We start from the raw sequence: 272,053 nt of genomic DNA, 5'->3' as shown, positions 1-272,053 counted from the left end.
TGTAGATGTTGTATCGAAGCGTGTATACCTACGTGCCTTGGCATTAATGGTGTTAGTATTAATTTTCCATAACTTATACTGTGGTGGGTACGATAAATCATTTGTTAAATTTTATGTTAACCTTTTTTCTATTTTTTCTCGAACGTCGGTCAGTACATGAAAATTAATATATATTTTGTAAATGAACCTCAAACATAGCCTACAAGGGTTTATGACTTCGTTAATTGATTATTCACCTCATTAATTTATTAACTGATGAGGGAACTTCAGGAATTTATTAACGATTTTTTGTTCCTGCGATTTTGTCTAGCTGAAATTTATAGTCTGTGTGTTATTTTGACGTATAAGCTATATAATATTATTGTAAAGTTTTATTAAAATCCATTTAGTAGTTTTTTCCTGAAAGAGTAACAAACATGGTAGATGGAATCCATCCATCCACACTCACAAACTCCCGCGTTTATAATATTAATGAGATATAACTGCTGTGCAGATGCTTATGATCAAGAGCTGAAACAGATAATTACTTTATTTAAAACACACTTTGTTATCATTGAGTTTTACTGGACAAAATTTTCTCGGTTTGTGACGAACTGAGAATACTAATCCTGACCCTCGGTGAGGAACAATATCGTGAAAGGCGATAAGCCTCCGCATAAATTAACGGTAGGGCACAGGTAAAGTCACGGTTGGTCGACAATGGCTGTCTAGTTTATCCCGCAACTTTGAATTTAATGTCAGGTAAATCGTTACAACGACTAGTCCCTAGTGAACAAGAAACATACTTAGGCCCAGGGTCAACAAGCTACGGAAACCCGTTAAAAATTACGTGTCTAATCTAATATTGAGCTGATAAAGTTTTATGTTCGATTGTTGTGGGAAATTTATTTAACACCAACCAAAATTAAAAATACATATATACTCATATTTTAAGCTCATTCATTTATTAACTGGCTATTATTAATACACAATGTAGGTACATATAGATATAACATAGATAAGTATAAAAAATAATGACGTTCACTAAAAGAAATTATTGTTTAAGAATCTACCCGATCTACATATATTGTAAAAGATTTATTGATACATATGTACATGTACATAGTGACCTAAGCGGTAGATAAGCTTTATGGCGGTTGTAATAGCACGTCAGCAGATTTAAAGTTCAATGAACTCAATAGTCTGGATATAACTATACGATTTCGACAAAATAATGTTGTTGTTTAATATTGCAAACACTCTGCTACGTCGTAGCAAGGGTCTACGAATATAACTAATAGGGATTACATAACAATTCTAGCTTATGGCTATTGTTCCAATAACACAAAAGGATTGTTTCAATTATAAGTGACATTATTTAGTCTTTATAATTATTAAGTTAAACTTATAAAGACCGAAGGATCACTCTGGCTACACAAGGCGGCAAGATAGATAAATATTTATAAATGGTTAATATATATATATGTCTATTTTACATTTTATATCTTTCTAATGTAACTAAATTAGATAATAACTTAATATTTAAACTTTGATTTACACAAACAGGTAATAAAATTATTTCGCGTTCATGCCTTCATTCCATTTTAATTAATTAAACCCATGTACGATACGAATCTTATCTTAGTACCCACTCAACTTAGTAACATGCCCGAAGAAATATGTTTTTATATATGTATGTTTTTGATAGTTTTAATCTCAGAGATGACATTATAGACAAGACAAAAAATAAGTTGATCTTGTTAAAGATAAGCAATATTATTTAATAGTGAAATCTTATCTTATACCTTGTTATATTCGTAGTACCTTGCTACGCCGTAGCAGAAAAAACGATAGGATATTGAAGTAATATAGAATTAAATACTGTTTGTGTCTATGTATAGGTACCTGTCTGTTTGCGGCACGGAACTCGTTATCTCTTGTTCCCGCGGGTGTATCGTTTACCTTTTATATCATAAATGGAACCTATATTCAAAATTGTATGGTTAAGTTAGGATATTCAAGAGTCATCTTACGTCCAATTTTTATAACTTTAGTTAAAGAGATGAATATGAAATGAAGTTAAGTGTTAAAATTAATTTTCAAAACAGAGTTCATAATGCGCCAAGTTAGCCTTGGATGATGGATACCAGAATATTGGTATAATAAGTAGTATTGTTATAATGATATATATTATACCAATATTCTGGTATCCATAAAAGTCTTATTGATAAATAATTTTTTTTGTTTAATATTCTTTATTTGGCTAACTTGGCGCATTATGAACTCTGTTTGGAAAATCAAAAATGTAGTACATTTTAAAAACGACTTATATTTTTTTAAATTTTATAATTGTATTTTATGACTTGGTTATATCCACTTATTGCATTTATAAGTACATGAATGGTATAATAATATATCATTATAAAAACTTCTTTACTCGAATTTATTAACGCCGGGTTGTTTACTGTATGCAATAAAGTTACTTGGGTTTCCTCCATTAAAGTCTAATAAAAGCCGTAGAAGTAATAAAAAATTTCAAGCATCTTATACAAATTTTACGATTTAATTTTAGTCTTTTTTAGGGTCTTGTATTAAAATGCTGTAAATAAAATGACTGTAATTAAATGCTGCATTCTTCAATTTCTGTGAATGTAGACTCGGTAATAAATAATTCGTATTATTTATTACTAGACTGTCAAACCTATCTTCCTTTCTAAATGAATGATCTATCAGGAGTCATTAGGATTTCGTTGTGAATACTAGCAATTATATGAGATAAAATCATAGAAAACAGAAACAATTACGACGAATGAATATTATGTGTAGGAAATCTGTTCATTTTTATCAATAATAATGGAAAACAATTGTTTAATCGCCAAATATTATGTACTGTGATAGATAATTGTAATAGTCATTTTGAGAATTAATCAAATCATTTTCAAAAAGTGAATAAATTTCTCATTTTATTATTTGGCCGACATACCATTTTAGGACTGTAGCAAAGGTTTAATCAAATTTTAAAAATAAATCCCTCAGCTGCCGAGTCAGAATATTTTGGAGAGATTTAATCCATAACCATTAAAGGTTTGTTAAATTATTCCTTCTAGATGCAGATAAGATAATATAGGTATACTACTACACATATCATAAACAACGTAACACCACGTTTCCAAATCCGGAAATCTATTTTTATTGGTGAACGAAAGTTTCTCCAAAGCCACAAAGTATTGGAATTTCATATAGCGAATGTACTGTGAAATACCTTTCAATTCACATAAGAACGCCTTTTTAGAACCGATATCCGCAACAGGATAAAATATTTGGTGGTTATATTCAAATAACTTATAAAAATACGTTAGTTACGTATTTATGTATAGTCGAGGTGAATTCCCTGTGAATGCGTTTCCACGAGCTAAGTGAATTGAATCCATCGCTATCCTTCCATCGTTGACTGTGCCATGCTAGCGTATACCACTAGCGGAGGTGTGATTACAATTTATCATGATCTAAAGCATATACACACATGTCATGTCTTGAATTCCTATCTTAATAATAATTTTTACGTTACTAAAATATTTATATTTAAGTAAATTTCATTTAGCATGTAAATGCCATCTGGTGGTTTTCATGGTAACTGGTATAATCATTTTATTCCTAAGTATCTACTTTAAAGACTTTTTTTATATCTATTTTAATAACGGAGAGTACTGTTAATTGTATCATAAATATATAGGTATAGATATAGGCACTGACATATCCATAGTCTAGAAAGCTTTTAACTGAATAGCATCGCTAGTCTAGAATTTAAATTACAGTTTCAATATCCATTGGACTTTGAAACACTTAAATTAGCTTGTATTACTTATGACTTTCTGTGTCAGAACTTAAACATTATGTAAAATTTAAAGAGATCTAATATTTAGATCTAAATAAACCAAATCTTTCATTATAACGAATAACAGATACAATAAATGGCAAAAACTACCATGAATATAGCAAAGAGTGGGTCGGGCATTGCTCTTGATTTGACAAAAACGAGTGAAGTGCCCTCGAGATTTGCCCTACGAGATTGCGTTCAGTTTATTGCTCGTCCCTTACTATGAATCTTCATTATTAAATAGTTAAACTGTCTATTTACACATATATAGTACACCTTATTGATATTATAGTATGAACAAGTTTTTTTATGTAATTGAAATAATAAGTGCACTGGTTATAGTGCTATCGCCCATGAGTAGCACCACGGACACACCTGATACCACTCATGCGTTGCCATTCCATAAGACTGCATTCAGCAGTACGTCATCCTGTAATTACACAATACAATCTAAAAAGAAAGCAAACTGCTTGGTGGCTGAATTGGGTGAGACTGATATATCCACGCAGACTTATTTCTACTTGGCTACATTTTTTTGTTTGTTAGGTACCACTTGAGACTTTAACAGTTATTAATATAGTAAAATTAAATTTGTCGAATACGATTTAAGGTGGAAAGGGACTTAGGTTACAGGTACTTACAGAGTAAACAGTTATAGTATAACGAGGAGTCATGTCTTCAGTTATACGCGTAACGCCCAAGGTAATCCACTTTGGGTGTTGTGTGACGTGATTTCCACATGTAGTACTGCATGTAATAAGATATGTATAATAAAGGCGCTGGTTGCCACTATCCTTTAGATGAACTATTAGCTAGTTTGCCATTCCAATTACATCAAAAACAAGAACTTATATCTTTTATCTTTTACTTAATATAACTCCATCATTATTCAATATTGTGTGTGCATAAGTAAAATAAATATGTAATTCAGTTCTCGTAGTGCCGTTCAAAATTATATTGGATCGTGTTATATGTACACGCCTATAGACTTGTTTCATAAAGGTATATCTAATTGTTCAGTGCTAGTAATAATTTGATTTGAATGTTTGGCAGCTTGTCTACCATTCTTTTTATAAACTTTATATTTTTTATATCTATTTTTATACGATTTTGACTATTACATATTGTAGCTGTGAGCCCTTTTGGGAAGAATACATTTTTGCTATATTTGGATTTTATTAAAATAGTAGTTGTGTTCTAAACAGAATGTTTGAGGCATTCGATCTTAGAAATTCTGAATATGTGGTAGCGCTCTGTCTGTAACGGCGAGTGTTCTGTGTCTGAGACATTGTAAAAACTTTGGCACTTCAATACAAAGATGGATTTTACTGTCACATTTCATTAATATAAAACAAATATTGTATAAGTTAAATAAACGAACAATGTACAAGGTTTATTAAGGCCTGTACATTGTTCATTTATTTAAAGTTCTAATGAACTTTTATCTTATTTTTATTGTATCTATAATATACATATATTGCAATAATTTAAATAAATATAAATATGTTATATTATAATTCTTTAATAATTATAAGTAAATGTTGTTATGTTTTCTTTTATTTTGATACATTTATTGTAAAATAATTTTACTAATATTATAGACGCTATTGTTTGTGATCGTTGAATTCGAATGAGAATAGGTGAATAGAAGTAGAACCATTAATTTAAAATTACACTGTCTAATAATACAAAATATCTCATTCGGTTAATAAATTTATTATTCATCTGATATTTTTGTCAGAATTTCTTAAGCAACCCAATTATTATTTATTAGATTAGGTAATTTTTTTGATATATTAAATGTTTCATTTCTAATGAAGACCTATGAAACCGTCTTTATTTCTTAGCACAATATAGAAATAAAGATGAAAAATCAGTGGTGTCACAATACAATAAACACAAAGAACTTGAAGTATTCCGAGTCTTGTAAACTTAACAAAAGGTATTCGGAGGGAAGTCTTTTGCTGAAGTGAAAAACGACTGCGTCACCGTTTAAATGCTGCGTCACCTTCCCCCTAACTGCGGGATACATACCTACCTGCTAAAAAATATAAATATTCGAATCTAAATTCTTGATGTACCTATGTCGAATTGGTTACAGAAATAGAAATAAACACTATTCAAATGAACTTAATACAAGCACTTTTGAATATGTTTTCATACTGCTTCCTCTGCTTTGATTCAGTATAAGGATGTTGCTCTTTAAAGCAAATATTGTTCTATTATCTATGTATTTTTAAGATTTCATGTACGGAACTAATAGTGAATAGTAGAGAATGATATTTGGTACTGATATTCGTAATATTACTGTTTTTTTATAGTTTTATATTTATACTGTTACATAATGTTATCGGTAGATTTGTACCATTCACTATTTAACATACCTTAGAGTGCCTCATACTAATTATATCAAATATTAGTTTTTGCTTTGTAGAATTTCAATTAATTTTAATTAATAAGTTTATTAAAATATTGTCTCATATTATAATTACGTATTTATGTACATAGTCGTGAGATATTGAAAACTTATTAAGAAAACTCATTTACTACTGAATTATTTTAACCTTTAAAGACAACAGACAGTAACACTATTTACTTACCATATGTTAGTTATTTGTTATTCCACTATATATAGTAATATATCTGAATCTACCATTGTCAGTATTCAAATTAATATTTGCGGTCATTCGGAACAAATGGTCTTTAGAATTGACTATCTTGTTCACAGACAAAGCGATTTCAAGCGGTCTGTTACTATTATCTCAGAAGAGAGTCCAGATAATTTTATTTCCTAATAAAATGATTTTATTCTAATAATTGTGTAGTCCATCGGAGGTTTTTAAACAGCATTATACATAAAATAACTTCCTTAGAATGTGAAATTTTTGAAGTGATAGTGAAAAACAGTATTAAAATCCATTCGTGGTTGATAAGAAAAATACCTAAGTAAAGAAAATAGATATTTTACTCTATAGATGCTACTTCTAGCTAAACTCCTTGTAAGTATAATAGTTTTAAAATGTAGTGTAAATCGTTTGAAATAAACAACCACAAAAATTTTAAATGTTATATTTCCCAACAGTAAAACCGCATCCATTTCTATTATCTACGCTTTTTATGAGATTAACGCCCAAAAAAGCATAAAGACAAATAAACACTGTTTTGGGGTTTATTACGTTGATAATATTCTATCTACCACTTTTGTTTACCATAAGGTATCAGTTGTATTTTTAAAAACTACATTACATGTGAAATAAAAAGCATTAAACTCGAATAAAATTCTATTCGGATTCCAATAAATAAGTAGTGAAAAAACTTGTACGATAGTCAGTGATGGATATGGACCCTCGAGAATGATATTTGATTCCACTCCGAGATAAGTATCTGTTGATGGAGAGCGATTAGATATAAATTTTCCCCTAACAATTGCAACTTTTTAAGTTGAACGTCTTAACTTCAGATTTACTTACTATAGTTTTTAAAGCGGTACTGGCTTACTTCCCAGTTCGGGTAAAATATCTAAGTATTCTCTAGAAATACGAACAAAGTTTAGGAGCACTCGCTACTAGGTACATATCCTATATTCTTAATTCACATATAATTAACAGCAATTTGTTAAAAAAGAAGCGAATGCAAATAAAAGAAAATAATGTGGTATCGATACGGGAGTATCTTATATTTTATGTAAATATAGTTCTAGACTAGATGCCGTCTAATATATACATATATTACATGTATTTAGGCCATACGTTATTTTGAAGATAATGATAAATGAAGTGTCATTATATTGTTAATCATGGCACATACTACACGGCGATATAGATCCTGACACATGTAGTATTGTGACAGCGTATACAGTACATTACGAGGACAAAAACACAGAATGAACGACAATGATGATGAATCATAAAAATTATGAATTCACTAGCTGCTGTGTCAGTATTTTTCAACAGTCATCTAATCTTTTTATTATTAAAGGCTTATTATTATTTCTTCTCGTAATGTAGATTACATTCATCTTCAAGTAAATTTTTATTAAAATTCGTTCTGTATTTCCTGCTCCGTTCCCTGTCTTATGTAAAACGGATTTAGCTGATTAGTTCTGAAAAACTAATATATATATAAGCAGTTAGACACGCACTATCGCATTTGTATCTAACATTAGTATGGATATCTAGATGTATTGTCAAAAACTGTTACCTACAAATTGTATTTAAAACTGACGTTGCAGCAAAATAATACTATCAACATTACTCATATTTGTGTTTTGACCAAATTAGTTGTAGACCCTAGGAATAGTCCTAGTGTAGACCCTAGAACTATTCCTAGTATCTACAAATAAGTGATAATTTGATCGAAAATAAACGAAATCGGTAAGTTGAATAGAACAATTGTGTTCTATTAAACTTACTGTTTTAATTTATTTTTTCGATAGGAATACATAAAAATAAATAGTTGGTATAAAATATCCACCTCTTTGGGTGACATATTATCTAACGTTGAAAATATGTCACCCAAAGAGGTAGGCCATTAGTCTACCCCGCTTTTGGAACTTCAATTTTCGTGTCATTTACGAATGTGACGGCGATTACAAGTTGCCTATTCTACTAAATTAGTGACATAGGTACGTTGTTCAATCACGGACAATAATTATATCCGTGTTACGGAAGTAAATAATACTTTTACTAATATTGTGTTTTTATATGTTTGTTATTTCAATCGAATACAACTTGGCAGATGGGGGCCCAATGGATGGACCTATCTATCAAAGGAGTACGAACACTTATTATAAAGTGAGAATCGTAGACTCCGAACACTCGCTATTGATTTAGAGTAACTAAGATGTTGATGAAATTGACCATTGGTTTAGTTATTTAATCTGCGTGGAATCCATTTTATCATATTTTCATATTTTCTTAAGAATGTAATATAGTTCATTTTTATCGACTTAGTATAAAACGCAATAATTGATCGATCCATTATTGATTTAAATTTTGTATTATAGGTACATACATATCAAGTTAAATTCGTGTTGAAAGAAGTTGGTCTTCTTCTTCTTCTTTCGTTTCACCGGCAAAAGAAATTGGTTAAAATGCCGTTTATTAAAATAATCTTAAAAAATTTTTAAGTTACTTAGTTATAATCACTTAATCTCAATCAATCCTTCTTTATTCAACAACTTCGTCATAAAATAGCCAGTTACAGACTCCGTTTGGAATTCAAACAATAACCTAGAGGAAGGGAGTCGGCGCTTAACACCCGGTATGAAAAAACTCGTGCCGAGAAGCAAATTGAATAAATTGTTGGAAAGATATTCAGTTACAATGGCCGATATAGCCCCTAATCCGTAATTCAGAATAAATAAAACCAACAATTTTCTTCGCGCATTACTTAACGCTGTATTTATATTAGGACCGTTATGATATCTTTCATTGTGTAATTTTTGTAGTATAAAATATATTATAGATTAAGTGGATAACATAGTTTTAGTATTAGATATTAAGAACATATTATTATTATTAAATAAATAATTTGTTAAAAACAGTGCTAAATTTTTACGAGTAAATTACAGTTAGTTTACCTGTAATTTGAGTTAAATTACCAGTAAAGATAGAATAAAATAAGTGCTAATTACTAATTGAAATTGTTAATAATTTGTCATGTTGGTACTTCAACGTACTTTTCACTTACTACCTACTAGTACGTACTTATTGTTTTATATATCACGTTACTGTATCACAATGATAAATATTAAAAAAAAAAAGATCCGGCAGTCATTGTCCTACCCCGCAAAGCACCAACTACCCGGTAGTTATAGTAATAGTCCAATGCTATTTTCGTAGGATCTGAGACTTCGTTGGAACTTACACATAAAATTTTATCCAAATCGATCCAACCCTTTAGAAGGATATCGGTGACAAATACACGTACAGAAGATATATATATAATCACGATTAATCTAGATGGACTTCAATAGTTAGGGTAAAAGCGATCTTTCACCAATACCATAATAAAATAATAATGATAATATTATATGCATTACGATGTAGTTTTGACACATCCGATTTCTTGGGTCTGTTCACGATATTCTATATTCAGCATACAAATTGCAAAGAAAACATATTCACAAGTAGCACAAATAAACCACTATCATCGTGTTTATTATTTTATTCAATAGAAAAAAAATCAATAAAGCCTTGATTATAACTCACGTTGTTCATTTCTATTATGATCTTACTCCAATTCTATCGTATTTAAATTGCCCTAAATGGTATTCAATAACTTTATTATTTAGTAATATGAATGTTTCATCAATCTACTATCGAAGAGATATATAATATCTTATATCTATATTCTTTAGGGATGACCGTGGAGGCTTCAGCCCTTTATAAATTACGAACCAGTTCAATGTAGATTGTTGTTGTTTCGACGTCACTTGTTCAGTAGCCAAATCTGCTCTGGCTCATTTGACATAATTACTCTCATTTATAAAATTAACGATACATTTTGTAGAGTAAATTCAGTTAAACTATTCCGGAATTTTAATAATAGTATAAAATATGTAATACACATATATTCAAATGGACCTAAGTTTATGTCTAGTTGTATTATTAATTTTAAATCATAAATAATAACTTATCCAATATTACATGGTAAGTTAACAAATTGTACTATGATAAGGTGGGATTTTACTAAGTAAACATAGTTTGTCTTATAAACATGGGCTCACCGTGGATGAGCTCATACGAAAATAATATATGTTCAGTGTGAATTCCCAGACGTATAGAGAAGTTTGTAGAATCTACGCGAACAATAGCCAGAGAAGCTTTAATTATATTATACGAGGATAGCTGTACGCTATTCGTATAGCTATCATAAAACATAGCTATACGATTTTATGTATTGTGGTTACTCACATGTACAAGAGTGTGTATGATAAATAGTTACATATGTCACAGAAAATCATACAACAAAATCTATATATTCACTGTGGTCTATATATAATAAAATTTTAGTATTATTAGATTATAGGTATAAATTATTTCCTGTGTTGGATCCAGGATACTTATAGGTATAGGAAAAGATAATCACCGTAAACTTCTCGTTATAAAATGTTTTATTTTTATTTAATTTATTTATTTACTTAATACAGAAAACATGTGTACTAATTTACTGAAGAAACGATAATATTCACAGAAGTATAAAACTGTGTTGCGAATATTGACGCCCTCCACCTAATATATATAATTCCAAAAACTAAAAAAAATACATGCAATGTCGTTACCCAACAAATATTTAAATTTACCAAAAACAAAAAAAAAAATAACTTATAAACAAAAAGAAAGAAGGCACAAAACAAAAAGAACCTATGCCTGTATTTGATATGTATATGTGTAAGCATTATGCGTATGTGTGTGTGTGTGTGTGTCTGAATCCTATTAATATTTCTTATGTAATAATAATTAATCTATTTGTTTATTATATCTCGATATCCTAAAAATACAATCAATTGTAATTATATAGAGAATACATTTATAACCTTTTTATGAGGTAGAACAAAAATAGCCCATATTTTATTTCAGTTTAACAGCATTTTGAGGTTTAGTTACAACGTAGTCACCGACATAATTTTTCGCATATGTCGAACAGTTTTGTGATCATGTACGTGTATATACAATTGCAACTGATGCAACTGTAAATCGTGTAACTTAAATTATAAGAGCAACTATTAAATTATTCGGACCGAAACGCAAACCTATCAATTTTAATCTATTACAATTGAGAATTCTTAGGAACTGTGTTACATAATAAAGTAGTCGATCAAACAAAAGAAGCCAATAACTTATTTTATATAGTAATATACATTTATATTAGTACTTACGTAAATCCTCGATAATATAGAACAACGATTATTACGACCTACTTACGAGGTGTTTATACGGGTCTCAAGTTACCCCTTGAAAGCGACAACGCAACGTAAAAATAAAGTATTTAAAAGGATCTCTACTCAGCGCTTGTCCGGAGTTGTTTGCTTCGTGATCTGGGTTTTATATATCCCTATTTTCAAGTAAAGGATTCCTATGTTATATATATGTATTAAATTCAAATTGGATTATAGTATAATAGTCACTATTATACTGAACGTATTATGTGAACGTGAATGCTATATGTAATCCCTAAAGACAAAAAAGCTCTATAATATTACTTATTTTTCGGCTAATACATGTCAATATGGATTATATCTAATATTGTACACGTAGCGTACCTATTTAATTTGTGCCGCTTAGAGTACTTAATAATGTCGGATATTTCTGTATAGTGTAGTAAATATAGAAATATCAGACCTTTTCAATTATTTTATTAAATCAGTAGGCTTATACATAAAATCATCCAACGACTAACAAATTTGTATTGACTAATGTACTATATGTATGTCCTTATTTTTATTTGAGTTTCTATTATTATTTTTAAACATTTAAAATAGTATTTGCCTACTCATTAGTTAGTGGTCTGTAGAACAATAGAAAATGATTATGTATATATATCTAAATAGTTTACAAATGCTATGTAGATTATACGTTTAATAATTGAATACTTAATTCTGTATAAAAAGGAATGCTTAGTTTGATACAGACAAAATGGTGATTTTCACATATTCTCACTTTAACTCACGTTAAACTTGGACTAATGGTAAATCATTTACACTACCTTCACGTTTACTTAAAACCCGATGCTATAAATCTATGTAGTTTCTCATGTAATTTGGATTTATGTCTGAAAGATGGTGAAACGAAAGGGGCCGCGAACGCTTACGACCCTTTTTATTTTGTACAAAAAAAATCGAGATTATGACGAACTTTTCTAAGTTATATGGCTTTAATGGCATGATGCAGAACAACTTGTTTAGGCATTTCATTAATGAATTAAAATTTAAAATAATATCATCACTAAACAATATCAAAATATTGTTTAGTGATGATATTATATTTTCTATAAAACGAAAATTTGGACTGATTTTCCAAATATAAATAAAATACGCGTAATAACAAGCGAAAATATATATAGTCTATCTAATTTTTTCTAGATATATATTAAACAAAATGCTCTGGGCCGAATATGAAAATATATGGTAGGTAATAATAACTTTTTATTTATAATACTTATTTTATTTCTAATAATGTGAATACAAAATTAACAAAAAATAAATTTCTGTCTAATACTTATTAACATTTTTGTCGAGGGATATGTGGATATATACGGTATTTAAATAACAGTGTAAAACACAAAAACTCTGAGGTCACTTGTATTCCTAATGGGCACGAGAGGAAAACAACGCTTTTAACATTTATGTATGTGCTCCACATTCTTCTGAGCACGTGTTTTATGAAAACGAATTAGGAATTGTTATTCCGATGCTCATCCCTTTTACGAGTAAAGGAGTAGGGTGTTTGTTGTCCTGTTTGTATCGATTTGCAGATTGTTGTGTGAATCATATCATAATAAAAGTAAAGCTCCCGTTCGATACGATCGTTCGACAATATTTATACGTTTTGCTCGAACAAAGTTACAAAGCATACTTATAGCATGATTTTTTTGTTACATCAAATCTCTTAATCAATATAAATTTTTGTTAAATATATAGAAAACTATTAAAATACCCCCTGAGACGTTGTTACTGTACATCGACGTGATACAATGTTTTTGGTCGAGATGATTCTACTGCAGTATTTTAGAGTTGTGAATTTTAAAAGGGAGATACTAGCGCGCTTACACCTTGTCGTTGTCGTTTATGCTCGAAAATCACTCCTTTATCGCTGCACGTTGTAATCTGCCATCGCCCCTCTTTTTAGTTCTGAGTATTACATCTACTTATACTCTCAAGGTTTTCTGCAACAGACAGACAATAAATTGGCATTGTATTTTCTGAAAGCAACTAAATCTGTCAATTAGCATCTAAATCAGTTAGATTATACAACCACGAATAGATAGAAAACCATTATTTTTCTTCCTTGTAACGATTTATAATATGTAGGTATCTTATAATAAGGGTCACTCAAGCATAATGGTAACGTTTTGGTTGCGTTACTTAATAGTCACTTCACTCTTCTTTATTCCGAGAAAATGTATACCGCATCCTCATCATATTTGTCACATACCAATGAAAGGTTTGTGTTGTAACCGTTAACAAAAAGCGGTCAAGGAATGTGGTGCTCTATCGACTCGCATATTTATAGAGGGTTGGTGCCAACCCGAGCAGTGAGATGCGGGCACAGATCAGCCAGTACTCGCTTTCGCGGTGAATCTGGATCCTTTACAAACACACCCATACATGTGCACACAACCATACAAATCGGCAACGATTACTCACAACCGCGAAGATAAGCTTCCATGATATGCTGAAATGGGTTTTGTATATTCTTTATAAGAACATTTTGTAAATTTATTTGTTTGATAGATATTTGTATTTCAGTAAGGTCTTTATAAAATGTCTTTCTGAAATTGTTCCATTAAAAATCTTGAATATAATATATGTATATTTATATATTTTAATCATTTACATATATATGTACCTACTATCAGCTGCGTCGACCATATAGATGAATACCTTAATTTCAATTTTAATATTGGTATAATATATAATTTATGTCTTTAAGTAATAATTAAATTTATTCTTATAAAGTTTAGAAATATTTTGAAAATACATACGTTTAATAAATAATTATTTAATCTACCTAAAAATCTTCAAGAGTAATAGCTTAATTTCCATATTGGTTGTTTTAATATCATTAATTAAAGCCACCACGACAAATACAAAAGAGTCGCGCGTCGGGCGGCGATTCTTTGGCAGGGCGGCGCGGCAGGCGTGCGCGGGGCGGGGCGCGGGCGCGCAGGGCGGCAGTCAGCGCCGCGCCGCGCCCGGCCCGGGACGCCCATCCTATATACGAGCCTTTACGTAACGATGGCCGAGCCCGTAAGCTGATGGCCGCGTTCGTCTGGTGGCTGGCGGCCTGCTGCCTGCTGCGCGCCGCCACCGCCGGCAACCCGGACGCGAAGCGCCTCTACGACGACCTGCTTTCCAACTACAACAAACTCGTCAGGCCGGTCGTCAACACCACAGACGTACTACGCGTCTGCATAAAACTAAAACTTAGTCAGCTCATCGATGTTGTAAGTTTCACCAGCCACGTAGCGACTACTGACATGTTCTGTGCCTCTAAACCTTACGAACGATCTATTTTATATGTACACAGTTGAAATTAATGCATCTCCGTGGCGTGCACGATGCAGTATTGTAGACTGACCTACATCCAGTAAGCAAAGTGCAGGGAACGCATACCTTAGTTGCACTTGCGCGTCGCATTTGGAATTTAAATAGACGTGAATCAAAATCAACGCCTCGGACTGCCGACCCAGTTTCCGTAGGACACTTGAAGTTTACAGAAATCTTATAAATGGGTTATACGAAAACATTTATAAGTGTCGTAAAAGCGTGGTTCCAATATCACAAAAGTTCACTAGGCGCCGCGCTGTCTCCCTATATATTTCAAATCGGATTCCATAAATCACCCGAATAAAAGGAATCGTATATTTTAATATTTATTCCAAACATCTTTTTGATATCAGAATTTATTGTTGATAATATAAAATAAATATTCGGCATGGGTACTTTAATACTTGAATAAATATAATATATAGGGAAATATACTTAAACGATTATTAACTTCAATAAACTCAGGATCGAATATGTTATAATTATTTACTAAATAACAATGTACATATAATTTACATCACATAAATCAACAAAATTGTATTGTGGATCTGATATTAATGTAATATATTTTTTTCATAATATTAAATTGACATTATGTATAACTAGAGTAAGTAGTAATATTTTAAATTCATGAAATAATAAAGTATTTTCAAATTTATTTTACCTTTTTTTATCGAAATGAATGTAATAACGCTGAATAATGTTGTGGAGCACAGCTAAAATCTTGCTATGGTCGATATCAGCAAAGACATCCGAGGCATTCTATCTTTACGGACAATTCCTCACTGAATTCATTTTTATAACATATCTCATATACTCTAATGGCGATTTCAAAATAGCATTCAAACATCATAGGTTTTATCTGAAATTAATTTAATGTATATTTGAATATATTATAGTATGTTTTGTTTCTGTTACATACAGAAATACATAATTTATGTTCTAGGTAATTATCAATTAAATTAGTGCTATTATCATTGCACGTGCAAAATTAAAATTAATTTAATTGCATTTGATTCCGTATAAGAAGAATGATAATGATAATGATAATGATTCCTTAGGAATGCCAAAAGACATGAGAACCAACCCGAGGATGGTATCTTTGTGTACAAAGACGCATCTCTATAAGGAACTGTTGCCTATCAATTTTCATCGATTATATTATTAGCCGTTATTTGCCATTTCAATAGTATGAAAACAGGAATCAAGATTTTTTTAACGAAGTACTTCGGTCAAAGTAGTGGTGATTATATTTATATAATATAACTTTATTATAGGTATACCGTTAAAAAGAAACTTCATTCAATGAAATAAATTGAATGAGATTTACTATACATTCTCGTATATCTTTATAAATTGTAGCTGACGCAGTTTACTTCGTAGCGTACGATAAAAGCTTTCTCATAAATCCTTTTCAATAATGTTCTTGGATTTAATGTTGGTAAAGGTTACTGAAGCGTGATTAAAAACAATCAGCGCTTATTTATTTATAAATGGGGTATTTAATAATTCATAACAGAAAAAGTATTTTCTCTTAGAGTATCTGCATTTAACATATTTTAATTCGAAATTGTTGCTCTGTTTTGGTTACGGAATGGGCAAAAGTACCGACAGTTCGATCTATGGATTCTATAAATTATCTACTTAATTTACGCACGTGTCTCTCTTTCTTAATCGTATGAGATTAATTATCGTTGAAGTGTTGTGTTGTAACAAATATAGTATATAAAAAAAGCAAGGAAGCCGATGCTTCTTACATACTTAAAAGTTTGATTTTATAGATGGATTAATTAGTTGATAACTAGCTAATTGTCTATTTTCAATATTGTGTAAATCAATGTTCAATAATTGAGAATAATATAATATACGTAATTGTAGTAACTATAGTAAGTATTTTTCGATAATATACTTACCAAAATTCAGTATGTAAACAAATAATATCTTGAAAAGATGCTCTTGTTCTTAAAAGTTGTTCTACATAATTACAATAGCTATGAATCTAAAATTGACTACAATTGTTTTTATTTCGGTATTTCCTCTAAAGCAATGATGAAACTTTACAAATTATATTTACATGAGGATTTTATATAAATTACCCCAATTTATATAAAATGTTAATCCTCATGTAAACATAATTTGTAAAGTTTCATCATTGCTTTAAACGATTTACCTACCAATAGTTGTAAATTTATGAATTAGATTAAATCTGGTGTTATTTTATTATATTTCATAGAACTAAAATCTATTTATTGTATATATTATTATGTAATTTTGGCACCAGAATTGATAATTGTTGTGAATTAGTTATAGTGTACGGTAGGGATAAGTAGGTAATATTATCTCATTATATATCGCCTGTAACCAATCTACTACATTATTATATCATATCCCATTAATTCTATTAATACTAAACTTATTAAATATTATAACACAATTCAGTCACCCGTAAATGGTAAATCTGATTTGATTTAAAGTTGGTATACATACTGATAAATTTGATCACAGCATTAGCAAATAAGCTCACATTATTCTAGTTATAAGATCCCTTGGAATAATTTTCAGCTACTTATTTAGAATATTTTTTGTCCGCGTATGCCGTTTGTCCGCGTATTGTGCTTGAAGATAGTGTGGCAAACCCTTTTCACATTTGTATAGATTTATTTTCGCATTAATTTTGAATGTTTTTTTACAATTTTAAGAATTGTCTCATGTTCACTGTTTCTGTTCATATCTACATTACAAGTAGTAAGTATTTACTATTTTTTAACGGTTGTTCCATTAATCTCACACATACAGTCTACTCATTCTATCGACCACAGATTACATAGACATATAATAGTTTACGAAGACTCTTAATTAGAAAATATTCATAATTAAAATAAAATTATAATATATCTCAATAGTATAATACTATTAAATTATACTATTGAGATATATTACGGTATAATCGGAATTATGGATAGACAAAGAATTTTACTTAGTATAAAGTTAATTAACAAAGGTTAACACTCTTGTTTATTCTATTTTAGTAATTTCTGATAATGTATATAAAATAAGCAAAGAAATCCAATACGAATTAAATATACCAGGGAGTGTCGCCATGGGATAAAATATTTCTAAAGAAATAACCGTATTTTACTATTATATATTTATATAAATATTTAATATATTTATATAAATATTTAATATATTTATATTAAATATATATATATATACTATATTTATATAAAATTTTAATTGAAAATCCTTTTTTAATTCAAGAAAATTCGATTCGTTAGGTAAATATTTTGCATAGCCCCTAATTTATTAATGTGTTTTAAACATCTTTTATTTGGAATTAGCTGTTGTTATAAACCATAAGCAAGCGAGCAATAAATATAGGAACTGGAGAGTTCTCAAATGCAACCTTACAACATACGTTATAAAATTCTAATTATAATAAATTATAGAATTCGGTTTCATTTTAAAACCTACATCTTTAATATAATGTATATTATGAACTTAGATTTTATGTTGCTAAATAAAGTACTCTAGAAGGTACATAAAAAAATATCAATGCCACTAGAAATTCCACTACTCTGTCACCTTTTCACGTATTACGTTCCGATTCAATACGCGGATAATGTTATATGCTCAACACTCGACATATCCAATTTTATTTCATACCAAGTTAGAGTTTGTAGAAAATCGGCTACATTATCCGCAAATTCCCCATTTTTAGTTATTTCACCAAACTGCATTGAAAGATGTGCTTCGGTTAAAGTGTTCAAAACTGGAACTACAGAATAAGAGGCATGACATCTTAGTTCCCTGGAATGGTAATGCTTGAGTGCTATCACGAGCGTCACATTAAAACGTGTTGTCGTATTGCTGTTCATTTCTATAGACCACTATTACCACTTACTTTCAAGTGGGCCGTCAGTTTGTTTACCAATCCAGTTATACTTGTGTATATATGTACAGTGTTAAACTTAATACGGATTATACGTTATGTTGAACTCAATATAACGTATAGTCCGTCCAGGAATACAGACGTAAGGATATTTATTCTTTTATTTTTATTATTCAACCACACCTTAAGTTAAAAAAATCTGAATACGTAAATAGAGAAGTCCGTAAGATTTGATGTATGTACTACATATCGAGTAAATCTCTTTCACATCAAACAACCCAAAAATCACTATTTGGGTTAAAGATATATTATTTCCCATGAACAAAATCTAAAAACAAAAACTAAAATATTTTGGTTTTTGTTTTTTTCCCAACAGAACTATCACTTTTACAATTGTTAATACATTATGGAATTTAAATTGAATATGTGAATTTAGAAGTGGATAAATTATTGTTTTTATACATCACTTTAAGACCCTTTTTTTATCTACCACATTTACACTGATATCTATGAATAATTAATGAAGACTTCTTTTATTTGTAAAAAAACTTGAAAAATATTAATAAAATATACTTTATTGTTCATAACAGGTCCATAATAGTGCAAACGTTTAATACAAGTTAATATCAAACATCCATATATATTGAGAATCAATAGGGCCAAACTATTGCTACAGAATTCATTAGTCGGCTATGAGAGAACTTTGTCATTAACTCCTTAGTTTAGTTTCTGGTTAATCTCACGATAAGGTCAAGTGGTTAAGATGTTAATAGTTGAAATAAACAAGCGAAGCGAAGTAATGTAGAGTCACATGAACTAATATATAAATTTTTTTACACATTATTGCGAAAACTTTAGATACACCTATTAGAACGTATATTTATGTGTTTATTGCCATATATTTTTTTTGGAAATATTTATCGTGTCATTAGATATCATAAGCTGTTACATACACGTGGTGACAGATTACAATGTGGAAGATAATAATAATAACTCTTTATTATAAAAATATTTACAGAAAAACAACTTAATATAAATATACGAACAAAAGGCCATTAAAGCAATCTCTGACAGACAATATTTATTTGATAACACAATATCTTATTTGTGCTTGAACCATAATTTTTTATTATCTTTATATTACTCTATAACGTCTATAAGAACAAGATATTATCGTAATTTCGTAACCATTTTCATTTCGAGTAACGTGAAGTTAGGATTGAGTCGTCGAAAATTTAAAAAATCCAACATTAGGTACATCAGTAATTTTTATTTAAATTTTGTTTCATAAACTGGGAGATTTAGACGCAAGAAAATGTATACCTACTAATAATAATTCTGTAAATTTCTCGAGCTGAAGATCAAAGTCTGCTGTTGTCGTGACAAAGGTCAATATGTCATGTCACACCCGTTCGACATGACACCGCATTAGAAGTCACTCTTTTAACCTTTTTATACCTTTCCATATTTAGGTATTAAACCTTCAATGAAATATATATATTTTCGCTATTTCTTCAACATAATTTTCGTATTTGTTGTACATATTTTCCTCTCTGAATTAATTCAATTTGCATATTATGAATATGAAACTTTTACCCTCCAAATAGTCTTACAATTATTACAACTTCCGTAGCGCAGTGACGGTACTTTGTTAGAACAAATTTAATAAAAGATCTTTTCAAGCTTAACCTTTATGGACGGAATATTTTCTGGTATTTTTTTCATACAGCTAAGTTCAAACAAATAATTAATAACTAATAATAAGCATATAAAATATTTGTGTATAATAATAATAATTGTAAATTAATTAAAAATATTTTATAAATTAAATTTTATTATCTTTCTTTTCTTAATTGCTGTATGTAATATATTTGTAATTTCTAAGTAGTGAGCAATCTACTCGTATAATGGTTTGTGGCGACCATGTACCTATATAATATGTAAAGCGTTACAACTTTCGTTAGTATTATCACATGAAATAGTTATATATGTAGAAACTCCGCTACACTATACTTACGGAACACTTTTTATAACAGATAATTATAAATTATCATATAAGCGCTCACTAATAAGAAATAGTAACACATTTATCATGAAGAATTCACCACTTTTTCTAACTGTATTTATTTGTATTCACTGTTTAAATTGTATTTGAAAAACATTAAGAAAAAATTGCGAGAAATTAATTAAATTATAGAAAAACTCTTATTATCGGTCACATTGGGATGTTTAAAAAAAATCATTCATACCTATAATAGAATTAATAATCGCAGTATGTCTATTACACTTAATAATAACTAAATACAGTAATTTTATGACTTTTTATTCTATTATATTCAATTTAATTTTTACATCATTTGTCAAATATAGATTATGATTTGCCAGTCACACCAACGCATTCGTAATGACGTTTCATTAATTTTATATATAGGTATTAATTTAAGTTTATGTACTTGAAGTTGTTAAATAAAATAAGTATTGCGATTTAATGTAATTTTTATAGGATAGAATTTAAAGCATGGCAGTGTGTCTTACAGATACACCGTTAACAATTATTATTGTCATTTTTGTTAACGGTGTATCCTTTAACAAAAATGACAATAACACTTTATATAAAAATAAACCACGAAACATCTGCAGTCAAATATTTATGATAAATAATAACAAGATTCAGGTACGTGTAATTGTAATAATAAACTACGAAGCACATACGTAAAATGATCGTATAAGTCACATCTATATCACAACCCATTGTCTAAGATATTTCGGAAACACAAACATATTTAACAACTAAGATTCTCTTCAAGAACTTCCAAATTTTCTTCTAATTTAAACCTTTGTTTATTATTCTTTCAGATAGGTATGGTATGTCAAAGTCGCTATTTACCCATTTCGACTTGGTAGAAACCGAACATTCTTAGGGACTTAAACATTTGAACAACGTTTTAAGCAAGTTAATGGAGGATCAAAGATGCGGAAAGACAAGTAAACTAAGTTGATGGATATAAAAGAAGTATTTACCATTAGAGTTTTGAGTAAGTCAAGGTCGGCTTTTAATAATTTAGGTATATACATGTTTTGTAAAGGCAAAATCAATTATGATTCTTTGCTAAACATTTTTCTACAATTCAACTATAAAACAGTTTATTTGTATCTTCAGTACAAAGCCTGTTGATCTGTGATAGTGTGATAGTTATGGTGGCCTATTGAAAATATATACAAAAATTCACCCTTTCTTTAGCCTATATATTTAATGACATTATGTGAAAATCTCGTAGTATTTCCATAACCTTAACATGCAGACAAACAGACAATTTTCGTCTCGTCACGATTTTATTAGAATAAAAGTAAATAATAAGATATTTTTTTATTAAAAAAACTATGGCATGTCTATCAACTATCACTACTGTTTTGGATTGACTTTAAGAGATCTCTTCTAGGGATATGTCCTTCTTTCTAAATTAAGTAATTACTGTATTTTCTGAGTGCAATAAAGAATATATAATAATAAATTTCCCAAAATTTCGTTGGAGAATCTTTCATTTGAGTTTCAACAAAAAGATATTCTGAAACTAATATAAACGGAACGTAATAAAACGTCTAACGCATTTTGTTTGTATTCCCGAAAAAGTAAATGAAGACAAAGTTATCCCCGCCCATACAAAGACTTAGCGTCCCGGTTGTCGTGAGAGAAATCTAATATCCTCGGGGAAAACACAGACGGTGATAGGGCGCCACGGTGGAAAATAAAATATTCACTGACACAGATTCTGTTCAGATAAAACCTAATATATTGTCCAGAGAGTCAAGTAATTCTAAAAAGATAACTTAAAAATTTCATTTTAAAATAGGCACAACTTAAAAACATATATACATATTAATTATTTTCATAAAATACAGACTTTTTAGTTTAAAAAATGTTTTTTTTTCATATTTACGTTGTTTTGGGTACATTTCTATTCTATATACAAAATTAAATAATTAGATACTTTGTTATATACTATGTAGTGCTTCGCACAAGTTTCGATTCAAGTATGATATAAAAAATATATCTAACTAAAGATTTATTTCTTTCAAACTTATCCTCCGTCTCAAATACAACTTTAGGGAACAATCAAAACTTTCGGGTCCTTATGTAAGATTTTTATGTTCCTATAAATATTATTCCTTCTTCCAAAATTCTTTTAAAATTAAAATACAGTATAATTCTACCTTAGTGAAAATCATATCAGAATAAATTTATTTTAATTATATTTTTTTTATAGGTAATTAGGGATCCGACCCAATGGGATGATTATGGTTTGTTATGATGGTGCTTTTAAAGTAAATAAACTTACGGCTATCTGTTTAGGATTGATTTAATTCGAGTTTTTTGTTATAATTCTTTTTAAGAGAAGGCTGTGTGTAACTTGTGTATCACAACTTCAAGTGATATATGTTCGTGTATTTAATAAAAACTTTTCTTACAAACAGAGTAACTACGCACATACAGTTCGTTTATTATAGTAATAAAAATGAACTGGGCCCCGTGTCATTGTTGCTGAGTAGATGTTGGATTTTACTTCTATATATACCGACTTAGTTTCTACGTTATCAGTAATATGAAATTGTCGATTGTAAAATTTAACAAACATATATTAAAATAATGTGAGTAAGTGTTAGTATTTGAAAATGGCAAATTATTTTTATGTGCACCTATGGCACTGTAAACACTCTTAGTTAAAATGAAGGGTCGGTTTAATATATGTATATCAGTTGAAAAATCAATACCACTTTCAAATTAAGAAGTAAATTATCATGAATTTGTTAACTGTTCTAGGACTTTTCAGTCCTAGAACTGGATTGTCTTGAAACATTATAGCTATATATATGTATGATTAAAAAAATAGGATACATTAACGTATTGTTCTGGTTAACTAGTTAGATATAACATATTTGAACTAAAACATACGACAGCACAGAGTGAACATCATACACGATTTTAAATACAACTTAAAGTTAATCAATAGTATTAGAACATACATATATAACCTCTAAATGTCGAGGTTTATGTCACTAGTGGTCGCCTACTGATTGTAATTTGACCATAATTAAATTAAATTATAGGTTTGAACATTATTAAGGTTCTATTGTCAAAGATGTATAATCTTTCTATGAGTGTGTGTCAAACAGGTACATCGTAGTCAATTAATTCAATGTATTGCTTAATTTTAAATATTTTATTAGCGTTCTACACTCCTCTATATAAACTGTAAGTGTACGAAGTTTCATACTTCTCCATCTGCAATTTTCATGAGAGGAATCGAACCCGTGACGATCACCGCTGTCATGTAATCATTTATACAGTAGAACAGCAATTAATTAAAATTATTTTATACAGAATCTGAAGAATCAGATAATGACAACAAACCTGTGGGTAGAGCAATCGTGGTACGACTACAAGTTGCGGTGGGAGCCGCGCGAGTATGGCGGAGTCCACATGCTTCACGTGCCCTCCGATCACATCTGGCGACCCGACATCGTATTATATAACAAGTGAGATCTGCACACAACTTCATTCTACCTTTTTTGCTACTATATACATTCAGTAAAGACTAAACTAAAATCCTATCGGGGTTAGCAATGGTGCGAAATGAAAATGTGGAATAAAGTATAATACTATATAGTAGATAATTTGTATTCACATTCAGTTTTACATAGTTGACATGCACGTTTCCCGACACACATAGTATACACGAAAATATGTACCATATTTACTTTTAGTTTTTATTTAAACATTTAATTAGTAGCCAATTAGTTTATTTCAATATAACTAACAGACACAAGACAATATACGACATAGCAACTAGTTTGGTAATTCTAAATTAAAAATCAACTTCTATAACCAAATGTTGTGTGTTTACTTTTCAACACTTAAAGTTTTAGTATTCCGAGTAAAAAGCAAATATTATGATTCAATGAGTTCACAGTCAATTTTCTGTAGATACATACACTTCTTGTGCATGTTTATGGGGCAAAGTAGTACACACGCTGAATATTATACGAGACATCAACATACGTGTCTGAAACATGACATGGTTACTATGGTCCTATTTTTAATGCAACTGGAAAATACGTAGTAGTATTCCTATGTAGAGATATTACCTATTATAACATTAATACAACAGTAGGTATCTGTTTGTTTATTTACTTTCACCATAAATAAAGTGTCTAAAATAAGTTATACCTTTTCAATAACTTATCATGGCGAACTTATTTATACTCCAAATATTTTATCTATTTGCAACACGATATTATAATTTTTAGATTTGATTTTTGGCTTAAATCACCAGAAAAGTAAATAGGTTAATCTATTCTACAATGCTTATTCGCATCGTTGCTTTCACCCGTTTATTAAATAATTATAACCACAGTTAAATTTAAATTACTTTGTTTGTTTTATATTTCAAATATTTAGTACCCACCTTGTCATTTAATTACGTGTCGCATGATTAGCTGAACGAGTGAAATATTTGAAAAATACCTAAAAATACAGACATTAACGTACAGGCTAAAAAATATGTAATATAAAGGAAATTATAGTAATAAATATTATAGTAAATTTATAACCTGAAAATTTCATGAGAACATTGTAAGTCATTTTTATGATTATTTTTTTACTAACAAAATATAATAGTAATAATAACAATTTATGGAACACCATTTATGCATACCGACATATAATATGTATATGTTATCTTAAATATTTTTTTGTTTATATCCGTTAAAATTTATGTATTTCAGTGTTTTCCTACGTGTTTTAGTTTACTACAATAGAATTAAATTATAAATTATTTAGAACTATTTCAATTTTATAAATACTTATATCTTTATAATTGAACAAGAGGGAAACATGTTTTCGGTCTTTATTTAATTTAAATTTTTCTTCTACTTCGACTTTCAAATTATATAAGATCCATTTTCCCTCATTTAATGAAGATCAGCATCGTAATCTAATCATAAAATCAATTGTCCGTAAACATTTGAAGTAGGATTTATCAATAAACTTACTACGTATTACCAGGATTTAGAAAAAAGGAATGTGAAAAAACTACATAAGTATTTATATAAGGGTTGTTTACAAGCTAAAATATATGCATATTTTTAACTGGTAATACATTTCATTAATTTAGATCATTCATATTCGACAATTTTGTATTTTTTTATTACTTAAAAGTACTAAAGTATTGCTATAGCACCTTACTAAGTAGCGAGATAAAATATTGTAAGAAACTATATTTTTGAATCTAATATTTATTTCTGATATTTAGCATAATTTAATTTTAAATATGTCATTATCTCGAAAATATACTTTTTCATTTCATAGTAAGTACGAGTACCTAATGCAATACCAGTAATTGAGATTATTTTTTTTGCGTATGTTCGAAACTAAAGCCTAATAACAACAAAATTTAAGAAATATATACTAAAATTATTTTTAATTACCATGTCGTAATATTTTACTCGTTCAACTAGTTCGCCTGTATTTATATTTACACTCGCAGTAATTCAATAACATTGGTAAACTACAAATAACATAAAATATTACATTTAACAGAACTGTCTATATTATCTACTCCCTACATCAAACTTGTTAGTTGTCTATATCAGAATACTAGAAGAAAAATACATTTTCAGAGTAATAACTTCGTAGTCGTGATAGATATTTGGAACAAAATCTGAATGCAAATAATTAAGTAGTAGATATACTACTTTGCAGCAGAAGGTGGGGACTATATATGTAGTAATGTGGTCAGTTCTGTTATTTCCATTACGTTTTTCATCGTTCCAACTGATCTCATAAATTTCATTTACACTTACAAAAAGAGGCAACGAACATTGTTGGAAAAGCTGACAGAAAGTTGTTCCTTGAAATAGAAATGATGACCGAAGTGTCACAGGGATGCCACACATAAAACGTTTTTACTACATATAACAGCGAAATAGGTAATAGTTTATGCCGTATATATTATACATACAGAAACCTTAAACGACAAGACGAATAAGTTTAGTACATTACATAAAAGCACTATCTCTAAACCCTACTTTTCTTCGCTAATGTTAGTTGTTACACATTATAATAAAATAATATCGTTTATAAATCTGTATTTATAACTTGAAGTAGTCGAGTACGTGTACTTTTTAGAATTTGTGTTATACTTTTTATTTTTTTTTTGTTATGATCTGCTTTCTTATAACTCTTTCTAAAACCTTCCAAAAGGCTGTAATCTACGTCATACGTAATTTGAGACACAGCTCTCTAAAAAACTGTGAGACTTCAATTTGTCTTCAACTCAATTAATTTGGTTTGTTTTCTAAATCGGGTAGAGTCTTCAGTTTTTGCTTGCTTTTTATATATTTCAATGCCAGAAAAAATATATAATTACATTTTATTTTTAAAACTACTTTTAATATTTGCAGATACTAGAGCAAAAATTATTAGTTTTTTATCAAGAGACTACACTAAATACCCTCCAGGTACTCCACTAACTCAAATGCTTAACGTACACTTTACAATAAATACCTCACTTCTGTCATTGTATTTTATGCAAATAGATTATGTAAAATGAAACCATTTTTACAGAAGGTCATGCTGTATTAGTTTGTACATTTCAATATCAGTACTCGCCTGTGTTAACCGAGTGCATGATAAACGAATTAACTTTTATTAAAATATTATCTACTAAAATATGAAGTTGATTTACTTTTGGGTTATTACCCTGTTTTTTCCCGTCGTAAGTTTTATTTAATTTATAATAATTGATCTTTATCATAAAATAATACTATATTGATTTGTACATCGTTTCACTGTGTTCCTATTATCTGTTTTAGGTTATTGGTGACCCTGAGATAGTGCATGGACTGAAAAAAATATTCGAAAGCTTGCAGTTTGGTATAACGAAATTGTTTAGTCATGTGAGAACTGATATAACGGACGTATTTAATAACACTATAAGTTGCGTAGACCGTTTAATAAATTCCTTGATTCAATAAAATACTAAGTACCACCACAGTAAGAATCTTACGACATTCTCATTCTCAATATTATAAAGTTATAAGTAAAAAACTAGTCTTACAAAACTTGGAAAGACATAAAAAATCTTGTAAAAGTACCACCAATCTGTTTGAGTTATATGGCACCCATTTTGTTCTGTCCACCATCTTCAAGCGACAGACTTTGATAAATGACCCGGACAGCTATCGTTACTCATTTCCGATCCCTCCTCTACAACCTGTGCTCGCCTTTCCCGGTTAATGTGCTCCTTTTTGCTTCTAACCCCAACCTTAGAGCAATACAACAGACGTCCCTTTGAATCACGGTGTTAGGGATCTCTTTATCGATTTCCTTACCCTCATCACCATCTTCATGTGATCTGTCATTTTTATAATTATCTTCTAGAATAGTATGTGTTTCCGATACGTTTGGATGTTTCTTTGTTGTATTAATAATTTATACACTTAAAACTACATATAAAAATAAATTTTAAATTTTAATACTGCATGTTTCTGTGTGTATCTGATATAACTATAATTCCTATAAATGCAAATAATTGGCCACCAGCTATCGTTGTTGTCGGCCGTCGTCGTCGCTATAATCGCCATAAATAAATGATGGGATAAGTGCATTTTCCAGATCTTAGCCGCGTCGTCGAGCCTGTCAAACGAATGAAATATAAGATAACAACATCAAAGAAAGTTTGTAATTATTTTACAAACTTTATGGTTATATTTAATGTGCTATAGACAGCCACCCAACTAAAACTTGAATTAAAAATAAAATTTCATTTACAAAATGAAACGTTTTAAATCATATTAATAAAAATAACAAGTAATATTTTCCTATTATTCTAATAAAATTTTGAACAATCCGACATTCGATTTAGCATAATAACGTTATTAGGTATACCAAGACTATCTACACATTTATCGTCACTAAAATTAGTTCGCCATATAATATATAAACTTATGAAAATATTAAAACCATTTATAATAATTTAACGATCATCCAGCAAAATCTATACATACGTGTAAATACGTACACCTTAATCGAAATAAAAAAAAACCGATAACATAGCATACCTACATCTGTATACACAGCAAAATAATGTAAAATTACAATACCTGCTAGGTAGGTAGAATTTACGTCATAAAATTGTTATTATAACTTTTGTTTCACTGAATCGTGTGGTAAAGTTACTAACCGTATACGCATATATACAAAACATGTAGTACACATCAACGACGTGACTAATTGATTACCAACACATAACATGAAGGTTTCTCAATAAATAATGTAAGCAGTCGGTGCTACGCTTAAACTCCGCCAATTAGGGACCGCGTGCCGGCATGTAAATGTACATTAACATTACAGTGCCGACGGCAACTTCGAGGTAACGTTGGCGACCAAGGCGACCATCTACCACCAGGGACTAGTCGAATGGAAACCTCCTGCCATTTACAAGTCTTCCTGCGAAATTGACGTGGAATATTTTCCGTTCGACGAGCAAACGTGCGTTCTTAAGTTCGGTAGCTGGACGTACGACGGATTCAAGGTAATTGCGTGGAGTGCCGTCACTGCTCTCGCTGATCGCTCTGTTTGTCCGCAGCGCCGACGGCAACTACGAGGTGACGCTGATGACGAAGGCCACTGTCTACTACAACGGAATGGTGGTGTGGCAGCCGCCCGCCGTCTATAAGTCCTCCTGCTCGATCGACGTCGAGTTCTTTCCTTACGACGTGCAAACCTGTGTGCTTAAGTTAGGCAGCTGGACGTATGATGGTTTCAAGGTGACGCCCCGCCCCGCTGTACGCTGCTTGGTGCCGCGGGCGCGGGCCGTAGCCGTAGGGCCCGCCGCCCCGGCCGATGTCCATGCAATAAATAGCTTGTTGGCTCGAACGTAATTCGTCGTGTAATTATTATATTACTTTCTGTCCATGTGGTATGTTCACACTTTTACATATTGAATGTATATTACAACGGTGCTAGCGTAGAGGCGTAGAGCGCGCGTCTCGTGCCGCCGCCGCGCCGCTCGCTCCCCGCCACGTACCAGCTCCATTAGCTCTGACATGTTGCAAGTTTACATTTCTATTGCGATGGTGATGTTTTAAAGTATGTGGAGTAGCGGTATGTCAACGTGCGTGACCTCGAATGCTCCAGATTATCCTCGGCCGGTTCCACTTAGCTCAATCGGCCTTCCTCGCTCGACACGGAAAGGTATAAAATTTTAACTGCCAGGTGATATGGGATGCAAATACTTCACTCGTTCCGTTCCCACCCGACACGTCCTTTTCCGCTTGAGCCTTTCCGCGCTGAATTTTGAATTCATATCCGCAAACGTTTCTATAATGCGGTTAAGTAGTTATCTAATTACTATATTACTTATATTTGTAAATTATCAACAATATGAGCCAACTACGCCTCGCGGCGCGGAGCGGTATCACTCGGAGTACTCACACCATCCCTTAGCTGGCTCCGCTCGCGCCTTACACACAACACAATCATACACAAAAGCTTGTTGCATGTTTCCCATACAGTTGATGTACACACAACTCACCGCATGACTCCGGCTTGACTCCGACCCTCTTGCATTCCCGATCACGGCGGCCGCTAGCCGCAAGACACGGTCTTGGCTCTTACACAGCTTTACACGATACCTACACGCGAACAGGTTAAGCACAGCACGTGAAATAAACAAATATGAAATTCACACTTTGGCTCAATATACACTTTCGAGCATAAACAATCATCATGATGCATATTTTATACCTTTCCCTATTAGCGACTCCTATTGGCTGTACGAATTCGGTGTCGCTGGCCACCCATTGCATGATTTTCAACTAAAAGAAAGACAAATTATCCCACTCAAATTCAGACACGGAGTCCAGCACAAAAAAATAACTAAAATACCTAGATGTTACAGTAGTATGAATGTTTCCTCGATTGAAGTATGAGAGTAGTTTACTTATATTTCAGTCGATGAAACGTTTTCTGCATGCTAATACTACACCGAAGCCAAGCTTATTCTTGAAATCAACAACATTTCCCGTTATTGTTGTAGGAGATATAAAATAGATATTGTTTTTGTGGAACAATTAAATAAGAGCAGAACAGTGGAAAGATTGTTGGAATCAGGAGTATAGCTTGCTATATGGACGCCCGCCGCGTCCGCGCGACACACACAAGCGCGGCGGAGCCGGTGCTCCAACCAACCTCTCTTTCAAATTTTTTGACGACTTGCATGTGGCAACTACGTTATCTTGGCGATACATTTTAGTGGCTGTCGGATAACGTACAGTTTCGTGCGATTAACGTCATTAAATGCGGAATACGGAGGCAGTTTCCATCCCGTACTCTCGTCGAGAATTCCACGACCTTTTGTTATTGTTCGGTGTTTTCTGTGTTTTACGCGTTGTTATTTCTTCGCATGTTCGAAATATTGTTGTGGCATATCTTCTATGAAGATTTATGTTACGATTTGTCGTAAAAGGTTTCTCACAGTTTAATTTGTCGAAACAGGTACATCCTACTTGGCACACTCTGTGATATGATTTAGAGGCATCCTCTGCAAAGGTTTATGTGACCAAAATTATATAAAATATTGGAACGCTATAGACATATAGTTGCACATTTATAAAGTCTCTACGATAGAGTTTAATATGGTCTCGAGATTAGGTATTCTGCAATAATATTAGCTATTATTACACATTGTGTGACAGGGTGCATGTATCGAATAAATAAATTTATGAGACTAAACTTAATTTAATAAATTATGACAATAATATAAATAAAAATACTTATAATAACATCTCAAGCACAATAAAATGGCACTATTGCGATACAGCAAAAATAAATACCCATGGACATTCTCGCAGTCTATTAAAAATATTTCAATACAATATTCTATATAGTTACTTCTTTTTGCTGTACGTATTTGGTACCCGTTAATGTTAAGTAAAGTAGAACTAAAATCGTCATCATAATCACTTGGATATCTTTTATTAAAATTTATCACAGTAATTGTACGAAATATATTTGAATTTAAATATTGCTCATTGATGTTTGTATGACATTCTTGATGTTTTATTTTATAGAAATACTTTTGAATATTCAATGTAGAATGCTGTTCGTAGGTAATTAATATGTTATTCATATATCATATAAATTAAATTTGAATAAAGTAAAAATAATGAATGCTTGCAATTAAACGAAGAAAATTAAAATATTATTGGTTTTATAAATATCGTATACGTTTTCTAAGTATGTATGTGCATAGGTGGACTTGAGGCACATGGATGAGCAAGCAGGCAGCAACGTCGTGTCTGTGGGAGTTGATCTCTCAGAGTTTTATATGTCCGTTGAATGGGACATACTCGAGGTGCCAGCAGTAAGGTACGTTACGCCCCGTTTCCATAACACTATGTTTTAAAAGGCTTTTTTGTGTTACCATAATAGCAAATAAGTTCACGGCTTACCTGATGGTAAGTGGCAACTGCCATCTATGTACCTAATTACCAACAAGGACAATACGTCATCATAACAAACAAAAACATCTTACAAACTAACCTGCTTGGTGACTGAAATAAAATATCAGCCAAAAGTAGAAAATAATGTCTTATCATAAAGAGTTATAATATTGTGTACAATTTAAAACAGGTAAATATATCACAAAAAACAAGTTGTAAAAATTAATTGTACAAGAAAATAGAAAATAGTGTACAGATAGACATAGGACTTCAGGTTCCTTTTGAAAATCACCTATATTTTCTTTTTGAATATATTTTCGATAAAATGTTACACTATTTTCATTATCAAAACAAACAATTGAGTGCCTTTTATGTCGTACAACAAGGGTTATAATGACGTAATACAATGTCTTGATAGTAAATAGTTCCTGTACTGCATGATAATTTCCAAAATTCCAACCTATGTAGAGACCTACCAATCTATATTACTCGTTACTGACCTTTGTGACATGAAAATCTTTAATAATATTACTCAGTAATTTAACAGCCGCACTTTTCGGAAACCGTCTCACCAACTACTAGTTAGAAAACGAAATATTTAAGTAGGTATTACACCTATGTTTCTTAACAACAAATCTCGAGAATAAGGTATGTAATGAGTAAAATGTAGCAGTATGTACAGAGAATCTCTATTTATACATGTATATAATGGAAAGTTAATGACATGCTTTATGACATTAAGATGTCAGGATGTCATTACGTTTACCCTATATCAACATACCTATATATGAGGTAATAAAGTGAACGCATGGCTGTCTTTCAACGATAATAATATGTTTCCTTACTCCTCTCCCCCATATCCGGAGGCTGTCATTACTATACATATATCTATTAGATAAGTCTTTGGAGTACACACTCAATTTGGTCAACCCTCATCTAGTTACATACACACTATAAATATAGTTCTTTCAAATATTTATTCCTGAAAAAGTAAAATGTATGTGTCAGTAAAATTGTAATATTTTCTACGTATGCGTATTAGATTTTTTTATGAGTCATAAAGGGTATCTTAGTTTTCCTTTTAGTTTTATCTAGGTAAAAAAAACAAAGTACCCTTTACCATTTCATAATCAGGAAGTAATGCGCTGTGCAAAATTACTCATATCAAACATCAATCGTAATGCTACTTGCATATATGGATATACGTAAAGTATCAAGTCTGTGGTACACTTTTTACTTCAATTGGTTTTTCTGCAAAGAATCCCAAGGCTATTCCTACTCAACCAATAATTCATAGCAGTAAGCAAAACTGTATACGTAGCATGAACTCAAAGTGAGTAGAAAAGAAGAAGGAAAAATAGAAGAATTTACCTGTATTAGCACCTCAGATTAAGCGGACACGTAATTCATAATTACAGTTACTATTAGGTATGATAATATTTTTATTTTTTTCACTGCATGAGTGCATCAATAATTGAATTATTATTTCTGTATCGTTTTATAAAGCACAATGACTTTTTGACAGATATGGTTATTTATTTGCCTTTTTTAAATAAATTATAGAATTGCATGTATTTTTACGGATACATTATCTTTGTGTAGACATATTACTATATCTATTGTGACGACATACTACTTTGAGAATATTTGCATATTTAATACCCTTTTTTGCATTAATTATGCATTTATATTAATCTGAATATATTCATAAATAACGTACTATCTCCTTTTGAAATGTAATTGAAGTATACGAACTGTACAAATAATATATTCAAATGCAAATAAAAGCTAGAGACATGAAGACAATCAAGCAGTCATCGGCCTCTAGTAGAGACGCGGTCGTCACCCGCCCACGAACACACGAGTGTTGTTATTAACCTAACATCACTTACCTCCACATCACATTTATGACGTGTATCCGCTTGCTACGAAGCTTTACTGAAAGTGCCTCATTTCGCACCTTTATCACAGAATGTAATGTGCCATTTCCTACCCTAATTTACCATACCTTGATAGGTATGGTAAATTAGGGTAGGAAATCTAAAATTAAATTCGTATTCATATCTTATTCCTAATTATTATAAAGATTACTATAATAGTACATCATTGTATTATGTAATAATAATATATGTAACAATAGCCATAAAGTTATGTGTCAAGAAATGTATATTTCAACAACTTCTTTATTATAATAATAAAGTTAAAACAAAACTGTGTAAACAAGAAATTTGGTGGATATAAGAACGTCTTTGTTCTGTCTCTCTGTAAAACTTTCAACTATATGTTGTGAATTGTGGAATAATAATAATAAACTTTATTCACGAATATATCTATACAATGTTTTGCATTTAGTACTGGGTTTTCAAATAGGTATTAGATCAGTGCTACGAAAACCAGTTACGTGCAACATACTATAAACATATATAGTAGATGGCTGTCTAGAAATGTAATTGTATATGTATGTATGTAGAGGACTGTAGATATATACATAAACAGGTTAAAAAATAGACGCATATTTTTGTATAGAAAATAAATATATATAAAAACATGTAATTTTTTCTCACATACACATTATGAGGGCGGTCCGATATTCAATGATATATATTATTATTAATATTTACAAAGTTAACTACTAAACTTCAATAAAACAATTGAATAATATTCTTATATATCTACATGCCTTAAGATCTAATCAAGTCTTTATGCGAACACAAATTGTATTTTAATTACCTATTCAACCGCGCACATTTTTTAGAATCTGTCCTGCTTTCGACATAATTGAATAAAAAAACTGAAAGAAAATGAAAGACAGTCTCAAAAGCGTATTAAATTAATTTCATTTAACGACACCTTTTTTTATAAAATGCGGCGTTTAAAATTCGTTGGTAGTACCACTTTACAAAAACCTCGAATAAAAGATTTATTTACATTGCAATTTTCTATCACTTACTTATCACTGATTAATTTGTTTACTTCATCTCTTATTTATTTTATTTCAAATTTAATCATTTTATATGGTTATTCCATATAAAACATAAATATGAAAAGAGTACAAACTTTATTTAAGCATTAACAATACTAGAAAAATATTATGCAAAATTCCCCTTTTAAAAAATGGGAAAATACAATTGAACGGAAATAATTCGCACTGCGACGTTCATACATAGAGAAACACAAGAGAATTCGATTAAAAAAATCCTTCCAATTTGTTCTTCTAATTCTGACTTTTCAGATGTAGAAATTCTTATCAACCCTGCATCAAAACATATGTATATACCAATGTCCGTATAGTTATAAGCTATTTCTCAGATGTCGTACCGCAGCGTTAAATTGGAAAAAAATATTATAGGTAGTATTATTGTGAGTTATATCGCGCTGTATGATTATCATGGCTCGGCGTAGCATGTTATATGTCAAAAGAAAAGAATAACGAATATTCTCTATAGCTACCTATTCTTGTTAGCGGTAAAATGTTATCCCATGAGAATTATATACAACCATTCGACGATTATATTTATTATATTCAATGCCGAAAAAACGACATTAATGATTTATTATTTTATAAAATAGAAACTGAACACAATTTTTTACTTCTCTCTATTAATCAAATTTGTGTGACCATCTTACTTTGCTGCCCATAAAATGAAAATATGGTTTTATAGCGCACTTCGCGAAATTACTTTTCTGTCTTCATCTTTAATGTTTGTGAAATTAAATTATTTAATCTTCAATACACCGCAATCTGATTATCGAAATACATAAAGATATATATACAGATTTTTTTTTATATATTAGATCCAGTTTAGTTCCATGACTGTTATTTGTTAATTTTTTACTAATTTCATATCAATTGGAGTCGGTTTTGTAAATAATATAAAAATTGTCATATCCCTGAATTAGTTAGATATAATTAGCAAGTTTCACATAGATTTCACAATAATAGAAGGTCCCTATTCTTAAGAGTTATTTTTCATGGTGCATTAATATAGACTTTTATTGCAGGAATGAGAAATTCTACACGTGTTGCGACGAACCTTACCTGGACATCACGTTCAACATAACAATGCGGAGAAAAACTTTATTTTATACTGTGAACATTATTATCCCGTGTATGGGGATTTCATTTCTCACAGTGCTCACATTTTATTTACCTTCAGACAGCGGGGAAAAGGTATTCATGCGTTTATTATTTTACCATTATCTTTCAACGCCCTTCTACGTGGTCATTCACAATTAGAAAGAATGCCCCAGTTTTACCGTATCTTATGGTTTTTTCTCTCGTAACATATATAATAAATCCTGTATTTCTAAAAATAAAATTAATTTTTATACTATGTAAAAACGAAACCTTTATTCTTCCTCGACTTAGATAAACGAGGATATCTACACGTGTTCAATTTGTAGATAATCGAACGTTTTTCTCAAGCGTTCGATCATTAATAATACTCACTCGTATGACTTGTCACAATTTATGACATAATTTAACTATCGATTACAAATATTTTAATGGGTGGACCACATGTCATAAAGATGGTGAAAATGATGATGCTGTAATATAGATCAGAATTATAGCATAGTTACAAAATTAAAGAAATATAAGTAAGTAGATACGTAATACTCTCAATAAGATCTGTGAAAATTTGAAACACGTAAACTAATATTTATGCACATCATGCATCTATCTATTCTATATACTTTCTTGTTAGACTCAGTAAAAAATAATATTTCAGCGGTGTCGCTCACGCTGCTCGTACTAGGCATGAGCGTGACATGTTTCTAATGAACTGTCGTATTGAAAATGAAATCAAATGAATTTACCATTTACCTTTATGGCTTTTAGACAGTATATGTATATATTTTTTTTTTATAAAAAAGCATTTTATTTATAAAATCTTAATTTACATATATAATGCATAAATACAAATAAATATTTAATATACCTACATAATTCGAATTTAAATAAAAATATATAATTAATGGAAATTACGAGTATCTATTATATTTATTTATACTTACTTCTATGTTTGTAGTTTGTTAGAATTAATACAGACCTTTTGCTTAATGCAAACTATGAAACTCATGCAAAAAGTTCTCTTTATGCACTTCGAAGTTAAGTGTATGAGTTATTTATTAGTCATTACTTAGTCACTAGTTATTGTAGATATACAGAAAACGGCAGTAGCAGAGCCCTTTCTCATCGCCAGCGGCTAATAGTGAATATTAAATAAACTCCATCCCCAATAACTCATACGTGTCATTAATTTCGTATTGCGTTTAATAAATGAATCAAATAAATTGGATAGACAGCTAAGTAACAACGTGAATAACATTGCAAGAACGACGTCGTTACGTGGCCCGTGAAAAATTACTCCAACATTATTGGCTTCACTTTTCCGCTGTTTGAATACCAAAAGATAGATACTTTGAGACTGTAATCAATCAATATAGCACTAGACTTGCCATCATCAATGGAAAATATAATTATTACTTGGTTACTAATGACGTTTAATGCACAAATTTCTTAATCGTAGTTGTTATAGAGTTCAGAACTAAAAAGAACAAACGTATCCCTTATGGTGCAACCTTGCTAACTAACACGGCTGGCACCGGCTGTGAATGTATGGTAAAATAAAGAAATAACTTATCAATCTTGTAGTAATAGTAATGTATTTAGTAACATATATGACACAACATTAGAAAAACAATGTAATAAAAAAGATATGTCAAAAATTATAAATAAAAAATATATGTTTTAAAATAAGAAACTCCTATAATAGGAGGTCTCTCGCCAACACTAACCATTGAACCTTCTGTTACCTACAGTATTGTAAATCTATTTTAGAAAATACAGCTTTGTAAATATTATAATACATAAGAAAAACTGTAAAATTAAGTCATTATAATAATTAATGAAACAGAATAATAGACATATCTTTAATTAGATTTGTTATTATTTCCAAAGATAGGAGGTTATCGTGAAATTGGAACGTGTGGAGCTTCGCTAGTCTAAATAGAAATATGCCCTCAGCGTATTTCCGCGGTAACAAAAAATGGAGGGTGGGGCGACCATAAATTCTTACAAGATTTAACCTTTTGATATATTGGCATAAGATTCAATGTCTTTGTTTATAACTTTGCACCTACTATAACTAGAAATCTACGTATAAATTCTTTCGGTGAAACAATATCTTTTATCAAGACATAAAAATAACAATGTACCTATCTTTAATGCAACCTACTTCTGATTTTTGCTGCATTATTAATTTGGTGTAACATTATTATATCTTTAGATATTACTTTTCAAATTGTATTAAATACTCTCTACATATCTAAATACTTATCTGTTAATATTAAGTTCTAAATGCCTAATTATAATATTTTTCATCATTATAATATTTAGTTGTGTTCGTTTGATTGAACTATTATTTTTGTTGGCAGGTGACGTTATCGATATCCATATTGATTAGTCTCCACGTGTTCTTCCTACTGGTAGTTGAAATCATCCCTCCGACATCGCTTGTTGTGCCCCTATTGGGGAAATACCTCATATTTGCTATGATACTTGTCTCTATCAGGTAATTATTACTAATTATGATCTGTAACATACGTACGAATCTCTAACATATATCCGAAATAATGTAAGTCCAAAATATTTACGTACCGTGCCTGCTAAATATGAAAATTTTATATATCTTTTATTTCCGTTCTAAAATAAATCTATAGCCCTCAAAACAGAGGTTTTTTTCGTCAATTATTTCCAAAATTCGAAAATTTCTAAGATGATTAAGAAAGATGTGTTATGAAACTTAGTGAAAGTAAGCTGGGGTTTCACGGGTGGATTGAGAAGTATCTACCACTCTCGCAAACCTGTAAAAAAACAGTATTTTCCACCCAATTCAGATTATTATCAAATGATATGTAAACTTATACATTAAAGATAAAAAATTGTTTGTTGGCTATAGCGTGGTGCCTATTATGCTCAAGAAACCTACTAAATTTACCTATATATTATTTTTGGCTCTGTAGTATCACTATACTACAGACGCGACACTGCGCGAGGGCAGACAATTTAATAAATATAGATTTTAATACAGCAAAAAAGCTATATTTTGAAACTGGGTTCTAACTTCAGTCCTAATTTGTTTTTCCATTTAACCAAGTTAATATAGTGTATCACAGTAGCTGTATTTTATAGTAAACCTTGGTTTTGTATATATTATAGCCAGTGCATAATAATAATCTCTTAGTGGAGCTGATGTTTTATATATTTTATAGTTAAATTTATAACTTGCCGTTGTTAATAAACGTTATTATATCTAGAATTTTATCTTTAGAAAGATATTATGATCGTTGAATTTTGCTGTTGACACGTTGTAAGCCTTTTACCAAATATATACATATTTTACTTTTATAATACACTATATTTATTTACACTGCGGATTAAACCTCTAAATCTCTGACGTAAAAAGTGTCTACTATGTTGTTACTGCTTATCAAGTCGCATCCTATGAGTGGTACCTACAGTAACTTCTATATGTAATAATAACATTGTATTCCTGATGCTATTCATGCGTGTAGGCTCATGTTTACTGCTTTCCATAAGTCGAAACTTTGCCTTATTGAGGTTCTTTCTATTTCTGTATTTATTTATTTAGAAGAATTTATTTAAATAAAATACTCTTATTAAATTTCATTAACTTATGAAATATTTAATTATTCGATGTAATATCACTTTCAGCTATTATGAGACTTCTATTTCTGTTTCTACATTTTGAACTTGTAATTGACAAGTTCAAAATGTAATATTCCTCAACTTTATTAATTAATTGTCGGGGATGTGTAGTTATAACTGCGTACATATTTGCACACAGTTGATTAAAGCCGACTTGATTCAATAAACCCCAGTTTATAATTTGTTTCTGTCAACAAAGTTGAAGATCTTAATTAGCAACCGAAACCTATGCACATGTGTATGTATATTTTATTAAATGTAAGATTGATTATCTAATGAATACATTTATTTACTATTCGTGTCAAATTAATAAGATAGGTAAACATTATTAAATAGTTACTATTATTCAAATTCAAATTCAAAATAATTCATGTAGGTCCACTACAGACTCTTATGATATGTTAAATCTACCGTCGTCTATTTGCTTTACATGTTGTTAATGTTATTTTTTTCATAACTTCAAACGTGATATAAATACGAGTTTTGTAAATGTTTAAAAACTAGTAACCACAATAAAATTATATAATTACATATAGCGTCTATTAAGTAAAATGTGTACTTTAAATGAATAATCCTTATAAAAAAACTAAATTACTTATTTAAATATGGCTCGGTCGGACCGTTTGCAATCTACTCAATTACCATATAAATTAAAATCCAGTTTTCTAAACAAGATATTTGATTACTCACTTTACGTTCAAAGAAAATTTACATTTCTACAAAAATATTCCATATATCTAAAAATAAAAATCTTTATTAAACTTTGAAATTATATAAAGTAAGTAGGTTGTTTATGTCGTTATATAACTATTAAACCTATATAAGTGTGACATGAATTCTGTATTTTGGCATTATTAATTATTATTGACCTAATTATGAACTAGTAAATACAAAATTAATGTTAATTCTTACTACCCAGAGCTTACACAGAGCGTGTGGTAAACGTAATTAAGACAAAGTCATTTATTTGGTCGCGAATTCCGTCGTGCCCGAGAACTACATATGTATTCGTATACATACGACTACCTTAAGTTCTCTTCGACTTAGTTCTATCCACATACACTCCTCCGACAAAGTTCGCTCAATAAATCTTGATTAATTGCGATGTCTCTGAATCTGCTTGTGTATATTAAACTATTATCTTCTTAGGCCAGAAGATTACCTAACATTTTCTGTTAATTATTGAAGATGCAACAGCCGGTGATACATACAACTTGGTACTTTATTTATATGTATAATAACTATTAGGTAGATAAAACTTTTTTTAACAAATGAGATATTTTATTCTTATAATAGTAATTCTAACTTCTTTCAACCACATATAATAACAAGGTACTATACCTTCTTATTATATGTGGTTGAAAGAAATAATAAATTTACTTATTGATATAAATTGTACTTAAATATACATATCCGAGCTTAAAGTAGGTATATGTAGGATTATGGATTATAGAAAACAATTAATAGCTGATAATAAATTGTTTAAAAATGATATAGCTGGTAGACATAAAATTAGAAGTTTTTTTTAAACAATATTTAAATAAATAATGCTTAAGTAAACATTGTTATTGTTACATCATATTATAAGTAATGTTACAATTAATATAGAAATTGACCTATTTGTATCTTCTCTATTTTATTGTGCATTACTATTCCCATAATCGATAATTGACGTGTGTAATTGAGGTCATATTATTACTTATAATTAGACAAAACCATCACCAATCCTTTTAGACTACGTTGCTACCATGTTCATGTAGACATGTAATTTAATAAAGATGTCATGATAAAAATATACAAGCTGATCTTATTATCTTTACATAGCATAACAAAGTCCACGGCGCTGTTTGTTCGCTTATATCTTGTAAAATATGCAACGGAATTAAATGCACTTTTCACTTGCACGTAATAGATAGAATAATTCAAAAGGTATGTTTATACATATATATAATTCATGCGTGTTATAGGATAGAATAAACCGAGAAATTCAAAGATTTGTGATGTATCCATGCAAAATAGAAATTGTAAATTGTAAATAAATCCGTAAATTGTAAAAATAATTAATTCAAACGAAACCTAATCTGACGTTCCTAAGTGGTTTATATATTGATATTGTATATAAACGGGTGGGTTTTCTATTACAAATAATTTTCCAAAGGGTTACGACAACTAATGTTGTATTTTACAGCATATGCGTAACGGTGGTGGTCTTAAATGTCCACTTCCGCTCACCACAAACGCACCGCATGGCGCCGTGGGTAAAAAGGGTTTTCATACACATACTGCCCAGACTTCTCTTCATGAAACGACCACAGTATAAGTTCGATACAACAAGGTAAGTCATTTAAGATTTTATTCTATAAAGTAAACCGATTGTATTCCAGAAAACAATTTGTGTAATATCATAATTTTGGGTGACTGATTGGTGGAAATGAATGATAAGTTTTTAAAGATATACCATGAAATAACAATGAAGCGTAATTATATACTTATATAAGTGATGAGTTTAGTATGAAAGATTTTTTGTATTATCGAAAAAGAATGGAGATCTTTGAAGAATGAATAAAGTGAAAACTTTTTTATTAAGTTCTGAAATACATTTAAACACGTAGATTCTTACAACATGGCAAAATAGTTTTTACTAACTGTAATTATAATCTAAAAATGTTTACAATGTAGCAAGATGAATAGGAACAAAATGTTGTAGTTGGGAATCATTTACACACTGATAGCTACTTGGTATCGTAATTCACTTAGCGAATAGATGTCTATTAGTGAGCCAAGTGATATAATAGACGGGTGGCCGCCTCGCTGTGGTTTCCGAACATTACGTAAATTGATATCAGTGGGGGAAACTAAATGCCTGAAGCGCAATACTATAGCCGCATAAGCTATACTGTGATAACTATAAAAAGCATATATAAATTATACAACCCTTGTTTTTAAATTTAGTAAATTAATAAAACGTTAATATGTAATTATTGTCGGCCAACCTGATGTGAAATCGTAAATGTCACCTATAAAGATGCCTCACTACGGACGTCACATTCACATGTCGTAATGCCGTGTTCTTATCCTGTAATATGTAAATCTATTTCATTATCTCATGCTCCACAATACAGCTTAAAGTAAACTGCGGCTAAAATAAATTAAACTGAGTTAACACAGACTTATTACGAAGTTTATCCTATTAAAAAAGAAAAGTGGTGATAGTAATTATATTGAATATACAGTCTCTCTATTTTCTAATTATTCCTTTAAATACGTACGTACGTAGCTACTTCAAATTAAATTACTCAACTCATAAGTTATCAGGACTTAAAGATTACATTGTAGCTTTAACGAATTTTCATTTAATGAAATATGTCCTGCTCTATGTGCCTTACAGAAGGCCTTAATTTAATATTCATGGAAATATATTTAAAATTTTCAATAATTTTATACTTAATAATTTAATCTGTAAAATAATTATTGTATTCAATCTCAAACCCGTATGTGGCTACTGTTTCACCTACAAGATACTCTTATACGACGTAAAATAGCTACATAATAACTCACTAATTATGTTAAATAAGCAGAAAGTTCATTTAAATCTAGAGTCCGAGTGATTAATGAATAAATTCCACAATGAAACAAAATGAGACTTAATTAAAACTTGTGGAAAAATGTACGTACTTTCTGTGAATTATTGTTCAATCTATTTAACAAAAGATTTTCTACACTGTTCGTCGAAGCTACGTGCGATAATATTGCTATAACGTGTTGTTTAGCGACTAAATTGAATATACAATTATCTTTTATGTAATTACTTGTACACTAAAGAATCGCACCAATTTTGCACGTGTAGAAAATATATATACCTACATATGAAAAATATGGTTGTTACAAGTAAATATTTTCCGAATTTGTGTTCCCACACTTTTTCGGGTCAATATGTACCTATCTGAAATTATTCTAAATGCTCTATATTAAATTATCGGTAAGTAAAGTAGATACCATCACTCAATTATGCGTCCCTTACAAGATACTAGTTTGTCAGTGTTTAACAGTGCTAGGCCACTACTAATCATGTCAGCGGACAAACTCGATAATGTAGAGGTTTACACTAAAAAAACTAAAAATACATAACAAGAACCAGAATAAATAAGAGTAAAACTGGATAGAAGGAAAATAAGTAATAAAAATGTATAGACAATATGGACTGCTTTTAGTTTTAGACCACTATTATTGTACAAATATAGAAAATATATAAATATAGATAAATCATTCTACTGGAATGCGAGTAAAAGCAATTTTTTTATATATTAATCAACGATCAGTTAAGGCTATAAGCTGATGTGTTGAATGCTGCTTGATTGGTAGGCGAAGAGGTCAGCACCTCTTTTGCCTTTCTACATTATATTCCTCCTCTTCAGTCTCTTGACCATGTGAGAAGGCTCCAAGATCTCCACCAGTGAATTAGACAGCACAGCTCTTGGAGCTTAAATTGATTTGTACATAATTGAATAGATATCATGGTTTTTAACTAATTTCATTATTAGCATACCTAATCCTACACTAGCAGGTGTTTAACGAAAGAGACTAATACAAAGTGGTACAAACACTAATAGTACAAAATGTTTATCGGTCGTAGGTCTCGATATACTGCGTGTGGCGTCGTGGTCCGGTGCGGAGGCGCAGCTCGGCCGCTCTACCCTTACAGACTAGCGGCTGCCGACGACGACTGCTGTGCTCCGGGCGCTTGGCCGCCGCCCGCCGCGCCTCCGCCTCGTCCTCTCACGCGCACCCCCAGCAAGGAGGATTTAACACATACTACTTATCTTAATTCAGGGCAAGTTTCGTGTAACAATATTTTTATTCGATTTAATCATTATTCCTCTCTGACAGAGTGACAACTAACATTTATTTTACGGACTATAAGTCTAATACAAACAAGGGCCCTCGGATATTTAATATTTTAGCGGGCGTGATTGTGCAACAAAGTACGCACAATACCTACACCAGTAGAAGAGATGGAAAAATCAAATTTAAAAATATACTTATAATTATAATCCGTTCCGTTCCGTGCTCCTAGTCGAGCGTAGTTCTTATATGTTTATATCCTCTTGTTGTGGGATAGAACCAGCAGCTGAGAAAGTAACATCACTATATTAATTCGTCGCTGGACAACCAAATAACATATACCTAATATAAAGGATTATTGATTACATGTGCTATATTTTGATAATTATTATTATCGCTTGGACCTGTAGTATGGGTGATAGCAACCGCTTCGGTGGTAGTTGTGTGGTGCACGGATCGAGTGAGGGCGGGGCTGGGCTCGGACTGTCCGGTGCGGGCATGGGCGGCCCGGGGCCCGCCGACGAAGACACTTTGAGCCCCGTACCGGACCCGCCACCTGGTTTCAGTCATTCCGCCTGTCCTCCAGAAGTTCACAAGACTTGTTTCTGTGTCCGATTTATAGCAGAACACACAAGGATGCTAGAGGATTCTACTAAGGTATGTATTCTGTTTTAGATAAGATAGTAACACAAAGAGCGACATATTTAAGATATCCAAAGTAATAAAAGAAATTTAGTTTAATAATAGTTATAGATTTCGTGAAATTGTTTAATGGTTGTCTCTAATATAGGTACGCTATGGGATCATTAGTGAAGAGCGAAAGGTTGAGATAAAAACATATTACTTGGTTATTCTATTTTAATTATAGATATTAATTAATTAATTAATTTTATTTAAATAACTTTAATGCACGTCATACACAGGTAAAAAGTACATATGGCGGACTTAACACCTAATGGTATTTTCTACCAGTCAACCATGAGTTGTGCAGAGATAAGTTGTTTGCGGTGCAAACAATATTATAATATTTTATAGAATATACATGAATAAATATATATATATATATATATACACATGTAAATACACAAATATACACAAAAATATATATATACATATATATATATATACAAAAATATACCATACACATAAATATATGACCAATAATCTGACAATGAATTGAAACTGAAATGAATCTGACAGTGATTACAGCCGACAGTGTAAGCATATTACAATAGATACAAAAATATATATATGATTCGCCTTGTAGTAAAAATGAAGAAACTTAATGCTAAAGAGAAAGATATATAAAAGATAATATATGATAGTATACAAAATTATATTAATCACGATTATAGGTTAAAAAATCTTAACATTTTACCCTCCTCTCTGCCTACATACACCTATAATCTAAAAATAACTTAAAATTATACTTAGAGAAGTATTACATAAAAAAGAGTGTTTTTTGGACTTTTGTGGTATTTGTAATAGAATTTGTTCATTTGTTTAACTTTTTAACGCATGAATTCAAAAATTCAATTTACAGCTTAAATTATGTTAGTGAGGCTGTGAATGCGTAAGATGGGCAACTCATCGTGAGTCTTCCCTTAGGGTTTGAAAGCCCTCAGCACTTACCATGCGAACGAGGTCGCCGATGATAAGAGGTTGTTTATAGTCCTTATGCCACTAGACCTGCAGCCCGTTTTAAGTATAAGTAAACCATAACACAGCTTGAGTTATATTGAAATACTAACTGGCATTACGTAGCGATGCCCGAGTGCATTCGGACAAAATGTGTTGATTTACGAGATTATCTTATTTGTGTACGAAATTATATTCTAAAGCACTAGTTATTCGTCACAGAGTAATACTATAATATCAACCTCTCATACTTTTGTCTTAACATATTCATTTTATAGTAGAATAAAATCACTCTCATAATAATTTACCTATGTAAACAAAACTAGGCTAGCTAGGCTAAGTACATTATGAAATCATAATTAAATGTCCATAAATTGGACAAATTTCACTAGACAGAAAAATGTTTAAAATTTGTTTGTTCCGCGCTGTTTAGCTTGAAATGAGTGTCATGCATATATATGGAACTCAATATGAAATACTTCTTTTATGAAGGTTATATAAAGGTAGGAAGTAAAGTAAAAGTAGTAAGGAAGGTATAAAGTATGGTAACATATTTAACAAAACGACTATTTGTAATCCCTGAATATCTCACTAAAATCTCGCCCAATGCAGTTCATTAAAATGTTCTTAATTTTTTTTACATCAACTACCACTATTACTATGATTACAGCGCGCGGATAAATAATAAAGAAGGTGAAAGTAGATTAGAAGGTAGATAGATAGATAATATTAATAAAATTGCATCCAAATAAGTCTCCATTATCCCAAAAGTATATACAACTCCTAAGACACTCTATTAACGATAACAACTCAGACTGGTTATTTCATAGTCTATTTTATTTATCCAGTAAACTTTTAAAAGTATATTGTGTCTTGGTATATATTATCATATGGGCGCATAAAGATTTGTCGATGAAAGCTTCAAAAGGACTGGAAGAGCCTACTTATCCCGCCTACAGGCCCGCCTCTGCTCGAGAGCTTTTCGAGTGGATCTGTATATAATCATTCTTATGGAAAAATACTTTAACAGTCAGTAGTGTGCCCACTACTGACTGGTAAAGTATTTTTAGTAGACTAACATTTATTTATCAATTTGTGCATGTTGATACCTCAACTTTTCATACCGTAAAAGCTTCACATTTAGATACGTATCTTATTACTTAAGATGGGTGCCATAACGTTGTACATCACACGATTTTAATTTTATCACTGTTAGTAACTCTATAAGTATACCAAAAAAATACTGTACTATACTTAAATTAATTTTAATTTTAGATATAACAAAATAGCCTATAGTGTTTATTCTCTATATTCACCCTAAAGTTAATTCTCACTGTTTTACGTACTCCTATGTAGAGAGATACAAGTTGGTTAAAGTCTGACGATTTCTTTACCACTTTTACTTTATCACGATATTGCTTGTATAATAATAAGATTTGAATAGATTAAATGGAATATTTATCATCGTTATTTACGGTGGAAGTCAAAGGATGAAGTAATCACATGGATATCTTTATTTATATACATAAGCATAAATTATATAGTTTTAATTCATTGCGTTTGTTGTACTTTACTAACCGAAACACTTAGAATAGAGAAATTGTTATATTAAAGGATCTGTACTTTACTAAAAATTGGATCATCAATCATTCATATTTAATGAGCACCGTCTGCACGCAAAAACTGATAGGTAATTTGGGAAAAATATGCGGCTCTATGATTGCCTAATACTTTTTATATAGATAAATATCTAGTAGATATACTGGTTTAATATTTATTTATATACAAAGTACTAGAGGTAAATAAGAGTATACTTATTAAATGGTTTAGAAGCAAATTATTTTAGTTACCGTAATAGTCAATAGGTATACGAAACAGATTGTTATTCTAAAATAACATTTATAATCGGGAATGTACAGTGGTAAAAAAATGAAATTATTAGATATATATTGGAAATTTAGAACGGTGGCAAAAAATGGCGGGCGATGTATACTTTTTTGCATTTATATTCAACTTTAAAGCCTCATAAATCAGACACAAATCGCTTATATCAAAATTTTCAAAGTAATTTCTAAGGGTAACGCAAGTGTCCTAGAGTCTTCTACTTGAGTACCTGTCATCTGTATTACAAAATTACACTAAAGAACTAGTATCAAATTTTTGTAAGTCCTACAATGATTTGCATAATTTTCATAGCCTGCAGTATATAATGTATTTATTGAATTGTGTATCTAAACTTTATTTTATTTAAAAAGCTAATATTATTCCATTACTATGTAGAAAATTCACAATAGCTCTACGACTATATATTTTCCCCTCGCTGTTGTTTTACAACACGAACAGTGAACAGGTGCATGTCTAGCGAGAGAAATGCTTTGTTTACATTGCCCTTCAGCTAGTCAACAGACTGTCGTAATTAAACGTGTTCTCTATTTATTACTTTAGTAGGTAGGTTGAAAGTTCACGATGACAGTTCAGTATTTACATATTCAGTTAAAATTTAAAGAAAGCTCCTTTTTTCTATGGCTAGAACATGACAACATGACAATATTTTTACGGTCTACATTTTTGTTGTGATTAATTAAAAAAGTATCACTTGGTGAATTATCTACTAAATTCGTTAGTTATTATGCGGGTAGACAAAAGTACTCGTACCTAGTTGATGGCTGGGTCGATTGATTCACTTTATTTATTGACATCAAAAGACAGCGAAAGGTATTTTCTGTTTGACATCTTACTGGCCCTTAGGTCAGGATTTATTTTAATAAATCCTAGGTCGGGCATGAAATGTTTTATTTACTTGGTAAAGTTGAAACAAAATTACCTTCCCGTTTTTTCTTTATTTTTACTATTTGTCGTTCAACAAGTTCAACCCAAGTTTGAATTCTCCTGATTGAATTTTTTAATGGAACTAAAATGAGGTTACAGGTAAAAGAAGATTGGAAATACGTGGCAATGGTGCTGGACCGCCTGTTCCTTTGGATATTCACGTTGGCTGTCCTGGTGGGCACCGCTGGTATTATATTGCAAGCACCGACGCTGTACGACGACCGCGTGCCTATAGACAAACACTTCAATCAGTACGCCACCTCGTCACTGGTGCGGTGTCCACCACCTGCGTAATAACATAACTAAATCTAAACATACGTAGATGTGTTTTCGTGTTATACGCAACTCACAGTCTTTTATACAAGTATTTCACACGCACACTTACAAGTGAAGAACACATTTTCTTGAGTATATTATGTTTAATGTTTTAATGATGATTATTTTAATAAACAAGTCGAGGTATGGTATTCCGTGTAGAATATTAGGTATACGGAGGCCTGACATGTGTTTTGATATATTATATGAATGATATTTGTACATTTGATTGTAAGAAATAAAATTGTGAACTAGTATTTTATTTCTTCGTGATACAATTTAAACTATATTGATATATTTTAGTCGAAAATACTCGGCTATTACTGAATTCTTGATGTTATTGTTATTACTTTCTCGGCTATTCCTTTCTAAGTTAAGCTAATCCTCCTAAGTTAAAGATTTATTTTATAATATAGGTACAGCGTATATTTACCTACGTAAAAACGCAAAAACAGTTAGGTAGTGCTGTGATTCCAAATTTTATGAGTAGTACATACCTATATAGATAGATGTTGCCCATAATGTAGAGACAAGGAGTTCATTCTGAAAAACCTTTTTCGCTTCCTCCGCATTCATTAATCTAAATATATAATGGACGTGTTAATATCTCATTGGCACAGTTCTTAACGAATTTGTAAGTTATACGTGATTACCTACCTATTTAAGAGACAGATGTAAGTAGCTAGAAATTACATCTACGTATGATATTTTGTAAACTTGCTAATAATGGTAAGAATCAATACAAATGCAACAATGGACTGTATTTATGCTATAATTGAATAAAATTAGGTATATAACAATTTATACATCTACAGATTGATGAAAATGACGTAAATAAGTACATACCTATATATATAGAACTGACATTGTATTAAAAGAACATTTAAATGTTGTAAATTGTCTTACACCTTCAAAATATGGTCGAGTAGAACTGTTCAAGCAAGAACATAGTTCTCCCCTTTGTCAAGGTATATAAATAGGAGTTTTGTACATTATATACATACTTCACAAGTCATTAAAATAAAGAGATGGAGGCATGGATACACGACAAATTACAGCATATAGTACAGTACTTTGTACTAGACCTAACGCACACCCGTCCCGCCCGGTACGTGTTCTATTCACGACACGACACGTACTTTATCGTTATATAAAATTAAGTAACTATTTCTCATATCTCTTCTTGCTCTGTATTAAATACTAGATACTAGGTTATAAAAATCATGCAACATGTATTAAGTATAGTTTTATTTCTACTATCTGTGAAAAATATACGTTACACGTTCCCAAATCTCGATATCTAATCGTGACAATAAGGCATAGCAATCGATTTAACAGAAAAATTATAACGAATGATTTAAATGTTACTATATACCCACAACTAATGTTACAGTTTTACCTACAAATAAGTTTGTTTATATTTAAAAATATTTATTAATCAAATCATTTGTCATTTTATGCAACACTCGGTAAAAACATTGTGTAAACCAATTTATACGTATTAATAAATTATGTACTATGTCTAGATAATTCTAGATATAAGAAAACGAACGAAACACCACCAAAATAATATTGTCTGTGTTCAACATTTTATTCTAATATACTATAGAGGTAGCGTATGTAGTATCAACGTTTAAGCTCCCATAATTGAGAACATAGGTACCAACGTATTTCCTCATCGCATTTCGCTTAGCGCGTATTATTTTATTCATATTACGATAAATTAAAGTTAGCGCTTGTAGACATCGAATCAAAAGTACGAGTATATAAAATTAAGAGAATATGGCACTAGTTGTAAGAATCATTTCGATTACATACCTACAGACATTAGATTACACATACCTTTAAACCTTAAAACTAATTCTTCTAGGTTAGTAATAATTTGTCGTAGAATAGAACATGTACACTAAAGATAAAATAAATATCGATTTTATTATTTATAAGGAATTATAGAATTCGATACCAAAAAAATGTCGCCATGAGCGTTTATTACAGATTTTTAAAATTGTTATCTTAAATATTATATTAAATATATATTTATTATACACATAAAATTACTTAACTTTTATACCACGATATATAACATTTCATATGAAGCGGTATAAACATAATAAACAATAATGATCTGAACAATCGTCTTATAAAAAATACTATATTAATCAATTCATATAAAAAGCCTTATCTATATCGAAGTTTTGTTGATTTGATGGTATTCATTAAAGTGATTTTGGTATGCAATAACATTTATAACGTATTAAGTTGGACCTATGCCTGTGTTTTGACGTCTTTAATACTGTGTTGTGTGAAGCAGCCACCGAATCCTTTTATAGTAACAAGTACTATAAAATCAACTTATTGCACCTCTAAATATGTACAAAGGTATACCTAATTGTCTCCTGATATTTTTCATTAAATTAATTTAATTAATTATTGTTTGAATTACTATAATTTTAAGACGAATCAAATTTATTATTATTATTACGTTTATACCTGCATCAATATATTATTTATACTTTACTACTTACTTTTTTAAGTTTAACATACTCTATGAAACAATTATCCTTATGATAAATAAGTACAATTCAACATAACTGTTTACTTTAAGTGATGATTGCTCAATTTTACGAATGTGTGTCTATATATTTTTCGGTACAGAAATTGTCAAAATAATAGAAAAAAAATATGTTTGTTACATGAGTAAAATTTCATGAATATTATGATTTCTTATCTGTTTTACAATGTTTAAACACATACCTAATTGTTTGTAAATATTACTATTAGGTAATCGATTTCTATTATTATTAATTTGTAGGCAAAGGCCTTATTAAAGCCGTGCCAAAATATTTGGACAGGAATTGAACGAAAATAGTGAATTAATAATTTAATAGATACTTGAATGAACAGTTAAATTAACAATTTTAAAATTAATTGTACAAAAACTAAAAAAATAATATAAACTTTGGTCCTAAAGGCTTTTCGTGTTTAGGTATATATACATTTAAGATTTATTAATATGCACTCGCGAAATTAATACAGATGTAATTTACGAATAAATGTCGGTACGAATGATAGCTAGGAAAAGTATTGGTGCATAGTTTAGCATCCCTATAAAATTAATATTAAGAATAAAATAAATAATTTAGAAACAATTAATAATTAAGCACATTGGACTGCTCGCGGTAGAGTAGCGCAGCTCAATTGTAGTGAAATAAGTTTGTAATTACCTATTTATATTGTTAATAAAACCGTTATACATAGACATATTCTTTTTAATCATAGTTACCCTGGTATACATAAGTATACCTATACCTACTTAAAAATAAATAAATGGTTACTTTAATAACAAAATGTCATGTTCACTCAATAAACTCTTTTATATGACATCGCGGCATTCGTCTACATACATGAATCTGTATTCTGTACACAAAATATTTTCAGATTGGTTGGCTTAACTCGACTCGACGAATAGAATAAATAATGTACACTGCCAATGCCACTACGTCGTCATGAGCCAGTATATAAAATTACCATAAAATTATTTTGTAGTCATATATTTATATATAACCAATTATTAATCAAAATTAAAAAGTTCCGGATTATCAAAAACACTAACACCGACATCTTTATTCTTTTTGAAATATTCATTTAAAACAGTATCTGTATGTTTCGTACTTTCGACAAACCGAGTAGCATCTTCTGCTGCTTCCTTCTTGGATTTACTGTCCTGTCCAAATAGTTTGAAAAAATCGTTAATATCAATTTTATCTTTGCTTGATTCCGAAGATTCCTCTAGTTCTTGTTTATTTTTATCGTGTGTTAGTTTATAATCAAAATCTTTAAAAACGTGGGGTACATTATTTTCTTCTTCATTTTTGGTAACATCTTCAATATCAACATTTTCTATATGTTCATCTTTTTTCCATTGTTGAAATTGGTTTTCTACATTATTTAAAGTTCTATTTGATTCACTTTCTAAATCGCTTACAATATTTTTGATTTTATCATCATCTGACGTATTGACATCAGGTTTGTTTAAATTTAAAATGTCTAAAGCTTCATCGAGAACATGACGAACTTCCTTAGCTTCTTGACTATTTTTGTTGTTATGTTCAATTTCACGTAAAATTTTTAAATCACGCCAAATACTTTCAATTGTAGGTTCATCCGAAGTTGAATGCTTATTATGGAATTTTATTCTTATTTCATGCGGCATATGATCGAATCCACGTTTAAACAAATTACTTATTTCCAGCAAACGATTTTTTTCATTTTGAAGTATGCCTTCCATGGTCTCTATTTTTTTATGAGCATCGTGTCTTTCTATTAAATTGAATCCAGTTTCGTTAGCTTGCACAATGGACTCTTTTATTTGTTGAGATAGTCCGTCAGATAAATATCTTTCATTAACATTACCAATCTTGATTTGCGGCGAAAAACTGGTATTTACTTCAGTCACCGTACTTTGATCTGTCGACCCTCGACATCTCTTATCATAATCAGAAGTTTCATGAAACACCGGATTTAAAGACAATACTTGTTTTACTGCCAATATAGTACATCCTATAGTTTCTGATACATCAGTAACAACGTCACTCACCAACTTGCCAAAACTATCTTCGACTGACGATACAGCTCCGCGAAATTCATCAAAAAATGAAGCAGGGTATATCTAGAACAATGAAAACTATTATATGTAACAGTCTCTCCCAATATTTTTTTTTATACGTAAAATTTATACGTAGTATTAAACTTACCGGTACAATTAAAGTACAAAACATAACTGCAATACGAATAATTATCATTATTTACTATAACACGATTACAATTTATCAGTAATAATATCTATAATTTCTGCTGAAGGAGGGAGACTTATTAATTTAGTTACTACTCGTCTTACGTTTAAATTGTTATTTTACGTCTATTTGCCCAATTATCACGACACGAGTTACGGTACCGTCAAACCACTTGTTTCAATATTTGTTGTCACACTGCCATAAAGTAATTGTATTTATTATTTTTGTACTCCACTACATTTTACAACTGTATGTAGCTTCTATCAAAATTGTGCTACAATATTCCTGCTCAATCTATTGTGTAGTCACTAGTCACATCAGACAACTAAAAATCCTTTAATTATTCCTTGATCAGACTACAGACTATCTAGTGATACTGGGACGAAGATTTTTAGCTTCAGAGTGGTTACCTAACCTAATGACAATTGCTACTTTTACTGAAATCACCACATCATAAATATGAGAAACAATTACCTTTCGACCTTCTTATATATATATATATATATATATATATATATATATATATATATATATATATATATATATATATATATATATATATAAGCATTTCATAAATAAACATGATAGAACACGAATTCACGGTTATGAAATGTTTCTATAGAGTGCGAAAATAGTAATAAAACTATGAAATAATTAATACTTAGTATATTTGTTAAATTATCTTACACTCCTTATTATCACAAAAAATTACGCTTAGGTATTTTTATAATTGCTACTAATTAGTAATATAATTAATAATTTTCATTCATAAGCACAGTTTTAACTATATTTAAATAACTATAATCAATGAATATACACGTAACAGCTCAGGACCCTCAAAATGAGATGATATTTTATGTACCAATATTTATTGTAACACCACGCTACCAGGCATAGATCTTGCTCGACTTCATTAGTCTAATGGAAATTGTAATTAAGAATGATTAGAGAGCAAATAATAAACAACAGAATTAACGCAACTCCTTACAATTACAAATTCCTATTTTATGCGTATTACACAAAAATAATCTAAAAAATCATTACACGAATTGTTTTATAAACAAATAATAATAATATTACATTAACAGTATCTAATTTGATATTCTTAGTTGTGGTGAGGCTAGTTTTTAATATTTTTTTTAAGCAGCATAGGGGTTTCTAGAGTAGTGTTAATCCATTTAAATTATATGGTGTATAAGCCGACAAAAAATAGCTCTAATCACACATATTCCTTCAACCAGCTTCGTATGTAGTATTCCCTGTCGCATCCTACAGGAGTGTGTATCAACATAAAACGTACCAGGGGGTCTTGACAATAAATAAGCACTATGTGGGATTGCCGCAATTCGTGCCGTTAACGAGCTAAACGCACGTGCTGTTTTCTTTTTTTTTTTTTCAAGATTAGGTGACAGTAAATGCTACGTAGTAAGCAGGCATAGAATAAAGATTATGGATTTATGATTAATTAATGAAATAATGGTTTCACTTATTAAATATGTAACAAGCCTTCGACAAGCTTAAAATAAGTTCGAGAAAAATCTAAAAATAAAACCTGGCGCAATTACTGATGTATATCTTACAGCAATAATGTGGCAATAATACAGATCGCCACAAATAATAAAAGATTAATCTTTTATGATTATATATTATTTTTAATTAGATGAGTCAAATATGATCAGAGTAGTTTACATAAATTTTGATATTTACCAGTAAAATTAATTCCAAACGGTCATTTCGACATGTATTATACTTATTATATATAAATAATTTCTTTCGTAAACTTACTTCTGTAAACTACGTTTTCTTTTATATACGAAAACTTTAACTGTTAAATAAAGTCTGAATATTGCTTGTTTGGATTTTCTATACGATTGTGTATGTATTTACAAGTGTTTAAATATTTCTATTGGCAATTTCGTACTACTAATACAAGCTGTGCTTAACTTGCGATTAGATGGTATATACAAGGTTTTTATTCATTATGTTTATATATAAGTACCTATAATTATAATTTGAGATAAAAATAAAACTATAATGATGTCAATACAATCATACCATTTACAACTGCAAAATTTCTGAAAGAAATGTTTACAAATTAACAGACTGACAAATAAAAGAGCCGATTCTAAAGAGCTATTCTATAAAAGTATCATTTCAATTTGGCTAAATTTAATCGCTGTCACAACCAAATATATAAAAGTACTAAAGGCTGATACAAGGGAAATTTCAATAACTAAAAGATAATATAATAAACAAATTTAAAAATAATCTTTTTAATGATATAGGTCCGTAAAGTAATACATTGTCTCAACTATCAATGTAATATATTTTGAATTAGAGATAGATTCAAGGAATAGCATTTTTGGAATCGACTACATCATACTCGTAAATTAGTGCATTGTATCTGGCAAATACATAGGTATACAATTATACATATATTATATACAAATATGTCTTGAAGGAAACACTTAAAAACTTCTAATTAATATTTGGCACTTTTTGAATACATTTACATCGATGTTAAATGCTAAACTTCATGCAGTCAATATCATAAAAATTGTGTTGTATTTTGTCACCAACATTGAATTTATAATCACAAATATGTGTATATTACACATTTACTTACATCAGAAAAACACATTAATAAATTATCAGGTTATTTTTTTCGTATTGAGCACTCTTATATGTAAAAAGGTACCATATAAATAAAGTATATATTTATCTTCTAAAACTAATGAATAAATCTTGTATAAATATTTTTTTTAATTAAATTGTCTATCTATAATAAAAAAAATACAAAGGCTTATATGGTAGCCTATTACATGATAAACAAAATATATAATTATTCAAAATTAATAATTGCAATAAACAAAGTAAATACACGTATCAAGGAATGTAACAAATGACTTTTGTATTTTTTAAGCAACAGATGTTTGTATAAAAAATGATATCTATAAAAGCAACATTATTATTTCAAAGTTTATAATTAATAATTGTAATATTAGTTTATTAGGCTCATGACTTTCATATCATAAAATGAAACTAGTCCCGGTGTCCGACTTTCAAAACATGCAATCCAAGTGTAACCAACAGTACACTTCAGATAAAATGATGATGACTATTTTTTATCGCAATATCATTCAGATTTTAAATTATATAACATTCAGTTTCCCTATTTATATTTATAATTTATTGCATACCCATAATTCCACATACACATCCCAAAACGTTTTTAAGAAACTTAATCAGATGTTGTCTTTACAAACAAATATACATGACATATTTGTTCGTAAGAAAGACAACATCAGAATTTACTTTCTTAAGATAAAAAAGGTAAGTAAAGGAATCTATTATGTTTGGTATTTCAAGTGATTCAATGATGACAGTAGTTATGTTTAGTAGAGTTAGTTACATGCAATCTTAAAAACAGCTAGGTAAGAAAACGGATAAGCGCGCTCTAGCGTATATGGTCATTTGCTTATTCTAATTTAAAACACAGTAGTATATGGCAAAAAAAGGTTGTGTCAAATCATATTTCTGACTGATTCTCCGGTGATGGCAACACTTAAATCAAATTAATTCAAGAGATGGCGATAGGTTCACTCGCCGCCATGCTCTTTTGCCCCTTTGTGTCTCACAAATTAACTACTGAAGACATTTTCAGTAAATAATATGTGTAACACAAAGTGAAGAATGAATTTCCTTGGTGTTTACGTAGAAACCCTATTGTTTATGCAACATTTTTGACACAACTTTTTTTGTGTTCAAATTCAGCCATCTAGGATCTCGCATTCAAGAATCTCACATTCCATCTATTCCCGGGCTAACGTGGACAAGTTAAAATTATCTAAATATACATCAGTAACTACAATATCTCCATGACTAAATATATAGTAATATAATATAATTTATAATATGTTCTTTCTTAACATATAAAATCTGAATAATTTCATATTTAATGTAATTATTGTGATTAATTTGATACTTGTTTAGAGAAATATTAATAATAGATTAATATTTCGATTTCGATATGTTAACATTAATTTGTAAATTCAATTTTAACAATAATATAGAATAAATAAATAATAATGTGTTTTTTTATACACGCATACACATTACAGTAAACAATCTTAGCATCTCTTTTTGTGACATAATAATTTTTAATAATACATTTCATTTTGTTTACTAAATATGTTATGTTTAAAAAGATATTATATGTATTTTCTACAACCGATATATCCATTTCGTTATTAACGTATTACATGAATAATAAATTAATATCAAACTATGCACAGAATTAGAGTATTATCAATTCTGCGATTCAATACATTTTCTAAGTATCGGATGACTTTGTTCATCGTTACCGACAGAAGTATGGCGAATAAATATTGGTTGGTTTTAAAATATTGAATATAAAATGCTATTTTTTATGTCGCCGAAGGAAATTGAATTCCTCAAATTGTTCTTAGAACTATAGAAGAATTGTCAAATATAGGCCATATTTGACAATTAATCAAACCGTATACACACATAACATGTAGTAAAGTTTACATTTCATTAAAAAAACATTTACCTTTGCATATGTCATTAAACCATATCATCCCATCAACCCTTCTTGCTATAACAAAAACACTCTGGCTAACTAATAGCAATATTCTAATATAAATGGCCCTATAATGGTAGAATGTAAACTGGCTTTTTAATTATCCCAAATTCAGAAGCTAAAACAAGCAACTTTGTAGGTGCATACGTAAGCTGCGGCGGGGGTAAGCCACGCCGCGATATATACGTGAATTTTCTACTACACTCGTATGTTCAGAGAAAATTCTCATACTTCTACTGTTATATGCCTTAACTTTCTCCGAAGGGCAACAAAGGCATCCGATATAGCTAATAAGAGATCACTATATTAAATATATTTAAAATTACGTTTAGAGAAAATCCTTAACCTTGTTTAAAGAATATAAAAATTTGTATAAAAATATTTTCGCCACAATAGTAGATAATAAAAAATTACATTTTAACATATGAAAAGAAAATTTGTTTGCGTCGTCACACTACATGCATTAGTTTCAAACTTTTTCACTCATTTTAATATTGTTTGGTCATATATAATATCAGGGCACTGTTGAACCATTATCCTTGTCCTTTTGACGTAAAGGTGTGTCCTCTGTTTGTAGGGATGGGGTAATGTCTATGACTTCTTCATCTCTTTTGGGTGGCACGGGAGCAATTATATTCAGTTTGGGCAGCGGCGGTATCGGGGGCGTCGCAACATCCTGCGGTGCCGCGCTCGCTGAGATACCATTCGTCATCCGCTGATAGTTCTGTTTCCACTTGTTCGCCGGCGGTGTATAGTTCAGATGATCATATTCTCTCTCTGGAGGAAAAAGAAATACGTCATGTTATGGTAAATATAAAGACTAACAAAATAATAAAAATCGTAGTGTATTTCATTACGCATGTTACATTGTGTACGAAAATTTTTTTCTGGTAAGTAATTTCAATGAGTCTCAAAGAAATCGTTTCATCATTTCAATTAAGTTGAGACAAAACATTATAACAAATTTTGTAGCATGTATTTTCAAGATATAAGTTATATACAAATAAAAAAATGATTACCATATCCTTCCTTGTGTTTTATTTCATCATATACATGTTCCAGTTTATCATCATCAATGGAGTGATACAAATTTGGATTGTTGGCGTCTGCGTCTTTGTTCTTCATTGACAACGAAATGAAGCCTATGAGAATATTAAAACATATTAGAAACAAAAAAATAAAGAATATTATCAATGGAGGATAAATTTCAAAATAGACCAGATGTCTAAATATGGAACGATGTTTTAAAATTATTTTCTATGAACCATTTGACAGTTGTTGACGCGAAATAACAAATTTAATAGTTGCATTTGACAACTATTAAATAGACTGTAAATGACTACAAAACTGTATAGAGCAAGAGCCCACGACGGCCAGACATATGTCTTATTAGTAAATGTGAAAGATCTTGTATGTGTGCCCTAACACAGGTAAGAACGATCCCCAAACATGGGACCTGGATCGTGGTTCCTTTTGCAGGTACAAAGGTGTAAAAAATTTCATATCAAATTAGTTTTATTTTATTTTAAGAAACTTTATTTTTTCATATATTGTTCGTAACAGTATTATAACTTGCGCTGCTCATTGCCAGACACTTAGTATGGCTCCAACCCTCCGTCGGACCCCCCTAACCTATATTATTTTATGAATAAACTTACGTTATTTCTATAAAGCTGAAGTTTATATATATTATTCAGAGAACTCTTGGGCATCTTGCCTTGCCTTGGCTCTTGGGCTAGTAGATTTTAATCGCAAATAATAACGGGATTATGTGGAATATATCTGGTCGTTAATTATGTAAAGATGTTATTAACATGCCCTAATTTTTACTTCACTGTTCAAACGCGACCAATAGGTATATAATAATAACAATTATACTTATATATTTACTTATTGATATTAAAATAATATTATCATCTTACTATCGTTTGAGCCCGAAGCCTTCATCCTTAACTTCTCAAGAGTGGCGTTGTTCATTTTACTTCCGTTACCGAGATTGTTCAATATAGTGTTGTTGATCAAATTTGTTGCATCGTCCTCTCGCTGGGGTCCTTGGTACGAATACACCGGGTTGTCGAAATGTTGTTGCTCTGATCAAATTAATAAGTTATTAGCTATGTGTTTTTTATTTATAAGTATTAAATGAGCTGTTGACTTAAGAAATTACGTATTCACTCATCATATATAAAGACACTGAAAATATGGACTAAGACTAATTAATAAGATAAGTGTCAATCTGTTCATTTTGGTTTTAAAAAGTTATACATACCAGGCTGAGAATTGGGATCGGCGGTATAATGTACGTGTGCGATCTCCCGCTTGAGACTATTTACACGTCTGCGGTAATACAACAGCACCAGTATAACAGTAACCACAAAAATCAATGCGAATATTACTATTAACACTGTCAGTCCCGCGTTCGAGTTACCTACAAAATTAAGTATACAATAATATGTGCGTAGTATATTAGAAATATTATGATACATAATATTTTAATATATTGTAACATTTATATATGCAATATATTTAGATGAAATAATAATAATCCCAAGACAATTCACACAGCGCTCTCTAGATCCAAGTTAAGCTAGCTAAAGGCTGTATTATGAGTACTAGATAACTGATACAAATACATAGATATAGATCAATATAATCTATAATTTATCTATATTTTACGAAGAAGACCTAATCATAGAAGAATGTGCTGTGAACTTTCAACAAAAATAATCCTATTGTACCTTTATTACTATTTAATTTTGTATTTTATCTGGACATTAGTCCATTTATTTAGAGAAACGTAGATAAATAAATTAAAAAAATTTACCATTAATAATTCACTAGATATTTAAATATATTTCATAAAGTTTTCGATTCGTTTATATCTCAATTTCTACGATTTTGCATTTATAATATATGCTATAAATTACCCTCAGCATGCTGGGTCACTAATGTGTCCCTAGCAGAGATGTCGCATTTATCACCAATGAAGTTGTGGTGGCAGACGCAGCCCTTGATATGGTCGCACTTCCAGTTGCCTTCCGATGAACAGTTGCAGGGTGTTATGCAGTGATCACCGTAATAACCCTCAGGGCAAGCTGAAATATACATTTATATTCGGTACTATAAATTGTCATATAGATGAACATGACAATATATTATCTGAATTTTAAAGATTCTATTGCCAGTGTACAGTAGTTTATGAATCTGTATTTGTATTATCTATTGATTTAGCTGTATTATTATTTAGTCTGTGTGTATTATATTCTGTATTATCTAGAAGTAGCTAATTATTGATAAAAAGCTGTTAGTAATAATCATACTATATTATATTAGTTCCCTTATCTACCTAATCTATATTATTACATGTAATTTATTGAATTTATTATTTCTGTAAGTAAAGTTAAAAAATTTTCGACGTATTTGCTCGTAAAGTGGATTAATTTCAGCGGTTTCCATACATAAAGCTGCTCATAAAACACGCAGGCTGTATAAACGCAAATAGGGATATTATAATGAACAACCGCACTGTTTGCTATTTTTCAAATTACGAAATTTGAAAAAAGGCGTCCAAAGTGCCAAAATATCATGATTTTTTATTCTGTTTCATCGCAAGCCTATCATAATGTATCGGTGTTTCGTTGACGTAGTATGCCGGGTATGCACTAATTCAAATTAAAAGATGAATGCTTGTGCATGCCGGCGTACGCGGTGGGTCAGTGTGCGTGTGTGTGGCAGTAGACATAATGGTAGTGAGGAGCGGTACTGACGGTCGGCGCAGTGCATGCCGGCGTACCCGCTGGGACAGTGTGCGTGTGTGTGGCAGTAGACATAGTGGTAGTGAGAGCGGTACTGACGTTTGGCGCAGTGCATGCCGGCGTACCCGCTGGGACAGTGTGCGTGTGTGGCAGTAGACATAGTGGTAGTGAGAGCGGTACTGACGTTCGGCGCAGTGCATGTCGGCGTACCCGCTGGGACAGTGTGCGTGTGTGGCAGTAGACATAGTGGTAGTGAGAGCGGTACTGACGTTTGGCGCAGTGCATGCCGGCGTACCCGCTGGGACAGTGTGCGTGTGTGGCAGTAGACATAGTGGTAGTGAGAGCGGTACTGACGTTCGGCGCAGTGCATGTCGGCGTACCCGCTGGGACAGTGTGCGTGTGTGGCAGTAGACATAGTGGTAGTGAGAGCGGTACTGACGGTCGGCGCAGTGCATGCCGGCGTACCCGCTGGGACAGTGTGCGTGTGTGGCAGTAGACATAGTGGTAGTGAGAGCGGTACTGACGTTTGGCGCAGTGCATGCCGGCGTACCCGCTGGGACAGTGTGCGTGTGTGTGGCAGTAGACATAGTGGTGAGAGCGGTGAGAGTGCATGGTACTGACAGTGTGCGTGTGTGTGGCAGTAGACATAGTGGTAGTGAGAGCGGTACTGACGGTCGGCGCAGTGCATGCCGGCGTACCCGCTGGGACAGTGTGCGTGTGTGTGGCAGTAGACATAGTGGTAGTGAGAGCGGTACTGACGGTCGGCGCAGTGCATGCCGGCGTACCCGCTGGGACAGTGTGCGTGTGTGTGGCAGTAGACATAGACATACGTGGTAGTGAGAGTGGTACTGACGGTCGGCGCGGCGCAGTGCATGCCGGCGTACCCGCTGGGACAGTGTGCGTGTGTGTGGCAGTAGACATAGTGGTAGTGAGAGCGACGTACTGACGGTCGTGTGTGTGGCGCATAGTGCATGAGAGCGGCGTACCCGCTGGGACAGTGTGCGTGTGTGTGGCAGTAGACATAGTGGTAGTGAGAGCGGTACTGACGGTCGGCGCAGTGCATGCCGGCGTACCCGCTGGGACAGATGCAGTGTCCGTCGTTGGGGTGGCAGCGCGCGGCGTGCGCACAGCGGCAGGGCTGCGAGCAGGCGGCGCCCCACCAGCCCGCGCCGCACGCCGCCTCGCAGCGCTCGCCGCGCCAGCCCGGCCCGCACTGGCACACACCTGCACGCACGATTAACTCATTAGTAATATACAATATAGCAACAAGTTATATATTTAGCTAAAATATGTAATTATATATTTTGGTATATTATTATGTATATATATATATTTCTGTATTTATCAGTTTTTATATTTTATCAATTATTCAATATTAAATGCATCCACATCCACTGCCTTATTATCTCTGGTCAGAGCGACGGTAGACAGATAGATAATGCCATCAGGCAATAAGTCCGCTAGGTTTACAATTTTGTGTGCAAAATAGAATACATGGAGACATCTATCTATCTACCTACTACTCCCCCCGCGCTGACACGGGTGATCACAGAATAATTGACACTATCCGTTTCTTCTCTGTAAGTAAATGGAGAAGAGTCGGATAGTATTCGATGCGAATGTACACCCCTTTTTATATTAAGAATGTATTTGTGTTTTTTTTTTTCAAACAATAAACATTCATTTGTTTTCACTTTCTGTCATTGAGCAATAAAAGAGCTACATAATAAGTTGTAATTAATTAATTATATGTATTAATTGGCGACGAGGAAAAGTGTTTTAGATAGATACTTTTACTATTATATATATACTTTACTTTTGAATTTATAATATAATCCATAATAAACAAAGTAATAGTTTTGACATAATCGAAATTTGTTATAAAGATAACATTTCTCCACGAAAATCGATGTAGGTAAAAGATAGATATCTTTTATCTCTAGGAAAAAACAGACGAAGTAACAAGTAGTGTTTTATAAGAGTTGTCATCGGCCTCTCAAGAACGAAACAAAATAATTAATCTATGCAAACACCTTTAGTGTTATACAATTTAATACAAAAATGGTTTTGTTATAAGAAACTCGGGCCTGCCCCTTTGGCCGAAACATTGAAACTAAATCTAATCAAATGATTGATTGCGGGAACAAAAGTTTTCTATAAGAAAAATCGCAATGTAGTATATGTATGTGTGTTTATCGTAACTACATTCTCCATATACACTTTCATGAAAGAACAGACAGCTTGTCAACCCGATAGTTACGATACCTAAATAGATAGGTCAGTGTTGTCCGATAGCGACTCCGATTATATGTAATCTATTCGATAAACTACAAATATTGTACGAGTTCTGGTTGACACATTGTTAAATAAATTAAAGAACAAACGCTAAACAAACAATGTAATTTCCTAATCTTACAGGTGAACAGTTTTAGCATTTTAACGTTTACTAGCAGAAAGCGATGACAGTCGAATTAAAAGTTGTCATTTCAATTTGTAAACTTGTATAAAAATTATATTATATTAGGTCACAAAAATTGATAATGCATAAAAATTATCATACCACATGAGCAAAAAAATTCCTTTATTATAATTTTACGTATTGACTTTTTTAATTTTCATAGCAGTGCCAAGACAACACCTATAGGGTCAAATTGTAAAGAAATAATAATAATTTTAAATAAAGTAATGGTCTAAGATACGTCCTTAGAGAGATATGCCCTTATATATTATTCGATAATGACAACGGCTATGCTAGCTAATATATATAGATTTAGAAATCACACATAGATTGTCGAGCTAAATGTTGGGTCTAAGTTGTTAAAACACAGAAGATAATAAATAATGTGTACTATCATAAATAGAAGATATATCATTGTGTAAATGGTAATTGAACTTCAACGAAATATAATGTCAATTAAAAGTTATTGATATACATATAAAAGTAAGATATAACGAAAGCAGCAAAGCGGCATAGTCCGTTTCAAAATTACTAACATATGGACGTTGTCATTATTGATTAACAGATGAAAGTAAATATTCCTTATAAAGTATCCCTTAGTATATTGAATCTTATGTTTATTTATAGTAGGGGGGGCTATATACAATTTTCAATCGACCCAAATAATGTTAATTACGTACCAGTCACGAAATGACAGTCGGCTCCATTCTTACAGTTACACTTCTCTTGGCAGTTCAAACCGTAAGTGCGCAGAGGACATGGATACTGGCATGCGGACCCTCTATACCCGGGCGGGCAGGTGTAGTCGCCCGTCACGGGATTGCATGTCACGTTTCCTACTGAAAAAACAAAATTCAATACACAAACAAAAAACATAACGGGAGAAAAGGGCTCGTTAATAACGTGTACTAGTAGTAACCCCATTGGTAATAATGTACCATGTAAGTTGGCCTTCACGTGGTACTTGTTACAGTGGTTTGTTCCCAATATAATCATAGTAATGTATATCTGTTTGTTATGCATTAGGATTTTTTAACGGCACAAAAGAAACTTAATTCATTTTCATAATAATAATAATCTCAGGATAATTCACACAACGTTATCTAGACCCAAGTTAAGCTCGCTAAAGCTTGTGTTATGGGTACTAAACAACTGATACAAATACATAGATTGTTTTTCATAAATATATATATACATAGACCCAGCCCGATACAAAAACTCAACGTTTGATACAAATACCGCAATTTCACCTGATTGTTTTTCATAAATATATATATACATTTCATGAGTAACTATAGTCGTATTTTTAATTAGACCCAGCCCGTAAAATACAAAAACTCAGTTCTCAGTTAGATGAATGAACAATGAGTGTGAATAGTTAATCATTACAAACTGAATATAAACGTTTGCGCGCGCGGCTGCGTCGCGAGCGTCTGTCGCCATTTTGTTCGTAATTCGGCTTCTAACCTCTGGTCTGAGAGCACCGCTCACGCTGTTTTATTAAGTTTTTCCTCATGTTGTGTTTGTGGTAATTGAAAAAAAACGGATCCTCAACCAAGCATGGTAAGAAAGACGTTACCGAAAAACTTATGATACAAAACGTCTACAAATCGTATTTGAGAAAGCTGTTTTTTACCTATTGAGGCTCCCAAAAACAAATGTATTTCGAAAACAGCTGACATTTTGGGAATTGGTGTGACCTCAGCGTTTAAAATAATACAAAGACCGAAACAAAAGATTTCACCACTGAAAGCGACAATGATTTTTTTATCTGATGATGAATAAAAACAAATTTTGTAATAAGATTTTTTATTTTTATTACCTAACTATATTATGTTATATATTGTTATATTTTGGTTTCAATTACATTATGAATTGTAATTAGGACAGTCTTAAAAGTATCCACGCAATTTTTTCTTTACGTTTAAAATACTCGGTATTCAGTATAGGTAGATACAATAGGAACATAATCGTCGTAAACTCGTTGGTATGTATAAAGCACGGCTAAAATTCAAACCCCGTACCCGATATCGGCAGTTCGCACACTAACTATTCACTAGACAATCGAGGCAATTCCATTAATTCAGAGTTTTTTCAATGATTCACTTTGTCACAACACTATTTTTATTTCATCAAAACTTAAACGTCAGTTGACTTCGTCTAATTAAAAATATGACTATAGCTCCCTTGGCGTTTAAATATTTTTGAAGTTTGCGCTATACAACTGTCGCATGTTAGGCTCGGTGTGTGCGCGTTACCTCCGTAGTAGGCGGGGCAGCGCTGCGAGCAGCCGGCGCCGTAGTGTCCGGGCGCGCAGGTCTCGTTGCAGGCGGCGCCGGTCCAGCCCGCGGCGCACACGCAGCGCCCGCTGCTGGACTCGCACGACGAGTTGTTCACGCACTGGCACTGTTGCGCGCAGTTCTCGCCGAAGTAGCCCGGCGCGCACTGCGACTCGCACGACACGCCTGCACAGTGTACATAATTATGTCGAACACTCGATTACATGGAAGGGTTGGTGACAGAGTAACATTGTACAACGAGTGGTTGGAGACACAAAATGTTCATAAATTCTGTCATTTTTTTACGTAATATCTATTTATAGATTGGCCCTTACTAATAATTCTGATTAGCAGCGAGTATAAAGAATAATTATGTCGATTATATGTCTACAGGTCAACCCTAACATTTTCTCATGTTCATGTCAGCATGCTATTAAGTTACAGCATGCTGTTGTTATATTTTAGATAAGTACAGTAATAAATTATACCTTTAGAAAACCTATTTAAGCCGTATGATCTATAACAGTTATTGAATGTTAGACCATTCTTGTTTTTTTTTTAACATGCAAAAAAAGCCCATTGTAATTCGGTCAACACATTCTTTTCTCTCAAATTTTCTCCATCGTCATTAAAATCTCCCATAATTAAGTTAATAACCGCCCAACTGGCATCACTGTAATCTGTTATTCTGAGTAATTCCCCGGCTTGCCTCTAGGCAGCTAACAAGAAGCCGGCAGCGACGCACAATTTAAATCGTAGATAGAGAGTATTATTTATTTAGGTATTGGATGAATGTGGTGCATCTGCACACTGTATACGCAGGCAGATCACCAGTGGAGGTTGATAAGATAAAAATGAAGTAAGATTAGTTAGTTCATCGATTCAACCAGGAATTGACCACGATGATTTCCAGGGTGACCACATGAAGGTCTGATTGCTAACGACGGTGCCACTCATTACTAGCAATTCCCTCTCGGTACCGGTACACCTCTCCATCTTAGCGTCATACTCAGAGTCACACAGCACAACACGTTTAAAATATACAAAATAATTTTACTAAAGAAATCCAAAATGGAGATGGTAAATGCTAACCCCAAGATAACTGAGAAAATTCAACGATAAGCTTTCCCCATCAACGTGCGAGTCATATTTAATGAACGCAAGCAAACGAAGGGCTTAACCCTTTCAGGGGTTTAGTAGTTGGAACGGGTTTTGCAGCACAAAAAAGAATACAACTTTAATTGTCACAAAATATTCTCAATAAAATAACAGTTCATTAAAACATGGCATGATGACAAGTACGAGTACATTACCGTGTACCTAAGTATACGGTAAACAATATAGACAGCTTACATAAATAAAGACAAACCAAATGTTAAATGATAAGTTTTATTGATATAGATAGGTATAAGATTGTAAAATTTATTTTCCCTGAAATTTAAACAATAAACTCGGTCACCCAGCAGTTTTAAATATTGGTATCTTTGTAGTCTACTGTGCTTATCAAGTACTAATAGCCGTCGTTTGGCATAATAGCGTTCTCACGAAACTTATGTTTCACCGCATATCAAACAAAGCATTTCATTAATGATTCCTTATAAATCCGAGTATATCATGTCAATGATGTTACTTTATATAAGACCAGATTAATATGTATTGCTATCAATGGACAATGTATTTAATCCAATAAAAGATACTTTTGACATAGAAATGATACTTCCAAGAAAGAAATAATTTATTTACTTAGAGATATGGAGATATCAAATATTAGAGTAGTTAATAATAAATTTCCATTAATATATCAATAATATATCATCGCTCATAATTTAATCTTCTATATTTAGCAAAATGCATAACATTTTGTTAAAACACTGCTAAACAGATCTTCCGTTACTAAATACAAATTGCCTATGATAAAATTCTGAATTCAATTGTACATACCATATAGAGAATGTACATACCAAATCTCCTAGGTAGACCTGAATCAAGAAAATATAATTACAGCTAAATATACATATACAGTGGACCCGCGGTAATCCGGCCCCCCTTGTAATCCGACATTGTCTATTATTTGTTATTGAATATTACTTTGACAATATACTTCAGAGTGCATATACATACATACATATATAACATAGAATCTTATCACTGGATCTGTAATTTGTCGGATTACAAGATACTCTTTTGTAAAAAATTCCGGACTATGAGCAGAGGACCCTTAAGCAGCACTCTATATTTCGACAAATATTATGGTCCGACACTGCCCTGCAAAACGTTTGTCGGATAACCGGGGGTCCACTGTATATGTATATAATACAAAGAATCATCATTGGATCTATAATTTGTCGGATTACAAGGTACTCTTTTGTAAAAAAATTCGGACTATAAGGGGTCTTAGGCAGTACTCTATAATCCGACAAATTCGATAGTCCGACACTGCCCTGCAAAATGATTGACGGACTACCGGGGGTCCACTGTATATAATGTTTATCTATAATGTTGACTACAAATTCTCTGAAGCGTTAAATAGGTAATTAGATTATCGAAAAAGTAACGTTCGTTTAATTTTGATAAGCTGAGTCGACATTAAATATAAAAAAAAACAAATATGATTAAAAATCGATATCTAAATTATTTGGATTCTATTATCATGCTAGAAAATTAAAATTACTGATTTCATTGGTAATAAATTAATAGCCTAAGTACAGGTACTTCTAAGTATTATTACTCATTAAGTGATCACTGATACTATCAATGTTAATGTAAATTACTATAAGTTTATGTCATTTCATTATATTATATTAAAAAATAAAAGACAAAGTAATTTAAAGTTAAAATTGTTAATACTATAAAGGTCAACAAGTTACAATGATAATGATTTGGTCTATCAAGCGAAGCTGGGTTAACTATTTGAACAATTTTGCTGCAAAGAAATGCTTTGATAGAGAAGTACTCGTATGGAGACATATAGAGGAGACCTTTGATAACAGCTTCTAATTTATTTCGTATAGTAACTAAACATTATTTTGTTAAGTATACTATGGTTCATTTTACGGTTTGGTTTACCATAATGTGTTTTTTTATGTTGCTTGATTTTAAAGATTGTGAACTGTGACAAAAAATTTGATACCAAAAGAATATAACATGACAATAATTATCCTTTTTGTATTGTGAAATATAAATGTTTCTAAAATGACCTTTGCAGTTGAGGTCATTTATACCACTACTATCACCGTTCCTTATTGTTCACAGCTCAGGAACTATCTATCATCACTAAATTTCAAATATCATGATTTCATAAGAGGAGACAAAGAGAATAGAGCACAATAAAAACAAATACCAAGCAGGATGAAATAATCGACATACCTTTCCAGCCATCCTTACAGATGCAATGACCATTGATGTGGTGACAGGACATCGCATTGCCAGAGCAGTTGCAGGCAGATGTACAGCCCTGCCCAAAGAATCCAGGTGGGCAACGCCGCTCGCACTTTTCACCCACATAACCCGCGGTACACTCGCACTGGCCTGAAAATGAATACCATCTGTTTACATCGGTGTCAGCCATCGTTACCAAAGTTAAATTATGGAAATTTTTGAGATTAGGAAAGTAATTTGTAGCAAATAAGAGTGTATCTGCCACACATACTTTGCAAACGTATATTTGTTTACGATAGAATGTCATGAACAATTTAATCTATACATCTATACATATAAATAAAATTAAAATGAAATAACTGTTTTTTACTATTTGCATATCAATGTAAATACGGTACGTAGACCAAAATAACATTTTTTACCATTTTTGTCTGTCGGTTTGTTTGTTCCGGCTAATCTCTGAAATGGCTGGACCAATTTAAACGGGACTTTTTTGGCAGGTAGCTGATGTAATAAGGAGTAACTTAGACTACTTTTATTTTTAAAATCTTTTATCTTTTTCTGTAATTGTGAAGTAAAGGTGGAAATGAATTTCGACTGTCTTGGCTCTGATCATTATGGACAAAAAATTATAATTAAAAATAAGGGTAATAAAATAAGTCCAAAGGGACTCAAACAATTACATGCAGACAAATAAAACAAAAGAATTTGGCACGTTTTAAAAATACAATTGAACATAAAATATCTAGTCTCGTAATATCTCAATATGACCCGGACATTGTATGTGAACATATTTTTAATTTAATTGAGCAAGAAGCTAGCAATGAATTTAAAACAAAAACATTTTCAACTAATGTAAAATCAAAGTTTTGTGACTGGGCCCTAGATTTATAAATACCACGGTTTGGTATTTATAAATCTAGGGCTAATCTTTACGAACTTTACGAAAAACGAAGCTATATATCCGATCCCCTATTTCATGAATATGTAAAATCTTATTCGAAAATATTTAAAAGGGTTTGTCAGACAGCTAAGTTTCTCTATTTGGGTAAAATAATAACTAAATCTAAAGATAAAATAAAAGCCACTTGGAAAGTAATAAATAGCGAAATTGGAAAAGTTAATGTTCAAAATAGCTTTATATATTAATAACAAATTGGTAAATTCCGACACAGAGGTCGCGGATACATTCGAATATTATTTTACTAATATTCCATTAATTACGACACAGGCTCTAAAATCTTCCCCGTCTGCTGCTGAAACTTTACTAACAGACAATGTTAGCAAGTCATCAGCTGTATTTAACTTTAGACACACAACATCAGTAGAAATAATGAAAATATTTAAACAGCTAAATAATGAAAAAACAGAGGATCTATGGGGTATATCTGTTAAAATACTGGATAGTATAATGGAAATCATTGCGCCGTCTCTTGCTTTTAATTTTAATAAATATATAGATGATGGTAAAGTTATAATATATATAATATAATGAAAATTAGTAAAATCATACCACTTTTTAAATCTGTAGACAGGACTGACCCAATAAATTATAGACCTATATCCATACTCCCAGCGCTCAGAAAATTTTTAAATAAATAATCCTTATGCAACTTGTTAGTTATTTCAATTTAAATAATTTAATTCACAATAGTCAATTCGGTTTTTACAAAGGTCGTTCAACTACAGACGCAGGTGCAGAGTTGCTCAGACACGTATTTACTGCATGGGAAAATAAAATGGATGCGATAGGTGTTTTTTGTGACCTTTCTAAGGCTTTTGATTGCGTTGATCATAACACATTATTAAAAAACCTTGCTTTTTATGGCGTCAAGGACAACGCTTTAAATTTAATAATTTCTTATTTATCTGATAGAATACAGAAAGTAAAGGTTAGCAGCGCTACGTCTGACGAGTCACTTGTGCAAATGGGTGTACCTCAAGGATCTATTCTCGGTCCATTTTTATTCCTAGTATACATAAATGATCTCCCATATGCCATGCAGGATAGTGTTATTTGCAGATGATACTTCATTGATTTTTAAAGTTAATAGAATGAGTAATCATTATGACGATGTAAATAGTGCTTTGCGGCGTCTCTTGCACTGGTTTACAACTAACAATTTTATGTTAAATGCTAAAAAAACAAAATGTGTTAATTTTTCTCTGTCTAAAAGTCTTAAGGGGGTCTTCCTATGTGATGGGTTGAAAAAATCGATTTTTTTTTTTTTCATAAATTGCTCCCTTAACATGTCTAGAATACGGTAGTAAAGCGATTTTAGAAAATTCGAAGTCGTTTTAAAGATACAGCAGGTAAAAGAAAGAGCGGTTCGGAGCGGTGAGTTGGCAGTTAGAGACCGGGCCTATTGTGTACCGTCGGCTTTATACCTGGCCTCCCTTTTATTAATATATTTGTTTATACAAGTTTAGACACGTTTCTACAGACTTAAACAGAAATTTCTATTGTTATAATATTTTACCGAAGTTATTTTAGTCTTGGTTGAACTTCGAAGAGAGCAACAGCTACAAATTATTTTTTTTCATAATGAGTGGACGGATTAGCAATTCGACGCCATCCAGATTCGCTTGAAGATATGAGAAAGGAAGTTTGAGCCACGTACTATCACAAATGTTCTTCTGATGAAAACCCTCAGCATCAATTTTGTCCAGAAGGCGAAGACAGTTGGTGTAAATGGCGTAAGGCTGAAGCTAATAATGAACTGGACCAATTTCATCACGATAAACCACCTCTAATTCCGCAAGTTCAAGAAGCTATCAAACCGGTTTTCGAAGATTTATCGAAAGACGAATTATTAATTCGTTGTTTAGGAGCAGAGACACAAAACAATAACGAATCTTTGAATTCTTTGATTTGGACTTTCGCTCCTAAACATCTTCATTCTGGTCCCAAAGTTGTTGAAATTGCTAGCTACTTAGCAGTTATTATCTTTAATGAAGGTTTTCAAGGTATTTTAAAAGTTATGTCGATTATGGGATGCCCTGTTGGTCGTGAAGCCCAAGCGTATGTTGAGAAACGGGATGAAAAGCGAATCTTACGCTCTGAGCGGCGCGTAAGTGATGTCGTTAAACAAGCCAGGATTGACTCAAGAGCTGAACAATCTGCTTTAAAAGAGTTTCACGAGGAAGAGGAAGGAATACTCTATGGACCAGGCATCGCCGATTGAGAGTAAGTTGATATTTTAATAGTTTTTAACGGACTTGAAACTTTAAACGCGTTTTTCTCAAAACTGTGTTTTTCAAACTTTCCTCCATTGTATCTCAGAAACGGCTGGACCGAATTACTTGAAATTTACAGGGCACACTCAATATATGTAAACGCATGGAATGAACTATTATTAATCGAAAATTTTCAAAACTAAACAAAAGATTTTTTTATAGCAAAAAACAAAAAAAAAAAACGCCTAATTTGCAACTTTTATTTCAAATGTCTATCAAAAATCCAATTTTTTTTATATTCATTTGATTATAGGTCATTCCGTGCTTTTAAGCCTATAAATTAAAACGCCGTTTTTTTTTTTTTTCAGATAAGCCGATCAGCCGGAATCGTGGAGGAAGTGGGAGCTCTTTTTTTCGAGGCGGGGGTGTTCAGAGCGCTGTAACTCTAGTTTGACTGAATATTTTTAGCTGAAATTTTATATTTATACTGTCCAAATATGTGTTAATAAATGATAAAAAACTTGAAGCTCTAAATATTTACTGGTCGTAGAAAAAAAATCCTAAAATATCCCTAAAAAACAGGCCGTCACATAGGAAGACCCCCTTAATACTAATTGCAACATGAAATTAAATGACGAATCTCTCGTATTTATAGAATCTACTGTCTTTCTAGGAATCACAATAAATAATAAAACACAATGGGGTGCACAAATTCAAAGTCTTGCAGCGAAACTGAGTTCAGCAGCTTTTCCCGTGAGTAAGGTTAAACAGTACAATGATACTGATACTGCTAGATTGGTCTATTTCAGTTATTTTCATAGTTTACTCTCTTATGGAATATTATTATGGGGAAAAGCGGCAGATATTAAAAATATATTCATATTACAAAAACGTGCCATTCGAGCGATCTACTGTATGAAGAGTCGTGACTCATTAAGAGAGAAATTCAAAGAGGCAAATATTCTCACCGTTGCTTCTCAATTTATATATTCAAATATCTTATATGTTCATAAAAATCTTGACTTATTTCCAAAAGAAGAAGAAGAAGAAGAAAAATCATTTATTCAAATAAACTTAATTTAAGCACTTTTGAATAGTCATAACAATTTGTTTTTTATCTACCACTCGTTCGGAAAGCTGTCTCATCACAAGAAGAACGAGCAAGAAACTTGTGTGTTGCTCTTTTAAATAATCCTTGTAAGTTTACATTTACAAGTCGAAACGTGTGAATACAAACTACCAACAAGCACTAATTTTTTGGGTCAAATATAATCATGCAATAAGATTTAATCAGTCGTAGTGATAAGAGCAGACCAGTCCCTACAAGCAGCACTCGTTCACGAGTATGACGGATGAGCCAGCCATCACTGCGCTCGACCATATTTTAGGGAGCCCATTGACCCGGCCCACCACGCCGCCACATGTCTGGACATTTTAGTGAGCATGACTACTCATTCCACACGACCACGTCACAGCTACAAAAATTACTATATGGTAGTTACAGTATTCGCACTTTACATAAGGATGCATGCGGCAATCAATACAAAAGCCGCTACGCTATCATATATCAAGAAAGCAGTATGAAAATTAAAATTATAACGTTGTCCGCAAATAAACTTATTCTTGCTATATATTGCTATCATCTATAAATTCATCTATCTTATAATAGGCTTTTTTACATAACATTTGTTTAATATAAGATTTGAATTGCCTCTCTGTAAGATTTAGCGTAGACTCTGGCAGTTTATTATAGAATCTTACGCAATTACCATAAAATGAATTACTAACTTTGTGTAGACGGCATTTAGGTAAAATTAGCTTATTTTTATTGCGTAAGTTTAAAACAGCAATATTCATAATATTAATATAAAAACAGCAATATTCGTAAAAAAAAACAGCAATATTCATAATATTAATACTAGATTTAAAGACAAACTTGCTGTCCCCAAGTATCGTTTAGAAAAAGTCAATAGGTCTTTTATGGGAATAGGTATAAAATTTTACAATAAGATACCAAAGGATATATTGGAATTACCCTTAAATAAGTTCAAAACATCTGTTAAATCATATTTATTAAGCAAGGCCTATTACTCACAAAACGATTACTTGAATGACGAGCGTGCATGGCAATAGTTTTCATGTTCGGAATTTTCATTTAATGTTAGACATAGACACCTATATAAATACCTATGCATTGTAAATAAACTGGATTTAAAAAAAAAGTAATTCAATTGAGTTTCTTGCCAGTTCTTCTCAATTGGATCTATATACTGAACTGAAATGGTAGGAAAAAAAATTATAATGTAAAAACTTGACGTTCATAAGCGGCTAAAATGTCCTACATGAATAAATGATTTTTGAATTTGAATTGAATGAAATCATTGAGAGGCGATTTGACGATATTTACTACACATTCAAGGGTTTTGTAAAAATTAAATTACCCGTTATAGGATTACATGGCGCATCATTTTCGCAGTTGCAAGATCGTGCACAGTTCAATCCAAACTTGTTTCGGTCGCACGGTCGCTCACATTTGAACCCATCATACCTAAAACAATAAGAAATAGGTAACAAACAATAAGAGGAAAATACAGAATGCGAATATATACCGAGCGTAACGAATAAATATTGTAGAATTGTTTATTTTTTTATACGATTAAAGTAGGTTACTATGGCATAGCGAACCCGTCAAATGCTAAAAATAGAAATGAGATCATAAAACATTTAAAAATATCCTACACATATAAGAAATAGATGCTAGATATTATTTCATTGGTATGATTTTGATAAAGCTATGCGTAAGTAAAAATTTTTTTTAATGAAGGATATTTTACAATTTTTGAAATACTTTTACAAATAATTTCTGATACAAACCTAAAATTACGCGTTATAAAAAAATAAAGAGGCTTCAAATATACACTTGAAATAGAATTATTTTATTTAAAATAGCAAGCAAAGTAAAATATGAATAAATATTTTAATATTATTAGTTTTGGACTGAATATTTACTCGCAAAACTATTAGTTTCTATATTTTATGGGTGTAACAGAAAAATTCGAATCATATTATTTAAAATTTTTGTATAACATAAAAATAACATGATCTGCAAAAGATACCAACAAATAAACCATTTAACAATGAGATTCAAGGGCATATATGTAAGTCACATAGTGATTCATGTTACATATAATATTCTATGAATTGATATTAGAAACACATTTTGTTGTGGACTACTTGCTACTAGTGTATGTGTATGATTCAACCAGTTCAAGCCTCTTATGTTAGTATACCTAATCTATTTAATACAATAATTTAAACGTGATACTATACAAAGACTCTTTACATTAATCATAATTGTTTCTACATATTCTTGCTTCAGCACAAGAGATCTATTAAACTGGGTATATTTTAGAAATAACATATTAATCCCTTGATAAATAGTTTATACTAGATACCTATAATAGGATATTCTTCGGGATCAGTTCCCGAAGAATATCTTTATGGTCTTTATGATCTCTTTGATCTTTGTATAAAACATGACGACTATTCTAGTGTATTTTTCTATATAGTAGTAGTGTATTATTCCATATGTATATAGTCTTCGATCTAATTTATCTGTAACATTTATATTGGATCTTAATAACGTATTGTATACATTTTATAGAAGCGGACTCTGTGAAAAAAGGCGGAAACGGCCTAAAGAAAACTGTAGCACGAATTCGTTTTTTTTTAATAATATTTAAATGCTGTACAACTAATTTCCCGGATGGACTAGTAAGACGCATTGTTGTACTCCTCATTAAAGTAATATCCTAACTCTACACAATTTATCAAGCATGTTTGATTGTAATATAGACAACATTTGTGGTCTCGTTGTTTCGAACACCACCTTACTTCGAATTGCTGTGGTTTCAATACCTCGCACGATGCCGCTTTCCCAATTGTAGATTTGTATATGAATACAAATCTGCAATAGGGAAAGCTGCATCGTGCATCGTGCAACAAAAACAATCATACTCATTTGAGTATTTAAGCATTGTTTTAGTAAATTAACAAACAAAGAACGGTTTGTATATGAATTATCTATTAATTTTCAATATTTATTTCAAAGACAAATAATACTCAATATTTATTTTTTAAAAAATCCCTGTTATCGAGCTAACCATGATTCACGTTTTAAACGTATATAGGTACATAAGATATGGTACATGCAGTATATAAATGTACAATTAAAAAATGTAAATCAACTACACTTTAGCTTTTGTAGGTTCTAGATATTTTTTACTATAAAGAGAATATAATGCATATTTAATATTCTAGTTCAATCTGATCAGTTTTTAAGTAATTATACATAAACATTGCTAGTTGTGATAATATTAAATATTGATAAATAACCAAAATATTACCACCACGATTTTTTATTAAGTTCAATAACGTCGACTGTCGAATTGGTAAAGATTGAACATAAAAATGATTCTTGAATTTTATTAATTCATTGGAATATTTCTCATGTACTCATAACCCGTTCAGTGTTTTTAATGAGTAAACAACAACACCGTTAGTACATTTGTAATCAATGTGTATTATATGTACATATGACGCGACTGAATAAACTTGAAAAGGAATATCAGTTACCGTTTATAGCTTTAGTAGTCATTACTATTAACATTATGATTAATTATTGCCACATTAGGTGAATAATAACACAATTTAACTTTGATACCACTTTAACTGCGCATTAATATAAGCTGCTTCTTTGTGTATATTACATACTTACAAATATTTTAGTTACATATCAAACTGTGTATATGTGTTATATATACATGTAATATATATCTATATATGTTAGCAAACTTATTGCTACTGTTTTCTGTTATTTTATATTGTATCATTAAAATGTAAAATAAAATACATGACTATACAAAAATACTTAGAAAAAAATATTTATTGGTGAAATATGTCAACTTAATAACTTTCCCAATAGTATTAAGAGACGCCAAGGGACCCATTAATATTATCATTGTAACACATCAACATAATTAACGCTGAAACATAATAAGCGGACGTTATACTTACTAGTAATTTTACTTTATTAAAGGGGTTTTCTCCTTTAAAGAAATAATATTCTTTTAGGGCTTAATAATAGATTTATAATTAATAAGAATACGTTTTAAACCAACAACCGCAATTTATTGCCGATTGCTACAGTTTTGCTCATGTTGTAGTATTCTGATAAGCACTAAAAGTTAACTGCAAGTGCATAATGTATGCCGTGGGTTGAATTAAGAATTTTTATTTAAAGAATTTCAGGAAAAAAAAATTAAGAAATTCTTTTTTTCAGTACTTTCTGTTGTAGTTTTAATTTATTTGTGCATAGGTAAAACGAAAACTATAAAAAAGTCTATATTTATTTATGTATATAGGTAAAACTATTGACATGACAGAATGAAGTATAAAACAAGAAAATACTATAAAGCAACTATAAATTTAAATACAAATTTAGAATAGAAAATACATTTCTGATTAACCTGATACTACACTTTCTTTAATACTTTGGTACATAATACGTCAATGTTAAATATGCGGAAACAACGGCTAAGTTATCAGTACTTACTAGAAGAAACGAGAATGTAATCGGTTTTTTATCTTTCTTTTTCTGCTTATTTGATTTCTGATATCCAACATTTACACGGCAATGATATACTAAGAATCAGTGTTTGATTTGGTAGATAACCAAGTGATTTATTTCAAATATTTTTAATTCGTTTTAGGACCCTTTTGTTTTTTGTAGTTTACAGTTGATAACAAAAAAGGTAAAGATTTTATTTTAAGTCCAACTGTTTACTTTGGATGTATTTCGCGATACATTACTTAAATCTAAAGAGTGTTTTAAATGATTATTTTATTAATAGGTTATACTCTTTAAACATGAAAGTACTCGTAGTCATTTTGAAATAAAACATTAAAACACAACCACACTTTTATAACTTTACAATGCCATAACATACCCAGGTTTACAGAAACATTGACCAGTTTCGGATGAGCAAGTAGCGTTGTTGTAACAGTCGCATGTCTCCAAGCAGTTGACGCCGTATAGCGGATGCGGACACGTCTCGTCGCAGTGTATACCCCGAAAGCCAGGCGGACAGGTACATGAACCTTGCGATTAACATGAATAAAATTACATTTTAAACAAATTAGTAAGTATTATCAACATATATTATAGTAAATTTTTCAATATTGCATAGGTATATCTATTTATAAACTAGGCATATAATTATAATAGATACTGTAAATTAAATAATAGTATGTATATATGTATAGTTAAAATTAGATTATCCTAATATATCGAATTTTAGACTGAGCTCTTCTTTTAGCCTTATTAAAAATATTATAATTATTTGTACTATAATTTTCTAGCGAGTTGAATGAAAATTGTATTAAAAGAGTGTGTTGCCAATTCTATTATTTATTATATTAATTCAAACTAACTTTTCTTGGTTTAAATTATGGTTGGGTGGTATGGGTTTGTAGTTTGTTTTAATATACTTAAAATTTTCTACTTAAAATGAAAGGGACTGAACTAGCGTTCTTAAAGCATTTAAAGCTGAACTAATGGGCGTATTTTATTATAAAGTTATTTCAATGTCCTTAACTTAATGGTATTGAACTCCAAGTTTTGCAGTTATGGTATAAAAGATCTATAGAAAACTATCGACACCCGCAAGCTGTCTTTCTTTTTGTGTCCTTAGGTTGGAGTCAAATTCACGGCGCTGGGAATTTATTATGATGGTTTCCAGGGGAAACCGCACTGAAGTCAAGCTGAAACTGGCACATTGCTAGTAATAGATTCATTAGTCAACATTGCTAACCATGCCCCTTACCCCCAGTATAATGGTAATGTTGATAAATAATGAATAGTTGTTACAGATCAGAGTGCCATACCGTTGACAGGGGAGCACTGCGCTTCGTTCTGGCAGCGGCACTTGTAGAGGCAGTCCTTGCCGAAGCTGTAGAGCGGACACTGGCGGCTGCAGTCTGCGCCGCGCCAACCCGCCGCACACGTACACGCGCCGGTCCACGGGTCGCACCTAGTGTCATGTCATTGGAATGCCGAACACGAATTGTGTATAATTTATGTACTTGTATTTGTAGTTTTGGTGCAATTATTACAAATATATATTATATTTATATATAACTTAATTATATATGTACATAGATATTGTTTAGTTGTTTATATTATATATAAAATTCTCGTGTCAGTTTTCGTTCCCATACTCCTCCGAAACGGCTTATACGATTCTCATGAAATTTTGTGAGCGTATTGAGTAGGTCTGAGAATCGGGCAAGATCTATTTTTCATCCCCCTAAATATTAGGGGTAGTCCACCCCTAATTTTTTTTTTATTTTACGGCAAAACAACGTTTGCCGGACAGCTAGTATGATATAGTATTATTGTCACAGTTTTTTCGCCATGACCGCTTTTTATTTCTACCTAAAGATTAGCTGGTAGAGAATTCCATATGGAATTACGGCCCATCTGACAGCAAGCGGAATAGTCGCGGCGTCGCCTGACATTAACAGTACTACGAGCATCACGTAATCGTGAGATGATTAGTTACCATTCCAGAAAACTAAAATATCGTGCGTCTTAGTACCAGGATACACTTTGTATGCCAATGGTATGCCCGCATAACCATATTCTATACACAAATACATAAGTAACGAGTAATTTTCTTAGTTAGACCTAAAGTTGAGAGATTTAATAATAATAATAAATTGCAAAATTGTCTAAACAGACCTAGACATTATAACATTAAATAACCAATCACAACACCTGTTAGTACAAACACACATATAAGTAAATATACAGGCCTGGCTAATACAAACAGAACAAACAATCATCAATACAAATGTTTATGTTACTACGAGGTCTGAAACTACAATAAATTGAAATGTAAAAAAAGTAAAGTAGTCTACGTCTGGGCACCTATATTTCGTGTTTATCCCACCGACTAGCTTGCCTTCATGTATTTTAATTTTATTATCAATTAAATTGTAAAATCGAATTCTTTTTAGTGAATGCTCCTTTCATGTTACAGCGGTTTCTTCTTCTATAAAAAACTAGAGGCATGTCATATAAATAAAACAACAATATAAAAAAGGTGTCTACATTGTTAGAACGCAGTGTATATTTATTATATAAAATTCTCGCAGCAGCTTTTAACATTTTGAGCCACTCAGATGAATTTTGCCTGTATTTTCAAGTCAGAGAATAGGACGTAAACTATTTTCATGACTCTAAGTGATAAGGGTGGTTTACCCCAAAATATTTAAAATTTATTGCATGTATTAAATTTTATATTTTATTAAAAATATATAGTTTTCACCCTTGTATCGTCTACCCCTAATTTTTAATAACAATATTAATTTATATGTCAATACAACTACATATATTAGGTATTATAATTATGTATACGTTACTTCAATAAAATGAAATAAATTTTCAAAATTGAAAAATAATTATTTGATAAACAGAAAATTGAAGAGAAACTTTTACGTGTAAATTCCATTGAAAAGTGCGATAAAAATACTATTACAATAATATGTTCTAAATAAATAGAAACTGGTGCCAGCATACACACCAGGTTTTATTTATTTTTAATAACTCGAATGTTTATTTACTTTCATCAATATAGATAAGAGTTACTCTTATCTATATTGATGAAAGTAAATAAACATTGAATCACATAATGGCCCCGTTATCGTACATTTTCCATATCTGTATCTGTATCCACAGGTTAGACCACTGCAAATACTACTAATACTGGACTGTACTGTACTGTAAATACAATAATAAAAAATACACTTTTTTATATGGCGTACATTATTTTCATTCTGATGCAGTGATTGCTCCAGCATATATCGCTAATATTATTACTAGTGGTCGCGAAGATGTTGATATGCGGTCATAACTACCATACTGCGTTAGTAATAGATTTTAATAAAAATGCAAACAAAGAAATGTTTTGAAGAGTATCAGATAAGCAGTCACTAAATGACAATATCGAATCTGTGTAGCAATAAAAAAATATAATATATGCTTTTAGATCACTAAAATTGAACCGCACATATTGCAGCTTTTTGAAACCATTTCAATTCCCTTTTGGAATTATTGTTTAATAATATGCAAAAAATAGAACATAGGAATTTAATCTAATGATTAATTTAATGAAACAAACCGAATCATTCAATAGATTAATCGAAATATACAATAAAGTTATAATAGTTTTTCGATTGGTATTGCATTCGGCAGCACTAGACTGTCTGTGGTCGGATTAATGAAGCATCTTGCTTAACTATTTTATTAGGACGATACGTGATGTGTATGAGAGTATGAGTGTCTGAATACGGTAACGGTACTGGTTACGGAGTGAGTCGAAAGAGAGTTTAAAAAAAAACAAATATTTCAATGTTAAGTAGAAAAGCACGTTTTAGGTGAGGATCGGTAAGTGAGTTTTTTACAGAGAGAATTTTTTATTCCCTGTGTCTTAACCGAAACCGCGAGTATCTAATTGGAAAGGAATGTATGAATTGGTATCGTCTTGTTTATACAATATATTAATACAGAAAAGTTAACCCGGCGATCTCAGAACTGTGTTTGTGAAACTGTAACAGTACGCACATGTCGGTGTTGGCGGGCTCGCAGTCGCAGTCGCGGTCGCAGGCGGGCCCCCAGCGGCCGTCGTCACAGGCGCGGCGGCTGCAGAGGGCGCCGCGCCAGCCCGGCCTGCACCGGCACGACCCGTCCCGCGACGAGCACTCGCCGCCGTTCTCACACGAGCACGTGTTAAGGCAGTCCACGCCGTACGTGCCCACGGGACATTCCTCTAAACACTACAACAATAAGTAACACAATTACTCCAATGAATGAGATATACAGATATTATACGATGCAGCTTCACTTTAAATTCATAATGGATGTGACTTAAATCTATGTTGTCATTATTTGTATCTAATTGAGTTACCACATATAACATTTGTAGTTATTATTTTAATAATAACTACAAATGTTAGCTCCGGTTCCTTTGATAAAAATGCAATATATAGTTATATACATATATTTCATTTTTATTTAAGAGAACCGGGGCTGACAGTCGTAAACACAGATTATTGATTAACCTATCAAGGAGGCCAAATACCAATTGCATATATTTTTATATAAATTTTATTTTAACTGTAATCACAATCTCACCAAAAAATGTAAAAACAGAAATGTAAGTATTATCAAGTACACAAATGTTTATTTTTATGATATTACGTCGAAATGTTATATTTTAAGCAACATCCGTAATTCCTGGCCTAAGAGTTTGAGGGAACAAGTATAGAAATAAGTAGTATAGAAATGAGTACCTATTTTATACAAAAATGTGTACAGAACAGTCATTTCCTGTCTATAAGCTGTATCATAATGAAGAATAAGTGTAAAACGTGTTTTTTTTATTAAATAAACAACGATACATGTATTATATATCGTTATAAATTTATGTATTATAATAAAGTTATAATACAATAAGTTTCCTGTCACCGTCATATTTCGTGATAAAATAAAAACCATAATTACAATGACAATGGGCATACATATTTCAAAATGTATTTCTTCAATTATATATAATTATATTATCAAAAGTATATTTTTATGGAAAATAAATGGTTAATGGTTATCGTCATTAAATATATTTTAATACATTTAAAGAACATCGTAATATTATGATTCGTGATGTATGGTTTCCAAAGAGGACATCTTTGGAAACCACACAAATTAAATGTTCTATGTTTTATCAATAGACATATCGATTACAGTTATTAATACAAATAAGAGAAAAACTTTTTGTGGTCCTGGCGGAAAATTTCCAGGGACAAAGCTCATTGCCACCACACGCGTCGCAGGTTGCGGATAGCGAACGGCCTCCAGATATGGAAGTTAGCTGCGAATATTAAATAAGCAGTCGCGGACAATGCAGCGGTCTGTTGGAGAGGTGCTAGGGAGCTCGTGGCGGGGTATACCTTGATAAATAGAGCGCAAAACTCCATGATAACGGTTGGCAGTGGCGAATTAAGGCCGCCACTATAAACAAAGCTTTTATGCCCGGGGAGTTGGACCTCGTCAACCTTGGTTGGTAGTTCAAATAGGAGAAGGAAAACTCTGATTTCAAACCAAACAAGCCCTCCTGGAAGAATATTGTGAGGTGAGGCTACCGGGGAAGATCAAGAAAAGAATAATACGTCGTCCAGGCGGTCGGTCATAAAAAACTGCAGCCAAAACCATTCTCTCATGAATTTCGAGTGAACGCATCGATGATCGGATTAGGGCTGCCGGGTGCTGCTCCTGCGCGTCGCCTCGGGGGTACCCCCGAGGCGATGCGCAGGAGCAGCACCCGGCCACTGCAAGAAATGGAAAAGGGTTGTTGCACCACAACCGGCGGGTGCAACGTAAGAAGCAAGACCAAAAAATAAGAGAAGTATGTATGAGGTGTGGTAGTTGGAATGTAGGTTCTATGACTGGAAGAGGAAGAGAACTAGCGGAGGTATTAAAGAGGCAAAGAATAAAAGTGGCGTGTATACAGGAAAGGAGCGAAAGCTAAAGAGATTGGGGAAGGATATAAGTTACTACTACATAGGAAGTGATGGCAAACGGAATGGGGTTGGAATAGTGCTCTAGATAAAATATACAGGTCACTTGATGACCCTAGTGGTCAAAAAGAACTATACCGGATAACAAAAATGAGAGAAGAAAGAGCGAAAGATATGTAGCATGTAAAATGTATAAAAGATAATACAGAACAAATTTCGTTGAAAAATGATGACATAAAAGCACGTTGGATGGGATATTTCAATAAACTTATGAATGAAGAAAATGTGAGGCATGATGCTCTAAAAGATGTCTCGGTAAAATTGGTGTAGTGAATAAGATTAGTATGGATGAAGTAAGACTAAGTAGTACAGTAAAGATAATAATCTATCGATATTTTCATTTTCAAAAACCATACGACCGAACAATGAAAAATTATTTAATAATATAACCCAATAAAAGCCAAATAACAGTTACATCGCAGCTTCAAAAATGACGAATTTCCATAAAAGCATTTATACCCTACTTTATTTTACCTCCTTAAGGGTAAAATATTTTTGAAACATTTAATGTCATTTTTATTTATATTTAATCTACAACCTAAACTATAAGTTTCTAGCTTCTAGCTTTAAAAAAGACGATACTTTCATACAATCTTGTATCTCCCCTTTCTACCCCTTAATCTTAATCTCTGTTTTCGCATTAAAAAGTAAGCCTATGTCCTTTCTCAGGGTCTAGACTATCTGTGTACCAAATTTCATATAAATCGGTTCAGTAGTTTTGGCGTGAAAACGCGACAGACAAACAGAGAGACAGAGTTACTTTCGTATTTATAATATTAGTCAGGAAGTGAGGATTAATAAATATAGTTAAATAAAAAAAATACATAAAACAATTTCATACATTAGAAAGTCTTTACCTTTTCGCCCGTAAATCCTGGCTCGCACTGGCATTGACCAGTAACATGATGGCAACCCGCTCCGTTAGCACATTCACATGTTCTCTGACACTGTTCTCCCCATTTACCCGAAGGGCATCTAAGAATAAGAATAATAATACTTACGAATTGCAATACAATTTCATAAGATGATTTTCTAATGCCGTCTACTACCAAAAACTAGATAACAAAAGACTTATGAAAAGATAAACTTTATTCAAATACACTGTTTGCAAGTACTTATAATAGTCTAACATTTTATATATTTTGTAGAATTCAGAGTGTTATTTTCTATTGGGAAGAAGCGTTAAGAGAACTAAGCCATGTTGAACAAAATATATTAATTTGCATTTTTGTACCTGTTCGCACAAACATCTCCAGTCCACCCAGGTCTACATTTACAATTTCCAAACGCAGTGCATTTTCCATTATTCTGACAACGACAACCTTGCTCACAAAATTCATTATCAGGACAATTTTCACTGCATCTAAAATGATTAATAATAATACTATTCATTATTAAAAATAACGAAAATCAATATTTTCATGCAAAAGTAATTATAATACATAATATAAAATAAACTAAATAACTTTCAGATTTTTAGACTCCACACCTATGAGGAGATGTGAACAGTTCTCAAAACGAAGGATATATAGTAAGAAATATAAATAACTGTATAATAATTCATTTTACCGCTTAATAAATTTCATATCTTGGAAATCAAATAAGGGAAATTGTTGTTGAAATTGTCAGAAACAGGTATAAATTGTGGTATAAGAATAGCTTGTGGTCAAATCAGAGGATATTAAAAGACATCTAAGCCTATCCTTTAGGCAGCAGTCACCACAACTTGCGCCTTATATGGGGAACAGTCCGACTACCTTGTTACAAGTGCCACGTAAACAATGGTTTTACCTGGCTATTATTTTTATTCCCAAAAGACTTAATTAAACTGTAATCTTCATAAAACTTTATATGTATATTCTTAACGCTTCTCTTATATTCTTGACTAGTGCATGTAAAAAAGTTATCCTTGAACTCCCCCCTCCCCCCTCCACCCGATTAGATTAGATAATGTAATATCCTCCAAAGAAAACAATAGATACAGGATTCCACAAACTCTTCAATACTTATTTTTTGTGGTGCTACTTCAAACAAAGGAAAAGCAATAAGCATAAACAAAGTCCAGTTGTGCGTCAAACACAATCAATACGTAGACCATTTACAATATTATGAATTACGAGTTGAAACAAATGATTCAAATAACGGGAATCAAAAGGATATATTTGCTTTGAGTAAAGTATAAGGATGTAGGCTATTACGAACGTGATTCAGCAGAGTAAATCTCAATTCATTGAAACCAGTGCTTTTCAAACTGTGGGTCGCGATCACTAGGATCCGTGGATATATTTAAGCAGCTAACCTGAATTTAACTGTACTTCGAATAACTTGCCCTAAGCACACCATATTTAAATATATTAAATTTTTCAAGACCATTTCAAGCTCTAAAATGTATTTCATTTGAAATTAAAAATGTTGTGGTTTTTTAAATATCCTTACTAATAATATAAATAGATAATTTGCGAGTATAAATGTTTGGAATAATCTCCGGTACTACTGATTCGATTTTGAATTAGCCCATTTATTGAGAAAGCTATATAACATCCTGTTACAACCAATGGAGAGGAGTTGCAATGAAAAACGTAGCAAAAACGGAAAAATGTACCGGTAAGGATAAGGATTGTGCGGGTCGGCTATGACAAAGAAATAATTCTTAACATAATTGAGTTTATCCAAAATGAAACCCGTTATTCCTAAACTCAAACTTTAGGTAGCTATATAATGACGTTTATGATAGTAGTTAATTGTACTTTTTCGTCATAAAATTAATTAAGAAGCAAGTATTGAGACTTTGTGACGAACGAGATATCTTTCTGATGACTACTTATCAAAGTATGATTGTATTGTATGGATACCTAGCTATATCAAATTTTACATTAAACTATAACTACAATTTTAAGTATATTTATTTTAAAACAGTGGTGCCCGCAAAATATTTCACGTGTACATTTGTAGACACATCTAGTAGACAGTTTATAATAGAAAAAAAAAGGAAAATTTTGTGGACTTGGATCCTGTAAACTCGTGAACGCTGCTCAAACCAAAACATCCGTTTTGGTAAAACCAAAATAAAAAAATACTAAGGTATGAGCCATGGGCAATAGGCGACACCTATCCAAAACATAAGAATAATAATACAATAATAACCCAAAATAATCTACTAGATAACTTATAGAAATTCTTAGATAAATACAAGCAACCGTACTCATGAAAGCAAATGTGTGTACCGTTCGAAAAATAAAACCCGCGACCATCGAAAGTAAACCGCAAGACCACCGAAGCTATATATAATCGATAATGTACCAGGGTTAGCAGCTCAAATTACTTTGTAATGTCCCTGCTACTTTTGATATTAATTATTGATAGCCAAATTAGATCAAGAATCCATTTCAGCTAATTTTAAAAAGGCAGCATATAGATTACTTACAATGGACCAGTGAAACCCCGCTGACAAGCACAAGCCCCCGTAGACGGGTGGCATTTTCCATTTTTACAGTTGCAGACCTCTGTACAATTGTCGCCGAAAGTTGGAAATGAGCACGGCTTCTCACAGGATACGCCGCGCCAGCCCGGCGTACAAGCGCACTCGCCAGTCAAAACCTCACAAGTCCCCCCGTTTTGGCAATTGCAGAGGTTTTGACAGTGACGACCCCATTTGCCTACGGGACAAGCTAAGAGAAAAAATGTATTCATTTAATCTTGATTGATTAAATAACGATTCGCTGGTTGACTCTTAACTATGGCTATTATCTAACTAACCTGACACACTTTTACATATGTACATAATTCGTGATAACAAACAAAATACAGAGATAATTTCATGGCTGGTTGGGAAATATATATTAAAATTTTCTTTTAAGATTATCGTACTTCACTTTATTCTATGAATTTCGTGGAAATTACATTATGATACCATATTAACATAGAACGTGTAAACAGAGTGATATTAACAAATATGTAGACATATACCTAATATAACTGAAAGTTACAGCTGTTGCAAATAACACGTAATAGTATATAGCCTTCCAGGATTAAGTCCAATCTAAATATTACTCATAATATTTTTAGCAAAAAAACACGTAATGTGCGAGTTGAAGTAAGTACCAAATACGCTAAAATTTCATCGAAACGTTAGCTGCATCGAGTTGCTACCACCCTAATTGAATGCTGTCTAAATAACAGTGTGACATAAGATTTAACAATACATTTACAAGTAAAAATTTAATAGATATTTGCGTAACACAAAATAAAACTAATGTGAAATAAAACAAAATAAATGTGAAATAAAAATAATAATAAATTAAGTATGAGACAAACTGTGGTTTGGTTTTGCAAAACAATATACTATCGCTCAGTTATAGCGAAGAAATCGCATAATATATGTACCTACATACATAAAAAAGCAGTGAATTTCAGAGCCTCGGTGTTAGTTCCTCGAATATGTCTATTTATATCTATTTATATCATACGGCATCACTATGCATATACATACATATACCTACATATATTTACTTACATATATCACACGAGGCTCCCCCATATCCGTGATCGCAGGAACATGTGTCTGGCGCTACGCAAACGCCATGTACACACTTGTTCTGGCACACTGGCACACACAGGCGTCCCGCTTCGTCTGGCTCATACCCCGTGCAGCATCCTTCGACGAGCCGATATTTTAGCAAAGTCTGATTCTTGTACACCTCACGGAACTTTATTTTATACTTGGAACATTTCGGTGGAACATTAAAACACCATGCATACTCTTTGATTTGATACGGCTCCTTCTCTGATACTCTAATTGTGGTTATATATCTGGGAAAAAAATATTCTTACTAGATATGTTGCTCTGTAATTGCCTTTATTGGTTTATGACTCGAAATATTATATGAGATTTATCATATAATATTTCGAGTCATAAACCAATAAAGGCTATTACAGACAAACATACGAATAATCAAATCTTTCTTAACATATTAGTAACTGGTACCTATAGATTGATCAGTTCAGTGTAAACAATCATGACAAAGGAAAATTAATACTACACACAATATATTGTTACAACTAGCGAATGAGTTGCAAATATCTAAAATTATACAGTTTTCACAAACTGATACAGAATAAAATGTACACTTAAATTAAACCCTATCAACTTATAATATATACAGCCGACATAACAGGAAGGGTGCAATTCGATAAAGTTAACTGACCCGATGAACAACAATTGTAACGAGAGGTAATCAGTCATATCAATCGCTATTGAAAAAGAAATAAACAATGGGTATAGGTATATGATGGTTGACAAAGAACAATAAGCACGTACGTTATGGGTTCAGCCTGTTTAGCATTATATTTTGGGATTAATAACGGAATAAGTTTAAATCCACAGATAACTAACAATTTCAACTTATTACGTTTTACATTTACATTACAGGGAATATAGAGGCTTAAAATCTTAGTTCTCCGTAATAACGAAGAATGAGTCATATCACAGGCGTCACATAAAGTGACATCCGTTATTTGTACTGTATAGGTATAGGAAACGATTACCACTTACCATCATGTGGGCCGTCACCTTATTTGCTATTCCAACTATTCAACTATAGTCATCATCTGCTTCATCCTTATCCCATTTATTTGGGGTCGGCGTAATATGTTTTTCGCTTCCATTCATCCCTGTTCGCAGTCATCGCGTTATTTGCTTCCTTTCTTACCATATCATCTTTCACACAGTCCATCCATCTCTTTTTTGGCCTTCCTCTGCCCTTATAATCATCCACATTCATTTGTAACATCTTTCTTAAAATATTATCCTCGTTCCTACGCATTACATGTCCATACCATGATAGACTATTCTACTATAGTATAGTATAATAATCAACAGACACTACAATGGAATATTACGAAAGTGTAAACGAATTTTCTGATGTTGTGTTTGATATTTGTTTATATTTATATCTATTTACTTACATATTGATTTGTAATGGTGGTAATTATCATTACCAAATGTCTATTAGTAAAGAAGTTGTAATATAAGTTTCCGTAGTATGTACAAATACAAACACAATGACGAAATTTGTAAACAGAGGTAACCCGAAAGAATTCAATCATCCTATTACGAAAATAATGACCAAGGTCGTTGCGGCTTTCACAAAGACATCATGTAGCATGATACGCATAAAAATATCGTGTAAGTGAATCCTTATTTCTGGAATGCGAGCGATCTGTGGTTGGGTAAACACGTGGTCGAGCTAATTTTAATTCTTTATTTAATTTTAAACGTCAAACTGTGTTGAGTTTGTATATATTCCTTTTTGTGTTGTCCTGTGATTTGTTTAACGAGTGGTTTCGGTGAGTTTGTTTTTGTATGATCCACCTCCATCAATAAAACGATGGAGGTGGGTGTAGACGAAGATCCTCCTGATGGTGGGGGACCTCTTACCCATCCAATTACCATGGACTGTGTGGAACTTTCACAACCCTCAATCGAGCTTGCTAATAATAGGAAGCGTCAAGCTTCAGACGACTCTACACCTGCAATTGATGGAAAAAAAACAAAATCACCTTCTAACTCTATTCAATCAGTTTATACGAAACCTGGTTTTGAAAGTGATGCACAGTTCAAATATAGAAGTACAGACTCAGGTCCATTTTCAGTTCATGTCAGTAGAGTGGAACCAGACGTATCTGCCGGCTATTCTATCCGACTTCTTAGGTTTGCACAATTCATTCATAAACACAATATCCCTGGAATTAAAGAAGAAGGCATCAAAGCCTTGGGTAGAAACAAAATTTCTGTAGAATTCTCTTCCCACTCTGACGCCAATAACTTTAAGTAACCCAATCTTATCAAATAATAACTATAGTGGAGTAATTCCTAAATTTCAAGTATCCCGGATGGGTGTCATACGCAATATTCCCACAGACTGGACATTGGAAGAACTACTTGAAAACTTAAAATCCCCAACTAGTTGTGGTCAAGTTATTAGAGCCAGAAGGCTTAATATTAAATCTCGAAAACCAGACAATAGTGTTAGCTGGGATCCATCCACTACAGTAGTACTAACCTTTGAGGGACAAATTCTTCCTGAAAAAGTTTATTGTTTCTATACCTCTCTCCCAGTGACTCTCTACAATCTCCCTACCATCCAGTGCCGTAATTGCTGCAGGTTTGGTCACATAAAAACACAGTGCCGATCACAGCCTAGATGTTTATAATGTGGAGGTCAACATTCCGGTGATGTTTGTGACAAAAAAGAAGAGCAACCATTCTGTGTTTTATGTGATGGTAACCATATAGCCACTAATTCGACATGCCCTGAACACATTAGACAAAAAATATTAAAATTGTTATGGTTGAATATAACATTAGCCACATGGAAGCTTCAGCCAGATTCCCTGTCGCTAGGCGCTCCTATGCTGATATGACATCTACACCTCAGTCCAATATGTATCCCTCGTAGGCTTCTATCGCTCAATTATATGACCACCCTCCTCTGCAGTCACCCTACTCCTCCCCTCAGAAAACAGTATCTTATCGCAAAACAGTTTATAACTCCCCTCGTCCTCATGCTCCTCTCGGCAAATCCTATGATGCAGTTGCCCACAACAACATTACACAAACTCCAAAATGTACACAACCAAATGGTTGCGCTTTAACAGACAACCAGAAGTACATAGAAACCACTCCTCTTCCCACTCCTAATGATAACTTAATTGAATTACTTACTTGCACCTTAATAAACATTATCTCTAAATTCTCTGAAGCCTTACCGCCCAATGTCACTATCCTTGTTCAACAGCTCCTCACAAAGTTAATTGTTAATAATGGACCAGTCAGTTCTACAGTGGAACGTTAGAAGTATCAGAGACAAGAAGTCTGATCTCATTTACCTTCTTAATCACTATAAACCTGTTGTCACTGCCATCTCGGAGACATGGCTAAAACCTGGCACTCCATTTCGGGTATCAGGTCATGCTGTTCTCCGGGATGACAGGGATGATGGTTGGGCGGGTTCCGCCCTATTAGTATGTAAATCCTTTCCCTTTACACAAATTACCATACCTTCTCATAGCCCTGGCTTCCAAATTGTAGCAGTAAGAGTACTCAATATCTCTTTTGTGTCTATTTATATCCCTCACACAAATTATTCTCACATCTCAGAGTTGCAAACTATCCTAGGTACTATCCCTTCCCCTCTCATTGTGCTTGGTGATTTTAATTGCCATCACACTATGTGGGGATCACATTTTAATGACCGACTGTCCTCTTCCCTGCTGGACTTACTTGATGACCTGAATCTCTGCGTACTGAATGATGGATCCGCCACTCGACGCATTGCCCCTACCCAAAACCCGAGCTCCCCTGACCTTAGTCTTGCATCCCCAACTTTGATAAATAAACTTATCTGGCACATCCTTCCAAACTCATATGGTAGTGATCATCTACCCATAAATATTACCATAATTAACTCCACTTCCCCTCGCACCCCTGCTCCCCAACCTCTTCTGAAATACCTACTACCTAATGGACTGGGAAAAGTATTCTGCTCTCCTTGACCAAAAACTGTTTCTCTTCCCTCCAAACAGCTGTCAGCTGCTGACGACTCAATTCCCATCAAAAACTCGACAATAAATAAAATCTGCTCTCCACCATGGTGGGATAATGAGTGCACCACATCCGTTAAACAGCGAAAAGATGCCGAAAACACATACGCACTAAACCTAACGATGGACAACTATTTGGCTTTTCGCAAAATTTGTGCTAGCACGAAAAGACTCTTAGCTAAAAAAAAAAAGATAGGATGGCAGAAATTTTGCGAATCATTATCCCCACGAACACATCCTCAGTAGTCCTTCAGTAGTCTGGAAGAAGTTAAATTCATTCCGCAAGGGATGTACTAGCGTGGAAGCTACTTCTAATGACCCTCTGCCATGGCTTAATAATCTGTATAACAATTTAGCTCCTCCATTCGCCCCCTCCCAAGACTGCCTCCCAATACCATCCCCTCCTGTGTCAAATGATAGAATGGACGAACCCTTCTCATACCCGGAGCTGTGCTGCGCTCTCGACCACCTTAGAGACTCATCCCCTGGTATAGATGGTATTCCTTACTCCTTCATCCATAGGATCTCTATTTCTGCGAAAAAGAAGTTACTGGAAATATTGAATGCCGTTTTTGTATCAGGAAATGTACCGGAATCTTGGAAAACCCAAATCGTGATTCCCATTCTAAAGCCTGGTAAGGATGCATCTGATGCCAGTTCGTACAGACCTATTGCTCTCTCCTCTGTTCTGGCAAAAATCATGGAACACTTAGTAAAAAATAGGCTTGAGTGGATTTTAGAGAACAAAAACCTTCTACCGAACAGCCAATTTGGATTCAGACGTGGAAGAGGAACTATTGATAGTCTCAGTATTCTCACCAACGAAATCCCACTTGCCTTCTCCAAAAATCAGCATCTTATGCGTCTTTCTAGACGTCTCATCTGCGTATGACAATGTCCAGCTTCCAATACTCAGGCAAAAATTACAAAAGCTGAGTATCCCTGCGAGACTGACCAACATCATATGCAATCTCTTTATGGCCAGATCTATCTCTTTGCGCTTTCAAGGCTCTCTCCATCCTCCAAGACTGGTCTGGAAAGGCCTTCCTCAGGGCTCCGTCTTGAGCCCCCTCCTTTTTAATCTTTACACCTGCGATCTAGAGACATCTGTTTCCTGCTTCTGCAATACATTACAATATGCTGATGACATTGCCTTATATTTAGCTTCCGACTCCCTGCCTGGAATTGTCTCTGGCCTCAATAATGCCTTGTGGTATTTACACCAATGGCTAGAAGATCACGGCCTAGCTCTCTCCATACCCAAATGTACGGTTGTTGTATTCACCCGGAAGAGACAAATTCCCCCTATACATCTTTCTCTTAATGGTTAGAATATCAAAACCGAAGACAAGGTTAAATTTCTCGGTATCATTCTAGACTCTAAACCCTCTGGTCTCCATCATCTCACGTACATCTCTAATAAGTGTGAGAGTGCAATTAACGTACTGAAAGCTCTCTCTGGAGTTCGTTGGGGGTCTTATCCCTATAGTCAGAAGCTTCTATACAACTCCATAGTTAGGAGCCACTTTGATTACGGATGTTTCCTGCTAGAAGCATGCAATAAAATTACCTTGGCAAAACTTGACAGAATCCAATCAAGGTGCCTACGATTAGTTCTGGGTGCAATGAAATCTTCACCTAATAACGCAGTCCAAGTAGAATGTGTAGATCTTCCCCTCCAACTTCGCAGACAATTCCTTTCAGATAGATTCTTCCTAAATGCTTACCAGTACAACGACCATCCTTTGGTCGCAGCTTTAGAAACCCTGTCAGACCTAGCCTCCACATCCACTTATTGTTCACGTAAGGACCCTTCACCAATCCTCAAGAGTTTCCACACAATTCCAAAGCCTTACCTTACTCAATCATTAGAACACATCGCAACCCTATCTTTGAATATGATTATAATTCCTTAATTTTTCACCCCACAGTTCATTTAAACTTTAATATCCAAAAACACAGCATTACAGCAAATCAGGATTTTAATAAAATTATAGAGGAATACTTTAGAGATTGGGTTCTCGTTTATACTGACGCGTCCAAGTTGTCTAATGACGGCAACACTGGCGCTGCAGTATGGATCCCTAAATACAATATACTGCTCAGTTTTAAATGTCCTCCTCCCACATCGATTTTTACTGGAGAATCTATCGCCATTTTAGAAGCTGTTTTATACGTAGAATCCCACCAAATTAATAAAACCCTAATTTTATCAGACTCTCTAAGTTGCTTACAAGATATCCAGAAGTATCCATTCCATGCCAAAAACAACTCTATTATATCCTTGGAAATACGACAAAGTCTCTACAAATGTCATAACTCTGGTATAAATGTTGCTCTAGCATGGATTCCCAGCCACTCGGGAATAATAGGGAACGAGTCAGTTGACTCGTGGGCCAGACAAGCGGTGAGTATGGGCAATACCACTCATAACAAATGTTATGCTCGTGATCTACGAGCACAGGCAAAGCCTCAGTTGATGCAGGCATGGCACCACCTATGGCAAAAAACGAGACTGGAAAAAGGAAAGTATTATGGAAGCATTCAACCGGAAATACCCTCCAAACCATGGTTCTTCTCCCAGCGCTCACTAGACAAATGGGTTACTTCAGTTATATGCCGCCTCCGACTAGGACATATATGTGCTCCCACTTTCCTTTTTAAAATCAGAGTTCGTGACCACTCTCTCTGTGAATATGGCCTAGACGAAGGGACATTGGAGCACATATTTTTCACATGTCAAAACCTGTCAGTTCCACTCTACGATATGCTCCCCCGTAATATTGCCAGACCTATTAATATTCCTTTTCTTTTAACACTGGCCCACTCCCTCTAGTTAAAATACTAGCCAAATTTATTGCTGTCAATAATATAAAAATATAACCCCCTTTGTATATATTCCCCACATTTTAAAATCCTTGTCTATGTCATGTCTGTCAACCTGTTACATATATTTTATTATACATGTATTTTACTCAACCACTATTTTAATTGTAAGCTAACATGTGTTGTGTTGTCCTTATTCTTAGCATTCTCAGCCAACTGAAACAGTCCTTTCTACGAACACAGTCAAGAAAACCGTAAACCACACCACTGTGTCTCCCAAACCACGACGTTGGCAAAATCACCGACCTCATTTGGTGGAAGCCATTTAAACTAAAAGAAGAAGAAGAAAGAACCTTATTTCTGAAGTCTATTGACATTAAGGTATCGTAACACCAATTGATATTAATAAGTGTCACAATTATGCCGTATTATTGAAGAGGAACAAAAGTATGTTGTAGAAACATGTGAGTGACATATTAATTTAAAACGAAAGCAGATGTTTAAAACCGTCTTTAATAGATACAATTTCGACCTTTCTTTACTGAAATCAAACGATTATTCGTAGGATACGATTGCTACTACCATTGACTGTATACATATTATCTCTAATTTCGTATGCACAAACTTTGACCCTCTACATTGTTGCGACTTATTATGTTTTACATAATAAGTCGGTGAAAGAATGAATAATGTACGTACTCATAATACAATTTATGTTGACGTCAAATTTCATTATGAACAGATTCAGCGTTTTAGTCTTGGATTGGTAACATACAGACACACTTACTTATTTACAATAAGGATAAACGCAACTAAAAAGGGAGATACAAATAAAACACACTTAAAATCCTAAAGGGAAGCAAGTAGTAGATAATTTTACTTACGGTTGTTGTACAGTGCACACATTGGGTCCCTCCAATGCAGTTGCAAAGTACAGAAATAACAAAACAATAGCAAGTTTCGGCCACATTTCGATTTGCATTGTCTCCTTTAGTATATAGTCTCCATAACAAATTTGTTGTTATTCCGTATTGTTAACTTCGTGTTCATTTATCTAGTTCGTGCATATTTCTGTTACAGGACACTTTAATTCTGAGAATGTTGTAACATCTGAAACAAAGAAATAACGTTCATTTTCAAGATTGTACAAGTGGTGCTTAGAAGTACTGGATAAGTTAAACCAGCCGTTGCGATTTCGAAGGACAATGCCATCTCACTCATCCTTCAACCAAAACAGATTAGCTTGTTAATATCCAAGATTTTTACCATTACTATCGTAATAAATGCTAATGCAGTGCAAAAAAAAATCAATAGACAAATTGACTCTTTGTTTATGATGTTGATTAAAAATAGGATTTACGTAGAGATTGCAGACAGTGAATCATTCAGAATTTGGCACAGAAAAACCGCAATTACGTATAAACCTACAAGATATAAAATTTTACAATTTTTATATAACAGGAATTGCAAGCATACTGATGACCCGATGTAAATTGATATTCACAAACAGCTTGATGGTTAATAAAATGTGCGAACCTATGCTTACCTAATAGATCGAAAAACAATCTGCTTGAAAACAGAAGTACCACTGCAGATAGCAAATCTTGATTACGATATATGTATATACATGCAATTGTAATATGTAAAGAAGTTTATAACTAGGTTGTAATGGTAGAAATATAAAACAGAAATCGTCAGTAGTGTGAATATTATCAAAACATTATTGTACTTGAAAATTACACGAAACAATTGAGGTCGCTGTTATGAGTTTAACAGGTTGTGTGCTAACAATAAGTGTGTCAGCGAATCAGCGAACATTCGAATGGCTTGAGGGCCAACAAACAATGTTTAGAAATTACTCGAAGAATTAGAGCATTTAAATAACACAACTACAAATTGTTTTTTTTAATGCCATATAAAACATTTTCAACATCCTGAACTCTCTACTCTAAAATAAAAAAGGTTTATTAAATCTATATGACCAGTTGTCTGTTCTGTAGTAATGCGATGTTTTTAAAGACAAGAGAGTCTAACACACACTGAGCTTACACATGGTTATTATATGTCAGTACAATAGTACTATACATTTAATGCCACCTTCAACTAATTGTTATAGTAAGGCAAATAGATGCATAGGACAAATTTCTCAATGGAATAAAAGATATTTACTTAATATCTTATTAGCCTTCTTTCTGCCAAGCAGTATATATGTATATGGGCCTTTCTCCACTAACAGGAAAATCATGGTCCAAGCATTTTTTTTTTACTATATTATATAGTTTTATTTATTAAAACACATAATATATATGTTATTTAAAGAGCCAAGCTTAGTCAATATTTAGAATCATAATTATTTCATAAAATTGGTCTGAAAGTCACTAAAAACAGTCCTCTGTTATGCCCTAATTCCGGACCGAGTATGATTCGGTTCGGTTTTTATTACTTGTATTTAAAAATGTAAAATCTTATAAGTCTATGAACATAAAGAATATTGAATGCAGGTGAACAAAAAACAATTATAATTTTAGAGATTTTTTTTACTAAAAACTAGTGTTCGAATTTTGTCCGATACATTTGTGAACAGTCCACTGTCACAATTTGAATATCGCGCCACAAAAATATTAAACACTATTATGGGTATATTTCGCGTGAAATGGAACGTTAACAGTGTGAAGTTTACTCGGTCGTCATGCTGAACAAGTCTCCAAGATTTTGCGCAGTGACAACTTCGCGTCTGTGTGGGAGCCACGTCTCTGTAATGTTGAGTGAACATTCCTCTGGTAAGTCTATTTTACAGTGTTTTATGTCTTATAATTATATTTATTTAACAAAAAAATTGCTCAGAGTGATAATTTAGACCTGTTTCTGTGTTGTGAAGTAATATTTAAACTGATACGTGGTATGACATTTTTACAAAAATAACAGTCCTCTGTACAACAGTCCTCTGGAAATTTATAATACAGAGGACTGTTCAATGGGACAGAGGACTGTTTTATTTGACGTCCGTGTACTTTATTAATAATCTTTATAGTCTGCACTAACTACTGCTTGCCAATAGCGTCTTTCTTTCTTACATTGGCCTGTCCCGCTAATTCAGGTCTTTTTTTTCTATTATTATGGATTTTGGAATATAAAATAAAATACGTACCTAGTAACTAAACCATTACTGTTTTTTTATATATTGAAAGTATGTTTTATTGTTTAAGTATTGCCGCAATGTCACCACAGAAGAAACCTAAAACCAAAGAAGAAATAGAAGAGCAGAAACGAATTGCAGGAAGATTAAGATATCAACGGCTAAAAAATACCCCGGAAAAAGAGAGCAATTGAAGGAAAAAGTACGTGGAAACTACCAATGAAAGAAGGAAAAAGGTACAAGAAAGTCAGTTCATGATATGAGTCGACGTGAACACAAAGCTGTGACTAAAGAATAGAGAAAGCACTGTGCTATCTATCGCGCAAAAAAAGCTTTGAAAGAAATTACAAACAATTTTGTACGAGAAAATACCATATGATCACTCCGCGAAGTGATGCAAGTAATGCGAGAAAGCGTAATGCTAGAAAGAAACGTGACAAAATTATAAAGAATAAAGACAAAAAGTTAGAGTATTACAGAAAAAAATCCGAGAAATATAGGAAGAGATTAGAACGTTTGGAAAAAGCTAAGACAAAGGAAAATGTAGACACACCTAACACTAAACTTACCCAAATGCGTGATTCGCCAGAAGCTCGCACAGAAGCAGTCAAAAACTTGGCATTGGAGAGACCTGCAAGAGAACCGCTAATGCCGTCGTCACTACAGGAGGTGATATTGATAACTTGGAGATATTAGTATAGAGGCTATTCAACAAAGATGTTCCGCAATTACCTTGTTCACGATCGACGATAAAGCCATCCAAGAATTGACAGACGACATTCAAAATGAAACAGTTAATTTAAAAAACTTTAATGGCTCTATAAAAACACATCAAGTAAAGGCTGAAATATTAAGAAGTCCTCTGGAATTAGCTTCAAGTACCGCGAAACTCATAATGAAAAGTTTAAGTTGCACTTGTGAAGACGAGTGCCAGCATTTCAATTTAGGAGTGTTAGAGTACAAAAACAATACAGAGCTTAACGTAGATGATATTTACACAGACTCTGAAAGTGAAAACATGGACAACTCACAGGATTCCACAATGGAGACCCACAACGACGTTGTACTATACCTAGTTCAATCAACCAACAGAATTACACTATCACATCTTGATTGCATGATTGGTGATTACATCGTGGTTAAATTTCTAGTAAGAAACACTGAATATGCTGATACATAGACACGGAAGAAGGCGAACTAACAGTAACCTTCTTAAAAATTTGTGATGCTAAAGGACACATATTCAGAGGCGATGAAAACGAAAATTTCTATATGTGATACAGTATTCAATAAAGAAGAAAATTTATTTGATTGCAATTAATAATTAATATATATATATAAAAAACAGTACTCTGGGTGGCAAAACAGTCCTCTGCCGCATTTTTTTACAAAATTGCCTATAATTCGAAAAATAAGGGAAAATTACAATGGTTTCTTGTTCATATGCATTTATATTATAACTATCTATCGATTTAACATATTATATTTTTAATTTAGTTGAAAAATAGGTTGGGACAACTTTCAATAGACAAGTTTCTAGTTAGTAGAGGAAGGCCCATATCACTTATATTAAATCATTTATCCTAAGAACTATTGCTAGTTCGTTAGATCCACTTCATTGAGTCCAATGATATAACATTAAAGTGGTAGAGCAGGCAAAATAATATGGGATACCGCCTCCTTCCTGTCCTTCATCATTTGTTTTTCTTTCAAACAGCTAAATATATTAAATAAGTGAATGTTTTATGAAATATGACAACATAGAAAGGTCATTTAGTTTTAATTCACATATTTTTAACTAAAACAAATAATTTTAATACCTATATTTATTAACACTTATACTCTATTAATTGCAATGGAAATAGCCCTTAACATAACACCCCTTGACCTATACATACAGCAGGAAGCAGCTATAGCTGCCACAAGATTATACCATCTTGGTCTATGGGGCAAAAACCATTACAGTTCTCACACAACCATCTCTCGAATATGAACCCTTGATTGCCGCTCCGTGTGATAGAACTCAAGCATACCACTCATTCAACAGGAAATACCAAATACAATTGAAGGAGGAGGAAAGGGACCAATCTGCAGTAAATGAACTACGCATATACACAGATGGCTCCAAAACAGAACGGTTCAGGAGCTGGGGCACATTCCCTCGACCTCAACATGAACATATTTATACCGCTCGGCAAACACAGTTCGATCTTTCAGTGCGAATGTGTTGCCCTGACCGAGGCAGCAACAGCCGTGTACAGGTTAGGGGTCAACAATTTCAACATAAATTCATATCGGACAGTGCAGCCGTGCTTAAAGCACTACAGAACAGAAAATCCAACAACAAACTAATAATCGAGTGCCACATCGCCATGGAAAAAAATGCAACGCACAACGGAGTAATTATCCAGTGGATAAAGGGGCACAGTGGATCATATGGCAATGACGCCGCGGACGAACTAGCGAGAATAGGATCCGGCATGGTGGTTGCAGGCCCCCTCCCGCTTATGCCAATACCCTTCTCGCAACTTCGCACCTGGATTCGCCAGAGATCCACCGAAATACAAAACCAAAGATGGAATTGCAAACAATCTAAAGTGGCAATTCCAAAAACGAACCATCGGTTAACAACACGTCTACTTAATCTAGATAGACATAACCTCAAAATAATGATAGGGACAATAACGGGCCATTGTTCCTTAAACAAACACTTATACAAAATTGATGCTACAGACAGTCCCCTTTGTCGGGGCTGCTTTGAAGCTGAAGAAACGGCGGCTCACGTAATCCTGGAGTGCACGGCAGTGGCCCAACAACGAAAACAAATCCTCGGAACGGTGAGGTTTGTGAAGACACCATCTTCTGCGCTTTTGGGAGGAGCTTGGCTGGCTACTTTAGTAGTCTGGCTCTGCACGCACAACGGCCCGAATGAGAGGCTAATTGCGGAGACTGGAGCCCAACATACATTTTTTTACTCTATTAATTTTGTATTAATGCATTACTTCTGACTACCAGTAAAATAATAGGTAATTAGTATGAATACTCGATAGTGCAACAACCCTATTTAAAAATTGCAGTAAGCTGGCAGCGTAGGTAATGTCAAATTTGTCTCCAGAATTAAAAAACAAACTATAGTGTAACCAAAGAAAGAAGAGTGGAAGTTATGTTGTGAATGGGGATACAAGACAGACTGGTACTCAATGTTCAGAACATGAAAGAGATGAAGTTAGAAAAAACTTATATATTAATATTATAAAGAGTCAATTTTATTATATGGATAGTCAACTAATATATAATAGTCAACCATTACACCAATTTAAAAAATTTCATTGTTTGTAAGAAACATCAGGAACAAAAACACAGTCAGGTCTTGTATTAATATATATATATATATAAACAGGGATTTTTTCCCTATCTGACTTTTATTCCAATAAACCTAAACTAGAACAAGATTTTTCAATATCTTATTAATTTTACTCACTTTTGTAGACTTTGGTAAAACTGGCATCACTATCTGTCTGACTTACTCATGGCAAACATCCATCTCTCTCATCATTTTGCCGTAAAATTTAGAACCTAACAAGAGCTAGTGCAATTAAAAAAGAATTTAAACTGAGTAAAATGTTAGCACAAATCGGGTTACTTGAGGTTTTTTTTTACTCAGTTCTTTTAGTATGAAACTAACAAGTATCATACCATTTTACAATCCTGATTAAATGTGTGAACTTTTCATGGCACTTTATTACTATTTTTTTAAAGGAAGGCCTTTCAAAATCAAAAAATTTTGTAAATTTTAAATTCATGGTTTAAGAAATAGTCTTAAGTCTAGAAAGCTTGGGGCAATAGTGTTATTATTTTTACTGTGGTTCTAGAAATGTCATTTATAGTTACGGTTTCAAAGTATAAATGAACAAAAATTTTTAAAATTTTCTCAGATTACAATCAATTCTGTACCCCGTTGCGGGGTATTTCTTGACATTCAGTTCTGAGACACCCTGTATACAAACCCTACACAAAGTTATGAGCACCCAGACAACACCTAGGTAGACCACTAGTAAAATAAACTTGAAGAAGGCTATGTTAATGGATAAGCTGAAGATAAAATATACAGTGGGAATTATATAACAAATCAATATATAATAGCTTTATGTGATTAATTTACATTAAATATTACATAAAAATACAATGCTGTTTGTATCTAGCACAGTTTTTGACAAATGATAAAAAATCAGAAACACATGCACAAAAAATCCAGTAAGAATTATTCATTTAAGATTTTTTTGTTTATATCATGCTTTCAAGTAACTCTTCGCGCGTATATAAATACCAAATACACGTATCTTGAAAAACAAAAGATATAAATTAAAAACACCTTATTGGTTGATTAATAGTAAAACTACATATTGCTAAAAATACGGAACAATACTAGTCTAATAGTTAGTATTCAATAGAATTTTTAGATGACTGAGAACTAAAGAGTACTACGTTATTAAAATGAACAATGAATCACTGTTTTCTTACCTTAATTAGTATCAATTGTATATAATTATTCCATGTTAATGTTGAACACTGAAAACATTTTGAGATTCATAAGTTATTTATTTCATACAGGCTACAAGTCCTAGATAACATAAGTTTTACAAAAAACATAAGACATTTAAATTAATGATACTACGTATATTGAATTGTTGATGACAGCACATAATACACTAATATACAGATGAGAAAGAAAAATACGAAGTCGTAAACGTATAATATAGGCTACTTAGCACAGAACCAAAGAATATACTACACACAGAACACTAATATCCTAAACTAGTTTGTGCGTAAGTATAATTAATTGATATTTTTGTCACTGTCTGACTGCCTACCACAGATTAGACAAATTTTCCTAATAGAGAGATCAATCAATAACGATGTATTTATATCGATTTAAAGTATTCGATAAAATCTACCTATAACAATGAAAAAAAGACCATTTAAAGAAACAAATCTATAGGATACATCAAGTTCACAGATATTTCGCTGTTTAGTTCTATATAAAATTATTTAAAATCAGATAGGATTGGATATTTAACGACTTAAAAAGATCATTCCAAACAAAACGAAATAGGATTTAAGATAAAACTAGATATACTTTAACCCAAATATAATTTCATTTGAGTCGCAAATTAACATTTTACCAGATTTTTTAGTAGTTATACGTATGGTGACTTTACTTTTTATATCGAATAACTTCGTTTTGTATTTGATTCTTAGAGAAATTCCGAGCATAGGTCTTTCCAAAGCTCATTGAGCGACTTTACCGACTTTACGCTACCAGAAAGCCTTCACGATTGCACGCGCTGGCTTCCCTGCGATAAATCTCGTACGCTCCTGATAGTGTGTGAACGTGACGTGTAATTGCAACTATTATGTATATATGTAGACTTGTGTTCTGTGCTGAAAAAATGAAAATATAGTTATTGAAACATTACTGGTTCTTTTATTTTCTTAAATATTTTTATTTTTCTTCTTTTCTTTCCATTTGTAAAAATATTTAAACAGCAGTAATAAATCGATTGTTTAAGCTTTATTAATTGCTTTTTCACATCCCTAATTGCTTTTTTTATGATGTCGATTATTGGTTTATTATAATTGATAAACCACCACTTGAATATCGGAACTAGGTCGACCAACTTTTTATTAGAGCGGCTTGAATTGGATTTACTTTTTTTACACAACAAATATAAAAATAATTGATTTATTTGAATATTAAAATAATATTTTTCATTAGCTCATCATTTTTTACATCCCTAGATCTCAGAATCTTTTGGAGTCTCTATATAGTTCATCATGCTTTAATTCAAATAATCTGTCAATTTCGGATCAGTTTGTCTCATATTTCTAGATAATCTGTGTTCAGAGAAAGTCTGTTTCCTAAAATTGTTATCTTATCTTTTTATTTTTTTCTGTATAATCAGAATAAAATAATACCTATTTTATGAAATTAAATGTGATATTTCGACTTTTGATTAGTACCTAATGGTGTCGACTATACAGTAAATGTACCTGGCGGAACACATTAGAAACATATAAACTTTACTTATTTTAAAATAATGGATTCTTCATCTATTGTAAGTTTCAATAATGATACAACATTTCAGTCTACTCTCAAAGGCGATTTCAATAACATTAGCGTTCATGAACTTGCCTTACATGCAATGCGAGACCGTTGTTTACTACTGCAGAAGAGAATTGCTACTTTAGAAAGCGACAATATGCGTTTAAAGTTAGATATCACTAAGGCCACAGAATGTACGCCTTATATTCCGTTGCAAGAAGATGAAAAGTTTATGTTACACCAGAAAATTGCCGAACTAAATAAACAAAAGTCACAGCTCATGCACCACGTATTCATGGTATCATACGAAAATAAAAACTTATGGAATAAAATATCGACAATAAAAGGACCCGATAAAACACCCGGAAAGGAATACAATAAGCAGCCTTTGGTACGCACCAATACATATATTCATAGTACTCCAAAAACCAGTGCAAATTATCAAGAAAAATATTCAGAATCCAGCCTAGAGGAGATATCCTTAAAGTTAATCAACAGCTATATTCAAGAGAAATCACAACTAGTAGAGCAATATGAGCAAATGACACAGTTGCAAGACTTGGATGACAAATTACTGAATGTTGATTCTATAGGTTTCACATATATTGAGGAACCAGCATTGGACTCGCTTAAAGAAATTCATATTCACACAGAAAAATTACAGAATTTAAAAAAAGAGCTTGTTCAACAAGAAGCTGATCTGAAATTTGTAGTTTCCAAAATTGAAACAGTTTTTAAAGGTGAGTATTTTTTTTACAAAGAGTGATAAAAATGACTATTTATTATGTCATTAAGTTATAAAGTGTGTCTTGATGATAGGATTAGTACTGTTAAATATACCACTGATAGATGTATAGAGAACAGTGTAAATAATTGGATTGCCCTTCTTAATCCTAAGTATTAAACCTGACTGGACTACTATATACTAGATAGATTTTTTCAACTATATATTTGAGCTCACTGTACCATGGGAAACAAATATACCTAAAGTCCATGCAATAAAAACATAAATGAACTAACTAACAAGCACATATAAATTAAAATGGCAACATTGTTAATTGTTTTGAGTTAATTGTGGTTAAAGTGGGAGTGAGACATATACTAGAGAAATTTCTCTATATTCTTCTAAACTGGCCTGTCTAGAATTGCAGTAAATTCTTTACTAGAATGTTTATCTAAATCTGCACTAGGAGGCTCTTACGAGATTAGGCTGGGTAAAGAGAGAAACACATATGATGGTAAGTGATGACATATGCGAGCCCCTATATCCGGCGCGCAAGTCCCAAACTGCACAGTTTCTCTCTGCCATTCAACTAATACATGTAATAAGGTATCTTAAGGATGTCTGTAAGAGATGGTATTTAAGTAGTTAGTAGATAATGATTTTTTGTTTTGCAAAAAGTTTAATTTTTATTTTTCACTAGCTGCAGCATGACTTCTTCTGTATGGAATTTAACTTTATTTTTCCAAAATAAAAGTAGCCTAAGTTACTCCTTATTATATATGCTACTTGCCAATAAAAATCCCATCAAAATCGGTCCAGCCATTTCAGAGATTAGCCGTAACAAACAGACAGACTAAAATTGTAAAAAATGTTGTTTTGGTGTATGTACCATATATATATTTATATGCATGTTTACTACAACTGTTATTTTAGTATTACAAACAGACATTCAATTTTATTTGTATATATAGATGATTTGATAGATTAGATTTGAGAAATTGTAAATTATTATTGGCCTGTTTCAAAGTAAAAAAAATACAGCTCGTCCACTGATTCCTAATAATATGAACTGATTTATAATATTAGTCCAGATCAATTATATTAAGATTATGTTTTGTTTTAGATGGCTATAAATGTCAAACCTGTAAATTAACTAATACAAAAATGACCACTTCTGAAAATAAAGAGATAGAGACTAGTGACAGCTTAGCTAATTGGGCAACACCTGTGGAATCAACTAATTATAATAATTATACTGAATTGAATTCATCTGCATTCAAGAAAAATGTCACTGAAAGTAACACTAGTGAAGTACCTGTTGATAAGGTCTGTCCTATGTGTGGACAAACATTCCATAAGAATGTAAGATTTACTGAATTTCAGTCACATGTAGAAGGTCATTTTATAGGAGAAAATGAAGCAGATTCTGTGATAGACAATTTTGAGAATGTATCAACATCTTTTGGTATGTAATTTGAGGAAATACACAGTAATGATAGATCGATTCACATCAATCTTTATACTTTTTAATAATGTAAATTTGTACTTGCATATTACCATATTGTTACTCTATTTAATCAGGTGATAAATTGTAATATTTTTATTTAATATGTAAAGAAATATAATAGGTAAAGAAATATTTATTTTCATGATGATGTGCAGTGACTTTATATTATTCAGAATATATAGAAATTAGAAGTTATGAACTATAGTAAACGAGAAACTGAAGAGGAAATGCCACTACACATCCTATATGATTGTAGCCCACTCATGCATAAACGAAATTATCTCCTTTGGAAAGTTTACACTTTTTCCTGAGGAGATAAAAATCATCGCTCCTAAGAATATTCTTCAATTCTTTTCCCAGGTCCCTAGACCTGCGACAAGCGCACTTTGAAAAGGGCGAGCACAATAGATCTATGCAGTGCTACAGGTCCATGCACCTGCCAATAGCCCAAGCAACTCAATAAAAAAAATAAGCCACTCTCAGTCCCACCAACAGTTCAGTCAGTTTCAGCATCTCTGTCTATGCATTAATCATCTAAAAAGATGATGAATAAAAATTCATTTTTATTTTGTTTTTAATATATGTCAGTATCTACTCTCTTCGTTATTTCTGATGGTCGCGGCTTCGATACCAGACACGGTACAAACTTTCAATTGGTCTAGGTGTATTCTATATATGCATTTACACTAAAAAATGTATTTGTATCACATATGTTAAGCAGAGCTTGTGTACACAAGCTCTGTTTAACTTGTTATATCGAAAGCAGTGAAATCGTCAATCATAATTATTAAATTGGCAGTGATGTATGTAAGTAGAACTTACCATACTGTGTTGCTGTAATGTTGGTCTGGAGAGCAAATTAATTTTGCCTTCCAGAGGTAATCTGTGATACAAAACATGGAACACCATAATGCTCAGAAGCAGCAGTCGATGGTTGCTGCCTTTAGGCATCACACTATATAGGGTCCTTCAAGGAATTTGAAGTTGTATAAGTTAATAGTTGATGGTGCAATTTTTTTGTTTTGTCATTCACCAAATAGATAATCTGTATATATTTACTCATAGAATAAAGAAATGGTTTTTATCTCAGTTGTCTACACGGAGTCTAGTGGTTTAATACACCGTGTTACTTCTGATGGTCGTGGGTTCAATTGTTTTGTGTATTTACCACAAATTATTTCAATAAGATTTTACAATTTTTTTAATAAGTTTATTACAATGCAATTGAATGTATCGTTTTTCTGTGTGATTTATTAATTTTCAATACCTATGTTATACTTAATAATAATGCATTAAAATTGAATCCGTCGTAAGAACTAATAGATGTCACATGCATAAAGTTGTAAGACCCTAGTTATGTGAGTAATGAGAACCCGGCAGTTAAAATTTTTCCTTTGTTAAACAGAGAGAATAAATATTATTAACGGTTACAGGACGACATTTACCATTTTTATTATTTCTTTGTTATTACATTATTTATATTTTTAACTGGTTAGGTTGATTGACCTTTATTTGTCATAAAATTATTCGTGTTAAGATCCTATTTTTATTTATAAAATATAGACTATTTTTAAACACGGAAATAGCAAATAATGGTAATATCCACTTTTAAATTGTATCTCCAGATTTCAAAAGATTCCAAAACCATTTATTAGAAGTGACTTATAGTGGATATTTATTCACATTACATCTAGTATGGTGTTAGGCTAGTTGACATTATTATTAATGTTATAAATAAAGCCATGTAGGTAGAAACTCGTGAGTATAAATAAAACCTAAGTTTACTCAACATTAAAATTTATGTAATACTATTATCTATACTACATAGTAACTATACATATATTTTTAAAATTATGCCAGATCCGTTGGTTTCACAGCAGTGGAGGTAGAAGGTTGTTGAGTTGATTTCTGTAGTAGATTCTTGCTGAACCATTGGGGTCTTTCTTTTTTCATCTCTATTATCCTTTTTCCTTTCCAAAATTCATTGGGCTATAATACAAACAAATATATTTAGTTTAGTACATATTTTTTCAGTCTTGTATGATAAAAATACAGACTTGTAAATTTTGTATACCCAAAGTATAAGACACATGCTCCTTAGTAGCAACATGTCTGTCTACTATACCATGATATATAATGTGATACAACATTGTTTTATCAACTTGTTGTTTGTTTGCATATGTACTTTTTGATCTTGCAATATATTTATTCTTTTTAGTTATTAATATCTATCCATAGAGGTCTTTATTACTCCATTTTACTACAGGTGACTACCTAGTCTTACCTACCTAGGTAGGAGAGGTATTATAAATTTAATAAAGAGGGAAATAAACACATCGCAAACATAGGTCTGTGCATATCAAAGAATTGTAGATTCTGGTAAGTTGAAGAAAAAACACCACTACACATTCTATGTGGTTGTAATGAGATAAGGCAGTGTAATTACAGGATACAAAAAATGACTTCTTAGGAATGGCAATGCATAAATGGTGCATAAAGTATGTTATATGACAATGTGATGTCCATGGTGCTATTTATAAACATATTCAAAGCTGGTTAGAGTGCTGCCTGGTATCTAAAAAATAAAAACTTACAATATTTGTTCTAAACTACAGATGTTGTTCACATTTAGGTATATAGTCAACTAATTATTAAGAATCACTTGTTAATGAGATGACTATATGACTCTAATGTTTTAAAGTAGCACTTACTTGATCTGGCACTTTTTCTCCTTCATACAGCACTACAACATCTTTGTCAATAGCAGTGTTTGCTAATTTTTCTTGAATTCTTTCTTTAATTTCATTAGTTTCTATCTCAACTTTTTTATAACAATTTCCTGGTAACCATTCAAATTAAAATTTTTACAAATATAATTTATAATTTAGGTATACTTGTTTTAAATATACTAAAAATAGTGTTTTTACTTCTACTCAATACTTAACATTATATTTCACATCAATAAAACACATATCAATTGTCAAGGTTGTGGTGAATTCAATACTTGATACACCCACATCTCATTGGTTTTTTTTTAGATTCAAATAAAACCAATGAGATGTAGGTGTATCAAGTATTGAAAGAGCATGCAAAGAGCCTAGTGTCATTTCTCATATAATTTTTTAGATTGTTATAAATATCTCCTTCACTAGTCAGTCAGAAGTAGAAATATAAATTGACATTACTGTTGTTGGTGTCAGATATATTCAAACTCACAACCCTTTGGAACTCGAACCTCATGGTAAAAACTAATTGGACCACATGACTCTTGGTTGCACTTCAGAAAGTCACAGGATAGTGAAATTGAGTATGTTAGTTATCCATTACATTTCAATATACATGGCTTAATAAACATGATTTTACATTATTTGTTAAGATCCTATAAGGGACCTGGTGTGATAGATAATACTAGAAAGAAAATTTACCACATAGTCTTCCATTCTCATGATGATGACCACATTCAGAACAAACTTTAATGTTAGTTTTTGGCACTAACATTTTCCATATATATTCTGGTGAGCCATATTTCCTGTTCCATCTTTTTTCAACAGTTCTTCGGAATTTGGGAACAGCCAAAACAATACCATCTCCAGCAATATCTTTAATTGATATTTTTTTTATGGGTTCACATGTTCTTTCATTGATTCCAACTAAAGCTAATTCTGTAATATGAAATTATAATATATATGTATATAGGCATAACAATACACTTGTATTAAAAATATTAAGTAGCAATATAAAGTACAGACATTTCAATATATATTTTTTTTTCCTTTATTTGTTTCACAGTAATTTCAGAATAATGAAATTATTCTAATATATTGAATTATTAAAAATTATTATTGATCACATTTTAAAAATTTATGGGGACAAGGGGACTATTACTCATTTGCACTATTGCTAGTACTACCATATGAATTTGATAACTGATTCCATGACCATTCTGTCAGTGTACACTCTCTTTTTTCACCTCTTCAAATTTTGTTGGCCACAGCTGGCTTATGCATTTTCAGTGAACAATAAGGGGTGAGCGCAGATAGAACTACAAACCCGTGGAAGGACTTAAGTCCTTAAGAGCGGCTGGAAACCAACTCCTGCCTGACGAATACGAGTTTAGTGTGAGGCCGTTTATCTTGAACAGCAAATCGATCGTATGGGGGTTCTTAACACAGACAGGTTAACCATTCCATAATAAAGTAAAAGTACCGAAGATCAAAAATGTTAACAGTGTGTATTCTTGATGCACCCGTTCATACTTAAAGTAGAATTGCTAATTACTTAACGAACAACGATTTTTACCTTTTGGTGGCCCCCCGAACATGCTATGAAAAATAATGCGTTCAACATTTTTTAGTGCTTTTATAAAATTGTTAAAATGAATATTCATCATTTTATATTACTTTATTAAGCAACTCATAAAATTACTAAATATTTAAAAAAATAATTTTTATTAATGAGATATAAGAAAATGTATAAAGTACTGTCTACAACTATACAAGAAAAAAAAATTACAACAGCAGCAAGGCACAGATATACCGAACTGGGCACAGATAAGATATGTATGAGAAATAGTATTTAATATTTATATAGTAATGCACAAGTACGAGACTACATGCCCAAATCTCAAGTGAGCTCACTTTCAGACTGAATACAATATTATTATGCAGGATTTATTGAACGTTGTAAAAAGCAAGAAATTACATCACGTAAAGAATTTATTATAGACGAGAAAAAGAACATGATAGTAGGATCTCTAAATAAATAAGTACAAAAAGAAACATAAATGTAGTTAGGTATATTACATATTTGTAATTTAGGAAGATTATTAGACATGAGAGTTAATATGAATATTTGCTGTCTATGGTTTATTTTGTGCTGTGAACACACATTGAAAGATAGAGCGGGAAGGTAGCAACATTTTAAAATGGCGGTTGACAATCAGCTGTATGAAAGTGGGGAGGAAAAGGCGAACGTCTGTGTTTAATGTGTGTAATGTAGTTCATGTCCTCAAGCGTTATAACTATGGCGTGTTTAACTTCGAGTAGGCTCTGTGCTCGTGTTCAAGATAAGTTACTGTGTCAATTTGGACATAAAGTTCGAAGACAGACTGTATTTGTGAAACTCAAACCTCCTGGACCATCCCCGTTACGAATATTCGGAAAGACATGTCAGGTTAGATAGTATTTTTTTAATAGTTTTACTCGTTTTGAATGAAAAAATATTATGTTATCATAGAATTTACAATTGTCATGTTTATCCTAAACACACGTTATAATATTACGTTCAGTCTTGGGAAGGTCTTTTACATAACACCAAGCATGACAGTAACCTCATTCATGTCAGCTGATTAGGAAAATATGAATTTTACTGAATGAGACAAGCACAATTATGGTCTACATAAATTTGAATTATAAGGTAACACACAATTAGAGTCAAATTGGTAATATTTACTCCTAGTAATAAAAGTGAAATCTCTTCAGGTCGTAGCATAGACAGATAGTGGGTCGCTTCACGCGCCCCGCTGATTTATTGAGTTTGTTCAATGATTTTCACTGTAGTTGTGAAGGTACTCATAACTTTTACTTTCTATAAACAAGACACTGATGTCTTCAGTCAATACATATTATTATAGATCAAAATGTGCCAATCGTCCTATTTTTTATAAAGGAAGTATAACTTTGGGAATTTAATTAGTTATGATAAATCAGCTTATCTTTTTCGCGGTTTCTGCATAAATAAACAATTAGTAACTGAATTTCGTAGGTTAAGTATACAATATACCGACAAATGGTATATAGAAAGGCCTAGCAGATATTGACACCATATTTTAAAGATTACTTTAATAGATACGAGTTTACTTGCCCAATCTGATAGCCGGTCAAATGAGAAAATATTTTTTGTTTAAACTGTTTTTAAATCTTAAATACATATACTTTTTATATATACTTTATTTAGATATACGTATGTATATATCTGGCAATTTTTATTTCAATAAAGTTTTTATTTTCAAATAAATAGTATATATAGGTAGTTAGGTATTTCGGTGACGCGGCTTATTTCACTTAGGCTAGACTAGATCGTCACAATAACTATATCGTAATTGTCAATCAGATTATGATATGAACTTATTATAACTTATTGAACTATGAGTAGGTCTTGACTGCTTGAGAGCAGTGGACCTGAGAATGCAACTGGGCAACAGCATGCCCGTGCCGCGCATCGTGAGTCGCGTGCTTTCTCGAGCAGCGTGCGAGCATGCAATGTCCAATCTCGTCAACTAGCGCAAAACTTTCTAAGTAACAATTATATTTCGCATTAATATTTCATTTGCTCCTTCAAACGCAACTGATTACTAGCTGATTTCTTTGAATTTATCTACCAAGTCTTTTTTCACTTTTTTGTTTTCAAGGAAGTTTTCATAGAATATCTAACTATAGTTAGATATTTTGGACTAACATCTTTTACTTCAAAATATCCAAATACGCATAAAAATTCAAATACGTATGTAATATCACTAATTGAACAATTAAGTACTATTACCAATCTACCTACTTATTTAATGAATACTAAGTAATTAACTAATTTGTTGTAGGTACATACCTAGTTGTACGAGATATTTTAGAAGTCAGGTCGCGTTTTTTGTTTTCACGTTAATGCGACAGGGTAAATACTTGGTAGAGTCCCCAGCAATGAATAATAATAATAACTATATATTGTAAGTAAATAATTTTGTGCCTTGTTAAAATCGCAAGTTTTTAATAATCATAGCGTCTGAGGTAATTGTACTAAGTATGTATAAAGCTTTCGGAAGGAATACCTTCCGAAAGCCTACCTACCTTCCTTCATTAATGAAAACCATATGAAATTACACAAACAACAAAAGCAAAACTCGAAAACATCGAGTTTGCTTTATATAAATGTTTGAAGTTGTTAATAACAATACTATTGAACGGTTTACATATTAATTTTTGTGACATTTTGACATAAAGTGTGACTTTCCTCCTCTATAAAATATATAAAAACTCCTACATAAAAACTTCTTTGAATATAAACAACAAACTATTCCTATTCGTTGGGAGACTTACTACGTAAATTATAGATTAGTGAAAGTTGTGAGACGTTTCGTTTTAGTTTTTAATAGCTCGAAAACTGGGTAACTTTAACAAGGAGCGTTATGCAGCCTTTCTTATTTTATTCTAGTTCAATCGACGGGCATTGACCTTGTATGTCGTTATGTAAACCAATCTGCTCCATATATTTAGGCGTTCGTAGCCTGTAGACGGAGGACATTTCTTATTGCGTTAATGTGCATCTTGTGCTTATGCATGAATGTACCTAGTCTAGCCATAAATATTGTTACGAGGAGAAATCTTTATTTTTTTATATTGCGAATAACATTTATTACTATAATGCCTATTAGTATAAACATTAATATAAAACATTAAAAACATATTTACAACCTATTCGAAATTATCTCCATTGGTTAGGCATCAATTTTTATTGATGCCTAACTAAAACTAAGAATTTCTTCACTGCCAAACTTATGGATTGCTTTAGTCACTCCAAGTTATCATGGCGTTTACAGCAAGCCATACTTCATAAAATAGACCATAGCTCATAATCCTGCGGATTAAAATCGGAACTAGACGGTGGTCATCAGCTTTGATAATGGCCGGAACGTTCATTTCCAACCAAGCTGGGTGGATCGAGCTTTATGATTTGGCACAGAGTCTTGCTCAAAAGACCATTATTGTTTATAGAACATGGTGTTGTTAAGCGGGCTTTACCACCTTCTCAAGAATGATGTCTTGATATACTTGTACCGATGTTTTGACACCTATTTTACAAAAATATGGCTCAGTCACTCCCTAGCTAACATCCCACCAAACCATCATTTAAGTGGGATAATGATCACGTCATACTCTGTTGACCTGTTCTTTTTTAAATTATCAGTTAGTATTTAGTCAGTAATAATCAGTGCATCAATTATAGGCTGCAAGACCTATGTCATCTTTTAAAATACGCGACATGGTTCTAGGAGCTATCTTCATCTGGCGAGATAAAATCTTTTGCTTTCTGACAGGATTTCTTCGAAATCTTTCCCTTCCTTTTTTTGTTAGCCATTAAAATTTTGCCAATTGCCAAAAATTGTATTTGGCTCCATACTTACGTTGTGTAATGCAATCACAGTGATTCGATTTTCTTTAATACTCCACTCTATATTAATAAAACAAAATTTTTGTATATATGAACTGAACTTGACAAAATTGTGTATATAACACTACCCGTTCATGGTCTACAGATTTCGGAGATTTCGTTAGCTTTTATTTCAGCTCTATGCATACTCCATACTGCGTGAAGACTCTATCTACCTCATTTGTCTTAAACTTTAGTTTTTAGGTGACATTCAAGCTAAAAAACAAATAGTCACATAAAATACACAACGATAATCTCGCATCATTTTGAATGCTAGAATTTATTGCTATTGTACTTCAATATTACATATCCAATTATTACAATAAACTCGTTTTGTCTAAATCAGACATAAATGACGGGTCTTCTGTTGCTGTTGTTAAATACCCACCTACAATAGTACTTGTAAGAATTAGTCGAATAATGAAATGCAGTCTATAATAACATTTGCTTTAATGTTAATTATCAAGTGAATGAATTGTTCGGGTACGTATGTCGTGCTACACGTAACGTCCTGCGTAAATGAAGTTCGGTAGAAATGCGGAACACATAACTATTTGTTCAGTCGAGTCGACATTATTGTGTAACAACCTTATTTATTGTATTAACAACAAACGTCAATCGTCAGATTTTCTTTTTTATGATGTCTTTATAATTTTATTATATATGTAAAGATAAAGAACATGAATTCGCTATAGATATACCCTGACTTCTCATTCTCTCATTGTCTATTGGTGTACCACCATCGGAAATAATTATAGTAGGCATAAAAAACACTTATCCCCTATAAAAGTCGAAAGAATCAACAAAATTTATACAGAGTCGGTGAATAATAGGAGTACCTGAAAATTTGCGTTACGTATACGATAGGCATATCTTGACTTGTATTGTTTAAGGAACCATCGCACCGCTTATCATCGACAGGGAATTCGTCCTCACACGCTGCACCGTAAGTGGTCTCGGAGTGCGAATTCAGAGGACTTCCTACCACCACGTGACACCCCTAGTGTTTCAGGCGTCCATAGGCTTTGGTAGCCGTTTACCATTAGATGGGCCGTACGCTTGTTTGCCACAATCATAGTATAAAAAAAACTAACCTGGCACAATGACATAGTGCATATATATATATATATATAGGGTATATATATATTATAGGGTACTAGTGTTACATAGATACAACACAATATAGCATGCCTAATTGGATCTGTAATTTTTTTTTGATGAATATGGATTCTGATGTAAACCGCCACCACTAAAGACCACCAAACCAATCAATAGCACACATATGTAGTTGTATATAGGATTTATACAAGTAAATACTTATAAAATTTTATGTGTATTCAATAACTATACATACCGCACGAACTAAATTATCATATAATATGTACACAAAAAATAATACAAACTAATTTTACATAAAAATGGACGCCTATAATTATTATGTTGTAAGACTTATGTACATGATCACTTGGTATACCTTAGCTGTTTTATTTGAAGTGTATGTGATTTGCATAATGTGTCTAAGTGTAAAGGTTGACTGAATTATTGTACTAAATATTAATTTTCCTATTTCTTTACAGTAATCATTTAGAAATAATGTTGGTCAACTGACACTTTTTCATTCACTCTTGTCCATGGAGCTCTTACCATTGTCCATCAATCTTTTTAGTTATTGATACGACACGACTCCGACTTTTTCTTTTCGACTTGCCGACCTGCTTGATATTGCTGTGTCTTGGTCTTCCCCTTTCTCTCTTTCCATCTACTTTTCCTTCGATTATATTATTATTAACTTCGTCGTGTCTTATCAAGTGTCCCAATATTTTCCCCCTCCTATTCTCAATAATATTTATGAGCTTTTCTTTATTATATACATATATCCTTTGATTACTCCTTAATTGCATATTTTATCTTTCCAGCTAATTTTTTCCATCCTTCTCCAATACCACACTTCAAAAGCTTCCATATTGTTCCTTTTGAGTCAATGTTCACGTCTCATAGGCTTACAAGGCTATACTTAGTGTATTCATATATATTATATTTCTAGCGTCAACCATAGGTGTTTTGTTAGTTAGGGCTCTTTATAAATAGCATATAATGCTTCCAGCACTTGTCTGAAATATTTGTAATAGAAAAAGAAAATTCCCTGAGCCATTAAAATGCCGTGAGATATGTACGTAAAACAGACGTCGACTTTGTCCATATGTGGTAAAGGAAAACTTTTTAACATTTATTTATTATGAACAAATAATGTAATGATGTGACATCCTCAAACTCAGTTCTGAAAAATATAATTGCTTTTTCGTAAAGGTGTTCTCTAAACTGAATACATTTTCACATATTACTTCGGTCGCGTTTAATTTTCATTGAGTATTATATTAAACTTTTAATTGCGTAAAGCTTGTCAGAGTTTTGATGTACTCGCGTGGGATTGAGATTGTGACACGTAGAGACCATAGCCTTGGATCAGCTGGTGACTGTTTTTTATTTATTTATAAATACGCATTTTAACATAGCCACATATTATTAAGTTAGCAGCACGCACCCAAACAAATACTCAAATAATTATTATATAATATTACAATTACAGTTACAAGCACTTAGTATTTTATTTTCAAATTAAGAATCAAATCACAGAGTAATTTATAACTATATACATTGTGATGAACATATTTATTGACGACAGTCAACACTGCAGTACTTGTATGTTTGCCAATTCCAGTAGTACCTATTAAACAATATTTCTAGCGGGTGTAACATTCAGTGAGATATTTTGATAGATACATATAGTTATTGTTTTTAGAGTTAGAAACATTACAGATAGACTTCTGGCAAATAGTTAGCACAGTGTTTGCATGTTTGTCAAATGTACATTATATTTAACCGAGGAAGGGGTCACCGTTTACTAGACGTCCTTGCAACCACTGCGTGCTTAGCCTAGTATAGTTGAGTAATATTTAGCGTTTCGGTCAGCACTTGCAAACAATGAACTCATCAACGTAGTCTGTGGAAGCAATATTAATTGTCGTCGCTTGCACACGTGTCGTTATTTGATAAGGGCTATGGGTTTCACGTTGAGCAACTACCGTCGTGTAATTGATGTTTGATTTACGACACTACGCGATGTACTATCTGCATAACTGTTTTACCTAATACTGTGCAAATCTATTATATAAAAGCTTATCTTACTAGACTTATGAGACTAGATGGCGATGCTGTCGATTGGTCTTTATTTAATTATATTTACAATTGTTAGTGGATTCCTACTTTTCTAAACCTGTTATATTTGTACATGTACAAATTTTAGTATCTAATTACTATCGTATGTGAGCATAAAGATATCCTGCTTTTTTTAATACGGTAATGAATTTTCTTGTTAATATAGACACGGTATAGGCAAATGAAATTCTGATGATATCAAAATTTTTGTTTTTATAATATCGAACTTTAGCTATGTAACAATGTCAAATTTATAAAAAATAGAGCGCTGTGCGTAGTAGCACCATGAGCGTTCAGTTTTACCTATCTAAAAGTACTTATTATATAGATATAATAGACATATTTGTATTACCGCTATTTCTTTTATAAATATGACTAAAGTAGATAAATTATATCTGTAGTTAATTAATTTATTGGAACATGTAAAAGTCGAAAAGACAGAAGAACATTATATTTATATCATGAAATTGAATTTAGAAAAATAGATTAATGTAAATATCAGTAATAATTTAATTAAACATAAAATAAAGCACTGTGCAAGAGGAGCAGCTGCAGCAGCTGTCAGTGCCTTTGTCTCCGTTGAGTACAATTAACTAGATTCGTTACCTATGTATATTTTTTTATTGATTTTAGTCGTATTTTCAGACTTTCCAGATTTAGACTTGGATAATTGATAGATCAAAAATGTAAAAAGAGTTTAATTTTCGTTCTCAAAAGTTGTATAATGCTATTGTCATTTCCTTGGAAATCTAGATTAGTGGACACAGCGGACAATCTAGATTTCCAAAAATAACGACAGAAAAGGGCAACCAATATTATCTATAATAATTAATATAATATTTACCATAGTTGTGAACCCTGTTGAACGTTTTCTAGAGACGGACCTTTTAAAACTGTGGTTGCATGAAATCTTAAAACTTTTTAACACATACTTTTTAGACGCCTTCTCAATTTTCTTTGTTGGTGTTGGCAAAGTATTTACGTAGTATGTTTTTACTGGAAACCTTATTTGCATTCATTTGTCTTAGATTGTGTTTTGTTTGATTAATAGCGTTATATTACTGCACTAAATGTAAAATGGCGGTTGGTATTACGGTAATGGAATGTATCCGCCAAATCGCAACGCCTATTTGCCCTTGAAGAGAGAACTGTGATTATAGGTACAAGTAAGTTTAGTAGTCAAGGGAGGGAAGTTTAGTAGATAAGGGGATTTATTTATAATTTACTATAACATCTGTTTACCGACTTATTATTTTATATTATCAGCACAATAGAAAAAATAAAAAATATTAAATGAAATGAACAAAAAATCCCTTTCACGGATAATCAAGGTTTTTCAATCTGTCCTGATTGTTATTCTCAGTCAATTTATTGTATTGAATATATTTTTCATTTTACAGGAAGTATTCTCTGGTGTTAATATCTTTATCTGATATCATGGAAATAAAATTTACGTTCACCAGTGGATTTATTATTGTGCACTTACTATTGGAACTTATATTTATTTCAGAGATTATTCATGAGGCGTATTCATGCAATTTATTATTCGAATTTCACGAATTTATGTATCTACGTACATATTTTAAATACCAATGTCTCGATGTAGATTGTACTTAATAGTATTCAACGTATTAATTTTTAAAAAGAAGTTATTTACTTGTATGAGAGTAATACTTGTAAATAAGAATATATTGTGAACCTGTGGCCACCCTAAACTTATTGGAAAAAAATTATTTATCCCATGAAATTAATTTCATGGAATGAAGCAATTTTTTCCAAGATAAAATAATTTAAAGTTTCATCCAACTCATGGTTACGTGATCTTTACTAATGAAATGCTGATAGAATTTTTTTTCAATTATTATACGTACTTATTTATTAGAACTACAATGTATGTAACATCCTTGGCGAAGGTTCAATCTTTCATCGGGTTTTACTTTTATATGCTGAAACGAATAGTAGCCCATTCTGTCATCTTTTTACGCCTTACATTTGAACAATACTTGACTTATTTTTCCTCATTTATACAGTTTCACTAATTTCTGCGTATTGTTTTAATGACGTAGTTTAATGTTTTAATAGTATTTTCTCTTAATAAAGATGATGTCGTTCTGTTTCCGTCTTAATTTACCTTAATGCGTAACATTACTATTTACCAGATTAAATTGAATGTACATTGCTAAATAATTGTATTCATAATTGGAATTATTGATTATTGTATATATATATATATATATATATATATATATATCTTTCTACTTATCGGAATTTTTAGTATTGGTTTATATTAGACAATGTGCATAATAAAACCTTATGCCCACTTAGAACAGTAATTTTCAGCTAGCAGAAGTTTATTACAAAAGTACAGCTCTTTTTAACGCTAGGATCTTAATGTTTATGGTAAATATAATGTTTTGTTTACACTTAAAACGTACCTATGTCTTTACTATTATGCTAATATCGTGAGAATTGCATAAAACAAGGTGAATTTAATTTGAAATTCTGTAGTGTGCCCATAAAGAGGAACGACCTTTAATCAAGGGCAAGTAAATTAGTTTCCTTTTTAATCAAATACTATATGTGAAACCCATTGTTACGTAAAATATTATGTTATTTATTGTGGCTTTGCTCGTGTGAACTCATTCTAATCTAATTCATTGTCTAATCTAATTGAAATTTTTTTAGAAAAAAACATTTATTTTAGAAAAATTAAATTAAATTAACAGCTAGTATTTTAATAAAATAGCAAGGCCCTTGATTCCTTAACCTAGGCAGGTGGGCGGCCGCCTTTAACCCACATTCTTGCTCTTAAGTACTAATAAAATCTGTGGCTTGGTAATTGCACATCGGATCAATTACATGTACATTGAGTTAACGGTCTTATAAGTGAAGATGTAAAGGGCACAATTTAATCTTACATTAATTAATATATTTATTTATTAAAAATTAACTGTTTCACCTAATTCTGTCAATCGAGCCCTAAAAGGAGAGTTCTCGATTCCAATTTTTCTTTTATGCTTCTGCTAAGCGAGATTTCAGTGACTACAGTTTTATGTCCCCCGGACAATCAGTCAGTGTCATATTTGTCAATCAAAGGCAGTTTGACAATGATATATTTTTATTTACAATTGTTATAGATATTGCAAAGAAGACCGAAAATATTTGTCTACATTAAAATTATGAGGAATAATTTGTAAATCCACTTATTTAGAGTACATGTCACAAGGCCTAGTACAAGGCCAATACTTTTAGAAACAACCACTTTAATGATTTTTTCAATAGAATTTATTTATTTATTGTTTTATAGTTTTTCTAAATAAGTTGTACGTTTTGAGTATCTTTGCAATTTAGCAAACAATATCATATATTATTATTAAATCGGTGCATAATTTTCGAAACTGTTGTGATATGTTAGTTTTTGACATCACACTAAAAATATAACGTTGTCGAGTGGAGAACTTTACTTAATAAACTCATTTGATCAGCATTCTACGTAAATGAAGTTACGATTGTCTACAAGAAGGCTTCTTAATAAAGGATATGTTACCTTGTGCACATATGTTATTGTATTAAATAGTACATATGCAATTTAAATAAATGAATACTTATATTTAAGAACAAACTGCCAATATAAGGCAGTTATTAGGTAGAATATTAAGTGTCCGTGTTAACACTAAAAGGGTCAATATCATCTTATGGTTGATTATGTTAAACTTAAATAATTTTCTGCATGCGATGCTCTTAGAGGCAAATAGTTTTAATTGCATGACTGCTGCATGTAAATTACTAAGCCTATGATCATACGTAAATAAATTATTGACAACTATTAGTATAAATAAATAGCAATCAACCTTGAAATATTCTATATATTTATAGTTACAAAATGATTATCCTAATATGTTTCTATTTTGGCATTGTAGTAGGCATTGAGATAAATGTAAGTAGATTTTTACTCCAATTTCTATTTGAGTCAAATATATGAATCTCTCATTATATAAAATTATAATTGCATCTAGTACAATACTATTAAATTTGTCAATATCCAAAAACATTGAGTATTTGGACTTAATCAGTCGTCAATCTTCTGTGGATAAGTAATCTCATGAACAGTTTCATACGTATATAAAGAGTACTGTTGTTTCAGACATCCATAGGCTACGTAAACTGTTTATAAACAACATCTATGGGCCGTATGACTGTTACCACCATCGTGATATAAAAAAGGGAATTCGGTTAACCAAGTTTACTCTCGGTAACAGTCTGTAGTCTCCAGACATACAACATAAATTTAAAAAATGTATTTGTACTAATTTGTTTATATTTTTACGATAAAATTCCTAATTTATTAAGTTTTTATACAAATATACATTGTTTTGGATATTTATGTACCTGTTTTTAATTTTATTTTTATTATTTATTATTAATATCACAAAATATGCGGGTTTCTATAATTATTATGAAAAACATTATAAATTAAAATCTTTAATTTGATAATGAAATCACTATGATAATACTTTTTTGAGCTAGCTTTCAAAATGATGTGCGTTTCATTGTTCTGGATTCAACAAATCAATGTTTAGAATATTTTGATAAATAACTGCATATTAATGTTATGTATTGGTTGTCCACACACCAAAACGGTTGACGCTGACGATTCACGTAACGGCTGGCGGCGATCAGCCAATTAATAAGACGTGTCAATTGCAGCTCACTTCTATTTTAAGAACATCGGCTAACGAACGAAACACTCACTTTCTATCAAGTTTTAATTGTTATGTGCAGTGGTACTCACACATGCAATTTTACGTGCTGCTATGTTGTTCATCATTTACATCGACCACGGTTTTGTATTTCGTATTATAAACAACAGTTCCTGATTTGTCATACGGAGGTATTAGCTTTCATAAGTGGAATTCTATTTCTCGTACATATTAAGCCATTACATATTTTAAATATTACCACTGGTTTATGATGATTGAATTTCTTTGATTGTGCAGCTCAATATGTATCATCATTCACATCCGGCGCTCCCCAACTATATTGATGTCGACGTAAATCTTAAACATCATCATCAATGCTCGTCGATCTGACGTCGAATACCATTTAACTGGGACTGACTTACTTAAACCTGCTACATCAAAAAAAAAATACATATAGAATGGATTAGTAATCCATACCATTATAATTTTGAAAAAAGTTTCAATTTGTATTTGTTTTGATAAAGTCGTTACCTTTTTACCGTCTACGTCTTTTTACCGTGTGTTTATCAATACATTTTTCTTATTTCATAAATGCATAGATTGTAACGTAACGTAATTCGTTTAGTTTTTAGCCTTTCATACAGGTTTTATAATCGAGTATAACATTCTGGTTTCATGTGTATGTTATGTCGAAGTACGGGTTTAATATGCTTTTTCATGTAGATATGGTGAACGTTTCATGCCGATATTACGTCTTTCTGCAATGACGTATGTTGGAACTAAGATGCAAGCTCAATAAAAGTCTCATTATCAATATAGTATTTGTTGAATTGGGAATAGAATATATATTTACTATAGAATACAAAATCGATTTTAATTTTGAAATATTTATAAATAAAGTCACTAGAATAGTCAAATGCATCGGTAATTAATTAAACAGGATAGACTACAATTGTGTAAGTATTTCTTGATGATTTCTAATATTTTTTTCATGTATCTTGACCTTGTTATCGCAAATAGTATTGTATATAATAATTAATTAAAAAAAATGAATAATTATAATGTATTCTTATGTATATAAAAATTGACGGTATTATATTTTACATTTTCAATAAGTTTGGGAACAGTATAAAAAGAACATAACGGTTTTTGACTATTAAGTAAATTATATGTTTCTTGTATTAATGCAAGTGTAGCTAGATGCTTTCATGTAATAATGAGTAGCAATAATTGTTGTGTTCTGGTTTGGTAGAGAACGGGGCTAACGGACAGAATAGATTCCAAACTCAATTGTACTGTAATGGAAAACATAACAGTATTAAATGAATTAATTCTGGAAATTGTAACTGTAGTAGAATAATATTTGCAAATTAAGAAAAAATAGTATTCGCTATATTACATTCAGTGCATTTTTTGTCCGCATTTTCAATAGCCTGCTGTATAATACAGAAAAGTTATTAGAAAAATATCATTACGCATCTAATTTATACTATTTCCGAAAAAAAGATTAGGCATTATAACCGACTATTACTTTATTTTACACACGCAAATACATATGTAGATTATGTTCATGTTATCATTATTCAATTAACATACTTTTTTGAATTGCTAATCTTGGAGTTTAATAGTTATGTATGATGTGCAGATACATGCATGCGCTGTCCTGCCTATTTAATGTTTTGAATATTATGAGTATGTACGGTAATAGTTACCAGAAAGAATCTTTGTACAAATATATCTTTGTGAGTATCGCCATTTCACATATTTCTGCTGGTAAGCAGCTTAATTTGTAAGAAATGTTCTGATTTGAAGGTGAGATGTGACATTGAAATAGCAGGATATAGAGGCATGAATATTTAGCCTTCCGGAATGGCAACGCGAATGTGCGTTCCCAAATGCGTCACATGACGATGACGTGAAGATCGTGATTCTTGTCATGTATACTGTTTGCCATGGTGCATTAGCTTGTTAAATCCTTTTACATAATTTTTTTACGAAACTGGAATGTAGTCTCATACAAACCTTAATATGACATTCATGAACGTATATAATCTGATTCGTTATAGAATTAAATGAACTATAATTATTTACAATTCTTTTTAATCCTAATAGGTATTAAATAACAAATAAATACTAAAATATATACATCTGTATGTTTGTTGTCTATTCCCGCCTAAACAGCTGAACGGCGGGTCCTAATCAAATTTTTTATGAAGCTAGATTGTGTCACGAGAATAGACCTGAGTTATCGTTTATCTTAAAAAAAGCAAACGGAGACGTGGTAACAACTGATATAATAATAATTCATCGTATTTATTTAATTTAATAAAATAGTTTATTATTTAATTAATAAATATATATGTATGTATTTATTTCATAAAATAATAGTATTCATCGTATTTATTTAATATTATTCAGAATATCTGATTACTGTGTTGTGTTCACGCGTATTCTTACATAGGCGCGTGTGAAATCGGGTGGAAGTAATTTATTCTACGTAAATAAACGTCATTGTGGCGTATTACACGTACTAAGGATATAGCCGAAAAGTGTACAAGTGTTAAGCAATATAATAATTCTGTGTTCACTTTTTAACTGCAACATATCGTGTTTGAATCGTGTAGCAAGCTGAGGAATTATATCCAGAAAAAATGTAATGGATGTCAAATAGTATTAGTTGGCTGTACCTGAAATATGTTGACGAGTTCAAAAAGCACTGCAAACCCTTCGCGAGTTTGCAGTGCTTTCTGAACTCGTAACTGTAATTTTACTTTAGTCTGTGGGTGTAGGTAGGGGATACTTTCCTGGGGACATGCTATCATAATTTTGATTACCTGGTACAGGAGATTCATCGGAGCGAAACGTATTAAAAATCTATTAAGGTTCATTACCATCTGTATCTATATAATATATGATAATGGTTTAGTATTATCTTCTATAGTTTGTTCTGAACCCTAAAAATATAAGGCCAATAACTAATACGTCACAGTACTAGCCGTACTTAACGTAATTGATATTATTGTTAGATTTTTATAATGCTAGTGCATTTTGTTAGTACAAACGCGAGTAACTTTGTCTGCATTTTCCTCATTTTTGCTAGTTTTTTATTTCACCTCTGCTTTTATTGGTCGTAGCGTGACATCACTCTATATAGATCGCGATAAATGGGATTTCCAACTACACTAAAAGAATTTTCAAATTCGTATCAGTAGTGCCGGAGAGTACCCCCGAACATTCATACTTAAACATTACCTCTTTATAATGTTTATAGATAGATTAAATATAATATAATGCATCAAATAGCTCAACTTGAAATTAATCAGTTTTTTTTTGTATTGTACTTGCAGATAATATGACTTATAGTCTACTGACTAAATGATCATTATTTTACCTCGCACCATTAAGTAGATACTATTGTGATTCGTTAAGTAGCTTACAATTTAGTTGAATATTGCTGTTAGTAATTGGTCATGGTTGGTTACAAAAATATTTTAATATATTTATTAGAAATGAAGGTTATTTGTAGGAAGGATGTACTTTTAATGGTTCTATGTACAGTAATAAGTAATTCGAAATCAACAGTGAATATTATAATTATTTAAATATCCTTTACTCATCTATATCAGTTTCAGCTGTAAGTTTACACAGTGTTGACATTTTCATATGAAATTATAAATAATTAATTATAAAGGCCTTCGGAACCATACATTTTTGAACTTAAAAAATAAAATAATTCTCAATTATGTATTTTGGGGGTTTACAAGACGTATAATGTGAATATTCCAGTTTATAATGAAATATATTTATTTTTTCCGGCATTCCTAAATGGTATCGTACGTGCAAATACATACGTGTATCGTGTCGGTTTTGCAACGTGTAGTTGGTCGGGCCCATCAGGTGCGGACTGCACTCGCCTGCAGTTGCATAAACCCATTGCGAAACGCGTATCGCGGTCACTGCCGCCGCCATATAGTTAAGGGCACCGCCGCACCCTTCGCCACTACGCTATACAACTACTACCACTTTGTACTTTAAATAATATTTTTTTTACACAATACACGACACGACTCTTAATAACTGTCGATGTTGCTGCTGTGCAGGGGGCAAGCCTACCGCCGGCTCTTTAGATTATTTTTTTGGTTTTATATCGACATTTCCTTTATCACATTCAATATAAACTCAAAAAATATTTTTTTGTGTCGCTAGATTTGGACTCACGGCATCTTGGATGTAAAACTAAATCACTAGGCCACTCTCTTGTAAAAAGGTTTTTAGTATACATCGGATAAAGAATAGTAATAATATGTCTGATTATTTTTTTTCGAATTTATCTACTGCCGCTGGTCACAGATAGCTTTTAGTTTCGTCGGGAGCGTGTATGGGCGTGTGCTTATGACATCAATCGCGAAATTTACGGTTACATCGATATGAAAGATAGCAGGCATTTTTGATGGTGTTTGTGATACAGATGTTTGTAATACAGACATGTGAGTGATACAGATGTCTGATTATTAGAGTTGTTTTCACGGAGTACAAAAAGGGGCCATCCGGAACGGTTTTTTTTTATTGATACTGCTCTCTTAATCTTCACACTATAATGTGTTCAAATAGTTTGCATGCATGCAACCAATGGCGCTATTCAGTGCAATGTGCAACATTTGATAACGATCTTTATACAAATTTCTTCTTTAAATCATCTTCCCTGGCCGATCCAAGTGCCCTGCAAATTATAATTTTATTAAATCTTAGGTCACATGTGCTTCGTGTTACACAAGCTCAAATCACGATCTACGATCATTATATTGTAGTCATTAGCGGTCACAATTCAATCTCGATTGACCTTATAGTTACTATAAAATGTTCATTGAAATTACAAATTTCAATTGCATGACTCATTTGTATTATATACTAGCTGTAATTCGCGGTTTTGTTAGTCTGTATTACCTATGGTATAATATAAATATCCTATGGCTTGTAAGGGTTTTCAAGGTTGTCATTTTGTGGAGAAAATCTATTTGTAGCAAATATATTTCTTTAGGTGGATTAATTAATTTTTTGATCACAAAGTTTTATTTACTGTTAATGACGAGAATAAAAGTCCAGTAAGCAAATCTGCCACCAATGTAAATGTGACAAAAAATTACATTTTAAGTAGACCGTTTTCCTTCTAATAGTATATAGTATATATGTATAATTAAATAATAAATATTTATTTAATTCAATCTTATATTGTTACAGAGAGTAACAACCTGCGGCCCGCCTTGTGGGTCATCGAGTACCAGTGCAACCGCGGGGTTGGTTCGTCGCTTGGCATCTAGTCTCCAGAGCACAAACACTGGCTCATTACCTGACTATGGCACACAGATCGTCGACCCCTATCGTTTACTTGAAGATGACCTCAACGGAATATACGAAGATATTCGAGCGGTGAGACTTTTAGGCCTAAAAATCAAGTCATTAGGATATTAATCGATTAAGATAAAATTCTGACATCAACAGCAACGTTTGAGCACAATTTTTTTCGAGTTTTACATTAGACCAGCGAATTAATTTGCGATAAATTACTTCATGATTTTACAAAGATATTAATTTTACAAAGTGTGACAGTGTATGTTATTCTAAGTAAAAATCACAGTCAAAAAATTTTTACTACGTTTTCGTAAAAAAATGCAAGACAGTGTTCAAAATAATAGTATGATATTCCTATAATAATAAATTATAATAATTCACTCGACATTTCTATATATTTCATATATATTATCGGGTATGGTAGTCTTTTAGACTTGTGAAATCAATTTTTTTTAATGAAACAAACATGGACCTCAAACGATAAATCATTTATAGTTTTCTTGAAATAAATAATTTAATATCAATGAAAGCTAATATATATTGACAATAAATTAAAATTCACTACTTTTTTAACGCATGACATATTTACTATATAAAAATGTAATTCGTTTTATGTAACAATAACATGATATAGACTTTCTATTGCAATAAATAATATCACTTTATTCTGACTTTAAGCTTTAAGGTAGTTGTGACACTTGCTCATAAACATCCTTCTAGCCTAACTTATTGTTTAGTCTACGAATATGGCATACACAATTATGTAAAAACAATAAATACATAATATTATTAAACAGGCATTAACTACACATTACATTACTGCATTACGTGTCTTTGTGTAATTTATATAGACACTAACCCACATTACTATTATTAAATTTAATTATAAATGATTAACAATTATTTACTAACCAATAATATACGTAAACAAAGCGATTCTGTTTTTAATGTAAACTAAAACATTATAGTTTATCTCTTCAGCAAACATAGGTCTTATTATGAAACCATTGACACTACGGTTATCAATAGACAGTTAGTTCATTGTCAAAATCAAAATGAAAAAATGATTGGTCGTTGTGTTCATTGAGTGGCAAGTGTGTCAAAGTCATGACGTGTTTGCACGCGGCCGGGCTTCGCTCGTGTAATTTGCACGTCGATGATAATTGCGCTTTATGTACTGCGTTACTGTTACGATTTACTTAGACTAATTATTAAGTTACTAGCTGTGTCTGTGATTTTGTCTCCATGCTCGTGATATAACGATATTTTTTATATATAAATGATAAAAATAGTATATATATAGTAGTGAATTTGTGAGATGACCCACTGTTCTATTATTTTTACATTTGACGTCAACTTGGTTACAATAATATTAAACTACGCATTATTTATATGAAGTCCTTTTATATATAATACGTATTGTTCGTCATATAAATATATATTCACGATATCTCTGTATTTGTGGCGACAGCTACTTGCTTACCTACTTTCTGTTGGAAAACTCGTACAAAACTAGGCCCCTCCGCGAGAACGGTGGTGCTAGTACATTTCTAAATGTCCGTTTCTTGGATGTAGTATTACCATATCAGCTGGAATGAAGATAGTTCTGTCACAAGACTGGTATAAATAAAACCGGTCAAGATACTAGACACACACGCTTTAGTTCCGTAACTAAGTTACAGATGTTATATTTTTTTATAAGATATTATTATAGTAATATAAAATTCCCTCATTGATTAGCTAGCTATGATATTATAAAATTTTAATATAATAACATCTGCTGGAATATTAACCAAGTGTTTTTTTAATTTATATATGTGATGTATTATTTCTTTATATTTATATAGTAATAACAAACAACTTGCCTACCTACCCAACTACCATAGCATAATAAATTTTCTTATTTTCAGTGTATTAGACTGAAAAACGCCTCTGTAATACTTAATACCTACTATATAGTAGCGACAAATTATAAGAAAACTCTATACATATATTTTTATTTATTATAGTTCTACTGTGCTAGTACAACCATAAAGGACACATGTTATATTTGATTTCAATAAATGCCTACCATAATAATGAATGGGTATTGCGATAGGTCAAGTCAAGCAGTGGAAAGTGCGCCTTGTGAAACTGCGCGAAACTTGAATGTTGGCCTTCTTTCGTGCACATTATGATTAGGTTTATTAACCCTAAGGGAATGTAAGTACATTGTCATACATTTTTATTATTCAAACATTTTCTTGATATTCTAATAGCAATCTAATAATAATTTTGCTATCTACTGTATTGTACAAATATGATGCAATATGTTCGACATTGAAATATGGTTTGTAATATATATTAGAACATGCTTTACGTATCTACGAGTTTCTGTAAGGCATAGTCCAAGAACTATGGATTTTGTAATATTTATTAATAAAGAGCTCCACAAACCAGTGCGTGGTTTTTAAATTATGAATCAATGATCAATATGCCTTCATGACTGTTACCTCAGAGGGTGTAGTCTCAGGCGTTGTTATTGTCGACATCGTGGTGAACATAAAGATTGACATGCCCATGCCCACATATTGCTCGGTATATTTGAACAGAAAGTGGAAGAGGGTGAGCCTATCGACGTCTCCCGGTTTAAGTCCATATTTACTCTTAATAATGTATTACATTAGACTAATGAAATATGACAACAAAGTGTTATAATCTTGTATATTATGATTTTTGAAACGTATGTATGAAATTGCGACTAGGAAATTGTATTACAGGATGTTTACAGAATGTAAATTTCCGCAGTTACTCTTATCTGTGCAGAAGGTCAACTTCTTTAAAGGTGACGCCGGTCAGTTTCAAGTTATTGAGACAATTATGCAAATATAACCATAATTATAAAATAATAATGATGCATTTATACTAAACATTGAATGACTTGCCAAAGTTATAATGTTACAGTAGCAAAATTACCTAAGTTCATCAGCATCACGAGACTATAGTGTGCTGGTAGCGTGTACAATTATTTAGTAACATTTTATATCTATTCTATTCCATTAATTATAATATAATAATAATAATCTCAGGACAATTCACACAGCGCCATCTAGACCCAAGTTAAGCTAGCTATAGCTTGTGAACTGATACAAATACATAGATATTTTTTTATATATACATAATATACATAGAAAACACCCAGACCGATAAAAACAATCATAATCATGAATACAAATGTTTGTGCCGTGCGAGGAATCGAACCCACGACCATTAGACGTAAAGCGGTGTGCTAGACCGCTAGACCACCGAGGTCGTCGCTTCTTTTTGAATATTATTATTCACTTATTTGTGTATTTATTTTTATATATTGCGCCAAAACTGGTCACATCATGGTTTAATTTAAGATTTTACTTGACAAAAGAATTTTTTAAGATTTAAGATCTTTTTGAATGATTTAAGATCTGCATCGTTGAATATCCTACTATCCAAAAGGTACTTTCTACGACGCCTGTATTCGTTATTAATAGTTAAAATTTGGTAACAACGATAACGTGTCTGAAAAGTATGTCGGGCTTCCTGGCTCAGGCCCGCTACCTCACCGATTCGCCCTGCTATCAATAATGCTGATTGATAATTAACTGATGATTTTGCAAGCGGAAGTATTACGTACTACAACTACTGTGTGGTCGATTAATTGTGATTTATCTAAATGTAAATAGAGAGTGATATTCCTCGCTTTGTCAGAATACTAGTACTTAAAAACCCGTTGAATTTCCACGTAATTAAGTTCTTCTGACTTTCAATAACTGAAGTAATGAAATTATGCCTTATGCAAAATATTAAACGAATTTTAATATTTATTATATTAATCGTAGGTACGTTAACTATGTTAAATTTTAAAGTTGTAAATGTTTTATAGTATCTACCTACGTATTTTGCGTTGCGATATTAAGAACGCACATTTGAATTGTTAATCAGAAGAGGGAAGTCATTAAGTTCTGGCCGACATATTGTAAGATATATACTCTATGAATAAAATGACGAATTTGTTAAATTTATGATCGAAATATGGTATATGTAAGAATGTTTATTGATATAGTAATAATAATATATACACAAAACAATGAACACATGTTAAGCACGTTATATAGTAGTTTTATTGTATTATAGATTAGGTATATTTTATATCATATATTAATTAGAAACGTTTTAATATTCAGTAAACTCTTAACTATTGAAGTCAGTTCTCAATTGAAAAAGATACTGCGTAATACGTACACAAAAATACAATAGAATTGGAAACCTTTGAGGTCGGTCAATAAACATGTATTGTATACATAGTCACAAACGTAATTATATATAAAGAGGTATTACAATTATGTGCATATAGCATCCTGCCTGTACACAATAAAATTGGTTTACGACAATAATCATAGTTTTAGTTAGATTTTGCAATTCAAATACCGAGAGTCATTGTCTACGGATGTGAGAAGATGTTTGCAACCAGCTCGTGCCAATTTTAATTCGACACTACCTTTTGTTTCATCGTCTTTGTAGGTTGGGTTAATATGTTCGAATATTCTATATAATTCCAATTAATTAAAAACATACTTCGTTTTCATTTTGGGGTAAAATATTACAGACATATTAAGAATTAGAAGAATATATTTGTAATATTTTACCTTCGCGCTTCCTAAGCTAAGCTAATAACATCATCCCATTTTAAGATCACCATCCTACGGCTAATCCTTATTTATTTATATTACAGTAATTTTGTTTTTAATATATTTAATTTTTGCATGTATACAAATGTATAGGTATATCTTACAGAAGCCTTAAAAAATAAAGACATTGCGCATAAAGCTACGATATTGTAATGGCTTTTGAAAAAATGCTTTTATACAGTTAATGAATTTATCAGAGAATAAAACTCCACATTTAATGCAATTATTAGAGAATTTTACATAACATTATTTCATAGTATTTGTTAGTTTCTTTTGTTAGTTCACTAGATTTTATATTGAGTTAAAAATATATTGTTACAAGTAGATAATTACTTCTTTAAACTTTTATTCAAAGTTGAGGAATATTAACGCGTAACTGTTTCGTAGCAACGTCTACGAAAGCGTAGCGTAACTACGTGTGATTGCCGATAGCAATGGTATTTATTTAATAAATGTTTTATAAGATTATTTCTTATTTTTGAGTCGAGGGCAAAAATCAATTTTGCCATCAGCAATATGAGAGACCCTACCCAAATAGTTTTTGATTTCGACACACGGGAAGTTTCATCGTTGATACGATACTATTAACAAATTAGTGATGTATGTCAGTAAGGTCTCTAAAAGTCAGTCGCGTTTCTAATTTATGCATTTTTCGTCTTATATAATAAAAGTAATGAGATTATAAATAATTGTATTTGCAACATTCGCCTATTTATCTTCATAGTCCGTCCAGTTATAGGCAGAATTAAAAATACATTTTACGAGTCTAGTTTTGTTTAGGTAGTTAAACCGGGAGTTTAAAAGATGTTTTGTCGATAAACATATAGGTAGATTACGTATTTGCACTGAATATAGATTACGAACTACCCACGGTCTAAGAGAATCTACACATCGAAATGTTGTTAGCTAAATATCTTTGTTCACAATATGACCTCATACGATAAAATCATAGGTTCCAGGGTCAATATTAATACATTTGAATTTATAAATATTCAATTAAATATTCTTTCTTTGTGATACAGGGAAGAATTATTATAAAACTTGCTTGAATTCTAGCAATACTCGTCTATACAGGTATTATATTTTTATAAGGAAATATACTGTAAATAAAACGGGTTTGTCTAAATTTATTAAATATTACACTAAGAGTCAATATTATGTATTGAAAAAGATTGCAGTTACGTTGTATAAAGGGAATTTTAATAACCTGTAATGTAAAAATAATAAGTAATATAATAAAACAACATTAAACTTTTAATACGAAAATAATAAGTAATTATTTTCTTTCTTACAAGACGGAAACCATATTCAATCATTTTCAATAGAAGGGTGAATATGTAAAAGAACAATTTTTTTTCAGTATTTTTATTTTACATTATCCTTATACTGGATTTAGTTATTTTTAAATTATATTATTTTCTTTATAGTATTAATTTTTATACCTCTATTTTGGTACCAACTCGACTGTAGTCTTTTTGATTGACAGGAGCTCGAGAAAAACACAAACCAGACAGAACTGAACACCATAGCTACCTACTACTTCGATGGACAGGGCAAAGCTCTAAGGCCGATGGTCGCCATACTGATGGCGAGGGCCGTTAATTATCACGTTTATGGAGAAAATAGGTAAGTACGTACATCGTTTGTAATTATTTTTACGGTTTACAGTTATATAGACGTTGTTACAAAAGGAATATTAAAAGTACCAGTATAATAACATTGTAGAAATATCACAATCTCCGATAAGAATAATTTGTTATGAATGTTTCTAAAACATCTGCATTGTCTTCTGTGAGAATGAGTATTTGATCACTATATAGTAAGGTAATATACCTAAATGTATGTCTACCTAATGTTACCTAATAGATATCATCCATATCTTGATTTTTTGTGATCACAACATTTCGGCGATTTTATAATACGTGGCTGTGGTAACGTCAGCGGTAAAGGGCGTTCACAAAATACTTATTATTAATAATTAATATAGGTAGTTTTTTCTTGGGTGATAAATTTAACCTTTTTGTTACTTTCCTTCATAGAACCCTGGCGCTGTTACCTATATTGTATCAATATTTCGGTACACATTGTCAAACTGAAAAATAATATTTTGGGATCGAGAATACTTTTGCGTTTCTTTATTTAGTATCATAATTTCTAGTTTTATTTTCTGTATTCTATAGAGTCTCTGTTAATAGAATTTATTAAAATTTTCCTACTTAAGTTTATAATTATTAGATGTGTACATCAATCACATGCATCAACAACTATGCATATGCCAACATTGAATCTAATGATTCCCTGATCTGTAAATTGTATTTTTTATGTATATATTTATGTTCAGACTATTATTAGCTGTTTGGTTCCAACTTAATATACACGTTTAGACTAGACTTCAATTAAGTACAAGGACTTAGTGCTTATATCATCACCTAAATCTCTTCCTAGTACATTAAAATGAATAATACTAATCTATGTTGTGGTTTAGTATTTTTGAAATTACATAAACAATATTTTTTTATAATTTGACGGCCTCGGTTGTCCAGCGATAGAGCACACCGCTTTATTTCCGATGGTCACCGGTTCTATTTCTTGCATGTATACATTATTGCATCTATAAATATTTAAGGACAAAAAATTTTCTGCCTTTCTTTTATTCACGTGTCTTGTCATTGACCCTCTATAAGATAAGATAAGAACAAGAAAATATTCAACCATAAGATGTTAGTGTTCTTAGGATGAGTGTTATGATAAAATAACTGTATTCAATGAATTCATTGCTCAACTATTTGTATTTGGCAATAGTTTGGGATTGCAGTCGGTCATCAGACCACACGCTCCATAGTTCAATGTCTCATTGCGACCTTGGTTGCGTTTCGTTTCATTATATCTTTATGTATTGTCACGTTTTTTTACAGGCTTTTTTGTTTAATTATCATAGCTATTACCCGTTACCATACCGTAATTCAGAAATTAGTACATATTAAACACATTCAGAATAATTTGAAGATGTATATATATATATATATATTTGTCTGTCTGTATACAAGTATATATGATTATGTAGTTAAGGTTGCCCAATAAAAAATATAGTTTAAAATAAGACTATTTAAGGAAAACACAGATGTATGTTTTCAATGTATCTCTTGTCTGTGATATTACTAAGGATAATTTAAGTGTATGCAGATTACTGTTGCTACTCCTCATAGGAATGCGTTTAGGTAAATCCAGCAATCCAGTGTCTAGTGACTTTATTTTAATAAATGAATACTTAAATCTCTATTAAATAGTAAAATCACGTATTCCCTATGATTCGTCGCAGTTTGCCCTTACACGCGAAGAATATTTAAACTATTTTGCGATTAATGCCGTAAGATAAACGAGTGTGTAGAATTATTATTAATTGACATCTTATAAAGTACGCGTAAGTATGATTTGCAGACGATTGTACGACGCGTGAGTATGATTTATAAGCAATTCAAACGGGAACCTCGTTATTGAAGATAATTAAAACAATTTACTCAGTCTTTTGACAGTATCCCGATTAACAAATCACGTGGACAAATTGAGTATTTACAAACGCAGGTCATAATTTTATTACTAAGTGTAATGTACAAAATGGAGATACTATCTAAATACCTAAAAAATATCTCAATGTTTTAAATATTAGATACGCTGAAAATTTATTATTCAATAATCAGTTTTATTAAAATATACAAACAGGTCGAATTCAGTTAGTTACTATATGTTATCGTTGATGTTATTGGCAAAATGTTTGCTTGAAATAAGTGATAAGATAACCCGTCGTTTACCTTTATTACCGATCATGATTTCTTTATGAAATATTATTTTAAACCCTTCCTTGTTTGTTATGATATTGAGTGATAACTATTTTAACTTGTTTATTCCTTTCTGAAAATATTAGGGCTTATTATTTTGTGGAGATTACAACTGTACTATACTTTGTTTAATGTAACTATATAATTATTTCCTATTTATCATTGCCTTTGTAGTTAAATGATGCACCTTTATAAGTTCCGTTAACCTCGTAGCGACCTCATTGAAGTACTCTTTTCATTTCAACAATTATACACACACACTACAATATTTTTGTTATTTATTTGTAGTGCATTGCTGACTTCACAACGGCATGTAGCAATGATAAGCGAGATGATACACTCGGCGTCACTGATACACGACGACGTCATCGACCAGAGTGACTTCCGTCGCGGGAAGCCCTCCGTCAACGTGCTCTGGAACCATAAAAAGGTAACGATCACCTTCTTAGATCATGCGATTGCGTAATCCAGTCACACAGTAGCAATGGAGACACAGTGACCTTCATTCCAAGTCCTGGTGAGTGGCTAATTTGCAATTTCAGTACACCATAGTGGAAATGTGTGACTTTTTATTTTATATTGTGTATGAGACTACAAAATTATAAAATATTCTCTTTCTGATACGATTATTTCAGTTTTTTATAGTTATTTTTAAATATGACGTTTAACATATACTCTAAGGACGCACTTTCTAAAACCGTATGCACCATAATTAACGTACCTATTTGTTGCAAATTAACGTTTAAAAAATCAGTTTTAACTTTAACATTCAATTACAAGTACAAATTAGTAGTTTCGAAAGTATTTGTTATTTATACTGGTATACTTAAATTAATTTGTTAATCGCAATAATATCGTTATCGCTTTTAAAAAGGTTCGCCTTGGAAAATAATTCATTGGCAAAATTATAATTTTAGCGTTTTCTCTTTTGGCATGCATCTTACTTTATATATTTATTACTTTACATGTAACTATTGTACTTTAGTTTGTATAACCAATATACAACAATTTAGCATGGTAATACGGATAAAAATAGATCAGATGACGGTTTATCGGTAAGGTTCTAATTTATGCCGATCTGATGGGCAGATATTTAAACAAGTGTTCACTGATACAGGTTTCATACCTACACAATTCAAGCTATTCCGACTAGGTATATACGATGCCTAATGATGTATGATGACATGATGGGTTTTTTATGGGTTTCACAGATATTGCCCTATACCATTACCCACATTTGAATATAGTAATGAGGTATTATGTAACGAAACTGTGTATATAACAATGAATTAACTAGCAGTATTACTTTTTTTTACCATTATGCTTTCTTTGACTTTCTTTGAACATAAATTGAAATAATTATTAAAATGCCCAAAAAATGATCTACATTCTGTACATTTTTTTAAAATTATTTTGTAATGTAACAGGTACAATGTGAGAATTATATTGCAAAATAGTTTAAAATATTTCAAGATATTATTTCACGACCAAACGACAATGTTGGATAAATTATTGTCTAATTAAAAAAATCCATGAAAATCAGTTTCGAAGTTGCGTTGCCTATTATTACTTTGTAAACGATTATTTGGGAGTACCTTGTATGAAGTTAGTTGTTCAAACAAGGGATTTTCTATATTTTGCAAATATAACATCAGGTGAGATTGCGGTAAAACGTGCTCAAATTTTAATATAATTTTTTTATTTGATATGATGACGGACATGATAACCTCCTTTTAGAAATCGGTTGAAATTAAGGGACTGGCCGGATGTTACATTTGTTTTAAATTGTCTCTTAAATATTAGTCAAACAAGTTTGTTGAATAATTTCAAGGTTACCATATTAAAAAAGTATGTATAATTTGAAGAGTATATATAAAAGACCATATGGTATATTAGGAAAATCCAATTAGAATTTGAATAATGAAATTATAGTTAAGGTGACCAGGTGCTATGTTCTTTATAGTATAAAAGGATACGTATACACACGCTCTTATCTTGTAAAAATGAAGATGTTTTAAAATATATATACATAATTAAATTCAACAATGTGGAATTATTAGTGTTGGAATAACCCGATTTGTTAATTCGTATGCTCACCGTGTCGATCGCCGTCATATCTGTTACGCGAGTCAGATGGAAAGTGCAAGTTAATGATTTAGGGAGCGGCATGTATCATTAGTTGCTATGCCAATTTTGGTTTACACAAAGATTATTTGTATACCACTACCTTGTGCCCCGTGGTTTCGTCTGCTCTTTAATTAACAAAGAGAATTAATATTTGATAGAATTTATTTATAATGAATAAACAAAGCGGAATAAGATAACATAGGATATATTTGATTTATAAATAGAGTTCCTCTTACTAACTATATCTATGTGAAGTCAGAGAAGATATATAAAAGTAGACAGAACGAAGTAGCATAATCAGGTATAATATACATTATAAACTCGCCTCCTTTTAAAGGTGGTGAAGCTGAACAGTAAATATACATATAGTTTTAATGTAGGTTAAATTAGATATAGGTTGGAGCAAAGATCCTGATATTGTTACTCTAATAACATTACCTTATTTTATTATTAGGATAAATATCAGAATTACACTGTACTAGCTGTGCCCGCGATTTCCTTCAGATGCTATACAAACCTTGACCAAATTAAGATAAAATAAAATGTCGAATTTCCATACATACTTTCATCCCACTATTTTATTTTCCCCGTTAAGGGTAACATTTTTACAAAGTTTAGATGTAATATTTAATCAACAGCCTAAAAATAAGTTACAAGCTTTAATAATGTCGATATTCTCATACAAACTTATCTCCCCTTTAAACCCTATACGATCCTTTTTTGCATTAAAAAGTAGCCTGTTTCCTTTCTCAGGGACTATTTGTGTAAGAAATTTCATTTAAATCGGTTTACTAGTTTTGGCATGAAAGCGCGACAGACAGACAGACAGAGTTACTTTGGTATTTATAATATTAGTAAGGATATCACACTTATTAGATTCCTTGATAAAACATCAAGGGAACAACATTACTGTGCTCAATGTACTGTTTCAATTCTGTCATATATAATATCAAACATGATCTTATAGCCGATGAACAGTTTGGATATTTGTGTGTTATAATGGTATTTGTTGCCGCCGAGAAAAATCTAGGTTAAGATCACGCCATTGAAGAGGTTGTTCATTAAAGCCATTCAGAGTTCGTTCTCACTTTCAAGAACGAGATGATTATGATTATAAAGATAGCAAACTTTCTTTTAATTAAAAAACTACATGGAATTTTATTTACAGTACCGTTATATCTTAATAAATAAATGTACTGAGGTGAGTATTATTTAAATAGAATAGACAGAAAAAAACAATTGTTTTTGAGGGCTTAGAGGCTTTAACTGAAGACTATTTAACTATCATTAGAGGGTCGATTGGCAGCATAGCCATATGATAAAACAAGTCAGTAACATTTAGTGTCTTGTGCTTTCTTATTTCAACAATTCTTCACTGCATAAAATATTTCAGAAAAGTGACTAAAATTGAGAGAGTGAATCGATACACTCTTAGATATTTTAATAAATTTTTATTTCAAAATATTAATGAGATTATGGCAACGAAAAGTGATGGGTGTAAAACAGAACGCTGACAAGACATACTAAAACATAACGTGATATTGGAGTCTGACAGTGACCCACTTTATATTGAATCCAAATTCATAGATTTGTATATTTCTATTAGTAAATTAATGGCGTAAGCTCATATATTGTCTTTAGCAATATTTGATCAAAACTTATGCTGTTCACATAATCCATTATTTGTAGACAAATATTTACAGAGTGATATCTAATCGCGTATTCACTACATTACATTTCGATCAGGTATTTTAAAGAAAGTAAATTATATGATTACTTAGGTTGTATTGAGAATGCACTAAAAGTTTTACTTTAGGTAGTTGGTTTTAATCTGTAAATAATAGTATATATTACGAGCTAAAAAAATGTGGCATCACTTAAAAGACAGCATTAATAAAATAAATTATTTTATAGGTTATTAAGTCAAAGTCAGGTCGTTGCCCTAACACAAGAAAAATAAATACAATCTGTGGGAAGTAGTCCGTGTCATCACGGCTTCACCTGTTTATCATTTCTTACTACAGACATCGTGGTTAGCTCTTGTAGCGATTCCATTCCTTTCACTCGGCATGTAAACGAGTGGGATAGAGTTAGCACTATCTGTGATTACGATATTATACGTAGCGGCTGTCGAGAGTGCCGGGGAGTGTCAAACGCGCCTCACATACCTCTAAGAGGCCGAAAGCTGAACGAGACGACCCACGGTGAAAGTGCCTCACTCTTTGATATCGCTTGCTTTTTATTTTCGGTATCTATATGAATTAAAATCTTCTATAAATAATGTCACTTAACAAATGAGTATAAAGTGTCTAATGCTACAAGATATTTGTATGACATTTAATTATTATAGATTATAGAATATTATATTAGAATTAGTAAAGCAATAAATTAAAATTATAACATATTCACAAAAGGTCTATTACAAAATTTCTTTGCTTATTTTATTAGTAAGATTTGTAATATTTTATTAGATCCATGTTTGTGTGTATTAGTATTAGGTTTCATTACCTAATTTAGTGCCCCGCTTAAAGTAGACGTCTAACGAAAGTAAACTGGCTATTGTAATATGAAAAGGTGTGAAGAAGTTGACAACTGATGACTTGACAACTGGACGTAACGTACTATATACGGCATGTAAACAAAAGTCGGGCACGAATGACGCTTTAGACACGATCATTATGTAATATTTCCCTCTTTCGTTGAATATATTTGTTATACCTATTATAGCCATTAGATTGGTCAAGGTAGTTTTCGTAACCATTACCACAGCACCACGACCATTTCTGTGTTTAATGTTTCATCCTAACGTTTTACATTACACATTACTAAGGTCAAAGGTCTAAAATGAGATAACTCATATATCTCAACTGATATATTATATTAATTATTAGGGGCGCTGTCTATGATTACAGATGAACATATAAATATCATAATAGAAGAACTAAGTAAAAGATTACAAGAATTGAAGACGTCTTTGTAACATTTAATTTGACCCGGAATCCATGAATGCCTTATTGGTGCGACTAAATAAGCTCTACGCGTCTCTTTCGGCCTTCGCAGTTAGAATGAGTGTTTCGTGAGATCGTCCAATGATCTGTTCTTCAATTTGAAACGTTTTGTGAATCGAAAATGTAGTTGATGAAGGTATAACAAAATTCGGCATTGAGAAAATTAATGGCATGGGTTTCAAAAATATTGTAATTATAATAAGATAATATAATTATTACATCAATATTAGAGCTAAAAAATCATTTAATCAGTTGAATTTCACAAGTAAAATATATTGTTCTTTACTGCAGACAAAAACTAATAGTTAAAGAATAAATAGTTGATTTTAAGCATATTGACATTACCATGTAATGAGAAGTGTACGAATTCTAGGACTTCGTGATCCAATGGCCTATATTTGTGTTCTCATGTACACATTTACATAATTTTGTTTACTTTGTTACCATGTCGATTCGAAACTCGTTTATGTATAAAATGGTATTGCAGGAATGAACTATGTTTGTTTAAATTTGGCAAATTATGGCTGTGTTGCCGTGCACGGATATATAGATCTATTTACAAATTCGTTACGTAATTATATGCTTAAAAATAACAAACTGGACTTAATTTACACAATACACATATCTACTTACGGTAATGTCAAACAACTTTGCTCTAAGCAAACATCCTACAGGATAATCGGTCTGTAGTAAAACTAATATTTGCCATGTTTTATTCAGATATTCATTGATACTCGGTCATTGACCTTCATGTATGACATGACGGCTAAATATGCATGCTCTACAAAGAAATAATTATATAGTTCGCGGCGACAATAGGCTACCTTATCCAAGATGCAAAAACGTCAGCAACGAATTGCGGATTCTTATCGTATATGTGACCATTGTTCAGAATATGTCGCGTTCCTTATTGTTCAAGCGTCTGTTCAACGCGTGGAAATAGCGATTTTAAATGAAGAGCGTACGCGTTAAGAATCATTATTAAACTACTATGTACATAAATATGGAAATGGATGCATGTACAAGTAATAAACAGATACAAGTAACCGAATAATGACAGTAGTGAGCATTTAAATGAGGTCCACAAAAGAGACGCATGTCAAGATAAACTTGAACATAATTTCATTCGATCTGGCTGTTAATAATTTGTAAACCTGTGATGGAAATATTATTCTACTATGGTTTTCTACAATATTAAACCGAAATCTGAAAAAATCATGATCATAATCATATCAAGTTACTTAAAAAAAAAATGAAATTTGTTTACAGTATTTAGATCAAATTACTTTTTAGTAGATAGAAGATAGTTGAAGATAGAAGTAGACTTTTGTTTTGTTCTCGGTCTTTCACAAAATTCGTCATTTAGTGATGTAATACAGAAATTTCATCAACCTTATATTCTTAACCTCATATGATTATTACATGCAATATCTACCCGGATTTTGGTTTTGATATGAATTCATGTTTGTCTTGGACTGATGTAATTGGGATTTAGTATGATTCACGAATATTCCATAGTCTACAGTTTTTCGCTGGTATATTTATTTATTACCCACTCCTATATCAAAAATACAGATATCCGTATACTTTAGAATCTGCAGTTGCAAAATCATTAAACTGATTAATAAATTAACGGTGTTTACCTTTATTACAATATGTGGTTAAGAACAATATCGCTTTAAGCAACTGTTAACTGACTATTATAGCTTATTGAGCAATCAAATCCGGTGGGATGCCTTGAGGAATTCACAGTGAAACTTGCTTATGTACACAAGGACGTATCATAAAATCTAAACTACGACTTAGAGATTTGTCTTTAAGAATTTTCGAATAATATACTGGCATATGATATTTGTATTTATTAATTACTATGTAGTAATGTCCATCATATATTTAGAGGAGAGGTAAAAAATATTTTGGTAGAATTTATTTCAGTGTTGTACTCATTATGTGGTTAACTGACATTTTTGTTGACTTTACTACAATTGATGGTTATGGTCTCGACATTGGAAGGACATGTGAGAGGTACACCGCGGCCGGTGTGCAGTGGTAGCTTTCACCGCGGCGGGAGCGAGCTGGGGTGCGGGCGAGATGCAGGCGGCCTCGCATCATCTATCAGTAATATATCAAATTACCACCTCACACATTTACGACGTCAGGTCAATGAACCACCTTTTTAGGGGCATGTCGATGAGATACAAAGGTAGTATACGAGTTTGGTTAAAATTTCGTTTAATTTTTTTAACATTTATTCGATTCGTTCGCTTATAGTTGCTAATGAAATGGTACATCTGCCTGTATAAACGATATATATGTATATAGCGGCACACCAGCGAATGTACTTTATGTTCCAATAAGTAAAGATGAAAAAAAAATTGAAGTATCAATTATTTTATGCCAAGAGCATGTTGTTGATTCGATGTTTGTTGTAAGAATATGATTCGTGAAGTAAATTTAACGCACAAAATTCGTTTCCAAATTCATAAAAATAAATTAAATCCAATACATAATTTCTTCACAGGCAGTAAAAAATTTATAAGATTCACTAAATTTGTATGTCAGAAAATAAGCAAGAGAAGCTAAACAAACAATACTTCCTTAACTGTTAAATGAACCGGATAGACACGGACGGCATTGTTCAAAACGAGTTTTAAATCTCAAGATAAAATTAAATTAAAAAATTAAGAAAGAAGTGCATGCAGGCACTCAGTTATTTCCTTTATCCTTCATAAATTATTATTGCAATTGTGATATTATGATTTTATTTTTGCTGTATTGTTAGTACTCGTATTTATTAAAATTATAAAAATTACTGAGTCCATAATCACGTAAATTTATTTAAAATACCAAGTATATTGCGTGTTGACATACTCTGGTACTGGTATATTGTCTTTTATTCTGACCGATGCCAACATTAGTATTCATGTATAATGATTGTTTCTGATCTTGATGATTTTCTATGTAAGTATTTTTCAGAATCCTGTGTGTGTGTGTTAAACACACCAATTTTGCTAAGTTTGGGAATAGATAACACTGTTTTAATTTTTTTTAGACTTGTTAAAAGTCGTTTGCATGGGTTTTATTGTTTCCCCTATTTCACCCGCGAAGCAGCTTGTTCTATGCTGTGTTTCGGTTGAAGTGTAGTGAAATTGAGCTTTGACGTATTAGTGCTCCGGAATTACGGGCGTCACATAAAATTTGTAGTGCTGTTTATGTTCGTAGGCTACAGATACCACATACCATGAGGTACATAAAAACATGTCCATAGAATAGAATAGAATAGAATAGAAAATCATTTATTCAAATAAACTTACATTGAAGCACTTTTGAATAGTCATAACATTTTTAATCTACCGCTCATTCGGAATGCTGTCTCATCACAAGAAGAACAAGCAAGAAACTTGTGTGTTGCTCTTTTAAATAATTTATTCTTACTTACAATTTAAGATTAGCACTAATTCAATTAAATACTCAAAAACAAAAAATATTGAATACATAACCAACTGGTTAAACAATTAATAAGAGGACATCAGTCATAGTGATTAGAGCAGACCAGTCCCTACAAGCAGCACCCGTTCACGAGTATGACGGATGAGCCAGCCATCACTGCGCTCGACCATATTTTAGGGAGCCCAATGACCCGGCCCACCACGCCGCCACAAGTCTGGACATTTTAGTGAGCATGACTACTCAAAACACCAGACCACGTCATAGAATCATACAGACTTTATACATTTTCCTTTGGTCTGATTTAGAGGTAAGTGCGCGTTACTTTACTGATTTGCTTATATTTGTAATCTACGTCTATAATAATTACACTGGGCCATGAGATATAGACAGAAATTGTGAACCGATTTTTTATTGTACTCGTAGTAGTTGTTGCGTGTAATAATCAAAGAGCATTTTAACTCGCTTAATACAAGCCAATTACAAACGATTTTCTCGTGGGTAGGTAATTGATAAGTATGAATATAATGGCTGATTCGTGTTTGCCCAGTTGCTTTTTAGCACCACGTTTTTCAACGTAATCTCATACTGGTTTTTGGACGACAGTCGGTGACAGATTTCTATAAACTTTGATTTGTTTAATGTTAGAATATGTATTATAATCAATGTTGTTTAAATAGACTGGAGATTAGAATAGAGTTGCCTAAGTAAAGTTCTAAGTGACTCGATAGTCCTCTTGTACATTCCATTTAAAATTAATATCAATGATATAAATTTAGAACACATTTTTAATTAAATTATTATCTGGCGATTTACATTAATGTGATCTGTGTCCGGTTTCTGATTAAAGCTGGTTATTCACTACGTAGCTTTAAAGGTGTTAAGATGACACGGTATATCGCATATTGATATATGTAATATATTATTGATAATCAACCTTTGAAATATTTGTATATTGTAGCAACAAAACCTTAATAAATAATACGCAAAAACTTGTTGTATTTTACGTCCATTCTACTTGTTGGTTATTCTTATGCGAATAAGCCAATTGCCATATTACTCATATTATCTATTCAGACACGTATTTTACTAATTCCTACTTCCAACAGAATTTACATCAGGTGTTTGAATAATTTCGTGATTAGAAATCGATTAACCATGTATTTTTATTAAAGTTGCTACCGCTTTGTTTATATAATTTACGAACAGTTTTACTGAAAAACTCATATTAGTTTTATTTTAAAAATATCGGAATAAATGATAAGCAATGGGAATGGTGACAAGCCGACAAAAGAAATTTTTATTATATTTATACCATTTTAAATATTATCACTAGTTTTGATTTCTTATGCGTTAACCTGGTATTTAATCCTATATAAGACTTGTTCAAATAGACTTGATTCCAATTTAATCGGCCAGCGATACAAATATGTCATACATTATTTACTCATGTGAACATAAAACTCTACTGAAAATTATCTAATGTTAGCTTCTCTAAACTGACAAAATTTGTAATTACATGAAAGTTCGAAATCATAAAATATAGTATATTATATCATAAAATATAGTATAAATGACGTCGTAATTAGTTTTTTAATATGGAACATTACTTACTTAACATTAATATATGTACTTGTCATAACTTTATTTCTATTTAAAATTTATTTTATATATACGAATAAATGAAAATAATTTAAATAATAAATGGGTAACTTTATATTTTAATACTTTATTTTCCAGCTAAGGAAGTGGAATCGATTTTTTCGATCGATCGATCGACTTTATGGACTAAAATTATTGATGATTACCGTTGTTACAACGTAATTAAAAGATTGTTATGTTTGTATGTTTTTGTGAAAGTACAATTTTAATTTTAAAATATATTTCTATGTATATTTATTCAGAAGTACAATATATTTATAACATTATTAATAAAAACGTACAGTTTAAAAGTAACGTAAAATGTTTATTGCGCCCGTTGATGTCTTTTATATCGTAGTGTCATCGGCACCTTCACTCATTTCAGTGATATTCGTGAATACAAAAATATTGATAAATATAACAATAATTACATTATGGTGATTGGTGATGTTATTGACATGCCTAAACGGCTTGATGACTTTAATAAAAGAAAAAAGATGACTTAAATTAAAAAAGAAAGATGATATGTAAAGTTTGTTTTTTAACGGTATATCTAACAAATATGTATATCATACGACAGTTTAAAATAATTTTTATTAACATAAATTTAAAAAACATCAAAAGTAAAGGTTTGGATTTTGAATTTCGTCACGTTCAAAGTGAACGTGTTTTTTCTTAATAATTGCTAAGGTTGTGATAGTGTAGGTATAAAGAGTAGAGTAAAAATGAATTTACCTACTTGTTACTTTATTTAATATTTGTTTTATGTTTGTCACAATATTCGTGTTGTTGAAATTCATGTCACACAGAATCTTTGAGAATTGTTTGTAAATATATTTTATTAATACATTTAGGTTGTGTGATGCAAAGCAACATTATTAAATTATTTCTTTGTTTAATCATTATGTTTATATAAATATGTATGAAATAATACCTCGTGATCTACCACTTATATATACTTTGTTATTATACACTAGCTGTATATCAAAGAAAGGAGTGTTATATTTTTAATGCTAAAGATTATAATTGATGTATCCTAAGAAGTATGGTAATTCAAATGAATAAAAAATAAAAATCTGTTCATGACTGATATGCGATTTAATTACTCTGACGTAAACAAGATTTTCCTGATATTATTCTTTTTAATTTATGCGAATTAAATATAAATGAATTAAAGTACTAAAACTAAAAGATTGGAATGTTGCACAAGTAAAACTTAGACAATATATGTGAGGAGAGGTTTAGGTATTTCTCACGGGATCATCAGGCAACGTGACTAAAGTAGGTGAATTCGCAATTAACAGCTGGATAAATATAATATAATGCATACAAATCACGGTTCTTGAATTCCACAAGCGCATGACCAGTTTATGTAATGGATGTACCCGTACCTAATATTTAATGGTAATAACATTGAGTTTAATAAGTAATTTTGTTCCGGTTTTGAACCTTGATATTTCGATAACACGTAGAGTTGTAATTAGACCAAAGTATAAGGAACATCGATCATGAGTTGAATCACAAGTTTCAATATATGTATAGATGATGTAACTACAATACTGTGTTTTACGAGACAATACGTAAATTTAGGCCATACAGCTTCTAATAGACATCATTCATACGCATTGAAAAAAAAATACAGTTAATAAACAGTAATATCTCTATTTTTTTAATCAGTATATAATTTTACCCAAATGGGAGGTCTGTTTATCAATAAATAGCTTTTATAGCATTAGGGTAAGATAAAGGTTATTTATCTCGACGTCTACGGTTATAATGTAGCATAAGGATGGATTGAACTATAAGAGCAGCGCAAAAATGACGAATGCATCAGAGCAAGAAAATAATGCTCATAAAACAGTTTCAGATGGCTCATTGCTTTCAAACTTGGAGAAGGGGAAAAACTCATTCTCTCTCTAGCTTGATTTAAATCCCTCATAACATTATTATACACATGGCGCGCGCACTTTAATTTTCCTTAATATGTTTTTATAAATGAATGAAATCGATGGTGAACTGTTACTTTCTATTGACGATGCTCAGTCATTGTATGACCGAGTGTTCCGTCGAAAGCAAAATTCGTCCAACACTTTCCTCCATTGACCCACCACCGCGTGTATTTGATAAAGTGTGAAGTAAAAAACTGGTTATAACTGTACTGCAGCAAGTTGCGGGGAGATGTGGGTCAAACTCGCCCGGCTTGCTTGCTTACAAGCTTGCGATAAAACCCAAAAACACACTTACCTTTAATTGTATCATATACTGCCAAATACTAATTACCAGAAGATAGGTAAAAATTGTATTGTCTCCTAAAACTGAACGTATTTTTTATATGGTTTGTTTTACGTTTACAAGTGTTAGTTTTAGTTTTCATTATCTGGTGGTATTTATCATTTTACTAGCGGTTTTAGAAAAATTTACTTAAGTAAACATTGGCGTACCGCAAGCTTTTCCATTATCCAAGTGTCAGAATAATTATTTTGTGGAAAGTAGGGGAATATTTGCGGTATACTATAGAGACGACTATTGTGTTCTTTCTTTTTAAATTTATTTAATAAGTGATAGTATCGTATCATGATGATATAAAACATCTACTTAAGTATGTAACAACATGTAGTCATGTCATAGTCGAAACAGTATATTTTATTAAGTCTATACTGTCACGAAATACCTAAAACACGTTATACGATAATAACTCTCTATTACTTCTTAATCAGGTAGTATTCTTAAGTCATTTTTTTTTCAGAGCTGTTACCTGTGTGGGAAGTCCAGTCTGGTTTTCTTTTCTAATTCAAATATGTACCATAAATAACTGACGCGACTTCGTCTGCTTTTTATGAGATATAAGTATTTCTATATTTGTACCCATCATATAATCTATTTTGTATCCTATTTCATTAAGATCCGTTCCACCGTTTCGTCGTAAAAAGGAAACAAAAGTCATTCTAAATTATTATCGTATCCCATTGTTTAAGTATCGCGACTAAACATTATAAGGGACGCGTAATAATGCGACCCTTTTGTAAAATGGTTATGACCATAACTCAGGCTAATTTTGACACAATTTAGCACTCTGAAGTTAAAACGTTTGCGAGAGGACATAAGTATGTAGTGTTTGATATTTATATCGTGGGGCAATATCGTGTGGGCATAGGAGTACAGAATCGTGTAGTTTGTGTCAAGGTCAGCGTGTTCATCTTCATGCTTAGTTGCACTAATATAAAGGCGTGGCAAAAGCGTACTATCTGATACTTACAATTCTGATTATCGTAGTAGACAAACAATATAAATATTGCAGCAATTTGTTTTTGTAATATATTACTTTTTAACCTTGCCTAAAAGAGACATAGAACTAATTAAATTTTATACACGACATATATTATTACGGTTAGTTTGTGGTTATTAAGTTTGTGAAGCTCATTATTTGGTTTTCTTATAAAAATATTTTTTTATTAAAAGAAACATTTAGAATTTACATTTAAATAATCATTAGATGTGTTTAAAGCGATAAAGCGATATTGTACAAAAAGAGAAAATTAATGTTGTTAAAAATGTTATAAGCTTATAGCGATAAACCTTCTTGGTCGTTGGGAAATAGGTAAATGTCAAATAAATTATATTTTTAATGCACTGAACAATGTGACTTAAACAAAACTAAAAATACAATTGTTTTATAAAAGACTCTAGTGCATAGTTAAATATTTTGCAATACATAATCATTAATTGCTCATTCTTTAGGCATAACACACAACTATTTGGTATGTCTACAAAAGGAGTTATTTTGATACACATGCCACTGCCATCCAAAGACAGGTGTGTTGAAACGATGGCCAGTCGTCGGTCGCTAATCGCTACTAGATACTACGCTGGTTTCGCAACGACCCGGACCTTCCACTCACTCTGTACAAAATACTTTGATAAACAGAAATCGAACAAGTATCGATCACACTCATTTGGCTAACCGACTTGCGTCTCTATATAGCGAATTATTTAATACTCAATATTTATTGCATTTCATAATGTATATATGATCATAATTGGTAAATATAGATATGTTATTATAGATATATGTACCATGTTAGGGCACGCACACAAAATTTATTGTATATTTAAGTATAGCACACTAATACGAATTACCTTTTTATATAGTTATTTCCCATGAATTTCAATGAAGACGTTCTAAATTTGCTAATAAATCTCCTAATATTGTATATATTTGCAAGTCACACTTGATTCATAATCTTTTTTACCATTTTCTTAATTTTTAATTATGTACATGAAACTGGTTACTTAAAAATAAGCCTTAAGGTTATAGTTTTTATTCAACCAACTCTAGAAAGAGGAATGTTCTCAAGTCGACTGAATTTATTCTATGTATATTATTTGATATCAACACGAATTCGTATGAATCACTATTTTTAATAAAAAAAAATCTCCCTTATTAATACGACCCAAATTTAAGTCGGTTTATTGAAATCCTAATTATAAATCCTAATTGATACTAAAATCAACAAATAACTAAACAGCATTCTTTCAAAAGTAGAACTCAACAAATTTCACAAAGAATATTTTAAGATTCAAAATTTTCAATTGATATCAATAGATAATTCCGTAGAACCTGTAACACGTCTATGTACTAAATTTTACCTATATAAAAAGAGCGTTAATGTGCACGTCCGTACACACTTGATTTCACAGTTCATTCTCATGGATTCAGTATATTCAGTTTGGACATAATTTTTGTTAATATAATGTGTCAATGTCGAAATCTGTATTGCGCAGAAATGTCATCAAAAGTGAGCACTGTTACCAAAAGTAGGACAGTCAAACAAGAATTTTAATTGTGCTTGAGTTTGTTGCGGATGAGTGAAATAAACCTATATATTTTATTCCTTCTTATTTTGCCTCGATATCTAGAATAAAAATAGATAAAGGCATCAGGAACTGCCAATGTTTTGTAGTGAACATAGTACGCATTTTCTAATTCAGTGGCCCTTAAATTTATGATCTGACTTGGCTTTGTTTTATAAAAAATATATCATTTTGGTTTTTTAATGTCTTTTATTATATTAATTTACTTTTTTTTTATGTAGATGACATAAATTTGTATCAGATTGTTATTTATTTCTATTAGAATGAAATAGCTTGTAGTTATAAATAATATAGAAAAATAATTATAATTTTTTTTTAACTAAGTGTTGTAACGTTGTCAGTATCAAACCTTTCTTAGCAATTTCCTTTAACTAGGTTTAAATATTTAACTAATACTACTTTCTATTTTCAAACAAAAATACCTTATTAATTGTTAAAACTTAAAATGTGAAAAGGTGTTTTTAAGTATTTAAGTAAGACTGTATTTCCTAGTAATTTGTCGACAGTGGTCATCAATATTGATGTTTAAGTTGCTTATACTTGACCGACGAACGGTTGATTTATTGGATACCTGATTGTAGTCAGATCGTGATAACAAGTCCGTAGTTTGCAAAAACGATGAGGGGGGAGTCAAGGCCGACAGTACGACATACATCCCGCCACATTCACCTTCCGTCCGCCGCTGCACCGTACTCGCAGCCGGCCACCTACACCTACCCACCACCACTGTCAAGGCTGTCTTGCGAAATATCACTACATCTGAGCGACGCACACCAGTAAACGCACACAATCAACTCTCTGTCTAGTTACGAGAGAGTCGCTTGTGAAAATAATGTCGCAACTAGTCATTGGCCTTCGACATACAACTATCCTTATATTAAAAAGTTTTCATCGAATGAATTCCCGCCTCTATAAATAATTTAACAAAGAATTTCCGCGTACTTATAACCCTATGGTATTCCCCTCCGTATATGGAGAGATACACGTTGATATGAAATTATGAAGTGCCTTTTTACCATGTAATTCCTTTTTGTCTTCACGCCACTTCATACCAATAAGGAAGACTTCAGCTTTCCGGGTGGCTGACACTAAATGACCTTGAATAGGGAATTTTTATTATTGCCGTCTTATTCCTTTAAAGGCGAGCTTTTAATTTGCAACTTTAGCCATTATTACGGTATATATTTTATAGCTTCCCATCCCGGAGTTGATTTTATTATTTATGACTGCCGACTGCGATTTTAGTTATTCGACGAAGGTGCAAACTTGCATTACAATGTATGGGTGTAATGAATTACAGAATAGAAACCACAACGCATTCAGAATTAAGTTGGCGTGAAATCGTAGAGATTTTTCTGGTAAATTATTCATGTGGCTCACGTTGGGCTAACTTTCGACGCCTTCTTGTGAAAGCCTTTCACTCTTATCATGGGAGTTGTGTGTTACGTAGATATGTATATGAATATCGTTTTAACTATGGTCTGTAATTAGTAAATTATAATAATAATAATCTCAGGACAATTCACACAGGTATTGTTACGATACTGATATGAAATAAAATACATACATATTATACATAGATGGGTTGTTTGTGCCGTGCGATCATAAATTTGGAAATGTTGATTGAAGAAACATATATGTAGGAATTTTGATTTTGTACTTAAATTACGTAGAGCGGGTTTATATTCATTGATGTAGCGGCAAGCGTGCACGCGTAACGGATGCGTTTTTAGTTTAGCTACAACGGCAGAAAGTATGTTAATATGTGCACGGTTTGATCAACCAACCGCATACGACACGCGCCATTGCCGCTTCTTCCCGTGACTCGATCCCGTTGCTATTAAAATTTGAACGACTTCAATATATGAATTAAATATATCTACGTATCTGTATATTATAAGTTACTAACATAGTTTTGTAAGTTTTTTACTAACACAATATGGATGTAATCCGAGTTAACATTAAAATAAATAAATAAATAAATAATATATTTATTTATTTTTTATATATAATACAGATTAAACATTTTCTAATTATTATACAGTTTATATATATTATAATTTCCTTTTAAATGGTCCGAATCAAATCACAGAATCCTTATTCATACCTAATCTAGGATATTACCTTGCCTAGTATTTCTTTTTAATTCATATTATGCGATTTGAATTCGGTATTTTCATATACTGAAGTATAAAATTTATGAAATAGTTTTTAGTTGGTTATGTAGGATTAATATAACGTTGGTGATTTTTCAATATCCGCTGACAATTTTTGTAATGATTTTATTTATAATGTTACCAGTTTTTATTTCCCTAAAATTTTCCATTGACTGACCACAGTGTACTAATCAAACAGGAAGTTAAATATGTCCTTCCCCACCTCAAATAGTGCATGTACCTACTATGTCTGCCATTTTAATGTCAATTTACTGAGCGGTCATAAATCCTATAACAAAAAAACAATTGAATAGTGTTAGTAACGATATATTTTTAATATATTTTATGTAAAGGTGCACTTACAAGTTTTTCAATTACAGATCAATCAATCAATTAATTTTTACACTATAATCACCAAGCCAGCATCCTCCAATTCTTCAACAGTTCTAACACTCTCACATACTAATAAAAAAATATATACGTACAAATTAGCTGTAAAAGATTGAATATTTTTATTTATATGCTACAATAGAGCATTGCGTTGAACGGAATGTGTCATGTATTTGAAACCGGCCTTGTATCCGGATATCTTCCAGTCATACTGTTTTATGGAAATGCGTAATCTTTTACCACTTTCACATTTTTTAAATTGCGTTTTCCGTTGTAATGTCTACAAAGGTCTCATATTTCGTCATACCGTGCTTTAAAAGGCCAGTAATGCTTCTTAAATAATTTTCAAATTGAATTTTCAATTATAGTTTAATTATTAATATTACTCTAATTAGCTTTTGAATATTTTGTAAGTTATTGTCTGTTAACAGAAATATATTTTTCAACTGCTATTATTTTTTGTGTATGATAGTATAGTCCAACACAGACAAATTATGTACCTTGACATAAGAAAAAATGAAAGGATCAGGAAAAAGTTACTTTTTATCATATGAATGACTATCATTTCCGGGGAAACTTCGTGGCACGACTTAACGTGTGTATTGGCGTAAATAGTCTAAATACTCTTATATAAATGTTAATTTTATCGTAGTAATAGACCGTTCCAATTGAAACCTTACACAGTTATCCGTAACCGTGGAATGGAATGTTATACACACAAATATCCAGCCATGTATTATGTTATACTAAATATTAATATTGCGACAGATATTCTTTACATTAATTTCTTACTATTAACTAATGTATGCTATACGAAAACTGGCTCTCATTTCCGTCATATCCCTTTAACGTTAAAGTAGGCGCATGGAATCCAAAGTCGGTCACTGAATGTGGGCTAACAAGTGTCCGGTGATTACTAATGAGAGTGTGGCCGCGCACGGATCCCTTCGCTAGTGTCCACGTCACACTGTCCGCACCTGTAGCATTCATGTGCTCATGCACAGCACAGTAAATAGACAGAGGCAGACGACGCTCATTTTTCAATGTATATGATAACTTCGAATTGATGTCTAATTTGTAATTTGAATTTACTGTCAGTACAGTAGTAAAACATATTACGCCGACCCCAAATAAATGGGATAAGGAAGAAGCAGATGATAATGATGACAGTACAGTAGTTTTTTCTTTACTCTTGATATTTTTTTAATTATTGAGAGCCGAATGCGGCTCCGCTGTGCTTAAAATAAATAAAATGACACGGAGAATCTAGTTACTCGAAGTTTCGTATAAACATATAAAAAACCCAGACACATACAAAAAATCATACTTATGAATAAAAATTTTTGCACCGTGTGAGAACTTATGCCAATCGGAAGTAAAGCAGTGTCATATGCGGCTAGATCACCGAGCATTATAGCCAGTAATATGATGTTGTAGACATGCTGAAACAAGTTACGTAGATAGTGCATTAGCTTGAATCAAGCGGCTTAATGGTGTAGCAAAGTAGGTATGGAATGGAGTCAACGAAGGCGAGTAGCCGCAGGGTGCAGACCGGTGTGTGTGTTGCGCGCAACACATACCCGCGCCTCGGAAGCGGCCGTCGATACGTGTGCGTCATTAGTATGCGGCCGGCCGACGCATCACAACTTTCTCGGCATTCTTACCGTACCGGAGAAATGATCGCCATCGATACATTTAACGATATTTCGTACGTTTCATTTGATCGTTGTTGGTACTCACTAATATTGTTTAATATAATGCATATAAATAATAAAAGTTTACCTTAAACATGTTTCAAGGACATTTTGTGTAATCACAGACCGTTCTAACTAGACTGAGTTTACTACTAATCTTTTTTTTATATTGAAATCAGCATGACCTTAATTTTAAATAAGCAATTTGGTGCAATACTAGTTTGTGATTCGGCAAATGCACTTTCGAGTATAATGTAATTAATAGTAAATTTGCTTTTTTAAAGTAATGTTATTGGATTAAGTACTAGTTTTGGCAGATTGATATGTTTATTTGCTTGAACAATTGCTTTTACAGATGTTATGTTAATATGAAAATATACAAATGTCCATCTTATGCTGTAAAGGTATGCAAATTAGGTGCTTTGTGGTAATAAAATTATTTATGTGCATATATAAACATTACTACATTAAATAACAAAGACAAGTAGTTCATACCCAATACTGAGACCAACTAATAAGTACAAGATGGAATAGTACCTTGCAAATTTAAGACATTATTCCATGATTGTGTGTGCTAAGTCATGTTGAGTTGTTATTACATTAGTTGGGGTAAATAAGCAGCTGTAGAGATGTTTCAATTTATTTCGAGAAAATGTAAACATAAAAATATATATACTAAGAGAATGAATCGAAAGAAATAAATTGTGATAATGATCATATTCTGTATAAAAAAATGGTTAGAATATTTAGATATACATATTTTATTATTACATTTAAGGTATTCATTGCTAGGTCATAAATAACCTACCTACCCCTATACATACAACTATGCAGGCATGCAACTATGTATAGTAATAAATTTAAATTTATAAGTTCACTGTTTGCTTCTAGTATAATGTTTTTTTTTTATTTTTCCAGGTGGCGATGGCCGGCGACTTCATCCTCGCCGTGGCGTCGATGATGATAGCTCGCTTGCGCAGCGATGAAGTCACACTCGTACTTAGCCAGGTGCGTGCAATATGTGTCTGATACGATGACAGGTTTTGCTCAAAACTATGTTGACATAGTAATATGGGCAGCTGCAAAACTTGCTTATAATATTCGCTTCAAAAGATGTTACTTTTTTAATACAGAGCTTAAATGTTGGCAAGAAACTTTCATTATTGTCTTGGATTTTAAAATGGTCAAATTATTGTAAACGACCAAAGAACCAGAAACATAAAAGTCACCAATTCTGTAGTATAAAAATCTATTCAAAGCTTCAATCTAGGGCCTTATTTAAATATATATTATGGAAATATAACAAATTTCTGATAGCGTACATTAAAAGTATGAAAATGGTTGTACTACAAATATGCCGGCAAACAGAACATGTATAACAACCATATCCATTGATATGGTTGTTATAATAAAAAATTAATCAATACAAACCGGTTGCAATTAGAACTTAAACACATACTATGACGCATATTTATCATCTCATAAAGTGATAATTATAAAACAATGACGCTTTTAATATCAGCTATAGGGTTTTACAATGTAATCACATCACTGTTCAGCTTGATTGTTCTGTATTTGACTCTATGATACTATTAATAAACCACTGATAAAACAGACACATAGCGCCTTCTAGTCCCAAGCTAAGCTGAGCTTGTGTCATGTTTACTAGACAATAGATAGAAATAGCAGAATATATTTTTTTAAATTTATACACAAACACGTAGAAAATACCTATATCGATACAATCAATTATAGGTACTAAAGAAAATATATTTTTGTATCCTGAGAATATTTGAATTGAAATTATTAGTAAAGCGGTGTGCTAAACCGATAGACTACGGAGGCCGTCACATACGAATACACTAGAAATGTACACAAGAATATGTTATTGTATATGTGACAGTACAGTGTCTATCTGAAAAATCTTAAAAAAATAATATGTAACCTATTATATTAGTGTTTATATCAAAATTAAATTTGTCTATTCTAAGAAGAGTGAACTGAAATAATAGAGAAATACATTACATTAGCACATTACTTTTGATTAAGAAAGTTTAGTAGTATGTCTAGAAAATAAAATCTAGAAAACTTGAGATTAATCAAATTTGAATGACTTTTTATTGGATAGGTTATACTTTAAAGGTTTAAACCTTTAAAGTATAACCTATAGACAAAATTAATTCAACAAATATTTTACAACCCATAAATATTTACTTTCCATTTTTTTAACACTTAGGTATGCAAGCATTTTATTAAATGCAAAGGAAACTGATTTCAAATTACCTACAACAATATCATAATAGTTACCTGGACGACATTAGTTTGCTTGCTAATGCGGCAATTCTTTTTTAAAATTACCAAATTGCTATAAGTCAATAATTTAGTCCTGATCATGAAAGTTTATTACCAAGACAAATATTACTGATTAATTATAAAAATCGCAAAAGCAAACCAGCAACAATTATAGACGTCATTAAATACGTTCTTGGATCTTTAATTATAATAATGTTTATAAAATGAAAATAAAAAATATTATGATTGGTCTGAAATAGGTATATATATGACTAAATGAGTGTGCCCTGTTCATGGAACGTATTAATGAAGTGACTTAGAAGTGCCTTCACTTTAAATTGCAACGAATAGACCATTGATGCACTGCACTTAAATTCCACTGTCGCAGATTAATTTATATTAATATATATTTTTGTATTGTTTTTAATATATTATATTTAAACTCGGCGATATTCCAAAAGAATAGTAATTTTCAATTTTCTATACGTATTAAACACACAGTTTAGGATTTGATCCCCTATCTTTCAAGCTTTCAGATTACCTGCTAATCCTAGTAGTATCTAGTATTGTACTTTTATCCATGAAAGTTATTATTATAATTTGTATTGTAATTTGGTTTCAGGTGGTTACAGACCTAGTGCAGGGCGAGTTCATGCAGCTCGGTAGCAAGGAGACTGAAAACGAGCGGTTTGCGCACTACCTCACAAAGACCTACAGGAAAACAGCATCACTCATAGCCAATTCTGTTAAAGCGGTAATTGCATATATTTCTTACCCAAGTACAAGATAATTCATTTGTTGACAATATCTGTGATCTACGCTAGTGACATAGGATTAATGTAGCCAGTAAATTCCGTAATCGAACAAGAAATGAAATATCGAGCCAATCCCAATGTACTATTTATTAGCTAGCTAACATAAATAAATACTCTATCTTCGCGAGATATCAACAATTGGCAGAGTAATAAGTAATAAACTAGTTTCGCTGTTTTCTTCATTAGTGAACTTTCATAAATAAATACATCACTTAATAGTAACTTTGTGAACAAAAGGCCAATAGACCTTGTGGTGTTATTTGCGGGCTCATAATATTTTGTAATCTATTGTGTTAAAAATATATGGTAAATTCTAAATTGCAAAAGTACAGTAACATCTTAATATTCAGACACGACATGCTGTCCTTGTCTGTTTATTTAATTCGCGTCAATATTACCTATCTATGATCAGTTAATAAATACTTCTTGAAGGACATTGTTTGCACAGATATTCTATCGGTGTAATGTTTTAGAAAACTTAAGGAAGAAATTAAAACACACATGTATAAAATGAAAACGTAACAGATTGAAGGACTGTTTACGGCTTTGATGTTGATCATAAAACCAATGACAATGCAAAATAAAAATTTATAAAAAAGCGAAATGGCAAACCAAAGGAGCAAGAGTTATATTAAAAGAAACAAAATAAATAACGATTGTAAATATTAAGCACTTTTGTTAATGAACATAGTTATGTTTTCTTATTTCTGTGAATGTTCTAGTTTCAATAATATTATTGTAATGCTTACTAAATAGTATACGCAACGCGAGGGCGCAACTGACATGCAATGTGAAATCGTTTACTTCAAAGACCGCAGATATATGCCTACACAATTCATGTAATTGCTTCAATTTGCACAGTCTACTAAAGTCGGCATCGTTACGGACTTATTGAAACAATGTATCGAACAAGGATACTTGAAACTAATACTTACATACAAATTTGCAATACCGACTTGTAACAGAAGCTCTGTAGTTAAAAGTTAATTATGCATTAAAATACATTAAAATAATAAAAAAAACATACACACGCTACCGTATTTTACACATACGTATATATACTCTTTTGTTTTTTTGTTAAATTAAAAATATGTTAATAATACTAGTTGTACCCGCGACTTCGTTCGCGTAAAATAGTGGCCTTGACCAAATAATGAGAAAATATTTTGTAATCTCAAAAATGAAAATTACCGTACAGAATTCTATATACCTCAATTAACAGCCAAAAAAATAAGTTTCAAGCTTCTACCTTTGAAAGTGCTGATACTTCCATACAATCTTTCATCTTGCTTTCAATCCCTTACAACTTTATTTCTATTTATATTTAAGCAATAGCCTAAAAAATAACTCAAGCTACTACCTTTAACTATACACCCTTTCCCTCTCCCCTTGCACTTGCAATTGGCATCAATAAAAGTGTAGAGCAAATGTTTATATATTTTAATTTTTAAGGAGACAATAGATTGACAATGGTTAGTTGCGCGCAACTTCGCATGCGTCCTGCCATTACAAATGACGTATACAACGCGTTTACATGTATTCAACCGCATATGATAACTTTGTATCTCCACTTTCAACCCCTTACAACCTTTATTTTGCATTAAAAAGTATGTCTATGTCCTTCCTCGAAGTCCATCTGGGCTATCTGGGTACCAAATTTCATTTAAATTGGTTTAGTAGTTTTGGCGTGAAAGCGCAACAGACAGACAGAGTTACGTTTGCATATATAATATTAGTAAGGATTTATCTATAGGCTTACGGAATGTTAAATTAATTATGGTCGAATTTCGACTATTGGGAATGTAGTGACTACTAGACTCAAATAATTTTTCATAAAGTAAGGCTACAAATGTCATAGTAAAGTTTGTATCTCTATATTTGGATATATTGATAAACTGGAATAAATTATTTTGGTTAAATCTTTTATTTATTGAAGAAATAAATGAATAAAAAAAGGTTTTCTGCAATCTAATTTTATTGAAAAATTGTGTTAGGTACGAAACATAATACTCATTGTTGTGGTCCCTTCGTCGTATTTAGAGCATTCAATGTTGAAAATGATAATTATCCATTTTACTCAAACTATACATTTTTTCTATTTTTGGTAGGTTTTAAAAGGGTTATATAAGGTTTAATATCACGAAGATTAGACGTATTAATAAAAATACATAGTACATTGATAAATAGAATATTGGAACTGTATTTTAGTTTGATATTATTGTCGACAATATGTAAATATTTATATATACAGTACCGATGTGCCAAAAGAATATTTTATTTACTTTAAAAAAATATTTAAGTACTTCTATTAGTTATATAGTACTTTGAGTAAAGTAGGTCTACTTAGTGTTGGGATTCTATGACGCTATCTATCCTCTGGGTCATCATCGATATTTAAAGCAATGTCTGTTACCAACAGGTGGCCTTACTCAGTGGCGCGGATGAGAGTACAAGCGAGCTGGCGTTCCAATACGGACGCAACCTTGGGCTATCGTTCCAGCTGGTGGATGACTTGCTGGACTTCGTATCATCGGCGCAAGCGATGGGCAAACCAACAGCCGCTGACCTCAAACTCGGACTGGCCACAGCGCCTGTACTCTTTGCCTGCGAAAAGGTAAACATATATTTTTTTATATTTGTGTTATTAGTTGGATGTTCGTAGCGCTCTTCATGTATATAGGCCGTCAGCTCGTTTGCCACCATAACAGTAAAAAAAGACTAAAATCTTCTGTTGTTCTGTGACGACATGTAACAATAACGGAGGTATAACATGAAAAGGCTTTTTTTACGTGTAGATAAATATTTAAAAGGCCGTACTTCCGCCAGAGCGGCGATGAGGGATTCTTATCCACTAAAAAACGACACTGTGTATCTATTAACGCCATTACCATAGACGCGACGCTTTAACGCGACTCCAGTGGTCGCAAAAAACTTAATTCTTTTTGCAATTAAAAGACATTAACCCAATTGTACATTGCATATGAAAAATGACAAATAAAATAACACCATGAAGAAATTAAATAGTCATTCTTTTTTAAACGACTTTATTTCAGCTCAAAAAAATTTAGCTTGAACTTTTATTTTGCTTTTTCCTTACGAGCTCGTGTATTTTGTTGTTTTCTTAAGAGCTTTACTTGTTCGCAACTACGTACTAATTAAACTGGTTATAAAATAATTCCTTTAGAATTAACGTGCCATATTGTTATAAGATATTCACAAATATCTTAATAAGAAGTAATTAATTGACTTAGCAATAGCTAAGCAATTAAGCATACTTAGTAAATGTTTGTATATAAATATATAATTGTATGTGTATTTGTAAGTATGTATGTATGTAAGTGTATGTAGTTATATTTATATATGTATAATTATTTATTAATATTATGTATTATAGTATATTCGCATATGATTCGCGTAAAATCATATTAAAGTTATCTTCTTATTATTATTTTTTAGATTACAAATTCAAATTTTGTTAATGCACCGCCTACATGAATCTCTGTTTGCTCATTGGTTGATTGGGAGAAAATGCCTCAAGGTGTTACGTCCGCCATGTGCTCCTTTATTTATGTATTTGTGCATTAAAGTTTTAATAAATAAAAAAATATATATATACATACAAACATTTACAAAGTATGCTGGTACATCTCTTATTATATTTCTTTTTATTTTGTAATGTTGTGACTTAATAATATTGCACTACAAGATTATTAGTATTAGACTCTTCACCCCTTATTAACATAACGGCTTTCTATGTAAATAAAAGATAAGGATAAAGTAGTGTTTATTGTAAAAATAACATAAAATTACGTATACTGCAAGAGGTGGCCATATTCCATCAAGGCCGCTTCCTTCAATAAAACTTTGTTAAACGAAGAAATACTAATAGGTGTTGCGCTTGTTTGTACAGTACCCAGAGCTAAATCCAATGATAATGAGGCGGTTCCAAGAGGCGGGCGACGTGGAGAAGGCGTTTGAGTTGGTGCACAAGTCCCGCGGCTTGGAGCAGACACGCTTCCTGGCACGCAAACACGGTGCGGAGGCGGCGCGCCTGGCCGCCGAGCTCGCTGACTCGCCCTACCAGAAGGGGCTCGTCATCACCGCCGACCTCGTGCTCAATAGGATTAAATAGCACCCCACCTCCCAAACACTAGATAATGTATTCTAAGTATTCGCGGTTCGAGTGCGATACCTATTACGGTTCGTACTTCGGACCCACGTTTTCAAAGTAGTTTTTGGACTACACTCGACTACTCCTAAGAGTACTTTGAAAATATTAGTACCTGTCTTGTGTACCCTTTAGCATAGTCTAAAGGTTTAGAGACACTACAGTTTAGTTGCCTTCGAGGTGAAGGCTGTACGTGAGAGACGTTGTAGTTGTAAATGAGTATGTAGCGGTCGGGCGGCCGGGCTGGTGCGGCAGTGCGGACGATGGTGCCTCGACCTTCATACATGACGAGATATTATCATAAATATTTTACGTCAACTTATATACCATGTGCCCTGATAAATATATGCATTATATTCCATATACATATAGTATTGTATGTAGTTTTATTATGATATAATCAGTCAGACTGACCTATTGTTGACGTCGCTCACGCGACATATTAAAAATTATATTACATATAGCATTATGTATAGTAATTTATACAATTGATATTTGTACTTTTCTTTTTATGTATCCCTCACTTTTGTGACCTGATTTATTTTAAGATTTTCTATGACAGTACTTTAAATACCGTGTGCTATCTGCTATTATTATAACCAGGCTTTCTAGCTGGTGAGCGTGTGTGACAACTCGTTACCAAATACCGCTGTACATAAATGTACAATAGGCTCAATTGTTATATATATTTATATATATAACAATTGAGTGTATAAATATATATAACACTGATGTGTAAGCTGTTCATCATCACAATGTATATAAAGAGTATGACAATGCTTCTATATCTTCGTTCCTTTATGTTTGTATTGTGCAATTTTATAAGTCTAGTGTTAGAAGTACCTGTGTTCAGTGCACAAAGTATTCATCAATTATTCAAATTAGTATTCATAACAAATTGTAACAGTATAGATATCTCCTGCTCGAGTTCGGCTGTTCGTTGTTATACGTGTAAATACTGGAGTCATTGGATAAGTTACCCGAGTTTTATTTTCAAAACCAATTACCTCAATTTCTTTAGTGTACACATACTAGTGGTGTTTATGCTCTGTTATAGAATTAAATTGTAGGTTTTATTAGGCCGCACAATATTTTAGGAAAAAATTGGTAAAGCCGTTAGAAGTTATAATAAAGGATGATATTAGTTAAATTTATATTTAGTATTTGTAAATAATACAATCGAATTTTTCAGTGTTACTGACAAAAAAAAAATATTGAGGTGTGGTAGGATACCTAACGTGCACCAATAGCGCAGTATTTTAATACTTTTTCTTAAAGTTCTATTTCTAAATAAAATATTAGTCACTAATAAGGTAACATAGTATAAAGCTGGCATAATGACTGGCACCAAATATTCGTGGTTTTGGTCTTATGAAACTACGAGGAAATTCAATAGTATAAAAGATGGCGTAGTATTCACTCTTGTAGTTTTATGAAACTGAATTTATAATTTTTTAACACCAAATATCGTTAATCTATGGACGAAATTTTAGTATAATATACCCTAAACGTGATTGTGTCAGCTTAAATGAATTGGAGTAGTATGTTTTTGTACATTAAATGTTAAAGAAAATGGGAGTCAATGAATTTTATTTATATATGTGTAGCCTTGTACGTAGTCCGTATCATTTGTAAATATTGTACTCTGTAAAATGCTAAATCATGAATAATTTTTAATATAAATATTAGTTACAAAATATTGTTTTATTTAATTTCGGCATTCTGGCTGCCACATTCTCTATTGTTTTAATATGGTGGATTCCTTAATTCATTCAATGTACTAAAATGTTAAATCTTTATACAATTAGGACTATAAACACATACAACGATAAATTTTGTATAGAAATAAATTTATACTAAAAAATATATATTTTTGATTAACTATTATGACAATTTTGTTAGTTTACAGGGTCTATGAGATCCTCAATACATACTACTGTTGTACATACAAAATATTGTTTTTACAATTAAAGTTAATCCACTAAAATCCGAAAAAATATACTTCAGAATCGTGAGTATATATTTATTCAGATTATATTATTCCTAGAGTGGTACTATCAAACTACCTACTTTCCTAAAGCGCTTAAAAAGACGATTTGAAAGTTTTGATATTAAGAAATGACAGGAAGATAGATAAGGACAATAATAGCGCACGAAAACATTAAACGCCAGACTGGATTATGTGTGACGTTTACCATAAATTGTAGACTACGCATATGTTCTTAAGTTGTAGACAATAGTTAAGTTTCAGTTTGAAACATATCTATTTTCTAGACTTTAAGTTTTCATTTAGTCTAGTCTGGTCTGGGTCTCAATCATTTTAATATTAAACATAAGAGTGGATATTGGACGCTACTTGCTCGCAATATGACCCTATCCAATACATGTTTTTGCGCTGCATTTTTGTATTGTATCATTTTTGTTCAGTTAATGTTACTTTACCTATAATGGTAAGTCTCTAAAAAAACTTGTAAATGGACACCCTTTAGGTGATTTACGTACTTACTGGATATATCCGTATATCATAAAGTCAATAGACAACAGCTGATGGAATAAAACTTCCGTATTCCGAATGTATTATCGATTTGACACAGTTACCCATTTCTATATTGTACGTACCTAGTGCAGAGCCCTATATCTACAGAACTTCATATTTAATATTGGCGGATCAATGTTTGCTATACCTACTTTTAGAATAAAGGTTTCGTATATTTATGATGTAATCTGGTATGTTGTAGTCAGTAGGTAATAGCATATTATGTTATCTGTGGTAATAGCATGTAATTTGTAATATAGTTAAAGACACTGAAGTTTCTGTATTCGCCGAGCCCAATTAGTCAATCAGTGATTTAAAGTATGTTATACTCTCATGTTTCATAGCGATTCGATTAATTATTCGTATTTTTAAATATATTTTTTCTAGCTCCGTCCTTAGATATATCACGGGCGACGAGCTAAACTTCAATAGAAAATGTTAGTAACAAACAAAAAACAAACAAGAGATATGTGATAATAAGATAATATTAAATGATAACTAATAAACTTAAAACCTACGGCAATTGACTGTTATTGACAGCACTCGACTAACCTGGATATATAATATCTTATACCTATATATATAAAATTCTCATGTCACAGTTTTCGTTCCCATACTCCTCCGAAACGGCTTGACCGATTCTCATGAAATTTTGTGAGCGTATTGAGTAGGTCTGAGAATCGGCCAACATCTATTTTTCATTCCCCTAAATGTTAGGGGTAGTCCACCCCTAAATTTTTTTTCTATTTTACGGCAAAACAACGTTTGCCGGGACAGCTAGTATCTATATAAAATTTTCGTGTCACAATGTTAGTTACAATACTCCTACGAAACGGCTTGACCGATTTTTATGAAATTTTATATGCATATTCACTAGGTCTGAGAATCAGTTACTATCTATTTTTCATACCCCTAAGTGATAAGGGTAGTCCACCCCTAACATGTTTTTTTTTTACTTTTTTGGACAATATTTTTTATATTTTTATAATGTATAAAATTCTCGTGTATAATGTTAGTTACCATACTCCTCCGAAACGGCTTGATCGATGTTGTATGAAATTTTATATGCATATTCAGCAGGTTTGAGTATTGGCTACTGTCTATTTTTCAGGGGTATGATAAGAGTTGTCACCCATAATTGTATTTTTAATTTTTAGGATATTTTTTATGTCGTATTAAAAAATACATACAACCCTAAATTTTCACCCTTCTATCACTAACTCCTATTTTTGATTAGCGATTTTAATTTATATGGCAAAACAACGTATGTGGGGTCAGCTAGTAGTTTATAAATTTTAGCGTATTCGAAGAATGCCTGCAAATATAGCACGTGTCTGTGCGAACTGTCTTCGTAGAATAAGACCTGGTGTGTAGACGATCCACGAGAACATAGATGCGCTATTTTGATGCGAAAGCAAACGTGACCTATTTCCATTGAAACAATTTACTTTTCTTAGTATGTGTATGAATGCAATAGGAGTTTATCCTGCGTGTTTAACTTGTTTGCGACGATCGATCGCCCGCGCCCGGCACCGCCAGTACGAATCGAATGCCAACTGAAAAATGACTGGTACATAACAAGTATGTTTATGTAAAAGTATGAACAGTTGCAACGTTATTGTTAGTAGTTAATATTATTAACTAATTAATTGTTTAGTCAAGTAGTTCCTTTATATTTTTATAACAATGACATTTTTACCGACATTTTGTATGTGAAAAACATACGATCCAAGATCTGATTTAACACAATCTAATTCAGCCCATATAAGTTCCATAATGCGTCTATGATCTATAAAGTGATATAACAGAATCACAAATCCTTTGCATTTAGATTTTTCTTTTTATTAATCGTCCTCCTATTCAACAGTACCTAACAATATGTACCTTAGAATACAGAGAACTGAATAATTCCCACGGGAACGGCTTCGCGACAAGAAGGCGCTAAATTAGCTAATAAAAAAAGAATTATGCCATTACTACGTACCACCAAATATTTTAATCAGCAATAACACAATAACAATATTATACATATATAGATATTTACCTACCAAGCTTTTATTTTTTTTGATGATAGAATTTTGTTTTATATCGGCCAGATTTCATTGTGAGATATACCTACATTTTATAGCGAGGTATAAGTCAATTAATATTGCTTACTGTACTTTCTAAAGTCCGTTTTCACTATGAGTTGCCTATATACTTTTATAGCTAATAGTGAAATTACAAAGTACGGCGACTGTTATTACTTATTTTTATATAACAGTTATTTATAAAAAAAATCATAATTGTCATTATTTTAGCCAGTAGGTATCTACACAGCCCACTTTCTTTAGGAGTAAGTACAAAATACACCCAAAGACAAAGAATTATTCCGAACTATCTACATTCAATGTATCTACAACTCTCTGCATTACATTTAGATCTATGTATATGTAGATAGAAAAACATAGCACACAAATTTACATAGAACCCTGACCCCATTCTCGCTACGGGACCACTCTCTAGATATGCAAATTTGCGAATATGCGAATAAGCAAAGCTTTCTTTATAATATCGATTAACGATAAAATACGCTCGACCTTTTTGTTAGATTTTTATTAGCGTGCAATATTGACATTTATGTAATTTTTATTGTTACTTGAGTAATTTTCTAAATATTGTGATAATTTATGATAATTGCTACCTACTTTCAGTATTTTGTATATAGGTTTAGATTAATCTAGTATACCTATTCTTATATATAATATATATCGGCTATAGAGCATTAGGACACTATTAATAGTTGAATTCAATAATTTTGTCATAGTGACGTTATTATAACAGCGTCAAATATTTTTATATACCTACCAAGACCAGGCACTGTACAGTGTTCACATCATATTGCTTGGGATTGCACTTTAATCTGTACGCAAATCAAACATCTAGTTAAACTCTATTTGCCTTTATATTACAACAGTGTAGATACTAAATTGATTGTAAACACCGAACAGAATTTAGTAGGAGTCATTTAGGCATATGTATATAGGCAAAAGAGCCAATATTTAGCTGTTTGTTTATTTACTCTGTATACCTTTAAACACAAATAATTCGTATTGAATAAAAAATCATTAGTTTTATAAATATATATCTTAATAAAAAAAACTAATATGATATATTCGTACTTTTTGAAATCGGTTAGAAAAGGCATTAGTAAAAAAGTCAATAACACAAAAGTTATAACAATTGGGCAAGTCTGTGACCTGCTTTACGGTTATTTATCCTTAGCTTACCTATTCACTCCGCGCCTACTAACATTTTTAATTCTACAATGGACTATGATTTGACACGTTTCTAAGTATCGAATATTTGATAGAAAAAAGTTCAGAAGTAGTTAAGCCGTGTTAGAGTAAAAGTGCCTTGATGTACACATATTTGCAAGAGTAATTAGTATTAGTTTATTAGGTGTAATTTTAATTATATAGTAATTAAACAGGTTTTTAAATTGATTTTACAATACTTTTTCAGTAAGTAATAGTATCTATTACTTTCACCTAATTAAAATATTAATTTATCTACGGCCTTAAAGTAGAAGCCTCTATGATAAGTGCAGCACCTTTAAATTCATGAATTACTAATAGGTATATGTAGTAGTTCAGTAAGTACCTATCGACTATACTAAAATGCAAGTTTCCATTGTTAAATGGACTTGTAATATTTATATGTACAAAATGATGTTTAAATTTATACTCAGTGCAAAGAAGTTCATGGTTCACCTTACCATCACCTATGGCGAGAATAGTATCGTGGCGATACCCCATGATTCCTAAATTTAAGATAAAATCCAATGTACAGTTTCACTGCTATATATCATTTTTCTAAGCTGCAGCAATGAACATTGTAGGCTTTTATTTTTATTAGGCTGACGATAGCATAAGTATATAAATCAAATTTAGTTTAAAAATACTGTAACTACATCATAAATGACTTATTTATACTGTATCATTAAGCTACTTATTTTTAAGAAATTTGGAAGATTTATATAAAATATAGATATTAGTATAGTTTTGTTAATAACACAACTATATATAAGGCATAATATTTGTTTTAGTATTACAGTGTTGTATTCATGTTTAAATAAATTAATAATGTATAAATAAAACTATTTTATAGACCTTATTATATATTATATTAGCATCACACCATAGAAGTCTATAAAAAATAAAATATTGTAAAAAACATAGTCAGCAACTTCTTTTTTAATATTTTTTAATACGATAATTTTTGTATCGTATCGTATATATATTTGGAAACGTTACACGAAGCGTGCCAGCTAAGTATTTTCAGCTGTGGGTCGTTTCAGGAATTCGCAGTTGTCGTCAAACAGTCGTAGTCACTGCAGGATGAAACTACACAATGATTTGTTTTAGTGTTTGCACGCTTCCTATGTTAATTATACGAATATGTTACGTAATTACCGGTTTTGTGATAGCAAGTTCTTTGTTAGGTTAAGTGAAATTGTAGTTTAAATGTTTACACTCCACTCACAGCGTTTACGTAGGTAAGATTTGGATTTTATGACAAAATTAAAATATAAACGTGAGTAATTATTGTACTACACAATAGTTAGAATTAAAACTATGGCTACCGATATTCTTTATAATGAATACGAATAACTAAATTAATTAAAAATATATACTGTGGGCACACGTTATACAAGCTGGGATAAACAAAGGAATTATTATTTGTCCATGTAGTGAGACTTGATATACCATCATTTCAGACGGTATATTAGAATCCAGCATGTGAGGAATATTTCGAAATGCCCAAAATAATTTCGAGAGACAGCATTAGGATTGCCCGACCTAACGCTATCTCTCAGAAATATTTTGGTTTCTTTTCGGTATTTCTTTCATCGTCGAAAACATATATTGTAATGCCGAAATGTTAATTGTAACACAATCTATTTATATTAAGATAATAATATGATAAATATTAATAAATAATTTATTTTTGATCCCTAATATTTGAGTTTGCGGTTATTTATGTTTATTAACAAAACTTATTTAAAATCTTCCTAGATAGACATTTTGATTGTATTGTAGGAGGTTAAGTGCTCCAACATCTGGCTCCGCTCGTCGGAGGGCCAGGGAGCGTCGCAGAGCGGAACAGACTCGCGAGGAGGGAGAGCGGTTGGCCCGAGAGCGACGGGAGCATAGAGCCAAGGAGAAACAAGAACAACAGCGTCAGGTATTTGTATCTACTGCTAATTATCCCAATGTGTTAAACACATCGCAAAATTATGTATTATAAAAATATTAATATTAAAAAATTAATTAAATATTATGAAAATATTAATTATGTATCAGTATATTTAGGCAACTATTGAGTAGTAACAAGAAGAATTATGACATATAACGTATGATTTGAGACGATCGTGAAATTACAGGATATTAATGATATGACAATATTATATCACGGACGTCACTAAAACATTTAGAGATATTTGTGCTTTTTTTCATGTCTGTGAATAGCAATTGTCACTTTCCATTCGCTGGGTCGTCAGCTAGTTTTATTCCACCTACATAAAAAGATAGGAAAAGTATGATATGTAGGTACTTAAATTAGGACATAAGGATTAATGGAAAAATTAGCAAATGAAACAAAAGTAAAATAACTCATATTAAAACACAGTCAGGATTGGACTGTGAATATAATATTTACTCATTTACACAGAGGTGTAAGTGGGTAAGTATATAGAGATATTGGTTAAGTTTGCCATCTACATGTAGATATGTATGTTATATTTACATATTTAATATGTAAATATTACACAATGCGAAAATATCTAACTTGTTGGAAATGACATAAACAGCCAATTGTGTATTTTCTGAACGCTGCATAGAAAGCTGTACAGGCACTTATGTTTGACGAACGTATGTTAACGACTGCAGGTAATAAAGATAGTATTTGAAATTTTGAATTCTAGGAATATGAATTAAAATATGCTTTTAACAAAGTTTATACGAACTCAACCCTTTTATAACGTGTGTGCTCGGATAATTTCATTACAGTAAATTGGACATCGTAATATTCTTTACACCAAATTAATTGTTACAAATAACCGTGTGACACATGCTTGAGTAGTTGGGTAAGTATTGTGACAAGCTTAAACAGCTTTTGTTTTAAGTTGTGAGGTTCGCATTTGATGGAGTAAGGAACATTTGAAAGACTTGTAGTCTTTACCGTGTCGTGTGCCTACTTTATATTGCTTTTGACACCTGACTAGAGATAGGCGGCCCATATGGACGCGTTGACATATGCGGACTTATCATCATGGTTTCATTATAAATATACTTACACCAAAAAGGTAGGGTCATGTCGGAATTGGTAATATACATATACTTTCAAAATTAAACTAACCCTTAAATACTTACAATCTAACAAGTAAAGTTACTAGTCTATACTCCCGGTCTACTAGTTACAGTCACGTCAACTCAAACACAACTTACATACAGGACATGTCGCTATGTAAGCTTTTTACTTTTTACAAAGTCAACTTCCGTTAAAATGAATTGGAATGCAAATAATAGCTCTAGCATGTAGTTGTCAATAGATAAGTATTGTTGATACTAAGGAATTTTCGTCTAGACTAAAATATACCGGCTGTATAGCATTCATTAATTTATAGCAGTAATGACGCCTACCAACCGCCTTCCGTTAGCAAGAAATATGGATATAACCGTTACAATTTCAAACTAGAATCTGTTAAATTCCAGTGTTGGAGCGTTGGTTTTTTAAAACTCGTAAGTCATAGAAAATTCTAAAAACTTTCCCACTTGTGGTACGTCGTAGCATTTATCATATCACTCTGTAGACTATTTTGCATGATCACTGGCCATAGACGAATGTTGGTGAGTTTGTTGGAATTGAACTTTTTTGGTTAGAGAAAAAATACAACGATATAGGACTAATTTCGTCAATCATTTTAGAAGGAAATTGGTCACAACCTGCTGCTAGCTCATGGCTCATAAGTAATTCCCACCTATGAGTCTAAGTTTAGCTCATTAACTTCTATGACAAGTGTCAATAAATCTAACCTCAACATCGTCGTTAGTAATGAACGTCTAATTTCAATTATATATTATATGTTTGATTATTTGTTGTTAGGCCCGTGAAGAACTGGCGTCGTACGAGCCCTGGGGCCGCGCTGGCGGCGGAGCGCCCAATGCACAAGGAGTGAGGTTTTCTGATATACGTGCAAGAGGAATTTATCCTGAAGATGAATTAAGGGTAACTCAATACAGACGATAGTAAAATAAAAAAGTGTCGTACGAAATATAGAAAGAAATACTATGATTTATATTAATAGTATGTATAAAAAACTTAAATTTTGGTTAACTGTGTAAAAATATATAATAGTAGTAAAAATTAGTAGTAAAATAAATGTTTCTTGTCCATATCAGTATAATGAAATTTTTTAAGACGATGAAATAAATCTATATAAGGTGTAGGTTCAATCTTATTACCAACCAATAAGTAGGACTGCAGCAAAGGAATGACGCAATGAAGACGAACGTGTGAATAACTGGCCTTTGCCTCATAAAGAATATGAAATTTGTTGACACACATTACAAATTTTATGGCTTTTTTCCGAAGACGAAAGCTTTTAGCTTGCATTGTGATGTTTAATCTTCATATTACATAAAAATAATGTGTAGAGTGGTCCGGCACCAATGCAATAAGCGTTTTCTCGATTTATCCATATACATATAAACAACTTTAAGTTTTTAAACCTACGAAATACGTCAAAGTGTTTTTGCTCTACTGATCAACTGTATAAAATTGAATAGAGTAATGATGTATTTCAACAACTTTTAAGTAATTGTAAACATTGCTTAATTTAAATCAAATAGACAGACAACAATTGCAAATATTGTATTGCCTTCTGTTAAAGTTAAATAATCTACTTGTCGTATACTTACAAAATGTTTATTATAGTTTCACACATAAACTAATATAATACATTGTAATTATTGCATGAAATATGAACTTGAATATGCATGTTTCTAAGTGTAAATAAATATTTCATTAATTAAATATAATTAAAATATTTAAATATAATTTTAGTAATAATTATCTAGTTATAATAAAACATAAGTATGTACCACAAAAACATTAAGTGTATGCATAATGAGATATAGTGCAACAATTGCAATGGTCAATACATTCGTACATTTTTTTTGCACAAATATAAAAATAGCGGTCATAATATACTTGAAGAATTCTATACTCTACGGTGGATCTCCTGGCATAAATCGCAATGGTTACTTTGCTTGCTATAATACTTTTTATTTTATAAATACTAACATAGATGTATTATTTGTTTTTACTATATATTATGAAATATTTGCGACTTCTTCTTCATTTTTAAATAATGAAAATAGCCTATATCCCTCCTTGTGATTTAATCTGTTTTTCCATCAAATTTCATTCAGTAGTGTAATTGTGAATACTTAAACGACAAACAGACAAATTTGCTGTGCAGGGTGTATCTCAGTTTGAACCTTGCCACCGGTGGCCGTCCACTCCGCGCCGACAACAACGGCGCACACCGCTGCGCCTGCGTGAAGATCCGCAGTTATGCTTTGCGGACAATTTGCGCCGAAGTGTTGATAACGACATTCGATACAAACAAACTCCTGATCAACATCAGATTTACAAACAGGCTTTAGGTCAGAATTTTTATAAATACATCCTTTTGTTATATAATTTAGTTTGTCTAGAGGGAGATAATCTATCCGCTTTTCTTCTATAAAACATAATCAATAAACGAAAAGACCACTTTTTAAATAAGTAAGTATGTATTATGACATATATTATCGCGAAGTACAAAGTAAATGTTGTTATTTCAGATGATATGGTTAATAAAAGAAAAAAAGCTGTAAAAGACGAAATAACAAAAAATTTGGAATACGAGCGCAAAATGGTAAGAAATATTTTATGTATTACAATTTCAGAAGCCTAATTTAGTATAACAAATAAAATATAATTTAAGATTTTGATGAAGGTTTATAGTTTTGAAATATACACCTACATTTATTCAAATTTTTTTTTACTTCTTCAATACTCCCAAACATTAAAATTCCAGCATAACATGGAGGGACCATGGGGTAGACCAGGTCCTGGCGGAACCACTTGGAGAAACCCCCGTGATGTTGGATTAAATTTCACCAAGTCTATGGTATATTGTAAAAATAAAGTACAACATCACAGAGAGTTAGATATTATAAATTTTATTTGTGTTACAGGGTTGGACAGATAATGAAGTTTTCAATAAAATGACGGGGGATCATAAGCGCTATAAAAGTTCTTCGCTTACTTTACCTCAAGTAAAGAGAGATGATGATTTAAAAGAGAACAATCCATCAGAAACTGAAAATATTAAATCTTCAAGCGTAGATAAATTGCCCGATATAAACCACACGAATAATGCAAATGGACAAACTAAAGAAGTGAAGGAAAAGAAAAGCGACAACGCATTAACAAAAGTTAATGGTTCGACTGGAAAATCGACTAATGGCAATCACAAAGGAAAGCGAAGTCCGACAAAAAAAATAGTCAAAAGGTTATCTAATGGTGATAGAGTAGTACGGAGCGTGCCTGCGGAAGATGTTGAAACCAAACCCACTAAAAATGCTGAATCTATTCATATATTAGAGAAAAAACCAACTCCTGAAGAGACTATTTTGAAATTAACGGGTGGAATAGAACTGGTACCACTTTTTGCAAGAAGGAGGAGAGTTGGTGCTCGCACTCTACCCTCTAGTGACGTAACGCGACCACCCGAGCAATACTGTCAGTACGTATTTATCTGTATTTTAAATAACTCGTAATACGTTATTATATCAATTTTTTTTTGTAATTGTATTAACATAACAAACAATATCTTCTGTAAAAATTCACACCTAACTGCTAGAGCGATGTACAGACTTCATCAGTTTCACAAGAAGTTTTCCATTACTTATGTAACAATAATATATACATGTGTGAATTGTATTGTGTGTAGTGCACTATTACCAAGGTGACTTAAAGAATAATAGTCTTTTAATTTCAAAAGGTCATGACAACTGACCCTTTTTTAGAAAAGAATTAAATATACAGTGACAATAAATAATATTAAGTATCATTATACCACAATGTGTTTTTTAGAAACAACAATCCAGTAGAGGTCAAGAATCTTATGAATCGACAATCTCAGCAAGAGTTATATTACTTTAATCTGTTATGAATAATGTCAACAGGTTAATTTTAAAGACTTCAATTTCTAATTTTGTATCTACTTAGTTAATTACATCAAGCGTAAAAAATACTTGTATTTCTGAGACAAATGTTAAATATACCTACAGTTGATATGCTTTTTATTTCCGTTAACTTTATACAAGAATCTTTATAAATAATTGTACTTAACCTCTAAAAAACATTCATACATCTTAATCTTTATGACTAAGTATTCAATTATGATATAGATATTGAGAATAAAAAACTGGATTAAAAAGAAATAATTTTTATAATATCTAGTTAAAATGACTCTTAAAAAGGAATTATCTAATAATGATCATGATATGTGAAAGAAACTCCGGTTATCGACACTGTTCTGTTGGCCACGTTCCACCGTCATCGAAGCCTCTGTTGCATCATCGCTTTCTATCGGCAGTGCCATATGACATGAAGATTTACGCGTTTCATTAGCCCCATAACAACTGTCTGACAAAACGGGTGTTAATGTTCATTGATAATAATCGTTTGATCTAAGTAGATAAATAACTTGACACGTTACTGTTTACGTGATAAGTAGGCTTGTAATTGATTGCATACATTATAGACCACCCGGAACCATCGCGACTTTACAGAAATGATTTAATCTATGTTTCTGGCTACATCTCACTGTGGGGTAACCTATTGTTATACACCCTTTTGGTAATTTTGTTGCAATTCTTGAATTATAATATTAATTAACGTAACCACCTATTCTATTACTTCATACACATATGTAACATATTCTTATTTCAGTTTCCATTTGCAGATGGCGTGAAATGTTAAATGTTGACTATTTAAGAGAATTAAAACATCAGATACGCGTGAAATGTGAACAGAAAAAGGTGAGAGCTCGAATTAAGATGTTACCAATTTCATAATACGTTGATGTAATGATCGATAAATAACGATCACGATCATTTAGAAAGGTCAAATACAGTAAAATATCTTTAGTCAATAGTTAATTAGGTACTTACTTGTTTGCCGATGAAAGAAACTACTATACAAGTACGTCGTTATATCTTTAAAAAGAATTGAAGACTTATTTTGACGACCTACCCATATTATACACAATGCCTATGAACAATCTTCTAGTAGTCAAGGAGAGAAACATGTTGGTAAACAACAATATTCATTTAAAATACTGCTCACTTACTATCATATTTGCTATAAGTTCACTTCCACTTTATGAGCACATAAGGATTACCTAAGATATTACATATTTTTTATCTGAATATTTGTGTGTCTTTAATACATCATAACATTAAATGTTATAACTGTTTGTCTACGTCATGCGTACTAGGTTCCTGTAAAGTTCCTCAACCAGTGATTTCTTTATTTTTAATATTAATTCAATTTAAATTCACAGCTAGCATTAACAAACTATATAAAGTTATCATTATCTGAATCATAACTTAATAAACAAACTCGTTGAAGAGATATGCAAATGGAATATAATAATGAAATACATATGAAAGAAATGTCATGTAGAATTATATTTTATTATTAAAAGAAAATAGTAATAGAATTATTGAAATAATTACTTACATGTACGCTATACTTGTGTCGCAGGAGAGCCGTCTCGATTCAGCCGAGAGTGTTAGAAGGCACCATGAAACCTGGGCTTCGTTATGGGGAAGACCTGGCCACGGTGCCCCCCAACGCGGACGTTATGCGAGAAGTAATCTTGCTCAATTACTCTATGTCACACCTGTGACCAATGGACATTAAAGGATTGTCTACATAGATACATTGTTGATTACGTTTAAAAATTTCATACCATAGTTTATTATTGTCAGTTCCTTCAGTTTCACTTGAATGAATGTTATGATATGAATATTTACTTATTAATAGAAAATCTACAGACACATAATTAAAAAAAAAAATTTCGACATTAATATGTATAATTTATTGTAGGTATGTATGGCTAACTGACAAAGGTAAATATACTAAAGTAATAAATAAATAATATTTATGTTATTAAATAATAAATGTTACAAATGAATAATTTTTATATTTAGGTATTTCAAAGTATGATTTATGTAGGTAAGTTGTACCGTACAATACAGTATTATAGATTGTCAACCATTAGAACAACTAAATAGTATCAAGGCACTTTTATTATAACAACGGCTAAAATAACAATATACCAATATTATAACTAAGTTAGTCTGTATCTGTTAAGTAGGACCATTATAGTGTATACAGCTTACATTAGTAAATAGTTAATATACAATGATAAATATACAATAAAATACTATATATACTGCGCTAAAAACAATGGTGCCAATTGTAAAAAAAAAATTAAGAAAAGATTGCTTGTTTCATCTGACATATTGTCTTGCCAGCCACTTGTAGGTAGAGTTGTCTTACCGATATCCAAAGGTTAGACGATGTTAGAATAAAAACAATATCTAACTGAAATAATATGAAAGGAATTTTCTAAAATATTGTAATATGGAAACTTCCATTCATAATATTTGATGTAACATATGATGTAGAAATGTTGTTGCATCAAAGATGCTTGAGTAATGTATTAAAAAGACCCAAAGTTAAGCAGTATGATTAAAATATGCAGTGTGCAATGTTATTAGAAAACGACTTTATTTTTCCTGGTTGTAATTTATTTAGAGCAATAAAAATTAAAACCACAAACTGTTAATTATTAAACGCAAAATAGGTGTGTTTGTGTAATGCAATTTCCACGATTTTAATTATGTTTCTAAAGTACTGTGTTTCAAAAATTACAGTAAAGTTGGAACTTTAAGGCAAGGCTATAAACCAGTGCAATTTTTACTTCTTCTCGAAAGGAGTTAGACTTAAAGCAGTTGTCAATTAATTAAGTATTTAGGATATCATTTGAACTCCCAATAGCTCTTCTCATCATGGTTATGAGTGTAGGGTAGGTAGGGATAGTAGTATATAACCTAGGTAATCAAATATATATTATTTACAGTATTTTTTGTTTAATTATTAAAAAACTTGAATCGAGCATTTGTAATATGTTGGTTGTTATTTATAGACTTTGAAATCTTTGAACCTTTATATTATCTAGTGATATAGAAATTTGTATCTTATTGAAAATATTCAACAATACATCTTTTTTATGTTATTAAAATGAAGTATTTTATATTACTGTGCTATTACTTCATATTTCTTAAGTTATAATTGTATAAAAATTAAATATTAAAATTTCAAAATTACAGCTATTTAATAGCTTTCTTATATAATGACTTTGTACATTATAACAAGATAAGATTTTTTTGTATACCATTTTACTAATATCACGAGCAGCCTCTATCTCAATATACACTATCCAAACAATGGTCACGAAATTTGTATTTCTAATAACACCAATAAATTTTGTGTGGGTAATGATTTCTCAAGACTGATTAGCGTCTATTAGATTAGATACATTATGGGCATTGTTATTAAATGTGTGGTTTGTCCGCAGTATTACCAGATCCATTTTTTCACAGACTACATGAAAAAATTATCAACTACATTAGTCGAGTTACTCGTTAACGAAACGTCTTCGAACTTAATAATAAACACAATTATTAAATTAATTAATAGTTATTAGTCCAATACTTCGGTCACCACTATCTTTTTCAATCTTTTTTATATAATGTATAATAATAATAGAACAAAAATCATTAGAAGACAGTGAGAACACAGATCAGAAAAAAATTAGATAGGTATATCATAATCATGTGTCAAAATTATTTAATTTCATGCGTTTACTATTCATTTACATATATATTTCAAGATAATATATAAATTGAGTGTTTGTCAGATTTATGTTAAATACGTTAGATCTCCTAGTATATTGGGGAAGTCGACAACACTGTTTGCCCGTGAACCTTAGCTACATAAATTTGGCTTGATTTATGTATTAAACATTGCATAATAGCTACATTCCGATATAAACCGCCTACCATATTATCATGGTTGTGTAATAGATGCATCTCTAAACGCATCGTATACGGCATTAGTACCGTTACTCAGAAATGTGGCTACATACCATGGTTAATCGAATGTCTTGACCTCTATACCTTGATTAAAAAAATACTACTAATATAGTAGTATTTTTTTAATCAAGGTATAGGAATATAAGATAAATGAGACTATCTATAATTTATTAGTGTTTTATTTAGCTGTAAATTTCCAAGAAAGTAAAATAATTCTAATGTCAATATGGTAACAATCGTTAACTTGACAAATGTTATTATTTCTTCTATTTATTTAGAATTTATGTAGATATATAGTTTTTGTTAGAATTACGTTGATTTTTCGAACGCAATCCAGTTGGCAATTATACATGTCTGGTTGTTCATAGAGAAATAAAGATTCTTTGATTGATATATTACTTGTTCATGTATAGCAGTATATTCTGTTAATACGAAATCGTATACTTTTCTTCATCGCGTTTAGTTTTACATATAATTATTTATATTAATATGTATATACAAAAACTAGTTGAAGTTGTATATATTTCTGGAAGTGGAATTGCAATGCAATATACATATGTAACTATTATTTCGCTTATACTGTAGCACCGGAGACCGTTTTTATTAATAGTTATCCATTATAGCAATTTACATTATTTATGATAAGTGACCACCACCGCAGCCGGGCAGCCGCAACCCTGGAGAAAATACAGACATGTTACTTTATTTTAAGATTATGTTGAAAATTGAATAAGCAAATTCATTGAAAAAGCATATGAATGGACACTACTGATATTTATTTAATAAAAAAAAATCAACATGTTGATTTTTTCACATTTTATCCTAATTAACACAGCTAAATGCATAATAGTCACAATAATATATGAAAAAGTACAAGTGTCTTTGTTTATTAATTTCAACTTGTTTGGATTTACTAATCGTTACATGGTTAGTTATTACCTATACCTACAGGTAAATATTACATAGTTAAGTGTTTTAAGTATAAGTAAACAGTACATTAACCGATCTCTAATTAAACTGAAGTCGTCAAGTTGAGACAGCGCGACGCGACGTGTCAGCTACTAGGCGGATGGTGAAATTGCTAAAATAAACAGAAAAGTGCGTATATGCAAATAAGAAGCGGGGAGAAAGCCTCTTATGACGAAATACAGATAAAACAGCAAGAACTGGTATTTTGTCTAAAGGTGTGTCTTATTTGTCCATAAATTAACATAATAACAAAACCAATGAATAAGTGTCTATTGTTTAGAATGGATAAAAAAACTAATAAATATTTTTTGCCTCATACACATCTTGCTTAGGTATTTTAAATATTAATAAAACTATACTCTAAGAAAGTTAAAAATATGCCTTATGAAGTTGTCATCGCGATATTTTATAATAAGGAAACAGTGATAAATGTATGACAGGCAAACAATGAAATACCATTAGATCATCATCGAATTGAAAAGCCATCATTCATACTGTGATTGCTATTGACAGTACTATTATGATGGCGTATTTGTAGTTTCACTCGTTAGTAAGCCGACTGTCATTTGATCCCTTCGTCGATAAATCGTATAATTATTTTAGGGCTCCGTATCAAAAAAGTACAAAAGAACACTCAATATGCTATTTTGTACCATATCATAGTAATATTATACACCTGGTTACAACTAAATGGAACAACAGATCTAACTTTTATCTAAAATTTGGTAACTTCCAGTGTATATATGAATACACATGTATATATGTACACATTACCAACTCAGTGACTGCTGAAATATATTGCTTTGATAAATATAGATCCATCGGCAACATTAGTGTTGAAATTAAAGTCTTTTCCATTTAAACGTGATTAAGTAACAAATATCTTCACTAACACAAATTTATTAGTGGGAATTTCCTCTTTGAATTCGTACATTTAAATCATCGTAACTATTTTTTGTGTCGTTGTGTTGTGTGTGTCATCGGCACTATTTTGGAACAAACTGAAATCATCAAGACAAAATAGTATAGCTACTTTCTTAAAAAACTTGACAGGTAAAATGGAGTTCTAATGGTACCACTACTAGAGTAAGTAGATATAGTAACTTCTAAAATATGTAACAGCTATAAATTATATATGCATATGTGACATATATCCTGAGACGAGAGAATAAATCTTTTATTCTTCCACTACCCCTAGTCTGTAAAGACAAAAGAAATTATTTAAATCTGTGAGATACACAATATGTGTAATAATACATATCTTTATTCATGTAGGTCTATTACAGACTCTTATGATATGTCAAATCTACCGTCAGTTAGGAATGATTTCGAAATGAGAAGAACTGACAAGAAACTAAGCTCGTATTCTTTTCAAATTAATATTATACATCTTTTTTTATTATTTTTTTTTTAATGCAAATTTGGGAGAATAGAGTTACCTCCAGCATATGCTATTACAAAAGCAAATAGTCTAACCAGTGTTCGCAAACCAAACAGACCAGTCCCCACAAGCACCCGTTCACGAGTATGACGGATTTTAAATACGAAACCCTCTATGTATAAACCCAACTCAAACATGGCCGTTTATTATTTTAGAAATTTTCGTTTAAACCCATATCTCTCTAGCGGTATGTAATTAATACAATAATAAGTACCCGTGTCCTCGACCTCTCGCGGCCTTTTCTAATATTCAATTACATAAAATACTTGAACTATACTTAAATCAATAAATCATTATTGTTCATTCATTCTCTTCCTTATTTTAAATGTAACCAAATGAATAGAGACAAACGACTGCATTGTTTTGAAATGACAGTGACTACAAACTAGTTCCAAAATGCGCCATTTTTCTCACACTGGTAGCCGATATAAGAGCATTTCGGATTAATGCAACGTATGTAGTGTAATTGTATAAGATTGCCACCGTGTTTAATTAATTGGTCACACTACATTTTGTAACAGTATTGGCCTCAAAAATATCAAGAATATTAGAGAACGTGGTCTACTTATGATTAAAATACAATCATATAATTAGCTCTTAAATATTCTTGTTGTTCATTGTTGAATCCAAATTGAATAAAATTTTAATATACAACTTATAAAGTACGAAACGTCTTCGTTATATCTTTATACTTTATCAACGTTGACGATGACTATTAGGTCACGTTTCCTATAATTATCTTCTACGGTACGAGTATTTGTGATTATACATATCTAACATTTAATTCATAGGTTCAGTAAGAATAAATAAAAAATAACACAAATAAAAAATAAGAAAACACAAAAGAATACCATATAACTGAAGCCGAAATATACAAAGCACATGTTAAGTTGTATGTAACTACTACTACTGTCACAGGAATTATGAATGTCTATATTCATTATGAATGCATAAATTGGATTCGCCAATATAAAACGTTATGTCATGATAGTGACGCAACAGTAAGCCTATGAAGATTTCCGTTGTCGCCAAGAGTATGCCATCGTCGTACTAACATGGTCTAAGGTTAGTGAAAAGAAAGTCCGTAGGTACGCCTGAGATGATGTTGGGTCGAGCACTCTCCGCCTGTGGCCGCGATTGCTACGCGCAGGTAGATACATTGTTCGCATCGCACGAATTGCGATCTTTGACCCTACTACATGACATTTTACCAAAAGTTTTTATTACATTATTAAACTATAGACATATAAAATTAAAATTATTATGTGCATAAAGTTTATCGAAAAATTGGAACTCATATGAAATTTGGTAAAAATTGGGCTTTATTAATTGCGGTAGGCGGTATGACTGCGGTAGGTATAGCAAAAAATTATAAATTAAACTACATTTGTAGTGCTTGTACTTAATTATGTAAAACAGCAATTAACATTAATAATTAACAGTTAAGTGATTAATGACGATAGCAGAGTTATGTTGTAAACGCGTTGAAGTCTTTAGTATGGAAGCAAATGTCCGCATTGTATCCCCTTATTTATAAAAATTTCAAACTATAATAATTGTATATACATACAAATATATGTATTTTAATTATTGATTGTTTGTACTTTTCTTAGAAATATTTTCTTATTATTCTATTTGCTCAAATAAATAGGTTTCTATAAATGGAGGTAACAATAATATCATTGTGTTTATGCACTAAGATTTTTGTCAGTTTGGTCATAACAGAGCTAGTTTTTGCGACAGGTTTGAGGTCAGTATGACTGCTTTTTCTTTCTTTACTATAGAATATATAAAACATGTAAAACATTTAAAATCATAGTAGTAAATGTTACATAGATATGCTAAACATATTCGTCAATTATTGCGTGTCGACGTCAATACAAGTACCTACAATGGTTTGCTTCCAGTTTTACGAGCGATTATTTACAGTTACGTGTTAGTGATTACGACGCGACGGTGGGTACTATGATTGTATTAGATATATTGTGTTAACAATTCTGACAATGTTTTTACATAGTATACTAGCGGTTAACCTCGGCTTTTCTTCTGTGGAACGTATTGTGTTGTATATCTTGAATTTCCAATATAATTAATGTTTACATCATTAAAATGTACATTTATGGCTAACTACAAGTTTAGAGCCTCCAACAATTTAAGTAGTGCGTTAATCACCTAGTTAGGAGAAGTATCTTAATTTTTTTATATTTAATATCGTTATCAAATTAAAATTCAAAAATAATTTATTTATGTCGGACATTTTAGCCGCTTATGAACGTCAATTTTTTTACATTGTATATTTATTATTTTTCCCTACCGTTATAAATCACATGACATAATAAAACAATGTAATATCGATTTACATTATAAAATTGAATCAACTATGAAAATAGCACCCACTACACCTACTTCAGCTTTTAAAGTAGTCTTCCATTATTTTATTGTAATGGTTTTTGGAGATATAATAATTAAATAAGTCTAGATTCTAGATCTAAATTTAAAGGATGTGCAGGGAGCACATCCTTTAAATTTAATACAGTATAATCTTTCATTTATACATAAAACATTTTTCAATATCTAAACCATTTTACCTATTGATTTTTACTGTATTCTATTTGGTTCCCTTCTCCCTTCTATTGTGTTCTGGTTAATGTCGGGACAATAATGACATATGTCGGTTTTTTATGAACAAATGTATTTACTTTCATTGAATGTTGAAAGAGAAAAGAAAATTCTTATAAATCAGCTAGCACTCACAGTACTCATTATTTACTGTACACAATAGTTATATACTATTTCTGTAATCTGGAGATCCGCATAAGGGCATAAAAAGTCAACGTAAAGTCACGACATGATCTCTACCCACTAGACGCGCTGTTGTGTTGCTTCCGGTTCCCGTTGCACTGGCCCGAAACGGGTATAGTTCGCACGTATTTTTTTAGGGCTCCTATATAGTAGCTCGGCGGGAAGGGGATTGTTCATAATGTGGACTGAAGACTCCATGCGTTTCCCCCGCAACCATTGTGACAAATTTCGTAAACCTTTAGCGAAATTTTGCTCATATAGACACATGTATAGAAGTTAGAAAGGATTTCATCCTCTACGCTTAAATGAAAGTCTCGACAGTTTTGCAAAATTCCTGCCGCAACTGTTTATTTGATGCGAGAGACTCCTCTGTTTAGCAAATAATGACTTCTAAAGAAAACAGTTTTTGACATGCCCGTCTGAATATGCACTTAATTATTACTAATAAAGTTTACCTATAACCTATTATTACAGTTATAACGAAAATCAAAATTATCAAACAATTTTTAGTACATTATCAAGTTAATTTGAGCTTCACGGCTAATTTACTCTTCAATTACAAATCAAGCGCAGCAACCGCGATGTGTGCGTATTAATCAATGAAACCACAAGAAGGGGTCAGGTTTGTAAACAGTGTCATGAATATTGTCACAGTGTCGCATCCTCGTTATCGGATGTCATATTTTACACAATCGGTAGTTATTTTGGGCGGCGGGAGCGAGAAACGGCGCAACTAAACAATTCCCACAGCGCAGTGTATACTGATACAGCAGCGCGAGTGCCAGTGCGCGTTCGCACGCGATCGACCCCAGCTCGGATTCGTGTGTTTTCCAGCTCTGTAGAGATATAGTGGAACCAGTGAAAATCTTCCGACCGACACCATGCGACCAGTGAGTAAATTTTAGTGATTAATTATGGAACATTACTAGTGTTTTATTAGAAAAGAAGCAAATGAAAGCTTTATTATTATATTGGAAGTATTTTATTTTACACTTAATACGGATTTTATCCTTAAAGAAAATCGACTACAGTAAGTGATGGTATAACTTTCTATAGTTAATATTATGAGTAATAAATATTAAGTTGTTTATGTACGTACGAGTATCTTAGATAAACCTACTAGAAAATAGCTATCTCTCATCACCCAGCAAAATGATTTTCTCTCACGTACATTACGTTATTGTATGTATACCTGTCATCAAATCTGATTTATGGCTATGATATGACCTTTCACTCCACTGTTACTTGTGTTGTTCAGTTCTATAATGTTATGTATTTAAAATTAATTAATTCAACATCAATAATTTTTGCTTTCTTTATCTGTATTAATAAAAAATATCCCTTGCGGACAGGATTACTATTTGTATGGAATTATAAATTTATAACCTATACGCTGGTATTAGATACTTAAAAATTTATATATAGTTAACTAAATGATGTTGACATGACGTCTACTGAAGGCAAACCTTCAAAATTTCCCACGGGAGATATGACGTCAATGTCTACCGGAAAACCGGTTCAGCAGTAGCATGTACCTACTTTGTTTATATCCTTTATAAATAATCAAATTCAAAATTACATTGTTGCATTGGTCTCCTATCCTTACTTATAGTCTTTAAAGCTTGGCAGATAGAATGTGGCTGACTGAATTTTCTGTGACAATTTATATTTTTGAGTGAACTCTGTAGTGAATAAACTAAATTAATCTGAATGACAGTGATAATCTCTTATGTATTTAGGATATTATACGTCGACAATTGGTATATTCTATTCTATCACGACTAACCTGACTGTGGTTACTTTTATCAGGATATATATTGTATGTAATATGTATGCTTGTAGTTATGTACATTTGTTATTTATATTATATAATTATTAACTAAATAATTATTTAAATTAATAATGTCAGTTTTAAACCTTCTTAATACAGATTTGCAAGAAAGCTATAAATATCAGTAAAAGAAAATAAATGTACTTTCCCCCATTCTCGTGATGTAAGCGAATAAACGTGTGATGGTGCGATCTGCTCGTTTACATGAATTGTAGGAACTCGGAAGAGACAGCTATAAACTATTAAGGATTCGACAGATGTTCGCCGAGTTGCATGTATGTGTAGTATTATGCAGTCTCTTCGGCATATGTCGTGCCGGTGAAATTGATTATTCAACAGTTCTTGTTGAGTGTCTAGACAGAATGAGATGACTGACTCATGGAAATAAATCTTGACATTGCAAGAATACTTTTTCTTATTTAATTTAGAATAACAAATAAGCTGGATCATACAGGGAAAGTAATAGCTAACGCTTATAGAAATGAACATATGACTCATAGATGTATGTATAGATTTGGAAATCTATATACCTATTTTTTCTAGATATGTACAATTTCAATAGTGGACTCATCAAAATGATTTTTCAAAGGACTCTTCAGAGGTTTCTGTCGCCAACTTTTCTACTTTTTCTTTGACAGTTTGTCAAACAAAAAGTAGAAAAATTGGCGACAGAAACCATAGTGCTGCGGCAATACCTGTCCATGCCTCATGAAATTCTTGAATCTTTCTCTATTTCAAAACTTTAGTTTTTCTCCATAAGCCTTAAGTAATCATTTATTTACTAGGTCACCTAAATTGACAACAACTAATATATGGATAAAAAGTATGGATGAATTTGATGTCCGTGAAGCTTTTATTCAGGGCACTGCTTTCCATCAGTTTTATGCAGCAATAACTTTTCACAAACTATAATCCACTTTGTAATAACTTCATTCATTTAGTATTTAATACAATATATTCAAGAACCGTTTTTCTTTTAATGTATTGACCAATGTATTTAGAGAAAGTTATTCAATATAAAAAATATCGTATTTTCATCGTAAAAAAATAAATATAATAAATAAAGCTATTATTTCAATCATATATTGATGCAAATATTATAAACCTGTTACTAATAAAATTACATAGACAGGTATGAAAACAGTTTTTTTTATTTACATTTCATATTGGGCAACTATCTTCATGTTACCTTTCCATAAAATTAAACGTTTTCTCTGTGTGATTTGAATAGCCAATAAAATTTGAGAGACCCCTTCGCTGCTGACTATTGATAAAGGGTCAATCGCTAGTTATATAACGATAGAAGTTTACAACAACAGATAAAATAACGCGGCATATTCTTCATTATAAGTCATTGGTAGACAGTGACATGTACATATGGATATTTTTGGCTAGCGTTTGCTACCTAAAAAAATCTTACTGTGTTTAATAATACATATTTACTTCTATTATTATTCAATAAGCGTGAAAGTAAGTATGTTGGTACTGTTGCCTGAAGTTCTCATGTTACCTATTGACCTAAAATTTGCTATAAATATACATACAGTAATTTAGTATTCTAGACAAGACAGACAAGGTACTTTTTTCTGCCATATTATATTAATTTTCTTAACGTCAATAAAATATTATGGATTATTATTTAACTTTGACATAAACCACATAAACTTATTGATATTATATTACTATTCCCACTGATACCATTAAGAACGAAGTGATCATTCAATTTCTGATAAAAATTAATTGAAAAGGATTACTGCGATTAACCCCATACAAACGTAATGCGCAATCATGATGACCTACTATCGTCAGCAAATAAATTATAATAATTTCTTTTTATTGCGTTATTATAGTGGTAATTCGAATACTAGAAATAAAAATGCGTATAGCAGTAATCCAAAAATATTTTTTGATATTTGGGTTGCATTTGCATGAAACAATGTAAGGTCATAACATGAAGCACTCGAGTTGATGTAAGAGAAATGAACTTAAAAATATTATATTTAAATCAAGCGCATTATTCAGGTAATGATGGCATCTTGAGTTAAGCGATTTCATAAAAAATTATATCTCAGTGTTCATGATGCAATGATAATTTCATTTGATAGTTATCATTTCCCAAGATACTGACAAATATCAACGTACTATTGCAGATGTCTTTGATAAGTAAAATTGTATCTGTAATATGGCATATCTTTTATTTTATCGCATAGTCTCTAGCCGTGGGACAGTGAAAGCCTTATATTTTTGATATTACTCTCACGCTTTTTTATTGTTGATTAAAATATACTATACTTACATTTTCTATTTTTAGTGTTCACACCAGGTTAACTTGACATCCCTTGGAATGTCTTTGGAATGTCATGAATAGCTTACCAATTATTTAACAATAGCAGTGTAATTCTTTTCTGTAGAGTACAGATAATGCCACATGCCTATAGGGGTTTAATGACTTCTTTACTTAATGGCATACGCTTGATTTATTTTGGGCGAGGTTATGCCACGGTTATGCAACACAAATTTATCACGCCGACCAAATATAATAGCGTAAATAATATGCATATTCAATTGGACTTAGGTCAAACACAAAAAGTGGAATAACGTAACACACACATTCATCAATACTATTGTAAATATTCAAAATTTTAATACTTATGACCTTTGACTTACAATTTATTCTATTTCAACTAATTGACAGATGATTATAAAAAAATATAAACAATTTATTTATACTGTTGGAAACATGTGTACGTTTTCTTATTTTAACGCCTACAAATATAACCTAATAGGTTATATTTGTAGGTACAATAGATATACATAGGTCTAAATACTGTTGTACATACAAGACTGATTACAATACGAATTGTAATATTATAAAGAAGTGAAAGACATTGTAACTCATTCAGATAATTGTACACACATACAAATCTAAATACTATATGACAGAGATACCGGCTTATTATTACAAGGTTTAGAGGACAAACAAATTACTTTTGATTAAATGCGATGCGAGTATATATAATCAAATCGACCCATCATAGTTCCCCGCCGCATACGATAAATTAAGTTCTGTTACAAGATAATAATAATAGTAATTCTACACTATTCAAAGTGAAAACTAATAGTGTAAGTCATATACATATTTACTAGTAAGTTATTCTAGCTATTCTGTTAATATAATAGATAATTGTAAGTACTTTACATATGTGCATTTTATATGCAAACACTTAACGAAAAATATCCAAACTTGCTTGAGGTCGTTATATATAGCCACGGTTATTAAACAAAAGTTATTTTAAATTAAATTAACTTTAACATCATAGTTCCTTTCCATTATAGGTAATTTATTAATTATTATGTATGCGAAAACGCAGGTATATATATGATAATATATGAATAATATAATAATTTCAGTATTCAACACATTGTTGTTTGTTGGAAAGTCTTGCGATTGATCTAATAACTGCTTTGAATGATGTAAAATGATAAGCCAAAAATGGAGTGATTGGGACCGTAGACTTTAAACTTTTATTCAATTTAAACACGAGGGGTGTTTACACACGACACTCAAATCAAGGATGATATCGAAGCAGTGGTGGTAAGGAAAAAGGGTCGGACGATATCGATCCTGGTTTCGAGACGTAACTCACGTTATAAAGTGCGAATAATGCATATACCTACTCATAAAACATATATTCTAATAACTACGTATATAGATTATAAAATCAACTACTTGGAGAAATATTACTATACGGTTATTGAATGTATCATAGATTTTTGCTCTATTTATTATCATAAAAATCAAGAATATTTCCTCGATTTGAAGACATTTTCTTAAATTTTCCAGATACCTTTTTATTGCTATAATTATTAAATCACGTAATGATTGTGCAGTGTACAAGATTATTTATTATACTAAACGAATAGAGCACACGTACCCTCAGTTGTTATATCTTATGACAAGCTGTGTTATGATTAATAACTATGCAATACTGTTCGGTCATAATTAACATATCGTCTAATTGTTACTGTTCAAACCATGATAGAGTAATAATTAAGACATCATTGCCTTAACTGCAGTTAATTGGTCTATGGGAATATATTTAGTCCAATTGATGTAACATTAGAAATAAATATGAATAATTGTTTTATACTATTCTATGTACCTACCCATCATTTTTTAAAATAGACATTATTTTAAATACAGTTGACCATATGTAATTGACCATTTAATACTTATTTATCTGTTTATTGTATCTTTTATAGAATTTTAAAGTAGAGGAAGTCTCAAGTAACAGATAGTTGTATAGCAACTAACTATATTTTCTCATTTATAATATTGTACGAATAATAATTCAACATATATAGGTATACTGACTAAGTATACCTATATAAAAGTTATCCATAATAGCTTTCGATATGCCTACGCATATAACTTTTTCCTTAATAAATCAATTATGTAAGAACGATAATAAGCGATATTATTGCAATAATTTGTTTGAATATTAATCTAGTTGCTAAAATAGTAATTATTGAAATTAATGTTAAATTTCTAATAGACAGATTTTTTCTACTACTATAATTACAACATCTATACTATACTTGGTTTGTTATAATTACTTATATATGTAAATGTAACGTAACGAATGAGTAAATAAATAAATAATTCATATCTCATATGATCTCTGACATTTCTTTTGCAACACAATATAATTAGAAAGGTGATACATATTATAATGTTATAACGCATTATTAGCTGTAATAATCTCGAGTGATATGAATGGTTAGTGCTGTATTTGCACGTAGAAGTATTCAATCGGCATCTGACCTTTCCCGGACATTGCCTCATTCGAGACAGAATGTGCGGTAATCACACCAATAAAAAATTCACCCACGCCTAATATGGTTAACAAAGAAAGTAGATGATTCAACCGCATTTGGTATGTATGCGAATTTTAATCACAACAAAGCTCTTTGATATACCTTGCTTTTTAATATCACGATTACAACGCCAGACAGGTGTTGCTATCTTTATAAATTATTCTACTGTACGAAGATCGAAACCACAACTCTCAAAAATATAACTAGCAGTGCCCGCGGTTTCACTCACGTTAAATTTCAATAAAAAATATAGCCTATATTGTATTCTGATGCATAAGCTATATTACTGTAAAGTTTCATCAAAATCCGTTCAGTAGTTTTTGCGTATATAACAATCATCCATACTCACAAACTTTCGCGTTTATAATATTATTAAGATAAACTAAACTGCTAGTTAACTCTCTTCAATAGTTTTTTTATCTAATTGGAATGCAATGCTAACTTGCCGGTCATCAACCAGCCCCTGATGGTGAGTGGCAACAGTCACCTACATACATGGCACAAGCATCGTTATGTGACGCCTGCCCTCACGAATTTACATTCCGAAAGACGTCACATTGTGCTCCATACTCTATAATTTCATAACGTAGATGAAAAGGAATAGAATACAGAAACCTACTTAACTTTAGTCGTAGCAATTTTTTAATCAACGTCAAGTATTAACTGACGATTCTGTTAAACTGATTGCATGAATATGACAGAAAAATATTGCACTGTAACATGTAATAAATTAAATAGACTAGTGACCTTCTCTATTTCATTTAATTAAAAAAATTCACAGGAAAATAAAAATTATTACAATAGATGTGTAACAACTGGCTCTTATGAAGTGTATCAATAACAAAAGCTTAAGTGTATAAACAAAGGATTTAATAATAGTATTTTAGTTTGTTTAATGTCTCTTTTATCATTATATCAATGTTAATTAGTCCGTGACGCTTTTAACAATGAACCGTAGCGTGCACTAACAAAACGTTGCATTTTATATTTGTCTACTGATACGTGCACAATGTAGTAACAACATCGTAGATCGTTTCATACGCCAGAACAATGCTCATTTAAAGTAGGTCTAATAGTTTTGTAAGCTATTAATACCGTAGTCACATAGAAGTAAACTAATTTAATGTATACAACAACACGAATCGGTTCAGGCTTTTTCGACAGTCATATATCTAGTACGAATTATTGTTAGATATATGTACCTAATCTTTATTATTTATTCCTCATTCCAAATGTTCTATAATTTATAGATATAAGAATCAGTTGTGATTGGCTGATTCACTTATAAGCTATACCTTGACCGAGGAGAAAGCTCAACTTAAGCCGTCTATGTTGAATGCTCTAAGGTACGTTTGTGCAAGGAATATGATTATTGTTCATACCGTATATTATTGTCCGTTACACTTATCCCTTTCAACAGTTCCTTTCTCCCCTGGTGTTTGAACAGTATTTTATTTCCGCCTGTCGCTACTGTTAAGCTACAAATAGTAGTAAACGATATAATTGTTCCACTTTTGCTTCATAAAAAGAGGACAAACTTTGAGAAGATGTAGCCTAAAAATCGTCGAGTATACATACATGTATAAAAATTAAAGGAAAACTCACATTATAATCTATTGTAATTAATATGTTGTGGGAAGTGCACTTCCTATAATATTAACAATATTATGAATATTTTACGGTCATAAAATTGGTAATATACAACTAAAAATACTATTAGATTTTATGAATCCAAATATAACAAAATTTCTCACAAATAAGACACCGTGACAAATGGTTGGCTTATGAAAGCTAAATATTGTATGGGAAATGTTCCAATGAAATTATGCATAGAGGTAATAAGAACATTTTGTTGCATAAGCTGAACAATTGTCCATTACGTACCCCTTAATAGCAAAGCCATAACGAAATAAGATGTCTCGTGAGAACTAAAAAATGTTTATTGTCTGTGACAATTAGTAAAAAACTAACCAAAAAGTCCATAGACAATTTCCTTAGTAAGAAAAAATGTGATTGTTAAAATTGATAATTACAGGTAGTTTAAAATTTACCTTTCTAGTTTACTATTTACAAATACTTTCTAAATATTTAGATATAATAATGACAACAAAACGATCATATAAATAGTAATATAAAATTGTATAAATACGGAATATTATGTTATATAATGTATTTGAAAAAATTATTATAAATAAGTTAGTTAAGATGTGTATGTGTAGAATGTTAATTATTCTACTATGATTCATCTACGAAATAGGTACCACATAATTACCTAAATACAAAAAGTCACAAGATCTAAAAATGATAGTCTTTAATATGTTTATTAAAGTATTAACCAAATACACATCTAATATTAAAATTTAACATTACGTAAATTTCATAAACACGTTACTAGTCTTGTCAAAGTTTTTTTTAATAGTCGTAGGAATTATTACAGAAAGAAGAATGTATTATTATATCGCATAAATTGTACTTATCAACAATAGAATTATTAATTAAATATTTTATTAACAAATCACATTTTCATTTTATTACTTTTCATTAACATTAAAAATTCTTAATTAGCATTTTGATTATGTAACTTTATTGCCGGTGCTATTTAAATGTTGAACCACTTTAAAATTATATGACGATATTTAATCGGTGGAAAGTAGAGTCATATTATGAATAATTCATGCCCCATAGTTCACAGGTCTTTAATTAAAAAATATCAATAAATTTTATCACAGAAGATCAAAAATATATAGAAAAAAAAGAATTTAATAAAAAAGAAAAACTATAATTAGTGATTTAAAATTTATTAACTAAAAAAATAATATTACTATAATGAAAATTCTAAATAATGTCATTAAATATATTTCCAAGTAATGGAGCGGAAATAGATAGAATCTAAAATGAATATTTTATTATTATATATGATTATTACTTGTATATAACTTCAAAGTTTAATTGTTTTTTTTTATTGGTATCTAATAAAATATGGATAATTATTAAAATTGAAATGAAAAGGTTTGTCAATTTTCATTTCAATTTTAATGTCATGTAAAGCCACTGTCTTCGACTTAAATAGATTTCTACAATGCGAATTTCACTCATATTTATTATTTTATTTCCCATTAATTTGATACATCTGTGAGTGTATGCAGTAACATATGTAGTTATGTATAATTTGATGAGAGTGTAATAAAACTTCTTCACAATGCGTTTGATGTTACTATCTTTTATGCATTATTTAAGCGTTACGAATATAAAGAGTTGCCGACTCTTCACCTTGTGGACGTGCTACACATTAATTATTACTTTTTTCTGATTTTGTGATAAAAATAACAATAAAAACCAGTGTTGTAGTAAAACTATAAGTCAATAAATTTCGTATTCTTTTCTACCGTAAAGTAACATATTTTATAGATAATCCGAATCAGTATTAAAAACATAGCGCAGTGGATTCTAATGACTGAATTTTAATTCGATATACATATGTATATAGATAGTTGATTTATTCTATAGATGGGATTTCTGATCATAACAGTTTAGCCCACAAGGGTTGCTGTTAACTGCTATGCGTGATGGCTGTCTTCGATTATACACAGTATCTACAATACGTATATGTAAGATATATGAATGAAAATTTAAATATTAAAATATATTTAAATTTTCAATTAAAATAAAAAAAAAATTCACAATAAAATCTTGTATATAAAATTTTCATATCACAATGTCAGTTACACAGAAAGGTATGGCTCTCTGAAACGGCTTGACCGATTTTTATGAAATTTTATATGCATATTCAGTAGTTCTGAGAATCGGCTACTATTTTTTTTTCATACCCCTAAGTGATAAGCGTTATCCACTTCTAATATTTTAATTTTTGGGCAAAATTTTTTATTTATATTTTTTATTATGTCTCATTAAAAAATACATACCACCCTAAATTTTCACCCTTCTATCACCAACCCCTATTTTTTTATAGCGTTATTAATTTATATGGCAAAACAACGTTTGCCGGTACAGGTAGTAATAGTATAAAATTGGTTAAAATTATATTATAAAAAAGTATATTGTAATATTAAAATGTATTTGTAATATAATTCTTTCTTTTTATAAATTATGTGGGTATTATTTAAAAAGAACCAGCGTAATCGGCGCGGTGGAAAGAACGCAAGGCAAATGGTAACATGCCGCAAAATGGAACTGCTACAAAAAAATAATACATATATATATTTTTTGAATTTGTTCAAAAAAGCATTAAAGAATCCAATATCAAACAAGCATAAATCAAGCGCCATTAATCTGCAATAATTGCTAGGTTTATATAGTTATTTAATAAATTCATTACAATAACCAGTTAGTTGATTCTACGATACTAGTACTAGTATTTTTTGTAACTACAGGATTACTTTTATGAAAGTAGGTGGTAGATATTATTTGATTATTTCATAGCGATTAAATTACGACATAAGCCATAAAACATTATAATGGTTACACAATATTTTTTTATAGCATCTAGCTTGTCAAAAGTTTACTTCAAGGTGTAGTAGCTGGCGTATAACTTGTATTAAACGGTATGTTAATTAACGCAATCAATTGTGTGCCGTTCTTAGGATTGCTTGTATAATCATTTACGCAAGGGTTTAAAAGACATAAGTATCTTCCTACACAACAACATATCTGCTTATGCATGATATTATGATTTATGTAAATTTTCAACTAACAAAGGACAACCTAAGTTCATTAAATTCCCGTCAATCAATTACATAAATTTCTAACTGATGCGTAGTGATCGTGGTGAGATAACATAAACATATTGCTATTGTATAGAATAACTGTACAGTTTTATTTTGTAATAAACGTCTCTATTCTATTTAAATCTACCCAATGGTTAATTTGGAAAGATTCCTTTCCAGTTAGCTAGCCATTTTTAATTATTATAGAAATAAATATATATATTGTCAACATTCTACTCTGTATTTCATTGTTTCCTGTACAGTATATAGTAGTCTTTAACTATATAACACATTTTACAAAAAGTGTATTAATACACATTATTTCATAAATGTATGTTTCTCTAGTTTATCCAAAGGATGAAAGCTATAGTTCCAAAATAATTACAATTATGTACATTTATTAAATCATAATATTAACAAACATTTGTTTGTACATACAAAATTCTAAAACTCATTTCGTAAACGAATCATAAAGTAGAAATAGATACATATATATCTATTTCAACTTTATGATTGATTGTTACTTTCGAGGTTCATAAGATATTTCCAGTCTAATTACACGATGAAGATCTAGTCTTGCCAATGCCATTTATTTCATAGAAAATATGTTTACTATAGTAATCTACATAGTAATCTCAGATTTACAATACAATTTTAGAACGGCAACGGTAAACTGCTGACATCATGAATATGATAATCAATTTATAGGCAGCTATTATAAGATAATTTACTATAAGTGTAAGAGGTATGGCTATATCACATAACATCTTTCGTAAGAACTGTTACCACAGGTGATGAGTTTCGTAGGTAATGGAGTGGACAGTGGACATCTGGACCATATTTAGGGTGCTTATTCTCAAAGAAATATAATTACTATATGCCGATATTTATTTTTTGTATAAATTTTTATCATTATCATCGAAATCTTCACCATGCCACCGTCATAACAACCTTTTATTTTCCTTGTATTGTTATTACTGGAGATGGTTATCTCCTCATAACAGCTAGATATAACCTACTATTATTGAATAAGAAAATCAGCTGGGTATATATATTGTTTTAATACTAATATAAAAATACACGTATGAACAAAATAAATGCATTTACTAAATAGTAGTAGTATAAAGAAATAAAATTAGTATAAAAAAAATTAAGAGCCTCGGCTTCTGACTTTATCTACTTATGTATACTAATTATAATTATTTAAATTATATTAACTACGCAATGGATTTCAATATGATTTATTTGGTTTCACTATTATTTAGATATTTTAACATGTACAATATCTACATAATATATATACATATCTATATACTTAATCCAGTTAGATTAATATTATAACAATACAAAATAAAAGTACCTCAAGAGTAGAAAAATACTCTTAGGTACTTGCACTTACTGTGTATTTTATATATTCAAGTAAAATGTAGGAAATACTACTTTATATTTTACATCTATTATTTTTTATTTTTTACCTTTAGTAATGAACTTCATAAAAGTAAAAGTCTTCTGTAATGAATGTGGAAATAGATAGTATGGTGATTTTCTCCGAAATACTACTTAGTATGTTATTGTAAATTGTATAATTTGAATTATTATTAATAGGGAATCATTATAAAAGAAATGCAGAAGAAGCTGCATAGTACCTAGATATCTAAGAATAACCATGACGTAAAATCACATCGTAACCGTCTCAATAATGTTTCTTGGTTATTTGGAAGCCATTCTTCTCGTCACGTGCCAATATTTAATACATGTCGCAATAGTCACACAACGACGTGCCAAAGACACACAAGGTATAGTGCACTTTGCGGCTAAAATCCCGGATGCAGTAGTCAGAGGCGTTACAATCCATATATACATGCCATACTACATATATCAATAATTCTACATACATTTGGAATTACATAATATATTAAATTATATGACTAGATATTATATATGTCAACGATTATAGAGATGTTCAGATATTCGAATATTTTACTTAATCAAACGCAAATGGCTGGATGGAATTGAAAGCAATTTGCTATCCTATTTAAGACTAAATCATAGAATAGGAACTTTAATTCTAAATCACGTGTGCAAGACCGTTTGATACATCTATTTAAACATTGTATCGTTGTACAACGTATTCTTTAAGAAAAATAAGGTGTAGGTATTGTGTGAAAATAATACAAAAACTGTATGTGCAAAAGCTAGCGTTTGTGACACATTAATGAATTAAAATTGTGCGCGATCTAGAAAAATTGCGTAACTGTATAGAATGGAACGCAAGTCGTTATAACACTATAGAGTAATTATTCTTATTTCGATAATAATAATAGTACACGAGCGTTGTCAGACGGAGCTTTAGGCGTTCTCTGTTCTTATAATTATTAGACACTCCAAGCTTTAACCGTTGTTATCTTCTTACACAATTTACACTCGCCACCAGAATTGTTACATTTTATCGTAAGAAATCGTATACATGATACAAATAAAGAAATAAAAACAAGAACTGTATTGATTCGTACAGAACATTTAAGTATAATTTATGCTTACTGATTTGTTAAATACGATGAAACATTAAAATGAGTATCAGATGCATACATAATTAGGCTGTCGTAATTTGAAAATGTAACAGTTGTCATCAGATGTTCTAATTGACGCACATAAGACAACATAATTAAGTTTAAAGTAATCATTAGTTGTCAGGCCATGTTCAATACATAAGCTGACATCACAAAGACGGTGTAGGTTACTAAAGATTAGTGTCATGTTATATGTCACGGAGCCGACTCTATTCAACGATTGAACAAAATCATATTCAAAGACTGATTAAACGTCGCCGGTGATAGAATGAATATCGCTGTCAATAAAGATTGATCCACGAGCATTGAGTAAGAAGTCCTTTACAACAAAGCTAATCTTTGCATTTGAATGTGAAATTCCTTCAATTTGTTGACAATGCATACTTATGTAATTACGTGCTATTGTGAGTAAAGAACGCTGTAGATTTCATTGTTGGAGGCAAAGGAAACCACCCACGTGTGGTCGTCGACGTAGCGACCGGTTATCTCTGGGTCAGAACGGGATTGATTTCATAATTCCCACAGCAGACATCTATATTACGAGCACCTTAATGTTCTAGAGAAAAACTTGTGATCGGAAATTTCCGTTCCCACGCATTGCTACTCTTACTTAAGATTAAATGATCTGTTTAGTTGTTAATCAACGTATAAAATCTTTTCTTCTTTATATATACTTGAATACTGAACACTCTTATTACTATAACCAAGTAATTAAGTTTTTTAAGTACACGTACTACATATATTACGCCACATATTTTCTTCTCACGTAGTACCTCCAACAATTTCATATGTAGACCAGTTATTTAGGTTGCAGTAGCATCAGTCATTGACCTCGACTAAGTTGCATAGTTATATATTGAAATATAGTTATTTATATTTTAGTGTCTGTGGCTTGTGAATAGTTACATAGTAATTTTAAAAACTGGTTAAAGAAAGGTACCTTTGAGAGTTCTTAGTCGAATCGAGTTTTTAATTTCTTTTAATGTGGCTTTATTAGGCGCTATTTAAATTTCATATGGTTGTCAGTAATATCTATTAGTTTTCTATTATTTTTTCTATTTTTCTTAGTGTTATATATATATATATATTAGCCATATGACATATATGACTATTCTCGTATATAGTACATTGCACACACCACATGCAGATACATATAATTGACAATACAGTAAATATTTAATTAATAATAAAGGTTTAGTACAAATTTTCCACAGAGCAAGTGCGCGATTTCGTAAAGCTAGTCTAATAATAAAGTTCAGTTGAAATGTGAAGATGGTATCTTGTTTAGAAGAGGTCGGCTCACGACTGCAGGTCAAGCGGGAGTTTTCTCCATAACCAGATCCTCGTATTCTATCTATAGGTATCTATACTTACAAGTACTCGTAATACAGACAGGTATTCTGAACTTTTACTTCTATTACTCGTTGATTCAGCAGTTTAGCATACCGCCTTCATTCCGATGGTCGCGGATTCGATTTCACGGAAATATTCGTCATCTATATTCATGAAGTATAATTATTTGTATTGGTCTGGGTGTTTTCTATATCCAATATGTATGTATTTACGAAAAAAAATATATTTATGTATTTGTATCAGTTATTTAGTACCCATAATACAAGATTTAACTAGCTTAACTTGGGTCTAGATGGCGCTGTGTGAATTGTGCTGAGTTTATTATTATTATTACTATATTGATAATTATTATTATGTACCTTATTATTAATATTTATATTCATACTAGCTGCTCACACCGGCTCTTCACTGGTGTAGAACTATTTACAAATAACCTTCCTATTGAGTCACTCTATCATTACTATTGCCATTGCTGAAAACTAAATAATTGGTTGCGCAGTTTTAAATATCTAAACACACAGACTGTGCGATGTATTATACTATGTAAAGATTGGTGATAGACACGGAATTAGATTTGTTCCATAAAAGATAAAATTGTGTTTTTCACTTAAAAAAATGCAATATGTGCAAGCATTACAGCATGTGGACAAATTGCCTAATAGATAATTTAATATACCTATTTAAAAATAATTTCTTGTTTACTTTGTCTTCTAAATTCCACTGCAGGGTCTGTCATCATAATATTGACCTGCTTAGTTTTTACCAAACGATCGCTTTCGTTATTATGAAAATATGTTAAGTAAGTATATGTGATATATACAGATCGACAGACCACAGAGACCGGTATGGCCTCGGTGGTTAATCGATTTAATACACCGCCTTACTTCCGATGGTCACGGATTCGATTACTCACACGGTGCAAACATTTGTATTATGATGTGTGTATGATTGTATGGCTCTGGGTGTTTTCTACGTATAATATGTATCTATAGTTTATTTTTGGCGTTGTTAGTACCCATAACACAAGCTCTGCTTAGGTTGAGACTAGATAGAGCTGTGTGAATTATTATATTGTATTGTATTATATTATATATAATTCACTATGTCGTCTATATTTGGCAATGCCTCTGACTATCTCATCGGGGGTAACAATAGTAACGATATTTTTGTTCATTTTTTATATAGCTAAGTGATCTAGCCTAGTCATTAGATTATTACAATCACGTAATATGATAAATCTTCAATTTAGTAGAAAATAAATTTCATAAACATCTCATAAACAAATATAGGTAACGCGCTCGCGCAACAATTTTTGTCGTTAATTTGACAAACGTAAAGTACTTCTACGTGTATTTCGTAAAGTACTTATTAAAGTCGGTAGGTCACAGGATTATGTCATGTGGCACGTGGGTGTGGCGGATGCTGCCAGCAAAAGCTTACAGCACCCATGGTGGCACCGGCGCGCATTCCACTATCAATACTTAGGTACCAAGACCAGGGTTGTCAACTTTAATTTTAAAAGTAAAAGAGGCATTTAAAACTTAAAACCTGTTAAATATAAACAAAAATTTGTGTAGGTATAATATATTATTTGTTTATAATAAAGTAACCAAATACTTTTCACATAATTACTTACCTAAATACTGGTCTTCGACCTACAGACTTGTGGTTTTAGTGAAAAATTTGTACTTATAATAAAAATGCAGTTATATTTTTATTATATGTAGGTATATCGTATCATATATTTTTCAACGTTGTCTTTGATTGTGGTTTTACTAATATTTTGTGGTAAGCTAATAACACCGGTAATAAATTTCGAGTTGACCTAGTTTACTTAATAATTTATGTAGGATGATCTCTTATAAAATAATAGTATTATATCTTCGTACCTCATACCAAGACACAAAAATCTTATATGAGGATTCTTGTTTCTCGTACGGTTGACAACCCTAACTATGACATTACACGGACGCTTCTCTGTGACTTATGACCGGTGAAAGCGCCATATAATAACGCACGTTATGCAGTTTTGCAATAACTGCCCACTGGCTCCCTGGCAGTATTTTTTTAATAATTATTACATGCATAATTTGTATGATGCGAATTTCAGATAATAAATAATTACAAAAGGGTCATCGAGCTCGTAAAACTTTTCAACGTGCAGTATAATTAATAACTACTGACACTTATTTGAAATGACTTGCACACTACTATTACCTGACCTGACTGTCATGTTCGCTTATTTACCATTATTTTCAATAGGTTTATTTAACTATCTGGACAATTGATTTACAACATATTAATAAATAATAATATTGTAATAAAGTTACATTCGTTATTGCGTAAGTTTACAATTTTATACAAGCTCATCTATATTTAGACTCACGATGATTACCTGATAAAACCGGTCGAGAGTCGAACAAATATTATTATGGTTCCGTAGTAAGCAAATATGCTACTAACATTTAAACCGTTGGTAAAAAGAATCCTTTCGTCAGTACTAAAAAAATATTTACACATCATATAGTTCGAAACAGTTTTTTAAAAGGAATGTTATATCCATAATATTATAAATGTGAATGTGTGTTTGTCGGTTTAACTTTCAAGACTAAACATCTGAATGGCTCTGAATCAAATTTGATGATACGACGAAACTGCTGGTCTTTCTAAAAAATGCAGCTGAAATCCCGGGTGACAGCTAGTATTGCATATATATTATCATCACGCGATATCCTAAAGCAATCTTAATGAAATTGAAGTAAATAGATTACATTATGAGAATATATATAGAATATATAAAAAACATATGCTAAGCTATCTTCTATCTAAAAAAAAGATAAATTCGCAAATAGGTATATTTGATTTCGTTTTGCATGTCCTTACTTACATAATTTACACACGAATTTTTTATGGTCCTATAGTGAGTACGTACTCGTAAAGTTATATACTATATTATGATCAGTTATCAGTATCGGTTAGTAATATGGTCTAGGCTCTCACTTCATAGGATTGCAGGAAGATATTTATTCTAAACTGTTTTTCACCAGCTTGCTGTGTACTAATAAAAACGTGCGATTATGCGAAAATATAGTGTCGGTTACATAAATAACAAATAGCCGGAACTGCTGTGACTGGTGTCTGGTGCCGGCCACATTGTTATTTTATCATTTGAGGCTATTCTACGGAAACCTTTGAAAGAGATTTACCATAATAATAGTGCTACAACTAATAGTTCTAAAGAACCATTAAATTAAATTGAGTGTAACACGAATGTAGACGAGCAAACAATTAGTTTCTAGTATACATTTTCTAGTTTTGTATTTATGGTGCGATATTTTTCTGTTAAGTAAAGTTAGAAAACCTTTAAATATTTTATTCTTCCACTGTACAGATCAATACCGTTCTAAGAAGTCAATAAATTCAGTTGACTCAGAATTATACGAAAAAGCTTACATTCTTACATTATGAATCTTATAACGCGTCATATATAGGTTATTATTGGCAAGTCTCGCACAAAAGAACTAACTTACTTTGCAACATATCTGGACTATAGATTCAGTAATTAGCTGTTTTCTCTAGACATACACGTGCGAGAGAACAAAATGTCACTGTGTCTTAAAGAATGGAACCATAAACAAATGTAATTGATAGACGTATTAAAAATTCAAATAAAGAAACGTGATATGACAACACACGTTGAACGATTATAAAAGTAGGTCCCGTCTACACGCACAAACAGACATAAGTTACTAAACAACTGATTAATTATCTAAGGTTGTATTGACGTATAGCGTGTGGAATAGCTGATTTCGACAGCTACGGGAGCACTAGGCACGCGTTGAATATTATCGTCATAAATAAGAACCGGTAAACAATCGTAGCGTTTGTAATTCAATGAGTGGAATATTTTTAATTGAAATGAAGACAGTTGGTAACCGTAGATGTTGAAATAATGTATTATGACATAATTTTATTGACATATATACTGCTCGATTTCTGCAGATTTATTGATCGCAATCACGAGGAAAAATCACGTATGAAAAAGATCGAGTTGCGAGAGCTGAAACATTGCTTGTAGTTTCGATTTATGGATATAAACTAGATTTTACAACCAAACCTGAATTTTGTTTCTCTTGCAGTTTAGGCCAAACCCGAGTCCTTATTGGTAATGCCTACTATGGTGACTATACTAATATTATGAAGAGAAAAGATTAGACTTGTTGTTTGTTTATTACGCATGTTTGCTTGTACTGGACAAAATCAAAAATTATTTGACCACTTTTTAAATACTTTCACTCATAGATAATAGCTAGTAGTATATAAGTGATAATTATTGCAATACAATAAAAACAATAATTATGAATGTAAACAGTTAAAATTAGCTATGTTTTGTGGCTCAAAATACACTGATTACAATAGAATTCCAGATTAACTTTAATCTGTCCGGTTTTGGTAATAAATTATTGGAAATAATAAATATCTATATATGCATAATTTATATTGCCTGTACATTCACATGCCATACGATGGTAAACGATAGCGGTGTAGAGTTGTGTAATCGAAGGCATAGGAAAACATTCATTGTTCTACATTGCACGAACAATGTAATGGTAGACACCTAAAAACAGGATCGTGGAAACATGGAAGTAAGTGCCACTATTATAATCACGAACTGCCGCTCACTACTGATGAACCGAACTTAGCCTACTCGCCTAATTACTTCGTATCGAAGAAATACATTAATATCGATATTAACAATAAGTTATATTTTAGAACATTACTGAGTTTTTGTATGTTATTAAGTATAATTACATACTATACTTTATTTCCAAGCTGTGTATTTTAGTTTTAAGGGGTAAATTGTAAGTTTACTAGATATTTGTCAAGGAATTCATAGTATTGTAGTGATATTAGGTATGATATCTTACTCCTTCGAAATATTGCACGAATGTTGCACAGTGCATTATGTGGTGTTTATGATGCTCTTGATATATGTAATGTCATCACAGATAGTTGAATCTGTGATGACTATCTTGTTAACTATGTCAGGTATATAAATAATAGTTTCATACAATATTTAATATACTATTTCTATTTTTCCAGGTGCCGGTGCTAATTTTCGTCGCTCTTCTTGGAATCGGAACGGCGCAGGACACCACGACCGATGCTTTCAACGATAAACTTAATGCTATAGATACGAAACCTTCTGTGCGATTAGATCCTTATATTCGAAAAGCTTTACTCAAAGCACTAAGTGATCTTGAAGATAATAGCGACAATACGACTACAGATGATGATGTTACCGATGACCCTTCTACTACAGAAATCTTAAAGAGCGGAGAAGAACCTTCGCAAACTTTACAACCACCATTAATTAATGAGGAAATTAAAATACATTCTTTCTTAGTTGATGGACAAGAAGCTTTTGCGGGTAAAATTAATCCTTCACCAAAAATTATCGATAACAAAATATCAATTTTGAGTACTACTTCCGGAAATGTAGAAAATTACGTAACGGCTACGCTTCCTACTCAAACACCTTTTAATGAAATATTTCAAACGAGAGAATCCGGTATAAACCTTCAACAAGTCAGAAGTGTTCAAAGCATATCGCAGCCGACTGCTAAAAATAATATAATCAAGGAAACTACTTACAAACCTACAACTACTACTACAACAACAACTACGACCACTACTACGACTACTACAACTCCAAAACCAACTCACAATGATGACGGAGAAAATATAGAAGAAGTTGATAAACGCGATGTTCAAGTATTTCAAGCTCCTTTGGTAGCAGCTTTCACAGTTCATCAAGATGCACATGGACTGCCGAAAAAAGTTATTCCTATTTATCAGCAATCGAACATACAAGAACCATTGAAACCACAACCTGCTACAAATGTACCAACTGGAGTATTACCACCGCGAAATAATTTAGCTTTGCCTAATGTTCATGTGAACCAAATTCCACAAACCGATTTCGTGAACCAACAACTAGCACTTCAAAAGCAGTTAGAAGAAAAACAAAGGATTTTAGAGGAACAACTACGGTTATTGCTGGTTCAACAAAGACAACAAGAGGAACTATTAAGAAAACAACAGCTTCTTTTGCAACAGAAAGATGCTCAACGGCAACAACAAATATTATTTGAACAAGAACAGCTAAAAAAACAGCAATTTCATTCCGATCAACAAAAAGTCCAAGTTATACCAAGTCTGAGTAGTATACATTTACAAGGATTACCAAAACCAGTTCAACAAAGTTCGTTTATAAATCAAAACAATCCAATACGTTCATCACAAACCGCACAAGTGTCTATTCAACCCAGCGTACCCATTGAACATCATAATATTGCCGGCAATCAACAACAGTTACCTAATCGCGAAGCTGTTGACTTTTTACTGCACTTGCGCAATCAACAACCCGAACAGTTTCCATTACAGGAAAATCATCTACCACAAGGTATAAGTAATTTTTTACAACCAAACTCAGCAAATTTTCACCAAGGACTTAATTTTAATCAGTTACGAGGCATAGAACAACTTAGCCAACCAAAACAAAATACTCGTGTATTTCGTCAAGAAAGCGGTGTTAGTAACTTAGGAATAAATAATAACCAAAACTATAACAGATTTAACACATTTAACCCGATACACTCAAATCGTTTCTTCAATAGGCCTAATCAATTTAATCCTGATGCAGAATTAAATCAATTATTAGCGCAAAGTGGGTTAAACTCGCGAAGTCACGAGGACTTAAATATAGTATCGAAAGTGTTATCTTTAAATCATGGTGTACCAATATTTAATAACATTTCCAATAGACTGCCCTTCGATAGTAGACGACATATAAGAACACAAGTATAAAGAAATATTAGGACCGTTACATATTATCTGGAAACTGACAGGTAATCAATTATAACTAATTAGTTGTTTCTATACCCGAAATATGTTTACAATAGACTGTCAGTCATCTTTTTAGAGAGACAGACGTTTTTGTTCATATATTGTTGAAACCTTGTTTGCATATTTTGAAATTATAATACTAGTGCTAAATGACTGATGACAGATACGTTATTAGGAATGACCAGAAATTACACCTCTATTACCATAATAAGACAACTAAGAGCCCATGTGAATGTGTAGCCATGTCAATCTGACGACAAAGAATATAATTAAGTCTTATTTTGGCGCTATATCTCACTCCAAGTCAAAAGAATATAAATGAATAAAATAAAATAACGGTAAACAATTTATAAAATATTTGCATCTACCATACATTTATACTTCGATATTGAAATATATCTATAATAAAAAGTTACGATCGCGTCATCCGTTAAGTACAGGAATAAAAAGTCAATACATATAGCATTTCTTTTATACCTATAGTAAAAAGAGCACTATAACTTATTAAAAAGGGAGTGTGAGTAAGCAACCATTGTGTGTTTCCTTATTTTTTGTAATAAATTATAACCTGATATTTGTATCAGTTACAATACAAGATGATTCATAAAGAATTTGCATTGATATTGGTCTCCTGCGTATCATCCAATACTCAAAGTCAATAAAAATAGATGTGTAAATAACCAAAGAAGTGTGGTAACGTCGTGTCACCCTGTATATCAACTACGAGTATCTAACGTCTTAATATTTCTTTAACTTGTGTTAGACATAAATAATTATTTATTTTAATTATAATGATTGTGAACTGCCATAAGTAATAAATTTTAGGAAGCCCAACATTTTTAAGGTCCCTGTAGATCAATGATTGCAAGTCCTTCATCGTTAAGTATGCTTGTAGCTTGTGCATAGACAACATTTTAAGGTCGTTAATAAAATGTTTGCGTCTCAATATTACATTTAACATTACATACATATTACATATGTAACATTTAATACACGAGCAACACAGACACATTTTCTGAAGCCATCTTTAATTCATTTTAAAGATAAATTTAGTAACTAAATTTGAGTGTAGTGTCGTCAATGGATAGCTTACATAGTTCGTAGTTTGTCTACATATGTATGTATATTATCTTAAAGGTTGTATTAGATGTCATGAAAAACTACCTAAAAATATGTGAAAATTAGTGAAATTCCCATATGACAAGGATCTATAAAATTATTGTATTAATTTATTTCTTGGGTTGTATGTACTTATTCATAGTTTTGTTTTATATAACTGTGTGCTATAAATGTAATAAATAGGAATGCGAAATTAGTTCTTAGATAAAAATCAAGAGTAAATCACGCTTAGGCGCATAACTTTGTACCTAACATATATTATTTACTTCATATTTATTGTATTTTCTGAATAAAACAGAAGACTTTAAATACCTACGCTTACAATATTAAAGAACACATACAACAGTGTCCAATTCAACATATTAGAGATAAAGTATTTGGTGACAATATACTTTTATGTTAATAAATAAAATTGTCATCGCTTTATAAATAAGTGAGGACTTATGTAAAATATTAACAATGACTTACATATTTCCAAAGTAAGATACTTCTATTGATACCTCTATTTTCATAATCGTTGGAACAGCAATCAGTTCGTGATGTAGAGATACAACTAACGCGTAATGACTGCACGAACGTAAATCATCATTACCATCAGGCGCCTCTTCGGACACACTGTGCCTCTTATGTCAATTATTGCATTGACTTTTTCAACCGAAATAGATCAACGTAATATAATGTTGCTTCACCACAGTAACTTCCACTGGAAACTTTTTGTATGTTACCAGAAACTACCTAGTACTATGTGACCAAAGGAAATTGTATTGAAATAATAATATCTTTTCACGATTATTAGCGACTTTGTTGACTGACTTTGTTGATGTCAACATCATGGTGGACTCAAGATTTCAAATGTTCACATTTCGCTGGACATATATAAATCCAATTGTGAAGATGATGAAAATATCGCCTAAGTTATCGGTGTATCCTTCACCGAGATATTATGGGGCGGCAAGATATGAACTTATTACCATTTGGGTATACGTAGTGGTAAGTATCTATACTGATGAAATTAAACGACAAAAACTCGATGGTTGTAATATTGGAGGTATCTCATGATTGTAACCGTTCTTTTATTTACTAATTATTATGTTATCACCAAGCGACTTCAATACACATTTACGAACACATATTGATCACTTGTATATGAGCAGGACCTTAAAATGTGTTAAATGTAACTTTTATATTATATGTATTAGAAAATAAAAAAAATAACTAATAATATTTTATAGTAGGTACCTATATATTCAGTGTAAGTAGTAGGTTACAAATTTTCAAAGTCCTAAACTATTAAGTCATATTTTCATGTACTTACGTACTGTAAGTTTGTAAATATATTAAATGTGTAACTAAAGAAGTATTTTTATTTATACCTGTATTTACTATTTCATTCGATAATAAAACAGAGAAAAAAATATTATTATTTAATTCAAACTATATTAATATCTAGTAAAAAAAACAAAAAGGAGCTATACATTGTCATCAAATCTATTGTATATGTAATATATTATATTTAAGAACCAAATAAATATACAAACATTGCAAGTCTAATAAATTAAAATTATTTCCAATATTTTCTATGCTTGGATCTAATCATATTATAATATATAGTAGGTACATCCTCGACCCTATATCAAGGATGTCCCTCTTTCGTGTTTTTGTTACGTAAAACCTTAACATTTATTAGTTATTACATTTAACAGTATTGTTTTTTTATATAACATAATGTAATGTTACTGCACCGTAAAAGTATTAAAAAACTTATTATATTGAGTATGGTTTCTGGAGTTAAATATAAAATAATAAAAAGTAATTTCATATTTTTCTTATGTTTTTAATTTTATATAGGTTCATTTATTCAATTATTAGATTTAATTTTTCAGACAAACAATTATTTGGTTACTGTAACCTTCGTAAATTAAATAGGTACTTGAAAAATGACCTACACAGTAACCGTAACCAGAGACTTACACCATGCTTAAGAATCGGAATATAGATATTATAAATACAAGTAGTTAGATATTACTTCACTGTAAATTACTGCAAAAATTAATTGACAGACACATGTTTATATACAGTCGACAGAAAAATACTAACTGATTAACTGACTAGAGCAAGTTTTTTAATTAACATAAACAGCTCTTGCGACAGCGAATTCATTTCAGATAAAAAAAAGTCGATGATGGACATAGTCCACATAATACAATCCATCAGGAGAAATTGGTAAAAATGGAACATAGACGATCTCTATATTTTGCAGTATTGCTTTTTGAAGTGGTGAAGTATAAAAAACCAATATATTTAGGTATTTGAAAAACTATTATTTTCATTGCGAAATCGTGGATTGTCACATCCTTACTTGATCTGCCCTCAGTATAAAACTGCAGCATTTCGTGGAAGTTTTAAATATACTGTCACGAAATGATGAAAAAATTTACCACCCTAGATTCAAAATACTATTCAGTCGGAATGTCTTTTAAACATCATTTTAAGTAAATTGGAGTAAATATTTTTACTCCAAGTACAAAAATCTTAAACGTGGCAGATAAATGCAGTAGTCATATGTATATATGACTACTGCATTTATCCTTATTAACCCTTACTAATATTATAAATGCGAAAGTAACTCTGTCTGTCTGTCTGTCTGTCTGTCTCGCTTTCACGCCAAAACTACTGAACCTTATTAACCTATTTAAATGAAATTTAGTTCGCAGATAGTCTAGACGCAGAGGAAGGACATAGGCTACTTTTTAATGCGTAAAAAGGGTTGTAAGGGGTTCAAAATGGAAATACAAGGTTATCTTTATGCGGTTGAATCCTTATTCGTCATCTTTTCATTTCACTAGCTAACAGCCAATCAACACATCGCGTGCGTTTGCGCCATTCGCCATCATTTCATTTCACTAGCTAACAACCAATCAACACATCGCGTGCGTTTGCGCCAATAAGGTATCCATCACAGAGAACAAAACCACAGATAACATAATGTAAAACAAAAGATCTTGCCGTAAACATGACGTTGACGTTTAGTGAAAATATTGTTTTTGATACTTTTTTATGATAAAATCGTATATCGGGTGTATGTGTTTTTTCTTTAAACCTGAAATTGGCCGATTGCGAGACAAATTTGGCGATTTTTTTTATTAATTTGTTTTACGGCTCTGGATACAAGCCCAGTTTAGCCCAACTTAAAGTTTTACAATATAAATTACAAAAATTAAAGTCAATGTCCAATGTTAAATAATAATAAATGTCAAATGTTGTTTCCCTGTTCTGACAAACTTAAAAAAAAACTTAATAACAATCACAATTTCTTCACATTTTATTATTTACATTTTTTAAAGAATGTTGTGGTGTGGCACTATCCGAAATTAAATTATTTACCCATTTTTGTAGGTTATACAGAAATAATGTGTGGGTGTTTATTTAAAAAGCATTAACACAAAATTAATAAAGTATAGGTATTAATAAATATATGGTTGTTGTATCAAAATAGAATTTTCTTATTTTTCACTAAAATAAAAACTAACTGTCTTTTTTATAAAATAAATGACCTTTTCATTGTGCCATATATTATGGAACTATTTAAATTATTTAGCGGATTGTAAGAAACAAAATGTTGGTTTGTAGATTAATACTGTAAAATTATTATTTGTACGGAAATGATAAAAATATATTTTGTGCTGCGACAAAAACTAATATTATAAATGTGAAAGTAACTCTGTCTGTCTGTCTCGCTTTCACGCCAAAACTACTGAACCGATTTGAATGAAATTTGGTATACAGATAGTCTAGACCCTGAGAACGGACATAGGCTACTTTTTAATGCGAAAAAAGGGTTGTAAGGGGTTAAAAGGGGGGATGAAAGATTGTATGGAAGAATCGTCATTTTTAACGTCAAACTTATTGTTGAGACTGTTGATTAAATATAAATAAATATGACATTCATTGTTTGTAAAAAAATTACCCTTAAGGGGGTAAAATAAAATAGGGGATACAAGTTTTCATGTAAGCACGTCATTTTTGAAGCTAGAAGTTTGAATCTTATTGTTGAGACTGTTGATTAAATATAAATACATATGACATTCATTGTTTGTAAAAAAAATACCCTTAACCCCCTTAAAATAAAATAGGGGATGCAAGTTTTTATGTAAAATCGTCATTTTTGAAGCTAGAAGCTTGAAACTTATTTTTGAGGCTGTTGATTAAATATAAATAAATATGACATTCATTGTTTGTAAAAAAAATACCCTTAAGGGGGTAAAATAAAATAGGGGATGCAAGTTTTTATGTAAACACGTCATTTTTGAAGCTAGAAGCTTGAATCTTATTGTTGAGACTGTTGATTAAATATAAATACATATGACATTCATTGTTTGTAAAAAAAATACCCTTAAGGGGGTAAAATAAAATAGGGGATGCAAGTTTTTATGTAAAATCGTCATTTTTGAAGCTAGAAGCTTGAAACTTATTTTTGAGGCTGTTGATTAAATATAAATAAATATGACATTCATTGTTTGTAAAAAAATTACCCTTAAGGGGGTAAAATAAAATAGGGGATGAAAGTTATTATGTAAATTCGTAATTTTTGAAACTAGAACGATGAAACTATTTTCATTGGTTCTTTTGGGGTAGATTTTTAAATACCCCACTAATGTTATAACTGTGAAAGTAACTCTGTTTGTCTTTCTGTCAGTCTTACGCTCCAAAACAAAATAAAAATTTAAATGAAATTTGGTACACAGTTAGTTTACACCCGGACAAAGAATATAGGGTACTTTTGAATGTGAAAAAAGTAGTAAGGGGGTTGCAATGGTACGCTGTATGGAAGAATCGTCAATTTTTAAAACTAGAAGTTTGAGATTCATTTTTAGGCTGTTGTTTAAATATCAATAAATATGATATTCCATGTTTGTAAAATGTTTACTCTTAGGGGAGGGGGGGTAGTAAAATAAAATAGAGAATGAAAGTTATTGTGGAAATTTGCTGTTGGTGTGGTTGTGGAAGCTAGAACGATTAAACTTTTTTCTTTGTCTTTTTAAGTTTATTAAATACCTTACTGATATTATAAATGTGAAAGTAACTTTGTCTGTTTGTCTCGCTTACACGCCAAAAATACTGAACCGAATTAAATTAAAATTTGAAACAGACATATAGACTAGATCCTGAAAAAGGACATAGGTTACTTTTTAATGTGAAAAAGGGTTGCAAGAGGATTGAAAGGGTAGATTTTATAAGGTTATATAGAAGGTTATATAGATGTATCGTCATGTTTAAAGCTTGAAATTTATTTTTTAGCCTATTGATTAAATATTTATTTTTACTTTTTATCATTTTTGAAGCTAAAACGATGAAACTTATTTATTTGACTTATATTGTGTTAATTGAGTTAAATATTTTTTCATTATTTACGCGGACGAAGTCGCGGGTACAGCTAGTATATACATATGTGGCGAAACGCGGCGACACCGTTGCCTAGCTACGACAGAGCAATAAAATAACAGGCCTGTCATTCGAGAGCGAATCACTTTCTTGTACATACCTATATATTCATTGTAAATATTTCGTAATTATAAATATGTACATAACAACAATCTGAACTCATCATTTCACCTCCTTCTTTCCCGCTGCTGCTACAAGAACACAACATAAACATAAATAATAGCGGTAACAATATAGTCGCTAAACATATATATTGAATAAATATTTTAATTGCACATTTAACTATATATATAAAATTTTATTATATTCAAGCTATATTATATTACACTATTAAGTCTTTCAATCAACACTTTTACGAAATTTTATCCCTATATATTTTTCTTCCATATGTATATGAACGTGGATGGATGGAAAGTGAGAGAACGCCCTAAAAAAAGATGGATAGATTGTGTGAAAGATGATATGAATAAAAGGAGAGCATGCTCAGATATGACGGCCGATAGAGATCAGTGAAAGAGAATGATATACTGCGCCGACCCCAAATAATGGGATAAAGGCAAGGCAATGTTGTATTTTTCTTCCATTGATTACACTTACTTCTAATTAATTCATTTAACACACTCTTCATTTTATATATCTCAAAAGGCATCAAGAATGCTATTTCTTTTTTACGAGTGGCTCCACTGAAAATTAGCTGAGCACAGACACGCTGCTGCACCAGCTGTGTGGAGGCCCTTTCAGCTCATAGCGAAATAGTAGTTTTCTATATTTTTACTCTGTACTATGATGCTGAATAAATTATTATTATTATTATTAAATGCAGTGTTAGTGATGTGGAGTAATAACCCCATTGCTAGCAATATACCATGACAGGTTGACCTCCATGCGGATCCACTTGGAAACCATCATAGTAAATTGCCATTTGCCAAGATGGGCTAACTAACCTGGGCTAACGCCTTACGCTGTCGGGGCACCAGTGGATGATAGTAAGATGTGCATGACTTATTTTATCATCTTACAATGATGCCCCGTCAACGTAAACCGTTAGCGCAGGCGGGTGTATCATTCCATTATCCATAAAAAAATATAGATATTTTATCTTCACGTTAAATTTTATAAAGTTCCTTCTAACAAGATCCCAATGTAAATATTTAGACATGTTGACATGAATCTACATTAGAATTGAAAACAACCTGACGGCCTACCTGCATTAAGCACCCACGTATACCTACTACTTTTTGCAAAGAAATATTGGGATCTTAAACATTTTTTTAAGAATTGAAAATCTAATCCAGCTTGTAGATAACAAATAAATCATTAATGTCTCCTTCTGCGAGTACAGACATAGGAACCTCAAACTGTTTACTCAGCCGCTGACGCGCTGTTGGTACACACATCAGTACTGATCATGAACATATGTTCTGGTTTATAAAATACTAAACTATGTATACTTAATTCTTTGCTAAACATCCACGATCTCTATCTAATTACTCACTTACGACGGTGGGGGAAAGGATTTATAGTAATGTGACTCGTGGCCCCATTGCATGCCTATGTAACCTCTTCCATCCAAACAGCCACACTCATAATCTTCCAAGTTTATTGTTTTAGTAAGATTATATGCGTAAAATTTAAAATAATGATTTTTCAGCTCTGTGACAGGTGAGTTGTTAGCAAGGAGAACTAATGGCCCCACTGCTATCAGGTAGAAATCAGGTCGACCTAAGAGGGGTGTTACAAGTTTGACGCGTCTGTGTCTGTGCGACTGCTTGTACCATAGTACCTTCTAAATTAATGAATTGATTATAATGCAGTATTTTCTTTGAAAGCTGACTTGATCGAGATGATTTTAGGGACAATTTATTAAGATCTGTGCAGGCATTTCAAGGACATCCGTTTTAGAGTTTTTGATCTAATATTAAATTTTTTTTAGTTATTACTTTGACAATTAACAGTGATTTATTACTACCATCCTTTGAGCAGTGTAATCTTAACAGCTTCACGATAATATCAAAACGTCGCGGCGTCGCGTCGCGTCGCGTCTCTGTAAGTCACCGATAACATCGACAGTCGACACGAAACGCAGAATGGCATGAATCAGACATAGGTATAATATCAATGTCAGAATACATCGACATTTTGGAATGATTTACAACTGTTTTAAATCATCATTCACGTCCTAGTTTTCAGTGTGTCTTGTTCTTTTGTCATCGAAAACTTACTCATTGTTTTTCGACTAAACTATTGATGCTCACCCCTATTAACATCATCATTCACATTCATCCTTATGTCAGTCTCTCTGTCTCAGTGTCAAGCGGATATTGGTGTTCTGTGCTCAGTGTCAGTGTCGTTTAAGAAAAAATCTTAATTTTTTAATTAAAACTTTATATTTTGATAAGTCAGTTCTAATAAAATATTTACATTTTAGCGTAGACAGAAATATCCAAAATTATATTTAATTTGTTTCTGTAGAAGACGATATATATATAATTCGGCAGATATTTAGGTTTTGTGTTCAACTTAAAATGATAATTACGGACAGTATGGATGGCATTGGTAATCTAGAAGAACAGGCATTAAAAAGGAAAGAAAGGTTAAAAAATCTCAAGAGAAAATTACCAGGAGATAATAGCGCTACAAATGATATAAACACTTCGAATGAAGTAGCGATACCTCTTCCAAAGTAAGTTTACAAGAAATTTGAAAGATTTAACCTCTAGGTTTGTTTTTAATGTTATATTTATTTATGTATACTGAACTGAATAAATAAATAAACTGAACACCATGTTGTTTATTATGTTAAGCTTGTACTTAGAAACATACGAAATATAGAGGGTGACTAAATTCCTATGAAAAAATGTGGATTATTGATAGTCCTTCAGAGCCAAACATATAATTTTGTTAAAAATGTAAAAATGTAGATGGGCTACAATTCCAGTAACACCACTGCACAAACATTTGGTATAAGAAGTTTATAAAACAATATTTAATAAGTTTATTTTATGTATAGAAGATACTAATAGAATAGAAATCATTTATTCAAATAAACTTACATTGAAGCACTTTTGAATAGTCATAAGTATATAATTAGTAGGTAAACTTAACAATAAGCTGTCAAATCCAAAACAAAATTGTGGCAGGGATTTAAGAATTATGAGGAATGATGTGCCCTTCTATGGTGTGGCATTTATGGTTTGAAACTGAGTGGGACTTTTTTTTATGATAATGAAATGGTGCACCCACCTGCGCTAACGGTTTACGCTGGCGGGGCACCAGTGGAGGATGATAAGATGAGCATGAGTTCAGGTCAGTTAGCCCATCGTGACAAATTCTCTAAGAATTTATCACTATGGTTTCCAGGGGGAACCGCGTGGAGGTCAACCTGACATGGTACATTGCTAGACTGATGGTGATAATGGAATCAATCCACATTGGGGCACTAACATGAAGTCCAGTTATCCCATCTCCCCAAGAATTAATCATCTGATAGGGACTTTTTTTTTTTCCACATTACTAACAATCCCCTTTTTATGGGTGATAATGGTATGTTGCACCCGCCTGCGCTAACGGTTTATGCTGGCGGGGCACCAGTGGAGGATGATAATATGAGCATGAGTTCAGGTCAGTTAGCCCATCATGACAAATTCTCCAGGAATTTAACACGATGGTTTCCAGGGGGAACCGCGTGGAGGTCGACTTAACATGGTACATTGCTAGCAATGGTGTTATCTATCCACATTACTAACAATCCCCTTCCCCCGTCTGATAGGGACTTTTTTTTTTTTTATGGGTGATAATGGTATGTTGCACCCGCCTGCGCTAACGGTTTATGCTGGCGGGGCACCAGTGGAGGATGATAATATGAGCATGAGGTCAGGTCAGTTAGCCCATCGTGACAAATTCGCCAAGAATTTATCACGATGGTTTCCAGGGGAACCGCGTGGAGGTCAACCTGACATGGTATATTGCTAGCATTCCACATTACTAACAATTCCCTTTCCCCCCTCTGATAGGGACTTTTTTTTTTTTTGTGGATGATAATGGAATGGTGCACCCGCCTGCGCTAACGGTTTACGCTGGCAGGGCACCAGTGGAGGATGATAAGATGAGCATGAGATCAGGTCAGTTAGCCCATCGTGACAAATTCACCAGGAATTTATCACGATGGTTTCCAGGGGGAACCGCGTGGAGGTCGACTTAACATGGTACATTGCTAGCAATGGGGTTATCAATCCACATTACTAACAATCCCCTTCCCCCCTCTGATAGGGACTTGTGAGGCTGAAGTCAGGCCAGTTAGGCCATTGTGGTAAATTAATCATAATGATTTCTAAATATGACTGTGTAGATGTCAGGTTAACATTGTACATTGCTAGCCTAATGGCTAATGTACATGGCTTTAAAAAGTATTATGTTAAGCTATTTGTGCATAATTTTCTTATAGACTTTCCTTCTCTGGCTGCGGTTATGTTTGCTAAGGTTGTTATGAAAGAATAGCTATGGTCCATTGCTACTTTTGATATTATATGTATATATGAAATAATAAATAAATCTTTAAATATTTTACTTTGCAGACCTAAGTTCCGTAGCTACAAACCTCAAGATGAAACTTTGCAAGAATCTAAACTTGAAGATGCAGAACCTACTGCTGTTGAAGATGAAGTGAAAGACTTACTTGAAGCTGGCAAAGAAAAGGCAAGAGAATAAACTACTATTATAATTATACAACATTGTAATTTCTTTTATGTACTTGACATATTTCATACACAATTTTAGCATGTAATCTTTTTTGTAAACCCTACAAAAAAGGTCACATTATTATTTTTGTTTATTCCTGCCAAAAAACCCAGCACAAGGGTTTTTTGTAAGAAATTAAAATATGTATACTCCTGCAATGTTCCTTCATTGAAACAAGCTTCATAAGATTTAATATATTATAATATTTGAAATTGAGTTTCTTGAAAGTTCTTCTTAACTGAAGTAATTAGCAGAACTTATGGGATAGCGATAAAAAATGATATGCTCATGAGCCCGAAAGGTCTTAGGTGAATATATAATTTTTTTTATTATGTATCTGTCAAAACAGTATGAATATATAGATTTAAATGTACTGACATATGTGAAATTACCATGAATTAAATATCTTTCAATTTATGCTAATTTTTTAATATCGATTTTTTGATATTTAAAATTGTATGCTGAGTACAGTTTAATTAAGTCACTGTTAACTGCTTTCTTCATTAATATAAAAGAGTACTGATTATTTTTTGCAGAGAGAACTGAGTTCAATATGCATGGAAGAATTTGCATTACAGTAAAGAATACAAATATTAAAGTCTAATAAAACTATTAAATTATTTGGAGTAGAGCTAAAGTACATAATTCTAAATTAATAATATTAAAAATATACGTAACTATTTATATTAGATGTTACAATAACACTGAAAATAACTGAATTCTATTAATGTCTTAGTAATAGTTATTACAGAGTTTGTTATTTCCAGGTAGTTTTACAAGACTTGGATATATCAAGTTTAGCACCCAGGAAACCAGATTGGGATCTCAAAAGGGATGTTGCTAAGAAACTTGAAAAACTTGAAAGAAGAACACAAAAAGCTATAGCAGAACTTATATGGGAGAGATTGAAACAAGGAACGGAAGATAATTTAGGAGCTGTCCTCACAATGACTGATAATAGACCAATAGAAGAAGACTGACAATAGAAATAATCTTACTAGAATGGGAGTAAGTTTGGTATATATAAATAATTTAGTTCTGCATTTGTTTGGCCAAAATATACCCAAACTGACTGACATACCTATCGATGAATTTACCTCTAAAAACCTATACATCAAAATAAATAAAAAATGAAATATAATGTTGACAACAGTAATCTTATGATATTTGGTATGAACTATGGGTGTTAAAACTACCATTGAATCGATAAAACACATTTGTTAAGTGAAAAATATATGCATTGAATTTTAAAATATGCAGTGGGTTTCTTACTGAGCAGAAATGTTTCGCCAGTAACAAACCCTCTGCATATTTTAAAATTCAATGCATATATTTTACGCTGTGCAGGCATCCTAATAATAATTGTGATAGATAAATAAAAAAGCTAATAGATGTAAAAGCGAATCTTGTATAATAAATAAAAGCAGATATGCAAAAATTTTATTAATAAATTCGTAATAATTATTTATATCACAGGACGTCACCATTACTCATTAGGTACTTTATTTTCAGTCGGTATAAAAGATATACAATTCCAATTTCAAAATATTAACACTTTATATAATACTTGTCATTATTTAAATAATACATTCATTTTATTAAGTTATGTTTTGGATAAATATCCTACTTAGACAATAATCATAAAAGTTGTGAGATTATACTAAGATTTTAAATAAAGAGTCATTGTTAATTTTACGCATAGTACATTATAAGCAATATGTATTCTTATTGAAATCTATATTACATTTCTAATTGTATGACTTTAATATATGGAATGAATATTGATTCAAATGTTAAACTTTTTATGAAACTCGAAATTTTGGAGGGTTAATTTCCATAGACCATTCTTATAACGGCAATTTTTTTTCACTTAGAAATATACATTATCCTGTCTATATAGTCTTAAATATACTTTAATTGGAATATTTCTAATAATATTATACAGTCATTTGTGTTTTGACAAAATCAAATAATACTTGACCTATTTTTAAATTTCTTTCACCAATGGAACGTTATGTTATTACAAAAGCGAAAGAGTAATTCACACATTATTGTTTTCGGTTCAGTTCAAAGCATCCGCACGCGCTTTGTCCTAAGAAGACTGCTATTTCGACTTACTCATTTGGCGTCAAGGAAATGCGCCAATTGAAACAGGCAACTAGAATATTATTAATAAACTAGAAATTTGTATCTTAAAAATTTGAAGTATTACATAGTGATAGTAGATTTGACATATAAGAGTCTGTAATAGACCTACCCTACTCGAATAAAGATATTTTGAATTTTAATTTAGAAAGTGTATATTAGAAAGCCTTTTGTAACAACATTTACACGGTTCATATCAAATTCTGTCTATGTAGGTGCATATATTTCACAATAGATATTGTATAATTCACGATTTCAAATTAAAAATGTCACAAATATATACTGCCTTGTAATATTCTTATTTTGCAGTATGTATTTTGATTAAAAGACAATATAGTTAAATATGAATCTAAATATTAGTACAAGTTCTTATAAATCTATGGCAATTCAAGGTTAAGTTTCTCTCATAACACAATCTAACTAACATAATTATTATTATAATATAAATTTAAATCGTGCTATTAACTACAATTATAAATAGTAAGTCATTGCTAACAAAACATTTAGGCTACAGATTATGTTTAATTTATGATTGCTACCACTGTTATGTCCCTTCCGCCTCTTGTATGGCTTGCTGGTTGTAGTCTTATCGTCAGGCTCATCTATCTCGTTGTAACTGAAGTATGTGCTATCTATGTTATAAAATACAACGCGATCACCGATTGGCTGTATGGGCCTAAAGTTATGTGTGATCTTCCCGTGGGCAGACTTTAGTTCCCTAAACGCTTCTATCTGTAACAATTATTAGAACATTTTTTTTAAACATTGAAAATTTACAATACAATTCAAAATAAAAAAATCTACATTCTAAATATCTTTATTCATCTAGGTCTATTACAGACTCGTATGATGTGTGAAATCTACCGTCAGTTCGGAATGAAAAGAACTGACAAGAAACTTAACTCGTATTCTTTTCAAATAAATGTTGTACATGTTTACAATAATACAGATTCGTTTTTAAATTCAAATTTGGAAGAATAGAGTGACTACCAGCAAATGCTATTGCAATAATACTCTAATCAGTGTTCGTAACACGAACAGACAGTTAAAACAGTAATCCGAAATAACACCAAATATTTATATCATGCGATTTTACGCAATATGGTAAGAAGCTATAATACAAATATTATAGCGTTATAAAAATATGAAATTTACTAAGTTGTATGAGAAGTTTAAATATAAATATTGTAATGGGTGAAAACTGTGATTGGTACAGTTTATGCTGTAAATAGTATAAATGACGTAGTGGAGTAACTTGAAACAGTCATGCTCGCTATAAAGTTCAAACTTGTAGCGGCGGCGTGGTGGGTCGGGTCGATGTGCTCCCTCTAATATGGTTGAGTGCAATGATGGCTGACTCATCCGTCATACTCGTGAACGGGTGCTGCTTGTGGGGACTGGTCTGTTCAGGTTGCGAACACTGATTAGATTAGATTTGTTTTTTTTCTATCAATAGCATATGCTGGTGGTCACTCTATTCTACAAATTTAATTTAAATCAACCTGTATTATTGTAAATATGTACAATATAAAAAAAAATATGAGCTGTTTCTTGTCAGTTCTTCTCATCTCGAAATCATTCCGAACTGACGGTAGATTTGACATATCATAAGAGTCTGTAAAAGACCTACATGAATAAAGATATTTTGAATTTGAAAAGTAGTAGTAGGTTTAAGCTAATTTATTTTATCTTTTTGATGTGTAGACTGTCAATCCGTACCAAAATAACAATGTCTACAGTATCATTAACACACTTCAATTTTTACCCAGGTACATTCTATACAAAGTCGTGTACATGGTTACCTCATGGTTCTATCACCTACATATATCAGACACCAAACAACTTACTAATGAATTAATGAGTGTGTGGCTATTTTAGATGAAAAATAATAATAACAAGGTATGAACCCTTCTTTAGACGCGGGTGCAGTTTTCACATGCTTAACCCGCTAGAGCCTCTAAAAGTGAGTAGTTTTATAAATACAACTATATATAATTTTATAATAACAAACATACAGTACCAACATTGAAGACAAGAATTACAGAACTACATTAACTTTTTTTTACATGAATTTTTCAAATAAAATCAGATATCATTTTTCCTATAGGACATATGAAAAAATATTTCTGATTCTGATTAGCCGCTTATGAACGTCTAATTTTTTGTATTATGATTTTAATATTAAGTATATGTAACCGTAAGATAGTATAAACTAATAGATATATATCTACCTGATCATGAGTCAACCTCACTGGTTGTTCGAAATCCAGCCAAATAACAACTTCAGAACACGGTGGTGTCGTCAACGACCCACGGTACGTGAAGTATCTTCTTAAATCGTATGGCAAGATATTGAGGAAAGAGAATGGGTGAGTCATAATGACAGACGAGTAGGGCTCGGTCACGTTTGACAATGCTAACGTTATGTCATCATATGCCGGATGTTCGTGTCGGTCCAACTGAAATAAAAAATTATAAATCTATATCATATAAATCTTAACTAATATTATAAATGTTAAAGAGAGTTTGTTTATTATGCTTTCAACCAAACCGCAGCTGATGCCGAGATAGATAGAATCCTGGAGACAGTAGTAATTAATTTGTTATATCCGGAAAAAAATTTGAAGGGGTTGAAATGTAGGATAGTTTGTATGGAGAATTAATTATATATCAAGTTAATAATAAATGTATCGTAATCCAAAAATAGACTATTCAAAATACTAATAGGTACTAGCTAGTGAAAAATAAATCCATGATAACCCAATGTAACGAAATTAATAAATAGATAATTATAGACGAGTACCACTAATTATATATATATATTTATTTTATAACAATAGATTATTTGCTTCTTGTATGGGTACGACAATCCCAACGCCATTAATACAATAAAAATTAATTTGATTTTGTACGATCAAAGTATGTAGGTACCAGTCATTGTAACAACTATTCACAAGTTAGCAAATTAAATAAATTGTATGATAACAATGACAGTAATTTATAGACATCGAGTAATGCATATAATTTAAAAATAACTAGCTAAAGAGCATTAATATAATATATCGTATGTAGTTATTTACGCATTGATATACGAACCATATCTATATATTTCTTTGAATGCAAATTGTATTGCTTTTTATGTTTAACTATGTTCCTATCCCTGAATAATAAAAAAGACAAAAAATTCTGTACTATAGAGTATTAGCAAATTTAACTTGCATACATTATTGTTTATTTAAGAGAAATCATAATAAATAATACAAGGTTTTGTAATTTTTTATGAAGGCTATGCAAATGTTACGATACGACAAAGATACGGATTTCAAAATTATCCCTTACCTAATTGCTATTCGACTGTAGATATCTAAAAGAACATAAGTAATTTTATATTACTCACGTTATTTCCATATGTACCAAAGAAATAATGACCATATTAATCAGTATCTACTTAGTTTTCTATATACGGAAAAAATATGTACATTTTATATTTATAATTGACAATTGCAATGTAAAAACTAAATACAAGCAAGCATGAGTAAATTTATTTTATTACATTTTTATATTCCAACATAAGAATTAAATTGTAATAATAATGATATTTGCAATTATACATTTACAATGCGTAGAAAATGCATTATGCATAATAACACAAATAACTATTAACAATTACTACCTCATAAAAAAAAGCGAGAACCGTCAAACCATCAGGATGCTTCACAGCCTCATTTGTACTTTTGTATTCTTCTTTGTAAAACACCATATGCAACTCCATAGGAAAACTGTAACAACATGAAAGTATTTTACCGTCAAACTGTGCATGCGTGTCATACTTAATTGAGGACGAATTATGATGCCGAGTTCACGGAGCCATTAATTTGGATTCGGTTCATGGGTACACCACACCATTAACTTCTATATAAATTTACACAGTATGTCCTATAATACATTTAGAAGCTATTCTTGTAGCCACCATAAACGGAATCATAACGGAAATAGAAAGTAGTTATGTAGAATTATAGCAAATGTTATATTGTACTTAGGCTTTGTCGCGTACCAAGCAGTAACAAAACGCAATACAAAGAGAGCGTTCCGATTGGACCGCGCACCTATCCAATTTAAATACGCAACATAACGTACAGACTTATAAAATCAACCGATCGATCTAACGTACTTTTGTTCACTCCACCAAAATTGTAATTTATCACAGTATTTACCCATTAAATTGAAGACTATAAGCAAATCTATCATTTCTACAACCCTGTAATCTGCTGAAGACAACCTCACCTACCATCTGAGCATTCGAGCCGCATCAACACGTACCAGGCTTTAATTATTATCTATTCTATCTGTCAAAGTACACATCGAAAATTAAATACAAACTAGCTGGAAATAAATGTTGTCAAATATTACGACAAGTACTTAGATTGTTAGTAATGGGGATTAGTGACCCTCATTGCTAGCAATGTATTGTATATCAGACATCCATGTAGTCCCGCAGGAAACTGTCGTGCTTAATTTCTGTCGACTTCCTCACAATGGGGTAACTGACCTTACATCAAGCTCATCATCCTTCTCTAATGGCCCGCCAGCGTATTCCATCAACATCCATACAAAAAAATATTACTGTAAAGTACTATAAAAAAATAATTTAATCAATATTAATCAGAATTATAAAAGAGATATATGTACCTATATATAACAGTATAGTAATAGTAGCTTTTTATAAAAAAATATAAAAGGTAAAATAAAAACGCTACTATATGAATTGTTTACCGATACCGGTAAAAAAATATATAAATATGCTGTGCGTGTATATAGATACTGTAGATACCTTCTATGGTTGATTTTGTCCTCAGATCCGAAGGTGTCGTTATCTCCCCAATGGAAGTGCATCTGGCTGAACACGTAGTCACCGTCGAGAGGTCCTCCGCGCACTCTCGGGTGAGGTTCGTTCTGTACCTCGATCAGTACTTCACCAGCAACATACAACGACCAATTAAAAAAAGTTACTTAACATACATTATTACAATGACTGAGGCATATTCCGTTTCAATTTATTATAAGTTTTTATTAAATTGATGAAGGTATTGTTTTTTTATTTTGGTACTTAAAATATCCCTTACATATATGTATATCTGTAATGTACAGTGAGAAAGAGCGTATATATATATATATATATATATATATATATATATATATATATATATATATATCTTTCTCATAATATACATATATAAGGAAGGTATCTGATGACGGATTGACAGTTCACCTGATTGCTGTTAGGTTTACAAATATTAAAGTACATAACTATATTGGGTAGAGTGTATAACAGATATAGTCAAATTAAAAGCAGTCGTCATGATAATTATAAATATTTAAAAGATTTTTTACAACAAAGTACTTTAGTTTTTACATGTTAGTACTCGTACAGGCAACTTATACAGACAGTCCGGTTTTGATAGTATTAAAAAATATAAGTATAAACCTACATAGTTGAGGTCAAGGACTACAAATGGCGTTAGAATACAGACCTGTATGTCCATTGTTAGTGACGTGTACCCCGTCTATAGAGTCGTCGAAGCCAATGAAGACAATTTCTGGCAAAGTGACCTGCTTCACCCGGAGGACGTTGATGTTAATGGGACTCTGATGTTTGCCAGTACATTCTCGGTAACGCTCGCCCCAATATTGAGGTCCTACAACAACATATAACTTTATACCTATGCTCGGCATACCATTAAAATTGCGTAATGGGTACTACGAAAGTTAGTATATATTCATTGTATTTAGGATGCAAAAGTATTATCTTAATTCATTATGACATAGCAGTTGGAGTATTAACGGTATTGTACTTTAAATATAATATATCTATTCAATAAGGTAAGATGTATGCAGTGCAAAAATAGAGCTCTTTTTTTTAATGTGGATATATTATCACCATGACTTCACCCATAGGACCGCTATTTCTCGTATTCCGGAAGACCCAGTCATGAAAATTATGTGTCTTATATGAATAATTAACACTAGAACAGATGTCATTTAGGTAAATGTTAATAGGTAATGCATTGCAAATTAACTAATAACTTTTCTACAGTCTATTACATGGGACTTAATTGATCGATATAAAAATTAAGTATAAAAACACAACAAATATTCTCTACTGAGCCGTCGTTGTAGTTTATAACAGATTAAAGAGATTCCTATGCACTAAAACTAACTTTGTATAGGTTTTGTTACTGACAAACAGCTATTATTATTATATAGTTTGAGATTAAACATGTTCTTGGTGGAAAGTGGCTGCAAATTAGGTGTGTTACTTTCTCACAAAGCGTAAATCTAGACAATAATGTTTGTGTATAAATATAAAATTTTATGCGGCTCAGAAAGTACGTTAGCGAAAGTCTCATTACTGGAGTAAACATAAAACATAGCGCAATATCTAAGTTACAGAAACAAAGTGATGTTGCATATTTGACACTCATTTAATTGTGTTAGTGACATTGAATTTTAAATTATGGTAATATTATATTTAAAAAAAACTTAAGTAGACCTATTAACTTTTGAAGTGTTTTGATAAGAAAAATAAGATGGTCACCACGGCACGTCTTTGAACTTTGAAGTTATTTAGTTTTCGTCATACATTCATCAAGATTGACACTGTTTTGCTTGAAATTGTATTTAATTAATAATATTACCTTACTTACCCATAGCACCATCGTACCCAAAATCTTCACCCCGAATGGATTCAGGTACTGTAACAAAATGTGACGTAAGTAAATATTTATTGATTAGCTGTCCCGGCAAACGTTGTTTTGCAATATAAATTAAAATCGCTATTAAAAATTAGGGGTTAATGGTTTGAAGGTTGAAAATTTACGGTTGTATGTATTTAAAAAAAATATATAATTGTAGATAAAAGTAAAAAAAATTTGGGTTGAGCTACCCTTAACACTTAGGGTTACAAAAATTAGTTACAACCCTATTCTCAGACCTACTGAATATACATATCCCATCAAAAACATAAATGTGAAATGATAGCCGAGTTTAATATTATGATATATGCCTTGATTGTTGACTTCTACGACAAAAGAGATGAGATCTAAATGGATGCCAAGTTCAATGGTCTGTCCTGAAATGTATTTATAACAATATAAAATATCATTTCTTCTTATAACTTAGGATAATATACTGTAGCCTAAGGTCTAACTTGGCCAGTTCTCATATACCAATTATTACTTTCGATTGCTAGTTACTATTAATATTAAAATAGGAACCGACAAGTAACATGTTTAGAACTTGCGAAGGCTACAGTATATTTCGTATATGAAAACTAGCCAAGTTAGACCTTAGGCTACAGTATATTATCCTAAGTTATAAGAAGAAATGATATTTTATATTGTTATAAATACATTTCAGGACAGACCATTGAACTTGGCATCCATTTAGATCTCATCTCTTTTGTCGTAGAAGTCAACAATCAAGGCATATATCATAATATTAAACTCGGCTATCATTTCACATTTATGTTTTTGATGGGATATCATTACTTTTTGTACATAAATTATACTAGGTACATATTTATAACTAAATTAATACCAAATTATTTTTGATAAATTACTGTATTTTCGTATATTTACGGGGTATAATTGTCTTTTTTTTGTGTTATTTTCTATATTTTCTTGTAACTTTTAAATGTTGAAGTCCAAAGCCAATTCAGTATCAGGAATTTTTGGGCAAATCGGGGCGGTATAACGTCCACAGATGGTTGTACTCTACAATAGAGCTCTCGTGACTTGGATCTAAATTGTTAAGACGTACCCCATCTAAGGTTTTAACTCTGGAGAGTCCAACGTAAACCTGCCCTTTATTAAATATGGAGGAGCCTATGTTGAGAAGAGGACTGCCAAAACTAAGGCCTTGTGATTTGTGGATAGTAATAGCATATGTTAAGCAAATACGGAATTGTTCTCTTTCAACATATACATTATTTAATATCTGAAACTTCGTATTGACACGTTATAGTTCGTAAAGACGATTATGTAACAAATTGACTGTTATCTATTGAATTCTCAAGAAAACAATTTGTTACCAATGAGTTCTCATTCTCGAGTTAACTATACATTCCTACTTATAACTATACTAAAATTGTTATTAATTTTTGGTTTAAACTATTGTCTATACCATACGTATTTACTAAAATAATGTAATAATAATATAACCACAAATATATAAGTATAATTTAAGAAAGCTATAAATTTCGTAGCATAAATCGCAACCTTATAGGTTAGATATCGAGAAACAAAACATTGAGACATATGAGGGCGGCTGCCATTCGCTCGGACAGGTTCGCGTCAACGTTTTATCGCACCGCTCCCACACGGCGCCGCCGCGGCGCCCTATACCGAAATGTCTATTATTTAATAATTATTTATAAAAATAATGATTTTACACTATCGATGTGCGCTAAATATTGAAATAATAATTAATACCAAATCTCAGTTAATAACATAATAAATACGAAATTCGACTATACTCCTAGTTATAAGTACGAGTATATTTTAGACAGAATCTAAATTATAGCAACTAGTGTTTACCGCTCAATGCAATATTTGAAGTTTGCTAGTTATCGACACTGATGTGAAGGGGTCAACGTAAATTGGTAATGATCGACGTTTTCATACAATATTACTTTCCGTCCAGTACAAGATGAAATTTTTCGCCAGGGATCAATGTCAATTGGTGGCTATCGACGTTTTCATAGAATTTTAGTATTCGTCCAGTATAAGTTGAAATATAATCAATTAAAGTGAAAAATTGTAGTAAAATGATAACAATTTATCAGTTTCAGATTTTTTCCTTTATATTCACCTAATTACCTATCTGCATGCCAAATTTGAACTTCCTAGGTCATCTGGAAGTGGGTTATAATTTTGATCTATAGTTGATCAGTGATAAAAATGACGATTTTTGGACATTAATATCTAAATAACCGTTTGAGATATGGTTATGAAATTTGGATCACATATTTATCTCGCAAGTCTCAATATATGAACCAAATTTGACAGGTTTGTGTGATAGAGTTTTTGAGTTATGAGGGGGTCAAAAGTGGCTCCAAATGGTTCGTGTAAATATACACACGGTGCTGCAAGCCAGTTTACTTGAAACTCGGCTTGACACGCTGCCGCGTGTCTAGATAAAATTTCTTCAAAATTTGTCAAACCGTTAACGTAACGAAACCTATGACACGAGAATTTTATATATTAGATTAGTAGCTGATCCCAAAGACTTCCAATTAAAATGTCGTATAAAATGTTTTGACTACAAGGTTCCATTACAGTCTGTTAGGACTTAGTAAAATTGTAGGTAGGTACTCGTTTATGATAACTAGGTACAGATAAACAAAAGTACCCAGATATTCTGCATTTTTTTAAAATTAGTGGTAATGTTTGGCCAGGGTTTTATGGAACTGAAACGACAACCAAGGTGACAGATTGCATTAATATGGTGATGTCAGTCATAACTCCATAAGCAGAGCATATTTACATTAAATACATACACGTCTTAATTTATTTAATAGAGCCTCCACTACTCCTATTTGTTCCACTGAAAATGAACTTGTGAGCATTAGGTACAGCCCAGATATAAAGCTTACTGGAAAACGTTTTGGTCGCAGTGTGTGATATTCATTATAAAATTAAACTGACAAAAGACTTTAATATTCTATGTGTATTATATTTATAAATATTTGTTTTTTTCTTTTTATCTTTCTATGTACCTACACATGTGAATAGCACCGCGAACATCACGTAAATATACGTGTTGTCCGTGATAGGTATGTACCCATTCCTGTAGAATATCTCATGTCTCCAGAACCTGTACTTACTGTTAATCCAATATCTCTCTTCAAACCGGAGCACAACATTTTTCAATTTAAATGATTATGCCTCTTATGGAAATAGTAATTCAAAGATATATACGGACTCGTGATCCGTGCACAATCTACATGTGAATGGAATGTGCCTTTGTATTCAGGCTTAACACCGGAACCCAGTCATTATATTATCAAATGATCCACATGGTAATAAACACAGAATAACTGGTTGTATCTGCCTATTCGAACCATATTTCAATTCCGTGTTATATCCGCAATGATTTTACTATTTATTATCTTACCTTATCTATCAATATGTCATTGAATTTCTTAGTACCTAGAATATGCTCTACCGTCTACTTAGAACTGAACTTGAGTAGATATTTGCTGCTATTATAATTATAACTTAAGTGTATTTGTAAATACCAATTAAAAATACTGGGAATATGTACCTATATTGTACCGTGTATTTATGAATAAAGTTTATTATTATTATTATTATATCTGGTGGATATTTTATCTGTATGAGGTATACTTTATACTAGAATTAGTAGTGCGATAACAACTAGCTGTTACCTGCGACTTGGTCTCATCTTTTTTTAGATAAATGATAGTCTATATTAGTTGTAATATGGTCAATATTCACAGCATATATTTTTAATATCCGTACACCTCTTTATATGTGAAATAATAAAAAATAGACAAACAAACACACTCTCGCTTATGTGATACCAGCTGTCACCCTCTACTTCGTCTAGATAATCTTTCAGACCCATAGGGTCTTATCTCCTGCCATATTATTTTTGAGACAAAATATTGTCTATATCCGTTCTCATTACACACATAAAATTTCATTTCCATTCGTTGAGCTGGTTAGTCGTCAAAAGTTAACAACAAACAGATATACAGACATCATCGTAAATAAATAAATAAAAAAAAAAACAACTGCAAATATACGTAATAAAGATATTCTTTTGTGTCGTTTCATCTTTATGAGAAAATACACTACATAATACCTACTTAAAATAGGTTTAATGGAGGTTTTACGTAGTTATGAATGCTAAAATGCTTTCTTTCTTAAATGAGTTTACGTCGTTGTAACGACCTTTACGTGTCCATCAGAATTTAAGTAAATCATTGAAATGTTCATCATCACACAATGAATAACTAAAATGCTGTTGATTGATGTTTGACAAAAAGCGTATCTACATTTACATTAATACATATATATCTACTTACCTACATACTAAATACAGGTAAGTTATATAATAGAGAAAAAAATATAGATTAGTTTTTTTAGTAACTATCAGTTATCTAAATCTTAACTTTAGTACACATTATTAATATAAAATACTACTGGTAACTAATAACGATTACTATGAGGTCAACAGATGGAATGAGTTATTTCAAAAACTATGAGTATGTATGTACCTACATTGAAGTAACGAAATTATTTGGAACCCAATTAAAATGTAAGGAATCACACATCCTACTACATTTTAATTATGTTACTATGACCACATAGACAACACCATCTAGTCCAAAGTAGAGCTTGTACAATGAGTACGTAATGAACTTTAACTCAAAAGGAAAGAGACAAACAGGAGGCAAATAGGAAGGAGTGGTGTAGCAAGAGTTCCACCGATTAGTGTGACTCTTAAAATTCATAATTTAAGAGTCACAAATCGGTGGAACTCTGAACATGTGAATGAGATATGTTTAAAAATACTAAGTACATACTTTATTATTTTTTACACGTACACAATATAAATAAAAAGGACCAATAGTCATATCTACTTATTAATACAAATGGTTGGAAATATTCTGCGAGGACCAAACCCGCGCTACCCAACTACATAACCATATCATCACATCCGCTACACCATCAAGGTCTTCTAATGCTATATGCTTGTTAAGTTCAGTCGTCGCCTTTTATATTTAAATTGTACCTAATGAGCAAAATACACAAAGATTTGTATGAACAATCGGATCTGCAAATTATTTCACCTTGAGTGCGATGTCATTTAACTTCTTGCGGCTCAAGGCTTTCATTAATCATTTTTTTATTTTGTCGGTTTATCCGCGGCCGGAGATGGTACTACGCTTATTACAGCAGAACCGTTGTCACCAGCATCGAATTAGTAGCACTGTAGTAATAGCATTCAATGAAATACCAGTAATTGAATTGAATTTCTCATAATAATTATCCGTATGAAATTCCTAATACGAATCTATCAATTGTATATATTACCGGCTGTCGTTCATTTTATTATAATTGGAGATGCAAAGAACAAAATAATTTATAGGGACAAATCCAATGTTAACGACAACGACAAAATAACATTTTCTTTATTTCTTTAAGAAAAATAATTATTTATAAAAGATATATATAAACCCTATAGGTACCAATACGGCTGTTCACTCTGAAACTGTAGTAGTATAAAGCTTACTACAGCTTTAATGGACGTGATCGAGTTCATCCATCGTAGCGTCGACGGAATGACGGAAATAGTGCATAGAATGATAAATCCATAGTTCATTTTAATGATGGATGACTGTGAAATATATGCATTAAAATGTTTTGGCATACGGCCGCGGAAGACGAGCGATGTAATGACATACACTAAATATGGGGCGCTAGCTGACTTATTTACAAGGTGCACTGAAGAATCAGAACTGAAAAATTCTACATCTACCTGCGTATCGCCACAAATATCATTTCAGATAGATATGCGTAATTAGTGCATATATCGATCCGTAATAACGATCGATGGCATATTAGACACCAAAGCTCTAGTATAGGTAAACTTTATTTCCACCATAATATTAAAATTCGTAATTTTTATTATTCCTTAATTTGGTTAATTTAGCCTATATAGTACTGTTATTAAATATAGACATATATTTTACTCTTCATCTTTAACATTAGGATTAAGTACAGTTAAAAACTTCAGTAACTATTGCGATATCCTCCTTAACCAAATGACTATTTGGCTATGGAAACGATTTAGGGATTTGCAGATCGGCATGGGCAAGCAAGGGGAGAATATTTTAAAAGTTACGAATCTTAGTAACATTGTTTTACAACCAGTAAAGGCAGTTTCATGAATATATTAAACTATTAACTATCCATACCTGTATTTAATATATAAAAAATATTAAATTGATTGATTGCACAAATAACTTATTGCTTTATTCGAAAATAGAACGTTCATGGCTATTTAAGTAGGTGCCGTAAAGTTTCAAGAATTTGTTGTCTATGGCAAAAGTATTGATGCATTTAAAGCGTATCGCAACGCCAACTGGTGCGTGTCAAGTTCATTGATAAAAATAATTGTACTGGATAGGTAGGACATTCAATTATTATTGACCTCTTAATAGTTGTCAATGTTTGCAGTGCGTTTTTACACGCTGCAATAGCAAATAATTTGTTGTTCTTTTTTTTATTGTCCAGGGACTTTTAAATGAAATACTTGCCGCCAATGAGACTGATATGTACATATTAATGCGATTTCTACTTACAAAATAATATTGTACTTTACTTATGTAGTCACTATTCGTAAATCCTTTGGTTATAGAGTAACACATCCCAGTGCATTTTATTCTACAATTAATCTTGATTATGTCGGCATTTAATTATAGTGATATATCTACTTATAAGTAAAATAAATAAACGGAGTTCATTGGCAATGATTTTTTGTAAATGTTATAGATTGTCACATACCTATACCTATATCTGTCAAGGTTATTCTAAGTAATGGTGTAGCAATTATTATAGCATTATTTAAATTATGTTATACCAGCTATTACCCGCGGCTTCGCTCGCACTGAATCAAAAATATATATTTTTTAATATAAAAATATCCTACGAAAAAATTCCATGATGATGGGTAGGTATAGTAATTTTTGCGTAAAAGCCTAACAAACATCCCTGCTTTCACAATTATAATATTAGGATAAATATCCTTATATTTATACCAAATGGTATGTCAATAAATCATAAAAAATTGTAAATGGATAAATCCGGTCATAGTTTAATACGTAGTGCATTTCCTATCCTAATTAAATCATACAGTACATATTGGATTTAACCCACTTGTAAATGTAATTCATTCACATTCTATTAACGTCAGTAACCTATGGTAATATTGTCTATAACAAAAAGTTCATAAACTGTCAGCGCGTGGTTTGACAGCATAGTAACGCCATGCTAATAATCGCCAATTGCCTATTACGTCAATAATGATTAAATAACATATTTTTTAACTTCTTCCTTTTTTCTGTTATTCCCCTCTTAGCACATCCTAAGGATAAAAAGGATAGGATTATTGTTAGTCTTACACAATAAAAATGTATAATTAATTATTACGTTATTAAATTGATCGCTACTTATCTATATCTATCTACCACGGTACGTTATGTATTTTTTATTGTCATGCATTTAGGATATATGTAATCTGTCTGCATCTTATTCAAATTTCTTAAACCGTTTAAGCGCGATTGAACAACAAATATATCTACAAACTTTTAAATATGAAAGTTAAATATAAATGTATTTTATATTATCTCCTGCTCATAGCAAAAGTTATAGTGGTTGAAAAGTAAGATGTTCAAATGATTATCAGGTTTGCTTCCATATTATTAATTAATAGTGCAAAAATGTCGCTATTATAAAATAGCTCTATTGTTATAATATACCTTCTTTGGCGGACTCGATGGTTTAGCGGTTTAACACACTAGTTTATTTCCGATAGTCGCGGGGTCGATTCCTCGCACGGTGCAAACATTTGTTAATACAAATGATCCATTGTAGCAGTATGGGTGTTTCCTATGTATATTATATATATAATACTACTTTTTTGTAAATACATATGTGATTACAAAAAAGTATCTAAGTATTTACATCAGTTGTCTAGTACCCATAACACAAGGCCTGCTTACTGTGGGACTACATGGCGCTCTGTTAGTTGTCCAGGGTTATTTATTTTTATTTATTCATTATATATGTGTACGTCACGTGTATACTTACTTACATACCCATGTCTATGATGCTATTTTGAAATACCTACTTTCCCCTATTATCAGAATTTCCACCAATGTTAGTGAGCCTATATAATAATGTTTTATTGTCTTTTACAATGTAGTAATGTCTGATTTACAGAAGATATGAGGACGGACAGCGGATACAAAAAACAATAGTCTCTTAATGGCTTTTGACTCGCTGTGAAACGTCAAAGAATTCACTGGATACATTGTTTTTAATTTGTTAATTGCCACCGAAACTGTGAAGGTCTTGAAGAATTTATTTCAAGTGCTTATACCTATATTCTGGATAAACATTAATTATTTTTAGTTAACATATTGGTTATGTTTTTACTTTTTAATTATACCTATTATTTGCGTGTACATATCCCTTCATTAAAACTTATTAGTTTTAAAGTTCAATTGTACTATTTAACAATATTGTTGTCAATATATAAGGGTGGTGCCTTCTGATGTCAAGAGATTCTAGGCCGTCTTCATTCATTAAGGCCTCTGACGTGGCTTTTAAGTAAACATTTTTGTGCCGTATAACTACACTTTATCAAGGCTCCAAGCACGCTCTTTACTGCTATTAACCTTTTTAGAGGCTACCAATGGGAAAATTATGTTCTTAAATATTCAGTAAAAAATATACTATTAGTTATTAGATGGTAAGTACACCTACATTTTTTGTGAACGCAGAATTTATTATTCACAATAAGTTATCATTTTATTTAAATTATTAAGGCCTGGCAGCATCGTGATATTTTATTCTTTAAGTTGTTTGAAAGTTTAGATATAAACAATTGTACATCCAACAAAGTACATATATCCAACTACCCAGCAGTGACATAACCTCCTCCCTTCTCCAATTTCATAAACCTTTTCTCTTTTCTTACCTACTTCCTTTTATTCGTATTCATTCTAAAAGATCAGCAAGTCACCTGTAATTGGTAAAGCAGATGCTTATATTGTAGTAGCATCTATAGTATTGTATATAGGTATGTAGGTGGCGACAATCACTTACTATTAAACAAGCCGCAACTTAGTTTGTCATTAAATAAATATTTAATAACATTATCAATTAAATATGTCTAGAATGCCAGCAACAACCATCATCCGTTATTGGCATTCTAAACAATCTTACTTTCTTGAGCCTATTTTACATTTTTTACATGATTTTAAGAATACAAGGCATCATCGTAATGTGTGCCATAATTTAAATAGAAGTAGCATAGCTAAGTATATTTAATTAATATTATATGCCTTCTTGGGAAGTCGATTAATTATGGATATATTAATTATGTATATTAGTCATACTTACAAGCCATACAACAAAGGATGTGTTTAATCTTTCATTTATTATCATCTAAGATCATCATCTAAAACCATTCCTCATTCCTGACAACCCCGTAGAATTACCCTCTCTCTGATTCACGATAGAGGCAAGCAAATATGTGCATGCATAGTCTACGTATGCCTGAAACACCAGGAGTGTCACGTGTGCGTTTCCGACCCATAAATGCCGTATTATATCCCTCTTGAAAACCCCTTGCTGTAGCCTCTAGAATATCGCGACAACCTGTTCGTTCCACAAATTGTTGAATTGGAACCACTTTTTTAGAAATCCGTTGAAAAATATTACATACATACGTAGTTTAATGTTACCAAATTTTCTTGACATTGAGCAATATTAATTTCTATACAAGATACATCCCCACTTAAACTAAGTCTCTAGCTATGAGATACCTAAATATGTATTAGGTAAGTATACGATAAATGTGTAGGTGAACACATACGGTACTCATAGATGAATGACTCTTGACTAAGGCTATGTCTTTTGTTCCGCCCGCGACTACGTATTACTATATCTACAGACTGTACATATGTATTAGTATTATTAATCCTTCATTATGCGGCTAACGACCGATCTCTCTACAGGAGAGATCACTGATATGCTAATTGAAAGCAATTAGGTAGATATATGCACTACACCTATAAGGTAGGTACTACACAGCATATTAATGTATCCGGATGTAAATAAAAAACGAAATTAAATAAAAAATTGATATTCTCCCATTAATTAAATATAATGATACAATAAACGAAATATTATATTGACATATTTAGATTTTATATGTATATATGTATATATTTTTTTCAAATTGTTAGTCGCTTGTGACGAAACAAATTTATTTGGAGTTGTCGGGTCAATATCCGCACTGTGCTCTCTGGAAACCATCATGAAAGATTCCTGATGAATTCATCAATTGGTCACGATGAGAGCTAATTTACGTAACTTCATGCTTATCCTAACATAGTCCACTGGTGTCCCATCAGTGGACCTGAGTGGGATACACTACTCCATATATCATTCAAATAAAAAATGTTAATTTTATAATCATATAAGCGGGAATGAATAAAGTGTGGTGATTGTGGTGACCAATTAATTAGAAAAGTATCTGCATTAACGGTTTTCTTGTTAGGTTAATAAGATTTCTTATAAATAATATAAACACGAACCCTACTATTATTGTATATGTGTCAGTTTGGATAACGATATCTTTGTACATTAAATTTTCTATTTTGTAAAATCAGAAATTATTAAAGTATTAATAATAATATAACATTTAATAAATAGAAGCATTTCTGTGGTAAAAGTATATAGTTGAAGCATTTAACATTGTATCAAGTGTATACTGTAAATTAGTAACGCTCGTGAAGCTTTTTATAATCATGACTTTTTAGTTTCAATGCATTCCACGAATAATCGATAGATGGGAATTGCCTTGTACAAGCCACGAAGTCTACGGACTCGTCCGGAAAATTGTCTTTAATGAACAATATCGTAATGAATGATACTTAATTGTCTCTAATAATTAATCGTATATCTCTAATAATTAATAATAATCGTCCACTTTCTTTTTCAACTAATTTCTTTACTTAATCAATGCATGAATCATATGTGATGATTACTAATATATCAGTTATACAATTAAGACAAATAAGGCAGTTCTTTTTACATTTTCCGTACTGAGTTACGATTCAAGTTATTTACATTTTTTAACCCGTAATGCTCAATGAAAATGCTTATCCTGAGCAGCATATTCAAGTTCAGCCGGCAATGACCTAGGCTCAATGTGCACTATTTATGAAGTAAGTATATATTTACTGAATACAACCTTTAAAGCGTCACAATGCATACTAATGAATTAACTGTCAAGAGCAAACTGAAGCAACAAAAACAATATGTATATGTGTAAAGGAATGTAAATTTTTTGTTAACACCTATCTAGGTGGCAATGATTTCTAAAAATGTATAGTTATACCTGTGCCTATACTTTAGCTACTGTCGTATAATGTAATGCTCTCATGACAGCACAATTAAATTAACGAGTTGAAAGAAGATTATGTATGTAATGTGTATGACAATGCCTTTTCATCGTACTTCTACTTCTTCATTCATAATTTAAGAGATTCTTGTCGGTGGAGCTCTTGCCATTTGTCACGATTTACCATTATTCTCTTTAAGTGCTAATACGACACTTTTAATGATGCTTAAATAAACATTTTTAAAATATTAGTACTAGTATTTGAACTGTGAAAAAAAATACAATCACCCTCAGAATATCCATAATTTACATCCATTATAATATGTTAATTTAATGTAAACAGATTGATGTGATGGATAATATTGGATTACATTGAACTAAAATAAAGCCCTAAAATGACAAGTAGTACCCACTCATATTCTGATTGATACAATCGTAAATATTACAGAAATGGAAATAGGGTACAAGTACTCAGTGATAAGACTCTGTATTGACTGTCATGCCTATAAGATTTTATTGGCAAGAATAAGTCACGATCTGGATATAAATAAGGCAACCATATCCTTACATTGATATCCACCTGACTACATTGTCTAAACACTAAAGATTAACACATGTGCTTAAAATCGCAGTTGCATACCTATCTGGAACAGTATTAGAAGAGACTTTGTTATAAGAATATACACGAGATATTATGAACTTGTAAAGAAAGTTGTAAAGAGCTTATATGCAGTAAATTAAACGCTAATTATTTTGTGTTAGAATTTCTATTACAAAAAACCCCATAGTTTATATATATACATAAGCTATAGGCCATAAACTTGACGAGTACCTACTCGCAGGAACTAAGAAAATGACTGCATAGATTTTGTGGTAAGAAATTACTGTTATGGTTCCAATAAATGCTTAGTAGAAGGTAGAGCAAATTGGACAGCGGCAGTGAACTCAAAATACAGTGAAAGTAAAAGATAGTCACGTGATTTTGACGACGCCGTTTATATTAAGGAAGCTGTTAACAAGATTAAGTAAGCCTATTCAATATAATAAAAACAAACAATATAAAAATTTATTGCAAACACCCATTAAAAAGTAAATACGTAATATGATTTTTAAACACGTACGGACAATTGTAAATAAGCTAATGCACTATAACATGGAAAGTAGTAAACCGTCGCCTAAAGAGAGATTTTGTACCGCACAGAATATCTATACCTATATATAGAAATGTACTATGATACACATATTGAAATTCTCTGTATTTCTTGAATTTAACTACCTACTAACTGCTTACTGTAAAATTATGATTGCAGATTAAATAAATAAATAATATAATTATAAATATGTAATGATCAATACTAATAATCTATACATATGTTTGCATTTCAAATACAATTGATTTTTGATGGACACGAGCCTCAATTAGTTATCATGAATAAGTATGTCATGCTCACGCCTATTGTATACGGTGGGTCATATTCAAGAGAGCAATTTTGTACTAGTTCACGGTCAGACTTCCTGCATAAACAGACCGTTAGCCAAACGCCTATTATTCGGTCCCATTACAAAGCATTACATTTGGGATCAATCCAACTACCTCTGTAAATTGTTTTTATTGTCGTCGGTGCATCCACATATGCAGCCAACTTTAGTTTAATTATAACATTCAAATAAGATCATTGGACAAAAAGTTGGACTCGACATTTCAACTCACTACTATTTAAAGACAGCCATAAAAACTGTGTTGTTGTGAAGAAATAGTATTATTTGAATAAAAATACCGCCTTTATTTAGTCAGTTATTAATTGGTCGCCTTATAAAAAAGACATTGCGGCTAAAAAAGTTATGCAAGATTGCAGTTTTGTCACTAAGATGGTTTTCGGACATTTCAATGTCAACTGCAAAATCGCGCAATACATTCACGTAACTACTAAATATACGTATTCATCAATCATAATACCTACTGTTTTTTTATATTAAAGTAAGCGTACTAGAATGATCAAATTCGGGATAGATGTATTCTAATAGTAAGTGTCAAAAGATAGACTTATTTCACGTTATGAACCCTTTCTATGTATAGTGCCCACATAAGTATAGTTGCCGGTTAGCTTGTAAAGAGATGCAATTGTAAATACTTAAAGGTAAATAATATTTAGCCCTTGACAATGTAAAGTCTATCGACTGATAACCAGTTAATATTTTAACTTCTATAGTAGGTAACCATCAAATGGCGCCCAACATGGGGCGAGGTAATTATGAAACTCTACTTAAATTGTGAACACTGTCAATAAAAAAATAGACTCCTATTATTTTTATTAATATTTCTACATCGCAAGTATTTTCGATTAGATTTCATGCCCTATACAGATGTATCTATATATAAATATTTTTAATCCTAAGCTTAATTAAAAACGAAAAACAGACGAAGCCGTGGGTAACTGATAGTAAATATATACATTTATACTATATTACATTATTTGGTCTACAATCTATCTTCACACTAAATTTCATCAAAATTCGTTCAGACGTTTAGTCATGAAAAGATAAAAGACATAGATACATTTATGATATTGGTATGAATATCTTGACGACCTATACAATTATTCTAATTATATGAGCTTCTCGTGTATGTGATTTTCTTCACGAACTTTTGTTTATAGAATTCACAAAACTGATAATTTGATCATTTATACATTTTATACTTGGTGTATAAATCGCCGTAAAATTTGGTAGCCCTAAAGTCTACGGGTATACATACAACGCCAACATTTCATTTCGGTTAATCAAATAGGCCACGCGAACTCGAGGAAAAAAATGTAATATAATTTAAAAAAATCATTCATGTGAACTGGTACGTTTTTCACACGCTATCTATGGCAACAAACGACATGAATAAAAGTAAATTAATATTTAATTATGCCATAGTGAATAATGTCAGGTGCAAATAACTAGATTTGTATCAATGAAATTGCTTTGCTTCAATATTTAATAACTTTCGGAAACAATGTATCTATACCAACATGAATGACACTAATTAACTCGCGGCCATATACAAAGTTTTGGTCAAGGTAAATGCAGTTTTATATTAATATACCTCTTTCTACATAGATAATAGTACAAATACAAAACTAATTTTACGGGTGTTTGCGTTATGCTTAGTACATGTGTAGATGTTTATACTCTATGGCGCATAGAGTATAAATATTTATCGTTAGTTTCTAGACTCTTTCTGTCTACCTATATGTTCATCGAACACCGTTGATGAACTATAAATAAATCTGAACGAAATTATCTAAACTAGGAATTACCTGAAAACATAAAATTTAGTATTGAAATGTTGTTTCAAACTTTGTTTTCGGTAAACACATTCTATTGACAGGGTTCTTTGAGTTCGTAGATATTACATTTATGTAATAATTTATAACCACGCTTCACGCACTGTATAATTATCGAAAAATCTATCCTTCGGCTATCAAAACTGAGTAAGTAAACAGTTTCGACATATTCTTGACAGAAATGACAAAAGATGAGTGGACAGTAACGTGATTGTTTGACCGTAATAAAAAAATCGTGTTAATACCTAAATATTAATTATTTCATGTAATACCTATATACTAAATCTTTATTATTGACTACAAAAACATTTATAAATGCTAACTTATCTCGTAATACAAGACTTTCCAACAATAGAATAGGCACAACTTTGGCTTGGAATGTCCTTTTGAAAATGTAGTTTTCTTGTCTAAATTATCGTCACATTTTGTAATTTTACAAAAAAAGTTGTACAAAAGGAACTTTGCTTTTTTTTCATCTTCTAAAGTTATTACACTATGTAGAGCCACGTGTTCATTCTATCACAAAAATGATACTTATATCTATACAAAATTCTAACTTTTACATATAATTTTCTATACCTAGTTCCTCCTTTTCATATCCACTAACTATAAGGGCTAAGCCGTATTCAGCCATATATAGATAGGTAAGTATGATTGTTTGCAACCTATTGTATTGGGGGAAGGGGATTGTTATTAATGTGGACTCCTGACCCATTACTAGCAATGTACCATGTCAGGTTGACCTCCACGCGGTTCCTCCTGGAAACCATCGTGATAAATTCTTGGTAAATTTGTCACGATGGGCTAACTGATCTGACCTCATGCTCATCTTATCATCCTGCACTGGTGCCCCGCCAGTGTAAACCGTTAGCGCAGGCGGGTGCACCATTCCATTATCATCTATAAAAAAAACCTATTGTATTCAGACGTATAATAAGTGTATTAATTTCACACGATCACGGCAGTACGACTTTAGATGTGTTGAAAAATATAACATATATTGTATCTATCTACAATATTCACATTCTACTTAACCTTGAACTTATTAACTATGCCTGTCCGGCTAGAACAATAATTGTAGTATTTTAACTGCTAGTAATATATTTTAGTACCCAAAGATCAATTACAAGTGGATAGATACTTGGTTATGTAATAGATAAATAATCTGTTACATTTATTCGGTTATGTTTTTGCCTAAAATAATTACTAGATATTAGTACTTATACTGTTGGTTAGCTAGTTAAGTAAATAAATATCATAACTATGTATCATAGAGAAAAAAAAATACAAGCAATTAATTTGTACCTAGTTACATTATTTCCATTTGATTAGGTAGGTGGCTACAAATAGGTATGCCAAAAATTTTATTCTGCAGAGATACGACGATTGTCATGAAAATGAAACTGGCATTATCATACTTTCATTTATAGGTTTGTTCCGATCGCGTGTATACGAATATAATTATCAGGATCTCTATATATACTAAAATAAATTTAATTAAGTACATACAGATATCATATGTGCTATTAATATTGATTCAGATTTAAAACCGTAAAATAACCGAGTGTCACGATATCATGGAAATAGTGACAACGTGCATTCACTTAAATTATGCATTATTACCTATATTGATTTATTTGTTCACTGTGGAGGCTTGTCGTCTAGGTATATCTTATATATAAAATTCTCGTGTCACAGTTTTCGTTCCCATACTCCTCCGAAACGGCTTGACCGATTCTCATGAAATTTTGTGAGCGTATTGAGTAGGTCTGAGAATCGGCCAACATCTATTTTTCATCCCCCTAAATTTTTATTTTTTATTTTAAGGCAAAACAACGTTTGCCGGGACAGCTAGTATAATATATATGTATGTCCCTACTCACTAATTAATGTATATATATATATATATATATATTTGAAATTTTTTCATTATCAAAAATAAACCTTAAAAGGAAAAATAAACGTTAGTGTAATAGTTAATATATATTTTTTTAACGAATGTATATAGAATAATACCACGTAATGACTACGCGTAATTATAGCTTTATTTTAAAAAAAGAAAAGAAAATGAATAGAATCGCTGTATAATAGTTGATATGTATATAGTATTGTCTGCATGTATAAACTAATTATATTTTATAGCGATCAAGTTAGAAGTAACAATCAATAATTTCTAACTATAAGTACAAATATAAGTACTTGCACAAAAGTTTGTCATGTGATATCTATGATGTTTGGATATGTAATAAGACAGAAATACCTATAAGGGAGCTATTGAGATCATGTTTGTATAATATATAGAATAAGAGCTAATAAAAAGTTCGGATTTTACTTCTGTTTGTGGAATTTATCTGAAGTATAAATATATAGGTACGTATTATGGATAAAACCTTTTTAATAATTTATTAGAGGTACTCGTTTTTAAGGTCACATAGGATACAAATTTCATACGGGTGAAACCCCGAACCGCTAGTTTACTATAGGTACTTATACGATACTTCGACATCAAAAAATGTCATCCAACATTATTAGTACCTACAGATTAATGTAAGGCACGTATAAAGTATACTGACATATCTGTTTTTGTCTGTCTATCTGTGAATTTGTGAGTGGTACTTTTAGTAACGGCTTAACCAAATAACATACTGATTTTACTACTGTGCTGTAGTAAACTTTGCTCAGAACTTACTGTGTTATGTTACTCCAATCGGTTTACAAACAAAAAATGTATATTTTTTTAATACGTACTTAGTTCATATAGCCGAGTATTTTATAATTATCTTAACAGACTACCGCAAGAAATAAATATTATTAAGCATTGATATTAAATATGTAATAATTAGTTTGTTAAATATTTATGAATATTTACATTATGTTACGCTACTTGTGTTATCTAAAAGATAAATAATTCTAATTTATTTATTTATATAATTTAATTAATATTAATAATGAACCTACCTTGGAAGAAAGCGAGCACGAAAATTGATGAAATTATTATCCGCATGTTGACCACAAAACCAGCTTATTTTCTAAAATACTGAATATTCTAATTTAAATTGGCGAAATCTGCACTGCAACTGTTCAAAACATTGTTTATGTCATAACATAATTTAACTTAAAATCACGACGACGAACGATCTATTTCATGTAAATAAGTGATGCCGTGACTACGGCGCGACGCTACGATAGAAACCAACTGCGCTCTACCACCGCTTTTGCCCACTTATAACTGCCCCTGCTTTTATTGAAAGGACGTCAACTGTGTTGGGTGACAAGTTTTCCTGGCTATAAAATGTGTTAGGAAGACAATACTAAGCTTTCGTAACGTTTATGTAACTCTGACTATGTAACTGATGGCGTTTACTTTGATATTAAAACATGATAGTTGCATGTATCACATCATAATATATTAATCACTATTATCTTTTTATTTATTTTTATAGCAATTTTTATTTAAGATGTGATTTCAATAAAAGTTTTAATTAGATTTATGTAGCTAGTAAGTCTATATCTACTTACTAGCTATAAATCTACTTAAAACAAAATAAATAATACCTGCTATAGAATAAATAGCTAGATCAAAATCAAACCATCTATTGATTAAATTACATGTTTAAAACAAGAGTTATCAGCAGCAAGTTATATGACAAAGGTGCTCTTGAATTAAGGGTGGAAAATTTGGCATAACTATATATATATTACTATATATTTTATTTACTATGGTATTATTTAACCGCCGGGCGGCTCCATCAGGGAAATACCACATACCCATAGAGCACCGGCGCACAGGTGTTACCGGCTTACTGCATTTCGCTTGATGAATGACGGATCCGGATATCATCCGCCTTCCGCTTAATCTAAGTCTCCTTCCCCATCTATACTAGTTATTTGATTTCCCTGGTATTGTAGGAGTTTATGTGCAGCGGTAATCACATATCACCGGTGGGAGGAGCTTGAAATGATGATTGCTGATAATGTAGTCGGTGAGGTCGACCTCCATGCAGTCCCCTTTAGAGAGAATTATTGGTGAATTAGCCACGAGGGGCGTTAGTTAGCTTAACGTTATCCCCATCCGATAATTTTCCATTAATTCCTCGACTGCGCGAACCGTTACGGCGGGTGTACCATTGCATTTTCATTTTTACATAATAAAATCACTTACCAGGTGGGCCGCAGATATAAAGATATCTAGACGTCACACATTCGTGACCGTAGAACGTAGACGAATGGTCTAGTCTTCATCCAGTAAAGGTCATACAGATGTACAGACCTACTCATACATAGGGACTGTGCAGTATTTTTCTCAACAAATTCTAGTGTGGTATAGGCTGTTTGAGATATATATCTAGGCTGTTTGAGATCAAGAATTAATCATAAATGTAATCTAGTAATCGTCCAAGGATTCCACATTAATTATTATATAGTCGGAAATTCAAACAAATGTTGGACTAAACAGACAAATTCCATATAATTTAGATAAGTATTTTGTTTAGTGTGCCGAAGTAGCATAGTAGAAAGAGTAGCAGCGTATTTGCTACTCCTACTAGACTAATGCCTGCCCTGCTGTATCGAAAAGGGTCCTGAGCATCAAAAAGGCCCGTGCCCTCACTCCTATCTGTACATACATATAACAAAAAAAGTTAGTAATACGTACATAGTATATAATAATAATACATACAACAAAAAGTTTTTTAAATATTTTTTTGTTTTATGAAGAGTAAACCGAGTAAGAGACTGTGTAGTTTTTAAAAAATCCTTGAATAATAAAAAAACCGCGAAATCTGTCACTGGTTTATTCCAGACTAAAATCATGACGCTAGTTTTTTATATACCATGCAAGGACATATTTGGTAGGAATACGTATGTATGGTTAATTATGACGCGGACTGGGTAAGACTAAGACCAGTTAAGGAAAGAATGGAGTGCGTTAGGACGGTACTGTAATTGCAGTGAATGAATTTAAAACAATATCAATGCGAATCAGTATTGTTTAAAATTATTGTATTAGAATTACCATCCGCTACGAAGACGGGCATTTCCCAAGTGAATGGACGTTCAACATAAAGTAATACTAGTGCCATGTAAGTGTACCTCCAGAACCGCCCTTCCCCATTTATCTTTTTCATTATGTATTTTGTTATCTATAGTAGGACGCGACCTAAGGTGCTTCCACCGCCGCTCCGATTATAATGTTGAGAATCCTCGTATAGATGAGATTTTTGCTCTTAGGTAGGTACTTACAAAGATATTTCCATGTACTCGAACAAGGTGTGTACGAGATTTAGACCTAAGGAAATCGAAGTCAAATTACTATAGTGTATGAAGTTAGAGGGCAAAATTAAGTAAATAAGAGATTTATCGACTTCTTCCTAAGATTAAATATTTTATGGTTGGCAACCCTGTGTATGCTCGTTTAATTGCATTTGTATTATGTAGGTATAATATATAGAGATATTACAGGTTCTAAATCGCTATATTTTTATAGTCAGTTAAAACCGAATAATATAATTTAGCGTATTTACCTATTTTTCCTATCAAGTTCTGGTAGAAAGTAACTTTCTAATTTACTTATGTCAAATTTCTATTTAACTACTCTTTGGGAATGCTAATTAAACAAAATTAATAAATATACCAACATATATAGGTAGGGACTTATAAACAGACAATAGGAAATTAGAGTTAATAATGGACGAACCAGTGCAATACATACAGAAATCGTTTAATAAAACGAGTGACTGAATGACTGAGTGTGGCCAATGTGAGCAGGGTTGCCCCCCTGAACAATTTATAGATTTATATTAGTTCAACTTGGCGCTCATAACTCGTACATTATCGTATTTTGACCGATGTCCGTAAATCAACATCTATTATAGTACCTGTAAAACATTCTTACTAATGGCATCCCTTATTGTAACATGAGTACCTATTTAAGTAGACCTACTTACATATATCTTCACGTAAAATTTCATTAAGATCAGTTCAGCCGTAGAGTTAAGACAGACAGACCGGAACTTCCGTATTTATATTAGCATAATACTTTCGGCGAATAGTAATTCGCTAAAAGTAGACTCATTCCTTCATTTATCATTACATTTCCGCAGTATTAAAGGTAAGTACATCAGGCGGTACTTTGAATCCAATCGACTGACACTTATCACTTTTCTTTCTCTACTAAACTATTTTTTTTTTCTATAAAAGCATTACCTTATTAGGACCGTTTATATTATTACTTTGGCCTATTTCAAAAATAAAAAACTTATGAATTTTGTGTAACACTAGGCTGAAGCTGAATTTAATTATTGCAAAGTCATTCGATTATATGTATTTACAGTATGAATATTTCTTTGTAAACTATGTTGCCTCAAATAATGAATTCAGTATTAGATTGATAATTATTATTAATATACTTACCGCTGATATTAGGAATTTAAAATTTAAACACATAAATTGGACTTCACACATTTATTGTATTTTTGTCTAATAAAAATACTATATCATAAAGAGGATATCTACAGCAATTGACAGTCTTGCTGGTTGTACACACTCGCCAGAGCACAACATAATAAATTCCCACAGTGTTTTTAGTGCACTTTTAAGGGTTTTTTTTTCATTAACAGAACTAATCTTAATTTACAGCCCTATCGCAAATATTTTAACGTTCCAAATAAACACATACTTCGCCAAAGTAACACCATTCAATGGATATTTAATTCATGTATTATTGCACTACTGAGTCGACAAATAATGATACAACAAAATAAAAGGGGACGATAATACAATATCAAATAAAATTCAGTTTTAGATCCACTCCGTGGTTTCCAATATTAAGTACTACTGTGAATTAGGCACGTTATATTTTTAAAAATAATTTATATCATTTGATATTGGCGACATTTCATTCATGTTTATATATGTATATATAATAAATTTGTACGTCCATGAAATAATCTACATCCAATGCGCAGTAGTTTTCAAAATTGATGTCGAAATAAATTGGCAAAATATGTGAACCAACTTAAAATTTTCAATGTGACATCTCACAGAATTTATAAAAATATTTCAATTACACACAAAAGCTCACCATGAATGTCGGAAAATGATTTCAAATGGACTACTTAATTCTATATTATTATGTACACAATGTAACTAAAATAATTTGCTAAACGACAATAAAATGCAGTCGAACTAATGTGATAATTCAATCTTATTATGAACTGAATTAGAATAAATTACAGGAAGAAATAGTACAATAAGTATTATGAAAGGTACATATTAAATGTATATTTGTTATATATATTTAATATTGGAAAATCATAGCCATCGATCGTATTGCATTTATATTATTCGGGTTACAATTAATGTACACAATTGCACCGTTAACAAATGTCTCAATTTATCCGGTATAGATGTTAGGAACTAAATTAAGTCACAGTTATATCCCACAATTAAAAAAATAAAATAATGTTCCTAACATCAACACAGGAACTAAACATTCTCAGAAAGATTTCAAAATTAGATTAACTATAATAAAAATAATCTGTGTACTTTTTTGTATTCATTAAATTTGTCTTACAATTCTAAGAATGTGAAACAATCTACAGTTCTACACACAGCATACATAGTATGTACAATCGTAACTATATACACAATATAACATGGCAAAAAGATTGAACAAGCGCTTCGTTCGCTATACTAGAACACGCACGAACATTACCCATTTGCTCGAATTGTTCAATCTTAAAAAATATACAATTGCGCCAGTTAGGTGATCGTCGTAATATAAAGCATTCTTTATAAGGCAATTTTTATGTTTATGTTCACTACTGTGGCAGCCCTGACAGATATTTGGTAACTTACAACACTTATTGTCAATACGTCATCTTGATGCGCCTGGTAAATCTGTTCGATAACTGAATATGTTAAAAACTGAGACATTAGCTAGAATGAAAATTATATATATATCTATCTCTATAATGTCGAAAATATATTAAGAATATTTAGTGCCACTGCTATTTATATACTTATATGCATGGGGGCCTTATTGCAACATATATATATGATATCATATGTATATCGTAATCTATGATTCATTTAATAAAACAGTTCTGAATAAAATAATACAACGATAATGTATATTTATATTTATAATAGAAAGCCCGGATATTTTTTTTTGTTTGCAGATGTTTATCCATATTAAAATAATTATAAAATACCTACTAATATCGTATTCATCAACAAAAAATTGAAATCTTTGAGCATTGTAATTATGTCAGTTTTTGTTGGTTATTTGCATTAATAATATGTAGATAAACAAACTTGCCGTCGTTACGCAGAATGTAGTAAAATACAGAAGTCAAAGTATGGAATACTCCAGCGAAATGCCAGATGGAAATTTAGAAGCTATTAAAGTAACTATGACTTTTAATATGAAAATACCACGAAAAATTTACTTTCATTTAAGATAAGTTATTATCTTCGGTGTACAAAAGAATTCATATATACATTTAAATGCAAATGGGTGCATTAAAAATTTTTTGGGCATTTTCCCAAACGGATTTTCTTTGTGAACTGAAGAATTCGATAAATTGGCAATATGGATAAATATCGGCCGCAACATGTATTACCTAATTGATATATAAACTGAAATCAGTTTGTGCGTATTTGATACAAAACATACTAATTATTTTATGTGTATATTGAGTAACCTGTAAGGTGATGACTGGTTGAATTTGGTTGATATGTTCAAAGTTGTTGAGTGACATGATGCAAAAACTGTGTGAAGCCCTATCAGCTCATCCTTTACAACATGACAGTATGGAAAATATTTTTTTCTCAGCAACTATTGTCGCTTAACAATACACCATGTCACAAAAATATTTAATTTACACAGTTGTATATTTAAGTATATAATCATAAATATAATATTCTTTTGTACATTACACATGTGATTTTATTTTTCTTTTAACTATTTACAAAATAAACAATGTTGCAACCTTCACCCTATTCACATTCTCATTAAATTCTAAGATACTTAAAATAATCAGGGCTGTAAAACCTATAATTAACTAAAAATTAACTGGTACAGTGGAAACAGTACAGTCAATTACATAAAAAGAAAATATTTCTGACGCTCCAAAACCATAGAAGAAAATGGATGGAAACAATTGAATTAAAACACACATAGTACGCCTACATCCATTAACTTCGGACATCGTTTGAATATAATAAACTGCGTCTGAGGAAGAAACCTTCTTTACTTTACCATTCCTTTATTCGAAATTATGCAATAATAATATAATTCATACAAGTATGATATTTCACATTATTTTATAATAGGGACTAAGATGTACTTTTTATTATTAAAATCTGCCCTAATAAGGATTATTACAATATCAAAATATATGAGATAATATTGTTTTGCAATACAGTACAATTACAAGGTAAAAAAGAAACCTAATCTTACTACGTTATTACTATGAAAGCTTTAGAGTAATATTAAAAATGTATTTAACTATGTAGTTTCATAAGTAGATAAATTGATCTAGCCACAGCTGATCCCGTATATTTGATAATGTAATAATTCTCGTACAACTTCTGTTACGTATAAAAAGATGTATATAAATAAGATTACGGCATAACAATACCGTCTTACTAACACAACCGCTGTGTCGGACCGCAGTAAATCGCAATATTAACTAAACACGTCATATTTATTTCATTATAAAAGAAATCTATCTAGTCATTTGGTATATAAATACTGCCCTGAATCATTATATGCAATATGTTTCCGCTACGGTGGTCGACTGATAAAAACTGTACAATACTATGCATAGTAAAGGCATGAATAAATAAAGCATCGTTTCAAATTGGCATGTAATATTTTTTTATTTTATGTTTCTGTTATTGAGTGATCATATGATAATAGTTTTTATTGTTTAGATAAACTAACTAGGTAGAGAAATATTTTTTCTTAATAAGATCTGTTAGTATCTATATGGTATTTTGTAATAAGTATTGCTTTTCAGTGTAATCCTTAAAATAGTCTCACTAAATTATAATATATGAAGCAGATCCTTTTAGGTTTAGTGCACAGTTGTAGGAAATATGTGCGATTACCTATTAATGCTTGCAATAAATATAATTGTTATTAAAAATTACATTGGCAATTAACAATAGGTTCCCAGCTACTTACCTAATTACGAATCGCCAATCTGAATTGTTAGTGTAAAATCAATGGGATTTTTACTGACTATTTATATTAATCATACAATGTCTGAAAATTAGATTGCAGTGACTCGAGTGCACTTTTTGCTATTACGTCATTTTACACGACGCTTGATAATCTAAATGTATGTCATTCATTACAAGTAGTAATATTTGCCATATAAACTATATTTTAATAGTTACAACATATATGATGTTAAGAATTTTTACGTATATGGAAACTACAAAATTTTCGTTTTGCCATATATATAGTTTAATGAAAACTTGAAATTGATAGAAGACTGTACAGATGAGATGTCACACGGAACCAACATCAGATTTTCTCCACAAATATCAAAATATTCGATTTGTGCAAAAACGCAATATTCAAATTCCGTGATATCATTGCATTTTAAGGTTTAAACCAAGACAGATGCACTCTTTAAAAAATATGTTCATACGTATGAAATGCACAATTGTGTAAACGGAAACCAAAACTTTTTTATATCTTTTGAGTGGACTCAACATAATCTTAAACTTAGTTATTAGGGAATATTCACTGTTAACTTAAGAAATGCATGTTATTACTTTTTTTATTAACGCTTGCAATAAATTCAAAAGACAACTGTGTGTTAATCTGTTTTCCGTTTTCTTGTTTGTTTACCTACCCGTTTAAATAATGTATTTTACATAAGTAAAATAAGACGGCATTTTCATACTTGTGGAGTGGTTACTGTTATTTAATTAACTGATTGAACTCAGTATATATAGGTATTATACATATTTATTGAAATTAAACTTTAAGCAATTCACTTTCTCTGGGAGATAATATTGAATTGGTTTAATCATTGTTAACGGTAGTTTTTGTATTGGTCCGTAAGCACAGTCAGCTAGGAGACAATGTTTGGTCATTTTATATATTTAAATGGATCAAGGGAAAACTCGTAGGCTAGCCATGAGCGTCGCCTGCAGCCGCTGTGTTCATTTCAGAGTTCCAATATAATTCCAATATACTTAAGTGATACGATTTTATGTGAGATATTTAAAAAAATAACAGTTAAACAAAGTCTCTAATTAAAATATTTGTAAATTAAATTCCGAATAAGCCTATCCTATTAAATACAACGATGCTGACCCGGCAAGGAAGCTTGAGACTAATAATAAACAATTCTATAACCACTACCATAAAAACAAAATAGCAATAACTCTATAATAAAGAATAAAATTGTCGTTGTAAGTTGATTTTGTCTACTGTCTATGAATTTATTTATAAATATGTTCTGTGTTAAACATCTCTGAATAAATTAAAATTGTATAGTATTTGTATTGTTTACAGCTCCTACTTAATCAGTGATTTTCTATTCGAGTCAGTAATTTACAATTATAACTGTCACTTAAGCATATGTAGAAATTACAACAATATGTTTACATTAGTAGATTACAATTATATCGAAGAAAACTATTATATGTTTATAATAGCCAAAACATTGTTTTCAAGTTTTATATTGGTAACAAGTAATGTGATTCAGTTAGCTTAGTTCGTTTTACTAATAAAATATTGACGGTTTTTATATGTCTAGATATATAAAAACCGCCTAAAATACGCATGCTCCTCTCGCGTATAATGTATTTCGAAAGAATTGCACAAATTTTTAGATAGTATATGTCTGGCACAAGACTTGGTTCATTTCTACAAGTTGATTAAAATTAATAAATTTTTTAAACAGAAACTATTATAAACAATATAATATTACAAAAAATATACATAAAATGAGTTTTATATACAGAAATGGACAGTTATAGACGTCGCAAGTACCTAAATTTATTACAAATTGGTATATTTGTTCAGTCGCCTTGTTGTCACAACAGATATTTATTGATAGTACTTTTACTATTAATAAATAAGTTTTGTTTTACAAAGTAGCAGGCGGTTCCCTTCTTAAATATAATGTAATTGGTGTTATAAATATAAACTGTTCTTCAAGGCATTGTTTCAAATGAATGCAAAAAAATGCATCCAACAGGATGTTTCTGACCTCACACTTATCATTAGTGAACTGATAGACAGAACAAATTAATAAATTGTTCAATTCTAGGGTTTCAAATAGTTCTTCAAATAATTCTAATTTGATATTTTTTATTCTATGGGTGTAGATCTTGAACTCATATTAAACAACCCCTTTGATATTCTTTCAATCTAAATTTTGTGGACTACAATGATACCTTAAGGAGGCAAAGGATGTGCAAAAGCATTGCGATATGCAGTTACGACATTGACTTAAGTCCATATCTGTGGTTTAAATCAATAAGAATATATTGTCAAATTTAAAATATTATTCACAGTTAATAAATATTAGACAACTTGTTTTTACTTCAAAAAAATAGAAGAAATTACAATTAAGATAATCTTATTAAAATTTCGTGAAAATAACTGCAATTACACAGATCAGGATATTTATGTTTACGAACTCAAGCTCAAATGAGAATAATCACAGAATTGCTTACAAAAAATTAATTATTATAAGTTAATAAAAGATCATTATTTTAATCAACTAAGTAATTCATAAACAAGTCATGCTTTATGCATTTTCTTATGACATATTCCTAACCCATCTTACTGACTTATTATTTCATGGAATTATTATACAAAGCTCACCATCAAATAAGTCAAATTCTCAAAAATAGATGGAAATATTTATCGTCCGACACCTTCCATGTGAATAGACTTATAAAGTGATAATCATTAGTATTAATTAGTGGAGATTTCACTGATGGAAAGCTATGCATTCCATCATTCGCCATGCGAAAACAAACTTTGTTTCAACCATGTTGTTTTATAAAAATATTCCTTGAAACAAGCATTAATGGAAGACAGATGATGGTTTTCTGGTTCTGTCAATGATATAAATCATACTAATATCAAACCAAAAACCACAATCTATTTTCTAATTTCTCACGATAGGCTTACATGAAAGTCTAACATGCCTCTACAGCATTATTTGACCGCATTCAGAATGTTTACTGTATACCGCCGAAGATTATTACAGTATTGGATATTAATGAACACGGTCGTAGAACGATTAACGCGACCGCTTCCAATGAACAGAATCACTAATTATGGCTTATAATCACATAGCCAATCAAATACGAGCTAGTAAGCGAGTCCACTCTATTCACAAAGAGAAGCTAATAAAAGTGTTTTCTTTTCATAGAAAAGATGAAGACAACAAAGATAAGTGATCATCAACAGGAGCATTAAGATAAATGCCAATACAGTGTGGTGGTTTGTAATTTTCAGTAAACTTAATTTGATATTTTCAATATTGTTTTGATTACAAACTACACAATGACAAAGTCTCAATAGAACCCTCTTCATGACTGCTATTGTGTTCAATATTTGCCTCTATCCTCGGTGAATGGTATGCCAGTAACATTTTTTCCATATCAGCTCTTCTCCGTGAATATAGTATGATCACTACCCACTCACCTATCAGCTCGGTGTCGCCGGTCGGTCCTGCGGGGCCGGGTATCGCGGCCGGGATGAGAGCGGAGGCGGAAGCGGTAGCGGGCGGGCGCTCAAAGCTTGCGCGGACGCGTGAGGCGACGCTTCTTCCGCTCGGGAGTGCCGGCGGCGGTGTCGGCGGAGGCCCGGCGGCGGGAGGGCGGCGTGCCGCTGTCGTCGCCGCTCGACTCGGCCTTCAGCTCGGCCTTGGTCGGCAGCTCGGTGGCCGCGTCCGCCGCGCCGCCCGCGCTGCTGGCCCCCGCCGAACTGGCGCCGAGGACCTCTTCACTCGCCTCGGCGCTCGTACCGGCCGTCCACTAAACAGTCAATGTTCGTGTCGCTTGATTAGAATACATTGTTAGGGAATTTATCCTCACACGCTAGACAGAACTTGCGCTATAGATACTGAACGACTGAACTACTTAATTTAAAATCTTATTACTTGTGAAAGAGACGACGCCGGGGAGACGCTGAGCGAAGCTCCGCATTCCGCACACAATGGAGGAACGGCTGGTGACCGAGATCGCCAATATTGTAGCTCCGTTTTACATTTATTCAACTCCTGAAACACAATGAATATATAAATTTATTTATCTTAGCAAACAATTTGCTGACTAACTAGTAATAACAAGCACTACTAACAACAAAGAAAACCCATGATGCCCTTTATATTTCTCACTCTTCAAGCCATACAACTAAGGAAAGGAAATTTGCTAAAAATTATGACCTTGAGACAGTTTACTATGATAAGATAAATGAAAACGATGCAGTAGTGTTATTATTTGTACACATCATATTATGAAAAATTGTCTAAAAATAATCTTAGAAGATCTCTGTATCAAAATGAAAACAATGTATATACAACATTGTGTTCTTTGTGACATTATAATAATAAGTATTTATTTAAAATATTTATAAATTTATATATATTATACAATAAAAATTAAATAACTAAAGTTTGCGTTGTTAAGATATTTCAACAAAATACACGTAAGATTATTTGCTACGCCACATATAAATGTGTTACTCTTAAATATAGATCATTCCTTATAAGAGAATGTTGGTCTAGCTTCCCGACGAACCAAAACTTCATTAAGTCGACTCTTACAAAGAAAACTAACAAATTTTCTACATATTTTAACATAATATGTAGCAGATTGTACCTGCAGTAAAGTTTGAAACTTGCGGCTTGTTTCCTCATTCTTCTTGTCATAATCATCAAGCCGGTTGGCATACTCCAATGTTTGTTTCTGTTGCTCAGCTATTTGTTTTTGTTGTTCAGCAATTTGCTTTTGTTGCAGAGCTGTCTTGCGTTTGCAATTACGAAGGTCGCTACGTAGCGCTGACAATTGATCGTTATATCTAAAAAAGAAGACGAGCATATTGTGAAATATGAATATGTATGTCAGATTTTTATTAGTATTTTAACTAATTTGGAACTACAACAAAAATTGTGGTTTTAGAAATTAGAGATAATAATCATATAACAAAACAACTTTAGAGTTTCCTTCTCCCTATTATACACAACAAAGATAATACACCAGGTATTATCTTTGTTGTGTATAATAGGGAGAACTGACACAATATATTCTCACTCCCATCACACATTAAGAAATATATGTATATAACTCGTAAATAAATGCTAGTGCTTGTGTAAATCATACTGGAATTAAGTAACAGTTTTCATCAATTGTGTGTAAATTGTGAAACCATTTTATTATCATGACTTACCTTACATCAACTTCTGTACAAAACAAGAGATACTGAAGTCATTTATTTACTAAAAATTTTTTTCTCCACTATTACTCACTTATTCTAAATGAAATGCAGCCTAAAAGTATTATTCTAAAACTATACAAAATGAATTTTTTTACATTTATTTCAAATAATGCTCAAAAATTACTTTTTCATTCCCTGTTTGATGCGGTGTATCCGTTTCCTGAGCACCATATTGCTTTGTGGTGGTGGCGGAGAAGGTGGCAAGCTTTCCTCCATGTAGAGATTGAGCGAAGACACACGACGATCGCCCGACGAGTTTCCGCCCTGCTGCTGGGAAGACGACTCGAAGCCACTCGGCGGGGGTGAATCCAAGCACATGTATGACTTACTACTCTCACCTGCTGCAATGTTTTAATTTTAATATAGTTAACTACTTTTTCAGATGATACCTATAATAGAATAGAAGAAATATGACTTCTAATTAGAAGATATACACAACAATAGTAATAGTGTAGGCATCACAAACACCTTTAAGCATAATTCTATGTTAAATATAATCATGCTGAAAGGTTTTACCAGAAGTTAGTAAAGGTTATGCATTCACATTCTGAATTGAATCATCTATATTGCTGATAAAATAAGTCTAGGTAGTTTGAGTTTCTATCTTGAGATTGGATACAAATCGCGAATTTTACTGAGCGATCATAGGCCCATTCTAAATTCTTATAAGAATTTGTGAGTTAATATTAGATATTAATTAATATCCTTGAATATAAGACGTAAAATAATAATAAAAAAGATTATCAGCATTTTATGCGCTTGTGCATTTACATTTCCTTTTAATATGTATAACTCAGTAAAATTATTTCTTCTATACTATCTATGTATTTAATAATGAAATTAGGCACCTATTTCAAGTATACCCTTTTATTTTTGTACATGTAATAACAATAGTATGAAATATTGAAGGAACACGAAACTAAACAATAACAGAAGTACTTACGAGAAAAAGCTGTAGTAATGTCAAAGAAATCTGTGCCAAAGTAAGTAATCTCCGGCAAATTAGGTTCAATGTGCTCTTTGAAGTATTCCATGGCCATTGTGGTCAAATCAAAGAGCTCATCAGTTACTTTATAAGGCCTCGCCAATTTAGTGGTCGTTTTTAAGTAGGACAGTATACTGTATACCTCATCAAGAATCTAAAATAACAAATTAAAATACTTAATTATTGTACTATAATGACAGCAACTTAATGAGTCATATTTTGATGGGCTATTTACCTTTAATAATACTATATATAATACCTACGTAAAATTTAAACGGTTCTACAATAAATTATTAATGAAATTATCATTGTATTTTTTTTAATATAATGGAGACTTTAATAAGTCTATATCTTGGGTGTGGTAGAACATAAGGTCAGGTAGATCTGATCTTATCTTTTAGTATAAATATTTACAACTTACAGTCAATAAGGCAAGTAAAAGGGCAATTACAAGGCATAGTTATAAATATTTTTATTTGCAAGTCAATGCCTTAGCTAGAAATGAATTTAAAAAGAATTTATCTATTTGTAGGCTACATGAATATTCCATAATTCCTAAACAGATTTTTTTATGATTCCTTTGTACTACACAATAATGAAACAAATATACTAAATTATCGGTGCTTCATTCTGACACCTCTATTTACCACAGAAACTGTAATCCCGTCGTTAAAATACGAGATGCTTTCAGTAATTAGTACTACGCCCAAATATGTATAACTAGCAATATAAAAATATTTTAGAACACTTTTTAGCGTGCTAATATTATTATAACCATGAGAACAAATTTCAATATATAAGCCAACAAATGACTAGACAAAGTAAAACAACCTATTCCAAATCATGTCCACCATCAAGGTAATATGTAATAAGCTATCATAAAATGGAAAAAAAGGCAAATGCAGTGTTTCTTATGATGTCTATAATGTAACAATGTCTATACACAAACATTGGTTTGTTATTAAAACTCACAAGTTGTTGCCCATAGATCTTAATTATGCTAAAATTTATGAAATGAAAATTCATGAGTCCCCATAAAACAATATTTATGCAGAAAACTATATAGGCAAAATAATACTTTACCTCTCCTGGGAAAAAACAGCAATGTTTCCTTTCAATGTGTTTTCCAAATGTCATCTGCAAGAGACTAAGTCTCATATGCAGTGTTTCAATTATATCAGATTCACAAGCTAAAGGATGGCTCCTACGAGCAGACTCCCGCCGTGGCATCTTAGCTTTGATAGATTGAAATCTATGCAGCATTTGGTTTTGGAGCCGTTGAAAAGTAGAATTTAAAATAGAACTACATATGGTATTAAATTGCCGATTGACCTGAAAACATATCAAACAAAATAATTGAAAAGTAATTACAAGAAACTAACTTCAGCTATAAAACATGCACATGCCATGTGACCAGCCATGTAACACTTGTACATATGTATTATCTATATGGATAATGTTTATAATATAAAGTGTGCTGTAAACAATAACAATATTGTTTTATTTTTTATTAAAATATGCTATTCCATATAACTACATCAATGTTGCAAGAAAATTAAGGAATTTATAATATATAGAAATATTAATATTTCTAATCTATCTATAGAAATATATTATAAATTCCTTATCATAACAGTAACTCTGCCCAGCACTAATGCTAGGTATATCAGGTCTTCAGAATCAATAAAATAAGAATATTTTTTTAACATATCTTTTTAAAATTATGTATATGACTACATGCTGTAGTTTTGTTTTTTCCTATTATATTTTATAGTAGAAATAGGTAAAAATCAATTTCCAAAGCAGAACAGTGCAAATCTGAAACTTTGTGAGGCAGAGAGTAAATTACAAGTCATTGCAAAATATATAACCACTAATTCACCATCACATTTGATTATATATGATTATGATAAAAATAATTATTTCAAAACTAAGTGTCAGTAATAATCAAAGGGGTTCCCTTTGATTATTACTGACACACTGTAATCTTAAATTAACTGGCATATATGAGAAAGATTATGAAGTTGTTCACACATAAATAAAACCATTTATAACATTTTTACATATTACCTTTCCTAAATATTAAAATACTATAAAATATACTAATATTGAAATATACCATTTCAGTTGTTTATTAATTGCTATACTGTATTTGTATTTTCCAATATTTAAATACCCTAAATAATTTTAATAACTTATTGAAATAAGAAGTATACCTACAGTTAAAATGGATGCTAGTGATTGACAAAAACTTGGCAAAAAAAGTCCTACATGAATAAATTATTTTGAATATAACTTTGCAAAGAATTTAAATAACAATTATTAAGTTTATTGTTTAGCAATTGTTATTTAAGAATCAGACACACTTTGTGAAAATAAAGCAGATAAATAGATATAAAATATTAACCATCCTGAGTTGAGAGACAGTTTTGAATCCCAAGTAGCTAAAGATCTTATCCACAAGTTCAATAGGCAAATCAAGTAAGTTTGTGGTATAACTTTTCGGAGCCGGTACTATGCTGTTGCACTTTGAAGAGCTGGAATGCGGCGAAGAACCACCCGGGAGCAAAGCACTAGAGTGACGAGTCACGCGGGACACAGCCACTGGCTCCGCATGCGAGGGCCCAGCACCATCACTACTACCACTGCTACCTCCAACGCTACTCATTTGCCTCGTCGACACCATGTTCTTCAGTTTACTTTATGGTTATTTCTGAAAACTAAGCATACGTCTTTACTACCTATTGACTACCTAAAGTACCTAGTAAAATAAACTTTTATGTAGCCATTTATAACCAACGCTTATTTTTTGCAGTTAGTTTAAAGTCTATTAAACAAAAATTAATGCTTATACGATCCGCCAATAAACTCTTTTTTATATAATAAAAACAAATTATTAGGATGCTCTACCAAAGAAATTCTAAAATGGTGGCCATGGACAGCTAGATCGTACCTAATCACTTGAAAATACATCTATGTTATCTTTTTAATGCTTGGTGAACTACGTAAAGAAATATATAAATCACTCACTCAAGAGTTCATGTACATGTTTTGTTAATTATATCAAATATTTTCTTTTGTAAGAAAGTAATAATGAGACGCAGTAGTTTCAAACGCGTTACGCTTTCACAAAAAGTATTTTTTTTGGAAGTGTGGTTAAACTGGATTCAAGACGGGTAGGTTGGTTACTTGCTTGTTGCAGCAAACGGGGTTGCCGTGCCTATTTTATAATTTCCAATTTCAAGTTATCATTTTAATATTTGACTAGAATACTAATGCATAGTTAAATCATAATTTTAATTGGTTTCGACTAGATATACCTATTCCTGATTACAATAAATAATTACAATTAATTATATTATATTATAGATGGTGTATTATGATGAAACAATATATATAGTCGATAATTGAATGTACATTTAGTATTAATGTATATTAATATATATGTAAGAATTTAAACCGTATGTCCAAACTATTTAACATAAACATTAAGAATATACAGTTGCGGTTTAAATTAACTAGTTATCTATTTGTTTCATTCTATCGCATTCATTAAAATTGCCATAAAGACAATAATGTGCATAATGTTTATTTATCTATTACTAAATATATATTTTCCAATACTTGTACCTAATTTAATACTATCCGGTACCTACACAGAAATATTCTAGATTGGTGGGAATAGTACTTTTATGTCATGACAAAAAAGTCGGAATTTGATAATTATCAATGAGTATTATAATAATTCCCTTTTATTATTTATTTGCTACTTTTTTTCATCCAATATATCACAAAGTAAAAAACGAATATCTTTAACTTTGCTTTTAAGCGTTTTAGTGGCCTTACACTGCAAGCGCTAAGGGGAAGCTTACTGCTTGCAGTGTAAGTAAGGAAGTAAATGGAATTCATTTAGGAAATAATACATAAACGAACACTTTATCTGGAGTATGCTATAACCATTGGTAGGAAAGGTTCTGCAGTGGCAACCCCTGCAAAAACTTTCGTTTTCCGGGATATTCTTTAAAGTAAAGTACATCTTTTGTAATTCGTTGCAATTAGCAGGCAATGAGGTAGTACCTATACATATTTAAATAACAGCAATGTTTATTAATGATTAGCCAAATCAATATGATTTTTTATTTAATTGTAATGGCAAACAAGTTTACGGCTTTCTTGACCTAATGGTACATGTCATAACGTACCATTAGGCTTATATAGATGAACTGCACATAGACTAAGGCGTCATGGCTTCAAATTCAGTAACTTCACTACCCTTCAACTATGTAAAATATATTGGGATTTTATTTATGCAGAGGGCAAATAAGGAAACACCATTTTATTCGCAGTCGTCCTTTTTTTTTATTAATATGTTTTCTCTTTTTATATACAAATAATATATGTCAATATATCAAAGGAGTTTTATGTCCAACATCCCCCCTCAATTTCTAATCTAGTAAATTTGAAATTGTTACTATGATACATACGAACATACATCGAGCATCACCGTATATAATATCGATAGATGGTGTAACAACACTAATCTTAAATTGAAATTTATACAATACAATAAAAGTCGAGTTTACATTATATTCATTTTAAAAGTTAAATAAGAATGTTGATTGAAAGATAGAGCTTTAGTAAATACATCGGAAATATTTTTGTTACTTTCTATATAGGATAAATTAATTATTTTCTTAGCAATAATATCTTTTACGTAATGAGCTTTAATATCTATGTGTTTTGATCTTTTACTATTTTCGTAGCTTTCAATTAATCTCAGAGTACTTTGATTATCAATCAATAATTTATAATTTATATTTAGTGAGGTAAGATCTGACAAGACACCCTTCAAATTAACTATCTCACAAACAGCGAGAGCACCGGCTAAGTATTCAGCCTCAGCAGTGGATAAGGCTACAGAAGCTTGTTTCTTAGAATACCAGGAAATAAGTTTTCCAGCATAAAATACAGCACAGCCACTAGTACTTTTCCTATCAATTTTGTCAGATGCCCAGTCTGCGTCTGAAAATTTTATTAAATCTTGACTATTCCTCCTTCTGTATACTAGACCTTTCTCTTTCGTCCCCTTCAAGTACCGCAGTACTCTTTTAGCTGCCTTCCAAACACTCTCTGTAGGTTTATCTAGAAAACGGCTTAAATATAAAATTGCAAAAGTGATATCTGGTCTACTGTTAGGTGATATAAACGCAGTGGAAGCGTGCTATTGGGATTTTATTTATGCAGAGGGCAAATAAGGAAACACCATTTTATTCGCAGTCGTCCTTTTTTTTATTAATATGTTTTCTCTTTTTTATACAAATAATATATGTCAATATATCAAAGGAGTTTTATGTCCAACAAAATACAGCCTCCTTGAGAAGCTTTTTGACGGCAAAAACAAGAATGACAGAGGTACCAGCACACACGACTTCGTAAGATACGATAAGTCAAAATAAATGGACAGCGCAGGGTAACGTATATAAATTTTCCTTTCGGAGAACAGTAGGACATATGCTGTATGGCAAGCATTAAACATAAAACACTAAACGTAATCAAACTAGAGTTATATAACATTAAACAACAAAATAAGAGATTTTAATTTTTTTTTTATGAAAATACGGTACTATGTTCTACCCTTCACGTAGTACGTAGTCGGCGATGACCACATTATTAAAGTAACGTAGTATATTGTAGAACTTTAAACAAACGTCGTTCCAAATTTAGTTTCAACTAAATCAGTGATTGAAAACATCTAACAAAATTGGTACTACTACTACTTTAATGAGTTAGAAATTAGTAATGAGGGCTACAGTAAATTTAAATTAAAAAAATTATGTTTCCTTTTTTTATTGAACTAAATTTACCTACAAATACAGAAAAATATATATAAATTGACGATACTGGCAAACAATTTTGACATTTCAAATTATGATTAACGTGATTATTTCTCTGAATGATGACGTTGATGTCAGTTTGACTGATGAATCTGACACAGCAAAATAAAATTATATAATAATTTTTAAATTAAAATCTAACCAATTAACTTATCTAATATCTTTTAAATTTTAAGTGGTCTTCTATATAATATCTCAAAAACACTTTTTCAAACACCGCAAAGCTTTGAAAAGTAATTCTTAGTCTTGTTTAGACCCGACCTTTAGACACTAAAATGGTAAACAGTAGGCAATGAAATTTGCAAGTGATTTTGACTGTATTTAGCAGAAGTTTCATAATATTAAATAGGTGTTAAATCTATGTAATAAAATGTATCCTAGATGTGGGAGTAGTGGTTCTATTCAAAACATTCACCAAACACCTTCATCATCTAATCATAACTCTGGTAAGGCATTTATATTTAGTACTATTTAAATATATTTTTCTCCACAATAATTGTTGTAATCGTCAGATTTAAGAAGCTGGAAAAAGTATAATATTTTATGTCACTTTGAGACTTTTACTAAAAGTCTAATCAGTATAAAAAATAGTGACAAATAAGAAATGTTATAGTTTAAAGGGATTAATCTCATCTGCGTCATTTGGCTTCTAGGAGCTACTGTAGTGGTATCAGAGAATTGTATCAATGTAAGCTATTCACAAATAATATATATAAAAAATAAACACACATCATATAGTTTGCAAATTCTAGGTCACTAACATGTTACTCAGTATAACTACTGTTAGTATAATATAGTATAAATAACAGTGTTATATAGTAATAATTAAAGCATTCTTTACTTATTATTGTGACATATCTATTTATATATGAGATATATATATGAGAACTTTGTCTGTCCTGGATATCGAATAGTATTTAATCTTTACAGTCTGTAGATTAAAATAAATTACTTTTCCTCTTTGTTAATTTTAAATATCAATCTTGAGGAATAAAAGTAAATGTCATAATGTATAAAATTGTATAATGTGTTTACATTTTTAAAATGTTCTAGTATATATGTTAGGGTAGTGTTTAAGTATGGTAATAAAAATAAGATAAACTGTCGGTTATAATATAGCATATTTTACTTTTTTAGAAGATGAAGATGACAGTGGGGACAACAAGGCTTCTGCAATTAGTTTTAAAGAAAGACGAAGGGAAGCACACACACAGGTATGTAAAATATGTTTGGAAGTTATTTGCAACTGCAAAACACTTTGTTATTTTTTTTTTTCCTTTATAGTACTACCATTGTCACTTTGTATGAATTTTAAATGGCAGTTGATTGAATTGATGGGTTCTAATAATGTTTGTAGGTTATTTTCTATTGAAAGAAATAATAAATTTAGAGAAGGTATAATATCCTGCTTATTTGTATTTCAGGCGGAACAGAAAAGAAGAGATGCTATTAAAAAGGGTTATGATTCATTACAAGAGTTAGTTCCTACTTGTCAACAAACAGATGCCTCTGGATATAAACCAAGCAAAGCAGCTGTAAGTAATGCATTCTCTTAAATAATTGTGATTGTGTATATGTTTTAGAAAATATTGATGGTTTTTGAATGAAATTTACTTATGAAATATACTATTATATGTGTACTAGTGGTGTTCTAGTGGTATAGCACAGCATCTTGTTTCTGATGGTTGTGGGTTTGATTCCTTACTCGGTACAAACATATACTCTTCTTTTAATAGGTCTGAATATGATTGTTTGTATTGATTGATTATATTGTTTTCTTTGTATCTTTGTGTTTGAAAAAATGTATTAAAGTATTTGTGTCAGGTGTCTAGCATCCAAATACAAGATCTGGTTAGGTGCCTTGATTTATTATTATTAATTTTCTTCACTTTGTGAAAAATTCATGAATCATTAATCCCTCCAGTTGCATCATTGATATCACTCACTCTTTGTTTTTCTGACTGTCTTTACCCTATGTTGTTTACACACATTCAAGAACATGTTCTATGAAAATTTCATCCTAATTCCTTCAGCTGTATTTACGTGGCTTAACAATCAAACTGACAAACAAACAGTTCTTATGGCGTCACAAATTTACGATTTTATAGTATGTAAAGATAAAAAAAAATTATTTATTTCACATACATCCTAGGAATATACAAAATTATTTTTATTTAATATTCTCTTTATTATATGGTGTAAAAGGATTTCATCCTATTTCACCCTTATCCTTGACAGCATGCATCCTTTCCTTTTTTTGGATTTTCTTTAATATATGAAGAAAAATAAATTTCTATATTCCAGGTCCTTCAAAAATCAATAGACTATATACAATACTTGTTACAACAACGTCGCCGACAGGAAGAAGAACGGAAAGCTCTTCACAAAGATGTCATAGCTCTGCGTATAATGCAGGCTAATTATGAACAGATTGTGAAAGCACAGCACTCTGTACCTGGCCTTAATGAGCAGAGGCTTACTGATCAGGACAAGTTCCAAGTGGTAAGTTTCTATACCTGTAAATCGTAATATTAGCTATTCTCCTTTACCTGTTTGGTTAATAGCATTATTAATATACTCATACTGTTTAATATGAGTTTCAATATATATGTAATTTCATTAAGTTAAGTATGTATGTACTTAATTATTAATTTTAATATTTTTTGCTTATCTTTATTAATAATAATAGCTCCGTTGATGAGCCTGATGGTAAGTAGTATTGTCCCCTATATACATGAACTGAACTATCATGTATCGTTCGTCGTCATCAGATATCGGCGTAGATGACTTTACATCTTCAGTAGTGAAGCAACAGAGGATTTTTTAACATTTTCATATTTATATTTGCGTCTAGAGTAAAAATAAATATTTTTCAGTTTCAGGGTATAATGGATAAGTTATTTGATTCCTTCGAGTCCGTACCCACGAATAACTTCGCAGAGTTCTCAGGAGGTGTATTTAACTGGCTTGAGGAGTATTGTAAGCCGCAGTCGCTGAGAACCATGGTGCACGATGTCTTAAGAGAGCAAAACTACACTCCTTGATATATTTTGAAAAATATACAAAGTACTTACAATTAGATGCCATTATAGCCAAACATTTATCTTCGCAATTAACGACTAGTGAATTTGAAGTCTCTTAGTTTAAAAAAATATATTTTAGTGTACTATCGCCATAAAGCAGCAAGGTTGATAAGTTCTGTCAATTTTAGATGCATAAGATTTGAATAATTATTCAAACAAAATTGTCATTCATGCAGGTTTAGTCATAAAGGGTATACTAAAAAACCAGTGATAGTGATAGTATTCATAAAAATGATTTCCCAAAGAAGCAAATTTTTTCAAAATTATATTTGATACTCATACAAAAGTGACTTGACCGTCACGTCATTAATTTATAATGAATAATTCGTAATTAATTTAAAATTGTCAATAATTTTAAATTACAAATTATTTTTTCATAAATTTCACGAGTATTCTAACTGGATTTCGGCTTTGCATACACTTTCCGACTAACCTTGTAGAATAAAGTAAATAAGGTACTGTTTGTAGTACCTTATTTACTGTTACAAATTTTCTTTATTAGAACGTAAAGTTTGTAATAAATACTTTTATTCAATTGAAATGTGTAGTAATAGATTAACTTCAGACAGATTGATTAATTCTTATTATTTGTATAAAGTTTTAGTTTGCTAATTAATAAGGGTATTTTTTTTTAATATTATATTAATATATATTGGCGTGAAATGGGACGTGTTGGTGTGGCAGTACCTACCCAACAATAGTCTGGTACCCTCTCTAGGACGTTGTATTGTGATTGTAATGGTGGGGCCACTGAAATGATTTCTTACAAAAATAGGGCTGAACGCCATTTTAACAATTCCTAGCCAAAGTTTTATAGTTAGTATATAAGATTTATTTGATTAGCCTAAGGAGGTTACTAATTTTTGTATGATTCTTATGGCTTTTCTTTAAATTACTCATATGGTGCTGGTCAAAGCTCAAAAACATTAGAATCTTCTAAAATATATGTTAATAACAAGAAAGATTTTAATTCAGTCTACGGTCTGTTGAGAATAAAAAGAAACATTAAATACTGTCTTAAATAATAAATTAACTATTAATAATCTTACAAAGCATAGGTATCAGGACTTTTCTAAAGATTGGGAGATAAAATTTAATGCTTAAGTTGAAAAGTGTTTCTTGCTTATATATGTTGATATTCTATTTTTGATTACCTAAACAATTAGTCAGATTGTTTAATGAAGGTTAATTGGTTAGTACCAATAGCAATATATACGGAAATGCCTTGCATGTAAATAGTAGGTAATGAGAATTAATGTCGACTAAAATAAGTAAAGTGTAAATATAACTATGTTTCAGCCTCTTTTCTTCTATTAACGCATAGTTGCTGTTTATTTATAGATACGTAAACGAAGAAGCATGAACATAGTTATATTTAAAACAGCTCCAACTTTTTAATTGCTTATCTACATAAAGTAAATACCTAATAAATGTGTTCAATTATAGGTCATAGTAATATAAAAAAAAGCTTATGATATTTCTGAAAGAAAGCCGTACTAGTGGCTTTTTTATACATATATATGTTTTATAAAATAATTGTTCGCCTATTTAGATATATAATTATAGTAGAATGCACCTAGAATTATCCACAATGATTTCCACGGGTATTGTGGAGGTCGACTAGATATATGTTGCTAGCAATGGGGTCTTTAATCCCCATTACTAGCAAACTTCGGGGCTGGGAGAGACTCTGCCCCTCAGGCTGCCTATGTTTTAATTGCATACCGTCAACTTCAATGCGAAGTGGGATATATAATGAATCCTTGATGCATATAGAAAGCAAAGTTAATACTCCCAAGAGATGTAT

At 31.4% G+C, this 272,053-nt stretch overlaps 12 protein-coding genes across 18 annotated transcripts; 7 read left to right on the top strand and 5 right to left on the bottom strand.

The window, feature by feature from the left end:
- The first annotated feature begins 14,776 nt into the window (after positions 1-14,776).
- LOC131841765 (acetylcholine receptor subunit alpha-like) lies at positions 14,777-49,858 on the top strand. 2 transcript variants are annotated; one of them, XM_059190091.1, is made up of 10 exons: positions 14,777-15,025; positions 24,401-24,555; positions 29,667-29,847; positions 32,334-32,449; positions 36,526-36,694; positions 38,962-39,098; positions 42,444-42,590; positions 44,889-45,086; positions 45,508-45,754; positions 49,664-49,858. In XM_059190091.1, exons 1-10 carry the CDS (start codon positions 14,837-14,839, stop codon positions 49,856-49,858), a joined length of 1,734 nt encoding a protein of 577 aa, XP_059046074.1. In that variant the 5' UTR covers positions 14,777-14,836. The 2 variants fall into 2 exon arrangements, with proteins under 2 accessions (XP_059046074.1, XP_059046073.1); XM_059190090.1 differs by lacking the exon at positions 29,667-29,847 and adding an exon at positions 29,432-29,612.
- Positions 49,859-53,435: 3,577 nt separating this feature from the next.
- LOC131841767 (uncharacterized) lies at positions 53,436-55,159 on the bottom strand. Its single transcript, XM_059190092.1, has 2 exons — positions 54,634-55,159; positions 53,436-54,548 (listed from the first exon to the last, which is right to left on the bottom strand). Exons 1-2 carry the CDS (start codon positions 54,679-54,681, stop codon positions 53,451-53,453), a joined length of 1,146 nt encoding a protein of 381 aa, XP_059046075.1. The 5' UTR covers positions 54,682-55,159; the 3' UTR covers positions 53,436-53,450.
- A 4,018-nt stretch (positions 55,160-59,177) lies between these two features.
- LOC131841769 (protein draper) lies at positions 59,178-105,414 on the bottom strand. The gene is made up of 19 exons (XM_059190094.1): positions 105,101-105,414; positions 98,328-98,553; positions 90,530-90,825; positions 89,441-89,684; positions 87,251-87,379; positions 86,874-86,991; positions 84,008-84,219; positions 81,268-81,413; positions 80,331-80,481; positions 76,764-76,870; positions 71,134-71,295; positions 67,747-67,953; positions 66,169-66,324; positions 64,078-64,254; positions 62,203-62,370; positions 61,545-61,703; positions 61,198-61,365; positions 60,295-60,417; positions 59,178-60,052 (listed from the first exon to the last, which is right to left on the bottom strand). Exons 2-19 carry the CDS (start codon positions 98,423-98,425, stop codon positions 59,790-59,792), a joined length of 3,084 nt encoding a protein of 1,027 aa, XP_059046077.1. The 5' UTR covers positions 98,426-98,553; positions 105,101-105,414; the 3' UTR covers positions 59,178-59,789.
- Positions 105,415-106,645: 1,231 nt separating this feature from the next.
- On the top strand, positions 106,646-109,031 carry LOC131841788 (protein spindle-F). The gene is made up of 2 exons (XM_059190114.1): positions 106,646-107,422; positions 108,530-109,031. Exons 1-2 carry the CDS (start codon positions 106,678-106,680, stop codon positions 108,877-108,879), a joined length of 1,095 nt encoding a protein of 364 aa, XP_059046097.1. The 5' UTR covers positions 106,646-106,677; the 3' UTR covers positions 108,880-109,031.
- A 1,595-nt stretch (positions 109,032-110,626) lies between these two features.
- Positions 110,627-113,404, bottom strand: LOC131841781 (large ribosomal subunit protein bL32m). Of its 2 annotated transcripts, none has more exons than XM_059190106.1 (4): positions 113,213-113,404; positions 112,339-112,575; positions 111,625-111,752; positions 110,627-110,902 (listed from the first exon to the last, which is right to left on the bottom strand). In XM_059190106.1, exons 1-4 carry the CDS (start codon positions 113,301-113,303, stop codon positions 110,765-110,767), a joined length of 594 nt encoding a protein of 197 aa, XP_059046089.1. In that variant the 5' UTR covers positions 113,304-113,404; the 3' UTR covers positions 110,627-110,764. The 2 variants fall into 2 exon arrangements, with proteins under 2 accessions (XP_059046089.1, XP_059046090.1); XM_059190107.1 differs by lacking the exon at positions 113,213-113,404 and adding an exon at positions 112,964-113,040 and having other exon boundaries at positions 110,636-110,902.
- Positions 113,405-113,856: 452 nt separating this feature from the next.
- On the top strand, positions 113,857-166,213 carry LOC131841759 (all trans-polyprenyl-diphosphate synthase PDSS1). The gene is made up of 8 exons (XM_059190081.1): positions 113,857-114,085; positions 130,264-130,452; positions 136,564-136,703; positions 139,202-139,343; positions 159,167-159,256; positions 161,163-161,294; positions 163,775-163,969; positions 165,266-166,213. The coding sequence occupies exons 1-8, from the start codon at positions 113,915-113,917 to the stop codon at positions 165,485-165,487; spliced, it is 1,281 nt and encodes a 426-aa protein (XP_059046064.1). The 5' UTR covers positions 113,857-113,914; the 3' UTR covers positions 165,488-166,213.
- A 4,029-nt stretch (positions 166,214-170,242) lies between these two features.
- LOC131841725 (uncharacterized) lies at positions 170,243-180,229 on the top strand. The gene is made up of 10 exons (XM_059190045.1): positions 170,243-170,286; positions 170,883-170,963; positions 173,141-173,285; positions 175,206-175,328; positions 176,584-176,770; positions 176,951-177,024; positions 177,187-177,279; positions 177,347-177,897; positions 179,122-179,197; positions 179,925-180,229. The coding sequence occupies exons 1-10, from the start codon at positions 170,243-170,245 to the stop codon at positions 180,081-180,083; spliced, it is 1,533 nt and encodes a 510-aa protein (XP_059046028.1). The 3' UTR covers positions 180,084-180,229.
- Positions 180,230-188,312: 8,083 nt separating this feature from the next.
- Positions 188,313-210,729, top strand: LOC131841760 (putative mediator of RNA polymerase II transcription subunit 12). Its single transcript, XM_059190082.1, has 2 exons — positions 188,313-188,425; positions 207,995-210,729. The coding sequence occupies exons 1-2, from the start codon at positions 188,417-188,419 to the stop codon at positions 209,759-209,761; spliced, it is 1,776 nt and encodes a 591-aa protein (XP_059046065.1). The 5' UTR covers positions 188,313-188,416; the 3' UTR covers positions 209,762-210,729.
- Positions 210,730-218,587: 7,858 nt separating this feature from the next.
- LOC131841799 (coiled-coil domain-containing protein 12) lies at positions 218,588-228,331 on the top strand. Of its 2 annotated transcripts, none has more exons than XM_059190128.1 (4): positions 218,588-219,044; positions 220,936-221,056; positions 221,866-222,115; positions 228,100-228,331. In XM_059190128.1, the coding sequence occupies exons 1-3, from the start codon at positions 218,887-218,889 to the stop codon at positions 222,076-222,078; spliced, it is 492 nt and encodes a 163-aa protein (XP_059046111.1). In that variant the 5' UTR covers positions 218,588-218,886; the 3' UTR covers positions 222,079-222,115; positions 228,100-228,331. The 2 variants fall into 2 exon arrangements, with proteins under 2 accessions (XP_059046111.1, XP_059046110.1); XM_059190127.1 differs by having other exon boundaries at positions 218,602-219,044; positions 221,866-222,106.
- Positions 223,715-233,165, bottom strand: LOC131841724 (putative carbonic anhydrase 3). Its single transcript, XM_059190044.1, has 7 exons — positions 233,084-233,165; positions 229,948-229,995; positions 228,775-228,939; positions 228,075-228,252; positions 226,917-227,022; positions 225,475-225,702; positions 223,715-223,975 (listed from the first exon to the last, which is right to left on the bottom strand). Exons 1-7 carry the CDS (start codon positions 233,163-233,165, stop codon positions 223,715-223,717), a joined length of 1,068 nt encoding a protein of 355 aa, XP_059046027.1.
- LOC131841796 (F-box only protein 28) lies at positions 228,781-264,417 on the bottom strand. Of its 4 annotated transcripts, XR_009357463.1 has the most exons (10): positions 264,300-264,417; positions 263,677-263,989; positions 262,353-262,601; positions 261,228-261,423; positions 260,409-260,625; positions 259,669-259,867; positions 258,948-259,067; positions 258,491-258,822; positions 229,948-229,995; positions 228,781-228,939 (listed from the first exon to the last, which is right to left on the bottom strand). XR_009357463.1 is itself a non-coding variant. In XM_059190123.1 (8 exons), exons 2-8 carry the CDS (start codon positions 263,953-263,955, stop codon positions 258,580-258,582), a joined length of 1,503 nt encoding a protein of 500 aa, XP_059046106.1. In that variant the 5' UTR covers positions 263,956-263,989; positions 264,300-264,417; the 3' UTR covers positions 257,149-258,579. The 4 variants fall into 4 exon arrangements, 3 of the variants coding, with proteins under 3 accessions (XP_059046106.1, XP_059046107.1, XP_059046108.1); XM_059190123.1 differs by lacking the exons at positions 228,781-228,939; positions 229,948-229,995 and having other exon boundaries at positions 257,149-258,822; XM_059190124.1 differs by lacking the exons at positions 228,781-228,939; positions 229,948-229,995 and having other exon boundaries at positions 257,149-258,822; positions 263,677-263,982.
- Positions 264,418-267,259: 2,842 nt separating this feature from the next.
- LOC131841797 (max-like protein X) lies at positions 267,260-270,552 on the top strand. Its single transcript, XM_059190126.1, has 5 exons — positions 267,260-267,609; positions 268,301-268,377; positions 268,588-268,698; positions 269,468-269,665; positions 270,040-270,552. The coding sequence occupies exons 1-5, from the start codon at positions 267,534-267,536 to the stop codon at positions 270,205-270,207; spliced, it is 630 nt and encodes a 209-aa protein (XP_059046109.1). The 5' UTR covers positions 267,260-267,533; the 3' UTR covers positions 270,208-270,552.
- Positions 270,553-272,053: the final 1,501 nt, after the last annotated feature.

The sequence above is a fragment of the Achroia grisella genome, unplaced genomic scaffold (assembly GCF_030625045.1).
Source record: "Achroia grisella isolate CSIRO2021 unplaced genomic scaffold, CSIRO_AGI_Agris_v1 utg1920, whole genome shotgun sequence".
Classification (NCBI taxonomy): domain Eukaryota; kingdom Metazoa; phylum Arthropoda; class Insecta; order Lepidoptera; family Pyralidae; genus Achroia; species Achroia grisella.
The sequence above is the reverse complement of the archived record's forward strand: the minus strand, read 5'-3'. Positions and strand labels throughout refer to the sequence as shown.

Excerpts from the sequence above, each read along its gene's own strand:
- LOC131841765 (XM_059190091.1), top strand. The coding sequence starts at position 14,837 with ATGGCCGCGTTCGTCTGGTGGCTGGCGGCCTGCTGCCTGCTGCGCGCC. Across the intron at positions 15,026-24,400 it reads TTAGTCAGCTCATCGATGTT|AATCTGAAGAATCAGATAAT; the intron begins GTAAGTTTCACC and ends TATTTTATACAG. Across the intron at positions 24,556-29,666 it reads GACATCGTATTATATAACAA|CGCCGACGGCAACTACGAGG; the intron begins GTGAGATCTGCA and ends GTTTGTCCGCAG.
- LOC131841767 (XM_059190092.1), bottom strand. The coding sequence starts at position 54,681 with ATGATAATTATTCGTATTGCAGTTATGTTTTGTACTTTAATTGTACCG. Across the intron at positions 54,549-54,633 it reads TTTGTACTTTAATTGTACCG|ATATACCCTGCTTCATTTTT; the intron begins GTAAGTTTAATA and ends TCATTGTTCTAG.
- LOC131841769 (XM_059190094.1), bottom strand. The coding sequence starts at position 98,425 with ATGCAAATCGAAATGTGGCCGAAACTTGCTATTGTTTTGTTATTTCTG. Across the intron at positions 84,220-86,873 it reads CAGGATTTACGGGCGAAAAG|TGTTTAGAGGAATGTCCCGT; the intron begins GTAAAGACTTTC and ends TTATTGTTGTAG. Across the intron at positions 60,053-60,294 it reads AAAACACAAGGAAGGATATG|AGAGAGAATATGATCATCTG; the intron begins GTAATCATTTTT and ends TTTTTCCTCCAG.
- LOC131841788 (XM_059190114.1), top strand. The coding sequence starts at position 106,678 with ATGGATTCTTCATCTATTGTAAGTTTCAATAATGATACAACATTTCAG. Across the intron at positions 107,423-108,529 it reads AATTGAAACAGTTTTTAAAG|ATGGCTATAAATGTCAAACC; the intron begins GTGAGTATTTTT and ends GTTTTGTTTTAG.
- LOC131841781 (XM_059190106.1), bottom strand. The coding sequence starts at position 113,303 with ATGATGAATATTCATTTTAACAATTTTATAAAAGCACTAAAAAATGTT. Across the intron at positions 112,576-113,212 it reads GTTCGGGGGGCCACCAAAAG|AATTAGCTTTAGTTGGAATC; the intron begins GTAAAAATCGTT and ends TTCATATTACAG. Across the intron at positions 110,903-111,624 it reads GAGAAAAAGTGCCAGATCAA|CCCAATGAATTTTGGAAAGG; the intron begins GTAAGTGCTACT and ends TTTGTATTATAG.
- LOC131841759 (XM_059190081.1), top strand. The coding sequence starts at position 113,915 with ATGTCCTCAAGCGTTATAACTATGGCGTGTTTAACTTCGAGTAGGCTC. Across the intron at positions 139,344-159,166 it reads TGCTCTGGAACCATAAAAAG|GTGGCGATGGCCGGCGACTT; the intron begins GTAACGATCACC and ends TTATTTTTCCAG. Across the intron at positions 163,970-165,265 it reads TACTCTTTGCCTGCGAAAAG|TACCCAGAGCTAAATCCAAT; the intron begins GTAAACATATAT and ends TTGTTTGTACAG.
- LOC131841725 (XM_059190045.1), top strand. The coding sequence starts at position 170,243 with ATGAGTTGCCTATATACTTTTATAGCTAATAGTGAAATTACAAA. Across the intron at positions 176,771-176,950 it reads GATTTACAAACAGGCTTTAG|ATGATATGGTTAATAAAAGA; the intron begins GTCAGAATTTTT and ends TTGTTATTTCAG. Across the intron at positions 177,280-177,346 it reads TAAATTTCACCAAGTCTATG|GGTTGGACAGATAATGAAGT; the intron begins GTATATTGTAAA and ends TTTGTGTTACAG.
- LOC131841799 (XM_059190128.1), top strand. The coding sequence starts at position 218,887 with ATGATAATTACGGACAGTATGGATGGCATTGGTAATCTAGAAGAACAG. Across the intron at positions 219,045-220,935 it reads GTAGCGATACCTCTTCCAAA|ACCTAAGTTCCGTAGCTACA; the intron begins GTAAGTTTACAA and ends TTTACTTTGCAG. Across the intron at positions 221,057-221,865 it reads TTGAAGCTGGCAAAGAAAAG|GTAGTTTTACAAGACTTGGA; the intron begins GCAAGAGAATAA and ends TGTTATTTCCAG.
- LOC131841724 (XM_059190044.1), bottom strand. The coding sequence starts at position 233,165 with ATGTTGTGCTCCGGTTTGAAGAGAGATATTGGATTAACAGTAAGTACA. Across the intron at positions 229,996-233,083 it reads GAGATATTCTACAGGAATGG|TACCTGAATCCATTCGGGGT; the intron begins GTACATACCTAT and ends ATTTTGTTACAG. Across the intron at positions 223,976-225,474 it reads TGAGGTTGACTCATGATCAG|ATAGAAGCGTTTAGGGAACT; the intron begins GTAGATATATAT and ends TAATTGTTACAG.
- LOC131841796 (XM_059190123.1), bottom strand. The coding sequence starts at position 263,955 with ATGGTGTCGACGAGGCAAATGAGTAGCGTTGGAGGTAGCAGTGGTAGT. Across the intron at positions 262,602-263,676 it reads CTGTCTCTCAACTCAGGATG|GTCAATCGGCAATTTAATAC; the intron begins GTTAATATTTTA and ends ATATGTTTTCAG. Across the intron at positions 260,626-261,227 it reads CATTACTACAGCTTTTTCTC|CAGGTGAGAGTAGTAAGTCA; the intron begins GTAAGTACTTCT and ends AAAACATTGCAG.
- LOC131841797 (XM_059190126.1), top strand. The coding sequence starts at position 267,534 with ATGTATCCTAGATGTGGGAGTAGTGGTTCTATTCAAAACATTCACCAA. Across the intron at positions 267,610-268,300 it reads ATCATCTAATCATAACTCTG|AAGATGAAGATGACAGTGGG; the intron begins GTAAGGCATTTA and ends TTACTTTTTTAG. Across the intron at positions 269,666-270,039 it reads ATCAGGACAAGTTCCAAGTG|TTTCAGGGTATAATGGATAA; the intron begins GTAAGTTTCTAT and ends AATATTTTTCAG.